Source organism: Lepisma saccharinum, chromosome 1 (assembly GCF_977018435.1).
Source record: "Lepisma saccharinum chromosome 1, izLepSacc3.1, whole genome shotgun sequence".
NCBI classification, from domain to species: Eukaryota; Metazoa; Arthropoda; class Insecta; order Zygentoma; family Lepismatidae; genus Lepisma; species Lepisma saccharinum.
In genome coordinates, this window is record NC_139229.1 from 114,392,684 (window position 1) to 114,681,041 (window position 288,358).

A 288,358-nucleotide genomic window follows, 5' to 3' on the forward strand; every position below is an offset into this window, starting at 1 on the left:
GAAACTTGGCAGATCTATAGAGGGGCCCAAAGGAAGATATGCGTGTTTCAGCTAAAAAACTGTTTTAGGGGGCAAAATCCCCTCAAATGTCAAAATGAGGACAAATTTAAGTGGGCATTTGACCCCTGTGTCCCCCTCCGATTTCCTTGAAATTTGGCAGGTGTATAGATGGGCCCTATGCCCCCTGTTTCTTCCTATGCCATATTTACGTGGTTTCGGGGTCAAATCCCCACTTCAATTTCTCCTCATCTTGACATTTGAGCGGGTTGCCATCCAAAACCGTTTTTTAGCTGAAACACAAAAACACATACTTCTTCCTTTGGGCCCCTCCATACACCTGCCAAATTTCATGGAAATCGGAGTGGCACACAGGGGCCAGATCCCCGCGTCAATTTGTCTTCATCTTGACATTTGAAGGGGGGGGGGGGTGCCCACTAAAACAGTTTTTTTTTTTTTTAGCTGAAACACAAAAACACGTATTTCTTCCTTTGGGTCCCTCTATACCCCTGCAAAAGTTTCATGGATATCAGAGGGGACACAGGGGTCAATTCCCACTTCAATATGTTCTCATCTTAACATTTGAGTGGGGTGGTTGCCCCCTAAAACAGTTTTTTTAGCCGAAACAAAAAAAAACACGTATTTCTTCCTTTGGGCCCCTCTATACACCTGCCAAGTTTCATGGAAATCGGAGGGGGAGACTTAGACCTCCCTTGTAAGTGTATTAATTACAAATCGCGCACGCGCACACACACACACACTATATATATATATATACACATATATGTATATTATATATGTATATTAGCAGGTAACAATGTGTTATAATCACATTCTTACTTTCCAAAGAAGCGCTCATGTGGGGTGGCAAAACGGATCCGGATCCGAAGCCAAAAGTTCTGGATCCGAATCCGGGTCCGAAAAATTTTGGGATCCGGATCCTTAGGATCCGTAACCAACCGGATCCGGATTTCGGGTCTGCCAGGATCCGGATCTGGCCATCCCTAGTCTGGAGGGAACAATGATTTCGATTGACCAGCTATTAGGAAATTAGAGTAAAAACTGAGTTTCGACGGGTTTTCACAAATAGACTGTAGATCAATTAATTAATTCTCGTTTTTTATGCAAAGTAGGTCAACCCTACATATGTACGTATATATTGTGGATATGACAAAGGAGGTTCCTGGCAAATCCGTGCTTTATCGCTCGCAGTGATGTTCGGTGGTTAGGATAAAGCCTTAGGCATAGAATTAGTGATGGGTCGTTCGTGAACGAGTCGTTCAAAAGTAACGACTCTCTCTTGTGAGCGGTGAACGACTCGTTCACCAGAATTGAACGACACGTTCAAAGAGTCGTATGTGTGCCACGACTCCTCCACCCGCCAAGCAACTATTATTCCATTATTCCCTCTCCTTTCCACGAATTTTGCGAGGAAGGCGCATGCGCAAGTGTATACTCGCCTGGCGGCCGGAATTTTTGAAAGAAAGCAAGTCGATTCTGCGGGCAGCAAATGGGGACTGGAGAGGAGAGGGAGGGGGGTCCTCTCTGTTCCTTTTCCCTACCCCTAGTTGAGTAAAGCTGGCACGCTTTAGCGACTCTTTGAACGAAGGAAATAGTCGACTCGCGAGCTCGCGACTCGCGAGTGTTGTTTGCAGAGAGAGAGAGCGCGCAACCTCAGCCCATGACGGGCAGCGAAGAACAGCCAACAAATTTGTCCTGTAGTTTCAAGTTCGGCCAAACCATTAGCGCTAAAATTACAAGAAATTAAATGTTAGTAAAAAATATTAGGGGAGTCTTGTAAAAATTTTGAGAAGGTGTTAGGCACAGACCTCTTGATTACAATATTCCGATTAGCCTTTATGTGCAGATAGGATAGTCGGGACTGGACCTACAGTTTAAAGGAGGATCCGAACCTCCACTTTGTATTGAACACGGTACCCCTTGATTACCGGCGACGTTATCACTACGCCATCGGGGAGACCCGATTAGCCTATTGGAGCATAAAAGTGGACTTTAAACATTGTCTGACAAAATCGTTTTCATATGACGTGAAATATTTCATTAACATTAACGTGTAAATATTTTACTAATGAAAACAGCATTAAAGAATAAATATAGAAGTTTAATCATAAATCTCATCGTACATGATACTGCAAAAAAGCTTTTATTGAATGACTGCAGAATTAGGAACAACTACGTAAGATGGACATGGGTCATGTTCACGAGTGATATAAACAGCTGTTGGCCATCTGCGGTGAGCCTACGTGTTAAGGTGTTTTACTAGTAGAAAGCAACATTAAAAAAAAATACATACGTATAATTTGGCCCGCTTTATAGAAATTCGATCATACATTATGATATTGGCAGAAACTTATATTGAATGACTGTAGAACAACAAAAAGCTATGGATATGGGATGGACATGGATAATGTACAAGAGCGATATATATTTCTTAAACACAGCTGTTAGCCATCCGCGGAGAGCGAGCGGGTGGATCCTACTTTAAACTGTAGATCCAGTCTGCTGGCGAGACTGCCGCCGCCGCGCCTTGTGTAAGAGAGCTCGCGACTCGCGAGCGAACGATGAGTGAGCAGAAGAGTCGCTAAGGCGAGCGAGTCGTTAAGGTGCTCCACGACTCTTCGTGCCGTCTCGAGAGTCGTGAACGATGAGTGAGCAGAAGAGTCGCTAAGGCGAGCGAGTCGTTAAGGTGCTTAATGACTCTTCGTGCCGTCTCGAGAGTCGTGAACGAATGATGGGGAAAGAGTCGTGGGACTGTGCTGTGACTCTTCGTGCTGTTTCAAGAGTCGTGAACGAGCGATGATGTGTCGCAGCGCAGATCTGGAGTGCATTTTGTTGACTCGCTTTCTCACATTTGTTGCGAAATTAAAACCAGTGATCGAATGAAAAAAAGGAAGAATATGTAAATGCACGTTATTACTAATAAAAGGTTGATATAATTATATAGCATTTCTGTGTATGCTATCGTACTGCATAATTTGCATTATCCGCAGCATGAAATGTAAACTGAAACAAGATACAAACAGTGGCGGAGCGTGACCTTTCCAACAGTGTAAGCCTAGCATGACGAAGGCTATTTCCCGTTGTGCTTATTTTTAGGCTGACATGGTTAGTGATTTATCCACACACATCGACCCCCGCCCCCCCCCAATTTTTCAGAACACTTCCCTGGAATTTTTCACCAAATTAAAAATTCTGGATATCTGATAATTAAGTCAGTGTTATTCCTATCACAATGAGTAACGTAACGATAAAAAATATGCAAAGTTAGATAAAATTAATAATAATAATAATAAACAAACGAAAACAGAAGGAAACAGAAAAGTGCTGAATACTTTTTACAACCGCATAACCAAGTATCAGCTCCGTATCATTAATCGCAAAATCGGCGCACTTTATTTTTCGTTTCTGTTACTATGTCTGCTAGAGAAGGAAGGGGTGAGCCTACCTATATCCACAAGTTTCTTCTTGGCAGCAAAATCCTTGCTGGACAACGGCGTCTTCAACAAGTTCTCCACCCCACCGCACAATCACACTCATTTTATTCCATAATGCACTTCACTACTGTATTACACCACAGCACAGGGACGACAGTCCGCTTTTCAATAGATGGAATTCGCAAAAGCAATATCTCGAGACTTTAACAAACACACAGCAAGAAGGGGAAAACAAAAAGAAACCAGATCCAAAATCGGTCACTGCTCAAAGCAGTGATCTTTCGGACTGTGAGGGGAATATCCCTTTCGGATATAAATAAATTCCCTCTCTTGCCTTAAAATTTCCTATATTTACTAAAAAAAAAAAATACAATATAAAATATAAAAGAAATGCTCACAAATTGTAGGGATATATCCAGAAATTTCTATCAAAGGACATGTAAGTGTTTTCTTAGGATAGTGTAAAAGCAAATCTAGCACCTAAAAGATCAGAAACAGGTTTTTCGTACGTTGTTCGAAAAGTGTTTGAATCACGGACTATGTAATTAATAATATTTGGTTCACATTTGACATGAAATTTGTAAAATTGGTTCAATCTTAAGTTTTCATTAACATTTATTTATTTATTTATTTACTTATTTATTTCACTTTTTAGCTCAATTATTACCAGCTGAGTTCATACATAAACGGAAAACAGAGTCTTAATATGTCTAATGTTTATGCTCTCCTACAAGCGAAAAACAGAAACAACAAGAATTTAGCACATCAATGTGTATCTAGTTTTTACGTATCCCGCTCATTTCTAGGTTTCTCCTTTTTCCCCTTCCTGTTAGTTTTTTGCTTCAGAATTCCCTGTTCCTGGAAAAAAAAAAAACTCCTTGAAGCACCACCGGCTCAAATTTCCTTTGCAGTCAACCATTCATACCCGACAACGCTGGAGCCCCTCCTCTTGCAGGACCTGTGTCTCGCTGCCGCGTATTCAGTGAAGCCAACCCAAGCATAATTGTGCTAAATCTCGCACAAGTTTAAAAAGTCGTTTGTAAGTTGGAGATATAAATAAAACAACAGGGCCGCTTTTCGTTGTGGTTGAATTTTCTCAAACTTTTCACATAACGTGGAACCCATGTCGTTGGTTGAACCATTCAAATTTATATTTGTTTTTGTTATAAATTAATATTTATAATATGAAAATCCCAGAACAATTTAGTAGTATGTAGCATAATTTCGGAGTTTAAACGACACCATGGATGTCCAGAAGGGGCAAGGGGAGGAGGCACTTCCTGAAAAATGAATGTCAACCATTTTCACACATATAATTTCATTTCAGTCACATCAAATTGTTAATTATTGTAAGGGCGTTGCAGAAAAATGTTAACTTCAAATTGAATTAGTATATTTTGAGAAGGGAAATATACCTAGTTTACCCCAACCCCTGAAAAAATACTTTGCTTAATCCTCCCTGGTGGAAAGAAATACTGCGGACGTCCATGAACAACACTTTTTCTAAACATGAGGTTTGCAACGCTGCTGTAAGCCTCTGCCCGTAGGTTTACACACCTAGGGTTTCGACGCGCTCTTCTCCCTATATTCCCTGTTCTTCTCCTTCCAGATACGGTGGGCGAGGGTAGGCACTGCTCCTTCGCGGTCAGAAATTTGTAAGGCAACATTCAGACGGCTTACAACTTTCCCCAAGCAAAAGGCGGGAGTTCTCATGTGCCATCTGGTGTGAAGTGTTGCAATCTAACAAACAGGATCTCGAAGACTGGTATCAGGCCGAGATGAACTTTGAAGTTTTTACGAATTTTGCCATATAATTACATACATTTTACTAGAATTAATAAAGTGTAAGCCCGGCTTACACGGCTTACATGGACGCTCCGCGCCTGGATACAAATATAGAAAATCTCACTCATGAGGCAGAGTAATGAAAACAAGTATGTGCAATAAATTTTGTTTGTGTGTGTGTGTGTTTACTGTTTACACATATATGTATATCCATACACATACAGAATCGTATTTGTATTTTTCTTATTTTATGCCGCTTTTCTTCAAATTTTAAGTAATCGCGACGATGAGGATGATGCGTGATGATATAGATGAAGGGACACTCGTAAAGAATATCCTTGACCAGACCGGGACTAGAACCCGGGAACTTCTGTGGCAAGATCAAATGTCGATTACTTCAGAATCTTGGCCATCTAGTCGGCTACACGCACACACATATACACAAAAATGCAATACAATTTATTAATCTTGAAGGACGTACGTTGTGTTCGTTTACTTAAATACAATCATCTGCTTCAACACCTCCTACCCCCTTCCCCCTCTTCAGGCATGTGTTTCGAGAAAAAGAAGCTTGGCGACTCTTTTGAACGACTCATTTGAACGACTCTTCTCAGTGAGCGAGCGCTCATGAGTCGACTCGCACAAATGAACGGCTTGAACCCATCACTACATAGAATGCTTTGACGTCTTATTTAGAGTATCCCAAATTAATACCCAAAATAAGTTCTTTCCACTATAAAGAATATACAAAGGAAGCTGTAAATAGAGAGAATGTGTGTGTTTAAAGATATGGCAACATGTCATGGTTACACATAGAGAGGTGGAGGTGTAGCTCCACCCTTACACGTCCATGATCTCAGTCTTTTTGTGGAGACAATATGATTGGCACCACGGTCGGCCACCTTTATTCCCAGGTACCACGTTTTTTTTCCTAGAGACTAGGTGAACTCCAGAACCGCATTATGCAGGAACATGATCCGAAAAATTCCCACCTGAAATCACCTCTTATGGAAATCGAACCCGGACCTTTCTCGTATCAATCAGACGTCCTACCGACTTTATTTTTTTTTAAAAAAAGAACTCTTTTCATACCTTATTTTAAATTTTTATGGTTTTCTATTATTCCATTTTACCATTTATTTTTTAACTAGACAGACATATACAAATATCCATATCTTATCCTGGATTCGAAATGGACACCCTCGCGCCTTAGTGTGCTAAGTTGACCATTCCGCCACTGAGCTCAACAACTCATTGGAGAGAGTCATCACTCATCCTCACCGTTGCGATAAGCCAAAAGTGTCAGAAAAGCGACGCTGCATAACAAAAATACACAGTTGCATAAAGTTGGTAGACACTTTTGCATAAAATTCGGAAAACCTTTTTCCTCAAGTTTGCATGTGGAAGTTTGGTAACAAAAATTGCAAGATCCTAAAAAATAAAAAAAAAGTGAAACTGAGAAACGAATTTATACAATGCTTATCCTTGCAGCACGGAAATCATACTTCCAACGAAGGACATATCGCTGTCTCGATTTATTATACAGTTCAAACCGGCGTAGGCGTATAACATCCGCTTTGATAATAGCTCCAAAATCCGTTCTTGCGACATGACAAACTGGCCTCTTGTCCTTATCACGCAAGTGAGGGAGAAGGAACCGCGATCGATGCAATCAGCATGAAAATCTGAAGCAGGTAACTGTAAAAGAATGGGGGAGTGCATAAAGACATTATTATCTTATTGAAACATCATGTCTCATGAGGGTCGTTTTATGTATATGCGTGGGTGGATGTAAGAATGTATAATTTACACGCTGATCTCTTTCTTAAATGAAATGAGGTGACGAATTCGAAGTAAATGTTTCGGTCTCCCTGTGATACTCACTGCTGAGGCTCTCCTATATTGTTGGAGAACAGCATATGCTGTTCGCCGGATGAATGAGTTAAAAAAGGGGTGTAAAAAATCCATTGAGAAATTGTCAAAGTTCAGGTTGTATAGGGACCTGCACAGGTTATACACAACACATTAAAAAGGTAAGGATACACTAAAATCCTTCCTAATTGAGAATGGAAAAAGGCCCACTCTTCTCAAAAAGCTAAACCCATTAGTTAAAACAATCTCATAATATCCCAACATGGAAAATAAGTTGCTGCTAGAAAGGTTACAAACGTGTCTGAGGAAATTAAAATACGCACATTCGAGAAGGATGTGCCGAACATTTAAAATGACATCACAGACACGGCGTATTGTAGAATACAATATAAACCTCATACATTTCAACATTCTATTTATTTATTTCTTTTAATTTCGGCAATTTTATGTCATTTTACTACCTCTTTGGTGAAATAGATGATGGAACATATTCAATAATATACCCATCTTTTACCATGTGGCTGTCTTTTACACTCACAAATAACAAGAATTTATTTCTTTTCTATTTTATACATGTTTAAATAAAAATTAGCAGGGACTTGCCAAGTTCAAGAACCCTGTAAAAAAACAGTATTTTAATGTTGAGGATTTTTATTCGTTTTTGAGTAGTAGGAAGATCTACTTCAAGTAATGTCTTGTGCTATAATGTAAACTGAATTTGTAACGAATTTATTGGTAGAAATATGCGTCACAAAAAAAATTGCAAACTTATATTTGTAAACTTCGAAGCTCCTAAAAATCAACTACAACGAAATAGCAATAAAATGAAAGGTTAATTTGATGTTCTATAAATATATGTAATATAACTATATGTAATAAAATATTAAGAAACTTTTTTGCAAGTCGCTGATGCTTCTTTCAAAGTAAGAGAGTGGGCGTCCAATATAAAGCAACGAGAAAGACCTAAACCCACTTTCCTGCGTTCAAGAGATCCACTTGTAATTTGCGTAACCTGGATACGAAGCTGCTTATCATGAAAACCCGACTCAAATTACTTTCCTCTCTAAATTATGTGTTGGAGACGCTCTTTGTTATCAACATTAATTAAAGCTAATCTTCTTCAAGAAAGTACCGTCTTTCGCCAACGGAAAGGATTTACCTCAGAACTTTATGAGAGTCTGGACACTTCTTCAGCGGTGAAAGGCCAAGGGAGCATAACATGCAGTGTCAATTTTCCTGAATGTATACGAGGGATGTGATCAGACTTATGGAGATTCATTAATGTAGAGTGTGATATTCTCAACAAGCAATTAGGCTCGTTTTGCTTTGTATTAGTAGTTCATTCAATCAAATGTCTTAAGACAATGGCGTCCGCAGGGAGGAGCAAACGGGGCAATTGCCCGTCCTTTCATGTGAAATGTTGTATTCATAAGTAAAGTTCAGAAGTTAATGACCTAAAATTTCCCAAAATGACATATTTGATTCCACCTTTCGTTTCATTGTTTAAACTCTACATGCTTGAATGTTCAAATCTCGGCCATTTATTATCGTTTTTTTACCAACCCCTCTCCGCCTTTGTACAAGTTAAAGCTCTGGTTACTAACATTCAAAATTACAGAATTTTTCTATCCACATGCTTTCCATTTATATTTAATATCCTGTTGAAAATAAAACTTTCCCTTAAAAATTCCAGTTTCTTTTTAAATGCAATTATTTATGCAATTATTTAAGTATATTCTTCAAAACAAATTCAATTTTCATATTATAAAGATAAGTTTTATGAACGTTTTTTTAAAGAGAAAATCTGTGTAAATTGACCTAGTGGTTGCTGATTGCAAGAAGTAACAAATCCTACCAATATGAAGTCTAAATGTGTAATACAGTAAAACCTCGTTACTCCGGATCCCTATAAGGCGGACTTCGCTTAATCCGGACCGACAAAAGGCAAACAGAAAAAAAGCAGAATGCAAGGTTTTAAATGTCGCTAGAAGTCGACAAGAGAACTTCCCAAAGAAAAGGCAGTCAACCACTGATGAAATTCTGTTTCCCGCAAACTTTGTACTGTACTGTATAGTGCATTAGGCCTATACCCTTTAAATACACCATAATAAACGTGTTTTGTTGCTATAAATGGAGTTTTAATGCACTTTATACTGTTCTTTTAGGTTATTTCAGTAAATTCGGACTTTCGATAAACCGGTCTCCCCATTAGTCCGGATTAAGGAGGTTTTACTGTATTTTGGAACAAATTGTATTGTTGGTCCAACATTTTTGTTTCTTAGTACCTCATTTCTTTCGTTTGTTTGGGGGGGTGTCGCTGTTGCTTAAATAGTTTGTAAGCAAACCAATGGGTGTATGTAACCAGTGGTGTAACAGTAATCATTTCATCCTCTCTGTTGGCGCTGTAAGCAAAATATCACAAACAAGGCAAGACAGAACAATCGGCATGCATAAATATCAGGGAAATAGGATAAGGTAAAACCTGTGGTGTATGCAACCATTTAATCAATAGTGTTGTGTTGGTTGCATACATCCACGGCGTTGTTCGACTGCACTGGACAATACTTGAAACTGAATTTTTTTATAGATAGCCGACTCAGTGGCTGCTGAGAGCTGTGAGTGATAGAGTCAAGATGTCTCTATAGAAGGATCCAAGTTCGTAACACGATCTGGGCATGGGTTCCTCTTTGGAATGACTCATCATCAATTTTCATCGTCAATGTCCCGATTATCCAAAAATGGACGGAAAGCTGCGGTAAATAACAAAAGTTATAGCAAATGTCATCACTCGTCATCGTCGTGGCGATTAGCGAAGAGTGGCAGAAAAGAGACACTTAACAACAAAAATGAAATCAAATCAAATCTCGTGCTTTCTAGTTTCATACAGTAAATATATAAACATCGATTGCTGTTGTTCTGTCCTTTAATGCAACAATATTAAGATATTTTCTGTTACATTTCCTGTATGATTTCTCTGATATCGTAGTGGCTAACGATGACTCATTGTAATCAATCGATTACAAGTAGAACCGACCTCTGTGGCGAAGTTGTTAGCGCAACGAGCTACGAGGCCTAGGGTCCCGGGTTTGAATTTCGGCCTGGGCATTGGTGTTCATTGGAAGTGTCCCTTCGTCAATTGTATCATATCATCACCCATCCCCATCTTTACTATTAGCAAAAAATGGCAAAGAAGCTAAGCAAAATAAACTAAATCAATCAACTAATCAAGATTGCTAATGGAGGCACATTGCACGGTGGTTCACGTACCATTTAAACTATAGATCTAGTTTTGATTAAAATATCTGAGCAAAAACTCTAACTACAAAACTGCAAACAAATGTTTACAGTTTCATAGTTAGAGAACCTCACATAAAATTACCAAAATCAATATTACTAGAACATCAACAATCATTATCAATTATATTCTCAGAATCAATGGCTCGTACTTCTAAAATCAAATTCCAAACTGACCTTAATCGAATCTGTAAATAGAGAAGAAAATCTAACTCCATTGTGCTAGTGCCTCACTAAGACCTTCTGTAAATATACTTCGCAGATGAGAGAGTCAAGCAGAGAGCAAATTGCTACCAGTGCAGAAAGAATGGTGCTATTTGGAGACAGCACTCTCTAATAATCTTCCATTCATACCGACCTTGACGAGTGCTTTATGGCTACCTATCATGCTAATTTGAGAAGAAAATGATTTGGTCCTGAAAATCCTTTAGGAATTCAGAAAATGTGTACAAAATGTCAATCTCTCACGAAACAATAATACACAGTAAAGCATCTTTGAGACCAAATTTCAGATTCGTGTATAAATGTGCAAGTTAAATAAAATATATTTGAGTCATCCTTCTACGACGCAGAAAAACTCTAGTATTCAGGTCATTTGGAGGGAACATTTTGTTAGCAATGTTGTGTCCTTGGTCACATCGACCCATTTCTGATACGGAAAAAGATAATTCTTCAGAAAACCCAGTGATGGACATGCAGTTTACAGTGAATTATTAATTTATGTCAATGTTAATTTCTTATATGATAATGATTCAAAATAAAATATGTAGTAAATCATCTTGCATAACATTCACACAGAAATTTTATTAAAAATATAAATGGATATGTGTAATTTCATATCAATTAAACTTTCCATACTCTTTGGTAAATGTTATTTTAAATTATTCACACATGATAACTCACGTTTTGTTAACACATGCAAAAGTGAATTCAACATGGGTCCTTTATCAGGTATCATTAACATTATGCACATGTCCTTTGAAATGCGGATAGTAATAACTTGGAATTTATCCTTCCAGTCTTCCGAGAGTGAGATCTCAAATCATTACCTGAGTACCGTAATAGAAAAGAAAGAACTTTTCCACTTTGACCAGCTAATCTTCTGGATTTACAAGTAAGTTGTGTAGAAATATGCACGATGATGTATGTCACCGGGTCATTACGTATCTGAATATTTGTTTGTGAGAAGTTGTCTGTAGTTGATCACATGTAATATAAAAAAAATAAAGGCATTTCACAGTGCCATAAAGTCTCGTATGATGGGAAGGGGTATTTGGAAGCAGGGCCCCACACATTTTCGAGGTCATGTAATTAATACCACACTCCTGTCGCCTTTATTCGCTAAGGATACCTCCAGGTAACGATTTTTTTAGGCTTGTTGAGCCCCAGAGCCGTTTTATGCAGGGACAAGTTTGGAAAAATTCCCAACTTAGGTCATCCACCCCGGGAATCGAACCTGGGTCTCCCGCATGGCAGTCAGACTCAGACGCTCTACCCACTAGACCACCGCGGCTCCGCACATGTAATAGATTGAACTGAATTTCCAATGATCTCACAATCAGTATGTCAAATTATGATGAATTTCTGTGTCAGAAAGGTATCAACTATTGATGCATCACCCTGTATGTAATTATCCTTTCATGGATACAGATTCTGTACTGGAACTTCTCACTATATAATACCAATTTTCTTCAAGGGTGTTTGGTGTAATATACTGAGGTCTTCACCCTTCAAATAAACCATTTACTTGTTCATATTTCACGTGATAACAACAATTCCTTTTCTTTCGCTTTTGCATTGTGTCGAAACTAGGCACACGAGGCAGTCGAACCAACCTCCGCGAGCAGACCCACGTGGGCAAATTGCCTTTCTTTGTGTGTTCAGAGTCCACACCGTTCAATATGGATTCCCTAATCTTCCGTTACCGTTCCGAACATTTTCTTTCTTCTTCTTCTTCCTTGTTTGCTTTCCGCTGCAGGGGAAAGACCCTGTGAACACCTGCTAAAAAAAGCACAGAAACTGGATTACAAGAGGTTTATGAGGAAAATCGATTGTTCTTTAGTTCAATCGAGTTTCTGCACGATACATCCGTTTCTTTAAGGTTGCTTACAAGGAAGGCTTTCTCGCAGATTAAACCATCCGATCTTTCTGTGCAGAGTAACAAGAAGCAAACAGTATTTTCATCGTTTCCCCTTGTATATAATCCAAAAAAGTCAAGGTTATGGACTAAATAATAGATTGATGATTCATTTGTTTCATTTTACTTCGCTTTTCTGCCACTTTAGGTTGATAAAGAATATGAGTGATGATTACATGAAATTTATGAAGGGACACTAACAGAGACCACCCATGCCACCTGGACCCGTGGCGTCGTAGCGCGCTGTGCTAACCACTTCACCATGGAGATCGGCTTATTGACGTAAATAAAATGTCAATCATGTGATTATTAATGATAAAAATAACTGATACATAGGTTCTACATACTTGTTAGTTAGCATTGATATCATGCCGTTTTGTTAAATCTTAAACATTCATTACCGTTCCAGACAGTGGTGGATTAACGACTTATAATGAACGAATTAGTTCAGTTTTTAGTTACTTCAGCACATAAGGCCAATTTGCACCCTTCAAAGTATTCGGGAAAAAATCCCCTTGTCTAAAATCATTACCTGATTGTTAAAAAGGGGTTTAAAGAGTCCCTTGAGAAGGGTTAAGGCGCCTGCGCAGGATATAAAAACACATTAAGAAGGTATGGAATTATTAAAAACTTTCTCAGAGACCAGGTTGTAAAAGCCCCTTGCTTCTACAAAATCTCTGTCATCATCTCCTAACAATCGATTAATATGTTGGTCCTATTTTTAGCTAGCATCTACAATATATATTGAATGTATTGCTGGTTTTATAGAAGGGGTGATGGGTTAATTAAATTCGTGAAATTTTCTGTTCTTCCTTATGTTAATAGAAGATATTTCTTTTCGATGTTATTGGAAAAAAATAGTAATCTCCCTCACCATGCACCATTATCCGTCCATTGTTCCAAAAAACTGTAAGTTTAGCAATTAGATATAGAAGATCTTGTAGATTTTCAATACTATTTAACATTTTAGTAGGAATATTGTTCCTCTTTTCCAGAATAAAATAAGCAAGAAGGGATCAGTTAAATGGCATGTAACAGGAGTTGGAGGTTGGTTCGACTGCCTCGTGTTCCTAGTTTTGACACAATGCAAAAGCGAAAGAAAAGGAATTGTTGCTATCACGTGAAATATGAACAAGTAGATTCATGAAAATTATTTTGTGAGGAACATAAGATTCATTGTCCACGTTGAACTAGCCTCTGATCACATTTGATAATCTTATGATATACATGGCTTTTTAACATAAAACGTTGCAGAAATTCTGTTTCAATATTTCATCCCTATAATAACTAGAATGTAGTCTGCTAAATTCTATGTGGAAAAAATATAAGTAAACATGATCCAGTGGAAGAAAAGGCTCCACAGCCTTAACTTCACCATGGAAAACAAGGCGAAATAAATAAAATAAATATAAATATTTTTAGTATTTTTCACTAGCAGAGCCGCTGTGGTATGACATCTCACTGCCACGTTGAGAGACCTGGAATCGATTTCCGAGTTGGGTATTTTCAGGTGGAAATTCTTCCACTAATATCCCTCTCTGGGATTCGCCTAGCTTCCAATAAGTGAGTACCTGTGGACAACCATGGAAAGTTAAAGACTGACAGAGCGTCGTGCTGATCACATCGCCTGCACACCTTACATGGGGTAGCTTTCCCTTTAGTCTTTATTTATTTTTATACTTGTACATATTTATGAGGAGGAGTAAAATTATGGAATATAAAATCATTACAAAGAAACTTCGTCAACTTTAAAGGAAGCCTGTCATTCTCTTTCCTATGTTTTCATGTCAATTTTGACTTCGATCTCTACCTTCTCATCCAGAACAGACAAACACAAATATCCATATCTTACTCAGGACCCGAACTCAGAACCGCTGCGCCTACTCTCTGCCCTGACTTCTCCGCCACTCTGCTACTAAAGCTGCTAGTTGTAGATTAGGAATATTGCCATTCAAAATATAATTATAATAATGTTCTAAATTATAGAACGTTTGTAACAGCAAATAAATAATAACTACACAATAACTGAATGTTATGGGGGGGTAGAACATTTGAGGAGGGTTCAAGCGAAATAGTAACTCCTTAAATACAACTCTAGTGTAAATTATATAATATGTTACAATATGTTGCAATTTCCTTATGCATATGTGTAAAGTAACTCCTAGAGCATTACTTATTTTTCTTCTTTTAGGAACTTACACAATATATACGAAGATATGGGTTTCAAAGTGTTGGTTGCAAAAGAAGCATTTGCTGTGTGGAGATCCGAAGATCCTGATTGGCTGCTTCACACTCACACGCGTACTCTATTGGTTCCTATTAGCAACAGTTGTCAAGGTACCTGCGTGGCCGTACGACAATTTAACTTTCTCCCCCCTCACCTTTTTCCCATTTCTCTCCAGTCCCCAAGCTCGGAGCGAAGCGTGTTTTCAATTTGGTCTCATTCACATCGGGCAACTTGGCAATTTTACCATCGCGGGATTCTCGGTTCGGTTGCGTCTCCGTTCGGTCTCCCAGTCAACTCTCTATCCCCTAAGAAACGAGAGAAAAGTTCTCCCGCTCTGAAATGGCTTTCGACGGCAAGTGAAATTATTTTTTATATATATATATTTCCTGTGGCACTTGTTGATCACCAGTTGTCGGGGCCTCAATGACTCCTTACGGACGAATGTTCCTGTCGCTCTGTCTTGTGCAATGTGCATTGCTGCAAATTCATTCCCTGAACGCGTTCTGGAGAGCGGGTCACGGTTCACCTTTCACTGGGGAACAAAGTTCGCAGTTTGGAGAAGATTCTGAAGAACGAATTCGTTTCCTTCCAGAGACCGAGGCATTGCTGGAGAGTGCTGTTCAATCCTTCGAAAATATAGTTAGTAAGTAAATGCTATTCGTGACCTACCCGAAACAAGGGAGTGTTTAACATAAATTCATTCTAATGTGCAGGGATTTCTTTATTTAGTTTCATTTAGCTTAAGTTGTGTGTGTGAGTGAGAGAGAAACAGAGAGAATGAAGTGGAATAGATTTACGAATAATGATAAATTGATAATATATTGTACTTATCTTATTTTGCATCACTTTTCTGCCATTTTTAGCTAATCGGGTCGATGAGGACGAGTGATGATTAGATGAAATTAACTAAGAGACATGCACAAACATTCAGCCCGGGATTCGAATCTGAAACTACGGTGTCAAAATCTGGAGTCGACCGCTCAATAGCCGACATTTTACTGAACAATTGGAAATAACAGACATTCAATGTAGAATATCATATAATTTACTCATTCTTCTCTTTCGAAAAATACATTGCATGCATAAAATGAATCCGTTATTCAGTAAGTACAATTCAATAACCATACAACGTACAATATACAAGGAAATGTTTTGAGTTTCAGTATTCGATACAAGTTATGATACAGTTAAAGTATCAAGTACAACGTACAACATATTCTATTTCTACTTCAAAAGCAAGTGCTTTTTCTCCGTAATTATCTTGAGCGACTCTTCAGCACTTTTTCTCATAAAATTAAAATTATTGCAATTTTTTTTTTTCAATTTTGCATTTATTTATAAGATCACATGGAAAGTTAGTGACCATTAATACAGCTTATTATTATTATTGAACTGCCGCTGAGAGCAGCAAATTTAAGAAGACATGTACAATTAATGCAACCACATAAATACTGTAGTGAAAGAACATTCCAGAAAATATTAACAAATACTGTATTATTCCTAATTACAATGTATTGATAACGACAACAAAAGCATTTTACATCGTGCTTGTAATACACACGTCCACGCGTTCCTTGCAAACTGTAATGATATTAATGTCACAATAGGGGTGACTTGCACCCATTTGTTCCTTTTACTGTATTTTATTAAATAATTATATCCTGGATTATACCCTAAAACTCGCAAGACAAAAAAAATGGTTTCTTGCTCACCATCTTGAAATGCCTTGACTGATTTTGTTCAAATACAACAGCAAACCAATTTCCCACCGTATCTATCAGCTGTAAAAAATTTAATTCAAAAGATTTAAAGTGATGGCAGTTATTATATTTTGTAGTTAAAATATTTTACAATTGCTCCCATTTTATTTAAAATGTTATCGCCAGGTCGGGTTCCATTAAATGACGCAAAATTAAAGTTCGACTCCTTGTACTCAGAAAGAATTTCGGAGACAATTGTATAGTACGGAATAGAGCACTCAATGTAGAGAAAATATTTTTTCTATCCTCCATATTGATCATCGTCAGATTTCACATAAATACAATAGCCTTCTTGCATTTTTTGGTATTTATCTACAGAAAGAAATCGTTCTGATCTACGGTAGTACATGATGGTGAGAAAGTGGTTGGGAGCTCAGATCCCACCAAGAGGAAAATAATAAAACTAAACCCACGTAAAGGCCCCATTCTCTGTAACAACCGACAAAATATTTCTAAAATTCCATTTACTATCACACTTCAAAACGTACTGGAACAGGTACATGCATTATTTTACAAACTATAATAAAGTTAATGTTATATGATAGTTCTTTTAACAACAACTACAAATTTATAGGAATATAGTACACTATCATTTCCTACCCTTATTCTATTGCAAGTTACACCAGGAAAATCGTATAATGCTGTACATTCGGTATATTGCGTTCATAATAAGAACGATATAACTTTGTGTCCTCACTTAGCTACTCATGAAAGCACTTTCACACACTCAGACGGTAATTTCCAATTTCAATTTGAAAGTGATTGAACTATGTTAATCAATGGAAGAAAGTAATAATACGCTCACAGACTATGAAAGTTTGGACTCTGTTTTCTTCGTACAGAAGGAAAATTTTAGGGCCTTGTCGGTGTTAATGCAAATTTTCGCGGTTGATAATGTCGTAGCTTTAAAAGTTCTGAAAAAAATGATCTGAAAGAACTGATTTGCCTGGATAGATATAGGGGTGAAAATCCCTGATCTTCATAGCGTTCTGGCTATCGTCCTTAATTATTATCGGTACCCTACCCTTAGTTCCAGGTTAGGATCTAAAACAACGCACTTCTAGCACAAGCACAATTATCCCCAACGCGCAACCGAAAGCCCAGGCATAAAACAGTGATTGAATGTGCACCAGTGATATAATTGATTGGTCATGCTTAAAACTTATATCTAACCTTGCAGTCCTATCCGTGTCCTGGAACCATTTTCCAATGAGACCAGACTCTCTTGCCCTGTAGATCAACGTGTTCACTCGATCCAGAAAAGGAGAATCTTTCTGAAGCACGAGAGATTTAATTATGTCCACGAGCTTCTCCTCGATTATGTGGTAATTTGGGAAGGAATGTGAAGACTGAAAATTTTCCATAACCAACAACGGAACGTGGTCTTCGCTGTCAGCCATGGCAACGCTTTTATTGAGTACCACTTCGGAAAAAAGCCCTGTAAAGTTAGTAACTGCTACGAAGTGTTTCCACAGTAAGTTTACATACGGGTAGGCGGATCCTTTCAACATGGAATTTATATACTTTCCACCTTTGACAACCATTTCTGTGTCTACAACTTCTTCCAGACTGTTTATCTGTTGATAATGCCTAGGCACGGTCAGGAAACTTATGAGTTTAGTCTTATACATGGTACTGATAACAAGAGCGAAATATATCCATGAAAACAACACAGGCCTCATGAAACCACGAGGTGGTTTGTCAACAGAAACTTGCAGAAGAACTGAAATCAAGATTGTCATAATTTCAAGGAAAGATCGTTTCTGCCTAGCTCTTGACATAACGAATGTTTGTAAGAATTTAAAACTAAATCCGACCACAGCAATTGCCATAATAATTAATACCCAGGAAGCGTGTTGAAATGGCAGATAAAAGGCCATCCATCGTGGTAATGGTTCTGCTTTTCGAACCACCAGCACATAGGAATCGAATGTTATCGGTGTAGCGAATTCCACCACTTGATATCTGTCGTAGTACATGATCACGTTGTCTAAGCCCATGTCAACTCTACTTTCAATTACATCGCCCAGAACGGAGGTCCATGTCGAATTTGGGAGTTCATATCCAGCATCGTAATCAACATTATCGTAAGTTACTAAATTTACGGGTGTGAAATTCATGTAGAATGCCAGAGCTTCAAACATCAACCCAAAGGTTCCTGAATAAGTAAACTTGTTATCGTCATCGTAGATGACTTTCAGTTCAGGTAACCAGTCCATGTGATGCTGAGAAACCTTGAAAGGATGACCATGAAGATTTCTAAACTTGCTTTCCTCAAAACCATCTTGACACTGAAGTTGTACATTCGTCATTTCTGTTTCCACCAACAGTGTCTTTTTCTGTTGACGAAATGGATTGTGGGTTGTTATGTATGCGCAATACTGAAGATCTAAGAGTTGAGTCTTACCCTTGCAAGTGCTTAGCGACAATATAGCAATGTTGTACAAGCCACTACTTGAAAACATACCGAGTATGGTATCGGTAACGAAATCAATGTCACCTACCGCATGTGTTAACACCACGAAATAATTCACACTCAAGAAACTGAGAAACGGTTTGCTAGTTCTATTTTGTAGGACTGTCAGTGTTCTTTCTACACAATCCTTGCTTTTCACTGGTAAAATAATTACCCTATTTCGGCCCATCATTGAAACTTCTTTGTTAACTTTCTCATCATTGGAAAAAAACATATCCTGTATAGTCAGTGATGGAATTATTAACTTTGTCTCAATGTACTGAAGCAATATTGTCACCAATTGATCATTGCTAGATTTCACCACTGTAAGAAGCTTGGTTTCTGGAAAACACCTTGAAAATATTATTTTTGCAGCAGTTCCTAACTTGCAACTTGCTTCTTCAGCTTTGTGTTCCCTTATTATTACCTCCTTCGCAAGAATTAAGTTCATACAATACATGAACGTGTAGAACAATGGCATAGTTCTTGATGTACACAAAAGTTGAATTCACGCTGTAAAGAAAAGAAACACCAAGTGAATCATAGTGAAAATATTTCGTGAAGTTCAGTATGAAGTTCAGGTAACATTAAACTAATAAAGTAAAAATCACTAGATAGGAGTGAGTTTATGTGGTGATACGTTACAGGAGCAGATAGAGCCTGGAATATTGCAGGCAGTGCTTGTGTACCCTTGTTTTAAGTAAGGGTAACTGAACCCAATATGGCCTACCTAAGGTTTGAATTGGTTTCTAGTGGTGTAAAAAGTGAGAAACATAAAACTAGTGGAAAGATTCAAAAGAGGGAACATTTCTGGACATTTACTGAAAATTGGAGACAAATCTAAATAGTAACATGTCTGCAGGGAAGATTTTATTAAAAAGTTACGTTTAGGCTATATATATTTTGTTTTTTCCACATCAAAATATGTAACAGAAATTGTAAAGAGAGTACAACTAGTATGTTGTTTTTATTGGTAGATAAGTATATTGATTGACTTACATTATATTTACATAATGACATATGAGATTTGCACAAAGAAATAACATTGTTTACAAACCAATAAACAAGGGAATGACATCTCACAATTTGCTACCAGAAGACCATGGATTACATATCAGTGATATGATATCACAGTCTAGGCAAATAAAAGGTCTCCTTTATTATCCTTAGTGTGTTCCACACACTCTACGTCAACATAAGAGTAACAAATGTCACATTTGCACATGTCTTTCCCCATATATTCCTCTGTAGGCCATATTGAGTACACCTTACATAGTTGTTATTTTTGTCCTTCGTTATAAACAATACTATAGATTAAAGTCTAAACTAAGTACATTGTTGTAAAGTACAAATTATGAGCTATCATAATATGTACTAGAGATATAAACACCTGTCATTTGAAAGTTTTAGTACGTACCTAATAACTTGACTATGCAATAGGTTGATTCATTTATATTGAGCCGGATTCAATGTGAGACTGTACTGCGCATGCGCAACGCATCGTCGTGAGATTGCCCCGAGGCAAGCAACAGTATCTTGTTAGTCACGCAATAGAGCAGTGTGGTCGAGCATAGTTTGATACCCGCGAAACACAACAGATTCTGGGAGGGGTACTTTGTTGCCCTTTCCGACGGCACGTTCATGGCGTCGCGCATCGTAGAAATGTGTAAAGTGCGTAATTTTCGTGTAGATCGTGCCACTGAGATTCGTATTATACGGAAATATGCGGCACAGAGTCCTGGGCCCACCACACCGACGCGAGCAGCTAGAAACCGGCTTCCCGTGAAGAGGATCCCGCCGCTATTGCATGTTGTTCGGCGTATGGCGACCTCCGAAAATCTCCCACACAGCGTGCGATGGCCAGCAAATGCCGCACATCGCAGGCGACAATCAACCAAGCCATTCTCAGGGATTTACGCCTCAAGGTCGTTCGCAAAAGCAGTGTGCACGCCCTGAAACCATGTCATGTGGCTGAGCAAAAAAGGAACTGAACGTCATCTAGTAGGTGATCGGTAGAAGTGGAACAGAAAAAATAAAATTTCTGCAATCCCCTTCTCTGACATCCCTGTCAAGAGTCCAGATGCCAGCGCAATGGACTATTGTGCTTTCGGACTCCTCAAGCGGCGCCTGTACCATCGTCGAGTCCGCACCGTCTCCGGCCTGTGGAAAGCCTCTAACGAGGAGTGGGATGCAATACACATGGTCCAGTGGTCCAGCTGAAACGCAGTCTAATGCAATGGAAACTCTGATTCCGGGCAATAGTCAGTGGTGGTGGCCTGCAGATCGAACACAACTGGTGGTGGAAACACTGCATTTCCTAGGTAGGTGGCACATTCGAATTCGGCTCAATATAAATGAATCAACCTTGTATTAGATCACGTAGAACATTAGTCCATTCCGTGGCCATAATTCCTGCAGAAATTTTGAGGTGGACGAGTTTTCTCTTTTGATCCTGTTAGGGCATGCGTAAAGAAAGGGAAAAATCTTGGGTAGACATCTGGCATACCGGACCCAAGTTTTCTAGAGGCCCATACATTTAAGATGGCCGCCCCTTCACGCTCCAACAAGAGAAATCGATCATATCTCCTTTTAAATTGGTTTTTAACAATTTTTCATAGAGATATATTTCGTTCAGAATTGAAAACGGAACAAAACACACTCTTACAGTCTTTCATAACTTGCACTGTTATGGAAATACTTATATTCAGTGAAAGAATTCCGTACCCTTTTCTGCAAGAATTCTAAGCAACATTTTACACTTTACTTGACACTCCGAAAGGGCAGAAAATTACTGCCTGTGGTATTTTGTTGATCCTACTATTGTGGCGCATAGCCTGTGTGACGATATACATCAAAGATGGCTGCCTCTGAAGACATTAACAAAGAAAATCGACCATGTCTCCTTATCTCCTTCAGGAGTCATTTTAACCATTTGGTGATGGAATGCTAGTGTGGGCAGACATCATGTTAAATGGACGTGAGAAGCTGCACCTCTTTGCTGGAGGTACTCTTACTGCTCAGAAGTACAGAGAGGAGGTACTCCAACAACATGTGCGACTTTTCAGAGGCGTAGTCGAGCCAGACTTAATCTTCAAGGATAATATTACATGTGCGCATCGAGCCAAATTGTTGGATGACTTTCTTGAAGATGAAGAAAACCGCATTGACTGGCCACCGAGGTCTCCAAGAATAAATACTGTAGTGCATTAAGGAGACGAGTTGCAGCCCGCCAACCTGCACCAAGGACATTTGCAGAGTTCCGCACAGCTCTTCATGGGGAATGGAACCAGCTGCCCGTACAGCTCTTGAACCACCTTGTACGCCGTTTCAAGTCTGTGTAGCTGTTAGGGGTGACCACGCCCCACACAAGCCTCTTTTTTCGTTAAGGGAGCGATCTTCAATGTTCTTATTTCTTGCACTTTTTGAATTCACGCTAAAAATATTATTAATTCATGTAACGTTTTGATTAATTTTCACTGTTTTGTTCAGTTCTGACACTTCATCAATAACACATTTTCTCATATCTTCGTCATGCTTAACTTTTGGGCACTACTGTAGTTACAAAAATTATAATAATATTTTTTCACTTGCTATTTATTAACAGATAATACCTCTGGAAAAATCTGATAAACGAATTCTAAATCAGGATATGGGCAGTATTTTATGCTCAGAACCTCCATGGCCATTTGGATTCCCAACGCCATGTACCTTCTCTTGACACATTGTCCAGCAAAACACCTAGTAATATACTTATGATTGCATGCCTAAAAATGAAGGCATCCTCCATACACATGTCTTCCCTTCATGCAAAAATCCAACGAACCTACAAATAGTCAAAATGACTCCTGAAGGAAATAAGAATACATGGTCGATTTTATTATTATTATTTATTATCTCAATAGGGTTACAATTAAGCCATACAACATTTCATTTAGAACAATATTAATACAAATAATGAGTTGATGCCCTATGTTGTAAAAAATATACAAAGGCTACATCTAAGGAAAATTAGATGAATTTCCATGAGTATACAGTATAAAGTGTTCTATAGTAGCAATGAAATAAAGAAAGTTTGAGAGTTATACACATTTAGAAGAAAGGAAAATGTAAGGGTGTGTGGGTTTGGATATAAGTCTGTATGAAATTAAAGTTCGAAGCACATGGATGAAAATTTTAAAACATATGTGTTTGGCGGGAATGGTGGTGGTGTGGAGGGGGGGGTGAAGCACTGAAAATAATGTTACTGGAGTTAGAATTTATAGGCGTGTGAACGTAGAAGACGACAGAACTGCGCTTTGCTGGTACTGAGTTTGACCTTCGTCGGGAGTGAATTCCAGGTTACAGCTGCTAGGTAATGTCTTCAGAGGCAGCCATCTTTGATGTATATCGTCACACAGGCCATGCGCCACAATAGTAGGATCAACAAAATATCACAAGCAGTAAATTTTTGCCCCTTTTATGCCGGAATGCCAAGTAAACTGTAAGATATTGCTTAGAATCCTTGCATAAAAGGGTACGGAATTCTTTCACTGGATATGCAAGATATGAAAGAAAAAAAACTGTAAGAATATTTTTAATTCCGTTTTCAGTTCTGTTCAAAATATGTCTCTATAAAAAAATGTCAAGAAACAATTTAAAAGGAGTTATGATCGTCTTCTTTTGTTGGTGCGTGAAGCGGTGGCCATCTTAAATTTATGGGTCTCTAGAAAACTTGGGCTCGGTATGCCAGATGTCTACTCAAGATTCTTCCCTTTCCTTAGGCATGCCCTAACAGGATCAAAAGACAAAACTCGTCCACCTTAAAATTTCTGCGGGACGTATGGCCAGGGACTGGATTAAATAGCAAGGTTCAGCAATTTCGCTTTTTGTCTAAAAGTTACTGTACTACAGGTACAGCCAACAGGTTCGATCACGTCATTCGGACAGTCTAAATTACTTACTAACGTCATTTGTTGAATTAACCAGGTAACTACTTGGGAACAGCAAATAGGCCATATTGGGTGCTATTGGGTTCAGGTTCCTTATCTAAAATTTTCTCAGAAATAATAATAATATCATTCAAGGAAGTTCAGAGCTTCGATTTCTAGTGGTCGTAGACATGTTCCAACTTTAGGCCCAGTAAAAATTATCCTTTATGTAACCACTATTACTTAACTGTCATTCTAAAAGAATCCCTTTCTAAACAGTTACAAATAATATTTCTTATGTAAATTAGTTGCAAATTTATTTATAACCATTATATTAATATATTATTCTCTACATGGTGTCCACTTCCTGTGTTTTGGTTATATTAGCGTACATTTTATATAAATGTTAATATTGCACATTTTTATGTATGTATAGCAAAAAGCCGATATATACAACTGTATTCGCCATACCAGATGTATAAACACACATATAAGCTAAAGCCAGTCACACCTGCAAACCATACTAATTTAATTTTTTAATGATTTTACGGTGCTAAAAGCTTTGGTCGACTTTCGAAGTTCCTGGGTTCGTGTACCGCCTTCGGCATTGTGTTCTTTGCGTGTCCTTTCATAAATTTTATCTAATAATCATTCATCCTCATCGTTGCGTTGAACCAATAGTGGAAGAAAATTTTTAGAAGACCAATATAAATACAGATATTTTGCAGACTATAAATCTCGTACCCGTTTTCAAGCCAACATCAATTAATACGTAGATTAATGAGATGAGATACGATAGTACTTCATGTACGGAAAGATAAATCTTTACGCATGTGCATATGTAGGGTTGTTTCGACCAGAGGAAGCTTATGAATTGTAACAAGAATGTTGGCAATTTCATCAATAAATAATTATCATACATGTGTATAATATTAAGAAAACTTACCTAACACTGTTTTATCAGCCAGGATACTTACATAAAAAATATCTTCAAATGAAAAACGCTGTATCTTTATTTTGAAACAAAGCAGATGCTGATCATATAACTCATTACACTATTTTACCTTCTCTTGGTAGAGATCTATTATGGACTGCCTCTCACTGAAAGAAATTAAGTAAAATAGCGAAGAGCAACTTTACATTTTATTGTAATAAGGTAATAGCCATTCTTGCTTTTCTCTTTAAGACAATATTTGCTAAAGGTGTCCGTTGGTCAATACCTATGTAGAATGTGAGTTACAATTTGTAAATGAATTCTTTGCATAATTTACGAGTTTCTCTAATGACATACGCTAACTTCATCTCTGAAATCTTGACAACTAGGTACAACACCTTTCTGAAGACAATTACTAGAAATTATATGAAAATTCTCAACAAAATAGTACCTCATTTTCGAAATTGAATTATGAAATTAATGCAAATTTTATATGTCAACTTTTTCATGCTGGACATGTTTCTTTTCTAATTGCTTACATGTCCATCAGATGTGACAGAGGTTAGTGACATAAACCGGGTGATGGATGATCAGATAAAATAAAGGACAGAGAAATTATTGGATGACTTTATATCAAGTTGATCAAAACACTTCTTATTCAGTAAAAAAAAAACTTTACATGTTTACAAATTACTTCTTGCCGTATGTTCCTTTTCCTATAACTCTTGTTGTCATAAATTTAGATTTATTTTATGTTGCTTTTCTACCTCTTAGGATAATCGTGACGATGAAAATGAATGATGAAATCTTGAAGTGGGTTATAGGATAAACACAATGATGCACATATACCTTAACCAGGATTCGAACCTGGAAGCTGTAGTTTCGTAGGACGTTTCGCTGATTACTCTGCAACGTAGGATATCTCCTTGTAGATACGAGATGCTTTACAGTTAATTCAGAGACCATGTTAAAAATGAATCTAAAAGAAAATACTGCAATGACTCAAATGAAAGAAATATCGCGGTAAAAATGTCGCATGAAGCATATCTGTGTACAGATTGACCAAGATATGAATGCTCCTGTGACACTACAATCGAATTTTGAACACAGGGTTCACAGGCACGAGAAAAGGGTAAGCGAGAGGAGAAAACAAATGACTGTGTACATTAGTTCGCGAGATTGCCGGAGGCATTCTTATCTTGGTTAACCTGTAAATCTCATTGGTCCCATACTTTTAGGGTGTAATGTAGAGTTGGAATTGGTCGAAAAGACGGCTTTTTTTAAAAGAAAAAAAAAAGTTTTTTCCGCGGCTCTTTTGGTTGGGCTCTTTTCGGCTTTTTTCACAAAATTGTCTCAAATCAATGGAAATACAGTATTTTTCCTGTTCCATGGTTTTCGTTTAACTCCCTACTGTAAAATACACTCATTTCTAAATATAAAATACAATTTACAATATGAAATTCGTAGCTAGACATAAACAGTGTTTTCAAGAATGTTTTTGAATAGGCGGTTTTTGCCGAGTGTTATCTTCATATTTCGGTAGGCTTATTAAATATATTTATGTAGTATAAACATATTCACATAACTAGAATAGTTTTGTATGTGTTTTTAATAGAACCTAATAGTTTGATATGATTTACAATGTTTGAATTTGTTATACGAACACGAACATGAAGCAAAAAACAAAATTCTGCTCTACCTTTTGAAAATCTAGTATCAAATCTCTTTACATTAAATTTTGTGTTCAGTAAAATATATATTTGTATTCTGGCTTTCCAGTACATCATGTATAATTTGGTTAAATGGCCGCTAAACCTGGTCACGGAGCAACTCTTGATGTATTTTGCTACTTGTTGCAGTGATTCTCAACCTTTGTGAGACCACAGCCCAGTAAATTTATTTCTTACAAGTCTATGGCCTGATCCCAACAATTTCACTCATAAATACATTTCAGATCTTTAAAGTTTATATGGAAATTAATATGCAACCCTAATTAATATTAATATATCAAGTATGGCATAATCATAGTTCAATTATATCTAGAAATTATATATGGACTGTCAAATATAAAATTAGATTTAAAAAATTAGTCGTCAACCCCTGGGTGCAACGGACCTTTTGCAGCCCGGAGGTTGAAAAACATTGGCACTAAAACTGAAGTAGAAGCAAATAAGACTGGGTGCAAATGGCGAAAAAATATCTATTAAAGAAATCTGGACTGGACCTACAGTTTGAAATGAGATCAGAAGCACTCTGCCTCCAGTGAGGATTGAACCTCAGACCTCTTCTTATTACAAGGCAACAGCATTATTTTATTCCACTCCAGGGTCATTCATGATTATACAGGTAAAAGGAACCTTCTATCAAAAGCCGGCCTTTTTCCATGAACAGTACTTGCAATGTGTTCTCTGTGATTTACGTGCTAAATTAAATATTAATCTCTGATGAAGTAGCTAACAATCTTGTTAAGTATAAAGAACATTCAGACTGAAGCAACACATGACATTGGGGGGTCTCATTTTGAAGTTTCATGAGCCCCTTCAGTCTGTAAGCAAGCATCCACCAAGTATGAACAAACGAGACCGAGGCACGCCAATGAAGGAGCTTTCAGACTGAAGTCACAGATGACAAGCGACACAGACTTCTTCAGTAGAAAGCAAAACGTTCACCGTGCATGCAAGAACAGCAGACCGAAGCACCACGATACACGCCATTGAGAAAACAGTATAGTCCGAGCAACATTCAAGTGACATGTTTAGCTCGTTGTCGTGCTTCAGTTCAAAAGGTTGAATGGATTACTTACGGTCTGCTTCCAAGTGACACATGTCACTTGTTGCTTCAGTCTGAAGTTCCCTGAGAAAACGGTAAAGGCCAAGTGACGAGCGACACTTGCAGTTTTTGTTGCTTCGGTTCGAAAGGTTACATTTTCTTCTAAGGGTTGGTTTCCAAGAGCCACGTGTCGCTTTCATCTCAAAGCTCTGTTAAACAGGATATAGTACAAAAATTCACGTAATACACTACAGTCCCGTTTAACCGAATTTGATGGGACCGATGGTGCTTCGGTTGAACGAAAATTCGGTTCAACCGGAATAAAGTTTTTTTGATATACAGTACGTACATTTGATTACGTACAGTATTTTGATATACAGTATCTTTGAATGCCTGAAAGAGCAACGGCCGGTGATAGAGGTTTTTAATTCTGGCTTGCTACAATTCTCTATTTAGAGGAGATTGATACGATATGTATTTCAGCGGGTAGGCATAAACAAAAAGCTTACAATAATACGTAGTCATTTAACTCATGAACATGAATTACAGTAATATTAAGGCTCTGGTACAAAACGCCGTACGACTAAAACAATAAAGTTTAATTCAGCTAGTGAAAAATAATTGATATTTTCTTTTGCTTAAGATTAGATGAACGCTTCTTAGCAGCTCGATCTCTGACATTTAATCAGAAGCAATTCAGCAGGGGAGGTTTCGTCTTGTTGTTTCATGTAAACCATGATGTCTTCAAACATTCTAGTGGCTTTTGTGTGATTTGGTTCTTTCTTTTCTTCAACGGACGGATCATTGTCGTCATCAGAGCTGAGCTCAGTTGTCTTGTGACTGGAACTGTTAGACCAAAACAAAGACAAAAGTGCTTCGTCGATGCTCCCGCGTAAAACACGGTCGCGCACGAGTAACGGCTTTTTTTTTTAGCGATTCGGTTAACCCGGAAATTCGGTTAATCGGGACTGTACGTACGTATGCTTCTGCATACGTGTTGTGAACAGTAAAGATTTTTAATTGTACCGAAACATCGAATATTTTGATATTAACATTTGTTTCATATTTTATGTCATCAACATTTAAATTGAGACACAAACATGTAAACATGGTTTAAGTCAATTTCATGGTCAGATGTGCTTATCAGGACTACATGTTTAGTTTTAACCCTAGTTTACCCGTGCCGTACGAGAAACATACTGGGGGGCAGTTCACATGCCCACACTTTTCTTTATCACTAAAATTTAAAAAAAACAAAAACATTTTATTATTGAATCACTGCTTCCTTTGCTGATTATATATGTGCGGTTATTTATTAATTATAATAATTACAAAAATTACTATCATAAATAAAAGATAATAACCAATTATTGCATGAGTGTCTCACATATTTTTATTATTCACTAAAACTCACAAAACCCATAATAATTTTTTATTAATGCTTTTTTGCTTGCAGAAGTGCGGTTGTTTATTAAATATAATAATTACCATCATTACCAACCAATTGTACACTTTCACTGGCATGAGTCTCTCGAATGAGACACATTCAAAGATGTCGCCTGATATGCGCACCAAGTGCATTTTGCCTCCTAATTACATTACATTTGTTTTTATGAACAAAAGTAATAAAGAAATATTGGTAACACCCTAGGAAACAATGTAATTTTATTTTCAAACAGTTGAAAAATCTAAAAAATAGATGTGGTGGGCCTGCAAGCCTCCCCCCCTCCACCCCTCGGTAAGCTAGGGTTAAAATTGTACCTGAACCATTATGCAGTATGTGTCCACTGGGATTGGCCAATATCTGTCTCTTGGCTGCTACATCATGTAAATTTATTTTAGCTAGTTGTAAAATATGTCACTACAAACAGGTGAACTCATAACAGTAACTTCAAGTGAAATAGGTTATCTGTAATTGGTAAAAAGCCATAATTTCCGTTTTTTTTTAAAAAAAAGAGCCGGCTTTTTTATCGGAAAAAACAGTCCATTCAAAAAAGCCGGCTCTAGTGTAATGTCTAACATTTCTACGACTATCTGAAAGCGCGACGATGGGGATGATTGGAACACCACAGCAGGGGTAGCATTAGAACCCGGGACCCTCGCTAACGAGATCATGACCCAGGCAATCGACGCTTCAGCCACCAAGGTGGCTCCAAGTACTGTATGAATTCCTGTGTTGCAGGTACATACCGTGACCGCGTTGAGCGTTGGCTGGCGCAGTTGGACAAGGAATTATGGGAAGTGAACCACGCCACTGCCCTCACTGCTTGGCAGCTGAGCACAGATTTGGGTTCCGAGAGCACGGAACGCGCACAGAAGTTGGGCCAGTGGCGGACCGCCTGGAGGAACGCGTGGTGCTCCAAGGCTGAGGACATCAGGAAAGAATGGCTCGAACCTCAGGCACTCAGGCAAATCTATCTTCTGTGTCGCGGTCCAAAATACACGCCTCATCAAGCCAGGTAAGTTATTGAATTTACTGATGGATTATAATGCACAGAACTTTAAGGTGGGATACATTCAGGTGATCTTGTAGACTTTTGGGACTTGATTTTGATTTGATGTTTGTTATTTAGCGTCGTTTTTCTGACACTTTTGGCTAATCGCGACTATGATGAAATTGATGAAGGGACATTCACGAACACCCATGCCCAGGCCGGGATTCCAATCATTATTATTATTGTCATTATTACTATCAATATCGCCATCATCACTACTACAAGCAATTACGATAGGAAAATATTAAGAAAAATTAATAATTGTTATCTTAATGTTTTCCTCTAGTATTTTTTTATAATAACAACAAATCGTTATGTGCCTCCATCGGGTATCGAACCTGGGATCCCCTTGATAACAAGGAGACGACGATACCACTATTTACACTGTTAGATGCCGTAAATTTTGCCTGTTAATATACCTACAATACGGGACGCGACCGTTTTTATTTAAATTTGAATATTTTATCACGCATAAAGATAGATAGTTATAAATTGTAGTTGTTGTGTGCACCATAAATATATATTATGAACCTGATGAAGGGACATTCACAAAGAACACCCATGTCTAGGGACCCCTAGCGTCATATTTTTTGAGTGTGTGAATTTTCGTGTGATATATATTGGAGACGGTGTGCAAATTTAATTATTTTGAAACGGGGAAATGAATTAATATGACTTTTATTATTATCGTAATCATCACTACTACAAATAATAACAACAAATCGTTGTTTTTCTCAAACTATTTTATACATTGTTAGATGCCGTAAAATTTGCCTGTTAATATACAATACGGGACGCGACCATTTTCTATTTAAATTTGAATAATTTATCATGCATAAAGATAGAAGTTGCGTACACCATAAATATATTTTTAAAAATTGAATTATTAAAATTATATTTATTAGATTTATTATACATATAATGGTCACTATTACTTTAAAAAACGGTCATAGCCATTTTAACGGTAGTTGGATGGCAGCGGAAGTTGACCGTTTTCGACCGTTATTTTTCTAGTAAACTTTTTACAGTGTAGCCGAGAATCTCGTGTATTGTTCATCCAATAAATATAATTTTGTTCAGCCTAAATATTGTTATACAGCACAATTAGATTTCTTTAATGGAACTAATATTTATATTCATTGAATATTCAGTCCAACTGTAGGTATCATTTTTTTAAAAAAAAGCTTTCACAACTCAATACTACTCGTAAAACCCCTACACCACCTTTTCATTTCAGCAAACGTACAGCCTAATGAGAGATAGGCTACACCACAAAAGCATTTGCTTTGCTTCCACAGTTCTCCACGAACTTTGACATTATATACATCCTAAACGAATCCTTAGAAACTCCCAAAGAAAATGAGCTTCAATGAACGTTTTCTTTCTAACCATTATCTGACCCGCTATCTCCACAGTAACGGCTGAAAATAGTAAAGAAAGCTACTGCTTGTCCTCGTTACACAGTTCGAAACGATAAAAATTTCGAGAAAATCCATTTTGGCGGAAGTTGATTGGTAGATAATGATCGACACAGGAAACGAAACCCAATTACTACTTGATTTTTCTCCCAATATCTACATCCAAATGCACATACCAGTTATGTTTCATTTCCGGTTTCGTGTACATATAATGGGTTGGTGTAGTGTTTTTTCATCGTGCCAAAAGTATTTTTATTTCATACTAATTTGAGATGAACATATCTGAATTGTTCGTTTTGCACCACTTGAACATATCTATGACTGTCTACCATCACCTAGGCAGTTTTTCCCCGTTTCCACGCCTGAAGAAATCAGCTGATTTGCGGTTAAAGACGTCGCCAAGCCAAATTTGAAGAGCATTTTGTTACCGAAGGAATTATCCTTGAATACTGGTGGATTGAGAACTGAAAAGGTGGAAATCCGAGGGCGGAAGATCGGTGCAGTAAGGAGGATGTGGACTAACCTTCCAACGAAGCACCTGGATAGTAGATTTTGTCATTCTAGCGGAGTGTAGGTGTGCATTATCGTGTTGCAGCAGCGCTTCATGCAGTCTTCCTGGCCTACTCGCTGATTTGTGTTGTTTTCACTTAAAGCGTGCAGTATCCTGAACCTTACCCTTGGAATGCAAATGTCGCACGATGGTTGAATGGTTCATCCCATATGCTAATTCTAGGGTTGACTGCAGTGGATTTAAGCGTTTAAACGGTCTTCATTAAAGCCCGATGATTTTCTTGAGCGTGGAGAATCGCTCAACTCAAAATTGTCCTCTGAAATTACAAAACCATTTTCTTACCTACCTTTCCCCATCATTTTACCTGCCTGTTCACGTACAAATGTTTGGAGCAGCCTCCGATGCCTTTACTCTTTTGTTAAACTCAGACAGAAGAATATATCTGAATTGTTCGTTTTGCACCACTTGAACTTTTTTTTTTAAGCCCACAAATAACTCGGTCTTTACTCAAATCTGTAAAATTCAATGCGTATTCACAAGTACAACAATGGCACTCCAATTGATGAACGTTGAACAATAAACTATAAACACTTTAACTTTCACCTTTAATCTCTAACTTTTAGAGAGAGAGGGGGGGGGAGAATGTTAGAGAGAGAGAGAGAAAGAGAGAGAGAGAAAGAGAGAGAGAAAGAATAGAGAGAGAAAGAATAGAGAGAGAAAGAATAGAGAAAAGGAGAGTGTGATAGAGAGAGAGGAGGAAGAGGGGGTGCGATAGAAAGAGAAAGAGATATAGAAAGATATGTAGAGACAGAGAGTGATAGAGGAAGAAAAAGAGACATAGAGAGGGAGAGAGAGGGAGAGGGGGAGAGGGGGGAGGGAGAGAGAGAAGGGGAAGTAAGTGGAACTAGAAACTAAGAGAGAGGGGAAACAATATACTAACAGAAAACAACTATTGATGAATGGAATCGAAGGGGTCCTTGAGTTCTATTTGATTGATTGATTGATTTAGTTTATTTTACTTCGCATTTTGTGCCTCTTGGCTAATTTGCGGATGAGTGATGAAATGATGAAATTGATGAATGGACATCCACAAACAACCAAGCCCGAGCGGGATTCGAACCAGGGACCCTTGGCGTCGCAGCGCGATGTGCTAACCACTCGGCCACAGGGTCCGGCTTGAGTTATATTTAAATCGCCTGATCTATTAACAATACTTGTCTCTCTCCGTTGAAAGAATTTAGGATAAATTTATTTCTTCTTAGGTTCAGTGTAAAGGTTGTGAGGTGTTTTTAGGATCTATGTCCGCGACGAGACTTCCTGCGGGCATTTACCACTCGATGGATATCGTACTCAGAAAGTGCAACAATGAATACGTATGATGAAAAGATTCTCTCGGGCTATCGAGAATATTTTCATCATTCGTCGCCAGAAAACTTCAAGACTTACTTCAATGAATTCGTATATTTAAAAAAACGTGTCATGTCTGCCTATATTATCAGCGAAACATTTACGATTATAAAGACCAGAAAGGCGCATCCTTAATTCAAAACGAAAAAAAATGAGCTTCGTCAGAAATGAGCTGTAGCGTTTATATCTCTTTATATGTGTGAATTATTTATGATCCTGTTACTTCGCCGAGTTATTAGATGGACAACGCACGGAGACTGGAGGCGAGTTTATATTTTGTCCAATTGAGTGTATGTACTTTACACGGACCAAATGGAGAGATTAATATTCTCTGTTGGCTACGAAGCTTTCTTTCTAATACTATTGGTAACATGCGTAGCCTCCACCTCCTATTGGTGGATTCTAAGTGCCTGTTACTAGGTACGCGAACGGGCAATTTTTCCCCCTCTGCTTCGGAATATGCGAGCTGTTCAACGACTAATGTGCAATTCGAGAACCGATTGATTTATTTGGTTTATATTATTTCGATTTTCTGCCACTTTTGACTAATCGCGAAGATGAGGATGAGTGATCATAAGGTGAAATTGATGAAGGGGCACTCACAAGTCACAATGAACACCCAGGCACAGGCCGGTGCTAACCACTCCGCACGGAACCCGGCGGGAAACCGAAAAACCTATAAAATACCAAACTCGTGCGTAACAAGCATTCTTAATGAGCTTGTTAATTTGTGTGTTCCATAACCGAACGATTCGACATATGTTATACTTAGCCTATGTATGTATTGACTACGTATATATTGACTATTCAGAAACTCATTCATTGAATGGATTGGTTAATTTTGCTTTCATTTTCTGCCACTTTTCGCTAATCGCGAAGATGAGGATGACTGATGATATAATTAAATTGATGAAGGGACACTCACAAATAACACCAATGCCCAGGTCGGGATTCGAACTCAGTTCCGCTGTCGTCGTAGCGCCCTGTGCTAACCACTCCGCCGGCAACTATTATTGAGGAACTATTGCAGATATAAGTTTTGGTATGCCGACAGGCATATGATACACAAGTTTATTGCCATGTCATGAATGATTAATTTGTTCAAGGATTTGTAAATTTACTTGCTTTATGGAAATAAATAATATATCTATGACAAATACAGAAAATGAAGTAAACATTTGATAAGGAATTCACACTAATTTTCGCTTTCAATCGATTTTATTTCATTTTTCCTCTTCTTCTTTTACGTTTAAGAGCAAAAATATCTCATATATATCTCTCAGTTATAAAAGTAATCTGTGAGACAGAAATAAGTTAGCAAGTTGCTCTGCATCTTTATTATAGTTGAAAATCTCGAAGTATTTTCTACTTTGCTAACTATAAGAGAAGAAAACAAATTGAAAATATTACTTCCGCGAATAGCACAACAGAAGGTAAATCCATATTTAGGTACATGAAAGCAAAGGTGACAACGAAAGAAAATATAAAAATAGATTATTGTGACGGCCGCGTCGCAAAGAGAATTTCATATATTTCCGAAGAATATTATGAAGTTGTAATTCCTTCTACCAAACGGAATATTTTTTTTTTCATGTTTTGTGATACTCATATAGAAATGTTTACGCATGAGAGATTCTAATATCGAGAAAAACTTCAATATTTCCTTAGACGAAAGTGCAATTCTCTTTAAATCGCTTTAACTGTTAAATCCATCCTTAGAATTTATTTTCGTACTAATTTTGCCACTTCCATAACTAGATACATCCAGGATTCGACACAGATTTTAAATATTGCCAGTAGGTACCACGCCACCAACAACCATGTTGCTAACGTGCGTTAGCTCTTAATATCTTCAAAAGATTCAGAAGATTATTTAGCTACAAACAAAATCTAGCTATAAATATGACTTTATGGTGAAAACATCACAGCTCTTTTCTGGTACAATGAAAAGAAACTGTACTTTGCAAAATGACAAAAAACTGTCTGGTTTTCAGGACAACTATAGCTCTTTAAGGTAATTTTATTTCAATCACAGTATATCCTTTTTTTAGCCTTGAAATAACGCATTACGTATTTTTTTTAAGTGTTCGAAGTGGAGAGGGGAAAGGACGAAGGAGGGTGCTATTCGCCAGTTAAGAAAATTTGCGTAATTAACCTTCCCCCAGCTGGGATAAATGAGTAAGCATCCCTCCACCTGCTTCTTTGTCTCCATGTTGAACCATACAACCCCTCATCCCCACATATCCCCAACTAGGAATGTCAACTTCCTTTTTGTCTTGTCTTTCCCGGAAGTGGTTTTCTTTATGGAAGTATTAAGTATTGTTTCTTGAATTTGTTACATAATATAACCAGTTTTTGAGTAGAATTGATCAAGATGAAGTAAATCTAACTGTTCTTACCGGAAATGAAAAAAAGACACAGAGACACTTGTTAATTAATTTTAAAATATGGAAATTTGAAGTATTCCAAGTGACTTAACATTGTGTGGTTGTGGGCTATGCCATTTTGACAAGATTGGTTGGTTGATTTGGTGTTTTAAGTCCACTTTATGCAGTAAGGCTAATCGGGACTGGACCTACAGCTGAAAGTGGGATCCGAACCACTTATGCCTCCACCGGGTATCGAACCCGGGACCCCTTGATTACAAGGCGACCATATAATGATCGCGCAATCACTTTAAGTGAAAACCAATCGGAGCACTTAAGTAGCGTACCCAACATACACAAAACTTTTAGCATTCGAAATATTTAAATTATAAAAGGATTGTAAGATGTGCTTGATTGATCATAGGATCGTCTTTTATAGCGTACACTGGCAGGAACATTTGTCCCGTTATAATATTAGGATGAAATAGGTCATAAAATAAATAAACGTGTCCCATTGAAAATTTGGCAAGGTTTCAAGCGGTCTGAGAAATTTATAGTATTTGTGAGCGAGTTGTTTCCCTATCGTGAACATCCACAAAAACTTCATTCTGAGTAATTAGGCAAAATGCGATACATTACCCGATATTGAAGTAATTTGTAATACGTATAATTTTTACAAACTGGGAGATGAGACATCGTAGACTCCAATAGAAACGTGTATGTCAGTTATAATAGTGGCTTAATACGTTACTTTATACAATGTAGTACTAGGGTGCTTTATAATTAGGACCTCTTTTTTTACTCTGTGTTCGAATATACTCAAATTAACCAACATATAAATTTGCTTCTATGAGACTTTGTGTATTGGACTAAGTATGCTGTATTAAATCCCACCCCTCCTACTTAAGATAGTGAAGATATTTATTACTGAAGATAAGAAAACTACCCACCTTTTCTTTCAAATAACCCTTTTATCTTCTTCTTTACCATCAGAGAACTGTCCAGTATCCTTGGTAACCTGCAAGAGATATACGCAACAGCCAGGGTCTGCCGGCAGAATGTGTGCTACAGGGGAGAGCCAGATTTGGACCGCCTCATGCAGACGTCCAGAGACCCAGCAGAACTCCTGTGGGCGTGGCAGGAGTGGCGACGTGCAGTGGGACCTCCCTCAAGGCTTATTTACCCCGCCCTTGTCACCGTGCAGAACATCGGGGCTAAGAATAATGGTAAGAACACTCTCGACATTTACATCCATAATTTGATTTGAGTTTGTTATTTAGAGTCGCTTTTCTGCCACTTTTGGCTAATCGCCACGATGAGGATGAGTGATGAAATTGATTAAGGGACACTCACAAAGAACACCCATGGCCAGGCTGAGATTCGAACCTGCGGTGTGATAACCACTCCCCAACGTAGGTCGACGACACTTACATTCAACCTGTGCACGTGTTGAAATTCGATTCGTAAGGTGATGGGTGTTGATACATTTCAGTACAAGAAATTGTTATATGGGAATACCTTTTTTGTTGACCAAAAAGTATACGATGTTTCTAATAAAAGCCAACCTCCGTGGCGGAGTGGTCAGTGTAAGAGAGAGATCCCAGGTTCGAATCCTGGTCAGACATCGAACTGTTACAACATTTTTATCGACAGTGTCAAATTGTGAAAAAGTTTGTCAGAGTTTTTTAAAGTCCACTTTAGGCTCAGACACTGGACCTACAGTTTAAATTTTGATCCGAACCACTATGTGCTCCCGCCGGGTACAGAACCCAGGACCCCATGATTAAAAGCGACGACGTTACCACTACGCCATCGGGAAGGCCCTAAGTATCTCATAAATGTCACTATTGCGAATATACATTCATACACGTTAATAATAAATAAGAAATTGTAGGTAGGCTACGCCTTAAGAAATAGTTGTTATCATTGAACGAACAACTGACAACAATTAATATTTTGAGGTTCAGAACCTAAGATCTAAGAAAGATTATTCCTATTTTAAGACAGCCTTCCACCTCTATCACGTCAATGAGGATGGGATACAAGATTGACCACAGGCAATGGCATATTCTTGCCTTACCCAGGATTCGAACTCAGGACCCTGGATATCAGAACCAATCTTGAAGGCGCATTTGACTTTGACCCCGCTCCAGGTAATTTCATAAATGAAAAATCACAGAATATTTATAGTTAATTCTAAAACTTGGACTCGGAAATTCAGATATATGTTTTCATGCACTTAAAAACTATCGAGGGTTACTGAAATCACATTTTAATCAAAATACTACGTACTATGTGATACGTATCAGAAATATCTCAATATCAATAAAAAAAAAATACTTCATGTCTACCATTCATTGGCTCGTAAAATGGCCAATATAAGTTTATTTTCAAAATGATGTAAATTACCCAGAGTTTCTAGCGTAGAAAGAGCTTCCACGAAAACACAAAACACACCACAATTGTGATTGAAATAGTGATTAATGTTAATGAAAAACTGCCATATTGATAAACAGTTTGATATTAAGACCACTTTTGTACTTAAATATAATTAGAACCACGTCAGCGATTTGTCGGAAAAAAGAAGAAAAATAAATTAAACTTTTATAGCTTTTGATTTCAACAAATTTTGTGGTAGCTTCAAAATTTTCTGTTTATTGCGGTAAAGAACAATATGTAAAATATTAATTAGTTGTTTATATTGTTTATTATAATGTTTTTCGTTATTAGATTGTATATTCCACCGTTTTTTCAGCGAAGTCATTTTGGAGGACGCAGGAAACATAGTATTTTCTCGCAGACGCCGTAGGCCATATTACAAACTGACATCGATAAAGTGTACGTATGCAATTGGCAGTGACTTTATTAAAATTTCTATCACTTTCAAGTGATCACTGACTTCCATCCTTGATTTTGGGAGATTATTAAGGTCGCTCATGATCTCTACCTGTCAGGAACGGTTACTCGTCTACACGAATTTCATGGACGGATGGTTTCTGTTGATTTTCTTTCGAGTGTTATGATCGGATGGAAACTAATAAGTCGCTTTATCATTGAATCCACAAAGATATCGATGCCATCCAATTGCATAGAAGAATTTTCCATCTGGTATTATTGTATTTTCCATTACTGTATGGTCTTTTCAGTGGTGTACCCAGGATTTTAGAAAGGAGGGGGATAGGTATACTTTTTTTTAATAGTCGGCTCTCATTTTGCCATCTCTTCTTGTGGTTCTTCTTTTAGGAATACTGGGACAAAAGGGGAGGTTATGACCCCTCTTGGGCACACCACTCGTCTTTTTATATAGCTTTGTCTCTCGCGCATGTACGGACTATACACACTTGTAAATACACACAATAAATTAAGAGAAAACATAATAAAATACACAATATTCATCAAGTCACTTCAATCTATGAAGATGTGAGTGAAATTAGCTCTCGAAAGCTCGAATAACATTTCAGAATCCACTCGGTTCATAATCGGTAGTGTGTTCATGATTTGCGTAGAGTGTAGGGATATGACCGTAAGGAGGAGGTGACGATTTCTTCACTTTACCAGTCAGCCCTATACTTTGCCATCTTTCTCTGCAGTTGATGTTTCTCCTTTAGGAATTCTGGTACACAGACATGACATGACCCCAGCAACTATCCTTTATTGATGTCACTGTCCATAATCCGAGAGAATAATTATACTTATCATTATAATTATAATTATCAGATCCGGCCTTAGAGAAGAACAACTCTTGACACTCACCTTCCACACCTCGTGAATTCAAAAGTAGGTCCCAATTCGTCATCAACTTCTCCACGCAATAGTGCATTTGAAAACACGGTGAACGCAGAGGCGTCCCAGAAAAAAAATATTCTGGGGTTTGATACTGTCATGATTTTCACTAAACTGTATGTGTTATTATTATTATTATTATTATTATTATTATTATTATTACAACACTGTTGGGCACAATTCCTAATATAAATACATAACTCCTCGGACAAAAAAGTCACTTCTGGTAGAACATGCAGATATTTCTTTTCAGACCAACAATTGGAGTCCTGATGGTAATATAGGGTGACAACGAGTGACGATCTCTGCCAGAAGTCTTGTACAATTACCTAGTGAGGTGGTGCTTCACTTGCGAGCAAGCAGATGGTCAGATGGGTTGAATACATATGTGACGAAGTAAAATTAGGGCCATCGGGTTCGGGCGTGCCCATGGACATAAAGTGAGTGAAGTGTCCCAGTTCGCAGGTGTGTCACCTTACGGCGGACTGTCTAAAAGGTGTACAGTGGGATACATGAGTATCACCTTGCAAATTGTCCATCATTCATTTATTTATTGAGAGCATTTCAGATACAGCACAAGTGGTCATTTTACGCTGAAATTGTCTACAATGGAAACAAAGAAAATTACAATAACAATTAACATAAAAATATTAACAAAGCTAAGTCAAGATTGCACTATTACCTATACATTCTCTATTTACAACATTTTCTTTTATGGAAGACCGAAAGGCGTACTCTGTATTGAATATGTCAACACTTGATGGGAGGTCTGTAGAAGAGAGATCTTTTTTTGAATTTCAAGTCTATGTAAAATAGGTTTGTGTTATGTGTTCTGCGTATAGGCACACGAAAGTGGAATTCTTGAAGGAGTGCGTTGCAGCGGATTTTGCCATTGATAATTTTGTATAGATAGTTGAAGTCATTCTGCTGCAAACGACGCTGGTGGAGAGGCTGTAAGTGTAGATAGAACAGGAGATGCGGAGTTGAAAAATTGCGTAATGAGGGAACCCTGTAACGGACTATAGCTAGGAAAAACTGAAAGACTGAATCGATTCTAGAGAGCTGAGTGGAACACGCCATGGACCAGACGGGGGAACAATATTCTATTATTGGACAAATAAATGTCTTGAAGTATAAGGTGGTCAGCAATATGAAACAAAGGTCAGTGGCTGGGAAGCAGTTAACTCAAGAATAATTGTAGTTAAATTTGATATAGAATATAAAATATCATATATCCAAGTATATGAACCAACAGAAGATGACTCTGTGCTTGATAAAGAAGAATTTTATGTACAACTCCAGAGGACAGTAGATAAAGAAGTAATGGAGGGACGGTATGTAATGATAGTGGGAGACTTAAATGCAAGAACAGGTAAAGATAAGAAGGTAGCCCATGGTAGTATGGGAAGTTACGGGGGAGAAAAGACATTGAATGAGAATGGCAAGAGATTACTGGAGTTTTGTGTAGAAAATCAGTTGCTTCTTGGAAACTCCTTCTTCCCACATAAGGAGGCACATAAAATAACCTTCCAGGCTGAAGGAAGAAATGTTAAAAGCATAATAGACTACATAATATATACCAGTAGTATTAGGAGAAACATAATGGATGTTAAAGTTATAAGAGGTGTGTTGAGTTTCGGGTTCTTTCAGTTCTTCGATTATCCAAGAAATGGAGTTAAGAATAAGACATAATTTGTAACACAAACAAAAGTGTATAATTCAGGAACACAGTAACAGAACAAGTACAACAACTTACATATTGGTATAAATGAAAGAAGTCTCGTCACGAAGAACGGCTATGATGTTGAGACATACATGAGAGAAGCAATACACAGACTGATGACGAACAACATTTAATAACCAGGTCTGGCGTTCAAGTTCAATCGGCATACGACAAGGTGCTGAACTGGGTACAGACCATAGATTACTAATAGTGGACACACGCTTCACGAGACCACCAAAGCCCAGAATGAAAAAAATACCAAACAATTAAGATAAATGAGTTACAGAAAAAAGAGAAGAAGGAATAGTATAAAGAACAGGTAACAGCTGACTGACAGAAGGACCAGATGTAGAACAACTAGAGATAGAAGAAATATGGAAGAGAATTAAAAAGGCACTCATAAAATCTGCAGAAGAAGTATGCGGAAAGAAAATAGTAGATACAAGAAAAAAGAAAACATCTTGGTGGAATGAAGAAGTGAAACAAAAAGTAAAAAACAAAAAGGAAGCATGGAAAAAATATATTATGTCTCAGACAGAAGAAGATAGAAGGAAATATATTGAAAAGAGAAATGAAGTCAAGGAAATAGTGAAGGAAGCTAAAATAACATCCTGGGAAAAATTTGGAAATATGGTTGAAGAGAAAGCTAGAGAAAAGAATACAAGGCAATTTTGGAAAGTTGTAGAGAACTTGAGAGGAAAATATGGAAAAACAATAAGAACCATTAAAGATGGAGATAAATTGATCACAGAAAAAAAGGATGTGTTGGATGTATGGCGGAAACACTATGGTGAAAAATTCCAGAAAGAAAATAATAACTCAGAGGAGGTAGGGATGATATATGGACCATACATGGAGGTACAATACTCAGATATAGAAGGGGAAATAAAGGAAGATGAATTGCAAATAACAATAGAACAGATGAAGACAGAAAAAGCAGCAGGATCAGATGGAATAAATCCAGAATTAATAAAATATGGAGGTGTGGAAGTAGTTAAGAATTTAACCAAGATGTTTCAAAGAATATGGAAGGAAAACAAAATTCCAAATGAATGGAGAAAAAATATCATTCTTCCACTACATAAAAAGGGCAGTAGCTATGACTGTAATAACTACAGAGCAATATGCCTCTCATCAGTCGCTTATAAATTATACACAAGGATACTAGAAAGACGTCTCAGACAAGTGGTGGAGGAAGATATGGAGGAGGAGCAGGCAGCATTCCGTCCTAAAAGGCAAACACAAGATCATATATATACTATAAGAACGATTATGGAAAAAAGAATTGCCAAGAACAAGGACACATATCTAGCTTTTATAGACCTAAAAGCTGCTTTTCATTCAGTTCCAAGGCAATATGTATGGGAAGCATTGGAGGCAAAGAAAGTACCAGTAAGATTATTGAATGCAATAAAAATTGTATATAATAATCCTGTAGGAACAATTAGAGTAGATGGCGAACACTCAGGTGAATTTGACATTGAGAAAGGCATAAAACAAGGAGACAGCCTCAGTCCAATCCTATTTAACGTCCTTTTAGACGAAATTGCTAAAATATGCAAACGACGAACACACAGAACGAAAATAGGTATGTGGAGATTAAGGCCAGTGCATATCCAAGCACTATTATATGTCGATGATATCGTACTGATATCAGATACACCTGAGAGACTTCAGCAAGCAGTGGAAGAATGGTATGAAGAACTTAAAAGGAAAGGCATGAAGATTAATATAGAAAAGAGTAAGATCATGCGGGTGACTAAAGAGGACAAGGAAAATGAAGTCCTGAATATAATATGCGAAGGGAAGCAACTAGAGAAAGTAGAAACATATCAATACTTAGGAACTATCATAAGTAGCAGTGGGGAAATTGATCAAGAGATAATGAATAGGACAAAGAAGGCAGCATCAGAATATTATCAAATTAGTAATACTTTAGTGGGAAAAAGAGAGATCAGTACAAAAACAAAAATGCAACTCTACAACTCAATGGTAGTTCCGATCATGGGCTATGGCACAGAAAGCTTAGCACTAAAAGATAAACATCTAAGTAAATTTCAAGCAATAGAGACGAAATATCTTAGAAGAACAGTGGGGAAAACTCGAAGAGAGAAAATAAGAAATGAAAGAATAAGAGAAGAGGTAAAACAAAAAAGACAATGACTGAAGTAGTAGAGGAACGCCAGCTGAAGTGGAATGGACATGTAAATAGAATGAATGAAGACAGGAAAGCCAAGCAAGTGATGGAGATGAGGGTTGAGGGCAGAGTAGGAAGAGGCAGGTCAAGAAATACATGGGAAGATAGAATAGAAAAGATAGGATTAAAATATGGAAAAACTAAGAACGAAATGAGAAGAATGAGTCGAGACCGGACGGAGTGGATGAGATGGACAGAACGAGGTACCCGACGCTTAACGGCATAAGGGAACGGAAGAGAAGAAGAAGAAGAAGTATAAGGTGAGGGCTGAGATGTCACTAATTTCAGTGAAAAGATACAGTAAGCCTAAGAGACGCATAGCCTTTTTTGTGGTGTCTGTAATGTGTTCCTGAAATGTGAGCTTTTGGTCGAAGACAATGCCAAGATCTTTGTGAAAGGATACTGCTTGGATGTTATTGGACGGAATAAGATGACTTTAACAGGTTCTTTTTTAGAGAGATAGTAAGAGTAGTACACTTTTGCCTGGTCAGACACCAGGAAGTAAATGTTGTTATGGCATTATGAAGAAGATGAGTATCGTCGGAAGTGGTGATTTGTCTGAAAATTTTACAATCATCTGCGAAAAGAAGGTAATTACTGAAGGGATCTGTGAGATGATCAGCAAGGTCGTCGACGAATAATATGAACAAGAGAGGTCCTAGAACACTACCCTGTGGAATTCCATAGAGGACAGGAAGAAAGTTAGATGCAGTCCCTGGAAGAACGACACGTTGTTGGCGATCGCGAAGGTAATCTGCGAGAAGGATTAGAAATTTGTCATAAATGTTGAATCTATTGCATAATTTGTGAATCAGAAGACGATGACTGACAGTATCAAAAGCTCTGGCCAGATCAAAGTATATTACATCTAATTATGAATTATTTGAAATACATTTCATAGCATGTGAGAGAAAACAGACAGGTTTGAAGACAGGAGCTACCAGAAAGAAAACCATGTTGATTTGGGCGTAAGTACTGAGAAACAAATTTATATAGTCTGGCTTGGATTATTTTTTCACAGATGATGGACAGAGGGGAGAATAAGAAGATGTGTTTGTAAGAAGAAACAAGATTTTTGTTACCGCTTTTGTGAATAGGTGTGATGTTAGCTTGATTCCAAACATGGAGAAAGACACCTTCCGAGAAACATCTGTTCAAGAGACTGCAGAAGGGATAACACAAAGAATGCACTGTTTTCCTGAGGTAAACGAAGTTGATATCATCCGGTCCTAGAGCACGGCGAGCTGGGAGAGATGACAATAGATTTTTCACCTCATCAGGTGTAGTGGCAAGCGTCGTTAGAGAATAGGAAGAGACCGGCCTTAGGTTTGGCAACGCTGCAAGGGAGGGCGGCGGACAGAAGTTACCGTGGAAATAAGCGTCACCCACCGCGTTTTCACTATTATATGTAATCTCAACAGGAATTCTGCTATTGTTTCTCCTCGAGTTTATTAGATTGAAAAAGTTTCTTGGGTTTTCTGGGATTGTTGCAGTTATATTGTTTATGTATTTCTTATACTTGTTTCGGAGAAGATACTTTGAGGAATGCCGTCGCAGACCAGCAAAGGTGTTGTATGTGTGTTCACTCGGGAAGTCCTTCCAAATTTGCCAAGCTCACTTCTTGTTGGCCAATACATCCCGCACCTTAGAATCGAACCAACACGGAAATCTATGTGAAACTATTTTTCCTGCAGGCACGAGGTCTGTCACTGTTGCTTGAATGACAGCTGTAAATAGGTCAACTGCATCATCGACGGTTCCATCTTCGAGAAAGCCCCAGGCGAAGGAGTCATCATGTTCGTGCACTTTATTTAACCCAATAAGAGCTTCAAGAATTAAAAGAAAACTCAAAACAAGCTGTTGACAGCTTCTGCACCGGCATACATAAAAATCCGTCGCTTAAAAGCATAGGATGTATGAGAAAAATTAATGAAAATAGTCATGGACAATTTGCACGATAATACTCATGGATCCCACTGTACAAGAGGTGGTGTACATCGTCAGGAACCCTCGTCGGCGACGTAACAAGAGACAGTAAAAGATGATCACGGATAGGGACTTCCGTTGCGTTGCACGTCCTGTAGGCACAAATAGGTTTTAACCTTTCTAACCAATTTCGGATCCGGGTTCAATTTCCGGGATGGGTGATTTCAGGTGGGATTTTTTAAAAGTAATATCCCTTCATGTAACAGCTCTGGGGTACTTGCGGCATTCTAAGACTATTTAGGTCATATTTTGAGAATTTTCACAGGTCTAACTTACGAACCCTAGTTATGACGTCACGAAACTATTAAAAATATCTAAGTAACAACGAAAAATCCACACGAATGCTATAGAAATGCACAATTCTAAATAAATCGATCTTTTTCTTTCTTTCAGAATTAGGAACTTTGGTCAGTTTCTTCACAATGGGACACATTTTCTGAAAGTAGTTTGGCCAAAATAATACCATGTTAATTTTTCTTCAGTACATGAAATAAACCTTACTGCATTGATAATTTCTATAACTTGTTTCCTCGCAGGATATGGAGACATAGGAGAATGCTGGAGGGAGGAACTGGAGATTCCAAATCTAGAGTCGGTGATTGAGAAGTTGTACGAAGAGGTACGGCCTCTGTACAAGTTACTCCATGCTGTTGTAAGGCACAAACTCGCGGACGTGTACGGTGAGCAAGAGGTAAACCGGAATGGACCAATACCAGCGCACCTGCTTGGTGAGTATAATGTTCGATCACAAGGACTAGATAACGCTTTAATATACGACAAAACACCCAAGATGGCAATTCTTAGAACTATTTTTTCTTTGCTCCCTGTCTTCTACAGTTGCTTTCTCTAATACAGTTTCTCTTTGAGACAAGTGATGTAAGTAGCGTCTTCTAGACATTGGTCATAAAATTCACGTTATGCTTAGATAAGCTAGACGAGACTGACCTACAATTTAAAGTGGGAGTATGCAATGTGCAGTCACCTTCAATAAAAATGGGACACCTAAATCCTTAAATACAATGGAGAGTCGGGAAAAAAGTTTCCCGGATGTGTATTTCCGGAAACCATAGAAATTTTTGGTTGGTATTATGTTGTGGTTGTAAAGGCATCATTCTTCTTTTGTTGTCCGCCACACGATCTTTTCCTTGCAGAAGGCGTTAAAGACAGGAAGAGTTGAGAAGTGTGTGCCCAATATTCTTTGGTGTGTGCCCGGCCGGCATGGAGAACAGAGGTGTGTTGCAATCGTGGACACAAGTATAAAGTGTGAGCTCTTGTTCGCTACGAATAGGTGAGACTTCCGGTACGTCATGTGATGATCAAATAAATGAAATGAAAATGAAATTTTTGATTTTTCTCAACATTGAACCAGTCTCTTCATCCGTAAACAGGACACGCAGTTTTACGAACAGAGTTTCTTGAAACTTGTGAAACGGTATGACAAGTGCCTACATGTCGCTGGGACCTATGTGAAAAAATAATGTAACGATGCCTCTTTCTGCTCATGTCATGTTCTTTCTCCAGCATAGAACTCTCTGCAGATGGCAGACTAGAGAAACTTATTTTCCGACTATCACTTGTACTTGCTTCCCTGCAAGGAGTTACGTGTGTTGCCGAACGGTACGACGAAAAATGGATTTCAATTGCAAATTTTCAGAGTCAAGTTCTGCCACCGTCGTAGAGTTAGGCAACACACTTAACACCTTACAGGGAACCAAGTATTTCAAGATCTTCTAGGTGTCCCATATTTATTACCGGTGGCTGTAGCCGATGTACCTTCAGCCGGGACCCCTTGGCTACAAGGCGATATCGTTACTAGTACGCTATCAGAGAGGCTCTGTACGTTAGTTAGAGAATGCAAGCCACTCTGTGTCAGTATCGGGTCTGGTGCGGCGTACACCCTGCTTCCACCAAACGCCAAAATTAAATGTTAAGTCTCTAAACCTGGCTCTCCTAACCTAATCGTAATCACATATGCATTATTAGATCTAAGCGAAATTGTACGTTAGGAGGAGCAAGTTTATAGCTCTTAGCATTTAGTTTTGGTGCTTGGTGGAAGCTGGCTGTGCCCCGCACCAGACCCTGTCAGTATCGTGTTGAGCAAATCAATTATATTTATGAATATATGTAATGATCGATTACACAAAATGATAACTCACAACGAATGAGTGGCACGTATGACTTTTGCACCTTTCAAACTATACTAGGAATAATCCATTATCTGAAAGTTAAAAAAGGGGTGTCCTTATCCAAAAACCTTACCTGGAAGTTTAAAAAAGGGGATACAAAAACCCCCTGAGAAGATCCATTACTATATATGTGCAACTTGCATAAAGGTTAGTGTTCTGGTTTTGAAGATACATAAATATCGGGCATGTGATAGAGCCATACTACTCAATGTAGTGCTATATTCAAGTTGTGGGATCTTACACTGAGCTGTACAGCTAGGACCGATATATACATGGGCAAATTACGATTTATCAGAAGTCACGTGGTTTTTGTTCACATTAACTTCGTTCTTGCAGTCGGTGGAGAATAGTGTTTTACTCTACATGTCCTTAACATCCAAAAAATCGTCGGCAGAAAATTTCTCAATAGCAATAGCGAATCAACATTCACAGTTGGCGCCCCTTTTCGGATCTTATTCGTAAACAAACGGATTTTCATTCCCGCCTTTATTTGACTTACATCTTTTTTCCTAAACCCCTCCAATCAGGTGGGCAAATGTAATGAAACTCCATCGAGGGATTTAGCCATTCTCTCCTAATGCCGCACAGCCGGAGACTCGACACCGGGAAAATAATGGCTCTTGGGAGGTCTCCGGTGTCGTCAACGCAATCTCCTCAGTGCAGCCATCTGTCGACGCGTGACTGTACTTCGGAAGAAGGTACGAGGAAATTAACTTCCAGACTTTTTCGATTCTTCATCGATAGCGCGCAGGCGGGTCGCACTACTTGCAATTAAGTTATCCAAGTCCCAGTTCAGTGAAGGAGACAGGATTTCTGATTAAGTCTTACTCAATTAATGTCAAGCTCATAATTTTTTATAATTACAAAAGCTTGATTGTGTTTGCAGGGAAGAACCTCACTCGAAAATTGCTTTTTTTATGACGTCAATGTATGTTTCAGCTTCTTTTTATCAACTTTTTCCTTGATTTTTCGAGTACAGAAGAAATTAATATATTCAAGAAGTGATATAAGAGTGTCCATGTATTTTCATCAAGCTAGAAATAGGGCATGCGTCCAAATAAGATGACATATTAATTCGATACCAGCTTCACGGTTAGTGGTGCAGGAACGTTCTAGATTGAGGGGTGGGTTATAAAGATCAACTTCCACGTATGTTATGTGTGTATATGTGTATTAATTAGGGTGGTTCATAAAAAACATTGTAAAAATGCATTGTTAAGAAAGTAATGAGTGATGCTGATAATTTATTAATTTCTTAGTATAAAAAACCATCAGCATGAAATTTTTGGTCGATATTACAGTAATTAGGGGTTGCTCAAGGTTATAAAGAATCGCGACTTGAAATTTCTGTCCAAACTGTAAAAGGTTAAAATAGGAACCACTTTTCTGGATCCAAAATCCAATTTTGAGTCCGAAAAAGTACTAAACTAAGTACTAATAAAAGTATACCTTTTTACAACTGAATTTTCTTTTTCTTTAAAAAAAATTAACAGGACAACTCAGAATGGGATTTTGGATCCAGAAAAGTGGTCCGTATTTTAAATTTCTTATCTTATGTTTTGACTTAGATAAATATCAGATCATGCGTTTCTTATGGGCCAGCGTGCACAAGCTTTATTGTATTTCGTAATACAATGCCGATAAATGTTTGACTTCGCATTATTGTGATCAACGAAATATCTTGAATGTCTACAGCTACAAGTACTACATCCCCGTGAAATAAAACTGAAATTTATCTCGTTGGGAGACCGTCTCCTCCCAATGGAGAATCCAAGAAAACCGGAAGAAATGTGGATGAAGCATTGAAGCTATGGGAGAAGGCCCAGGTGCCAACCATTGAGGCCCATGGGAATCCTCAACAAATTTGAACAGCTTAAGAAAACCTGAAGAAGGACAACTAACAGCAGAAGAAGAAGAATGAGGAGTTTATGAAACTGACGACAAGACTCCAAGAGGTGGGAGAAGATAAGGGATTTGCGATAAAGGAAAGGAAGAGGTTGGAGCGAGCAAGAAGATGAAGGAGAAGGTGAAGAGGGAGTTGGATAAGATGGATGCTGAAAGAGCAACACCAGAATTTATAGACTTCTCGTTCTCATCTTCCTCTGAAAGTGATCCATCCAGACACGAACATGACTCTCCTAAATGAAGCACGGGGTCATTATCTGCATTTCATTATGCTATTCTCTCCCCATGTGATAAATTGAAAATTACTGCAGATATTGCATCGGTGCTTGATCACAGCAATATCCCTAACAAGTGAGCAGTTCGTATCCTTGAAGCAAGTGCAATAGCCAGGAGGAAGTCAGTGTCGCCTTGAATCTCGTTCGGTACTCAAGGACACGAGAACGTTCTAAAACCGCAGCTGCTTTTGAAGAATTTATTTATCATTGAAATCCAGGACAATGATTCTTCCTTGGTTCTCCACTGGATCTAAACGTGAAGATCGGCAGGGCAGCACTAACTTCTTTCAAATGCCATCTTTGGCATCTAGGAGGCGATCTCGTTGCTCTCTCTTTTCCCATAAAGGTGTCCATGGACGCAGAGGGATATCATGGCACAGATGAAGAAAAAGGATAAGAATATGGAACGAACTGAGTGGGTCCCTAAAGATGGAGAGGAGACAGTGACGTGCGGTGACGTCGATACTTGGGGTAGCAGACAGTGGCGTACTCAGGGGGGGGTCACACCCCTAACCCCTTTAGGGCCCAGTATTCCTAAAAAAAGAATGTCAATACCAGGAAAAGATTGCAAAATGATGAATGAGTACTAATAGAAAGTAAACATAACCCCCACCCACATTCGAAATAAGCCAGAGATCATGGGTTCGAATCTCGGCTTGACCATGGGTATTCTTTGTGTGTGTCCCTTGCCCTTCATCAATTTTATCGTATCATCTTCGCGATTAGCCAAAAGTGGCGGCAAAGCGAAATAAAATAAACCAAATCGAGCAATCAATCAATGATTTGATTTCATTTTGTTACTTAGCGTCGCTTTTTGTCACGTTTGGTTAATTGCGAAGATGATGCGATAAAATTAATGAAGGGACAAACACAAAGAACACCCATGCCCAGGTCGGGGTTCGAACCCGGAACTCCTGTTGTCGTAGCGCGCTGTGATAACCACTCCCCCGCGGTTGGTTGATTTGGCGTTTTAAGTCCACTTTATGCACAGAAACAAAACAGGTAACAAAACACACTTTTTTGTAGTTTCTTCAATAATATTCATTTGGCTTTTTGAGTTCTGAGATACATTTTTCATTCCAAATTATTTCATTATTCACTGAAGAGTACAACACATAGGATAAGAATGCGCACTCATCACGGGTTCGAATCCTGGCCTGGATTGTTCATCTATTTCATAATATCCTACTCATCCTAATTTTTGCGATAACCAAATGTGGCAGAAAAGCGAAGTAAAATAAACCAAACCAACAACAATATGAACACGCGTTCTCTTGCCCAAATAAATACATCTGTATTTATGACTGTTAGAGGCCAAAATATTAGTATATTTAAATAAAACACTACTAAAACGAGAGTGAGAGAGAGCCTCAGCACATATTTGTAATTTAATCATTATATATTCCATAATTGAAAAAAAAGAAAGAAAACATAACATTATTGTCTGCACATAACACGTTCCCATTTCATAAATAATAAAACTACATCCATATTATACATACATATTGTACAACGTGTAAAAGGTTGTGTAAATACAGAGAACATAAGTACAGCAGAACATTTTACCCTGAATTGTTTAGAGGATTTACAAAAAAAACCTATGAGAAACCAATCCAGTAGAGTAAATTTGTGACTCCCACAACAACTTTGATTTCTTGACCAAACGACCACAAAAAGTTGAAAAACTCACTTTCTCTCCCCGTTCCGCGCCTCATTTATTGCGCTGACGATGTTTCACGGACGCAAAAAGGCAGTGATGAGTGAAAGATGAGCTCTCATCCTCTCATCCTTCTCATCCCTCTCATTCTCCTCTTATTCTCTCATCTTCCTCTCATCCTCCTCTCATCCTCTCATCTTTCTCTCATTCTCTCATTTTCTTATTCTCTCATTTTCTTATTTTTTGAAAGATGAGTGCACCTTATCGTAATTTTCCAAGTCTGGGACCAAATGTTTATATATCGTGACCTTCGTAAACCTCTCCTCTCATCTTCTCATCTTCTCATTCTCTCATTTTCTTATTTTTTGAAGAATGAGTGCATCTTATCGTAATTTTCCAAGTCCGGGACCAAATGTTTATATATCGTAACCTTCGTAAACCTTTCTTCTCATCCTCTCATTCTCTTATTTTTTTATTTTCTTATTCTCTCATTCTCTTATTCTCTCATTCTCTCATTCTCTTATTTTCTCATTCTCTCATTCTCTCTACCTTTAGAATATTGTCGTCAACATTAGAAATGAAGTTGGAGTGCTGGAATCAACGGGGCCAAATGTTTATATATCGTGACCTTCGTAAACCTCTCTCTCGGGGAGGGAACGATGTACCACACACACACACACACACACACACACACACACACACACGCGCGCGCGCGTATGTATTGTGACGCAAACAAACAAACAAAATAATAATTGTTGTTTTTTAGGATACCTGGCCCCTATAACCTCGCCAGGGTGCGTGGTGCCCAGCCAAAAAAGTAAAGGTTTTCTAATGGCTGCGGTTATAGATTACCGCACCTCTGTAGGGTTTCACGTGTTTTTTTTTCCCCCAAACTTCCATGAAACTCTACAGAGGACCTCCGTAATGCATGCAACGTGTACTAACGACTCTAGTGTTATTTGATGTTGTGATATTTTTGGATATAGAGTTTTATTGTGAGATATAGATAAAAATAATTATGTTTATTATAATATTTTCTTGATGAAGATGGAGAATATGTGTGTGTTACAAATAAAGTTGCATGCTTTTTTTTCTAGTGTGTGTATGTGTTTTTGATGTTTCGACAGCATCTGAAACGATAAAAAAAAGAAATTTTATTGTTAATTTTCACGTGTAAAAACAACAACAAATTTTTTGTGCAAATTTTCTGATTGTCTCGTGCTATAGTGCAAAAAAGATATTGTAACTGATAACTAATGAAATTGACATTTGTAACTGATCTGAACTAGTGAAATTCGTATTGTGCTATTGTAACTGATTGTGCTAGTACAAAAAATTTCTTATTTGTGCAAGAAAAGATGTTAAAAACTTGTTAAAACTGCTCTGTGACCCTCTCGTTCTTCACGTCGTAGGCGAAGGACTTCTCTGCAATCAGGATGACACTGCATAGGGTATCCTCGGGCAAGGCATCGTGGAACTCGCAGACGACCTTGATGTTGGTTCGATCGTTGACCACAACCTTCTTTCTCTTAGATGTGTTGATGACGGTCATGGGTCTCCGTGCTTTAAACTCGCTGGGCGTGTAGTACATGTCCACGCTTCCCTCGGTCACGCGTTTGTAAGCCGAAAACGCTTCCCCCCCAAAAAATTTCTCTGTATATATAAATAACAGAGAGAAAAAATGGAACCGCAACCAGGTCCCTCCGGTCTTTGCGGGAAAGTGGCATGTCGCAACTGTGGGATTTTGATTTCTAAACCTAACATTGCTAGGCATTTGAAAAAATGTCGTCTACCGGATCATGATGTCGTAGTCCCGCCGGCAAAAAAAACCTCGCATTGATGCGCATGAAGGGGGTGCTTTGAATAAAAGTGCACGTATTATGACCTATAAATCTGGAAGCGATGAAAAATGTGACTCGAGCATCTTCCTCAACAATGTGAAATCTCTGGTAGTCGATAAATTACGTGATTGCCTCGTCAATGTTGCAATTAAAATTCATCTCGTCTTGACCCTGCTGTATGAGAAAGTTGTCTCGTCCGAGTCAAGCACTTTTAGCTTTTACGTAGGGTGTGAAGCCTTACACGATGACAATAACGAGGATCTTGACGAGATAGTGACACGGCTATTTGATCACCTGACACAAAAACAAGAAGAGTTTGAAGGTAGAGGAAGTGGATGGAGTCTTTGCGGTCGCAGCCACATGTTAGAACTTAGAGTCTGCAATTTCAAACCATTACGCAGCGCTCAAAAAAAACAAAAACAAAAAAATGTTGCACGAGACATTAAAAAAAAGCAAAATGCAGTGTTGAACATAGAAAGTAATGATCAGAAGAGTTTCCTATGGTCTGTCATCGCCGCATTACACCCAGCTAATAATAGTAACCCCCAACGTCTGTCCAATTACAGAGGATATGAGGGGAGATACGAGAATATGATGAGAGGAATTTCCTATCCTGTGCCCCTGAATAAGATCAATCAATTTTTAAAAAACTATAGAGAGGAAAAAGGAGAAGATATCGATATTTCTGTGTTTGGGGTTGACGATTCCGGCAATATTCGTGTGTTAAGACCTGCTAGAAGCCAGAATAATGTAATTCGACTCTTGCTTGTAGATGGCCGTTACAGTTTGATACGGAATTTCTCACGATTAGTAGGAAGACAGATCACCAAGAATCGCGATAAGATCGAAATTTGCGATCGATGCTTGAGAATTTTTCGCGGGGGTAAGAAGATGAAAGAACAGCACAAGTGTTTTGGCTCCGTGAATGCAGAACCCGAAGATGTCATGCCGGAACCCGGAACCAAGATGAAATTTCAGAAACACCAGGCTCTTCTCCACCATCCCGCTGTTCTTTATGCCGACTTTGAAAGCTTCCAAGTTCCCATGACGTCTTGCAACCCTGATCCCTCTACCTCAAGCACGATCCAAATTTTTCACCACGAGCCTTGCAGTTTCTCCATCTACGGAGAAAAATTGAATGATGTCATCTTGTATTGCGGACCCGATGCGGCAAAACATTTTGTTAAGAAGATAGCGGAATGCGCGAGAGAACTTGCACCCAGCCTGAAAGGCTCTTACGTTTCTCCACCTGCTCTCACGACGGAACAACAACAGAGACATGACGCGGCGACAAGATGCGAGGAGTGTAACCAGCTTTTTACCGCCGAAAATCACAAGGTCGTCCACCATAACCATCAGAATGGATTATTTCTGAGCACCATCTGTAATTCGTGCAATCTTAAAATTAAGGAGTCGCATTTCGTTGCCGTGTTTCTGCACTACACGGAGAAGTACGACACGCATCTTTTTGTTAAAGAGCTCTACAACATAACTTCTCGAATCAGCATCATTCCGAGAACGAGTGAGAAGTATATTGCGGTAAGAATTTGGATCCCTCTCCAAGAAGGAAGAAGTGTGGAAGTGCGAATCCTGGACTCTTACAATTTCCTGTCCTCCAGCCTCGCAACTTGGCGACGAAGATCTTGTGGCCACCAAGCAAAAATGTTTTTCGGGGAGAGATGAGAATTTGAATCTGTTGCGTCGCAAGGGCGTCTACCCCTATGAGTACGTCAACGATTTCGAGAAATTTGACGAGACGGAACTTCCACCCCGGGAGGCATTTTATTCTTGTCTCACGGAGGACGTCTGTTCCGAAGAGGACTACGAACACGCTCGTAGTGTGTGGACGGCCTTCAATTGCCAAACTTTTCGCGATTATCACGATCTCTATCTGAAATTGGACGTGACTCTCCTCATGGATATTTTCGAATCGTTTCGTAAGAGATGCATCGCGATATACAAGTTGGATCCTGCGTATTTCTTCACGACGCCGGGGTTGACTTGGGAATCGATGATGAAATACACCAACGTGGAACTAGGACTCATCGCAGAGAAGGAACAGTATGCTTTCATGGAGAGTGCGATACGCGGTGGCATCGTCCAATGTCCCCGACGCTATGCTCAGGCAAACAATTCTCATACGCCTGGTTACGATGCATCGAAGCCCAACACCTACATTGTCTACTGGGATGTCAACAACCTGTACGGCCACTCCATGTCCCAGTGTCTTCCCATCAGCGACTACGCGTGGATGACCGAAGAGGAACTCTCCTGCGAAGATTTTCTCAACTGGAGCGAAGATAATGAATGGGGCTGTTTCTTAGAAGTGGATCTCGATTATCCCGAAACGCTTCACGAGAAACATCACGGATTGGCCCTGGCCCCCACCAAAAAGAAGCCACCTGGAGGATCGGAGCCAAAACTCATACTAAGCATGGAGAACAAGCGGAATTACGTTCTGCACTACCGACTCCTCCAATTTTACATAAGTCACGGCTTGCAGTTGAAGAAAGTTCATAAAGGATTGAAGTTCCGACAGAGCAAGTGGCTGGAACCCTACATAACCGAGAATACGCGCCGCAGAGCGCAATCGACATCGCCTGCAGACAAAAATCTGTACAAACTGTTCAATAACGCCATCTACGGCAAGACGATGGAGAACGTGCGTAATTACATCGACGCAACGTTGGTCACGGACGAAAAAAAATTTGAAAAGATCGTCGCGTCCCCCTACTTCAAAAACTTCACCATTTTCGACGAGAATCTAGTATTCGTCGAGAGGAACAAGAAGCAAGTGATGCTCAACAAGCCGATTGCCATAGGTGCCACCGTCCTTGAACTATCAAAATTGCACATGTACCAATCGTACTACGATCAGTTTCAACCCTTTTATGGAGATAACATCCAAATATGTTACATTGACACGGATAGCTTCATTTTTCTAATCCAAACACAAAGCCTCGAACATGATCTGACTAAGATGAAGCATCTGTTTGATTTTAGCAACTTACCATCAGACCATCACTTGCATTCGACAGAAAATAAAATGATCATAGGAAAGTTCAAAGATGAAGTTGGCGGGGAGTACAGCAGGGAATTTGCGGGGCTTCGTGCCAAAATGTACTGTGTAAAGATTGCAGAAGAAAAAGAGATCAAGAAAGCGAAGGGGGTGGGAAAAATAAGTACCAGCAAATTTAGCATGCAAGACTACAAAGAATGCCTGTTTCAAGGTAAAAGACAACTCAGCACAGATCATCGCATTGCAAGTAAATTGCATGATTTGTACACGACGCGCGTAACCAAGGTCGCATTGGATGGCACAGACAACAAGTTACGTGTTCTCGATTGTCAAATCCACACGAGAGAGTGGGGCCACTACAATAAAAGCGATAAATGTGACGTGTGTTAACCGTAACCCCATAGCAATGAAGTCCGTTGTGTCTTTTGCTATTCTTCTTCAAAAACAGACGGAGGAAAAGAGGGGCCCTCGGGCGATGAAAAGTTGCAAGCTGTTATTATGTTATTATGTTGTTAAGCCCGCTCCAAACCGAGGCTCATTAAATTCAACTCTTATTTTTCATCGCCCGAGGGCCCCTCTTTTCCTCCGTCTGTTTTGAAGAATGGCAAAGGCACAACGTGTTAAATAACTAACAAGGACAATGAATCTCTTTGGTTTCCGCAAACAAAACAACATGGACACTGCATCACCAAATTCCAATAACCTCTTACCTTCCGTGTTATCTAAACTCAATGGTCTACTAATTGTACATCTTAATAGTATATGGACAAAAATAAATGACGATGTGGGCAAGATGTTTTATGTTTTTAATAACAATTTACATTTCTATGAAATTCCGATCGATGGGAAACTTCAAATCACCGTGAATCCGGAGAACACAGGCGAAATCAAAATTTCTACCGGCAAAAACATTTTTCGAATGAAGCACGACAAGGTACTTTCTAACATGTCGTACGATGTGTCTGCAGGAGATTATCTTTACGTGGAACTCCTAGGAGATTACGACAAACTCGTTCCTCTCTTCGTAGAATTACGAATCGTCTATTCTATTATAAATAACCATTAACCAAAAAATGCCTAACGACATTTTCGGCAACACCAAGCGTGTAGACCATGCAGAAGAGATTCTCATGCTGGACGTTCGAGTTAAGAAGTTGAGGACCGATTTGATCGCTTTGCAGGAGACCTTAAACAAAAGTTTAGAGTCTGAGATCGCTACGCTCCAAACGCAATGTCTCGATCCTATTCTGAAAATCGATTCCGAACTGAAAACACTGATAAAAAATTATGTTGGCGTACCTTCTTACGACAACATTCAAAATATACAGTCGAGCATGGATTCGCTTCAAAATGATTTGGCCAAATTACAGCAATTTCAATCGAAAAATGAAGATTTGGAAAAATTGAAACTCGAAATCGAAGAGCGAACTTCCGCAATAGAAAAGAATTTCTCTGAACTTCAAACCGTCGTGAATGATATTGATGTAGAACGCTTGCAGGTTGTTGTTTCCAAATTACAAGAAGAATTCACCGGCACGTTGGAAGAAATCAAATCCAAGTTGCAGACTTTGGAAGATACAATGACGAACCTACCATCGTCGGACGAACTGCAGGTTATTGGTAAAAGCGTCGCGAACATAAAAATTCAACTGGAGGCTTATCAAGATTTTGAACACATTCAAACCACCATCGCTACGCTTCAGGCGTCTCTGGAGTTGATCAACGAAGAAATTAAAAATATTCACGCTGAAGCAAGTGTGTTGACGAGTATTCAGGACACGTTAAGCACGGTTCAGCAGAAGATCCAATATTTGGAAAATTTGAACGTCGAATCCAATCTTACTCATTTTCATCACGTACTGGACAACATACAGGGTGACTTGAAATCGTTACGAACGAGCGTGCCTTCGAGCGAAGATTTGGAAAAATTGAAAACGGCGGTGACGGCACTATCAGATTCGAGTGACATCAAAAGTTCGTTGAGCGATCTCGAGAGTAGGGTGGCCAATCTCCCCACCTCCAAAGAATTACACGCTTTGAAAAGGAACATATCACGTATGCTGAAACGACTGGAAACGGAAACGGCGAACGTGGAACAGATTCGAGACGAACTTGCTTCGCTGGTGTCGACGCTGCCCACTTCGCAGAGCGTCGCCGACCTTCACACGCAGTTTACAGAGATGCGAATCATCGTGAACGATCTTACCGAGAAGAGCTCGAAATTGAATCAAATCGAGAACCTTCAGAACATTGTGGTCAACATCAGAGATCAAGTTGGAGTGCTGGAATCAACGCAGGAATCGCCGCTGGCCTCTTTCGGTGCCAAGTTGCAAGAACTCAACGAAAGCTACAAGCAGTTGAACGTGGAAGTGAAAATCAAACCGTCATTTTCTACCGTAACAGATACCATAGTCGAGCATTTGGTGCCCGTACAAAACACACTGGGTCAGCTTCACAGCAACCTCGTTAGCGTCGATACTAAATTCGCTAAACTGCATTCTCTGCAAGCCATCGAAATCAACAGCGTACCCAATCAACAGAGAATCTCCACGTTCGTCGAAGGTAACAAACTGTACATGCTGCATCCTTATCATCCGTACTACAAGTTTCTCCTCGATGGCACGATTCAGGTAAACGAATTTTCGTACTGGTCTCACGGCAGAAAAGCTAGCGTTCCCACCATGACTTTGATATCGAATCGTGGTGTCCAGAAAGCAGGAAACATTCCTCTGGCGCGTTGGAACGAAACGCGCAACATATATGAAATACAGGAAGACGAAGACCTTACCGTTTTCGACGTGAGTGCCGGGGATAAGCTGATTGTTCAAAACACGAGCGAGGTGCCACCCTCTTTGAATCCCATCACGCTGGTGCTTCTCTTCAAACGTAATCTCTAAAAAAGAATGTCAAGGCAAGCCATCGTCCAAGAATTGCATAAACCTGCACGCCGCAACTACAAACATTTGGCTGTGGTAACCAAGGGAATCGACGACCTCTGGGAAAGCGACCTCGTCGAAATGAGTAGCGGCAAGTTAAAAAACGTACATAAATTGAACAAGGGCAACAAGTACCTCCTCACCGTCATAGACACATTTTCGAAATTCGCATGGGCTCTACCTTTGAAGGCGAAAACGGGAACGTGCGTCACGGAAGCATTCAAGACAATTTTTCGCGAAAGCGGCGGCAGACGACCTCGGTTTCTGCACACGGACAAAGGGAAGGAATTTTACAATGCCGTATTCCAAAAGTTTATTCGGAAACACAACGTTCAACATTACTCGACCTTCAGTGACGTCAAGGCCAGCATCGTGGAAAGATTCAATCGCACTCTGAAATCGCGCATGTGGTCACGCTTCACGCTTCAGGGAAGCTACAAGTGGGTCACCATTCTTCCGGAACTTGTTAACAACTATAATCACACACGGCACGGAACGATAGGCATGAAGCCAGCTGACGTTACCAAGTCTGACGAGCAACGTTTAATTTCTAGCGTTTACTGTCCAAAGTACACGCCCACGACAAAAAAAGCTAAATACAAAATTGGAGAACAGGTGAGGGTCAGTAAATTGAAGCGAACGTTCGACAGGGGTTTCACACGAAACTGGAGCACTGAACTTTTTACCGTGGTTCGAGTTCTACCCGGGAACCGTCACACGTATATAATAAAAGACAGTGGCGGTGAAATTTTATTGGGGCGCTTCTACGAGGAGGAACTCTCTAAAACTAAATACCCCGACACGTACCTTATCGAAAAAGTTTTGCGCAAGAGAGGCAACAAACTTTTGGTGAAATGGCTGGGACTTCCGGAAACAAGTTGGATCGATTCAAACGAAGTGATTCTATGAGTACGTGGAATGTTGTGAAACGTTTACCTAATTCGGAAAGTGGAACGAAGAAAAAAAAACGGTGAATTGCTCCCCGACAGCATCCGCTGTCTGATCGTAGGTCCTTCGGGGTGTGGGAAAACGACACTGCTCGTGGACAATTTTCTCCTCGCACCGAATTGGTTAGATTGGAAGAACAGGCACCTGTACGTGTTCTCGAAAAGTTTGGAGCAATCCAAATACCAGCAACTGATGAAACTGTACGATGGTCTGGACATTGCAACGTTCGCCTCGGAAATAAAACCACTCGACGATTGTCGTGAAAATTCAGTCGTTGTGTTCGACGACGCCATCCTGGAAAATCAAAATGAAATTCGCAACTTTTTCACGCAAGGTCGTCACAAAGGAATGGATTGCTTCTACCTAGCTCAAACGTTTTCCAAAATTCCAAAACAGTTAGTGCGCGACAACGCTAATTTCATATGTTTGTTTCGTCAAGATCACACCAACCTCAAGCACGCGTACGATGACTACGTAGGCGGAGACATGAACTACAATCAATTTTCGGAACGCTGCTGCTCTACTTGCTGGAACGGTGACGATTTCGGATTCGCGACAATCGACATGACGAGGAAACCCAACGACGGAAAATACAGAAACAAAATCAACGATTTTCTAAACGTTGCAACGTTGTGAGAAACGATGTATATAAATAAACATTATGACGAAACGAAAAATCGAAGACGAAAATCTCAAGCTTCGCGATTACCTCGCGAAACGCTTCAAAGGTTGGAAATCCGAGAATCGCGGATTCTACGAAGAGAAGAAACGTCAGGATCAACCTGTGATCGATGCCATCAGCGGTCTAGGTAAAGAAATTAAAAGTGTCACGGAACAAAATAAAAATTTGATCAACGAACTCGTGCCGCTCGCAGCTAAAAGTTACGCCGTACCCACGCCCATTTCGAGCATTCCTTCGACGCCGTTCGAACTGAAGGATGCACCGGCACGACGTCGAGCTATTGGTAGCACGTCGTCGTCTTCGGATAAAATCGAGTTGGGACCTTTGGCACGAGACTACCTGAGTACGGGAAAATTCGACAAGGATGAAGTGTTCGGATTGTATCCCAGCATGGAAACCAACGAAGGCGGCGGTGTGGTGTGGAAGATTGGGAAATCGAAGGTGACCTTCGAAGGCAACGACATTAAAGTCAATTTAGGCGACAAGGATAGTTGGAACAGGTATCCGGGTACGGTGGGACTGTGGGAACTCGTCGCCAAAAAGCAGCCGAAAGATTACACTGACGAAGATTACCAGAGTTACAAGGAAATTCTGATCATGACGGATGCCTTGTACCAGAACAACGACGCCTCGCAGAATAGGGTGAAATCGAGCAGCGGCGAGAAGTACAAGAATCTCATCAAACCGATTTGGAACCAGGTCAAAACAGGCAGCGGCGTCAAACGCTACAACACGTTACCCAAAGAATTCGTTTGGGTGGACGACGTGAGGAAGCTCGTGGACCGATTGTTGGTGATAGCCGGCGAAGAGAATGCAGGCAACCGTAATTTCTACAACGAGAAGGTTGGCATCGTGGACATGATCAGCACGAAACTTTCCAACTTCATCGTGAACAACGACAAGGGCATAGGTTACCTCATCAAAATCATCAACACGCTGCCTCCTAAATTTTGGAACGTGGCCGAAGGAAAGGGCCTTGTGAACGACATCATCAACAAGTTACCTTTCGAGGTGCATCTACCTGGCTACCAGTACTGCGGACCGGGTACCAAACTCGAGAAAAGATTGGAGAGAGGAGACAAGGGTGTGAATCCGTTGGACGCGGCATGCAAAGATCACGACATCGCTTACAACACCACGCAGACGGATCTGGATGCACGTCACGAAGCAGACAGAAAGTTAGAGCACGCAGCTTTCGAAAGATTCGTGAGCAGAGACGCATCGTTGGGTGAACGGGTCGCCGCACTGGGTACCACCATTGCCATGAACACAAAACAAAAATTGGGGTGGGGTATATAAATAACATCCAGTAAAAAAAACAACATGGCTTGCATAACTGATTTGCCGCACGAACTACTATCTAAAATATTCAAAAAGGTAGTTAACGGAGATGTTAATAAACTTGTGATCGTAGCTAAAACGACGCCGGCATTTCACATGGGATGCGAAATAGTTCTCAAGGACCGTCTTCGGGAGATCAGTGGAATGAGGTGCGGTGATCTCGACACTCTTCTGTCGGCCGCGGGGGAGAAATTGAACGAAAGGTTGGACGAACTGCACGAGGCGAGGCAGGGAAGAAGACGATATACTGATGATTGGCGTAAGTCCAAACAGGAAACTGAAGAAATCATCACGCAAATCATCGCGTTCTCCGAAGCACGAACTTTCTTCCTCTGTTAAAAAAATCTTCGATACAAATCATGAAAAAAATATATAAATAACACACATCGTGAAAAAAAATAATCTTCGGTATATATAAATAACACACATCGTGAAAAAAAAATTAAATTTCTCTAACACACACACTGAAAATTTCTCTTCTTCGATATGACAACTGAAAAAATGAGTGAGCTCCAAGCATTAAAACAAATGCTAAATTTGTCAGTCGAGTATGTAAAAATTCGGGAATTGGAAGTCGACAAATCTTACACGATAACTTCCGGTTCAATCGTTTCTACCCAGTATGGTCCCAAGGTACGCCTGTTGCTCAACGCACAATACAGTCTATTTTTACCAGATCGATACGCTAACATGTTATCGGACGAGAAGCTATCTATTTTAATCGAGAACAAAACTCGAATCGTGTACAAGGGGACAAAGGAACTTTTTGGCAAGAAAACAAAGCACGTAATAGAATTTGTGTAACAACTGCGAGGCCGTAAAAAAAATCTCAGAATATTTATATATAAATAACATACCGTAAAAAACTACACAAGAAAAAATATCAAAATATATATAAATAACATACCGCAAAAATAACCCATAGAGCATCAACATGAAGCCCAAGGGTGTCGTGTACCAGATACCATACTCCAATCTGAAAAATCTAGGTGCCCTCGATGGGTTACTCACCAAGAAACAACGCGAGAAGAAACGTTCTTGCTTGTCGAAAGGACATGGAATGAAATTGCTGCTCAGCACACCTCAATTGAGACGGTTGCAGCGTTCGCGGAAACAGCAAAAGATCGGAGGTTTCATATTCAGCATCCCGGCCATCCTAGCAGCATTGGGGGCCGTTGGAAGTTTGGCTGGCGGAAGTGCCGCCATCGCGAAAACCGTCATCGACTCGAAGAAGAACAAAGCGGAATTGGAAGAACAGAAACGTCACAACCTGGCCATGGAGAAGAAAGGGGGGAAGGGCGTGATGAGAAAGTTTAAAAAAAAGAAACAACGGCACTCACCAACCGAGACATTGAATCTCTGATCGGACCGTTACAAATCAAACACTTCAGAGGAGTTTTTATGTCCGACTCGTTACCTTCAAGCGTGAAAAGAAGAGAATGCGGAGTAGTCAACTTGGACGGTCAAGAAAATCCAGGCACGCATTGGATATGTTACCACAAAAATGATGATAAAGCATTCGTTTTCGATTCTTTCGGAGGTGTTCCACCTACAAATTTAATTCATTATCTGAAAACGAGCAAAACCTCTATATACTACAACGACGAACGCATTCAAGATTTCGGAGACGTGAACTGCGGTCATCTCTGCCTCTCCGTGCTCGCGTTTCTCTCTAAAATAAATAACCCTACGATCGAGGATTTCCAGAAAGCATTGTGGAACCTCAAACAGCATCACTAGGATGGGCGTGTTCCATCTCACGAGCGAATCTTCAATCTTGAAACTCACGCTGCACGACGACATCGTCTATCCTAAATCCGTGGCTCTGCGTGCATTCTACAGCATGTACCTCATACCTAACGTCACGCAGCACAACAACAAAATTAGCGTCGGAAGCGAACACATCGTCGTCACGCCAGGCCAATACAATCTTTCCACTTTGCAAGCTCAATTACCCAAAGGCACATACCTTTCTCAAAATTCGGTCACTCACAGAGTGGAAATCCTATCCGCAACGGAGACCGTGGACCTGGGCACCATGGGAGAACTTTTAGGTTTCGAGAATGACACCAAACTCGAAGCTGGCATCAAGCACACGGCAACCAATATTCCTAAATTCTTGGCCATAGAGACTCTGAACGTACACTGCAACGTGGCCGAAGGTATGATCACAAAATCTTCGGACGGATTATTAGGAAGTCACAGGCAGACGGGAATCATAGCCACTTTCAAACCAAGTTCCGAGTTCATGGAACCGATCATCTACACGCCCTCTTCGCCGATCTATTTTCCAGTATGTCGCAACCGCATAGACGACATAGAGTTGGTGGTGACGAACGAGAAAGGAGACGTGGTGGATTTCGCAGGTGCCACTACGACGGCCATCGTGGAGATCAACGTATAATAAATAACCATACATGTAAAATGGAGCAAATCGAAAGTTACGAATTGCAATCTTTCCCTCCCAACCGTCGCACGTTCGCCAATCTGAACGAAGCGAACAGGGAGATCGAATACGACCTGGACGTAGGCGACGGGTTCATTCATCCTCACAGAGCGGACCTCTACCTTCAATTCGACGTGGTGAAGAAAGAAAGCGGAGACGCGTTTCCCGCAGCAGCAAATTTGATACTCGTGGACAACTTCGTGCCTCACCTGTTCTCGCAGGTGGAGGTGAGGAAACATAACACCGTCATCGACAGAATAGATTATCCAGGCATCACGTCGACGGCAGTGGGAACGTTGAAATTATCCAAAACAGACGCAGCATACTATCAGGCGGGAGGATTCGAAGCGGGGACCAAAATATCGACGAAAAGTCACACGGTGCTCTTTCCCATGCGTCTGCTGCCTGGTTTCTTCTCGGACTACAAGGAGATCATGTGGAAGGGAGGACTGAGAGTCACGTTTCGAAGAGCGGCCAACGACAACGACGCACTGATGCGATACGCTACTTTGGGTCCGGACGGCACCACACCAATAGCCAACACTTTACCCGAAGCAGCCAAGTGCGTCATCCGGAGCATGGAATTGAGAATGCCGGTGGTGGAATACGAAACAAATTACGCCCTCAAGTACAAAGCGGAGATCTTGAAAAGTCCACAGGTACCGATTCACTTTCACGGTTACCAGTGCGTACAGAAGGTGGCATCGGGAAGTCACATGGAATTCGACGTGACGACGCAGTTCAACAACATACAGTTCGACATGCCAGATTTCGTCGTAGTGCTCTTTCAGACCGGGAGGGACAAGAATCAGGAAAAAGATTCCAGCAAGTTCGACGACTGCAAGATCAAGAACGTTTATCTGAAGAACGGCAGGAACGAAGTGTTCCCGCGCGACAATTACAACCTCGACGTGACCAAAAACGATTAACTCAAACTTTACGAAGCGTTTTCGGCTTACAAACGCGTGACCGAGGGAAGCGTGGACATGTACTACACGCCCAGCGAGTTTAAAGCACGGAGACCCATGACCGTCATCAACACATCTAAGAGAAAGAAGGTTGTGGTCAACGATCGAACCAACATCAAGGTCTTCTGCGAGTTCCACGATGCCTTGCCCGAGGATACCCTATGCAGTGTCATCCTGATTGCAGAGAAGTCCTTCGCCTACGACGTGAAGAACGAGAGGGTCACAGAGCAGTTTTAACAAGTTTTTAACATCTTTTCTTGCACAAATAAGAAATTTTTTGTACTAGCACAATCAGTTACAATAGCACAATACGAATTTCACTAGTTCAGATCAGTTACAAATGTCAATTTCATTAGTTATCAGTTACAATATCTTTTTTGCACTATAGCACGAGACAATCAGAAAATTTGCACAAAAAATTTGTTGTTGTTTTTACACGTGAAAATTAACAATAAAATTTCTTTTTTTTATCGTTTCAGATGCTGTCGAAACATCAAAAACACATACACACACTAGAAAAAAAAGCATGCAACTTTATTTGTAACACACACATATTCTCCATCTTCATCAAGAAAATATTATAATAAACATAATTATTTTTATCTATATCTCACAATAAAACTCTATATCCAAAAATATCACAACATCAAATAACACTAGAGTCGTTAGTACACGTTGCATGCATTACGGAGGTCCTCTGTAGAGTTTCATGGAAGTTTGGGGGAAAAAAAAACACGTGAAACCCTACAGAGGTGCGGTAATCTATAACCGCAGCCATTAGAAAACCTTTACTTTTTTGGCTGGGCACCACGCACCCTGGCGAGGTTATAGGGGCCAGGTATCCTAAAAAACAACAATTATTATTTTGTTTGTTTGTTTGCGTCACAATACATACGCGCGCGTGTGTGTGTGTGTGTGTGGTACATCGTTCCCTCCCCGAGAGAGAGGTTTACGAAGGTCACGATATATAAACATTTGGCCCCGTTGATTCCAGCACTCCAACTTCATTTCTAATGTTGACGACAATATTCTAAAGGTAGAGAGAATGAGAGAATGAGAAAATAAGAGAATGAGAGAATGAGAGAATAAGAGAATGAGAGAATAAGAAAATAAAAAAATAAGAGAATGAGAGGATGAGAAGAAAGGTTTACGAAGGTTACGATATATAAACATTTGGTCCCGGACTTGGAAAATTACGATAAGATGCACTCATTCTTCAAAAAATAAGAAAATGAGAGAATGAGAAGATGAGAAGATGAGAGGAGAGGTTTACGAAGGTCACGATATATAAACATTTGGTCCCAGACTTGGAAAATTACGATAAGGTGCACTCATCTTTCAAAAAATAAGAAAATGAGAGAATAAGAAAATGAGAGAATGAGAGAAAGATGAGAGGATGAGAGGAGGATGAGAGGAAGATGAGAGAATAAGAGGAGAATGAGAGGGATGAGAAGGATGAGAGGATGAGAGCTCATCTTTCACTCATCACTGCCTTTTTGCGTCCGTGAAACATCGTCAGCGCAATAAATGAGGCGCGGAACGGGGAGAGAAAGTGAGTTTTTCAACTTTTTGTGGTCGTTTGGTCAAGAAATCAAAGTTGTTGTGGGAGTCACAAATTTACTCTACTCAATCCCCTATCTGTCCTATAGGAGATAGACTAGGGGACCTGAAAGCCTGGGGTTTCAACCATTGCAGCGGGGAGCGACGGGGCAAGGGAGGTAGAGGTAGAAATCTTCCTCTTTCCGTCGGCCGGCCGTTTCTACCTGGAAACTGGTCAGGAGGAAGAAGAGCGAGCTAGGGTATCCAACCAGTTTTGCCCGCGGATCACACCGATGGACGAGAAGCGCGTGGTAAAGAAAGTGTCGCATATGAACTGTGGCTTTAACAAGACAATAAATATTGTGATTTGAATATAATTCGAGATGTGAGATTGATTGATCTATCTCTGCTAGACTAGCTACTCCTCAATGCACGTCACTGAGAGGAGACATCGAAGAGCCTTACAGAAGAAGCAATATTCCTTCTCCCTCACTTAACTTCTTATCAAGGACACCTTGTTGGAGATGCATTCTGAGCAGTGTAAAGCCAATAAAAACTTTCAGAGGGAAGAAAGGTGGATAGACTGAAAGTTGTCAATAAAGAAGGGGAGAGAGAAGTAGCCAAGATCAGCCGTTTCAACGAGCCCTTGACCAAGGATGAAGAGACTAAACAGGACCTACTCTAGGTGGTGGAGCACAACTGTGGCCTTTCCACCCCCTGAAATATTCGACGCATCCAGAAAGTAAGTTTCCCACTCGCCCACAGATGGTAGGCCATGCGTATTGAAACCGGTTTTGCGCATGCGTGAGAGGCACATGCCCTGGCTAGTGAATGTCCTACAAGACGCCTCCCGAAAGTCCTCAGTAGCGTCGCGGCAGCGATGAAACATGGCGGCTCTTATTCCATCTCCCGTCACGTGCGAGGTTCGTTCGGTGATCAAGTTCTTGAACGCACGAAATATACAGCCGATCGAAATCCATATTCAGCTGTGCCAGGTGTATGGGCCAGACGTCATGAGCAAGCAGATGGTGCGTCCTTGGTGCAGAACATTTACGGAAGGCCGGCAAAATGTGCATGACGATGAACGCGGTGGGCGGACATCGGCCGTTATGGACGAGCTTGTGGAGCAGGTGCAGCAGCGCATATTGGAGGATCGTCGCATCACGATCACGGAACTCGGCAGCCATTTCCCGCAGATTTCTCGGTCGTTGTTGCATGACATTTATACCAAACGCCTCTTGTTCCGGAAATTGTGTGCCCGGTGGGTGCCGAAACAACTGACGCCCGAACACAATGGAAAACGCATGGGCACGGCGCTGACATTTCTGCAGCGTTACCATGATGATGACGATTTTCTCAACCGGATCATCACAGGGGATGAAACGTGGGTTGCATACAGCACCCCAGAAAGCAAGCAGCAGTCCATGCATTGGCGTCACAGTGGATCTCCATGCAGGACGAAGTTCAAACAGACTGTGTCGGCGCGAAAAGTGATGTGCATGGTGTTCTGCGACAGACAAGGTATTCTTCTCACCAAATTTCTGCCCAGAGGTGAGACTGAGAACGCTAACCGTTACAGTGGGGACATTGCGACGAGCCATTCAGAATAAGCAACGCGGTAAGCTCAGTGCCGGGGTGATCTTGCTGCACGACAATGCAAAGCCGCATATGGCTAGGCGCACTGCAGCCCTTCTGGACAGGTTCTGTTGGGAGGTGTTCGATCATCCATCGTACAGCCCGGATCTCGCCCCCAGTGATTACCACCTGTTCTTGCACCTGAAAAAGTTCCTATCCGGTCAACATTTTCACAGCGACGAAGAGGTTCAGACGGCAGTGGTTCGGCGCCCAGGCGACGGACTTCTACGACGCAGGTATACAGAAGTTGGTCCCACGATATGGCAAGTGACAGAATTCCAGCGGGAATTATGTTGACAAGTAACTGGACAAGTGCTGTATCTGTGGCAATAAATCATTGAACGAAATAATGTTTCCTTTTTGTGCACGACCCCAGGGAAACTTACTTCCTGGATGCGCCTAATAATTAGTTGACAACGCCGAACTTTGTCTTTTCCATATCCAAGGTGCATTCACATTATTAATGTTCATTTCACATGGTTTACGGCTGTTAGGTCCAAAAATAAAATAATAATAATACCGTTCCAAGTGTTTGCATGTTTGACTTGCAGCACATGGAATGGTCCCCAAGATCTCCAGAGTTCAACTCAATAGGGCATGTGTGGGACTTTATGGAACGGCATGTGAGAAGTCTGGAACACCAATCACTTGCATTGAAGGTAGCATTACACACTACCTGGTTGACCACACCTTCTATCATCTTAGTTGAATCACTGACAGTCAGACAGCTGCTGTCCTGCAGGCAAGAAGAGGACCTACATGTGATTAGTCAGGAGGTCAGAATTCAATGATCACTCATTGTATACAAGGCAGAAAAGTACACAGAGCTATATGGAAGTGCCAGACTTCTGGCATCAAATGTGGCTCAAAAGGCATTTATTGCCTGCACACAATTGAAGTCTGGGTGATTTTTATTAATTAGTGCCCCTATTTTTGTTGATAATGGTTCACATTGATATTGATGTCCCTAGTGAAGGATCGAACTGATATTTTGGATTTAAAAAATCTACAAAGTAGCTAACATAACTTAAAGGAAGACCTATTCTGCACTTTGATGACTTTTTACTATTAAAAGATAATACATTTTAGTAAATATCTATGGAAATATGATTACTAAAAAAAATCGCTCAATATAAATTAAAATAAATTACTAAAAAAATAGGAAATCCCTTATGATGGAAATATTCTTAAACAATAAAAATTTTCAAAGTAAATAAATAAAATAAATTACTCAAAACATAATAATAATAATAATAATAATAATAATAATAAAATAACAGGAAATCTCTTCTGACTGGAATTATGCAAGAGTATTAATCATTCTGTCCTTTGGAACAACCAAAATTGTTGAGTTTAGTGCAACTTTCTACCCTAGGGAATGGTGAAAATAATTTTGCAAGGGCTATTAACTTGAACACTAAAACATACTCCCTCTGTCCCATAATTATTGTCCGGTACACTTTTGTTTGTTGTCACAAAATACTTGTCTGATATTCAAACTGTGACATTTGTGTATACAGAAGAAGAAAATAAATGAAACACGGGAATGAGTCATACGTTATTACTCAAGGATCAGTACAAATTGGCCGATCAAGTACCCAATAGAACATAAATAAAAAGTTACCATTTTGGCATACCGGACTATAATTATGGGACAGAGGGAGTATTTTTAATAAGAAATTATGTATATTCACATTCTCCTCTTATTAAAGGCAACATGTGGGCTCAGAACTGGGAGAGTCTGTTGGATCTGTTTGTGCCAAACTCGAATTGTAATCTGACAGCAGCCTTACAAGCAAAGCAGTACACAACCAAAGCCATGGTTAAGAGGGCAGAGGACTTTTTTGTGTCTCTGGGATTGCCACCAATGACAGCAACCTTTTGGCAGAAATCACAGCTAGAGGCATCCAAGGATGGGAGGAACTCATCTTGCCATGGGTCAGCAGCAAACATGTTCAAAGATGATGACTTCAGGTGAGTTTCATAGGCTAAACTCCATGCAGTAGTTGTTTTCCAAATGAAAAAGGTGCTTCACTGTACCTTGTAAAGCTAAAGTAAAAAGGTAAAGTCTTCCCCTGTGCTTAGCACCACACCATGAAGGCATATAGAGGATGTGGGGGTAACGCTCCACACTTTCTTGATCTGGTCATGAGTGGGGGTGATGTGATCAGCATCATGCCCCTGACCACCTTTACCCCCAGGGTTTCCCTCAGGTGCCCATGTTATTCGACACTGGGTGGGTGCCGAAGCCGCTTCCGTTAGAAAAATTCACGGATTTGAACCTGCCGGGAGTCGAACCTGGGACATTTAGCATGGTAGTCAGAAGCGTTAGAAACTGAGCCTCCTCAGTCTGTTACCATGTTACATAGTTTACTCATGGATGGGACAAAAAGGAAGTAGGATAAGATGCTTTCTCAACAGGTGTCATCGAACACTGGTTGGAAAAAGATAGAAATAACATTCGATTTCAATAATTTATCCTATAATTTTGACATTACTGTTGTTATAAATTTTATTTAAAGACATGATTAGTTTTCTTATATTTATACACATCAATTATTTAGTTGTTTCTGTAAGGTAGGAGCGAGTTGATAATCTTTAGAGTCTACCTGACCAACTTGTTGCAGCAGAATCGTCATCCCGCTACTTGTTAGCGGGACCTATGCTAAGAGATGCCGTGGTGGTATGATGTAGTAGCTATCTCTTGCAATCAAGTTTCATCAAAAGTCAGATTAAATGGTTAAATCTTCCACAATGAAATCGATCTCAATACAATTGCAAAATAACAAAACAAAAAGGCTCTTTATCAACTTTTCATGGGAGCATGACCGCAATTGTACTTTTTGCAGTAAACTTCCTGTACACACACTGCCAAATACCAATTAATATTTCCCTCCAGATTCACTGCATGTAAGTAGTAGCTGTTTTGTTTGGTGATTATATTAATCATGTTACAGTTGAGTGGTGTGTTCTAAGCAGAAAACCAACAAACCTTGATAATTCACCTTTCATTTAAACTTCAGATTTGGGTGTCTTCTAATCCATGCATTTATGATGCACACTCCTGCCATTACTAGGACACACTTTATCAAACTATCTATTACCTCCCTACCCTACCATAGACACTAGACTATATCACATAATTATATATAGGTATAACATCACAAAAGTAGTTTCAATGATATTCTTATATATATATATATATATATATATATATCTTCTCTTCAGAATGCTCGTCTGTGCAAAAGTAAGTGAAGAAGACTTCTACGTGATTCACCATGAGATGGGGCATATTCAATACTACATGGCCTACCACAATCAACCTGTTATATTTCAGGTATAGTATTCCACTCAATTTCTAGTATGCATGGTGTGCAATACACAGTTTCATAAAAGAAAAAAAGAAGAACACATTTATGACTTCAACTGTACAAAAAGTAAAAAAAAAAGTAATAAAGTACTCACCTGTGCTTTGCACCAAGTCATCAAGGCGTATAAGGGGTGCAGAGTTAGGGCCCCACACTTCCTTGATCGCAGCCGAAGGTGGAGATCATATGTGATCAGCATCATCCCGCTGGCTGCCTTTACCCCCTAGAGTTTCCTCCAGGGACCCCTTTATATGATGCTGCGTGGGCACTGGAGGAGCTTGAACAGGTGGAAAAAATCCCAGTTCTCCCCTGCCGCGAGAGAAGCCCTAACAACTGAGTTACTGCCGCTGTTAACTTAAACTACATTAAATTTTTTAAAAAAATGATAATTTATATTGTTGAAGAATAGTAATGGTATGTGTGAGTACACACAATGTATTATATTATTTTATATACATAATAATTTGAATGTATTTAGTTTTTGAGTAGTATTTTTTCACTAAATTACTCATTCTTCATGCTCATTTTTACTTGATTCACACACTACAAGTATTATAAATTAGTAAAGCAACTAACATTAAATTAGATTTATGTAAAATAAATGAATAACTTATATGAATTTTACAGAAATAATTGTGAACAAATTTCTCATTATTTGAAAAAAAAATGCAAATGGGGGCAATCAACTGTTCTTCCACCCCAATGCACCCCAATAATTCCTTGTTCACAATAATACCAATATGTTTTGTTTTCAGGATGGTGCAAACTCAGCATTTCAAGAAGCAGTAGGAGATGCAATTATGTATGGTGTAATGGTCCCTCAGCATTTGGAAAGACTGGGTCTTATTAATAGCTCCATGCCGTCACCAGGTACATTATTAATAAGTCAGCTTTATGTCAAAGCAGTAAATACATATACCCTAATACATTTTTGTATTAAACACTTATGTTGTGAGGACATGCAAATTAGACTGAACAGAAGTACTAATTTTCATTTCCCATTATACCATAATTGTACAGTGGGATCCATAAGTATTGCTCAGCAAGTTGTCCATGACTATTTTCCAGTGGCGTGCCCAGGATTTTTGAAAGGAGGGGGTTAGGTATTCATTCTTTAGTAGTCAGCCCTCATTTTGCCATCTTTTCCTGCGTTTAATGTTCCTTTTTTAGGAATACTGGGTCAAAAGGGGGGTTATAACCCCACCAACCCCCCTTGGGCACGCCACTGCTATTTTCGTTGGTTTTTATCTTCATCCTACGTGTTTTTAAGGATTGTATTTTTACATATACTGGTTCAGAGGTTGAAAGCAGATTGTTTGGAGTTTTGTGTCAGTTCGTGAAGCTCTCATTGCATAAAAATATCAGTAATTTTAACCAATTGTACGTAAATGTTTCTCGTTGGCGTTAATTTTATTTTTACTGACAGATCTGTCTTCTTCCCACAGAATTTGATACAACTTTCTTACTGCATCAAGCTTTAGCCAAGATACCACAGGTGCCATTTGGTCTCTTGGTAGATAAGTGGCGCTGGCATGTTTTCAGTGGTGACATTCCACAACAAGATTACAATATGCAATGGTGGAAGTTACGTTACCACTACCAAGGAGTTGCACCCCCGGTACCCAGAAGTCCTGATGATTTTGATCCTGCTGCCAAATTCCACATAACTGACAACACTCCCTATGTTAGGTAGGTACAAAATTATGTTTATTTACAATGTTCTGAAGCTAAATAATCCATTTTCTCTTTCCATGTAAACCATGGCTCAAGTTTCCAAATATAACATTAACTATTCTTTTACATATTTAAGTTATCAGTAGATACTAATAGAAATCATGGGATAATAAATTTGAGAAGTCATTTCATGTTGTTTCATCTGAAGCTAATAGCACATCTGTTTAATTACACAGGCCTGTGATGAAAAAAATACAAGGGAAGTGATAAGTGAACTTTATGTATTTTGTCATGCTGAGTTTGAAAAAAATAAAGAAAAATGTATATCACGTCACGTTTTCTGGAAAAGTTTAATTGTACGTGGATTTGTATGAACATTTACCATAAATATGTTGTTTCGGCGTGGAATAGCTTTCCTCCCTGCCTGACCATTACAATCTATGTAAGGAAACTTTATCTTGAGTATTTTGGCATGAAACTCGGAGACCAGGACAAATCGTGGGCTCCTCATAAAGTGTGTGTGCAGTGTCTCAATGATCTACGCTTATGGCTCAACGGAAAGAAGACTGCTTTACGCTTTGGAATTCCTATGACATGGAGGGAGCCGAGAAACCACTGTGATGATTGTTACTTTTGTGCCTGCGATGTCCGTGGGTATAACCGAAAAAATCACAAGCTAATCTCTTATCCTGAGAACATTCTATCAGCCATACGGCCCGTTCCTCATGGACCTTATGTGCTAGTGCCTTTGCCTCCAACTGAATTACCAGTCATCTCTTCAGAGTCTTCAGACTCGGAACATCCACACGGTCAAGGCTCCGATACCGAATATAAGCCCTCTGGAGGCGATTCACCTCAGCCCTTCTCTCAGGTTGAACTTAATGATCTGATTAGAGATCTGGGCCTTTCGAAAGAGGCAGCTGAATTGTTGGGCTCCGGATTGAAAGAAAAACATTTATTGGCCAAAGGAACCACTTTTTATTGGTACAGGAATCGAGAAAAGGACTTTGTTCAGTACTTTGAGAAAGCGGATAACCTGTCTATTGTTCTGATGTTCCCGGATTGCTGAGCAAAATTAATATCACCTACGATAAAGATGAATGGAGGCTGTTTATAGATTTATCGACAAGGAGCCTGAAAGCTGTTCTTCTTCACCACGGAAGCCAGTATGCATCTGTACCAGTTGCACACTCGGTACATTTACAAGTACACTACGAAAACCTGGCTCTCGTCCTTAACAAAATAAAATATGCCGACCACGGTTGGACCATTTGCGGTGATTTGAAAGTTATCTCCATGCTTCTTGGTCAACAAGACGGATATACAAAGTTCCCTTGCTTCATTTGTGAGTGAGACAGCCGTGCAAAGACTCAACATTGGGTCAAGAAAGAATGGGCTAAAAGACAAAATCTTGAACCAGGCACCAAGAATGTGATTCGGAACAGCTTAGTTGACCCAAAAAAGTATTGTTACCCCCGTTGCATATCAAATTAGGTGTAATGAAGGAATTTGTCAAGGTTATTCCAAAAGATGGCGATTGTTTCAAATACCTGTGCAAAAAGTTTGCAGGTTTATCTGCAACCAAGTTGACAGGGGGAATCTTTGTTGGTCCAGATATCCGCAAGCTCATGAAGGTTAAAGACTTTGAGACTAGCATGACAACAATGGAGAAAGAAGCTTGGGTTTCCTTCAAAGATGTGGTCAGTAAATTTCTGGGGAATTACAAGGATCCTGACTATAAAGCACTTGTTATGAATATGCTGGACAAATTTCAAGTGTTGGGTTGCTCCATGAGTGTCAAACTATATTTCCTTCACTCACATGTGGACTATTTCCCCGAAAATTTAGGAGCAGTCAGCGAAGAACAGGGTGAAAGGTTCCACCAAGATATTAAAGATATGGAGTGCAAATATCAAGGACAATGGGACAAGAACATGCTCGCCGACTAATGTTGGATGTTAACACGAGAGAGGCCTGAGATTGCACATAAAAGAAGAACGTCAAAAAGAAGTTTCAAAGGCAAAAGGGTACGTACTTAAATATAAACTTTGTTTGTGTTTGGTTTTGTTGTTTGTTCAGTTTACAATTTGTGTCAAACGTTCATGTACACATACATTGCTCCTCGTGGTCAATCGTCTATTTTATGTACGTTACCTTAATAAACACAAATGAACATAATACGTTGGTGCTTTTTTTCTAGAAACTTCACCATAATGGGATGATAAAAGTGTAAACGCAAGGGAACTTTGTGTTTTTCTCTCGACCAGAGGTGTCTCGTGCGATCTGGCAACAGTGGTTTTCTTCCATTTAAACCTATACAAAATAAAATCAATTGCTAATAAATCAATTTGCATCACCAAGCATCGATTTTACATAGATTTAAATGAATCAAAATCACTCTTGCCAGATAGTGCATGCAAAATTGTTAGCGAAAATTCCTTTTTACATAGGATTTTAGCAAAAATATCGATATCGATTTTACAAAAAATCCTGACGTGATGGAAAAAAATGGAGGTCATTTTCGAAATCAGCACACCCAATAACATAAAACTCAGCGTACACGTCTCTTGTATTTTTCAACAACTTCAATTTCGCAGGCCTGTGTTATCTAATTTTCAAGAATTTTGTGAATATTTAAAATCAATGGATGATGTCAGGGACAGATGTGGAACAAGATGTTCTTTTTTTCCATTATTCAAAGAAACTTAAAAAGACATCTTGAGATTTTAGGTTTAACTACTCACAAAGTTGTTCCATTAACTTTCAAAGCACATTAAAATAATTGCAAGGTTTTAGAGTACAATATTTGCAATTTTAATTATTAATTCCTACTGACGTGTGCTAAAACAATGTTAATATTCAGTATACAGTGGAACCCTGATTATACATTTTCCCATATTACATGTTGAATCTTGATTGTCCCAACATAGTAAAATGTTAATAAATTTTCCTTGAGTTTATATTTTCCTGTATTTTTAAGTTTTTTCAGCTTGGTCCCTTGAAAAATGTAAAATCGAGGTTCCACTGTATATGGCATGAGATTTTTCATCATTATTTTTCCTATTACAGTCACTTATAAATTATAAAAGTCTTGCTGTTTTTCTAATTAATACAGGATTACCAGAAGCAACATCTTTTTTAATCACAAATTTTGTTACTTTCCTATCGTCAAAGAGAGATAGCAAGAACAACCTCACAATTTACACTATACACAACAATCAAGGTTGGCATATTTAGAAATGAAATATACATGCATATACAAAAAGAACTTGGGGCATCTTTGTTAAATGAGTAAAAATTTTGCAGAATATATTAAAATTTTCTTTAGGTACTTCTTAAGCAGCATACTGCAAGTCCAGATTTTCAAAGCCTTGTGTGAAGCTGCAACCATGGCAGAACCTGGTGAACTTCCAATGCCATTGCATCGCTGTGATCTCTATGGCTCCAAAGAGGCAGGGGATAAACTCAGGTATGTTCTGATGTATTTAAAAAATGCTTCCTTTAACAATCTCTGTTATTCAAATCCAATGCTGTTATAGATTTAAAATCTTCTCCTCCCTTCAACATCAACTGTATTTCTAAATTTCAATTAGCTATTGAGCTTCAACACAGTCAAGTGGTTAGTGCTGACCTAGTTTTACAAAGAGAAATTTGGACCCTATTTGAAAGCATTAATAGTACTCTTGAAAACTAGAAAATGGTGGTGATGGAACTTTAAGTGCACTTCAGCCAATGAAAAGTCGATGGGCCTGAAGGGCTGTTGCACCATGGAATTTTTAGTTAGCATCAACTACCAGAATAGCTAATTGGCATTCCATAGTTGCAGAATATATGGAAAGAACATAGTACAACCACACGTGCACACAACAAAATCTAAGTAGGGAAATTTTGATTGATTGATTGGTGTTTAAGTCACGATTATGCACTGATAGACTAATCAGAACTAGACCTGCAGTTTGAAGTTGGATCTGAACCACTATGTACCTCCACCAGGTATTGAACTCGGGACCCCCTTGATTATCCACCAGGGAGGGGGAGGGAATTTGGAGTAGCTCACTGGCACAGCAGCGGCGTATACTCTGGGTCATCTAGGTAATCGCAGATGACCCGGCTGTATTTCTTTTTTTTGTTTAATATATATATATATATATATATATATATATATTCGCAATATTCTTCCAAACCAATTTCGATGCATACATTTCTTTGCTTCCAGCGTGCGAATGCTTTTAACTGTTTACCACTGAATGTCCGGGAACCTTTCTCCAGCCGGTGGAATGACTTCAGGGAATCTCACCCTGACGTCATTCCTCCTGCTTCCCTTACAACCCTTAGCGAGGAGGGAGGAGAGAGGAAGAGGGGGAGGAAACACTGCTTCTCAGGCACGGTGATTCCGTGCCCAGGGTAACCTCTTTCTTGTGAGAGTCCACCGGTCGCACTCTCAACCTTCAGAGTCTTTTACTGTTCCCTCCGCTGAACTACGGAAAACATACCCGGTAGAGTGCGAAGAACAGGAAAATTGAATAACATGGGCAAACCAACTCTACGCTAATTTTCACTTTACATTTGCTTATGTCTTGCTGATTTCTGTTATTTGAACATAATTTTATAATATGTTGTAGTAATCTGAGATTCATCTTCAGGACTTCTAACTCCACTGTTTCAACTTTATGTGGCGGCTGCTAATAAGGGATGATCCCCATCCCGAAATAAAATTCTGGCTCTGGCCTGCAATGATTCGAACTTTTAAAACCTGTCATTTCGAGCTCGGAAAGGGATTTTTTTTTATCATTCATAGGGAATTTCATTCTGAGCCAGGAACACAACAACAGAAGTTTGGCGCATGAAACTGAATGTGTGTAGTCGTTGGTTTCATGTTTATTATTTACTTAGGTGTTAGTGTTTGTCGTGATAGTGCTGTGTTAAAGGGTGATGGATGTGATACAAGATTTGCTGGTGAAACCTTTTGGAACAAGATCTTTTCAGGAGAAGTTGTAAATTGTTAATACAGGTAGGCCAGTGTCATCACTTGAACTTATTTCTACACACAAAGACAAAAATCGGGAATATGTGAGGCATTTTCGCAAGCAAACTATGACAAAACACCATGGTTGACAGGAAGTATAAGTGTTAATGAGCTTTGCTTTTTTGTTGGCTGTGCTTACTTTTCGGGGCTGAAAAGAATGTATGGACACGTGGCGGATACTGTAATCTTTGCAACGCTTGTGACAAACATGAAAAATCCAAGTCACATAACTTCCTTTGTTACACTGCAATCTTTCGCACAGACACGTATTGACGTGCAACTGGACAAACAGCATGCTTTGGATGTGGTACGGCACAAGTAATCGGGTCCTGGAGTAAGTTGAATTTTGCACTTAAATTAATATTGCGTGTTTTTATTTCACTAGTGCACGTCTTTCATTTTATATTTCACAGTTTCTTTTTATAGCTTTATAATACTGTCTTGTTTTATTATTTGAAATTCTACATGTATATTAAACTGCAATAACGAGAATTAATAGATTGTGGTCGTAGCAATAAGACAAACATTCCGACACAATATTCCTAAATTGGATCCTGACATAAATTGCATGGAAACTTTTGGAGTTTGAAGGTCAAGGGTCGGAGATTACCCACTCGTTAGAACCAGCATACGCCACTGTGGCATAGAATGTCAATCCTTGGTTGGGTCTCAAATCAATTTCCATTTATTTAATCACAGCAGGTTTCAATTACCACCACATTGAAGCGCACCAATCAGTTTCACTCACATTCACATCTGCTAGCTGTTATGTCTAGAATTTTGAGCTCAATATCTGTCAATTTGAAGCATGTATTAAAAAGGATTTTTTTTAAATTTACAATCTTCAAGAGCTGACTGCCTTTGCTCATACACAATACAACTCATTTCTCAAGATACCTAGCAGCTAAAGAAAATCCAATTCAAAATTTCTAATTGGCATGCCCACCAAAATGAAATCTGGCCACTTCTGACTTTCCTGTCCCTTGTAAACTACTCATTATACAGGGTGTCTCAAAAGTAATAGTGCAAACTGACACAGGTGAAAGCACACGATAATAGAAGCAAAAAAGTCACAGTAAACATGGGTCTGCAAACGAGCCATTTTCGACAATCGCGAATGTGTGATTACTGGAGGTTGGCACTCTTGTATGGGAAAAATGAGATAAAGAGCAAAGAATTGAATTGAATTGTCATTCTAAGTCCACTTTATGCACATATAGGCTAATCGGGACTGGACCTACAGTTTAAAGTGGGATCTGAACTACTGTGCAATGTGCCTCCACTGAGTATCGAACCCAGGATCCTTATATAGAGCAAAGAATATGAAACTATGAATAGAAGTTGGAGATTGCAAACATCTACTTTACAACAGTTCTTTAATTCAAAGACAATTTTTGCTATTACATTTTGTCATTTTCTTTGTGCATAATCTGAAAGGAATGAAGAAAATTTTGTTGTACATACTTTATTCAAAGTTAATGTTATTTTGTTTTGTTATTCGTTACTATGGTGACTGTAGAAATTGGTTAATATACTGTGTTGTGACATTTGTCAAGTGATTTCATTTAAAACATTGCAACAAACTGCTCCACACTGGGGACAGTTGCAGGCCTGGATTTCCCAATAGGCTTCATAGGCTACTGTTACTGCTACCACAAGTGCACATTTTTCAAACTCCTTAAACAACTAAGGCAGGGTGATATGATCCGATTTACCTTGCCACAAATAAATGCAAAGGAGCTGAGTAGTAGTATCAATAACCCTTATTTATTACATGTTAAGGAATGTCTGAAGGATTATAATAAAATTAAATCTTTAGGCGTTACCAGAGATAAAGTTTTATCTGTAGCATTTTTATTAGAATGGTACGATTCTGAGCCAGAGTGGATTGTCAGAAAACGGTACTCCAATACCAGAAATTGAGAATCCAGAAATACAAGGTAAAATTGCGGATCTGTCCTTAAATTGTTTAATTGATACTGGAAGTCATAGTAATCTATTAGATTATACAATCTGGACAATTCCATTATACCAGGAGCAAAATTGGAACAATTAGAAGGAATACAACTGGCTTGCTTTGCGGGAGACCAACATATAAAGGTAATGGGTTTCAAATATGTAACAGTTCAAATAGCAAATGAGTTTTTCCACATGGGACTGTATGTTGTTAAACAGTTACACGCTGATTTAATTTTTGGTTCGCTGTTTTTGTGGCAATATAAGGTGATTATAAATTACAGTTACGCAAACATCATGCTTTTGAATTCATCAGGTCAGGAAATAATTAATTCATTTTTAGTGCAATCTGAAGACAGTCTTCCGTCAATGAAGGGAATAGTACGTTCTTGCAAATTACCAATTTCAAACACTTCACAAATTGAAGGAAGATCTGCCATTGCTTCGGAGGAAGATATTCGGCGTGCAGCGTACATGAACAATACTCTTGCATCTGATTGTTTGGATCAGTTATTTCATCTTCTTCTGGAAAAAAAAAGGTAAAGTGTTCCCCTGTGCATAGCACCACGCCATGAAGGCGTATAGGGGGTGTGGGGGTAACGCCCCACACTTTCTTGATCCGGTCGTGAGTGGGGGTGATGTGATCAGCATCACGCCCCTGACCGCCTTTACCCCCCAGGGATTCCCCCAGGTACCCATGTTATTCGACGCTGGGTAGGCGCCGGGGCCGCTTCCACCGTTAGAAAAGTTCCCGGATTTGAACCGGCCGGGGATCGAACCCGGGACCTTTAGCATGGTAGTCAGACGCGTTACCGACTGAGCCACCGCGGCCATTCTTCTGGAATACCAAGTTTTATTTTCCGACAGACATAAACAAGCAAATGTGGAACCTTACGATATACAATTAGATACTGATGTACCAATAATAGCACCCACTTACCTGTTCCTTATGCTGGACGGGATGATATGGAAAGGGAATTACAAAAATGGCAACAGTGGGGCATCATACAAGAAAGCACATCTCCCTATAGGAATCCACTCCACATAGTCCTAAAGGCGGGAGGTTTATGAAGACCAGTGGTCGACTTCCGTAAATTAAACCAACACGTAATTTCTCCAATGACACAGGTTAGAACCTATCTCAGAATTACTACCAAGATTGAAGGGAGCAAAATACTTCACATCTATTTACCTTAGTTGTGGTTATTTTCACATTCCTTTGACACCAAGGTCATTTAAGTTCACGGCATTTTCTTAGAGGTATTTTGATGGAGTTCAATTTCTTGCCTTTTGGAATCAAAAGTGCCGTGAGTGTGTTCGTTGGCAGGACACCACTTGGTCAATCAATATTTGGCAATCATACAAATTCTTTCCTGATTGTTTATATTGATATTTTAATTTTCTCCCCATCAATTCAAACCCATTTAGAACATCTACGTTATGTTTTATCAACTCTGAAGAAAGCTAATATGTCTATTAAATTGTCGAAGTGCAAGTTCTTCCAAACTGAAATACATTTCCTAGGCCATGTGATTTCTGGAGAAATCATTCACATTGATCCTGAAAGGAACCAAGGAATCATGGATTTTCCAGTTCCTCAAAACAAAAAGGCTCTAAGGAAATTTTTGGGAATAGTAAATTTGAGGAGAAAATTTGTTCACAAATTTGCAATGATAGCTGCTCCTTTGTATGATTTACTAAAATCAAATAAGAAGTGGGACTGGAAGGAGAATCATCAACAAGCTTTTAATGATTTGAAACAGCTAGTTACATCTCCTGATGTATTAGCTCAACCGGAATTTATTAAAATTTTCCATCTAAATGCTGATGGAAGCAAAGTTGGAATTGGAGGAGTTTTATGGCAGCTATCAGATGAAGATGAAACATTAGTAATACAATATGTTAGTAGAGTATTGCATGGTACAGAATTAATTTATTCAACTCATGAGATTGAATGTCTTGCTATCCTCATTTCAGTAGAAAAGTTTAGTGTTTACCTTAGTGGAAGAACATTTGTTATTCATTGTGACCATCAGTCACTTTCATGGCTGCAGTCTGCTAGAAGTTTAAACCCAAGACTAAACCGCTGGGCATTAAAACTTCAAAGTTTTGATTTTACTTTTGAACATACATTCAAGGTTCCACCAATATTGTGGCTGATGCTTTAAGCAGATATCCTGCAAGGGCACAAGATGTATTCACATCAAAACTCTACGTTAATAATACAAATATCAATCTCCTATCCCAAGATACTCCACAATATTGGGTACAATCTCAACAGAACGATGAGCAGTGTCAAAAGTTAAGAATGGCGATAAACAAAGGAGATTCTAAGATCGATATCAGAGGACATTTTAAAATGCATCAAGATATCTTATTCTATAAATCTATTGCGTCTGATCACTGGAGAATATTTGTATCTAAAAAAGCTGTGGAAAATTTACTGTATGATCATCATGATTTATGTGGACATTTTGGTTATTCAAAAATGTTCAGAAAGTGTTCAAAATTTTTCTTTTGGCCAAACAAAAAAGCCAGCATTAAATTACATCTGAGAAACTGTCTGGAATGTGTCAATTCAAAGCACAGAGTGCAACGTACCACACGAGAAGATCTTCACACATCAATTTCTTTCATTAGAGTTCATTGGTCTGTTACCAGCTTCTCAAAGTTATCAGTATATACTAAGTATAGTGGATCTTGCAAGTAAATTTATTATGGTTTATCCTTTGCGTAAAGCTTCATCTAAGGAAATTATCAATAAACTAAACCAATTGTATTTTCATCATTATCCTGCATGTCGAATTATATTAAGTGATCTTGGTTCACAATTTAAATCTAAGGAGTGGCAAAGTTTTATTACCTCCAAGAACATCAAGCATATTTGTACTTCGCTATATTCACCACATGCTAATCCAATTGAACGATATAATAGAGATTGTGTGCTTACTGAGGTTATTTTGCAAGCATAATCACAAATCTTGGGCTAATTTTTGACAAACGTTGTCAAATTGTTTAACAATTCATATTCTGAATCTATTGGTTTTACACCTGCGGAACTATTTTTACGCAATCAAGTTGAAGATAATATAACTAATAATGTGGATTGGCCTGAGAATATTGAAGAATTATCCAAGAAGGCAAAATACTTGGAGCTAAAAAAACTCAAACAACGAAGAAATACTAAAGGTGTTCAAACAATCTCTGGTACCAAAAATATTCTCACAGGAGATTTAAACGTGATTAAAAATCATGCTAAGAGCTCTGCTATAAACAAAACTATCTACATATTGTATGATTTGTTTATTGGCCCATTCTTGGTAATAGAAGTAAGAAACAATTGTGCGACTGTAGTTTCTCTAGATGGAAAGGGAACAAAAGGTAGACAAAACCTAGAAAACATTAAACCTTTTAATTGTTCAGAGGAGAAAAGAAAGAAGTTGTTAAGAAATACTGATTTATCTTTTTAATTGTACATATAGTTTGAATTTGTTGTAATTTTCTGTAGAAACAAGTTCAGTTGTTTACCTTATCTATCTTATTATCATGTGTAAAACAGCATGAATTTATTATCTCTGTTCTGTTTATTTACTGTTGATCATGATATTGTTTTTTATGGAAGAACTTATGTTTGGCTTCTCCTCTCACAAGCCATGTATCTGTCTGACTTATTTCAATGTATCAAAGACAAGTGTCTAACATGAATAAAAGCGGAAAACGCCAAGAAGAAAATATACAAAGCATCTCGCTGGAAGAATGATAAGGAATATATATATATATATATAATGTAAGTTGAATGTAATATGGTTTACATTTTATTGAAGGGCTTCATTTGCACATCTAGCTTCAAAGGGAAGAAGTGCATTCGTGAAGAATAGAGCCCTTTTAAATGGGCATAAGATGGTTATGAAATTGAAACAATGATGACAATGAAGAGATTACAGTAAAGAAGAAATCTACTGAAGATGTCTGTAAAGATGATGTGAAAGGAATGAGGTTGCTGTCAGAGAAATAGTAGAAGTGAAGAAGATACATTGAAGATATTAAGTTTGAAGAATATTGTTCTACACCAAAGTATGATGTCAAGGGTTTCGACCGCAGGAGGAGCATATTGCAACAGTCCTTTAATTCAGACAATTTTTATAATTATAATTTGTTATTTTCTTTGTGGATAATCCGAAAGGAATGAAGAAAATTTTGTTGTACATACTTTCTTCAATGTTGATGTTATTTTGTTTTGTTATTCGTTACTATGGTGACTGTAGAAATTGGTTAATATACTAATGTGTTAAGTGACATTTATCAAGTGATTTTATTTAAAATATTGCAACAAACTGCTCCACCCTGGTGACAGTAGCAACTTACAAGCAGAATACCACAAACATTATGAAATATTTTACAAAACTAACAAAACACAGGACCACTAATTGGTACCACTCAGTGTAGCATTTGTATGTTGCCTGTTTCTTGAGCATATGCTAGATTCTATAGTAAGATAACCTGCTACATCAAGTGAACTCGTCTTCAATGTGTACTTTGGTGAACGACAAAAATCTGCATTGGTTATATGTTAGTTACTCTGGTAGCTGCATTGAGTGGCTCCATGAATGCTCCACATATTTGCCATTAGGTGGATCCATTGTCCTGCCTGAAGTGGGATATCTTACTATAAATCTAGCATACGTTCACATAACATGCCATAGATGGTCCACAAACAACCTACAAATGCACCACTCATTGGCACTATCATTAAAACTTCTCAATAATAAAATACTGCATAACTTGTTTAAATTTATTTGATTTTTCTGTATGAAAATTGTCTTATAAACTCTCATCAACTTCTTTACAACTATCCAGTCAGTATTCATTCCATTGGCATGTAGGTAACATATTATGCAACTAGTGAGAAAGTCACCACATATTAGAAAATACAAACATTTTTGAAAAGTTCTTTTTAATTCATCCACCATACCATATCCTTAGCCTGGTATTAACTTTATTGATGGTGTGGAGTCCAATTGTTTTGGAAAATCACAATTCATTAAAAACTTGATATCGCCAATCACAACAATTCCATCTTTGCAAAGCACATTTTCAAATATGAAAAGTATTGCATCAAAAACATATGTACAATACTAAATTCATAATCAATTTTCATTAATTAACAGAAATAAATATTCATCATCATTGGAACCTAACAGTTAAATTGATTGCATTATTTATTATGCAATGCATACCAACATGCAATAATTGCATAAATTAGTCACTTCTACCAAAAATGATATAAAAAAAGTGTCAATAATTTATTAAGTTACAATCAATTGTAGATTATTGTTTGAAAGACCTGTTTCCTGTTTCCATAGGCAGATGATGTCACTTGGCTCAAGTTGTTCATGGCCCGATGCACTCCAGCTTCTCACTGGAACCAGGGAGTTTAGTGCACAACCTTTGCTGGAGTATTACAGGCCTCTGTACAAGTGGTTGGAGCAGGAGGTTCAAGATCACAAAATTCCTGTTGGATGGAAATGAAGGATGCTTCTTCTTGACTCTAGAATGAAGACAGGCAAAAGAGAAAATTTAGAAAATGAAGACAGCCAGAAGAGAGAATTTAGACAAACACCAGGATTTGTAGTCAGGAAAAGCCTTAACAGAAATTAAAAAAGAAATTTTAATTGATTATTTATGTTCTTTGAAAATCACTTAAAATCCCTCTTCCAACAGCAGAGCATATTCAATTTCACATTTTTAAGGGAACCAAGGTGAAATACTTAAAATATGGAAAAACATACAATAGTGGAAAATTTTATAACCTTTTGCTATGTTGGGACCATGAAGATTGAATATATAATGGAGGAAAATGTCCAGGAATATAAAATCAGGGTTCCACAAAAATATTCTTCCAGGACATGCAGCTAAAGTACTTAGCAAGCAAAAAAAAAAAATCCAAAGCAGGGTTACACCCTATGTATATTTCGAAGCTAGACCGAAACTTCTACAAGTACATCAGTACTAATATAAGATTGCATTGGTTCAAATTCCATTAATCATTACCAATAGCAGTCACTGAATCAAGGGCTACCAGGTTTGATACCCAGTGGAGGCACATAGTGGTTCGGATCCCACTTTAAACTGTGAGTCCATTCTCAATTAGCCTATCTGTGCATAAAGTCGACTTCAAGCAAAAACTCAAGAATGGTGACTGGGTATTGTACAAGGTATACAAAAATCTGGCCAATGCATGAAACCTTGATTTTGTTCCTGGATTTTACATTTTCATACATTACAACTCAATCTCCATTTTCCCACTGACGTTATATGTTATAAAATGTTCCTCAAATTTATGATTTCCTGCATTTTAAGTTTTCTTGTCTTGGTTCCCTGAAAAATGTAAATATCCCTTGTCAGACATCTTATGAATGAACCCATCACCGATACATAACTGCCAGTACAGCTTTGTGCTGAGCCTTTATGACCAATCAAGGATTGGGTATACATCCCCAAATACAAGCAAAAGACCACACTACTCCATCCAAGCGCAAGGCTCATTGCTACCATGGCTAAAATGCCATGGGAAGCCATTTTGTTTACTAGTAATACTAGCGGAAATTAAGGTTAATAACCAAAAACCATAAGAAACAGCCTAAAACCAAGTAACAGCTGCAAATCATGTCAAAATAAGTTATTATCAACATGCCAAAGCCATTTTTCATGCATGGGCACCATGTGCTACATTTATTTATTAGAAGACATTTTTATTTATTTATGTATTTTCAAGATAACATTTGTGTATGGGCAGAATAACCATCCATTTAACTTAGCATAAATATGAATAATAAAAAAAATCAATGTTTTTTGGTAAAAGCATTTGCGAGCTTAAAAAGCTTCATCCTAGTCTAACACCTGGTGGCCAAACTTGGAACTACTTGATCAAAGCTACCCATGACCTAAGTCAGCCAATGGGAAGCATCCCAGGCCATGACGTCATGAGGAAAGGTAGCAAATTCCTTTATTATTTGTGAGGTCAAGCTTCACACTCTTCTTCTGTGTTAGTTTTTGAACAAGTAAGGTCAGTAACGCGAGTTGGCACAAGGCCCCCAATCTCATTATTAACTATCGTAATGGTGAATTAAGGTCCCTCGAATGCCTAGATTGGGCTAAATGGATAGAAAGGCATCAGAAAAACTTTCAATGCTAATAATCGGGACTCGGGCATGTTGGAAATTGCTAAAAACTGAAAATGCGCAGTTTGCGATTTCAGTTTTTCTCACGTATGGCAATGTGGCTATGCTAGGACTATCGAATGCATAGCTGAGGGAATCCACTTCAATCCAACCTCATAGGAGTCATCCACCACCCACGATCTCTTCAACAGCCAGGATAAGGTGAAGGACATGCAGGATCATGTGTTTTTGTACCGCTAAAATAAGTTTTTTTTTCTCCAAAATGTGCCATCTCTGAACATAGTGTGTGCATGTGCAACAAAGGCCCCAAACCAGGTTTAAAGTGTCGATATCTATATATTTCTGATTCCAGTTACTGTAACAGTTGGGCTGAAAAGTTCATAGGCTGACTCATAGATGGCGTTACTAGAATTAAATCCATGTGATTTTTACTTAGTACTAACCTTCAAAAGATACGTGTATAAATTTCACAGCTGCCGGATAATTAGTTCGTGAGATATAGCATTGTGAGTGAAGCAGCTTTTGTTATTGTGCAAAAATGGATAAAAAAGAATTTCGTGTGTTACTAAAGCATTGCTTTTTGGCGAAAAAAAATACTGTTGAAGCCAAGGCTTGGCTTGATAAACATTATTCGGACTCTGCACCAGGAAAATCAACCATTGAGAAGTGGTTTGCTAAATTTAAACGAGGCGAAATGAGCATCGAAGACGATGCACGCAATGGATGCACCAAAGAGGCTGTTACCGACGAAAACATCAAAAAAGTCCACAAAATAATTTTAAATGATCGTAAAGTGAAGTTCATTGAGATAGCCGAGACTTTAAAAATATCAAAGGAACGTGTTGGACATATTGTGCATGAATATTTGAACATGCGAAAGCTGTGTGCAAAATGGGTGCCGCGCGTGCTCACAATCGATCAAAAGCAACAACGTTTTGATGATTCGGAGCAATGTTTAGCGATATTCAACCGTAATAAACACAAATTTTTCCGTCGATATATTACAATGGATGAAACATGGCTCCATAACTACACTCCAGAGTCCAATCGACAGTCAGCCGAGTGGACAGCACGTGATGAATCGTAAAGTGAAGTTCATTGAGATAGCCGAGACTTTAAAAATATCAAAGGAACGTGTTGGACATATTGTGCATGAATATTTGAACATGCGAAAGCTGTGTGCAAAATGGGTGCCGCGCGTGCTCACAATCGATCAAAAGCAACAACGTTTTGATGATTCGGAGCAATGTTTAGCGATATTCAACCGTAATAAACACAAATTTTTCCGTCGATATATTACAATGGATGAAACATGGCTCCATAACTACACTCCAGAGTCCAATCGACAGTCAGCCGAGTGGACAGCACGTGATGAACCGAATCCAAAGCGTGGAAAGATGCAACAGTCGGCTGGCAAGGTTATGGCATCAGTATTCTGGGATGCGCATGGTATTATATTCATCGATTACCTCAAAAAGGGTCAGACCATGAACAGCGATTATTACATAGCGTTGTTGGAGCGTTTAAAGGATGAAATCACGAAAAAACGGCCCCATTTGAAGAAGAAAAAAGTGCTGTTTCATCAAGACAATGCACCGTGTCACAAATCAATCAAAACGATGGCAAAATTATATGAATTAGACTACGAATTGCTTCCCCATCCACCATATTCTCCAGATCTGGCCCCCAGTGACTTTTTCCTGTTTGCAGACATTAAAAGAATGCTCGCTGGAAAGAAATTTAGCACTGATGAAGAGGTAATCGCCGAAACTGAGGCCTATTTTGAGGCTAAAGAGAAATCGTACTATAAAAATGGCATCGAAAAATTGTATGACCGCTATAATCGTTGTATCACCCTCAAAGGCAACTATATTGAATAATAAAATCGAATTTTGTCAAAAAAATATTTTTTACTATGTTAGCCTACGAACGTTTCAGCCCAACTGTTAAGTACCAATATGTTGTTCTTACATAAGTGCTGTGAGTGTAAAAGTGCATATATGTTTGTTCGGGCCTATGTTATTTCAAAATGTCTGTTAAATTGGCAAATAAATATGTCGGTCCAATGAAAGGGATCTAGTCACACATGGGTGACATGTGGCTGCGTAGAGTAGCCTGGGAGTTGCATTTTTAGGTGTATTTGCATTTTTTTGTAGTTACTGAAGACCATTAGGTAACCGAACCAATCAGTCAAGCTCAAACCTAAAAGTACAGCTCCTGAAACCCATTGCACTTTAGAAGAATTTCCAAAGATCAATGCACTTACATATGGCATTCGAAATACCTAGCTGGTTTGATGTGACTGCAATGTTGAAAAGAAATGGTTCATCATTGTGCGCACCTTGCTGTACTTCTAACTCTATTATAGTTATTGTTATTTCTAGACGATCAATAAGTGTGACGACGAGGATAAATGGTGAACTGATGATATTGAATCTGCAATGACTGCATCCATACCATATCCATGATTTCAATGTAGGATCTCTGGCTTCAGGCAGCATTATGCTGACCACTCAGTTGTGGAGGGTGGCACATTTGCTTTATAATTGAGATGCTCTCTTTGTTTTTAACACACATAAAAAAAGGCAAGGAAGAAATTATTTTTTTTTTGTTGCAAACCATTAAAAATGCAGTTTACTTACTCCTCTCTTTGAAGATGATTCACCAATACAAATGTGTTTCTTGTCCTATGTTTCCTTTCTCATCTCTGATGGTCAATTTGAACCCCTAACCCTTCATTTGTGAATAAGTCGAACTCTGGACGTTCCAACAAAACACAACAGACATCTTCCAAGACTAAACTTTCTGGTCTCCTGAAAGAATAAGCACTTAAATTAATGCTTACCAGATCATTCAATACATAAAAGAATTTCACTTTATCACTGCATTGTATGCACATACCATGAGATATACATAATGCAACTACAGTTGTAAAAAAACACAGAGCAACTAACCACATTCATTTTTTTAAAAAAATGAGTCACTTCAATGTGTGCCCTTTTTGTAGCGTGGAGAGTTTCAATATGATAATTCAATATCAGATGCTCTGCAGCATGCAGGGTTGTGCAATATTTTATGGAAAGGTCGATATTGCAAAAATATCAAACTTGACATATCAATACCGGTAATATTGACAGGACAGCTAGGTGGCTGAGAAAGTTAAGTGGTCAACTTTCAATCTCGTTACCAAAGATTCCAGGTTCAAATCCTAGACTGTGATTGGACAATTCATAAATTTAATCTAAATGTCACTCATCCTCATCATCGTAATTTACCAAAAGTGGCAGAAAAGCAACACTAAATAACAAAAATACAAATAATAACAATATTGATATATTTTTCATCAATATTATCGATGTCAATGTTATCAATATTGACAAAACTGATATTAACACATCAATGTCAATATTTTTGATACTGATATAGATATTCAATCCATATTGACCTTTGGTACAGTGGCGTACGCAAGGGGGGGGGTTGCCGGGTTTAAACCCCCCCCTTGAGCTTTTGAAAAATTATGGAAAATGCTGTAGATAAAAATTAAAAATGGCTAATTTATTACAGTCAAAGATCTGCGACAGTAATAATAATAATAATAATAATTTGAATTATTATTCCCATGCAGCATGAATAAAAACACAACATTCCAAACACAATGTAAGGGGGCGCAAAGTTCAATTTGGAATTTTCTTGCAAAAAGTCGCGCAGTGACTCTCGCGAGAATTGTGAAAATTCCTTGCTTCGTCGCAGTGTGCCGACCTTATTGTAAAACTTTCTTCCCGGTACTGATTTCACATCCCCTTGTGAACTCTCAAGTGATGCTGAGTCTACATCCACATCATTAAATACTGTTGAAGAAGTGCTTTGTGAATCACCTAGAAGTGATAAATGTCTTGGAATGTCTATAAAATTACTTTTGAACGAAAACATAGACTCAGTGGAATTTAGCAACATGTATTCTCGCGCCTCGTCATCATCCTGGGCTAGATCCATAAATGTAAATTTCCCCGTGCATATAGCACCGTGCCATGAAGGCACACATAGTGGTGTGGTGGGCCCCACACATTCTCGATCTCGGCCATTTTGCACGTGATGTGATCAGCACCATGCTCCGGCAGCCTTTATCCCCCAGGGTTGCTCTCAGGTACCTATTGATATGAGGCTGGGTGCGGAGACAAGGCTGGATAAATTCTAACCAATTCCGGGAATCGAACCCGGATCTCCTGTCAGACTAGACCACCGCGGCTTGGATGAGTTTCATATTTTGATTATTTCAATAAATTTAATATATTTGCTTGTTTTTATGGATTTTCTTCACACTTAAAATGTCTCACCTATTATATACAAATAACCGTTGACTAGACAATTATTTCGTAACATAGAAACAAAAAAAAAAGTAATTTTGTTCTATTGCTTTCATAAATAGATATATTTATGTAGATCTCTACTACTTACTAATAGTAGTGATATAAGTAGGAACAGCAGCTGCATTAGTAGTAATTAAACTAATTAATTAATTATAAATATTATTAATTAATTAATTAAAGTATAATAAAACAATGGTAATGTGAATTTGTATAAAGTTTTCGAAATAACACCCCCCCTTGATGAAATCCTGCGTACGCTACTGCTTTGGTACATATTTTTTTTTCTCCTTACTTCAATAAATGCAAGTTGCTGCTCTTACTCATTGATTCACAATTCAACTATAGGTACATTAATTGTCAAAAGTTTAAGGAAAAAATAATAGGTATACCTGTTGTTGTTTCTATTCCATCCTTTAAAAAATGCTCTTCGCAGAATATTCTCTGCAAATGATTTCACAGCCTGCAAAAGAACAAATAAACTGGTTGAAGAAATATAACAACAAATGAAAATGGGAAACTCGCATTACAGTAAATAATTCTCTACTTCCTTCAAATTTTCATCAAAAGAGAGTTTTGATTAAGTTGAATACAGTCAACTCTCGATTCAACGACCTTTCACAGTTCCCGGGAAAAGGGTCGTTATTTCGAAGGGGTCGTTATTGGAATTTGCCCCAATTTTCTGCTTAAACGATGCTCAAACGGACACAAAGATACCTAGGAGATGGTAACACCATTTATCCGGGTAGTTATACAACCCGTTATGCACAGGACGCATGTTGTGAGAAAGAAAATAGAACATGAAAACGTTTTCACAAAAAATAATTTAAAATAATGTTACTTTCTTTCAATTGTGCACAGTCGTTGCTTTCCAGGAAATTCTTACAATTATAGTTCATGAGAAACCCGTTTGCATGGAGACCGATGGAAAGGAAAACAATCTCTCCCTTATTGCAAGCGAAACTCAAAGAATCTTGACACCAGCCACACTGGCGCCAGCAGAAGTCGGGAGATAATAGGGCAGAATGAATGTTGGATTTTATACGGGTCTACTGGAGCATTGTCTGTTACAAGATTAACTGGTAAGATTAGATCTCTCGGGAGAAACAACACAACCTTTCTAGGCACAAAAAAAAAAAAAAAAAGCCAGGGCTGTAATTTTCGTTCTGGTTGTGTAAAATACATCGCAAAAAAAAAGCCACGTTTTCTTTGCTTCAACCAACTTCATTCACCCTCCCGCCTTCCCCATTCAAGGGAGCAGTCCAAACTCCTTCCTTTACTAGCATTGTAATCCAGTGTGAAAAAGGAAACGTGCAACTTGCGATCTGTTTTCACCCAATGCGTATTCTAGGACACCCCATTAAACAGCGTCCCAGTCGAAAGTCATTTAGGTCTGTAATTGAATTTCACTTTAAACTGTATATTTAGTCCCGAAGAGCCCATCAGCATAAAAGGAACTGAAAACAAGCTTTATGAAACTGCACATTTTTACATATCAAAATGGTAGATCGTTATTTACTCTCACGTTAATCGATGATTTAATGTTGGATTTAGGAGTATTCTCGATGTCAAACACCCACTCCTCCATCCAAAAGTTTTCCCCTTGAATAATGTATTTTTAATCGATCTCGGCGACCATTCCTATAGAGCACTTTTTTTAGTGGTTCTCAAGAAAAGCGGATGCGAATTAAATTTACAGTTTTGTTTATCAGAAGGAGCAGAACATGAAGTTATTTTAACTCTTGTTTTCCTTTCTGGAGATTGAATTTCGTTATCGGCAAATCAAAACAGCTTTGAGAGATTCAAAACAATAACTTTTACCTTCGCACTGGATGAGTCATCGCTGTTATCGGCAAGCAAGAGCTTTGCAGACCCTAGACAAAACACTGGCACCAGCTGCATCGTAAAAAACAGGTGGCGGAAGAGAAAAATCCCAGCATTTTAAAGATAACGGAACTGTCGAAGACGGAACTTTTAACAGCAGTGTAAAGAAGAAAGAAATGACCCTTGCTTTACGTTTTACCATGCAACAGACAATAATACGGGTAATATTTCCAATGCAGACAACAGCATAAAAAAATACCTGAATTCTGCAATTATCAACATTGCCGTGCACACCAGTGGCGAATAAGAAGCTGGGAAAAGGGGGTGGTCATATTTTTTTTTTTTTACTGTTTTCTTCGTTTTCAAGATTATATACAGAACTGGTTTTCCCCATTTTAGATGTCAAAGGAAAGGAAGAGGGGTGGGTCCACTTCCACCCTCGCCTGTAATCAGCCCGTGTGCACACACGAGCAAGAAAATTGCCCCTCCCCCCCTTTGCTGACAGGAAAAAAGGGAGAAGTCAGTCAGCCAACAGAACACTTTTTTGGCAGATATTACGACACAATTAGGAAAACGTATGAAGTGGGAAACTGGAGTTATGATGCACGTAAGATCGAAGTAACCTAGATGACAACGCATTAAGCAGGTTGATGATCTTTAGTTCGCCTATGTGGCTTTGATTATCTCTAACAGTTTCGCTTTTTTATGAAGTGTTGCAGGGAACAAAGAACACGTTTTGAATGAAAGCGGTTACTGGAAGTTGTCGGCTACAAGGCCGAGAGTTGCTCACTCACGGGAACCTATTGAAATCTAGGTCAGAGCTGGACAGATGGGCCAGACTTCCAGGTGCCACGCATCTGTATTTTGGAACATTCCTGCGATCTTATCTCTCAAGGTGGTGTATTTATCCATGAAAGAGCTTGACCTGCCATACACATTGGCAAAGACTGCAAGTCCAGCAGTCATTTCGGGCTGCTCCCCCCCTCCTCACCTGCGAGTTTTCAGCAGCTCTTAGGACAAGGAAACAAGTCAAGGTTGATTTAAAATAACATCCAAGCACATTCGATCTTCTCTTCTCGCGTATCCAAGAGAAAGCATGGCAAAACAAGCCTGGCACGTTGGGTAGCGGCCGTCGGGTGCAGGGTAACATTGGTGCGCTTGATGGAGGGGAGGGCAGAGGTCAAGTGCTATTGGATATCACTCAAGCATGGTGTGCTGGTGTCTATTTTTAGTTCAGACCCAATTGTGAGCGGTAGAGCGCTCATGAAGGGAATGAGTGGGGAAAAAAACAACACATTTTTCGGCTGATATCCTTCAATTTTTCAACTTTTTCTAAATTTTTCACGGTTCCCGGGAAAAGGGTCGTTACTTCGAGAGGGTCGTTATACCCGGGGTCGTAGAATCGAGAGTTGACTGTAATTAGTTTTTACTAAGTTAAATAATCCAAGGAGGAGCTCAAGATGAATGGTTTACAAAATGCAATGATCCATTGATGTGTATGTACAAACTAAAAACAAGGAACAGAAATCTATTACACAAACATATTTGGTAATGGAAAAAAGTAGCATTGTTGGAGGTTGGAAGATGTTCTAATGAATCAGTCTTTGAGAAACTGCATATCAATAATAATTTGCAGCCGTCAATAAAGTAGCTTTCAACACTAACAATTACATAATTTTATTTTGTATTTTTCATACAATTACTAATATCACAATAAAAAATCAACATGTTGCAACTTAATATTCCCTATCACCATACTACAACAGAATATATACAGAGTGGACCAAACATAGGTATTGAGTATTGGACCATTTATGTTGCTCATCAAAATTTGTGTTTTGTAAGCATTAGGGACACCTTCAGGAACTTTGCAACATTGATGAAGGACATATCGAGCACTTAAGAGATTACACAGTAATGTATAATATGTGTGTCCAAAGGGGTGTGCTGTGTAGCTGTGTGTGTCACGGTACTGTAAATCTGCTTTTAGACCACCCTGAACATATCAGAATATAAAAAATTGATAGAATTATTGCCAGGAATTCAAAAATATTGTTTGAATGTATAACCTCTCTCACTGCAATCAATGAGACTAAACAAGAATTTTAGAATATTATCTGAAACTAGTCTTACTTAGGGAAGTTTCTTTGGATCATTTTCAAATCCATGTGGTGAGGACCATTGAAACAAGGATGGAGAAATTTTGAACAGGGATCTCAAAAAACAGTATATTTACCTCAAATAACACTCGTTCAGCTGCAGGATAATATACACCCGGAATTATTTCTTCTAATGTCAACTGAACCCCAATCTCTCTTGCTGTCTCATTAACGAATAAACATGGAGCCTGCAATTCTGGTTTCAATTCCATTATTATGCTTTGGCCACTACTGAGACTAGAATCTTCATCTTCAGTTGATTCAACTTTGACTAGGAAAAAAGAAAAGCAGTTACTGAAAGGAAACACAACACAAAATAGAATCAAAATTTAATGATAAGGCAAGAAAACTACTCATTACTTGCCAATATTTATACCAGAGGCATGTGTGAATTCCTGTCAACACAGAAAATTTGGTAGCCTTCACAAACGCAGATTTCAAGGTGTACTATTAGGTAAATCAAAATAAGTTACACCTCCTCTGTATAAAACAAATAAAACACCATTAAATTTTTTCAAATACTGAAGAAAAATATATGAACATTTAACATTTTTCGATATCGTCACCAAGGTATTCCAAGCACTTTTCGAATCGTGTGACCAGTTTTTCGATTCCTAGTGTGTTAAAATTTCGTCCAATTTCAATTGAGTTGATTTTTTTGCTCATCGGTTAACAAGCGTGGCACCCAGTGAGAGCACAGTTTATGATATACCCAACTGATCGTGAATCAACATACACACACTATCGTAGGGTATGTTCAGTTCACTTGCAATCTCTTTAATTTTCACAAGGTGGTTGGCAAGAATGATTGCACTCGCACTCTGTGTTGTCGATAGTGTTCACAATTGCAGGCTGCCAGACACACAGTTTGTCGTACATGTTCCTTCTTCCCTCTTTGAACATCTGACACCATTTCGTAAACATGAGGCGTGATACCACATTCTTACCATACACCTCGGCAATTTGGCAATGGATTTCACTCCAATTATGCCATTGTGCCTACAAAAATCGAACGACGGAGTGCACCTCAATGTTGGATGCCACCTCAATACGACGTGCCTTACTCACACGGTGGATACTCTCATACTTAACCAACTGCAGCTTGGCTGCTTCGAGTGTGTGCAGAAAACATTCTGGACAGTGTTGCCACACAGTGTGATTATTTTCTCTCTTTTAGTTCAGGAACACCGGTCAGGTACAGCTCACCGCTCACGAGAAGATCCCCAAAGGAGGGGAGACTGGGAGCAGGGGTGAAGGGAAGGACAGGTCCATTTGCAGATTTTAGGGGTACCAGAAAGTCTTCTGCTGCGGTCTAGTATCCTTTTCGAAGTGCATGGGAATTGATTTGCGCCAATCACGCAGAGCGTGTGTCCTCAGCAACAGTTTGCTGCTTTTTTTTCAGTGGCCAGAATACTTTTGTATTGTATTGCTTATCCTGTGTATTCCTTAGATTGTATTTCAAAGAATTTTAAAAAGAATATACAGCAATGACTTTAGGTACCAGTTGACAAACTTTAAAAAAGATGGCATTTTTAGATTGCTAAAAGTTAACAACTTTCGACGAAGATGCAGCACCTTGAACGCACGTTTTGTACTTACTGGTGCTTTGGTGAGCTTATAGCTCACACACCCCTGTAAAACAATTTCACACTGTTTCCGTATAACTAATAATAAACCTCATTATAGGCATATGTCGGAATATTCTAATATTTATTCACTATGCCCGTAATATTATACGGTTCCTGTTGTGAAACTCTGTCTCTTACTTTAAAATAGTAACATAAATTGATATTCTGCAAGACATTCTGCCTTGGAGTTGTTTCTTCCAGGCCTAAAGTCAGAAAACAGTTTTTGTAAGGTAAGTCGTTACTAAAATCACATTTGTGTTTCGGCATGGTTCAGATCGCTGGTCCACAGAACTTCACTTCTCCATTGCCATGTAACAACTATGAGTACAGCAGTTAAAAACTATTGCTTTTTCTGAACTCTGATGTTGTGAAACTCAAATCAAAGAAAGCCGCGGCGTATCACATATTCTTACCTATTGTTAGAAACTTCCTGATCACCATGAGCCGCGGTATATGTCGCAAATGCTTTGAAATCAAAACCTTACGCGACGAGCTGCAACAACAGAAGAGATGCAAAAGTCTAACAATTTTTATTTGTTGGAGAAAAATTTCTTGGGTTTGCGCTTGCAACTGAGAGTGTCGTATTTCTTTACTTTGAAACTGAAGACAGAAATAATATAAACAATTATTATTCCAGGTAAAACAGAACATCTGGTAACCCCAAATGACTTGTATCGCTGCATCGGTTACAGCAAGCACACATATGTTTCTCACTCAAGGTGCACTCCCCAACCCTAATAGTGGAGTCACTGCACTTCCGTTGGGGATCATCTCCTCAGCGGTGAGCTGTACATAGAAGAGACACCAACACTTAAGTACTTTCTAATAAAGTAACCCCTTACACGCCATTACCTGTATTATACTGGAACCCTGATTTTACATTTTTCCACAGTATACCAAAATGTTATAAAATTTTTCCCAATTGTACATTTTCCTGAATTCGAAGTTTGTCGCCTTGGTCTCTTGCAGAAAAAATTGAAGTTTCATTTTCTCTAGTGAATTTATTCTACATTTAATATTGCTTTCCTTAATGCATCAGTAATTTAAAGAGGATGTATCACCATGATTGGTGAGAATATTTTAAGGATTTGGTAGATTTATTGTTACCTTATTGGTATTGGTCAATATAAGTATATCAGTGTACTGGTTTATTGGTAAAATTGCTCATTATGATCTGATATATATATCTATAGATATCCTGTATTCCTAATGTAAAAATCTGCCATTTTTAACATTATTTTGTGAATAGAAACATGCAATTCATACACTGTAAAGTAAAAGTCTGAATTTTTTCAAAGATAAAACCCGTTCTAGGCACCAAGTTACAAATATTAATTATAAGTTTCTCATAGGTTTATTATGATTATTTCAAAGAACACTAATTCAATGTAACAGTTTATTATTATTACAAAACACATTTTATAACAAAGTGGTTAAAATAGGTCGATTAACTCTTCATGGAGTTACAGTGGCTGTAAAGGGTGTCTGACTGCATTGTCGGGGCCCTGGGTTTAATTCTTGCAGCAAGTGATTTCAGGCACAAATCCTCTTGTGCAAGCATAAATAAGCAGGTCTGGGGATCACCTAACCTTATCAAGTATGAGGAAACAAAGGCAGTTACAGCATGGTGTTGATAGCTTCCAATAGCAGACACTGAATATGTATGGAACACTACATCAAAAGGGGACAACTTCACTTTACTTACCTTTTCGTTGAAGACTTGTACCCACTACATCCACCTCATCTTCTCCTTCACTATCACGTGCTTCCTTTCTCTCAGTTAGCCATTCCAAGACTGTTTCTGGTTCTGAATATGTATGACACTGTTTCAGGAACGTTGTCTGGGAACCACTAGATGAAACATCTGTAATATTTGCATACACACACACACTGTTAAAATAATGATGAATATTAACCTCATTGAAAGAAGTGAGGCAAAAAACGCACTAAAGTTAAATGCCAAAGCTGCAAGTTGATATTATATCCCCTCAGCTTTTGAAAGGTTTCCTGTTTATGTTTAAATATATATTTCCAGGTCATTCTGTACCATTCTGACTTACATTAACCTAGTTTTAAATGTACATTTAGCTGAAAGCATTTCTTGGTACATATTATTGCCTGGTGCAGCAAATTAGTGTTTACAAATATGTCAAAAAGAGTCTTCACTTCAATTTTTCAAACCCTTTGCATAGATCCCATAATGTATTCATCCATATCAAATTAACCAGAAAAAAAGGCACTGTTTTGAGAATAACCAGACAAAAATGTAACACCTGAATATATTTCAATTTTCAAAAGAGTCACAAAGCCATTTTTTAAACAAATTTATAAAATATTATAACTATTTTTACGCTTTTTGTTAAAGATAATAATTCTGCAATATAATTGATTTTTTGTAAAAGTGTGCAGATTGATTTTTTGTTTTAAGGGCACTTTATTCCCAGAAAGGCTAATTGAGACTGAACCTACAGTTTAAATGAGATCCGAACCACTATGCGTCTGCACCGGGGTCCCTTGATTAGAAGGAAATGACATTACCACTATGCCAAGATTCTGCAATATTACTAACCTGACATAATGGGTAACGGAGTATATCCATGCATTCTTCCCCATAGCATGATTTCTTTGGTTGACCACATACTGTCCTTCGCAAAACCACTCTCAATTAAAATCTTCTGGATGGTCTTTGATTTAAACCACTGGAAAATTAAAACAATTGTTTACTGAACAAACAAATGTAGTCAATGAAAATAACACAAATGATAATGACGACATACCAAATATTTTGATTTTAAAAATTTCAAAACTTATAAATTTTAAAACAAAAATTATTTTGTATTTGTGTTGTTATTTTAAGTCACCTTTCTGCTAGTTTTGGCTAATTATAACAATGAAGATGAGTGATGATTAGAGCAAAATTGATGACTGGACACTCACCAAGAATAGCCATGCCTATGCTGGGACTCGAAACTTTTAACTTTTGGCACAATTCAAAGTCAACAATTTAATGCATTAGTCACAGAGCCAGCAAAACAAAAATCATGTACATAAATACAATATTTCTGGTAAATATTTCCTAACAATGAATTTTTATATTTCTGTTTTACGAAATGTATAGCTTTCTTCAAATAACAAGGTCATGCCATGCCTATACATGATAATTATTTCACAATACATGTAAATATCGTCAACTGTATACATTGAAAATATAAAAGACTGAGGTTGTATAGGATGTTTCACAGCTTATGAGAAAAGTAAGTATCCTTGTGAGGATTTATTCAGTACTGAAAAACAGTAAAATATCTATGATGACAAAACTTCACATTTGTCGACGTCAGCTGTGTGCGTTCAAAACATGCTATGTAACAAACATAATCATTCTTATAGACCTTTATTCAATTCTACTCAAAAAGAATTTTGAACATATAAAGCAGGTCAGAAGTGATGAGAACCAAGTAATCTTGAGGACAGGAGAGACTAAGCAAGTGGAATAAATGGTAATTAAATTAGTGTGCTCTAACACCATACTTTGCATCAATTTATTACCATTTTCCCCAACTGCAACTAAACAAGAAAAAACATTAGCTCTCATCGTCAGGTGTAGAATTTGCGTTCAAACATAAGCATAATATAAACATATCCACGTGGTATAATTATGTGAAGTAAATATCTAAATACAGAGTTTCATTTCAAGGTAAAAGAGAGCCACAGTGGTCTAGTTGCTGGGGAATCTAACTGCCACTGAGAGACCCGGGTTCCATTCCTAGGGTGGGTGATCTAAGGTGGAAATTTTTCCGGCCTTGTCCCTGCATAAAGTGGCTCTGGGTGTCACCTAGCCTCAAATCAAATGGTACCTGGGGGGTTAGAGGCAGCTGGAGGATGGTGCTGATCACATAACTTCCAAAAATGCAGTTTGCTTGTATTGAATTTTGTTTTCAGGAAAATAAAAAATTAGAAAGCATGTTTTACAGTTATATAACTTCCATCTCCTTCAACATCACTTACCACTTACCTCAGCTGCCCGTTGCTTGCCAATATTCCACTCAAGAAACTCAGACACAGATGCTGCTGCATATGGATGAGCACATTTGTACACCTGATGGGAAGCTTTCACAGACACCAATGGCATCTGACGAACAAGGAACTCTACCGCATCTTCTATGCAGGAATATTTACTTGGATCCAGAGATCTTGAAAGTAAAAGAGCGTGGTATGTAATAAATTATACATGAAAAAGTAGTCCTCAGTATCCAGATTACCAACCCTATCATGATAAAAATTGATTGACGATAGACCTGAAACTTCAATTTTCCTCCAAATATTTAAAAAGAGGCCTTTAACTTGAACCAATGTGTTTTCTTCTCATGTTAATTCTCATACAATTATTTGCAGTTTTCCAATATTCCTACATTTCAGCAATTTACAAATACTTTGAATGGTTCACGACTGGGAGTAAAATTTTGCTCTGGAATTTATAACAACCTGGCCAACAGTAGAACACTGCACGAAATATGAGAGGAAAATGTTCTCAGGAGGAAAAAAAAAAAGATAAAGAGATTCTAGCAATGATGGTACAATACAGTTCATGTGGGAAGAGAAATGGGCAAAGCTTACAACAGAAGCATATTTGTGCAAATTGATTTAAAAAAAAAAAAAAAAACAACTCTTGCATTCTTTAGGACAAAGACACTTACTTCTAGGTGTCTACTCCTTGTTTGTGTGGTGGTACATCTACCATTCATTTGAAATTTATACCATTGAACAGACCAAAGTTCCACTCATTATATTTCTTACAAATATATTTGCTTATACACAGAGAAAGTTGATTTACTCACTTCTTCACTAAAATGGTTTTTGTTGTTATTGTATTAATTTTGGTGTCCACTGCTACCATCCTTATTAGAATCCACAATAGAACAATAACAAAAAACAGTCTCACGGAGAAGTGTGTACATCAACACACACTATATATTTACTACCATGCCTCCAATTTCCAATGATTTCACTTTATGAATAAAGCTTATTAAAGAGCATAGTGAGAGGAAATTGTGATGCTGAAAAAATCACATTTCTATTCATGAATCTAGTGTGCTTCTCGGTCACAAAAATACTTAAAACGTAGAGAAAAGGATAAAACAAGAGGTAATGAAAGAGAAGGTAGGCAGTGGTGTGTATAGCACCTACAGGTAAGACAATCATGTCCAGGATGTCCATGGATGCAGAACTTACCCATAACCCACCAATTGGGAATTATTTTACCCAAGGTTCTTATGACAATTTCTCACCAACTTCCTACTGTACAATAATGCAAAAACCTACAGAACTCAGGGGCCTCCTCGATGGAGGAGTGGTAGCATCATTGCCTTGTAATCAAGGGGCCTGAGGTTCGATACCCAGTGGAGGCACATGGTGGTTCGGATCCCACTATAACTGTAGGTCCAGTCCCAATTAACCTTACTGTGCATAAAGTGGACTTAAAATACCAACCAACTCTGGGTCTGTGGGTTAAACTCAAACCCAGAAGCAAGCCAATGCTGATATAAACAACTATATTCACTCAATCCTAATTACACTACAAACTCTACATGTTCAGTTACAACTTTAAGACATCAATGATCATATTTGTGCAACAAAATAATCATGCACATTTCAGGGAATGAATAATGTCGCAAATTAAATGTACTGGAAACAAGTACTTACTTTATCCATAAAACTATTTATCGATGGTTCTATTAATTGTGGTGGCCACTGTCACCATCACACTCGAGAACTTACTGCATAGAAATTAATAGAACCACAAATAAATAGTATTGCGGATAAAATAATTGATTTCAGTACATTAATAAAATATTCATTCGTATCATAAATCAATCACAAGCTCAAAGATTAATACCATACAATCTGTTCTTACATTTTTTGAGGAGCTGCTTTCTTATATTTATCTGATTGAGAATCAGAATCCTTTTCCTGGAATATTGATGGACTATTACTTAGATGATCTTCTGCCATGTTTGTTGATTTTTCAACCCGTTTTGGAAGTATAGTTCTTGGTTTCAATAAACTGACACCTGGTCTTGTAACAGTTTTGCCATCCACAATAGTTTGATAAATTTTTTGATTCTTCACTTTATTTAACAGATCCACAGATCCTTGTAATGAATTTGGAGGAATTTTAATAAGAAAAATGGGTTTGTCTTTCTTGTCTTTTATTGCTGATTCAGAGGAAACCGAGGAATTAACAACACTAGAGTTTGCTACCTGTTTTGGACTTGTACTTAAATAATTATTTGAGGAGTTTTGTACTTGATGAAATGGTGATATGGAAGCAGATGACACTTTCAAGAGGGAGACTGGATAAGCTGCTGATGTGTTTGGAGCTTTCGCCAGTGATGTTAGGTTCTTTAGACACTTAAGATTTGAAACTCTATCTTGCAAACCATTTCCAGGGTTATTTACGGAAGGATTTAAGTTCGGCAAAACATTTATTTTTTTCTGATTAGGGAGAACAATCTGATCGACTGCCACAAATGGGAAATAAAAGACACGCCCTTTGGAATCAACACATTTGATCAACTTCGTCACCCGCTGGGAGTTCAATTTAGGCGGCACTACCGTGGCATTCTTATCAACGTGGCACTGGTTGTTTGGCTCAGCAGACTTACTTTCTTTGCTAAGAATACCCTGATTCGACACAAGGCCATTTACTGTTACTTCACAACCAATATCTACATTATTTGTAAATACAGTGTTGTCATCTCTGTCTTCATCTTCAGCCTTATTGCGAGAATATGCTTTTCTTAAATTACACTCTTCACTATTCAAATTACAATTACTTTCTTCCTCTCCCAATCCATTCACACCCTCAACACACTTCACATCCTCAACACTAGGAACAGAATTTTCCCCGGCCGTGTAAAAATAGTCATGATCAAACATGTGCGGTGTACATTCTCTGGTCCTAACACTTTCACTAGCATCACAAGACTCTTCTGGATCTACTAATACTCTCTCTTCCTTAACATTTGCATTAACTAAATGAGAGTTCTTCAAATTGTAACTCTCTTCACTAACACTGTTTATAACTAGGCCTTTACTAATGCTGGACACATTTTTAACTGCTTCTTTAGAAATCTCTGGCTTGAGAAGTATATTTGTTCCTCCTGGATCGACAGAATTCTCCTTTTGAGAACTTCTGTTTGCAGTTTCTGAATTGTCGTCCACATTAACCAGTTTAATATGCTCTACACTGCTACCAGTTTCTATTGAAATCATTTCCATACTATCAGGAATCTTTTCATTTGAAAACAGCCATATATCAACAACCGTTTCAGCACCTGAAATAAATATTTCCATGTGAGTGTGCATGTTTACAGTTAGTTATTTTGATCATAAACCAAATTCCATACTACAATTAAGTTCATATGTATGAAAAAGATTAACATGTTGTTTAAAAGAAGTTTAATGACTAATAATACACATTCCTTTTAAAATTTATCATTAGTAACATTCATGATGGATGCGGTAAACGCAGTTTAAAATTACTTATGTGAAATTTAGAAATTTCATATTTCCACATTGCACAATCTAATGGTTAAATCCTATTAATTTTGAAGATCCACTGATCCATCTCTGCTCCAGACGCCGTACCCTTAGTGATTGAAGACAGTGGATCTTCAAAATTAATAGGATTTAACCATTCAATTGTGCAACGCGGAAATACAAAATTTCTAAATTTCACGTAAGTAATTAGTAACATTGATATTGTATTCATACAATACTATACTTAAGCCTTCAGCAGTTCTGAAATTGTCAGAATTCCCTGAAACTGATAATTGCAATGGAAAACACGGAATGCCATGAGGAAAAGGTACTATTTTTTCTCATAGAAGTAATACAAACAAGTGATATGCTACTTCACCAATACACAATTCAAATAAAAATATATAAATAACTTACGTGAGTGACTAGGAATGTTTCAGAATGACATTTTTGAAGTCTGTACTACTTCTTTAATCAGGTAATAAAATAGAAAACTTTAGGTGCCAAACATGGTACCGTGTTGTTAAATTGTAAGTTGAGGATTCAGGTTGAGGATAGAAAAGATAAAAAACTTACCGTGACAGCATAAAAACTCCGATTGAAGTCTTCGTTGGTTAAAAATTCCCTATGTTAAAAACAAAAACCACAACTAAAACAAAAAAATCAAAGACCTATTACAGTCCCCTAGTGACTTCCATCAGTGTTGGGTAGAACACATGGACTGTGAGCGCTCCTATCCTGCGTGGAAGGTGAAATTTCCCCTCCAGCATTCCCCCCTTACAATCATATACGTCACCATTCCAAGGTGAACTCCCTCTCTTCTTTGACAACCTTCACAACCTCCGGAGTGACATGAAAACCCATTTTAGTGTCGGTATTTACCGCTTTATCCCACTTTTAAGAAAAGCAATCCACCCTTCCTCCAGATTACCATCATTTCTGTTAAGCTTATTCCTTTTTCCTGTGCATATAAATGCAGCTTCATAAACGTTCCTGTTTAATTTATTCTCCTTCTTCCTAATTACTTCCATGTGTATAATCCTATGTCCGCTCATTATGATATGTTCGGATAGGCCTGTTTTAGGTACCCCTTCCTTAATATCTTGATCATGTTCGTCCCATCTAGTGTGCATGTTTCTCCCAGTTTACCCTACATATTCATGTATCATAATGAGCGTACATAGGATTATAAAAAGGGAAGTAATTAGGAAAGAGGAGAATAAATTAAACCGGAACATTTATGAAGCTGCATTTATATGCACAGGAAAAAGGAATAAGCTAAACAGAAATGATGGTAATCTGGAGGAAGGGTGGATTGCTTTTCTTAAAAAGTGGGATAAAGCGGTAAATACTGACACTAAAATGGGTTTTCATGTCACTCCGGAGGTTGTGAAGGTCGTCAAAGAAGAGAGGGAGTTCACCTTGGAATGGTGACGTATATGATTGTAAGGGGGGAATGCTGGAGGGGAAATTTCACCTTCCATGCAGGATAGGAGCGCTCACAGTCCATGTGTTCTACCCAACACTGATGGAAGTCACTAGGAGACTGTAATAGGTCTTCGATTTTTATTTGTTTTAGTTGTGGTTTTTGTCTTTAACGTAGGGAATTTTAAGCAACGAAGACTTCAATCGGAGTTTTTATGCTGTCACGGTAAGTTTTTTACCTATTCTATCCTCAACTTACGATTTAACAATGCAGTACCATGTTTGGCACCTAAAGTTTTCTATTTGATTACCTGATGAAGGAAGTAGTACAGACTTCCGAAACGTCGTTCTGAAACGTTCCTACTCACTCACGTAAGTTATTTATATATTTTTATTTGAATTGATAGTGAGTAAAACGCACCATTGTAATATGTTCAATACACAATGTCAACCATTACATTTTATTTCAAAATCAAACTAATCCAAAGATGCTAATCAGGGCTGGACCTAAAGTTCATTATGGATCAAAACCACTTCAAGTTAAGCCTGGTAACACTTCATTAAAATGATAGATTAAAAAAATAGATTATGAACTATTCATTTATTTCAAAAAAGCATATGATTTGGTCAAGTTTGGAATACCTAAGAAGCTTGTTAGTATGATAAAAATATGCACCAGTGAAACAGAAAGTAAAATTCGTGTGGGTATTAATATGTCTGACAAATTTACAATTCATGATGGGTTAAAACAAGGAGATGCATTATCTCCATTGCTCTTTAATTTTGCCTTAGAATATGCTGTTAGGAAGGTAAAAGAAACTAACGAAGGACTAAAATTAAATGGTATGACTCAGTTGTTAGCATATGCAGATGATGTAGACTTACTGGGGGATGATGTGAATGCAATTGAGAATAATGCTAAAATATTTTTCAAAACTGCTAAAGAGAGAGGTTTGGAAGTTAACAAAGAGAAAACTAAATATATGCTTACAGGCCGAAACCAAGTGTTAGGTAATAATCAAAATCTAATTATTGATAACAACTCGTTTGAACCAGTTTCCAAATTCAAATACTTAGGAGTAATATTAACAAATGAAAATTATATTAAAGAGGAAATAAAAAGTAGGCTTAATTCAGGAAATGCATGTTACTTCTCTCTTCATAAACTTTTGTATTCTCGTTTAATATCTAAGAAACTAAAAGTTAAATAACATACTGATAATGTGCGAATTACTCACAATTAAATATAAACTTTAGGCTAAAAGATTAAAAATCGGCAACTTACGTGTGTGAGTATGAGATTTTTCGTACTACGTTTCGGAGGTTACACTACCTCCTTCTTCAGGTTGAAACGATGTTATTCAGACACCTGACATGGTGCCTCGTCGTGAAAGTGAAGGTTAAGGATTTAGGTTAAAAAGTTGCATGAAGGACACTTTCTAAAAAAGAATATAAATTACACATCTAAAACCACGCAATACTATAAAAAACAAAAGAACGTCCAAGGCTGAAGTCGGCGAACTGCCGACCAGTGCTCGGGGTAGGCGAATGCACGGTGTCAGCCCGTACCTGGGGAAAGAAAACTTCCCCTCCTCAATCCTTCCAAACTGGGGCTCGGGAGTCACCAATCCAAGGAGAAGTCGACCTCCACCTCGGCGGCTTTCCTAACCTCAGGAGTAACACGGAAGCCCATCTCGTCCCTATTCACTGCGGCTTTATCCCATTTTTTAAAGAAATTAACCCAGCCGTCTTCTAAATTCCCATCGTCCCTATTAAGTTTGTTCCAATTTTTCGCGCATATATAGGCAGCTTCATATACGTTTCTGTCCAATTTATTGTTAACCTCCTTAATAACTTCCCTTTTAGCAATCTTATGTCGGTTAACCAATATGTGTTCAGATAATCCTGTTTTGGGTATGCCCTCCTTTACGTCCTTATCATGCTCTCCCCACCTAACTTGCATACTTCTCCCGGTTTGTCCCACATATTCCTTTCCGCATTCACACACTATCCTGTACACTCCCTTCCGCTCTTCAGGGTTATTGCGTCTATCCCCCCTCCCTTTCTTATAGGACGTAAAGTGCTTTTCAATACTCCGGGGCGCTCTTACCCCACATTTTATTCCGTAACCCCTCACGGACTTTTCAATTTTCTCTGAGACCCCCTTAAAATACGGGATCCCGACAAAATATGTGTTCTTTTCACCGTTTCCTATCTCAGTTTTTTCCTCCTCTTTGTCATTTATATTCTTTTTTAGAAAGTGTCCTTCATGCAACTTTTTAACCTAAATCCTTAACCTTCACTTTCACGACGAGGCACCATGTCAGGTGTCTGAATAACATCGTTTCAACCTGAAGAAGGAGGTAGTGTAACCTCCGAAACGTAGTACGAAAAATCTCATACTCACACACGTAAGTTGCCGATTTTTAATCTTTTAGCCTAAAGTTTATACTAAAAGTTAAAATATACAAAACAGTAATTTTGCCTGTAGTATTATATGGGTGTGAAACTTGGTCCCTTATATTGAAAGAGGAACATAAATTGAGAGTATTTGAAAATAAGATCCTTAGGAAAATATTTGGACCTAAAAGGTATGAGGTTTCAGGTGAGTGGAGAAGGTTACATAATTAGATATACATAATTTGTATTCATGTCCAGATATTATTAGAATAATTAAATCAAGAAGACTTAGGTGGGCAGGCCATGTGGCACGAATGGGAGAGGAAAGAGGAGTTTACAGGATTCTTGTTGGGGAACTTGATGGTACGAGCCCTGTAGGAAGGCCAAGACGAAGATGGAGGGACAATGTTGAGATAGACCTAAAGGAAATCGGTAGGGATGGAAAAGAGTATATAGATATTGCTCAGGATAGAGACAGATGGAAGACCTGTGTTGCTCCAGCCATGAACCTTAAGGTTTAAGAAGGCTAGAGAGTTAGTTAGTCATGAACTATGATTTATGATAATAGAAGGTGTGAGCTTTGCATTATTATGAGTTTGATGTCTAGATAAGAGTTTTAGGTTCACTTTATGCACAGATAGGCTAATTGGGACTGGACCTATGGGTTAAAGTAGGATTTAGGCCTGGACCTATGATTTAAAGTGTATATGAACAAGTTTTTTCCTCCACTGGGTATTGAATACCCCTGGGACCCCCTGATTACAAGATAACGACATTACCACTATGCAATCAGCGAGGCCTTTTGCATTATTACAAATAACTTTGGTATAAAAATATATTCACATTCAAAATTATGTCAATTTTGATAAAAAGCACCAAGAGAGATGAAGGAATCTTACAGAGGGTATTTAGCACAAAAGAATTAGAACTACCACAACAATTCCTGCTCTACAAAAATAAAAACCAATGAAAATTCAATAATCACACCAAAGCTGACTGATAATTACTAAAATACTAACAAATGCAAAAATTGAGTAAAACCAGAGGATGCCAAAAAGCTACTTTATAATAATAATAATAATAATAATAATAATAATAAACTTATCAGTAAAAGCACAACAATGCTTACCAAGTGTCTGCAAACCGGTGTAGGTTTTGTCCAGTCTTAGATGGTGAATGACATCCACGGGCTTATTGGCAGGATGAGAGAAGTGAATCTGAACTCGAATTGGAAATTCTCCCCAACCTCTGCGTACTAGGTGAAATGGTGGAGACCTACAAGAACCATTTTATTATTACCCTATACATAAAACTAATGTGCATGGGTACCTAATCACATGCTTATTGCCATGATTTATGTAAATTAATGTAGACAGGCAAAAAATTAAGAAAAATAAAAGATAAATACATACTATATATTTCTCTTGCAGTGTACGGTTATTACAGGATAAAAACATAGTTTTCCGTTGTGACGTTTCAGGAGAACACACACTCCCAGTTATACAATGGATGTTGTCAATGTTACATTGTTGTAATCTCTTATATAAGGGTTGCCCGAATGAACGTGAGACTCTTGGTTCTTTTCTATAATGATTTATTGGTTGGAATATATGAACATGCAGAAAGTAAAAGTGATAAATGGGTGACATATCCTCTACACATAGTCATCTTGTCTGTTCAAGCAAGTGTCCCAGCACGTCACAAGGGTATGGATACCCTGAGCGAAGAACGTCCATGGTTGACTGTGGAACCAATCCTCAACGGCATCACAGATCTCAGCATCGTTGGCAAACCGGTGGCCCTTCAGATGTGGTAGTTGCAGGGCAAGAGATCGGGGCTGTAGGGAGAATGGTCGAGGACTTCTCAGCGGAAACGCCACAGCAGATCACGGCACGCCTGTGCAACATGAGGGTGTGCGTTGTCGTGCAACAGACGAACCCCATTTGACAACATGCCAGGCCACTTACTCTTGATGGCCAATTTCAGTTTATTTAGTGTGGTTGAGTTGACAGTCCCACCTGCATCCAGCCAATCCAAAAGCAATGGGCCCCCACACAGTCTTCATATGATGATAAATTTCGGCTCCACTAACACCTTCTGCCTTCAAAAATTGATAACTGCTCACTGGGCCAGTTTAGACGAATCCATGTTGTGAATGTGCTTCTGCTCACGTAAACAACATTGTGCCGTCAAAGCATATCAGGTATGCATACGATGTATGCTTTCTTACATACAAAACAACCGACCAGAGCAAACACAAAGCTCTGCGTAGTTAAGCCACGATGCTACAACAAAAGTCTTAGTTTCATTTGGGCAACCCTTATATATAAATAATGAAAATGATAACATAGACCCACTATGGAGTTTTCTTTTTCACAAGTGGAGTAAGGCACCATCTTTAAAATTTAATATAACGGAAAACATCAAGAAACTCTGAAAAACTCAATATGCTGACCAAGGTAGAAATTTATTTCATTTTAAAACAAACTAAAAGTACTTGGGACAGAGTCTGAAGACCTTGCTATAAGGTTGAAAAGTTGCGTTTAGTTTAGGTTTTAAAATAGGGATGTGACGAAGCTGAAAATTTACCGATGCCGATGTACTCACAGACAATTTTTGGAACCGATACCGATGCCAATATTTAACTGATTCCAATACATAAGATTATTAAACAGAAATGGGATGTTATTTTCTGCATGACAAAAATAAATTTGCTATGTACATATCATATGTATATACATATATATTCTCAAGAGATGCGAATGTACATTTGCATCTACAAAAGGTTATGTGAACCTAGAGATTTAACATTAGTACACAAGCAGTTCTTTGAAATGCAAAATGAATTCCTGTTCTGTCAGATTCAACTTCAGAAATACGAGATTTGGAAGCATTTCAGGAAGTTACCTACTTCTTCTCTTATCGCAAATCTGTTCAGCAACACTGAACACTCAATCACTGAATACTGATGCATCAGGTATGCCCAAGTATTTTCTCAGCACTTGCTTCAGGTTTGAATACTCATTTTTGAATTTCCAATACAACAGCAGATCCTGGTTCAGCAATGTACTGTTTTATTTCCGATTTATAGTTAGGTTGATCCTCTGAATGAGAGTTTGCAATAATTTTATTACAAACACACTACAATAATGACGAATCATAACCAAATTTTCAATAAATCTTACAAAACTAGAATATAAAACTTGTTAGAAGGTAAAACTCTAGTATAATCTGTACTGGTTTAAATATCGGATTTTTGCCGATTCGGATACAGATATGTCACTTTCTGCCGATTTTCTTACATCTGTAATCGGCTTCGGCACATCCCTATTTTAAAATAAAATAAATTTCTACCTTGGTCAGCATATTGAGTTTTTCATATCATGGAAACAAGGCTTGATGGTGTTATAACAAGAAACACTGTGAAAGCAATGATGATTTTCAATTGCCTGATGATATTTGGGATGCAATTTTTTTTAAAAAATGTGATCAAAATTTTTATCTGAAATAAAAATAAAACAGACTGCTTGTTTCACAATTAAGTTGCTATATTACATCAATGTAACATTGACATCATCATCCACTGTATAACAGATTCTTTTTTGTTAGAAACTTTTAACCATTGTTATAACTGTATCTCTAATCAAACTAAAAATAAATATCTGATGAAGGGAGCGTGTGTTCTCCTGAAACATCACAACGAAAAACTGTGTTTTTTATGCTTGTAATAACCATAGACTACAAGAGAAACAATTCTACAATGCAAGCCACGCGTACATACAAGAAAAATTAACATACTATATATACTATGATGTTCCAAATACTACCTCTGCCACAATTATAAAGATACTTTATCATTAAAGCAGGATGGTATGAAGTATCAGCAATCAGCTTTGTGTATCTGCAATGTGATATTTCTAACAATGAATCCAGATTTGCTAATTAGCGGTAAATTTCCTCTGATGGTCTCTATGAGCAATTCTCATAGAAATGTGGGTAGAAAGAAAAAAGTATCAATAACATGTGGGAAGCAAACTCATATGGAATCCTGATAATTATATCCAACATATCAGGAACATAAAATTACATTAAACAGTTATAAATTTGAAGAACTTTGATTTACACATAAATAATGTTCTTACAGTGTTACAATCATATTATTTTCTCGATACTTCATACCACAGATGTGTATCTTTTTCTACATATAGAATTTGAACACATTTCATGAATATATAAAAGCTTAATAAACACCTATCCTGGAGACTTAACAAATGAAAAAAGCTTCCCTGGCAATGAATGATGATTGACATATTTTTGAGCTGTCAAACAAGTGAGACCTGGAAAAAGTTTCTGAGAGTTAATGTCACTCTAATCTGCAGAAAGTGAAGCAATTAGGGTGACCATAATATTTTGACCCAAAAACTGGACATCCTAAGGGGGATGAGACGGGTTGACCAGGACACGTCTCTCAAACAGGACTGTCAAGGTCAAAATGGGATGTATGGTCACCCTAGAAGCAATCCTTGATGAGTAAAAATAAAATGTAACTAGTTCATTATTCTATCCCTCTCTAGCCTTACTCTCACACACACTCTCTCTCTCTCTCACACACACACGGGGGGGGGAGAGAGAGAGAGAGAGAGAGAGAGAGAGAGAGAGAGAGAGAGAGAGAGAGAGAGAGAGAGAGAGAGAGAGAGAGAATGCATTATATGTACATAAACTTCAATAAAGGTACTTTAAACTTAGCTTATCACTAGTCGCATACAAACTTTTTTTACTTTGATGGTGTTCAAAATTCTTGCAATCTATATGGAATGATGGTGGATATTAACTGAAAATTTCATTCCTTATCATATGGAATACAAGCAATTGTAATAAATATTATTCCTATTCACAAATATCAAGTATGCAATCACAAATCATCAATTTGGAAGTTAGTAACTATCCACCTTCACATATACAAAAAATTGACACTTACGTTACATCGACGACATCATGAGGTTGATAGCTAGGATGCAAGAAAACTCTAATTTTTGAAACACAATCTGAAATATCAGGATTTTCTCTGGTGCCCCGCACATACAACATCCATTTATGACTTGCTTTGTCTTCACGTGTATCGACAGGAAGCCATTTTGAAATATTACCAATTACAATCCTGAAATGATAGAATCCAGAAAAATTGGTGAATGATCGTAACTTGAATTTTAGGTTAATACATACTCTTAGCTTTATTATCTAGCATCAAAAAAGGGAAACTGGTAACTTGATATTACTTCAATAGGATTAATGCAACCAAAACATTTTAATGTTTGAATTTGAATTAAAAACTTTGGGTGCATCAGCACTTAGGCTATTTTGCACCCATCTCACTATACAGGGTCCAGACCCTTATCGTAACAAAAATGAAACAAATTTCTGAGGATTAAAATATTCTTACCTTAGATAAAAGCTGAGGCTGTAAAAAAGCACTCAGCAACATATAAAGACAAAACACAGGACAACACACACACAGTCCTACGAAGATTATACTGGCAGTAGTTCCAGACGCCAGAGCCTCGTTAGTCTGCAAAATGCAGTCCAGGGTGTACTACGTGGAAGTGAGGTTGACAATTGGGTGTTCTACGTGGAAGGAGCACCCTTTACACCCCAAACCTTTTAATACGCCCATAAAGAAATTATTAAAAAAAAAAAATCTGTTTTAAATAAATATATTCATAAATTGTCAGTTCAAATTTAACCACTGTACCAGCAGATACTTTTTCCACTCCACATATCCAGCAGGATGCAAAATACCAAACAAGAATTTGCCGAGTATAAATAACATTGAAATTATGCAAAATGCATAATTTTCATTAATTTAGGGCAGTATTGTGTGATAAATTGATTTTCTAATTAAATTACAGCTATTCTGATTACTACATACATAAACACTATGAATATTTTAAAGTAAAACTCTAGTATATTGATACGGTGTAGTTCCAGTGGAACACTTACTTATATATTCATATTTATGAATATTCTGAACTACTTTAAACTGTTCAAAGATCTAGATTGTTTTGAATCCATGTGTATCAATAACAAAACAGACCATAATATTTAACATTATTACTAAAGGGCTGGGGCATAAGTCATGGCACCCATAGTATATGAACGGTTAGCGTAGTCAGTGGTAATTACTTCATTGTTGAGTCAACCACCATCAGCCAGCATGAACAGAGTTTGTGTATCAAAATAGCCATTTATCAGATTTTCGTGTCGGTCTCACATTCTCGCAAAAAAATACAGTTGCCATGACTTATATCCCAACCCTCGTACATATGCAATACATTCCTCACTCACTGTGTTTTTATTTTCCTTCTGAAAAAAAATCTGAACGAAATATAGTATTTAAAGTTTAAGACAACAAACCTCCTTTTCACTTTGTGCCTTACACCTCTCGGTGGACTATGGATTATTACATCTGTAGACTTTGGATTTGGTGGAATGTAGCGTGGGATCTTTGTAGCACTTGATTCTTCATTTTTATTTTCTTCAGTGTTTGCAGGATTCTCATTGTTTTCAACAGCTGTTTCTTCATGCTCCTTGCTACAACTATCATCAAAACTCTGCCCAACAGCCAAATGAGAGAAATTAACAGCATCTGGCTCTTCCTTTATGTAAAGTTTTGGCTGTTTACCAATTAACTTCTTAACTGCTGGATGAATTGTTGGTTGCTGGGTTTCACTCTTTTTTACAACCTAAAAAAGGCATTGGATATTAATAACATATCTTTCAGTAGAAAAAAAAAAATATAAACTCAGAAGTTGAACCTATCATATGGGTTTTGTAAATATTGAAGTATTAATTAAAAAAAAAGGGTACAGTGCTCCCCTCTGCATAGCACCACACCATGAAGGTGTATAGGGGGTGTGGGGGTAATGCCTCAAACTTTCTTGATCTGGTTGTGAGGGGGGTGATGTGATCAGCATCACGCCCCTGACTGCCTTTACCCCCCAGGGTTTCCCCCAGGTACCCATGTTATTCGACGCTAGGTGGGCGCCAGGGCCGCTTCTTCCATCGTTAGAAAAGTTCCCGGATTTGAACCAGCTGGGGATCGAACCCGTGACCTTTAGCACGGTAGTCAGACGTGTTACCGACTGAGCCACCGCGGCTATTGAAGTATTAATTAACATTAGGAATGGGACAGATTAATCAGTTTTGGCCGATATAGACATATTGGTGTATCGGTAAAATTACTGATTATCAGGGACGTCGGAACTGGGGAGCACTCATCATCGAGGGGGGGGGGCAAGATAGTCTTTTTGCCCCCCACTCTCTTGATACAAATGACACTGTTTTTTCCAACTTATGTTTCGCTTTGAGAAAATGGAAAAATATTTTTACACATGATAAATGACCGCGAACTCAAATTTTAGCTACCAGAAAGAAGTATGCGACAGAAAAATATACGTTGCAGATAAGAATCACAGCCATGTCTCCACAAATCAAGCATAATGTGGAATTATCCCCCTAGGAATTTGCAGCTCCGGTTTCCAGTTTTCCTTTGTGTCTACCAGGTTTTGCATGTACAGGTGTGGTCGGTGTGAAACAATAAACAGTACCCCGATGCGAAGGGAGAAAGGGGGGGGGGGGCATAGAACAGCTTTATTTTAAATCTATTCTTTTCCATCTACATCTACAATGCATGGATGCAAGGACAACAAACAGGGGGCAGATAAAGCTTGAGTCTTCTAGCTGAAAAGTTCAAGTTGGAAAAAGAATAGAGTCGAATGCGAGACGCGGATGTATAGTGCATCTGACTTTCACGCGGAGAGACGGGTTCAATTCCCGGGGTGGGTGATCTAAGGTCAGAATTTTTCTGGCCTTTTCCCAGCATAAAGCGTCTCCAGGGCTCACCCAGCCTCAAAAGAAAAGGTACCTGAGAGCAACCTTGAGTTTTGTAGGGGGGATGGGGGGATTTTTCTCCTCTGTGTACTTGTGTCCCCCCTCTGCTTGATAAATTTTATCCATGGGGGGGGGAATGTTATGTGGCATCTACTCATTATTTCATGATGTCCCTAGACAGTCAGTAGAATTTCCCTCCACTGGGAGTAAGGCAGCTGGAGCATGGTGCTGATCAAATCAACTCTAAAATGACCGAGATTGAATGTGTGGGCCTTACCCACACATTTCGTAAATGTGTCTTAACCACTTGCCTTACGACTTTTTTTCCAAATTGACGTAAAAATTTTACACTTTTTTTTAATTTTATATTTTACTACTACTTTACATGCAAAATTACATTAACAATGATTTTTGGTACAACAATCAAAAATAATCAAAATATTCTACTCCAAATAGACATTCCTTTATTAACCCGAGTATACTCGGAGCTGTTAAATGTGATATAAATTGTGATATTTACTAACAATAATGCAACGAACAAAATGGTATGTTGTTTATGTTATAAATGATATAATATTGATTTCAAAAGACAAAAGAAGTAATTATTATTTTCACAAACCACTCACATAATTACTAGCCCGAGTAAACTCTGAGCAACAATTTTCTTTTTCATTTGAAAATGTTCGTTTTACCAACGTTTAGGTGTTCTGCTACCTGTAGCATTTCACTTCAGACACTAGGTGCTGTGTGGTATACACGGAAACAGGGCACTACACACAAAGCCACATTACAGTCAGGACAGTAGAAGCGGGATTCCCTTCTGATTTTTTTGCCCCGGGCATCACGTACTCTTGAACACATATAACACTGCTTAGTAGGATCCTGAAAGTCGTAGTGGACTTGGATGTATGCTTGGTCGTCCAAATCTTGGTGACAGTGATGGTGTGTGGTTCTGCTTGATCAGGTCATTCACAAGTTCGAGACGGAATTCCAGGTGTGATTTTGTTCCACCACATTTTGTGTACAAAACAATTGAGTTCCATATGGCCAGATCAAGAAGGTGTAGGAAAATCTTCTTATAGTATTTTTTGCCACGCTTTCTGGGTGTTGCATAATCAGCAAGATGCTGATCTACCCTATCCACCCCACCCATAGTGTCATTATAGTCAATAACAAACTGAGGTCTATATTTTGCTTCTCCCCGCCTCTCTACTTTCACCATATGAACTGTGTGTACACTCGACAATAGACCAACATATTTTTTGTCGTTCAACTTCATAACTGTTACTTTACCCCTCCTGAAACCTATGATTCCTCCCTTTTCAACTTGCATATCTTTCAGTTCCTTTGGTAAGTCTTTTCTGTAAGAATATCTGCCAGCTGGGGTGAATTGTAATAATTGTCCATTGTTACACTGAATCCCTGGTTTAGAAGAGGATGTAAGAGAGACATAACAACACGGGAAGACACAGGTAAATCTTTGTATTCTTCCATGAAGTGTGTATCTTTCCCAGTGTAAACAATTATATCCCAAACATAGCCACTTTTTGATTCACAAAGCATATACGACTTTATCCCAAACCTCGCTCTTTTTAGTGGTATGTACTGAATCCAACCCAACCTTCCCTTGAACATAAGAAGACTTTCGTCAATAGATAGTTCTCTTTCTGGTGTAACAAGTGTTTGAAATTTCTGCCGCAGATGTTCAATAACGGGCCATATTTTATTTAGCTTTGGATTTGGATGGATCATAGGTTTGATTGTTTGAAAAATGAAGGTACCTTTTGATCTCAAGGAAACGACGGTAGCTCATTGTTTGTGAAAAAAATGGAGTTAGCAACAATGGATTTTTTGTCCAATAAAACTGTAGGTCGGGTTTCTTTACAATGCTTTGTAGTATTGTAAGAGCAAGGAAAATTCGCATTTCGTTCACACTTACTTGATTCCAAGTTGCATTCCCTTCTTGCACTGCAAATGTGTTCGTTTCATTTACTATTAGAGTCACAATATCATTATCAATGTACTGTTCGAAAAATTGTATCAAGCCCTTACTTTCGTCTACATCATACTTGGCACGTGGTTGAGCAGAAAATGGAAAGCGTGGTGGAGCTGGTGCTGGAGATTCAGGATGAAGTTCTTGCCACACTCGAACAGACGTCAAACTAACATCAGAATGCGAACTTTTGATTGAAATATCATCACAGTCAGTTAGCGTTGTTTCACTGCCACTAGCACTTACACTACACTCTGATGCACTTATGTCTGTGCTTATATCACTCATTTTGCTGCCAAAAGGATGAGAAAGTTCCAACCGAATCAACACTTCCGAACAATGCGTTCTTGCAAGCAACCGAATGTCACGCAATGCAGAAAAGCTGTAGTCTTTCTTCACTTCTTGGCGCCTCAAGGCAGGCACAAAAATTAGTGCACGCTCGAGACATCTGTTGGCCGGACTTGCAACTAACTCCACCTACCCAATTCATCATGAAAGTTCCGCCCGACTTAGTACGGGCCGGTAAAAAAATTACATTCAAACTCCTCAGGTTTCCAAGATAACTCAGGATAATATTTTGTCGGAAGAGTACCACATCCGAGATAATTCGGGTTAGTAAGGCAAGTGGTTAATGGCACAGTGCTATATGCACGGGTAAAAAAAAACTCACACGTGAACATAAGATTAAATGGTATTACCTCTCTCTGAGGTCTAAAACTAAGCCATCAGACCTGAACATGACGTTTAAAACAAACAGTAAACTTTTGATAAATCTAAATGGCCCAGAAACAAATACTCCTTCCTTGGTTGTTCTGCCTCTACCCACAAATGCTTTCGTTATTGCCTGATATGAAGAAACCACAGAGGAGGGGCAACATTGTATTTTTGCTCCCCTTCCCACCACATCCTGCACGACAGTCACTCCCTAAAAATGAGACTAATTTCAACTTATCTTGATTTTGAAGAATATTTGGAAAAATATTTTTGCACTAGATTTGTGAACATGCACTCAAGTTTCCGTTGACATCGCAGTAAGGTCTCTGCAAAGCAAGAATCCTGAAGGAATTCACTGCTTCTGTTTCCAGTTTTGCTTACAAGCTTGCATATAACAATACATCGGGGTAGAGGAACAGAGGACAGCTTAACTTTAAACCTTCCGGTGCACTTTCCGAACACGAGCTTTCTTTAAGGACCCCTTGCTGTCAAAAAGGTCATCGACCATAGAAAAGGGCATCTTGCAAGTTCTTGGAAATTCAAGTCTAGGCTAATCTCCCCTTACCTTTCCAAATTTAGACTTGGTCAGATGACACAGTTATTGTTCAGAGTAGAACAACTGCAGAAGGCGTGTTTCGGCATTTACTCTGGGAATTGTAATGATGAGTTTGGATTTAGAAAGTACACTGACTGCAAGGTCACATCGGAAGATCACTGCACTTCACTTAGTCGCCTGACATAGAATCAAATGACTGGTAACTTTTACTTCTCTCCTTACGTTTTTATATTTTCCGATTGAAAGGGCAGAAAAAGACAAGACTAGAGACAGACAAGTATCACAGACAAAGGTAATGGGTAATACTATTACCTTTGTCTGTACAAGTATCATCTCGATATACCATCTGCCCTTTTGGGTTTTTAAGGCTGGTTTACATTGGATGAGTAAACGTGAGAGTTACTGGTCTGTCTGCTCGACTCGACCCTTCTATGGTGAGTAGCTGTTTACACACTTTATACTCGACTGTAGCAAAGTGGGATAGTGGCTGCAGTTGTTTGGTGATATTTTGACAGAATGAACCCGTGGGCGTCGTTGGAGATTTTAAAAAAGCTCTGAAACAGTTTACACGCTTTCTTTTACGAGAAATGAATACAACAATGCATGAGGACGTGTCTAGAAAAAAAAAAATTTCCTTCATTTTCTATTTTCAATTGTTCTGGGTTGTACGTATAACGTAATTTCTTTTATTTTCAATTTTACTTATCCTACGCAAAATACACCAAGTCTCATCTCCTGCACTTATGGCCTCATACGCCCGTAGTTTCTTTTGTTTGAACATTCTTGGATCACCTTCTATTAATTGTTCACTTCTTAATAAGAAAACTCAGAACATTCTACAACAGCACAGACTACACTCTCCTCAAAAAGCATTTACATTGATCGAGTGTCCGTCGGGTTTATGCGCAAGTGAAAAATCGGTGGGGGAGGAAGCAACTCGGTGGAGTCGCTGTCCTGTTTACACACTTTCTACTCGACTGTAGCAAAGTGGGATAGTGGCTGCAGTTGTTTGGTGATATTTTGACAGAATGAACCCATGGGCGTCGTTGGAGATTTTAAAAAAGCTCTGAAACAGTTTACACGCGTTCTTTTACGAGAAATAAATACAACAATGCATGAGGACGTGTCTAGAAAAAAAAAAAAATCCTTCATTTTCTATTTTCAATTGTTCTGGGTTGTACGTATAACGTAATTTCTTTTATTTTCAATTTTACTTATCCTACGCAAAATACACCAAGTCTCATCTCCTGCACTTATGGCCTCATACGCCCGTAGTTTCTTTTGTTTGAATATTCTTGGATCACCTTCTATTAATTGTTCACTTCTTAATAAGTAAACTCAGAACATTCTACAACAGCACAGACTACACTCGCCTCAAAAAGCATTTACATTGATCGAGTGTCCGTCGGGTTTATGCGCAAGTGAAAAATCGGTGGGGGAGGAAGCAACTCGGTGGAGTCGCTGTCCTCCTTGGACAGCCACTTGACTGTCCTGACTACTGGAGCGAGTACTGGATCCAGTACTATCTCAAGTTGTTTACATGGGGAGAGTAGTAAGCTTTACCCTACTCGGTCCAGCTCTCTCCTGTCTACTCGACCAATGTAAACCAGGCTTAACGCTGCAAACTTTGGAGTGTATCAACCACCTCCTCTCGTGGGAAGGGAGGATCGTTTATTCATTGGGACATTTTTATTAAAAATTTACTGTTTGTTTTAAACATCATGTTCAGGACTGACGACTTAGTTTTAGACCTCAGAGAGAGGTAACACTATTTATTCTTATGTTAGCAGGTGATTTATTTTTACGTTGGGATAGTAATTGTTTAGTTTTAGGAGGGAAGATGGAGGCATGATTACACCTCTCAGGGCTGAGAGGGGGATGATCTCCTCTGACGCCTCAAGTCTTGTAAAGTTCAGACTGATTTCATTCAAATGCATACCAGGTACCTAGCTGCTATGATAAATGAAGACTAAAATTGGTAAACGCTGTAAGTGCCACAATAAATCAAACACCGTTTTCCATGTTAAACTGTAAAATGTGCCATGCTTTATAATGTGGTAAACGTGAAATGTGACTGATAGCTGTCTAAGTAGTTCAAAGGGCATGTAAAGAGGTCACTAGTGTGCACGTTCTTATAGGCTGATGTGCGGAACGATGTGATTTCCTAACAATTTTGCTTTTGGCACTTCCAACGTTTATCACTTTTAGTCCTCAATTACAGATCAAAATATCTAATTTCAAAGCTGTTGGCTTGGCGTGGCGAATTGACCCATATTTGATAACTCAGCCCTCTAAAACCTTGCACTACATTTGATAGTCTTCGTTGGAACACTTTAGCCTAGCAAATGTTCTAAAATTACTGAGAGTTCCATTGTTTAATCTCAGTCTCTGAATAGCAGTCTGAGATTTGCAAATATCAGTAAAAGGTAAAAGAATTGTTTGTTTATTTTAAATCTTTTCAGAAGCAGAAATGTTGTATATGTTAAAATTTTAAAAATATAGCACCTACAAACTTCAAGATATAATATTGCCTCAATCTCGTAGACTGCCTTCGCGATTAGCCAAAAATGCCAGAAAAGTGAAGTAAAATAAACTAAATCTATTATTTCTTTCTAACTTTTTCATTCATGTAATTCTTATTTAGTATGAGACGTTTTTGTTAAAATTATTCTACGATTTACAAAATTATGAAATGGTAAATGAGAACACTGGCAACTTTCATCCACTTTTAAAAGTAGCACTTTTTCAGTTATGTCAGTAATAATTTTAAAAAAAGAGGAATGCCTCAATACCATCATGCCTAACTGCATGCAAAGATCGAGTACCAGGCAGTGATGGAAATTTGTGGTAATTATCGTATCGTAAGACATATTATTTCATTTTTCTTGTATTAAGCACCGTTCAATGGAATTGTAAGTAATAATATAATCCGTAATAGACTCGGCCTCCTCTTATCTCTTGGGGCCTCCCCGATGGCGCAGTGGTAGCGTCTTCGCCTTGTAATCAAGGGGTCCCGGGTTCGATACCCGGCGGAGGCACAAGTGGTTCGGATCCCACTTTAAACTGTAGGTCCAGTCCCGATTAGCCTTACTGTGCATAAAGTGGACTTAAAACACCAAATCAACCAACCAATCCTCTTATCTCTTATGAGTCACTGTGGATATTCATATAATCAATAACTATATTATATATATATATATATATATATATATATATATGGGGAAGAGATTGTAAAATCTGGTTAAGATATTGGAAAACCTACCCCCTCCCCCATTCCAAAATAAGTTCCAATGTCCCTGCTGATTATTTTACCAATCTGATATATCTATAAATATCTTATAATATAATAATGCAAAATTCTTCCATTTTGTTATATTTTTTATGGATAATCTCCATATCCTACTTTTTAAAAAGGTAAATGTCTAAATATGAAACTTACTTTGCACTGCAGTCACTTTGAAAGATGCATTTATTAAGGTGGCCAATGATCCATTCAGGTTCTTCAAGAACCATTTGGAATTATATATTGGATCGGTAGAATATCAGTTATCCATATTGATAAATTTTATATCTGAACTTCATCGGCATTGGTCAAAATTTCATATCAATATATCCCTAATTATAATACAGATGGCCATTCCTTTGCCACAGGTGGTCCGCACAGACTACACTTTTGACATTAAAGTAACTATTCTACTAACAGTTGAGGAACATCTTTTCTTAGTTTCTGGGCAATGAATTATGACACTTAACACTGGTGATTAACACACTTACCCTTAGAATACATTATCAGATCCATAGCTATAGTTGAATAATTTCTTGTCATGCTGGGACACACAAAACACTTCCTCTTTACTTAATACGAACGTTATTTAAATTATTTCTGTCAATTTTCACATTATGAAAAATAAATTGTTTAAGAGAAAGAGAGGAAGTGATTGACCTTTGAATATTTTAGTGGAGTTGAAGTGGAAATTTAACAGTCAATGGAGAAATTAATTGATTTCTTGTGTCACGCGTGGGACACATTACCAAATCATAAGAACTTGCTTGATTTGTTGTTTTAAGTCCACTTTGTGCACAGTAAGGCTAATCGGGACTGGACCTACAGTTTCAAGTGGGATCCGAACCACTTGTGCCTCCACCGGGTATCAAACCCGGGACCCCTTGATTACAAGGCGACGACGCTACCACTGCGGCATCAGGGAGGCCACCAAATCATAAGAAAATCAAAAAGTTAAATCAAACAAACAATACGTAAAATGCCTTCTACTATTAACTAAATTATGTATAATACTTGAATTTCACACCGATGTACCTTCATGCATTACTTACTTGTGGTTTTCTATTGTAATAGGCAGAAACAATAGCATAGCGAAGAACATGCAACTGCCTTCTCGCTAAGTCTAATCTGCATTCAATTTCATCAATTTCTTTCTCTTTCCTTTGCAATTCATCCTTAAACTCATGTTGAATAATGGTTGAGATCTTCTGTGACACATTTGCACGTGCTGAAAAGCAAATTGAACAAAAAAAATCACACCAAATTAACAGACATTAACAACTTTTTAAATTCTGCTTTTGTGCAAAGGTTAACTATATAAAAAAAAATACTTGCTGAATCAAATAAGTGTGTCATTGTTCCTCAAAATATACCATTAAACAATGTAACAGAATGAAAGGAAATTGACATGTATTGTACGAAACTTTTTCATTTATTTACAGCTTTTGACAATATGCAAGTTCTTAGCTTCTTTTCCATCTTCTGAGGAAGGTAACAAGTGCGTTTTGAAAATTTTAAAATTAGCTTTGCATTTCAGTTACTTCATTTCCCTGTGAACAAGTGTTTAGTAATGCTGGAAATATTGTTAGCAAGAGGAGAATGGCCCTTATTTCTGAACATACCAATATACTGATATGTTTGAAGTCCAGGTGCAAGAAGATGTGATTGCGACTAAGTGGAAATGATTATTATTATTATTATCATCATTATTATTAAAAAAAGATAATTGCTTGTGATATACATTAATAAAAATGTGTGTTTTCTTCACAATGTATGCAATTACTAGAAAAAATACTATCTTGTATTATCTAAATATAACAAATAAACTTTAAAATAATGTTAATTTAGTTTTCTCCAAGTTGTAAACACTTTTTAAAATCAATGAAAATTCAATTAATTGCATCTGGTTAACCCATTACAATTGTTAGTCCATCAACAACGTAACTTATTATTACATTACACTATTCAGTCTTAAATTTTAACAAATCTTTCAATATCAGATGTGACCATTATTGCCCTTGCTCAAATAAATCAATACATACCATGTTCTTCTAAAGTTCTTAACCTCTTAACATCCTGGGAGCTGTTATCTTCATAATCAGGATCCTGATCATTTAATTTCCGCTTGGGAAATGACATTGGTTCACTGGAATAAAATTTAAATACAAAAATAAAATGTGGCAACAAAAATATATTGATATGACCCAGCATACAGTACCTAATTGAAATGAAATTCACTGTTCACAATGCTTTTAATTATGGACTGTAAATACAGATATCTTATACACAATTTCTATTATTTGTAAAAATTTAACACTTATAAATAAGGACATGAAGTTTTTGTTTTAACAGTAACAGCGAAAAGTTGAGGAAAGCAAAATAAAGTGTTTACAATGTATTTGGGTAGGTTAAGGAGGCAAGTGTTTGGTGTTTCAGAATCTCGAAATAACGTGAAATATGCAGTATAAACTGGGCTTAACACTTCTTCTGTTCAAAAAGAACTACCAGAAGTGCTATGAGATTTGTCCATTTCTAGTCTAGATAGTGAAAGTTCGATTCAAAAGAGTTTGTCATGCTTCATTTATTGCAGTTTGGCGCAGAAATGACTGACAATGCTTTGACCTCGTCCTGAAATAGAATCTGCAGCGGGGATCTTCTCGATAGCAAAGTTTCGCAGGAACGGGAAAATTTTCAGGGAGAAACACCTGTTGTGTGGGGAGGGGCATAGGAGTGTGGGTGTATGTGTGTACACAAAACGGTATTTTGAGGTCTTAGAGGGATTTTTTGGCATTGTTAGGGAAATTTCAGTCAGTCAGAATCACTAAAGCTGCATTCTTTCATCTCCTTTTCCTTCTGTGCTGTACTCCACAGCATCCCAAAGCCAGCAGTGAATGCATTAGTTTGCTTCTGAAAGACTTTATGCTTCTGATAGAACTACATTATTTTGTAATCACTGAATTTCAAAATAACATGGGAGCAGAAGGATTCCTTGATTAAGCGCAATGGAAGTGAGAGGCTGTTTCACATCCACTTTATGCACATAAAGGCTAATCACGACTGGACCTACAGTTTGTTGGATCCACCGGGTATCGATCCCGGGACCGCTTGATTACAAGGTGGCAACATTACCACTATGCCGTCGGGGAGGCTCGAGAACAAAAGTAAAGTGAGTGTAACAAACCGGCAACTTTCTGTCATTGAAGGCTTCGAGAAGCTTAAAAGAAGGAAAGAAGATACTGTGGAGGCCTTTGTTATAGTAACCATTCCATTAGAGTGAATGAAAAAAAACTGCTATCTTTCTATTTAGAAGTTTTCATTTTTATATAGGAAGTGTGGTGAGTGAATACTGCGAACATTTACTACTCACCATCTGTGCGTGGAAAATCATCAATGTTATTGTAAACTGAAAAGTGAATTTAAGAAAACAATTTTTGAAAATTTTATTCTGTGAGAGTGAATTTGAAATATGATTTTGTTCAAAGATTTGGGTGATATCCTTCAATAAACATTTCATATTTAGTGGCCTATGAGATGAAATAGTTTTCCAAATGCAAGAAATTTGGTAATTTCTCACAAAGGTAAGCCGTCGATTTATTTATTTTTGTAATTAAAACTAAAATTTGCTTTAATTTTCGATAACTAAAGCAACGTGAATATCTTATGCATAGAAGAAACAGTAAAAACGAATGTAAAAATAACACTGAAATTTGCTCTAAACCGCAAAAAATAACACCGAATTGCAGTAAAAAATAACCCCGAAATTTAGGGGAAAATAAAACTAAAACTTCCCTACTTATAAATAATTCTGAAGGAGAATTATGTTTTGGTAGACAATCAGGTATCCTATTCTTTCTTCTTGGGAGATTACATTAAAACCTTGAATATATAGCAGGCAAAATACCAGAGTTTCAAATTTTCAAATTACATTTTTTTTAAGAAGATGGGTGGATAATTCATATGCCCTGTTTTTAAAAGTGCCAAAATATGTTGCATTTTTTTATATTAATTAAGGTGTTTAAATTACTTTAGGTTCTTTGAGGAATATTGGAATTTTGTATTGGCATGGTAAAATATTGGTTCAATTCAATTCTTTATTCGCCCTGTGTGGGTTGAAGACGGTCTCTAGTTCAGAGCCGCACATGCAACATGAAAATGTTGATAATCTAGAACATTACTTATTTTGTTCTGTGTAATTATTTTATTCCTAGAATGTACATTTACACAATCTCAATTGTTTGTATATAAAGATTTAATCACAATAATTGATGGTCTGGCATTTTAGACTTAATTGAAGGTATTTTGAAAAGTGGCTCCCTGACACCATGTGCAACGAATGACGTAACTTCTCTCTCTCGACCCACGAAGAGTTAAGGGGCAAGGTTCAGCCTGCAGCTGTTTTGCCATGGTAATGGTTCCAAATGTTTAATGAATTTTGCACCTTTTATAGGGATATTAGGAAGTACTTTAGAAGTTTGAAACTTGGAGAAACTAATTAGCACAGTTAAAAGTTTCACTATGAATTAATTACCAGAGAAATTATGATTTAAAATGTAGCTTGCCCAAGCAGGCATCCTTGGTTTTACAGTCAACTTGGACATGAATGTTTGCAGATTTTCAGGTGCTTAAAGCATTATATTTTAATGCTAAGAGCACAAAATCTGGCTCACTTAACCTAACAACGAAAGGATTTAGATATATTTGATTAACGCTAAGTGTCCCAAACCTGACCCACGCATGTGAAACAGATGACGGCAGTAATTCATATCCAAGACAGCTTTATACGAATGACTGTTCCAAAAAGAAAGTATACGGAAGGGAAAATTCGTTCTACAGAAAATGCGCAGTAAGTAATCACTAAGACAAAGAAGTTTGTGTTAACAGCCAATTAGAAATCAAACTATGTAAAGTTGCCTGTGCAACATGATAAACTCAGAATTAAACAATCGGAACTTTGGCCTGTGTCTTCATTTCACATCGTACTACGTTATTTTATATGTATATTAGAAAATAAGGTATGACTTAAGATGACCGGACCCCTCTCCGATTTTCTTCATATTTGACATACTTACTAATTGAGGCCTGCTAAGTTAAAATTTGTCGGAAACGTCTAGAAATTGCGAAATAATTGCGAACCATTGACGTGTGGTTAGGTTAGGCAAACATAGTTAAAATTTGGTGTCGTGGTAGTATCAGGAATAGGCTATATATATTTTGTTTCATTGTGAAACAAAAAATTTCGCGAAAATAGACTGTTTCCATTCTGAAAACTAATGCCTTATTTTAGCTTATTTTGAAATTTCTAATAGTTTCCGATAACTTTTAACTACAGATTCAGGTAACACTTTACTATACCGGAGACAGATTTCTTCAAATTTACAGGATAAAGTACTTACGCAAATCATTTTCTGTAGCGTTGTTGATGTTCGGGAATGTAGTTTTGATCCATTTTAATGCAAATGCATGTGGTTTTCTACGAAAATCTATTTCCGACGCACTATTGCTGCTGCCGCCATTTGCTTTCTGCATGAGACCACAACACGCTCTCGTATTGTCCGTATATGCTAAATTGAACGAAAGGAGTGCTAATAGAACCTAACCTAGTAGGCATAACTCGGGCTGCCCATGGATGGTTTGTGGGAAATAAGGAACAACAGTAAGTACTCGTTAATGTAAGAAATAGACATTATTTTCGTTAGAAATTCATTATTTCACCTAAAGAAATGTTCCGCAATGCAGAATAGTATGTTAGCAATGTAAAAAATTGTGAAATAAATCATTGATAGATGTCTCCGGTATAGAAAAGTAGTACCCAGATTCATAATTAGGAGGCCTCAATTAGTCCAAATATGAAGAAAATCGGAGTTAAGTAGTTTCGAAAGTAAATATTAATACCGGTAATACTTTTAAAAGTGAAATATGGATACCAGTTCCGTATATCGGAAACACATTAAAATCGGATATTTTGTGTTTCACATGGTTTGTACTTACCAATTGTGTATTGCGGAACATAGTTCAAAGTGCCATTATGCTTTTTACGCGAAAACAAACAATATTTCGAAGAGTATTTTTTCTTATTCTTTCTTTCGCTTCCTTAAAACACAATATGGCGGACACAGCTTGACTACTATAGTGGGTATGCAGAGTTTCCAACCTTATTCACCAAAAAATACCTACTAACGTGTTCGTCACGTGTGCAAATTGTACATTATGCATAGGTAGCTGACGGATAGCCCCACAAACCATTTCCGATAAGGGTAGGTTAGGTTTGGTTAGCTTAGGCAAGCATAGTTAAAAAAAAGGGGTTAAAAACACTGACAGGGCGTTGCATCATCAAACCTATGTAGCATCCGGTTCACCTAGCAAAAGCAATGACACTTTTGGGTCGGTGAGATATTTCTCTTGAAAAATACATGATTTCCGGTCAAACAGATTCCACGATGAAAGAAAATACCTCCACGAATGTTGGAAACCTTAGAGAAACTCAGTTCCATAAGTAGTTTATTCTATAAAAATGAAGAAATGTTTCCGATATACGGAACTGTTACCAAAATTCCTTGCGAAATCGAGGGTGGGTCTTTAAAAAGTATAATTACTATATGAAGGCCACACACAAGCTCTATATTTTTTCTTAAGCAGCATTATACATTTGTGAAAGTAGCTAGTTTCGAAGCATGGTTCTAATTTCAGCCTTCGCCTCGATCACACATGTAATAACGGGGAATAAAAAATTCGAAACAGTGCATAAGCGTTTTTCGGCACACATTTACACAAACCTCCACAATTCTATGTTCATTAATGTGACGTCTGTTCAAACACGAGATAAGGAAAAGATCATGCTTACGTTTGTAATGTATCCTTCTGTCATCAAAGTACCTTTGCACCCCACATTACGCAAGCACATATCAAGTCTTCTCCAATAATATTAGTCGTTGCTACCAGCAAGTAGACAAGATACATGTCGAGGCCAATTTCTTATTCCACACGACAGGTACGTTAAGTAAAGTGCAGGACTTTACCTGTTGAAGGGAATGTTGTATATTAAACAAGTTACACACGAAAAAAAATAGCACGCACGCATTGTATCACAGATTACAATAGTTTTAACCAAGGAGTTTTAACCTCTTTGGTTTTAGTATTGTATAATCTGTGCATTAAATGATCGAGTGTCAACTGTCTGTCTACACTACATGAACATAACATGTTTGTTGTTCCTTCCCTTCGTCAGTCAGATATTTGCGATCCCTAACAAGTAATTGAAATGTAATATACATTTTAGGCTGAGCCGTTATGGCTTCATTCGCTTCCTACGGCGTGACTGTACAGCGTGACTTGATTGATTGAACAGTTGTTTTCACGTAAAGGCTAATCGGGACCAGACCTACAGTTTAAAGTGGGATCCGAACCACTATGTAGGTTCCAACGAGCATGATTTGGTCACATAGGGGGAGAAAGGGGGTTGTGGCAGCACTACGCTCTTTCTGCCTTTACAACCAGGTTTGGTCCCTCCTTAGGCGAGTTATGTAGGCCATAGTCGTAAATTGCAAAAAATTTCTAATGCACATTTTTTTGTGCCAAATATTTGGCTGAAAGACATCGTAGTATGTGACTAATTTGATACTTATACAAGAATTGTTAGTTAAAGCTGTGGCTTGATTAATCCTTCAGTATATTGTTATTTTTAAGAGATTTGAATGATTCCTATTCTTTGCAGGTTCAAAAAGATAATATTAAATTATTGTTATTATTAATATTATTATTATTGAATGATTCCTATCCTTCAGGTTCAAAAAAGATCTGTGTATGAACTCATTGTCATAACTTCAAAGCAATTTAAGGAATTTAAATGCTGATTCTTCAGTTACATTTTTCTTCTTTCGTGACCCTTCCCATGCAAATATTGTAGATCAGAATGTTCCTGAAGTTGGAGAGGGGAGTTGAAAATAATTGGTTAGTCAGAAAATTTCCCTGGATAATGAGAAGGGAATTTAGGGTGATTTTTGCCAACCATCACCCTCCAGCAGGAGTTGCATGCCAGCATGAGTGGAACACACATTTCCTCTCCCTTCAAATATTTTACATCTGGTGATTTCCTACACCTTTGATTGACATGTCTCGTATTGGCCTGTCAAAGGCAGAAACACCAATGGCCGAGTACCAGCAACAGTTTATAGAGCTTTAATCTAACTACTCCAATTTGAATGTGTTTAATATGGATTGGTCTAAACCGGTCGAATCAGTTAGATGTGCTTTTGTTACAGACTGAAAGTTACAGCTATGTGTAGTCCTAAAAGCCCTGGACTTTGCTGATGTTCATGCTTTAGTCCTTATATGCACTAATTCAATCAGTGTGCTCCAGATTCTGGAATTGCTGACTACCAGGCATCCTGTAGTGCAACGCATTTTTCGACAGCTTGTGTCCTTGTCTGTTGTCTGTCCGATCACAAGTCTTATTCTGCTGGGTCCCCAGTTACCTAGGCATCCAGGAGAATGAAGCGACCAAGTCTGCTGATGCAAACGGTGATGTTCTCGTCCACCTTCTGCTACCTGCAAAATGCTTTTGTTGCAGGAACAAGCTTTGCTTTATCAAGCCCACCATTTGTCCATGGCATTCCTCTTTCTGTCCCTCCGACCGAGAAGTCATCTTAACTCAGCTTCGATTTGGATACAGCTGTCTCACACGTCATTTCCTGCAAGGATTTGACCCCATGCTGTGCTGTGTATGCAATGTCATTTTAAATGTTAAATGTTCAGAACATCCTTTTTCGAATGTGCCAAATGTAATTTCATCAGAAAAAGTCTTAATCTTCCGAGCACTTTATTATCCATGTTGGGAGATGATGAGAGTATTTTTTTAACTAATGTTTTTAGCTTTGTGAGAAGAGCAGACCTTTCTCACTCTCTCTGAGAAAGATTTTTTAGTGTTTCCATACCTTTTTAATGTGTTGTGTATGTCCTGTATGGGTCCCTTTACAACTAGCACTTTTAACATTTCTCCAGGGACTTGTTTACACCTCTTTTCTAACTCTCAGGTAAGGATTTTAGGTAAAGGGATTTCCCCCTTGTATACTGAAGGGTGAAAAATGGCCATATATGCTGACACACCCAAAACTTTCATCATCAATTGTCGAAACACCACTGAATCAGTCTAGGCGTTGCGCAGCACCAAAATCCAATCTCATCTAACCCCTCTTCATTTTGCACCTCTAGGTATATTATCCCAACAGGGTTCACAGCCATTAAATCACATTTATGAATTACTAGCTGCTTTGGTTGAGAATATGTTGTGTACTTGACTCATGGAATTGCCAAAGGTTGTGGGTTTAAGTCTCAGCTTGGACATAACTTATTTTTATTTTTGTTTGTCCCATCATCAACTTCATACAATTAACAATGAATATGAGTGATAATGTGATTAATTAAATGCATGAATCGACACTCACAAAGAACATCCATGCCCAGGCCGGCATTCGACCCCAGGCATCCTAATGTTCAACCACTCCCCACGGAGGTCTTCCTTTCTTATATATATATTTCCCTTTTCATTTCTCTTTTCCGTTCCACCTTTTGCTTGTCTTTTTAATTTTATTTCTCTTGTTCTCATTGGGTGGTGTAAGGGGTGGTCTTCCACATAGTACACCCTGGACTGCATTTTGCAGACGAATGAGGCTCTGGCGACTGGCCCTGGCCAGTATAATTCTGTGTGTCGTGCTGTGTCTTGTCCTTATGGGTGCTGAGTGCCTCTTTACAGCCTCAGCTTTTAACCCAAGTCAGAATATTTTACTTACGACACGACATTAGTTATGTTTATGTTAGTTCTGTTAACCTAAGTCAGAATATTTTAGTCTTCCAACGTTACAGTTATGTTATTAGTTACATTTTAGTTCAGGGGCTGGACCCCGTATAAAGTGACGGGTGTGTGCAAAATAGCCTAAGTGCTGACGCACCCAAAATTTTAAATTCAAAATCAAATCATTCTCATTGTTTCTTGGTGTTTTCTTTCTTACCATAAAACATCCATACATTGCGAAATAATATTAAACTATTAATCAATACTGAGAATATATTTCTTTCGTGCTGCAGCCGTAGTAATTATCTCATCAATGTTTACGGAACCCGGCCTTGGAAATCTCCTATAATGGCTGAGGATTCAACGTTCTGACCTCACGTCACCCCAATACTGGTTGAAAATCACATCTCTAGGTAGGATTGTGGGAGGGAGACTGGCAGTCGGGAGATCGGCCTAGACCCTTCAAGGGCTATCGAGCCACGGGTCAATGTATCAAACATGCAAATCCCCAGAATTGGGCTTTTTCGATATACTTTTAGTCATCACTCGGTACCTTGCATATCATATTATGAACAGACAGCATGCAATATCTGCTTCTAAGCAATACATACGTATATTCTGTAAAGTAAGAATAAGGGTGCGAGCATGAAAATTTGTAATCTACAAGTATTTATTTGCAAACTAACAACACTATTAATCTAAAAGGCACTAACACACAGAGGTAAACAATTCATCTGGATATTTCGCAGGATGCTGTTGAAAAATAGAACATTTTTTTTTCTTTAGTAGAATCGCAGACTGCCGGACAAGACCCTAAAATAAAAAAAGGAGAGAGAGAGATATTATTAATTGCTGAGGAGGCAACAGTATTTTAACAAATGAAGGTCAAACAACATTATTAGTTACAATGTGTATTTAGAATGCAGCTATTACAGCTGTCTACTTTACCAGGAAATTTAGATTTTTTGGTAAATGTCTGTTATATCGGAGACACATTAAAATCAGATATTTTGGTTTCAGATTGTTCGTACTTAACAATTGTGTATTGCGGAATAACTTTGATTTATCACATTACGAGTAATTCTTTTGGTTCCTTTCTTCCGTTGCGGAACATACAATATGGCACACACAGCTGTGTATCATCGCACGTCATGCTTGTGTTTTGTCGATATGCAGTGGGTATGCAGTGTTTCCAACCTTCTTAACCGAAAAATACCTACTTTCGTGTTCATTATGTTATCTCGAACTATTGTCAGATAGCCCCCAAAACCATTCACGATAGCCCCACAAACCATTGATGGATAGCCCCAAAAACCATTCACGATAGCCCCACGAACCATTGACGGATAGCCCCATGAACCATTCACGGATAGCTCTAAAAACCATTCACGATAGCCCCACGGACCATTTCCAACAAGATTAGGTTAGGTTGGGTTAGGTTAGGTTAGGTAAGTATTGTTAAAAAAACTCGTAAAAGAAGGCATGTTTGGAAACACTGGCGAGACCGTGTGACTTTTGATGCTCGCGCCATCTGCAGTTACATAATGGAAACAACAGCATAATGTTGTCACTTTGCACAAAATGCAAGTTTATTATATCAAAAGTGCTTATTTCTTGTTGTGCAGCATTCTACTGTAAGAAAATACCTCCACAAACATTCAAAATGCTACAAAAACTCATTTCCGTAAGTAGTTTCGTCTGTAAAAATGAAGAAATGTGTCTCCGATATAACAGACATTTACCGATTTTTTTAAAGAGAGAGGGAGAGAAAGGAAACTACAGGATCAAATTTGACCCTGCATGCCATTTGAGGGTGAATTACTTGTGGTTAAAAACAGAATATTATATTTTATTTCATTCGCTGCTTCTTGTTTCAGGTCATGGCATTAGTCAATGTATTTGTGTATGGGACACTAAAGAAAGGGGAACCAAATCACTTTTGGCTAACCAATAAGGAACATGGACATGCTAAATATAAAGGAGTTGCTAAGACTGCAACACGATATCCTCTGGTGATTGGTACCAAATATAACATTCCATTCCTTTTGTACAAACCAGAACATGGACATGTAAGTATTATCTGATTTATCTCCTACCATAGCTGAATTACATGCTGAATTTCCAAAAGTATATAAGTCCAACCTTTACACTGATTAATTTCTGTTATTACTGTACCTATGTATAGATACAGTTGTTTAACATCTGAATGAAGTTCAGTGAAACTCATTGTTTGGAATGCGGTTAAATCAGAAAAGTAGTGAAATGATACATATACACTCCTGGATTTATAAGGAAGGGTTTGACGGGAACTACAGCTTCAGTCCCATCTACAAAGGGGCCTCTATTACGGTAAACATTGCTTTGTAAAGGGCCACAAAATTTAAAATAATAATAATAATTGATGTTTGAAATATGGTAAAAATATTATTCAAAATGTTATGAAGCGTCTGAAATGACCAGGCTTGAACCAGAGGCAATTCCTCCATGTAGGAAGTGAGGAATTTTCTACAGTTCATTTGTACTTATTTCCAGTTCTCTACTTTTTAGGAGTTTAATAAAATTATGAGCACAATGTACATATGTTAGGTACTGTCAAGAGTTGACTTCTCTTGCTTGCTCCAGCAGCAGCCCAAAGACAATGGCCACAGGTTTACTGCCGCATGCTGAGGAACATCAACGGTTATCCTACAGACAGATTGGTGAGGAGTGGAAGGGGGGAGGTTGTGAAGATCGGCGAGGGCCAAGGAACCAGCAAGAGTTTCCTCAATCAGCGATATCCCTCTGTACCCCTTGCAGGTGCCCTTGGCCGTCTGGAAGAAACATGTAAAAACTAATTCCATCATGATTATCCAATTGTCCTGCTATTCTTAGATTCTCCTAGTCTTGTCTTTTTTTACTTCAATGCTTGCTTGCCCTAGAATGGACTTCCGTCCAAGGTCGGGGGGTGGGGGACAATGCCCCTTGCCTCCCTGTGGCTGCAACACTGTTTATGAGTGTCTCTTCATCAATTTCACGTCATCACTCATTGTTGCGATTAGCTAGAAATGGCAGAAAAACGACGCTAAGTAACAAAAATCAAATTTCCACTCCCTCTCTCTACCACATGAATCTTTATTACCAAAAGGTAGACTTGGGAAACAAAAATTTAAGCAGTTCCAAGTTCATACCAACACATCCAAGAAAAAACATCCGAACACATTAGGCACCTTTAATGTAAGACTACTCAAAATGTCACAACTGTTCTAGATACTGAAAATTGCGAAATCATTTCCCAAAGTCTGAATCTGGAAGGGCGTTTATCCCCCCAATCCTGATACGACATTGTACAGAATCCCATACACCTTAACAAATCACAAAATCAATAAGTGTCTTTGTTATGTTGCTAGAGTAACACATGATATAATTGTAAAGATTAGTGAGAATTCCAGGTAGGAATGTGTTCTGTATTTTCCACAGGAGGGGCAAAGCAGCCTCTCAGGGGGCAGTTGCCCCCCCCCCTCTAGTTACGGGCCTGTAAGGGAATGGAACATTCTATTTCTGAAGTTGTTTGAGCATTCAACATTCCTTGGTCCACAGTGTCAAGGATGTACCGAGAGTACCTCATTGCAGCCATTACCTCCCACCATGGACAGCACAGTAGTCAACCATGTCTGCTTAATGATCATGACCAGCGACATCTGAGCAGAATCATCTGTGCTAACAGACATGTGACACTGTGTGATCACATTAACAGTCAATGAGAGACGTGCAAGAGACGTGTCTGTGAGCTCGGTTCAGCGAAATTTGACGTTGATGCGATATGGCAGGAGAAGTCCGATTAGAGTGCCTTTATTAACAGCATGCCTTCAGAAGCAGTGCCTCATTTTGGCTTGTGCACACAATTATTTTACCCTGGATGACTGGAAAAACATAGCTTAGTCATGAGTCACAATTCCAGTTGATACAAACTGATGGTAGGGTTTGGATGATGCGCAGACCTCATGAGGCCAAGGACCCAAGTTGTCAATCACCACTCTGCAAGCTGGGGCTGGCTCCATAATGGTGTGGGGTATGTTTACATGGCATGGTTTGGGTCCTCCATGTTCAGCTGCTTGGTGACCATTTGCAGCCCTTCGTGGTTTTCATGTACCATAACAATGATGGGATTTTCTAGGATGACATGTACCATGTCACCGAACCACAATTGTTCACGATTGGTTTGAGGAGCATTCTGGACAATTCCAATGAATGCTTTGGCCATCTGGATCTCCAGACATGAATCCTGTGGAACAAATTTGGCCTGCAACCATGCAATTTAGGGGTGGTTATGGAGACTGCATAGCTGAACATTTCTTCACGGATTGGTAGAGTTCATCCTATGTTGGGTTGCTGTACTTCGCCAAGCTAAAAGTGTTTCCACACTTTTGGCACTTGAGTGTATATTAAAAAATGGAGGACTTCTGGGAGACCACTTGGTACCCATCAATTTTCAAAATAAACAATTGTTATAAGTACAGTAATTTCCATATCGTTTGTAAATATGTAAAATAATATTTCAAGATGAATATTAAACATTCATTTGAAAACTTTGTAGTACATTTAATATTTCATTGTGCCTTTGATATGTTGGAAAAGAACGAGACAAAAATTATTGTATTATTATTATTTTTATTATTATTATTATACATGTGACATTTCTGACAAAATATTTCAAAACAGTTGCCAACAATAATTAGCATTGTTGGATGTTTCTCGGTAATGATTTTGTACATAGAAGATATAAACAATGTGAGGCTATATTTAAATTGGTTATATGGGGCTCCGTTTGTTAATGACTGGGAAAACTTTCTAAGGACAGGACAGGAGAAATCATGGCAGTTTTGCATTTTTGTAAGGTAATTAATTCTAATTATTATATATGCACATTACCATGTTAGTCTTGTGAATCAGGAATCGTTTTTCAGTTGTCACAAAATTTACTAGTTGAATACTATAAGACTTGAGTATGTTCTACATATTGATGTGAATATTGAATTTTTTTAAAGATATGCAATATTCAAGTAGTAAAACTTTTTCTGATGACCCCGAGAATAAAATGGGCATGCTCATATGTATGATGTACGTGATATGTTGTTGACGAAAATTTATTTATATGACACTAGGCTCAATTTTTGTTACATTTGTAAGTCCAATATTATTTTCTATTTGATGATGAAATAACTTAAAAAAAGCATTTATTTATTTATTTATTTATTTATTTATTTATTTATTATCCTGCGCACAACAGGCATCTGCCCTTTTACAGTGCACAGTAAATGTCTTACATAGGATTTATACACATCAAAATAATATTTATACATATTTCAGATATAAAAAAAATACATACAGAGGTTATATATATCGTCCTTAAACATTACCGTGGATAAGAAATTAATCAAACCTTACACAATTACATTCATATATGTATGGGTATATATATATACACATAAAGAAGGTAAAAATAATAATAGTAATAATAATAATAATAAAAAATTAAGCAAGAATGTTGTCCATTAAATAGCGTTTATACTCAGAAAATTTAGCAAATATGTCCAAGTGTATGACCCTCTCTAACCATTCATTATACAAGCTACACATTCTTCGCAGGGGAGCCATTTCTGCGGATTTTGTACGGGTGCGGGAAATTGCAAAGAGTTGTTTTCTTGATCGCAACTTTGGATGGGGGACATAGAAAGCTATTTTTGAAAGCAGAGAGGAAGAATCTAATTTGTCGTTAAGAAGTTTGAAAAGAAAAAGGAGCTGATGTATGGTTCTTCTGTTTGCAAGGGAGGTAATGTGTAATTTAATTAGTAATTCGTTATAAGGTGTCATCTTTGGATATGCACCATCTATCCTAAAAACTAAATTGTCATATAAATTTAATTTTATGCTTCTTCACTGATGTCATATAAATTTAATTTTATGCTTCTTCACTGATGTCATATAAATTTAATTTTATGCTTCTGCATTGATTTCAGAAAGAACAGAAGTAGTATCATTAAAAAATATATTTATTTTATTGCTATTTTGTAGATTTGTGATAATTTTTAAATAAATTTCCAAATTTATTGCAGACTAGGCACAAATCCTTAGAATTGTTACTGGTAGAACTTGCATGAAACATAAACAATATTGGTATAATCAGATACTAAATTAATAATAGTATTTTTTCTTAATGAGGAAATTTTTATAGTATTCCATAATACACCACTCGTAATAGCATAACTTCAAGTTTCTGCTTCAGTTCTTTTATTTGTATGGTACTTATTTCAGAATGCTTTTCTATCTATATTAAACAAGACACAAGTCACTACTTAATGTGTGATTTAACAGGTACTTTCTCAATTTCAATATTTCAGACCTGTTGTCAGATCCTTCCTCAATGAATGCACCTTTGACATTTCAGAAAACAACAATACAAAAAATATTTTATCATCATTATTATGCACTTATAACTGCCATAAAACATTTCAAAACAATTGCTAATAAATATCAACAATGTTGGTTGTTTCCTGGTAACGGTTTTGTATACAGAATATGTAAACAAATTTGAAGGTATTTAAGCTAAAACTAATTTTTTTAAAACTCACTCTATAAAGGCTGATATTACCTGCATTAAGGATCTGGCATTGGGTCTCTAAATGTTGGAATTTGGAAAGAACCTGATAAAGTACACATAAGTAGTAACCAGTGGTGGCAATTGATGGCCAAAACTTATGGGGCAAGGACAGTTTACTTTCTGTTGGCAGACAAGGCTTAGCACTAGGAGACCATAGTGCGGGGGCAATAAGTAACCAAAATCAGGCCCGTAGCCAGGATTTTATTTCGGGAGGGGCTCAATTGCTTATGAGCAGCTGCCCTCTTAAGGCGAAAAAGTGGGTGGGTAGAAGCCCTGCAGATGATTTTCTCGGTCTCAGTATATTATGAATTATTATGCTTGATGTTTAATGTTAAGGAAGTAAAATCAATTATCATTATACACATTATAAATTAGATATTTGTAGGAGTTTGGGAGGAGAAGGCTTCAGCCCCCTTAGCCCCCCCTGGCTATGTGCCTGACCAAAGTTGCTTTCTTTTTGTAAGTGGTGGTTATGCACCTTTAAGAAATTACTTTTCTGCCTCTTTAAGCAAAGTGAAAATGAGTCATATCAATATACAATCTGTGTATATAATGCTTTTTTGTATTAACCCACTCCTATTGATACTAATTATTCATAATTCACAAAGAAACACTTTAAAAATGAATGTGTGTTAATTATTGGAGATACAGGAGTACAACAGGTGACAATTGGTACAAAAACTCTAAAAGTTTTTGTCAGATGTATTATTTGCAATTTCCTTATAAGTTCCCTATTTGGCACAATTTGTGACACAACATATGCCCACGTGATATTTTAGTTTCTGCCACATATGTTTGGGAAGTAGCCTCTTTACTCTCAGGTGTTGTGCTAAATGCACTGGAGTACCATCTTGTGGAAAAATGAATTTGTGATCCTTTTGAAGTTGCAGCATGACCTGAATCGGTTTTTCTAGTCTCCACTTTTCCCAGACCTTACACACTGTGATTTTTTTAAATTAAGCTTTGGGGCTTTGTAAAAGACCAAGTGTATGTTCCATCTGTACAACTCTAAATTCTTGTCAGCTAGATTATGTCAAGGTTAACTGGTATCTTAATTGGCTAATCTTAAGGGAAGTAAGCGATAGGGATTTGGGAACAAGTGCTCTGTGTGGCAAACCTGGTTCATCTTGGAATTGGTAATTCAAGATTTGACGAAGTAAGTTACTGGGATGTCATTAGCTCCAGGTGTAGTTTGAAGTCTGTAGTGTTTACCTTTCCTTGATTTTTAATTAATTATTTTTATGCTTTCAACTGTTTGTCTTGGTGGGAGGGTGGGTAGTTAATGTCAGTTTTACATCCAGATGCAGATGTTCAAGTGCATTCAGTGCATCCTGAATTGGAAAATATTAAGTTTACCTAATTATCTGCTTATTCCTGCTGGCAATGGAAAAACTGAGCAAGTAGGGGGGAGGGGACTTGTTTGGGTGCCAATAAAGCGCTAGGTGCAGGTGGTTACACAGTGGAAGAAGTGATCCAGAGTGGTCACTGGTAGATTGCTTAACCTGGTGTAAGATATGTCCTTAACCTGCTACTGACGGGAGATTTTTTCTTTCTTTTTTTATTTAGTCTGCCAATGTTTAAGCTATGTGCTGTTGTGGGATCGTATTGGACAGGTGATCATCATTGAAGTTTAATCTTCATTTTATCATCGGTTTAATCCTACTGGCCATGGACACACTGGGCGGGGAGGGAAGGGTTTTTTATGTGCCAGTGCAGTTCGTAAGACGTTGTTGGTACTCACCCTACGGGACAGATGATCCAATATTGACAATGGTTGATGGGAGGTCATTTGCACCCAGGGTAGCATGTGTTCTTAGTCTGTCACTGGTGGGTGAGCGGGAGGGTCTTCTATACCAGTGTATCCTGTAGGTCACAGGAACACTGGGGGTTGGGGTGGGAGGTTTTTTTTAGTGCCAGTGCGGTTCGTAAGACGTTGTTGGTACTCACCCCAAGGGACAAATTATCCAATATTGACAATGGTTGATGGGAGGAATTTGCACCCAGGGTAGCATGTGTTCTTAGTCTGCCACTGGTGGGTGAGCGGGTGGGTTTTTTTCTTTCTTTTTAAGCCAGTGTATCCTGTGGCCGTTGGAACACTATGGGTTAGGGGGGGAGGGTTTCCAACGGGCACCAGTGCAGTTTGGAAGAATGACTCTGTGGGACAGGTGATCTGAAGTTGACAACGTGGTCAGTGGAAGGTTATTTGCATCCAGTGTAGTGTGTGTCCTTAGTCTGCACTGGTGGGGGTGTGGGAGGGTTTTATATGCCAGTGTCTTGGTCACGTGAAGCTGTGAAATGTCAGTTACACATGTGATCATCATTAACGATAACTAGCTTATAAGTGAGAGGCTATTAGCTACTGGTGTAAGATGCATTATTAGTTACTACTGGTGGGTGAGAAGGTGGGTCTTTAATTGTGATTAAAAATTGAAAGCAAACATATACAGGTAATGGACAAAATAATATGAACACCTTGGTTTGCAAAGGCCTTTATACGCCGTCGTGGAAAAGGAACAACACTCAGCAGAGATTTCAACCATCTAGTGGCGATGAAAGCAAACATATCAGTCTATCAGAAGCTGGTGTGAGAGTTGCATGCGATCAGTCAGCTATCCGTCAAATGCAGGTATGTCCGACCTTTCAGACTTCAAAAGAGGCATGATCATAGGAGCCTGCCTGGCTGGAGCATTTGTGACAAGAACAGCTACACTTGTTGGTGTAGCACGGAGCACAGTGTCAACTGTTCTGACAGCCTACAGACAACATGGAAAGACAACGTCTGCAAAGGAGAATAGTGGGCGAAAAACAAAGTTATCCAACAGGGATCGATGTGTGTTGAAGCGAATAGTGACTCGAAAGCACAAGACAACACTGTCCCAGATAACCGCAGAAATGAACAACCACCTCCAGGATCCTGTATCAACGAAAACCATTCAAAGGGAGCTGCATTCTGTGAACATTCATGGCAGAGTTGCCATCCCCAAACTGTTGGTGACTCCACGTAATGCAGTGACACGAAGAAGGTGGTGCCAAGAGCACAAGAATTGGACACAGCAGCAATGGAAACATGTGATATGGTCAGACGAATCGTCTTTCACATTATTTCAGACCACAGGACGTGTTTATGTGTGGAGAACTCCTGCTGAAGCATTTGATATTGACTGCTTAGTGCCTACCGTGAAACATGGTGGGGGGTCTGTGATGGTTTGGGGGGCTATATCTTAGAATGGTGTTGGCCCACTTGTCGTCCTGCGTGGGAGAATCAACGCAGAGAAGTACTGCACCATCCTGGGTGAACACCTCCATCCCATGGTTCAGACTTTGTTTCCCGATGCATGCCCCATCTTCCAAGATGATAACGTGCCTATTCACACTGCTAGGTGCATTGATGCATGGTTTGATGAGCACAGTGATGAGTAAAGCCCGGATTTTTATGTAATATCAACCCCTAAAATATGTACATAAATATGTAATAAAAATGTCTGAAATATGTAAATTCATAATGAAATATGTACTATAAATATTTATTCCAAACGTTACTTCCTATTTTTGTTACATTTTTTCCTCACAAAGGGATATGTTTATTTCAAAAAGACTTACAAAAATTGAAGTTACAATATTACAATGCTTACATTAAGTATTTTTTATGTTCTTATAGAGCAAAAATATTAACCACAATTTGAATATATTCAATATTTAATATACAATGTCACCAGGTACCATTCAAAATGTTCAGTAGTAAATTTTCGTTGCCCAAATTTTTCACTCAAAAAGCACTTACAAAAATTCAGGTTACCTTTGATCTTGGGGCAGGCACTGTATTTAATTATTTAACTTACAATATGTTACCAGGTACATTTCCAAATGTTCAGAAGTAAATGTTTGTCGCCGATCAGATAATATGTTCTTGTACACAGAGAAATTTCTCTCCACGTCACAAGAAGTAACCGGAGCGTACTTCAGGAGGTGAATGTGGTCGGGAGAAATATCATTGGGAGGGTTAACTGTTTCACCATTGAGAATGCGGCTCACTGTAAATAAGCTGACGTAACCTGGGTTTCTTTCAGTCACTGCGTCAAATTTTCTTCGAGCTTTCTCTCCCACATCTCCAACAGCAGACAGTTTCTTTCTTGCATCCTCATATATATCCATGGCTTCCAGGAGAGTAAGCCCAACAGTTTCAAGTTTTTTTATGCTTGTATCAATCCAACCAAAATTGCTGTTTATGTATGCCATATCGCAAGCAAGTTTGGTGTCCTTGACGAGATTATGAGCAGTGCGTACCGATACAGCTGAGTCCGCCGAAAATGAGTCAAGCACAGATTTCACTTCTTCAAAATGTTCGTTGTAAAACTTACTTGCCCGGATCCAAGTGCCCCATCTAGTAAGAATAGGTTCCGGAGGAAGTGGTACACCTGGCAATTGTTCCTTGTAAACTTGCACACGTTGTGGTGCCTTCAGAAACACCTTTTTCGTGGAAGAAATAAGTTGGTTGACTTCCGGGAAATTGCCTCTCACCTCCTCAGCAATGCGTTGGAGAGCATGTGCCAAGCAAGTAAAGTGGATCAAGTTAGGATAAAACACTTTAAGTGCCGTAGCAGCTTTTAACATGTATGACGCACTGTCTGTGAACATGAGAAGAACTCTCTCTTCTTGTACGCCATCCGGATACAACAATTTAAGACTGTCATTCACAAATCGTGCTATGGTGGAATGATTAGTATGCTCTAGAACTTTGCATGCAATGAGATGTGGTGTAGATGGAGAATCAGCAATTAGCGTTCCAACAATGAAATTACTTACATACCGTCCAAAAGCATCAGTTGTTTCATCGATGGAAATCCACACATAGGAACTGCCTACTTCTGCCCTAATTGATTCTAAAGTTTCTTTGTAGGAATGTGGAAGATATCGCTTTCGAAGGGTTGACTCGTCAGGAAGTTTAGGGCCACAATATTTTTCCAGAAAATCCCGGAACTTCGGTATTTGAATTTTATACCAAGGGATGTTTGCTGCAATCATTGCTTCACACATTTCCTTGTAAAACACACTGAATGAAGAATCCTCTTGCATCTGGGTTAGTAAAACTTGCTTCTTTTCACTCCGTAGTTGTTTGTTTTCACATGAAGTGAAGTGCGAACATGTTGATCTAATTGAGACTTCATAGTGCACCCAACTTTTTTATCGCACACTCGACAAAAAATAACTTTACCATCCGTAGTAAATGCATCATCGACTGCTATCCAAGATCGCAACTTTTGAGATAACGAGGAGGTAGGTGGAGCCATTCCAGCTTTCTACAGCTAAAACACTGTTTAAATACTGAGGCAAGCTCTTCTTAAAACTCCAATGGTTAAAATGAAAAGGCGACGAAATATATATGCGAAATTCTACGGTTGAGTTAACAATACTTCATTCAAGATTTGTCGCTGCCGGCTGCAAAAATCAAAACGATCACAACAATGTACGGATGAAACGTAAGTGCCTCTCAGCGTTGTACTTGCCGCCTTCCATTGTTGGTTCTCTTCGTTCGCTGTGTGTTGCTTGCCGTTCCATGTTACAAACTGGAAACTGAAACACTGTCGAATCTTGATGTAATTGTTACGATGCGGCGAATCAACGAACTGCTATGTACGTACAACGAAGGCAAATCGCACTTTTAAGTTACTATATTTTTTTAGACCTGGAAATGGGGAGGGGAAGTGAGAAGATACTTTTTTAACTAGTAAGCCAAAAGTTCATTGGATTTTCCTCTTAAGGACTGTTTTATGTAAAAAATATTTCATATCTTAGGAATATGTAACATTTAGTAAAATATGTAAAAATATGTAATATAAAACTTCACTGTGACATCTCTACTGACGTAATTCATCAATATATTTTAATTCCACGCTTGTACATATAAAGGAAAAAATATGTAATTACATAGAAACCCGGGCTTTAGTGATGAGGTAGAACATCTCATCTGGTGTCCACAGTACCCCGATCTTAACATCATTGAGCCTTTGTGGGGTATTTTGGAGGCCAAAGTGCGTAATCGGTTTCCACCTCCAATGACACTTTCGGAACTTGAGACTGTTTTGTGCGAGGAGTGGCTACGTATTCCAGTTCACACTGTACAGGACCTTTATTTGTCTATTCCACGTAGGATACAAGCTGTCATTCAGGCAAGAGGGGGCCCAACCCCCTACTAATACAAGTTTTCTGCAATTGCATTGGTGTTCATATTATTTTGTCCATTACCTGTATAGCTACTGTAGACAAACATTTCTAAATAATATGTGTTCAGAAACTTAGTTTTAAAAGTAGTAAATAAATTACACTCAAGGATCATTAATTGTAATAAAATAAATATGTGAAGACTTACATGTTTTATTCATGTTTCATAATATGTCTATTTATATTATTACAACAAATAAAAATAATAAAACACTGAAATCTTTAAGTGCACATGGAAATGAAGACTTGTAATAAAGTGTGGATTTTCTAAATTTAGCACGTAATGAAGCCTAGTTTCCTTGCATTAGGCGATTCCATGAAAATCCTTTCACCTTATCATCCTGAGAAGACATAGTTGGAAACATAGTTGACAAATTTTGTAAGTTTTAACTCTTCCCGCACATTACAAATTTTCATTTAACAATTAACTAAAAGTAACTGTTGATTTCAAAAAAGTAAGTCTGTTAGTTACTTACATTTAGAAGTAGCTAGTTACAGTTAGAATTCCACAAAGGATGTAACTGTTTGTTCCAAACACTGGTAAAGTGTGTTTCATGGAGGTGCAGCTAAAGATAATGTAACAGAAATTATGGTTGTAAATTCTTTAATAAGTTTTCATTTCTTACATGAGTGATATGATTATGATTATTAAGTTTAAAAAGAAAGTCATATATGTATTCTTCCTTTCATAATGAAATATTTATAATCACATTAACAAAATGTAAGGTTGAGGACCTTGTTGATTTGACATGGATTGACCCCAAAGTAGAATCTACAGTAAATCTGATATATGCTGGCATTAATATTTTGGTTTTTGATATTTAAAGCAAGAACTATATTGTTGGTGTATTACATGAACTAAAGTTTAACAAAGAAAACTAAGTTCCTACAATTCTATTGAACATTTGCATTTTTTTTTATTTTTCTATGTTTATTTTCCAGAATGTTAATGGTGAACTATATGAAGTGGATGAATTAATGTTGCAAAATCTGGATGTTTTAGAAGATCATCCAAATTTCTACATCAGAGAAATGCAAGACATGTTTGTGGTGAAAGATGCTGATGGCAGAGAGTACAAATTTGGAGAAAAGATGGAAAAATGTTGGGTTTACTTCCTGAAGTCTTTCAAAACAGAAATGCTGGAGTTTCCATTTTTAGAAGATTACCACTCACAAGGTCCTCATGGTTTAGTGTATATGGACAGGTACCTCAGAAGAAATTTAGATGAATATGATTTTAAAGCTGATGTGCTAATTAAAAGCAGTTGAAAGAATTTATAGATAAAAGTTGTGTTGATATGGGCATGAAATAAAGATCGAGTTTCATATTACTTTTTATAAGGTAGTAAATTGCTTAGAATGATCTTCATTACTTGTTTTCAAGTACTATAAAATTTGTTTTTTCCCCTTTCTTTCAGGAATGATGAAGCAACCATAGACGATTTGTAATATTGCTGGATATAGACTAATAAATAATTTTGAATATAAAATTTATAGCTATAAGCAGTGGAACTTGAATTATAGTGATGCCTTCACCGGGTTTTGGTTTACTGACAGGGACCGATGGGTGAAGACTTACTTGAAGTCAGACGATAGAGCGTTAGATGGTTCATAGGTCCCCCTACAATCTCCCTCGATAGCCCGTGACAAGGTGTGGAGAGAAGCAAGGGATATACAGTCAAAAGACAACTCACCTCTCGATCAGGCAGTCTGGAGAGTCTGTCGGGGATGTACTCACAGATTCAACCAGACCTAGTACAGTTCGAAAGCATCAAGTTCTCCAGGTATCGAGACCACAGGGCAGAGCATGCCAAGTTGCAGGCTTGGTCATGTGGCAACTGGACTTGTAGTTCATTTTTTTTTAAATCGCGGAGGTAGAAAGCCAGCAAGTCGTTTGTTGCAGTTCTTCTAATGCGTGGAAATGTATGTATCAGAACATTTGTAAATGCTCTGATTTCTGTGGTGAGAAACAAGTGTTTAAAACATGGAAAACGAACGTGTCCTTGGTTATATCTACTGCTTGTATTTGGCACTGAAGTCGAAGTGCCATTCGAAAGATTTTCACTTCCAGTCCAAGACTTTCAAGACCGCACTGAGAGACCATTCTCGAAGTATGCTCGTTTAAAGTACAGTGTTGCACCTTTCATACATGGCCTAAAAGCTCTTGTGGAAGTCGCAGCATGAACAATGATAAGCAAGTGTCGATCCCGTAAGCCATGCAGGATGGAGATGGCAAGCAGTCGGGCTGGCAGAATGTAGAAAGCCCAGCGAATGTGCAGCAGTCATTGCCCTGTCTCTCCTACGATGCTCGCTGTCTTGCTGTCGCGGCCCTGAGGTTAAGAAAGTTTGCCGACTCTCGTAGTTCTTGGATGATTCTTAGCAACTGTCCCTTTTCAAAAACCACTTAGGTTTTTATTTGCCTTTAGCGGCATGACATTTTGCTTATTAATCGTTCCGGGCTGGCAGCTGTTTACTTGTTTATTGCAGCCATCTGATGTGTGTTTCCTACATCACTGCTGATCTTGCAGAGGAATGTTATTTGTTACGACTGACCAGAGTTCCGAAGCATGGCTTGGAAATTATGTTTTTTATGTCGTCTCCCTTGTTCTCTCCACAGTAGATTCTACATATCTTGTTCTAACAAAGCAATATTGTCAACTCTGAATATAGTGAACTCAGTTGAGTAAACATACGAGGGTGGTTCAGCATGCTCCACCCCTGACCCAGTTCCAGTGATAGTAGAGACCTGTAATTTTATACAGGGTTAGTCAAAAGTATCGGGACAGGCCAGTAATAACGAAACCCGTGGACGGAGGAAAATCACATGTTGCAAGTGGGTATTGATGCGGAAACTGCATTGAATGGGGGTGTGGATATCATGGCAGCCATCTTGGATTCTGCCATATTGGATATCGCACAATATTTTCAAATGGAAAGGGGTATGTATGACACATCAATTTAGGTCATAACTCCATTAAGCCTTGTTTCCATGATTATGAAAAACTAAATATGCTGACCAAGGCAGTAATTTATTTTATTATAAAACATAAACTAACGTAACGTTTCAACCTTCTAGCAAGGTCTTCTTCAGACTCTGTATCAAGTACAAAAGTAACCAGATACAACGAGAAGGGTAATATATATACACAAACATTACTCCCTCCAGACTATTTAGAAAGTTGTTAGGAACTTTCTAGCAGATGACTTTCACTTTCCAACTTTACTTTCACCTAAAAGGCTAAACACAATTACTTCCATATAGAATGTGGTTGGACTTTTTAATCTCACTCTCTTTTCCCTTCATTTTTCTTCCTTTTCCTCTCCTCTTTTTCTCTTGTCCTTTCCACTCTTTCCAACATCTTCTTCCATTCTTTGTTTAACTTCAGTCCCCCATTCCAGTTCATTGTGTCTTCTTCGCCTTTCTTCTCTATTTCCTTGGCTTCCTTCCATTTTCTCACTAGCATTCTCTTCTCCCTTCCTATCTGCTTAGCCTCATCCCACTCTATGTCATGTCCTGTTTCTCTCGTGTGTTTAAATATTGCATTTCTCTCTCTCTTAAGTCGTACATCATCCCTATGTTGTTTCAACCTGTCTTTCAGCCTTTTTTTCGTTTCTCCTATGTACACACTCTGACATTCTTTACATTTTACTTCGTAGATAATCCCTTCTTCTTCCTCTTCTCTGTTTTCCTTTTTCTTCTTAGCATTCCTCGCTATTCCTAAGATGCTTCTCCCTCCCTTCCTGTAAGTTTTAATTCCTGCTTTTCTAAGCACTTTGCATATCTTTTCTGTGGTCTTCCCCATACTCCTTATTCCAAACCTTCTCTCCTCTTTTTCTTTCTCTTCTAATTCTCCCCTGCCCGTTTTCTTACTTCTTCTGTTTATGTCCAGTCTATCCTGCTTCTCATAGCCATTCTTTTCCAGCTGTTTCCATAGGCTATTTATTTTGCCTTCTTTTTCACATTCTTTCATGCATATTTTCTTGATTCTGTCCTCCATATTCTTTATAAAATTTATTTTTGTCACCTCACTTACATCACTTCTTTTGTGGCAGAATACCCCTGCTGCACACTTCTTCTGATGCCAAGCGGTTTCAATTTCTTGTCCTCTTTCCCTTTTCATCAATATATCTAGATAGCTTAACTTGTCTTCTTCTTCTATTTCAAGTTCCAATAATATTCCTCTTTCTTCATCTTGAATTTCTTTGGCAAAAATGTCAAGCTGCCTCTTCGTTCCCTTCCAAATGCCAAAACAGTCGTCCACATATCTGCAAAACAGAACCATTTTGTCACCTCCCTTTTCTATCACTTTCTTTTCCCATTCATTCATAACCAATTCAGCCAATGCTGGGCTTAGACTGGAACCTATATTTAGTCCTTCACTCATTAACATTATTTTATCTCCCATTATACTGTAACCGTTATTCCAAATGGTTTCCAGCGCCTTCACTACCCTTTCACTATCCCATTCTCCTATAATTTCTTGTCCCATTCTCTTTTTAATAATGTCCAAAACGTGTCCCCTCTTGATGCTCGGGAACATACTTTTCACATCTAAGCTAAACATTGTCGTCTTCATCTCATTTAACTTAAGTCCTTTTATGAGGTCTACTACTTGTTCACTGTTCTTAACTGCTCTGCTTTCTTGCTGTGTTACTAACACTTCAATAACTTTCTTTAATTTCTTTTCTAAGGGTTCCAAAATATTGTTTCTGCAGTTCATTACTGGTCTTAACTTTATCTCCTCTTTGTGTATCTTTGGAAAGCCTTTCAAACTTGGTAGTCTTCCTGTCTCCTTTATGCATTTCTTGAATCCACTCCTCCTACAGTCTTTAATGATTCTTTCTTTCTTTTATAGTTTGTTCTTCACCTGTTCCACAAATCTCCTCATATCCATTTTCTTTTAGGTCATCAAACTTCCTCTCGTACCATTCTCTTTCCATCACCACAATTGCTCCACCTTTATCTGCCTGCTCTATCACCACATCATTTCTTGTTTTGATTTTCTTCATCCCTTCCCTTTCTTTTTGACTCAAATTATCTACTTTTCCTTGTTTTCCCATTTCTTTCTTTAGTATGGCTGCTGTTCTTCTTCTAATCTTGTCTCTTTCTGGTTCTTCTTTTATATGGAGCACTGCTTCTTCATTGTCATATATAACTTCCTCATAATCTACATTTCTTTCTTTAACTTTGAAACCTCTGCCTAGTTTTAAAAAAGCTTCCTCTTCTTTTGTTAGATCTACATTCCCTATTACCACAACTCTTCTTCTGGTATCCTCTTCTTCTTCCTCTTCTCCTCTTTCTTCTTTCCATCCTAGTCCCTCTCCTTTCTTCTTCAATTTTATTTTTATTTTCTCTCTAAATTTCTCCTGGCAGGAGAAATTTAGTTTAGTTTTTCATCAATTTAGGCTAGAATCGTCCCACAAACGACAATCCAAACTCATTTTGGACCTATCGCCACTCGTGGAAGAGATAGGGTGTACTACGTTGGACTGCAAAAAATGAGATTTGTCAGAAAATAATTGTTTACTGTATTCTTGTAGTTAACTGTACACTGCAAATTACAGAGAGCATGGACAAGAAAACATGACATTGACTTACAGAATGCCTCAAAGCAAATGCTCACTTGGATGGCAGGGACAAACTGCTCACGAAGCATTGTCAAATACTTCTCACCTGTCAGATTGCCGTCAATGAAGAAAGGGCCAAGAATGATGCCTCTTATCATTCCTACCCAAACATTCAGTTTCTGTGGATACTGGGTATGATGTACCATCATCCAATGCACGTTTTCATCGCTCCAATAATGGCAGTCATGTCGGTTCACATGTCCGTTTAACATAAATGTCGCTTCATCAGAGAATGCAATGTCATTGAGGTGAATACTATCGTTATCGATATTTCGCATCATTACTTCGCAAAATTTAATACGGCGATCAAACTCATCTTTCGTCAGTTTGTGCCTAAACTCACTTTGTAGGGTTTAAACTTACTGCGCACTTAAATTCGTTGCACTGAACTCTGGTAAATGTCCAGCATGTTGGCAACGCTGGTTGTCCATGTATGCGGATTTTCCACAGAAGATTGTAACACATCCAAAGAAACTGCCTGGTCGCTACACGATTTCGGCCTTCCTGATCACACACGGTCTTTAACACCTCCACTTTCTGTAAAATGTCGAATGGTTCTTTCGACGGTCGACTTCGAAATTGGGTTACGTTCAGGGAATGTAGCATTAAATAACTGTCGCACCTCGGTATACGATCGCTTGCGATCTCCATAGCCACGCATCATTAATAACTTAATACGTTCTCGTTCACTGAGCTCCATTTTGACCGCTGACACGAACACAAATCTCGTTCCTTTAGCACAACACTCACCAACATGAGAGACATGCAGAACGTTCGCAAGGACGATAACAAATGTAACTGACCTTCGAGGAAGTTGACTGCAATCTACAAGGGATGTGTACAGGTAGAGTCCATATCCAGACGAATACTGTTATTGCTGTCCGTGGAAAGTAAAACAAATACGTACCTGATGCTCTTAATTCGTCAAATAGGATTGTTAGCTACAAAAGAGTATGTTACTCTCTTGTAAGGAAGGATTGTTTAGACTGGCATTCTTTAATTCGGTAATTTGCGATATTATGTTGTTTTCAACGAACTATCAAAACAACCCAGGGAAAGGACTAGAGGCAGGAAAGGAAGAAACGAAGATAAGTAGAAGTCACAGCCTCGAAGTAAACCATCCCGGCATTCGCCTGGGGGAACTGAGGAAAACTGATCTCCCGATCTATTTGTAAAATTTACCCAAATTCACATTGCCAGTGTTTTATTATAGCTTTTAATTACTAATAATAATACCACTATTAAGTAGTAGAGATCCACATAAATATATTTCTGAAAGCAATAGAACAAAATTACTTTTTATCCTTTGATTTGTTAACAAATTCTAGGAGCATGTCAACTTTTTTGTGAAATAATTCTCTACTCAATAGTTATTTGTATATGATGTGTAAGACATTTTAAGTATGAAGAAAATCCATGAGAACAAGCAAATATATTAAAATAATCGAAGTATGGAACTTGCCAAGGATGAAGTGGTACGATGTAGAATTCACACACCCACTATACATGTTGCTCAATTCTACAGAGTTTATTGTTGCATTCAAAAGTTTTGAGTTTGAATTGATCTTTTAAGTCCACATTTTATGCACAGATAGGCTAATTGGGACTGGACCTAGTTTAAAGTGGGATCTGAACCTCTGTGCAATGTGCAGTTATCAAACCCAGGACCCCTTGATAAGAAGGTGGTGATGACCACTACTCCATTGGGGGAGGCCCTTGTTCAGAAGTCAGTTTAGAGAGCAACACATTTATCACTTCTAGGTGATCACAAAGCACTCCTGAACATTAGTTAGTAATGTGGATGTCAATTCAGCGTTGAGAGTTCACAAGGGGATGGAAAGAAAATCAGTACCGGGAAGTACGTTAGCAAAAACGTCGCCACACTGTGACAAAGCACTTTCCAGTGGCATAGAATTTGCACAATTCTCGCAAGTCACTATGACTTTTTGGAAAAAAAAATAATTGAACTTTGCAGTTGTTTAGATTGTTGACATATTAACTGATCCCAAATGACACAAGATTTATGTTCAAATGAGAAACGTGCCAATAGCACACTCAAAATCTACTATGCAGGTACACAATAATTCACTCTGTCTCGTCAAACTTTTGTTCTATTTAAAATCATAGGTGCCCTCATTTTATTTTCAAGGCATTGACACTTAAAAGACGCGTGTTTGGAATACTGTGCTTTCTTTCCTCGCTGCAGGAGAATAATAATTCAAATATTTATTATTATTACTATTATCGCAGATCTTAAGACTGCAGATTTTTCCGTATCATTTTCCATATTACATATTTCATAAGCTCAAGGGAGGGGGTGGGGAGAAACACTATAACCAACAATGATTTACATGTATACAAAAACAGGCCATTTCGAGTGATACACCAAAGCAACATGTGCAGCACATTATGCTGCTCTGGTATGAAAAGCTGCATTCTTCGTGAAGGTTTGTTTTCAAGTGACAAGTATTGCTTGAGGCTTTCAGAGTCTGAAAGCTATCTTATGTTAAACTTAATCATCATCATTTATTTTATACCTACTTAAGTTGCTATGTAAAAAGTACTACAAACTGATATCTTAACTAGTGTGTTAGCTTAGATTTATCATAAATGTCATATTTTGTATCTATATCTTGACATACGCCAAGTGCTAGAATTGTACATCCATGGAGAAATTAAATTAGATTGTTGTAAGGAGTTTGTAATAGAATACAGTGGAACCTCGATTTAAGTTTTTCAAGGGACCATTTCAGAATTGTAATATGAAAAAATTGATACAGAATTTTGTAACCTTTTAGGCTTAACCTTTATGGAAAGCAAGGAAATATATGGAATACTGATCTAGGTGGTTATTGTTGAAATGTTCTAACATTTGAATATACAGTGAAGCTTTGATTTTAGTATTCCCAAGGAACTTTATTCAAATTTTTAAAATATGGGAAAATTATAACATTATGCATAATTGGGACCATGAAGATTGAATATATGTGGGAAAATGTAAAATCTGGTAGCTCCACTGTACATTTAAAAAAAAGCTAGGTGTATAAAACTTAAAACTAAACTCAATGACAGAACAGTCCCCTAAGAGCCAAGGCCTGCCAGAGCAGCTTTTGCATAGACTCACCACCGCTGGCTTTTGAGACTGGAGCCTGCAACAACTTCTTAAAGTAGCTTCCCAATTGTGCTCATTATGCTGGGTCAGTGTCAAAACTTTGGGGTTCTCGCCAGGAATTGAAACTCCAGACTTCTTGCTCCAAAAGCATGAAAGCTAATAATTTGGCTACGTGGGAGTCTCGTGTAAAACTTATTTAGTTGAAATTTGAGATAAAACTCGCAAGGAGTCCCTCCTATGGAAGACTACAAACGTATAAATCAGAAGCAACATATCACAAATCAAGATTTGTAAAACTTAACAAACAAAGGAAGAATTAATGCACCAATAAAGATTTTTCTTTTTTATTTTCAATTTCCTCTCCTACCTACCTCTACAAATATATATGACCAACTAATATCACCAAACAAAGTAAATTAAAATTATGCGTTACAAAAGAAACAACTCATAGAAAAGTTCCAAAAATATATTTGCATATCCCACTTTATTTTTTACTTAAAGGTAAACTGCAAAGACTTGCAATATATTTTTCATATTTAGCTTAAGAGCACAGACATTGTAATTTATTTTTTGTTGATTATGCTAACTCCACATTTCGAAGCAGTCTGCTTCTACAACACCAAACTTAACATGTGTCCACAATTTTTTTAAAAAAAGAAGAAAGCCTTTTTAATTTTATTACAGTGAAAGTCTTTGTCTCGACTCATTTCATATGAATAGAAATTAAGAAGAAGGATCGGCATTCATAGGCATGTATACTTGAATTACCCTTCACAATTCTTAGAATTCTAACTTTAACACTACATTTCCCACGTGGAAAACACACAGCTCATTCACTCACCAATTCTCCAAACCTTTCAAAATCACTTCGTGAGCAAGTATGACTAAAAGTTGAGCTATAATGATATTTCCCTGCAAACTTTTCTTTTCTCTCTTACATGCAGTATTATTGAGGACAGGGAATAGAAATCCCCAATTTATCACTTACACATTAGAAACTTTCACTTGCTTCTGCTAACTTTCAAAAGCTTCAACATGCACGTCAACTGTACATTTTCAACAGACTTCAAACATTCTCATCTCATCTTGTAAGTCGATACCTTGTGAATTGAAGCAAATTTCACATTAGAGCATATGCACAGTTTGTTACTAATTAGATTTACTGATGGGATCAATAAAAATAGAAATGAATCAAGAGTAAATATGCATTGTCATACACACACACCATTTGCATCACAACAGAATATACTTAACACATTTTATCCAATAAGCTCTTTTATAATCAAGATATATAGAATTTCTTCATAAAAAGTCATCAGTTGTATAATAACTCCCATTATATTTGCCAACAATCCATCTTTCTTAGGTTATGTGTACGGACCTTTTTTTTTCATGGTAATCTTCTGTGCAATCTGGCAGCATGGTGACAAACTTATTATGGAAAAAATCAAATTCACCCAATAAACACACAATACACTCTGGAGTGACAATTATCAATAGCACTGGTAAATGAATCTTCACATTTGTTACCTCGCCTACAATGGCAACCCACCAAGCAAAAAATATTCCAGTGAGGTAATATCCAGTTTACTATTTATACAAAAGCCTGACATGGTAAACTTGTCCCAGGGACAAATTTCCACTCAACATGTTAAATAGTGTTACTAATATTAAAAATCATACCACCTCTTGTACAGTTTCTGCTTAGTATAATTTACAAAAATTAGGTACATGGCTTAACACGTGTGTTTGTGTGTGTATATATATAAATTCATTTATTTATAGAGCAGAAAAGTCATACTCAACACATAACATTCATATAAAGACATTTCAGAACTTACATGACAAAATTCCACTCAATATTTTTGAGACTTTGCTTGTAACAAAACAAAGTTAAATAATTGGCATACACTGTGGAATTATTCAGTATGAATACTTGTGAATTTTGTGTTGAAAAAACCTTAATATGAAACGATTACATAGAACTAGATTTTGGTATGTAATGTTACAAGCTTTCTTGCACACATTATGCTTTCACACTAGTTCATTGCAATTTTATAAATTTTTACTGCTAGTGACAGTTCTGTTGCGCAGATTCCTTTCCACCACTTGTAATAAGTTTTATTTCTCTAACACTAACACATCTTCAGCTCTGATCGTTCTGACTAAGAGCACCAAATTTATTTCCTAGGACAAGACTTGGAGCTCCAGACGTCTTAGCACTTTCTGCATACCTACTTGAATGTAATTTACTATTCTTTACTTCTTCAAACCCTCTGTCACTATCACTTTCACCATGGCGTCCTCTGCAAAATATAAACAATTTAAAACATGCCTGTATATCAATTAGTGTCAGACACTTAGAACACAATGTCAAAAAGGACTAGTTGGGAGAAATAATTGTTTAATATTTATTTGTCTGAATGTTCGTGACAGCAGGTCTTTATTATTAACATGCATGTAGTGAAACTAAGTATAGAGGCTATGCAGACCATAGGGAAGCAAATGCCAACGGAAAAAAAATAGTTCAAATTTTCACCACCTTGTGCATATGTGGGCTGAAGTAATGGCAACCAGAAGTTTAACATGCAAAACTTTATTTGCAGTTGATGTCAGTACAGCATGATCAATGGTCGCATGAAGCATTCCTGGGAAATGGTAGCAACATCATGTGTTACGCTGGCTTTCAGCTTTGGCCGAACCTCTGGAGATGACATGTTCATTCCCAAAGTTGGCACGATTCAGGTCATTCACTTGTCAATCAACATGCAAAGTCTAAACATCATCGTTCTTGCAGGCAGGAACCACATGCTGTGCAAGGAGTTAAGAGTAACGTGCACTCGCAATGGAATGTATGACAGACCTTGCAGTGTCAGCTCCTCAAAGAGGGCCCAGAATGAAATCAGCAGTGAATTCACACCATACAGTGATGTAATCTGAATGCAACAGCTGTCAGAACATTTCCAACTGGTGGCAAAAGTGTGAACTATTTTTTCTTCTCTCGTCAGCATTTGCTTCCCCATGGTCTACATAGCTTCTATACCTAGTTTCACTGCAATCCATTGCTTCGAATGGGTTCCAGAGGACTCTGAATAGGGGAACTTGAAGGGTCAGGGGAAAAAACTAGGCAAGTCAACTTTCTTCCAACTCCATAAAATTAAATTTTAATTGCAAAACGTTACTGAACATATACATGAAAAGGTAAAAAAAACATGATTTTACGAATGCTAGTGTTAAATGTATGAAACGGAAGAAAGCATGTTGTAAAGTTCAGCACATCATCTACATGGCAGCAAATAACATCACTATCTTGAATTGAATTACCTGATATTTCCCCTGACCTTTCAATTCTAACCACTTGGTACATACAGTAGTAAGTAAAAAAAGGATAGACAATGGATAATTGTCAATTAAGATTGCATGCTATTGGCTGATTTATCTATCTTTTCTGATCATCCTAATATTGTTGGAGGTGCATCTGTAAATATATTGGTTTGGTGAGTAGATGAATGAATATAATCTACTCTACATACTTATTCCATGTAGAAATATGATGTATAACTGAAAGGCAACAAAATTGATTATCGATTTGGAGTTGCACTCACTCCCTAACCATATCCTCCAGAAACTGGCAAATTCATTATATGAAATTACATTTTGGTGCCATGATGGTACACAAAAATCTCAAACATTTGACCATTAGAAATCTGCATCCTGGTAACCAATTCTCTGTTTTTGTGGTGGTTTGCCTGTCTGGCATTACAGAATCACAAAGAGTAAAATCTATGCACAACAATCAATATTATCACACAGTTTTTTGTAAATGAAAAAATAAACATATAAACAGTCAAAATTCAACTGTGCTATTCATTTCTTATCTGCATTTGAGTTTCACCCCTTCCCTCATGCTTTCCCACTTTCTCGGTTTCCACATATTGTTAAGTTTTATTCCTGAGTGAAGGAGTCCATTTTTCTTCTCAAATATTTACAGCAGAAATAGTCAATTTTCCATGATTTTGCTTATCTCGCAGGCTAATTCAGACATTGTAAACTGTTGTAAAAGTAAATAAACTCTAAATTTCGTGTGTAAGAATTTATTTTGCATCATTTTGTGAAAAGACATGCAAAATGTATACCTCGCATCTTTCAAAACCATGACAAATTAACATTACAGCATGCTCACAATTCATGTTTATTAAAAACAAAATATGCATGTATCTAAGTATGTAGTTACTTTATTGCATGTTGTAAGTAGCTTAAAATGAATAGGTTTGATTGGCTTAGTATTTTGGCACTTTGCTTCGTCTTTTTCATGTGAATTCTACATTCTATGGAAAAGATTGCTTCAGATAGCAATGAGCCTTTTGCAAAACAACTTTTCAAGACACAATTGTTCTGAAATTAATATTACCTCCATCTTCAATACAAATTAGTTTCTACAAATTTCAAACTTAATGCAAAAATCATTTTTGATATTCGAAACTTAATCCCCACACTCCAATAAGAGTTGTAAAAAAAATTGTTAACCAAGGAAGGCTTAACCTACCTTCTTCCCCATGCTCCAGTTGGCTCCGATGATGTTGCTGCAGACAATGATGGAAAGTAAACTTCACTGTTAATATCTGGAGCAGTTTTTGTTTTTAAACGGGAACCTAAAAATTAAAAATTAATGATAATATTGAATCACTTACTCTCCCCCTCACATGCACACACACAAAGGAAAATTGAGAATTGGTTTGCATTAATTTTGTACTCTCAACAACATATAAAATATTATTTAACATTCTTTTAACAAGACTAACCCCATATGCTAATGAAATTATAGGTGATTATCAATGTGGATTTAAACGTAACAGATCAACTACAGATCAAAATGTCCCATCAGCTATTCATTGATTTCAAAAAAGCATATGATTCTGTCAGAGATAAATTATATAATATATTAGTAGAGTTTGGAATACCTAAGAAGCTTGTTAGTATGATAAAAATATGCACCAGTGAAACAAAGTAAAATTCGTGTGGGTATTAATATGTTTGACAAATTTACAATTCATGATGGGTTAAAACAAGGAGATGCATTATCTCCATTGCTCTTTAATTTTGCCTTAGAATATGCTGTTAGGAAGGTAAAAGAAAGTAAAGAAGGACTAAAATTAAATGGTGTGACTCAGTTGTTAGCATATGCAGATGATTTAGACTTACTGGGGGATGATGTGAATACAATTAAGAATAATGCTAAAATATTTTTCAAAACTGCTAAAGAGAGAGGTTTGGAAGTTAACAAAGAGAAAACTAAATATATGCTTACAGGTCGAAACCAAGTGTTAGGTAATAATCAAAATCTAATTATTGATAACAACTCGTTTGAACCAGTTTCCAAATTCAAATACTTAGGACTAATATTAACAAATGAAAATTATATTAAAGAGGAAATAAAAAGTAGGCTTAATTCAGGAAATGCATGTTACTTCTCTCTTCATAAACTTTTGTCTTCTCGTTTAATATCTAAGAAACTAAAAGTTAAAATATACAAAACAGTAATTTTGCCTGTAGTATTATATGGATGTGAAACTTGGTCCCTTACATTGAAAGAGGAACATAAATTGAGAGTATTTGAAAAGAAGATCCTTAGGAAAATCTTTGGACCTAAAATGGATGAGGAGACAGGTGAGTGGAGAAGGTTACATAATTTAGAACTACATAATTTGTATTCTTGTCCAGATATTATTAGAATAATTAAATCAAGCAGGCTTAGGTGGGCAGGCCATGTAGCATGAATGGGAGAAGAAAGAGGAGTTTACAGGATTCTTGTTGGGAAACCTGATGGTAAGAGACCTGTAGGAAGGCCAAGATGAAGATGGGGGGACAACGTTGAGATAGACCTAAAGGAAATCGGTAGGGATGGAAAAGAGCATATAGATCTTGCTCAGGATAGAGACAGATGGAAGGCCTGTGTTGCTGCAGCCACGAACCTTCGGGTTTAAGAAGGCTAGAGAGTTAGTTAATTTTGTACAATTAATGGACCTATGTACCTTATCTTGGGCAAAACTGGGTGGTCTTCATTAAACAGCTTCAGAGAATGAACACAAACTGAATAATAATCTACTTCGTATGGCTACGTTTTTTGTGCTTGTGTTCCAGAGGCACAGCTGGCTGGTATGGGGCAAGAATAGATTTTGGCACCCCTCTTGCACTGAGAATCGCACACACACTCACATATATATATCAAAGATCCAAGAAAACATACAAATTTTATGTCAACTTTTCTATCATATTTATAAGCATAACTTTTAAGATATCAAAATGACAACCTATCAGATAAAGATAATCCACAAATTGAAATTTGAACCACTGCACCAAAATAACATTTTTTTTTAAATTGTGCAAATGTACAATGAGAATGGATATTGGGATTAAATGGCAGGTAGTTTAATATTTAGTAATCTTCTACGTGAATACAAAAGGTCTGTCTGCTTTTACGTGCACTTTGTGCTGAAGTAGGTTAATTGGGACTGGACCTACAGTTTAAACTTTAATCTAAACTAGTGTGTAATATGCTTACAATTACAATACATACAAATTAACATTTAAAAATATTTGAAACTTCACAGATTTCAAGTATCCATAACAGGAAGGGTATTTGCATTTGTATCAGTAACAATTCAAAGCGCTATTTGTTCATCCCTAAATTAAATACACAAATAAATTATTTAAACACAACAAGGCAACACTAAATAAATATAATAATAACAGAGGCATTGTTCCTAAATTCATTGTATGCACTATTAATGCACCCTGGACAATTTGACTACCCTTAGAATTAAGTGAGAATCTGAGACTGACAATTGACTATGCTTAGAATTAAGTGAGAATCAGACCTTTGTGCACTAATATAGTAGTTTTTACAACTATTTCAGGAAAATACTAATTCACACTTGGCAAGCTTGAGAGCAGAATCAAGTGGAATTGTCAAAATGTTCCATTTTGCCAGTGCAATGTTGACTCAGGAAATACTCATTTGCGATCACTTTCATCCTGAACCCCCTATGATGGTAGTGTAACAAATAGAGGTGAAGCTTACTTTTCAATAGCAAAATAGAACAGATAAATAGTACACTTTTTCACACTGGTACCAATCTGAACTCACTGTTAAACTACATGGAATAATAGGAAACTTACTAGGAGTAGATGCAGCTTGGCTCTCACGCATATGAGGAGCAACATATGAACCTTTCGATTTTGCAGGAGGTGCTTCTACCTGAGTTTTCTCTTCTGCAAGTAATTAAAATATGTTAGTAAATACTTTAGAAAATTGTGAATAGTAAGGACAATATATGCAACAGTATTATATTAAAAATGGTATTGAATTCAACTTTGGATACTGAATGTCACACATGGTTACTGAAATTTTATTTACAATGTCTTTCATCATGTCTGGTTGTCCCCAAAATTAAGTACAAAAGTAGTGGGTATGTATTGATTTGATTTCTTGCTTTTGTGCCACTTTTGGCTAATTTGCGAAGATTGGGATGAGTGATGATATGATGAAATTGATGAATCGACACTCGCCAACATACATGCTCAGGCCGGAATTCGAACCTGGGGCACCTGGCATCGTAGAGCTGTGTGTTAACCACAGCACCACGGGGGCCGGCAGATCCTGAATGACAATCGAGATTTGAGATTAATTGATACGAGTATGGTGTGGGGTGAAGTTTGGAGTATTGCTACTTTCCATTCAAGTGTGAAAAAGAAGGATTTCCATTCAGACCGATCATGCAACCGTGGCAATACAAAAATTTTGGTTGTGCATTGTTTTTCATACTGCCTTTCACCACAAGAACTGCAAGTTGAGAACAAATAATTGGACAAGTTTATTTTTATTATTATTTCAATTTCCCTTTATTAAAGGGTGAGGTTCAACCTGCGACTGTTCTACCACCTAACCCAAATATAAACCCCTATATAAATAGGGAAACAATATTTTCTGAATTTGAAGCCCAAAAATCTATATCCCATCTTATGTCATGACAAATATCATAACTTTTATTTCAAGATATAGTTTCACATCACCACAGTGTACAGAATATGCTTAGCAACTTGCAACATAGTAGGCCATGTCTTAACTGTGAAACACCTAAAATATGGGAAAGTTTGTAAAGACATAGCAAAACAAATCAAAAGAGAATTATAAACAAACTGGAAACATAGAAAAAAATTACACTTGCTTGAAAGCAGAACATTTATGATGCTGTTAGTAAAATAATGGTGCAAGCATATGTACCTTGTAACTCAGTTTCTGCACGAGGTGGAGCATTCACAGATTTCCATGGACCAGCGGGAGCTTTTTTTGTTCTCCGAACGGGTTCCCCACTTTCTGTTACTTCTTGTTCATCATCATCATCATCATCATCTTCTTCCAATTTGCCTTCTTCTAGCTGTAGGTTCTGGATTTTCAGTCCACTATAATCCTTTTTTTCCTCTTCAAACTCTTTCCATTCATCTTCTTCTACCTGTCAACATGAAAATTATAAATTACACATCAGTTCCATTATTTTTCATGTAACACAGAAAGAAAATCAAAAGCATGCTCATATTCAAATTATTACATTTTTAATAGTTATCCATGCTGTATCACAAATTATTAAAAAGGTCCAATCAAAAATAAATGAGATGTCAGTTTGATAAATGAGAAATAATTTAGATAACCTTAAAAACTGAAATAATGACAAGTAAATCATTCCTCATTCACTTAAGTTGCAAACGTATCCAAGATTGGAGAGATTTCTTGTGTATAATATGCCAAGTTATATATAAGCAAACTTCTCAACATAAGGAATGACAGTTTATTGATTCTGTATTGTAAATTACATTGGAATGTCAAACCTACATCGGTCCATAGGCGTAGTTAGGTAGGAGCTAGGGGCACCAGCCATTAGGCCCCCTTTCCCACCAAATGCATGTGACATATGCATAAAATAATTAAGGAAATAGGAAGTGCACACAGAAATTAGATAATTCTCATGAAACTTTCATGTAGAGCAATTACTCTTGTGGTGTGGCAGTCGCAGATAAGGAAAGAATACAATGAAAGATGAAGTGCATGTGCCTTTTGTTTTGTTCCGAAACAAGATTTCAAAGAAAATATATCACCGTTATTTCTTTTGATCTTCCACCTTGAAGCACTAAGCAAACATTGTTACATTCAAACAACAGTGGTGTTGCAACCAGTGTTTACATAAATGTAGCCTTTCAACAATGAGTTCCTACAATTGTGTTTTTTTCCAACATAAAAAAGAAAAGCCATCATTGTAGAGACTTAAACAGAATAGCAGTTTTGACAGGGAAAAGGCGTCAGTTCACAGAAGTGAAGTGAATTTAGTTTCTGTGGATTTGTATTGCGTGGGGGACATTTGAAGATGTACGCCTAAATGCCACTCGCGACCTGATCAAGAAAGTGTGGGGCGTTACCCCCACACCCCCTATACGCCTTCATGGCATGGTGCTATGCACAGGGGAGCACTTTACTTTTTTTTTTTTACGCCTAAATGTCGCGATTTTGTACAAGCAATTCAATCGTGCGTAATTGTTTTATTAAGTGGTGATCACTACAGTTCATTGGCGAAAACACTCTTTTCCAAGTCTTTTGTGTGTATTGCACCACGTCACCAATATGAATGCAGTGCAGCTGAAAGTTGTGTTCAACTCTCCTGGTGACAGGGGAATCTTGTGGATCACTTCTAGGGATGCTGCTCTAGGAATCTCAGGTATCTCTTGGGAGTCTCAGGATACTTTCATTCTTCTAGAGTTTGTCGTTTCAAATAACCCACAGGAAGATTATCGTGGAAGGATACGTGCTTAGGCTGGTTATAACAGCAAGAAATCTTAATCATCTTTTGTAGATTGGAAATTATCAGAAAATGATTCTTTTATGTTGTGCTCATACTGTTTATGAAATTAAAGCACAGATAACAAAATGATCATTCCCTTTAATAGAGAATTTATTAATAGTAAAAGTCAGGCATTGAGCAAACAAGCTTAGACTATTGAATTTCTGAAATATATTTAAAGAATGCATACACAAAGTGATCATATAAAACCTGCTTCAAATGTCATAATCGGTTTTCTCTTGAAGTCCCTTGGCTAGGGACGATCCTCATTTAAAAGCGTAGTTTTTAGGATAATTAAATAATATTTCACCTATAGATATTAAGTTCCTACATCCGTCATGACATCATTTATTAGTGCATGTTTTCTTTTTATATTTTGTTTCATTCAGACCTTGTTTTCAGGCACAAATGATAATTCTTTTAATAAAAAAATGAATTTATCCTTAAGCCTACATAGAGCCCAAGCGCACCTTTCGCAGTAATTCAGTAACTTGCATTGTGAGGTTCTTAATTTCGTAATAGTTCCGTAATTCTTAGTCTCCATAATTCACTTCTTCAATAGACATTTCTTAAGATCCGAAAGCGTCATAATACTTACAGTGTTCCAGTTTAGTGCACTAAATCTCAAGAGTCCCATATGTATCTACATATAAAAATACACAGCATTTCGTTATGCTGCTGCTATTTTTTTTCCAAATATATATATATATATATATATATATATATATATATATATATATATATATATATATATACACACACACACACACACACTTCGCTGCTCATTAAATGTTGGCAAAACTTATATGTTGCTCTTCATTCTTATTTGGTTTCTGATTTAATCTGAATTAACGCAACTTAGAATGGCATTGGTTTCTGTCCGATTAGATATTAAGCTCAAGGGTGCCTACACAAGATGTTTGCTATCAACACCTGATTTAAATCAATTTACCTTGAACAAATAGAGAAGAAGCTACTGAGAAACTGAGAACTTCAAACCTAATCACTCCTGAGAACATAAACCACTTTAGCTGCATGCATCTCAGATACAGCATAGGCGTAGTTTTGCCCCTCTGCTTGGGAGGGCTAGCTGGGGTTAACTTTATTCATGGTTTTATCCATTACAAAAATCAGCAGGTGATACCCACATCATCTTATCCAAAAGAAATGGAATTGTTAAATGCTATAAATAGGCTACGCTATTACAGATTGTTGTAAATTTATTCAAGAACATATTTCTTCTTCAGAATGAAGAAGGTATAATTTTTATGTGATAATATTAATGGGTAATCCTTTGTTAATGGTACTGAGCAACTTATAATGCTGCAAGGCATTTAAAAGCACAACCTACATAGGTAATGGAATAGTAAAAATTTAAATATCCTTAATTTCTATACAACGAAACTTTGCATTTTTCTAATTGTACTACAACTGATAACCACTTGCGACTAGATTTGTGAAGAAAACTTCAAGATGAACTTAGTTGATTTACTATCTTAAGAATCTTATAAATTTACAAAGAGCTCCCCAGAATACTATTTAGTAGGCTGAAATTAGTTTCCATTCAATAAAACCTCAAATACAAATCATCTTTTTTACCAATATACAATGCATCCAAGTTTTTTCTCAAGGGGGGAGGGCAGCTGTACTTAAAGTGAAGGAAAGGTGGGGTGTTGCTTTTTCCCAGTTTAGAGAATTCTCGTATAGCATCCCCACCACTAGGATAATTTGCATAGGCACTTAATCTGCTGTCTTTCAACGCACGTTTTCATGCTACAAATTTAAAATTTCAATTGTCTTTTGAAATCTTTCCAGATATCTCCACCCCTTCTGCAGGCACCCTTGAGCTTAATATCTAATCGGACAGAAACCAATGCCATTCTAAGTTGGGTTAATTCAGATTAAATCAGAAACCAAATAAGAATGAAGAGCAACGTATATGTTTTGCCAACATTTAATGAGCAGCGAAGTATATATATATATTTGAAAGAGACTGAACTGGGATGTGGTGACGAGTGTAGTGAAGGGCAGAGTGACACATAAATAAATGTTAGTAAGGTGATATTAGGCTTCGGATAGTTATGCATTTTGCATGTAGCATATGCAAATTCATATTTTCAGTGTCTTCAGGATATATTGCATATGTTACCATTTTTTTCTTACAAATGCATATTCTGCTGTTTCTGTCTGAAAATTTGTAGTTTCCTTTCCATTGGAGCAATTCAGAAAGATGATTCAGTATGTGTTCGCGAAGAATTCTGGCTACAAGCTCCTAAAGGACATTTGCTCTATTCATGAAGGGAAACAAAATGTGGACAGTATTCCAAGTGAATTGAACGTTTCCGATTTGTTAAAATTACAACATGCTTCATTGATTGAGTTGCTTTATTTGACTTCGCTTTTTGTGCCACGTTTGGCTAATTTGTGAAGATGGGGATGAGTGATGATATGATGAAATTGATGAATGGACACTCACAAACATCCAAATTACAACATGCGCCTATTGTTTCTTGTGATGTGGAGTGTGTGTTTGCAGAATATAAAAGTATACTTGTGGATAACAAGCATAAGTTTAGTTTTGAGCATTTGAAACAATACGTAGTTGTTAAGATAGTAACCTTTCGTGCTGAGTAGAATGAGAGACAGCTGGTGAAATTCCACCTTCTGCTAATCGTGACGTTCAGTGAAGTCAGAAACAGTTAGTGGAGTTACGATAAAGATACAAAACCATATGTAAAATATGGTCAATTGTCAATAAGGTAAGCCAAACCATATAAACAGTGGAATTAATAAATGGTTACAAGCTATGGCTAAATTTCCTGTTTAATGTAAATTTCTAAAATTTTAAATGCATATTTTTATCATTTTTATCGAGCATTTTAAGAGCATATTTAAAGTTTTTTTAGTGCATAACTATCCGAAGCCTAGTGATAATATATATCATATATCATATATATATATATATATATATATATATATATATATATATATATATATATATATATATATATATATAGTGCTAAAGAAAAATTTTGGCAGTTTACCCAACCTACCTCCTCAAGAATTACATTGAAATTTGTATTAATCGTCAAAATAGGATGTACGTAATATACAATTAATTCCAGTGTGCCTAAATGCATTCTACTAAGGTTCCGATTTACTTCTACATTAATTCCCACTAGTCTCCTATACTAGCTGTCGGTTGTCAATGGAGAATATCTTGTTCATGGGAAGTGTGCATTCTTGTGTAAGGTAATTTTTGTTATTAAAATTTCAGTATCCGCCAAACGTATGAAATTCCTTTATTTTCTTCTTTTTCACAATGGTACTTACGTATTCTGCATTCCTAAGGATTCTTGAAGGTGCCATTTCGTTTTTTTCACACAAATAATATCATTTTTCGACATATCGAGTAATTCTTGTTTATTTGATTTCGCTTGCATTACATGCAATATGGCGAAGAAATCTTGACTAGGGCTCTTCATGATCAGTGGTTATGCAGTGTTGCAACCTTCATCGAAAAATACCTACTTTCGTGATATTTATTTTGTATTCTTTTCCAGGTTCGAAAACCCCACGAACCATGCACGGATAGCCCTACAAACCATGCACGGAAAGCCCCATGAACCATTCACGTATAGCCCCACGAAACATGCACGGCAAGGTTAAGTTAGGTTCTGTCAAGGCAAACAGTTAAAATTGTCATGTTCTTGGAAAACAACAGTGTGGTTGGAAACACTGACCGGGGGTTACATCATCAAACGCACGCAACATTTGATTCACGTAGTGGAAGGACATAGAGGCAACAGCTTTTGTGCACTGGAGAGACATTAATTTTCAAAAATACATGATTTACCGAAGAAATAAATTAACTGATGGGAAAAAACACTTCCACGACCTTTCAAAAGTGTACGGAAAGTAAGTTCGGTAAGTACTCTCTCCTGTAAAATTGAAGAAATACGTTTTGCGGATACGAAAATTTTATCTTTTTTTTTCGATTCCAAACAGTCCTCATTACTTTAAGGATCAAATTTCGTGCGACAATGAATTACAAAATTCTACGTTTATTAGTCTTTCTGTTAGAACTACAATCATAAAACAATCGGAACAGTGGTAAATGTGCGTTATATCGGAGAGACATTTCTTCATCTTTACAGAAGAAACTACTTATGCAAATGAGTTTCTGTAGCATTTTAAAAGTTCGTGGAGGTATTTTCTCACCGTAGAATGCTGCAGAACAAGAAATAAGCACTGTGCAAAGCGACAACATTATGACATTGTTTCCATTATGTACCTGCAGATGGCACGAGCATCGAAAGTCACACGGTCTCGCCAGTGTTTCCAAACTTGCCTTTTATTTTATGATAATTTTTTTTAACTATGCTTACCTAACCTAACCTTGCCGGAAATGGTTCCGGGGGCAATCGTGAATGTTTTTTGGGGCTATCTGTCAATGGTTTCTGATGACATAATGAACACGAAAGTAGGTATTTTTCAGTTAAGAAGGTTGAAACACTGCATGACCAGTCCAAATCGATAAAACACAAGCACAACGTGCGATGATCCACAGCTGTGTGCGCCATATTGTATGTTCCGCAACGGAAGAAAGGAACCAAAAGAAATGATCGTAATGTGAAAAATTGAAGTTATTTTCGTGTAAAAAGCATAATGGCACCTTCAACTATGTTCCGCAATACACAATTGGTAAGTACGAACCATCCGAAACACAAAATATCCGATTTTAATGTATCTCCGATATAACAGACATTTACTGGAACAGTTACCAAACTTCATATACCATGCAAAATATTTCACTTTCTCTAGGGGGTACAAAGGGTCAAGGGTACCAAAAATTTTTGGTAATTATGCATTATCGTATCGCACGAACACCTCTCGCTCCTTTATTTCGTTAATTTTAGCATTGATACTTACCTATTCTGCATTGCGGAAGATTCTTTGAGGTGAAGTTATGCCTTTTTCCATAAAATAGTGTCAACTTTTCGTATTACGAGTCATTTTTTGTCTTCCTTGTTCCACTTGGGTAACAGACAATATGGCGTGCACTCGTCATAGATCGTGTTTTCTCAATTTGGATTGTGTATGCAGTGTTTCAACCTTCTTAACCGAAATATACCTACTTTTGTGTTCATTATGTCATCACAAACCATTGACAAATAGCCCCAAAAAAACATTCACGATAGCCCCAAAAACCATTCACGATAGCCCCATGGACCATTTCCGGCAAGGTTAGGATAGGTAAGCGTAGTTAAAAAAAGGAAAAAAATATCTTTAAAAAAGGCACGTTTGGAAACACTGGCCAGACCGCGCGACTTTCGACGCTCGCGCCATCTGCAGGTACATAATGGAAACAACGGCATAATGTTGTCCCTTTACAGAAAATGCAAGTTCCTTAAATAAAAAGTTATTATTTCTTGTTCTGCAGCATTATATGATAAAGTTTTCAGTTTCTGCGAAAGAAAATACCTCTAAGAACTTCGACAATGGTACAGAAACTGATTTCAGAAAGTAGTTTCTCCTGTAAATTTCAAGAAATCCGTTTGGGCGATATCGCATATTTACCAAATTTTTATGATGTTTAGGAATAGTTATATGTAGGACTAAAATAAAGTGAAAATTAAAAAAAAAAAACTTACTAGATACAGCGCGACCGAGCATGTTATTTTTTCACGTGCGACCGACGAAGGATTAAGCAATGGTAGAAAGAGGACACTGATAGAAGTTGTGCCCTGCATACTAAATTCATCAAACCTTTGTCCATCGATTAGATCAATAATAGAGTACAACGGTCATGCTGCGATACTTCAAGCATATTTTACAATGGACCTTGTGGATTGTGCTGCGGAAAAACATATAGATCAGTAGATAAATTACCTTACACCTCTACTTTCAATATGGCGGTCTTTAGCTATTTAAGATTTCAAAAGGTATATACTTTTAAAGATACCTCCACTTGATGTACTGGCTCCTCTCCTTCCTGAAGAACATTTTGGGATGGTAAAGTAGTTTTTTCCTTTTCCTTCTTAGTTTTTTCCACTTTCTTCCCGGTTTCTTCCAACTTTCTGGCAATTTGGTCTGCTGTTAGAAATTTCTTTCCTTTAGCCTTCTTTTTATCTTTCTTCGCAAAAAAATCATCCAGATCTGCCATTGTTACGCTAAAATATACACAGCGCAACTGATGAATTAATACAGTAATATATTCAAGCCTTAATCAGCTTCCATACAATATCGACAAAATTAGTTTCAACACGATCTTCCACATGGGTACCACCATATCCCAAATGACACCAAAGCACTTCCGGTGACCTCTACTAAGAATTAAGCATCATGCAAGCTTACCCACATTGAATGCAAAGCATATATTAAGTAATTAAAGGTATTAATTTAAAACAAGAAATGAAAGTGTACAAGCGTTCAAACATTAATGCAGTCAGAAAGTTTCATCTTAAATTGCACTTAAGTAGTACCTCGTGATTACTTATCTTCAAAATTTCAACTTTATTGCAACCGCTAACTGGTAGAGCTCCTAGCACAGATTATGCTACTAGCAGCATAGAATGCTACTAGGATAAAGAAAGCGGTGATGAAATCATGAAATTATCATATTTCTTTCCTTTACTAATAAATAATCATGCTCTGATACTTTCATTAGATATATTTGAGATGCAAACATTTACTTCTTTAGTTGGAAAAATTTCCTATCTGATTCAAGCCATCAGAAAATCACAAAAATCTATAAAAAAAATCCCGAATTCGCGAGAAAGTTGGAATGTTTATGAAATTTACCAGCGTTCATCAAAAGTGGTGCACCACAACTGACGTCAATTTCGGTAAAATTCGGAAAGCTTCTTACTGAAACAACCTTGATATCGAATCCTGCATGTTGCAGCATGGTTGCAGCAGAAGATGTACGCATGTTTTGATGCATCGACATACTGGCCGTGTCCCAAAGGTGCAAGACCGTACTTGAAGCGAGCATCCTCCGAGTATAGTCTTGGAGTGCGGTCTTGAAGTCGTAGACTGGAAGTGAGGCTCTGTCCGAAAGGTACAAAGTACAAACTTGTACGGTCTTGTGCGGAAGTGACGTCACCTAGTACAGTTCGAAAGCGCCAAGAACAGAAGCGTACAAGTGCACAGGTCGCATTGCAGATGGTTGGTGAGGTCACGTGGTTTCCGCACACGTTGTTCATTTGTTCAAAATCACGGAGGTAGAAAGCCGCGACACAGGTAGATAGATATACGTTATGGGCCAGCAAGTTGTTGGTTATAGTTCTTCTAATGTGTGGAAATGTATGTGTACGAACATTTGAAAATGCTATGTGATTTAAAACGCGAGAAAAACAACGAGTACTCAGTTTTATCTACTGATCGTTTTTGGCGCTGCAGTCGAAGTGCAATTCGAAAGACGTATTCGCGATTAAAATTATTTGATATGCCATCTGGAGAGATTTTCAGGAACCACTCCACGTAGGACACTTCGCTGCGCTTCGCCATGTTGAAGCCGTTCAAAGCATGGGGAACATGTGAAAAAGTAGTGTCTACTGTTCAGTTTTTTGCTCTAAATCGTTTTGTGGTTCAGGACAAGTGAAAAGCTTACATGTGTTTTCTACCCCGTGGAATCAACAAAATGAAATGTTTAAATAAATCAGGGAAAACAGAACTGATTGACAAGATTGGCATAACTGAAATGCGGCAAGGAAATTACGAAGAATGCACGAGTCTGTTCACTTTATTTTCCGAAATAATCTTTCGGAAAAATGATTTTATTGCCATGAAAGTAAATTTTAAATTGTTCTTTATGAATATAACATTTTTTCGAAAACAATGTATTATTATCCATGAAATTTGGAACAGATAGATGCAAGTCGATTAAGTGCGAAGATGAAAATAGTATGAGAATTAATTAATGTCCGAAATAATAAAGGTAAGTCAGAAAAACATAATTGACATGCTAATGTTGCTGTTTCATTCAGTCAGTCAATTTTCAGTGAAGACTGAAGACAGCCTCAATGAAATTGTTGTTGTTGTTATTATCCGGTGCTGTTATTAAACCAGCCTGCCTCCTTGGGGGAAAAACTGCAACGGCATGTTTACATTTATTTCCTGCCCAAGCTTTGCAATACAGGTGTCCGTGTTATTTATCATAATTAAATGCTTCGCTCTCAGCACAGCTTCACCTTCGTTATAGTTCCTGGAATTCACATCGCATTCGCAATATTTAAATATAACGGGTAATTTAAACGTTTCTTCCATACCAGCAATGACAACACGCTGCTATTACGTACTACTACTAATGTAAACAAAGATCTATCCTACGTAGAGCGGCCAAATTCGAAGGGACAACACTAGCGCTCAGGTGGTAATTTTAATCGCGAATACTTCCAGTCCACGACTTGAAGACTACACTCCAAGACCATACTCGGAGGATGCTCGCTTCAAGTACGGTCTTGCACCTTTCGGACACGGCCTGAAAGTCTTTCGAACTGCACTTCGACTGCAGCGCCATATAGGGGCTATCCACGAGTAAACAAAAACATATCGAACGGCACAATCGATTGTGGAACTGTAGCACAACAACTTCCGGTTCACGGCGGCCGGGTAATTCAAGCATGTACTTGTAGCCTTTCTTCTCGTTTTGTATACCGGATGAAATGGATCATATAAAAGCACTTGACGACGAGGAGAATAAGAGATATCAGGGCAAAGTAGAGGCCTTTGCATATCAATTGGATGAGCATATAGGAAGTAATACGGCATTATTCCAGGATGAGATCCATTTGCTAATCGTCGTTGCATTGGCGATATTTGTCTACATATTTAATAGAAAGTAATTTTTCCTACAGAGCGAGAGCGCTTAAAGCATGTAAATCTTTGGATGCATACATTTATGTTTTAAGTGAAAAAATGTGAGATGTACGGACATACAAAAAACGGAAAAAGGAGCTTTTTTTCTTCTTTCTTCAGTCAGGACGAGTCAGAGGGATGCGGTTTCGTTCCCGTTTGAACGCAGAAATACAAAACGCTCATTGTTATTTTAAGTCAATTTTCTGCTATTTGTGTTAAACATGACCATGAAGGTGAATAATAAACTGGAAAAATTACTGATGGGACAAACACAATGACACACCATTGCCTGACCATGGTGTTCAAACCGAGGACCTCTTCTCTATCAATGTTGAAAATATTTCCATTGCAAAAGACGAAAATTAATAATAGTACCGGCACTTAATTTTCTGGTTTCAAAAAAAAATATTTTCTCTGGTTACACACACAAAAAAAATCTGGTTACACAAAAATTTAGTACAGTTCGTGTGCACTTCAAGAACATAACGTGTAACCTATCTGACCGTGACCGAGCATTTTTTGAAAGGAAAAGTAATATTTTTGCTCATATCACTAGAGAGAAAATCGAGATTTTCATGATTTCTCTTCTACCTTTAATGAAGTGCAAGGGGTGCGGGATGCAAAATTTTTGGTTGGGAAGGGAACAGGACGGGGTATTTTTAAAGTCCTAACGTTCAAAACTGGAAAAATATTGTTATTTCCCGACTAAATTGGGAGATAATAGGAGCGGAAAATATTCAACATTACCCGATACTAAAAAAATATTAATTATACACACAATTTCACTCTCGGGTGATGATTTATTTTGCATTTCTGGAATAAAAAACTGCTAATTTCAATAAATTTCGGACATTTAGTACAAAAAAAAAATATGTAGGGAATAAACTACTTTTAAACTCTTATCATTTTTTCCGAAATCTTGATCGGACCGGGATTTTTTTTTCAGGTTCCGACTTTTTGGTTTCGTGCACATCCGTTGTTATTACTGGCGAGTCTATTCCTTGTTAATGGACTTCCAATTTTCACGCCTGACAGCTTGAATGCAATAATTTTGGCGCCTAGATCTCGAGGAAATTGATGAAGAAAGATCCGTGAAAGATTATTTAGCCCTGATCGTAGTTTACATCCTCCTTGTACACACCCATTCGTTCCTTTCATACATGACACAATCTCAGCTCCCTTTAGCAGCATGTTATGAGCCTACGAACCGGAAGTTGTTGTGCTACAAGTATGGCGTCTGCGCGAAGACACTTCCTTCCGGTGGATAGCCCCTATACGATCAGTAGATAAAACTGAGTACTCGTTATTTTCCCCACGTTTTAAACACTTGTCTTTCACCATAGAAATCACGTTGCACATACAGCTTTCCACCTTCGCGATTTTAAACAAACGAACAACGTATGTGGAAATCACGTAACCGAGTCAGATTCCATCTGCACTGCGAGCAATGCACTTGCGTACTCCTGTTCTTGGCACTTTTGAACTGTACTATTAGGTGGCGTCACTTCCGCCAAAATCCAAAATCCCGAATTGCCCGAAGTCCCGAATATTTCCCGTCTCGAATGACCATTTTGTTTCTCTGTTCGTTATATAGAAAACACTGTAAAGTAAAGACAATGAAAAGAGAGAAGTAGTGGTGTGTGGGATCCCAAAAAGTAGGGACCGGGATCGGGAAAAGATTCCCGTCCCGATCCCGACTTCGGAAATGGCTTCCCGACTTGTCGGGATCCCGAGCAATCGGGAAATAACGTATGGTTATTTTGGAAAGTCGTTAATTCTCGACGATTTCTGTATTGTAAATGTCTGGAACTTTTCGGAAATTGTTAGTTTTTGTACCAGAAATGCAAAAACAATCTCTTAACGTGAAAATTGCGTGTAGAATTCGAGATTTCCAGAGCTTCAGAAAATGTCGAACATTTCCTGCACCGAAAGTTTTCCGACTTTGTCGGGAAATTGCGAATTTGTCCCGTCCCGAACGTCGCAATTTAAGAAATTTCCCGTCCTGACCTAAAAGTTCTGTCCCACACACCCCTAGAGAGGAAGACGAAAGTGATGGAGAAAGAAATGAAGAAGAGAAGGAGATATAAAAGTAAACACAATAGAGAAATGGGGAGAGGAGGAATGAAGAGAATACATGCAGAAATGAAGGATGAGAGAAATATGAAGAGAACGTTGAAAAGGACCTTGGCTAATGGGGCTGTTCATTGTCAAACTTTTCCGGTGGCGGCGCCACCCCTGTTGCGTCCCTAAATAATTTCGTTCGTCATTCGGTTGCCCTAAGCTTTACATTGGAGCGCGATCGAATGACTATTCAAACTTTATTTTCTATGAAGGTAAGAATTTCTATTGATATTAAAAATGAGTTTAGCTAAGCTTAAAGATTATGTAGCCTGTCATAAGTTTCCGAAAATTACAGTCTCCTGAACCTAAGAATTAATATATTAAAGCGCAACGTAATGGTTGCGAAAACGAGCTAAATATAGTACGTTTATGCACAAAGAACACTAAACGTGACGTCATTTGAGTCGTCTCTAGCTGCCATGGGTCGAAAATACAAAAAAATTAGACTTTTACACTATGCTTTGCTTTCTTTCAGGTTGCGAGCATGTGTAATTCAACGGCGGGTAGGAATCGAGGAAACTCCCAAAATTATAAAGAAAATATCGTATTAGGTGCGTAGACGCATGATATATATATTATGACTGACATTATGCCCTATCCGATAATTTAACATTGACGTATGTTTTCATTGTATTAAGCAGATTTTCTCCCCTCGTATTTTCATCCTTCTTTTTCTTGGTCACAACAATTTAAAAAGGCCGAGTCTGCTGCCACGCACGTGTCAGCAGTAAGAATAAGCTTCAAATTTGCTCCTGCCACGTAATTCGTCTGCTAAGAAGATGTTACAAATCTTAAGACAGATTGAGACGAAAGAAATGCAAGTTTATGATTAGTGGGAATGAATGTACAGGTATAGTGGAACCACGAGCAAAACAACCTGCGCAGACCCGCGAGTCCTGTGCACCGTAGCCCCGCGAGTAAGGGAGGGGGAGAGTTGACCATGTTTGTTTATGGCCCGAGGTGGAGGGAAGAAGGGAAAGTTGCGCGGGGACTTCTCGTCCCAAGGTTTTTTTCCTTGTGGTCGATCTATAATTTAGAACCTTTTTCTTTAGAAACCATTTAGCGATATTATTTTAATGCTAACAGAACCTAACCTAACTACGAGAGAAGGTTTATTATTAGAAGAATGCTAGGGGACCTAACCTTATAACATTTTTGTGAAATTAATCGCTATAACTTCACAGTATGTGTTACAGACGTAATTGCATACATAGCATGACCGAGTCTACTGCCACGCGCATCTTTTTTGAGTTTCCAGCAGAAAAAGAACGTGGCACTCTTACAGCACTGATTATTCAACTATCATATTCAGACATCATTTCTGAGGTTAAGATGATATTAAACTTGCAATTTAATGTAATATCAGCACGTTCGGCATCAAATTTTCCATGTATTTAAATGAGAGAACAATTGCCGATCAAAAGCGTAGGGTAACTTTGGTTGCCTTGTGATTTTTACTGGCTAAACACCTATCAAGAATATGGTAGAGTCATGATCAAGTGACACATCTCTGTTTATAAGCCCTTGACTGCTACTACTTTTTATACAGTGTGGATACAGAAGTGAGAATAGAAGGGTTGATGTTCGAAGTTGGGTGTTTTGAATTCGTTCGTGCTCTATTTGAAGTTTTACTGAAAGCCCCGACATGAAGATTACACAGGTTATGAAGGCAGTTACGAAGATGTTGGACTTTTATTCTCAATTCAATCCGTCGCCCCTTTCTATCAAACAATTCATCGATTTTGGTGAGTGACATTACTTCCTGCGTCTTGTTTGTTTTCGTCTGCTGTGATCTTTTTTTCTTCGTAGTGTTCTAGTGTTTGTATTATAAATAAATGCTGATATGTTTCGTGATCGTATCTAAGGATTTGATATTCGACTGGTAACATTACAAATGCCAACATGGATTTTGACATTAGTTCCCTTTGCGTTTCGATTTTTTTTTTCATAACTTATGTCCAAAACATGACTTATTCGAACCATCACAGGAAGGGTCCGTGGTGAGAATCCTGCTCGGGCTTGGTTGTTTTTAAATGTCCATTCATCAATTTCATCACTCATCCCCATCTTCGCAAATTGCCAAGAGGCACAAAACGCGAAGTAAAATAAAGTAAATCAATCCATCAATCGAACCATCACAGGAAGAAAATCGTGTTTCATTCAAATTGTAGCAGATATTCGATATTGTTGCGAGTTGAAACAAGGGCTTTATTTGTTTTTGTTTACATTTTTATTTCAAGTTGGTTAATGGAAACTAACAGCGTTCTTCTTGATCACAGCCATTTTAGTATTAATAATAATAATAATTTTTATTGTAGAAACATGTGAGAACATCATATGTATTACAATCGTCAGAAATATACATATAAAGTATCTATAGATCTTACAAAAAAAAATCCAAAAAGCATTTTAGAAACGTAACACCACTTACATAAATTTAGTTGTTAACATTATTGTTTTACAATCATAACTATTTTACCTAATACAATTAATTTCAAAGAATTCTTCTACCCTATATATACAGTTATCGGTTAATATTTTTTGTACTTTTCTTTTGAATTCTAAAAAGGGCAGTTGCCTTAAAGACATAGAGGGAGAGCATTCGTACACCTTGAGTATTTTATTTAAGAGAAATAGCTAATAGCTTCCTTCAGTCACCCTTTCGTGAAACTTACTGTGTGTGTGTGTGGTGAAGTAACACCAAATATTTCTCCATTCATCCTGTTATCTCCTTGTAAATCAGCTTTCGACTTAATTGGTGTTTTCCTGGCACCTTTATCAAATATGTTGCCATAAATGTTTAATGAGTTTCATATCAGGAAGCTGGGGTGGCATTTCCATAACCCTAGCACAGTTACAGAGCAAGCAGACACTCCCTCATCAAATTCTATCTGTGCTTTGGATCATTGTCTTGATAGAATGTCAAATTATTCCTGATTCCTAGTTTTTCAACGCTACTGTGCAAATATCCGTTCAGAATTGCCAGGCGATGTTCCTTGTTCCCTCACACCAGATGATGGTATGCATCCTCATATGAGGAGTAAAGTGAATAAACAAAGAAAACAAAATCCTATTCTCTCAAAGGGTCTTTTGTTCAACTCCCTTTTGAGGCATATTGCACAGTGCTTTGGATCCAAAATTAAAACCGTAGGTCCAGTTAAATTAGTCTATATTAGCAGAAAGTGGGCTTAAATCATAAATCAAACTTAATAAAACATCATCTTAAACGTAAAACTTAGTGATAAAAGAACAGAACATGTGAGTTTTCAAAAATATTAGGCATAATAATAAATCCAAAAACCTGGCAGTTGGGAGGGACAATCACCCCTATTGCCCTCTCAATGCATTAATTCCTGCTTAATATCTATAAATATTAATCTTACTCTCATCCACAAGAATAACATGTCGTCCTGTTTTCGTCCTTGCCCCATTGTCCCCCCTCCACCCAGGAGAGTACAGTCTTTCTGCCCTTTGTTAACACTAATGTAGAATTTTCCTTGGACACTTCCCATTTAATAGCTCATTTTCCTGGGCAGACAGCTGAGATGTACAGAAGTTGCAAACTATGCTCCACATTGCGCTGTAGGGTTCGGAGCACTCACCCCCCCCCCCTGAATTTTCGTGTAACAGATCATTCACCTCTTTGCCTACTGGTCAGCTTTTATAAGGTGTGAAATCTAACCTGTCTGTCTTTTCATAATGCTTTATTTTGTCGGCTGCTGTACTCTTTTACACATATTTAACATTTGTATAATTTCCCTGTAGCAGCATCTTTTGCGTAATTGATGCAGCTGCTCGAAGGTTTCATTTTTTAATTTGTACCCCATTTGTCTCCAACTTCGGTTAGCAACTCACAACAGCTGTGATAGCCAGGAAGTAAAGTTGGGTACTTCTTTCGTATAGGTGAAACACCTATAAATAATTTATTTCACATTTTTTTACATTGCTAACGTATTATTCTGCATTGCGGAACATTTCTTTAGGTGTAATAATGAATTTCTAACGAAAATAATGTCTATTTCTTACATTTACGAGTACTTACTGTTCTTCGTTATTTCGATTCTATAACACACATTATGGCGATAGCATACTGGTTCATCGTTCGTCACCGAAAAATACCTAATTTCATGCCCGGATTTGAAATTATGCTAATACCTCGCAAACCATTCACGTTAGCCCCACAAACCATTTCCTGTAATTTTAGGATCGGTTAGGTTAGGCAAGCATAGTTTAAAAAAATAATAAAAAAATAGAAATACTCGACAAGTCAGGTTATAGTGAAAACACGGCGAGGTTTGAAACACTTTCGGGGGGTTACGTCATGTAACACACGGCACATTGTGCTCACATGCAAAAAGCAAATGGCGGCAGCAGCAATAACTTGTCGGAGAGATATTTTCACAGATAAACACATGATTTCGCATTAAAATGGATCAAAACTACATTCCCGAACTTCAACAATGCTAAAGCAAATTATTTGTGTAAGTACTTTGTTATGTAAAAAGTAAGAAATATGTTTCCTCTATATGAAAGTGTTACCAAATACTTATTTCAAAAATTATCAAATGTGCTAAAAATATGCATTGCTCTTTACTTGCACATGTATGAATATTGAATGTTTTCATATTTTGCAATAGTCAAAATAATTAATGAGTGTTAGTGCAGTGTGTGTGTGTGTGCACATGCATTTTATCAATGCATTGAAAATGATCATAAATGTGACATTATTGAAACTAGAAGAGGAAATCAAGCTTTCACTCCATTAAAGTTATACATGTATATACTAAATGAAGGCCTAATTACATTAAATGTAATACAATTTAAATTGGCCCAAGTTCCTTTTGTTTTATTGTGATTTCATGATGCTACGAATGCAATTTTTACATGGTTTGATTTCGATATACGTCTGTTAACACATGCTGCGGAGTTCTAGTGATTACTTAAGGTTCCGTTCAATATATGCTTTCGTGGTTAGGTTAGGTTTGGTTCCCTTAGCATTAAAATAAAGTCCCTAAATGCATTCTACTAAGGTTCTGATTTACTTCTACATTCATTCCCACGCTTCTACGATATTTACTGTCACTTGTCGACTAAGAGTATCTTGTCCATGAGAAGTGCATAAGGTAATTTTCAAGTTGTTTTTTTCAACATAAATAACCTTTTTTAGTCCAAACAGTGCTCATTACTTTAAGGAAGATTCAAATTTCGTGTGACAATGATTTCCAAAATTCTACGATAATTAGTCTTTGTGCAAGGAGAAATCATAAAACAATCTGGACCATTACCGGAAAACTACTTGCATCATGCATCTCTTTCTAGAAAATGACAAATTTTATGAATACACTTTCTCTTGTGATTGCAATGAGTTCCATGGTTACTAGAAGATGTTCGATAAACAATAAATGTATTTTGTAATGCTGTGAAATTTCTGTATTTTTGTATAAGCTAGATACAAGCTTATTCTACAATAATGAGATGATTACAATGTTTGTTTTACAAATATATTCATTTCTACTGGATTGCTATGAGTGTTTGAATTGAAACTAAATAATCCCACATAGCTTCTTATTACCAATTTAACTTGAAACATCCCAGACATATAAACACCATCCCAGTGTCATTGTAAAACATGCTGTAACAATAGTATGGTAACATTCATTCGTCACTGTCTTGTGAACAATTGCCGTTTTCTGTCCTTCAGTTTTGGGCACCAGAAGGGCTTGTATTCACTTCCATCAGGCAATAGATCTGATAGATGGAAGACAGACACAACTTAAGAATTCCTCTCTCTTGGCACCTATTGCAAGTAGCGACGTAATATTGTGGTGCTCGGTAGGAAAGTCCACAGAGAGCATATAGAGTCATTTTACGGATAAATGGTGTAACTTGAATTATGCCCTTCTTTCAGCCAACCCCTCAATTACATCGCCCATTTCAGTTTTGTTAAGGGTAAAAAGGGCACCATTTGGTAAAGCAATGGCACATTATGTCAGAGGCCCGGGTTCGAGTCCTGGTCAAGCCTGCATTTTTTGCTGAAGTTACTACATAGTACACCACCAGTGTGTGCCAAGTCTTAATGTAATTTACATCTCTACACTGGGAGAAAGTTGGCAACATCAATGTCAACAGTGTTTCAAAGGGAACATAACTTGTTCCGGTAGCACCGACAATTCAACACAGGTAAAACTGCGACAGCAAAAAATCATGCGATGCCTTGGCTGGCTTGGTAGCTCAGTTGGTAGAGCAATGGCACATTATGTCAGAGGCCCAAGTTCGAGTCCTGGTTGAACCTGCATTTTTCAGTGAAATTTCTACATGGATTTTTAAAGGTGTTTAAATATAGAACCCCAATGAACATATTACATCTTTCAAAATTGACTGTAGTTTTATTTATAAGGTAAAATACTTCCTCTTTACAACTAAAAAGTAATGTTTTTTTTTGTAAACACACATCACAAACAAGTAACAACACTCGCGTTGCCACACATTCTTTCCACAACTAAATATCAGCCAAACAGTAGAAAGTGGATATTACTCAGAAAAATTCTGAAACTAACAGAAAAGTTATACCCATTTCTTAAATCACTACTCACTGGAGAGTAAGGAAACGGCATGGGCAACATTTAACCACATCTTCCTAACACCCCTTTAAATTGACCTTACAAGATGGAAAATTCTGGATAGGTTCTTGCCAATGGGAATATATAGACATTAATCTTTGTCATCAGAGATCATTGGATAGGGAGAAAACATATTTCTTTATTTTTTAGCACTTTCTGAGTACATAATGTTTGCAAAATAATACATCATATTAATAAAAATAGTATTAACCTTTTGTGCTCTTTGCAGATCTCGGAACACAGTTTCATTACTTTCCTTATCTCCAACTTATGTCCAAAACTAATCCCTTTATTGAATTTATTTGTATAACAACTTGCTTTAAGTATTGTGATAATAATTTTGCAGTTTTCAACGCTGGTGATGTAATTTGGAAAGGAGGCAGCAGAGTCCAGGCCAGCTCTTTCTGGAAATTTCCAACTTTTGCCACTACTGGGAGGGAATTTTTTGTCCTACTTCCTATATTTTTGATTCATTTTGCAATCTGTTTACAATAAGCAATTATCGTTACTGTGTTTACCATTTAATGCAGGCAAATTTGCTTTCGACCAGAAGTGTGTTCTTTCATTTTGACTTGGCTGTTTTCAGACGCTCAATGGTTGTAGGAAAAGCAACTCTTGTAATAGCATTGCAGTTGAAAGCAGAACTGCTAGTGCTTTTAACTGAGCTATGAAGGGAATTTTGTAACCAATATGGATGGTGATCATAAAATCTTTCCCTGATAAAGAAAATGTATAGCATGTAAACTGTAAGAGCTAGGAACATGGGATTTGCTACAATACGTAACTTTTTATTCCTGTACAGTGTTGCCATCTGTGAATCAAGTTTGTGGTGCTGTGGTCAGCAGTGTTGAAAATTAGACTATTCTACAAAATTGCATATGTGGGTGGGGGGTTAATGGAAATTTGGGGGAGGGTATCAAGAGTGGGTGGCTATACATATAGCAATGCTAAAAGTGGGATGCTATCTCTTCAGTTGAGAAAATTCTTATAAAACCTTACCCATTAGAATAATTTACATAGACATAGCCTCACTCGCTGCATTTTCTACATGTTGATCCATACAAGCATCCCCGCACCTTTCTCCAAACTGGGCAAAGCATTCCCCTCAGCTAGAAATTTCCACTTTGAGACTGGGGGTCAGAGTAAGATTTCATATTTTGCCGTTCAGTAATAAAAACCCATATTTTACCTTTTATTATTATTATTATGACAAATCATAAAATTGAAATTGAATTGAAAATACCTTGAGTTGTTGCCAAGTTCAGAGTTGAGTTGACTATTTAAATAGAAACTGGATTTGATTTACTTCCTTTCCATAAACATCTTGATGTTTCAAAATAATGTTTTTCAAGTGGTCACCTAATAATGCTACACAGTATTGGAGTCTTCTCAGGCGAGCAGTTGAGAGCACTGGAAAGAAGCAAGAGATTTGTTTTAAATGCACTTTATGCACAGATAGGCTAATCGGGAGTGGACCTACAGTATAAGTGGGATCCGAAACACTATGTACCTCCACCAAGCATCGAACCCGGGACCCCGTGATTACAAGGCGATGACGATACCACCACGCCATCTGGGAGGCTCTAGTATTGGGAAGGATGTCTTGAAACGTGTAACGTTAAACTTCAGAAAAAAATACTCCAATACCGTGTAACATCACAAGGTGACCATTTGAAATTCATTATTTTTGGTTGGTGTCAGTTTATGTGCGTGTTATGGTGTGTGAATTAATCTCCAAGAAATGTAGAATTTATTCCATTTACATAATATGCTCTAGTTTTAGTTCTGCTATTTTAAGCCTAGCTTACCCATGCCGTTCAAATTAAAATTCAAGAAATCATTTTGTTTTGGAATCACTGCTTCATTTGTTTTACATATATGTGCAGTTATTTATTAATTATAATAATTACAAAAATTATCATCGTTAATATGAAATAACCAATTTTTGCATGCGTATCACCAGAGAGTATTTGTCTGTGGTGTCACACACATACTTTACTATTCACTAAAACTCACAAAAAACATAATAATTTTTCATTAATGCTTTTTTGTTTATAGAGGTGGTTGTTTATTAATTATAATAATTATACAAATATTACCATAGTTTTTCATTAATGCTTTTTTGTTTATAGAGGTGGTTTATTATTTATAATAATTATACAAATATTACCATTATTACCAACCAATTGTACATTCTAACTGGCATTAGTGTCTCGAATGACACACATTCAAAGATGGAACTTGATAGGCCCACCTAGTGCAATTTACCTCCTATTTACATTGCATAATACATAAATATTGTGAACACCCTAGGGAACAATGAAATTTATTTTCATTTTTTTAAGAAGATTTTCACAGTTGAAAAATTGAAAAAAAAATGGAGGTGGTGGGCCTGATCCCCCCTCTTCCCTCCACATCTGGTAAACTAGGGTTAAAACTGTCAGCTAATTATGTTCATCCCTGTATTTTGGCGTCTCTCAGTGTTCTCGACCAAGCAGGATCCATCCGCCTAGGAATTTCCACTTCTAGTACCAGGGTGCGAAATCACTGCAGATTGGTGGGGGGGGGAGAATCAGACACACACACCACTCTATTTATATATATATATATATAGTCATTAAATATGTGTCAATTATTAAATAATCAAATTACATTATAAAATATACAATATATTATATCAACCGTCCTTTCATTTACAAATTGAAAATTTGAATATACTACTAATGCTATGATCATGAATAATGATTTGCGTGACTAAGGGGTGAGGGCCAAAAATTAAGAGACATTAAGAAAATAGTTTCCTACATAAAAATCACATCTAAATGCTATTACGTTTTTTAAAAAATATATTTATATACGTAGGGAATTTGCAGTAGCTGGCGAAAGGCGATGAGAAATGGAGAAGAAATAACAAATCAAGCTAATTTCTGTGTTCTGGGGATTGATGGGTTCAGTGTTCTTAGAGATGGCTCTTGTTGACCGTTCTGTGTGTATGTTCTCGATATTATTCCAGTAAAGTACAGATTCGACTCCAAAACTAATTGTTTGTTTGCTGTTAGAAGAAAAACTCTTTCCCCCGGAAAAGTTTGGTGGGGGGGATTTCAGGACGATCATTGGTGGGGAATTTCCCCTGCCCCCCTCCCCCGCCCCACCCCCCGGGATTTCGCACCCTGTCTAGTACTTTTTCTCGTCAGTATTGTAGATTAGCCAAGAAAGAAAGTAAGTCACTGTCGTTCTGTCATGGCCCAAAGAGTAACTCGAGAGAACTGGAGGAACATCTTGCGTGTGAGAGCGATCGAGAGACGGGATAGCTGCTGGAGGCCTGTCACGTAGGCAGCTGGCGCTTCACAAGGTCTCCCGCGTTGATTGGCTGTGTGTGGAGGCTGGGTGACGGGTGTGTTGTGTTATCAAGGCTTCTGTTACATGGCAACAGAGGTGAATCTATTTTGTGCACACTAATCAGCTAAATGTTGACGAAGTATCGTAATTGAACGGCTGTGTCCGTTTCGTGGCAGTCATGCAAATCCAAGGCATTTTGATTTGTTCTCTTGGAGAAGAGGAAAGGGAAATCTAATTGTTTGACCCCTCTTTGAAGGTTGGTTGTTTCCAAAGTTGTGCACAAGAAAGCAATGATCAACCTCGAGCCCTGATTAAGTCTTTAGAAAAGTACTGGTTGATACTCGCATAATGTATCCAATTTAACCCCACGGCCCCTCCCAGCATAAACAATCGTGTCACTCTAGTTTGCCCTTTTGAAAATCAGTCACTGGGTTTCGCATAGGCCCGTACTCAGGATTTTATTTCGGGAGGAACTCATCACTTATCAGCAGTCGCCATCTAAAGGTAAAAAAGGAGGGGACTAGAAGCCCTGAAGATGAATTTCTCAGTGCATTATAAATTATTGTGCAAGATGTTTAATCCTGATAAGGAAGTAAAGTTAATTACTACTATACACTACAGGATGGCTCAAAAAGTCACTTAACACCCTCGGTACAAGGCCACTGCAGCGCGCAACATAGAAATGGTGATGACCAATCATTATGAGGCCAAGGGGGAACCACATTGACGCCACCCGCGTGGTCGGCGGCCATCTTCATGTCCGCCATCTTGAATTCAAATTCAGAATTTTAAATGGGAAGGGAGTGATATGATATATCAAATCAGGCTAGAATTTCACGAGAAATGCAGTGGTGAAGGTTTTCTCGATGTATCTTTAACCAGTAAAAAGTTATGAATGAATTCTTGTACCAATTTGCTCCTTTTTGAGGTGCTAGAAAAATGCCTTAAAATTTATTTAGCGCATCGGTAATGCATCGAGATCAAAGTGATGTCTAGGGAGAGAAATTCACATGCCATTGCACACGATTTTAATCGGATACATTATGAGTGGTTGTCGCGATCAATTTACAGTGTGACGCTTCCATTGAATTAAAAGTCGTTCACAGTGACACGGCTAACGTTCATGTCCATAAGGAAGTTCATAAACAAAATATGCGACCCTTGTCATCTGATAACTAACTTTGGACAGAAACTGCTTCACAACGTTCCCATAGTGTTCTGATGTTCCTCCCTATTGAAAAATACTCTGTAAAAAGTACCTTCTTCCATAAGCAAGGATGAAAAAACCCTGTTTATTTAACAAATCCAAGTAGCCCTAAGCATTTAAGGTTCCGTTGATGAAAAAATTGACTAACCAATCGTGTTCCACACAGCATGCCACACCATTAACTTACCAGCACTAACCATTCAGCTTTGATCTGTCGAAAATGGGTTATCAGATAAAAAGCATCGAATATTCTGTTTATGAACTTCCTTATGAACATAAACATTAGCCTTGTCACTGTGAAGGACTTTTCATTTAATGGAAGCATCACACTGTAATTGTTCGCGACAACCATTCATAATGCGCAGCTCTTCATGGATGTATCCGATTAAAATCTTGTGCAATGGCATGCGAACTTCTCTCCATAGACATCACTTTGATCTTGATGGATTACCGATGCGCTAAACAAATTTGAAGCCATTTTTCTAACACCTCGAAAAGGAGCAAATTGGTACAAGAATCCAGTCATAACTTTTTACTGGTTAAAGATACATAAAAAAACCTTCACCATTGCATTTCTCGTGAAATTCTAGCCTGATTTGATATATCATATCACCCCTTCCCATTTAAAATTCTGAAGTTGAATTCAAGATGGCGGCCATCTGATGGCCGCCGACCACGCGGGTGGCGTCAATGTGGTTCCCCCTTGGCCTGGCAACGATTGGTCATCACCATTTCCACGTTGCGCGCTGCAGTGGCCTTGTACCGAGGGTGTTAAGTGACTTTTTGAGCCACCCTGTATTTAAGTTAGCTTAGTCCTCCCGTGGCTACGTACCTGGTTTCGTACCATCAATTCCTAACGCTCCCATCTCAAGCATTTGTTGAGTTAAGGGAACAGGGACGATGAGGTGGGAATTCTGTGTGTTTGGGAAAATAAAGAAGCAGGTATGTATTTCTGCCTGGCGAGACAGGTACGTACCGGATATTGAACCCGGGACCCCTTAATTACAAGGCGACGGAGTTACCACTATTTCATCTGGGAAGACATGAGAAAGAGAAGCATCTAGACAGCTACGTGGCTAAAAAATTCCTCATATCCCATCTTCATGGATGATGTTTATGATTTTAATCAATCTTGGGTCATTTTTAATAATTTAAAGATAATTTTTTGGAGAATTTTCAAGTCATCAACTTCCGAGAAATACATTTCTTATGATCGGTGCTCGAAGTGAGGGAGGATAGGAGGGGGGTATGGTAATCCCCCCAGCTAGCGAATTTTCACATAACATCGCCACAGCTAGCACCCCCCAGCTAACATTTTCCATTTCAAGCGCTGCTTATGATTGATGGGAGTTGTTTATTTATTTCGTTGTTGATTCAACCATTTAATTATCGTCCGAGAGAAAGAGGAAAGGAAGTAGAAAGATTCGCCCGTGGCTTTCGTTAAAGGTTCCATCTCGGCATGTAGTTACCGAAAATGCGGACCGGTCGAGGAAAGGAACTAAGTAATAAGTGGATACGCACAAAGGCTTATTATTTCATTTGAAGCTTCAAGGTATCAAGCCCGTCACTGGTCCCTGACGTTCCTCGTCCCGTCCCTCCTACCGAGAAGAAGTCATCTTAAGGCGGCTCCGAATCGGACACATCCGTCTTTACTGCAAGGACTGGACCCTCCGTTGTGCCGTACTTGCAACGTCGTCTTAAGTATTCGGCATATTCTTGTTGAATGTACAGAATATGCTTTCCTCAGGCAGACTTAATCTTCCGAACTGTTTGTCATCCCTGTTGGGAGATGACGACCGAGATTTATCCAATGTTTTTAGCTTTTTGCGAAGAGCCGGACTCTTCCACTGTCTGTGAGAGAGCTTTTAATTGATTCTTGCTTTTTAATGTTTTGTTTGTCGTCTGCAGGACTCTTTACAACCTTTCTCTTTTATTTTTTCTCAAGGGGCATATTACACCCCTTGTTTACAATTTTTAAGTCAGAATTTTAGATAAGGGGATATTTCCCAGTATACATTGAAGGGTGCAAAACGACCTAAAGTGCCGACGCACCCAAACATTTTAATTCAATCAATTTTGTAATTCTCCCGGTAAATAGCGGCCAGGTTGCCAAAGAACCAATGGCGCGTGTACTCTTTGCTTGCCGGAATAACTTTCCCGGAGTACGTAGTGCATGCAGTGTGTCGCATGAAACCTGTTGAACGCTGGTTCCGGCGAATTTTGAGTGCAGGGTCGTTGATCCACGGAGGTCCCCCCACCCTCTGCAGCCAACACAGAAGGCAGAGCAAATCGATGACGGTGCTGTCGGGTGTAGACTGGGTTAATACGCGAGAAGGGGAGTAAGGACTGGAGTTGGACCCCCCACGAAGGCACGTGAATGGGCAAATAAACGCAGCCAGGTTTCGATTTTGGATAATTGTTTATTCGAATTCGAACCGCTCACCCCTAACAAACATGACAGCACGTAGAACAAATTTTCTTTTATAGTAACGTTTTGCCCGTCCGTGCACGGCTCTGGAAAAATAAATATTTTCTACAGAAACATTTAAAGAGTGTGGATGAAATATGCATGTGTGTTGTTACAGGGATGATTGAGGAAAGGATAGTAGCTTCAGTCTGCCGGCATGATACTTTTTTTTTTGCATCGCTTTTATTACATTTTCCGACAACAAATAATGTTAGTGACAGGCACGTATCTGGAAATATATTTCGAGAGGAGGTCCGAACCAAGTGTGTCACAAGTAATAATAATATAAATGTTTGTAATTAATAAAGTAAACTCCATGCTCAACAGCCCTCAAAGGGCCAAGGCCTACCAAAGCTGCTTTTTTCATTGGGTGACAAGCGGTCAGTGCATTGAGTCCCATCCCCGATTTTTTCCCAGCTTTCGAAACCGAAGCTCGCTACTTCTTTTCAAGTAGCTCCCCAGTTGATCTCAATACGCTCCCATCGGAAATCGAACCCGAGACCGCCCTCACCAAAGGCGAGAGCGCTAACCACATAATATAATTAATGTCTATTAATAATAATAATATGCATAAAATAGTTACATTAATTATTACTGTTATTATTACATGAATAGGTAAAAAATCAGTAGAAGAATAGAGATGTAACAGCACGTGTTCGTTATCTAGCTTACGTAATTACGATCGCTAAAATTTGTATAAAATAAACTCTCCTGGCAAGGAAATTAATGTCAAAAATACAAATAAAATATTTATTGAATATCAAAAATAATATGTCCAGTTGATGGAAAGTAAAGTTCCGGATTAATATGTTATACATGTTTTTACAAGCAGTAGTGTGCATAAATGTATTATGATTTCTAAGCGGTAGGATTGTAATCTAATGTTTGCCTTGATGTTAGTTTTGCGGATTCGATTATACATTAGACATTAAATGCTAAACTAGTATAATTATTTTTTTTTCTTCGTAAGTCTTGGGGGGAGGGAGGCCTTGGTCAGTGGCAACCTTGAATATGTCCTGCGTGTATCTTGCAAGATAAAAAAAAAATAGTGGTTCATTTTCGAGTCGATGCGAGGTTTGAACGTGAACGTTTGTCGGTTTTATATGGCGACACATGATATTCGTATATTTGTATCTCCGCTGCAGAACGAGAGCGAGAAACAAAAATTGGTGCCTTGATCTTCATGTCGCGAGAAGTTCTGTACCATACACATCCCATTAGCGGAGGGATTCTGTGAATGGCTTTGAGTTCTGGTGATTTGATGCTTCTGTTAGCGGTGCTCTAAATGTGTTACCCAATTTCCTTGTTGATGACCCGCCATGGAAAATGCCCAACTCGCACATGCGTCACACATTGTGTCGAACTCTTTCGTCACCCTTGAACAACGTAAGGAACTGCGCAACGTTAGCTACTTGTAAATTGCATTGTCAGCATTTTTGCTGGTAAGTGCTCCGGTGTTTATTGGTTTGAGTAAGAAGCGGCATCTTCTAACCTTTTTATTAACACTATACGAGAATGCCAAGTGACAATCAGCGGCTCTTAAATTAGGCAAGGTAGCAGAATAGTCGAGTCATGGTTTGCTTTTGAGACGTCTTAGAGATATCGGAACAAGGAATTATCTCATTCATTAGTGATGACTAGACCTCGGATTTTTAGGTTCTAAAAAGTGTGATTTTAGGCTCCTAAAATAGGCTCTAAAAGCCCTAAAATAGGTTCTGAAAAATCCTAAAATAGGTCCCAAAAATCTTAAGTTAGGCTCGAAAAATCCTGAAATAGGTTCAAAAAAACTTAAAATAGTTCAAAATTCCAGAAAATGCTGATAGGCATAGTCACCGGTAATGAAAATGGGACACCTATATCCTGAAATACGTACTATCTTGCATAACGTTATGTGTGTTGCCTGACCCTACGGCGATGGCAGAACTTACCATGGAAATTTGCTATTAAAATCCACTCTTCGCCGTATAGTTAGGCAACATTTTTTTTTCATGTTATCCACAATCAAACTCCGCTATTTTGTCTGTGAGGATCATCTTATATGCTGAAAATAATCTTTCAACAAAAACACGCAGAGGGGTAGAGTGAGAAAGGAGAGAGCGAAAGGGGAAAAGTAAAAGTAAAGGAGGGAAGACAAGATAGGACAGATGTGGATGCTCCATTTTCCTCATCTCTCCTCGCATCTTTTCCCTTTCTCCTAATTACTTCTCCTATCCACATCTGTCCTATCTTTTCTTCCCTCCTTTACTTTTACTCTTCCCCTTTCGCTTTCTCCTTTCTCCTCTCATTTGTTGTCCCTTTTCGTTTCCTCTCTCCTCGTTTCCTTTGTGTAGACTCATCAGCGATGAAATACTAGAAAATCGATTTTTCTTTCTTTCAGAAAGTATTTCTTATTTGCGACAAATGTAATACTAATATTTTTTTTAGAGTTTTATGCAATATTTTTTTATCCCTTTCGCGTATTTCATAAATATCTATTGTGCATATGGCAACCCTGAAATTGAGCCTAACTCTACACGCAACCTACCAGCGCCTTACGTAATTTGGGTTGCCTAGTTTAAAATGTCGTTGTCCTAAAACTTTTGAGAGACACTGTACAAGGCTTTCAAAGAAGGCAGAGAAGTTGTTGCTGATTTGCCCCGTTCTGGTCGACCTTCCACGTCGACGACTGACGAAAACGTCAGAAAAGTCAGGACAATGGTACTTGAAAACCGGCGTGTGAGTTTGAGAGAGGTGGCTCGTGAGCTTGACATATCACACATGTCCGTTCACAACATTTTGACTGATGTGTTAGGCATGAAACGCGTCGCGGCACGACTTCTTCCGAAGGAGCTGAATTTCCTGCAAAAAGCTACGCAGGGATGTTGCTAAAGAGATGATTTCGCGAGCCTCTAGTGACAACCTTCATAAAACGCATCATAACTGGTGATGAGACATGGGTGTATGAGTATGACATGCAAACAGGTCAACAATCTTCGGAATGGCGCTTCGAAAATGAACCAAATCCCAAAAAACCACGCCAAAGTCGCTAAAAAATTAAGGTCATGCTCATTGTTTTCTTTGATTATCGTGGTGTTGTGCACTCAGAATTCCTTCCAGCGGGATAAACTGTGAATAATGAGTTTTATGTGACCGTTATGAGGCGTCTGCGTGAGAATGTTCGCCGGAAAAGACCAGAGTTATGAAAAAACAATTCTTGGGTTTTGCACCACGATAATGCGTCTTCGCACACGTCGACTGTTGTTCGCGAGTTTTTGGTCAAGAACTCAACACATGTCCTCGCCCAAGCCCCATATTCTCCAGATATGGCTCCGTGTGATTTTTTCTCTTTCCGCGACTCAAGTTACCACTTCGGGGAAGGCGTTTTGAATCAATTGAATCCATTAAAGGAAATTCGCAGAAGGAACTCCGGGCGATACAGTCTTCTGCATTTGAAAAGTGTTAACCGTTGGCATATGTGTGTTGCATCTGATGGGGCCTATTTTAAAGGCGACAAAATAATGTTGATGATTAACCACGTATTTTATGTTTCATTCACAAATACCGGACACTTTTGTACGTAGTAATATACCTGTGAAGGAGGAAACTAGGTTAAAAACATAAAATCCGATGTCTAGTGATGACTGATGATTAGGGACGTGAAGTTTTCGTTTTAACGATAACACAGAAAAGTTGAGGAAACCAAAATAAAGTTTTTAAAATGTATTTGGGTAGGTAAAGGAGGCAAATTTTTGGTTATTTCGGAATCGGGAAATAACGCGAATTATGCCATTTTTCAGAATAACACCAAATTTTGCCCTTTAACGCGAAATATGCCATATAAACTGGCGAGAACATTTCTTCTGTTCAAAAAGTGTCACCTGAAGCGCTATATATCTAGCCTAGCTAGTTCGATTAAAAGAGATTGTCACACTTCATTTTATTGCAGTTTGACGGTTTTGTGTGTATTGTATATTTAGTGGCCAATGAGATGAAATAGTTTTCCAAATTCAAGAAATTTGGTTATTTCTCACAAAGGAAGCCGTAAATTTATTTTTTGTCATTAAAACTAAACTTTGTCTCAATTTTCCAGAACTAAAATGATGTGAAAATCTTAAGCATAGAAGGAACAATAAAAACGCATGTAAAAAATTCAACACATTTTAAATTAATAACACCGAATTTTGCCCAAAACCGCGAAAAATAACACCGAATTGCAATAAAAAATAACGTCGAAATTTAGGGGAAAAATAAAACTAAAACTTTACGTCCCTACTGATGATGGACATGGTGTCTCATAAAGGTAAGGTCAAATGTACTCCCATATGTATAGGGTGGCCAAAAATATGCTCAAGTTGCTCAGTACACAGGTTGGCCCCAAAAGTTTGGTAATATCCAGATGGCCAAAAGGTGAAATATGTACTACGGTCAGAGAGAGAGAGAGAAGACAGATTTGTTCGCACAGGTCCGGAAATGCGTCGTTTTCGACGGACGTGGGCATAAAGAAATTCCCAAGAAGAAATGTTGCTACGGATGAGAAGCAAGATCGCTTCCGAAAGACACAATGGTAAAGAACCACAAGTCGATGAGATGGTAAGAGATTCAAGTCGAAATTAGAACAACCTAATATGTGCCTCACTACTGCTTCGTGAGAAAACACGTGTTCCGATGTTTGTTTATTATTGTAGACTTAGTGACATCCCCTTCACATACAACTTGCTGTATATATTTTTCTAATCTCACATCATTGCACCACTATTACAATATTGTTTATTTAGTAAGCGTATCCCTCCCCCAGATCTTTTTGGACACCCTATATATTAACATTGAAAACTGTATTTTTATGTGTGCCTTCTTTATTCCCTGTGCTTTGTGTGACGTGATAATTAGATATTAAAGGTGTTGCGATTAAAACGGTAATATATTGATTACATCTAGTGCACTCTAAAAACAAAGTGTATCTCATATGAACGACAGGTCGTTCATGCGTATTTTCGGTTTGTAGATAAGTTTTGATCACTGATATCTCTTATTGAAAAGTTTACTTATCATCCCACTCAAAAACCAATGTTTGTCACTACTTTGCAAAGTATCCCAGGCGAGCAACAGAAATAATTCGAGTAGATTATATTTAACCGTCACGTGACCTACCTACCTGATAAAACTGGCAACGTACATCAACCGTAAAAAATGAATGTGCCAGCACTTTTCGAGGCCACGATTTACGCACAGGACCTTCGCGTCAAGATAAAACTCCAAATGCCTTGATTTTTTTGGGAAATCCTCAAAAAGGCGGATCGTTCAATATGCTTTGTAGTTCGAGGAAATGCTGATGTTCTTTCTAAGGTATTATAGTACTTCTAAAGAAGTGAAGTTAATGGAATTCGTTGAAACTTGAAAGTTTCGGCACGATATTGTCTGGAGAGGGATCATTGATCGAGAATGCATATTTTGGGATTTTATTTGTGATGTTAAATAACCATATCAAAGCATGCATAGCAGTTGGTCACATCGAGGCATACCAAGGTGTTCATCATGGGTTACCAAGGTGATATTCTTAAAATGTTGTGTGTATCATTTTTACAAATTGATAATAACCACCACGATATTTAATGTTTATTTTGTATACACGGCGTAACACCTGATTAAAAGATTCATAGTTTGAAAATAGAAAATGCATACCCCCTTCTTTTTAGCCCAACTACTCTTTAAAGAAAACATGCCGAAGGCAGTAAGCTCATCAATTGAGGCGGAAGCGGAAAGAAGCGAAATTCTTCGTTTGCAAAAGAACGGAATTTGTTCTCTCGCGAACATAGTACCCCATACAGAACACAAATATCCAGCAGACATCTAATGGATATCCTAGAATATCCAGTAGACATCCATTGGATATTCATATGCCCGTCCAGTGCACACCTTTAGAATATCTAGAAGGATGTGTTTTGGATATGTTTCAGATATCAGTGCTACTTGGTTCACGTGAACAGGACGTTATCTGAATGTTTTTATTCTGGACTAGAATTAGACTTGATCTGGACATTATCCTGATATTTTTCACACTTATTTTGGATCAGTGTTAGAAGTGAGGGTGCGGGGGTGGTATCCTCCCAGCAAGCAAAATTTTCACAAAACATCCCCAAGCTGTCATATTGTCAACATGTTACACTATAGAAGCATCCCTCCAGCTACGAATTTCCACTTCAAGCGCTGCTGTGGATATTCCTGAACTAGATCTGAAAAATGTTTTAGCTATATTCACACTCATATCCATGATAAGCAGAGTATGTACAGAATTTGAGCTTATTCTTTATTGTATCCCATGGATATCCTCTGGATATTCAGGACGAGATATTCTCTGGATATCCCTCTGCACATCCTCTCGATTCTCTGGACGTCCAATGGAAATCCAGAACTGGATATCTCATGGACATATCATGGATATCCATAATATCCGTGATGTGATCCGATTCTGGATGTCCTATGGATGGATATCCCTTGAAGATTTGTGGTGTACGGGGCATAGTGCTTTGCAGACACTGTAAACAAAGGAAATATGAATTGTTAATGTTTTATGCATTAAGTTATATCTTGCCATTTTATCATAAAAAATTACACCATTAGAATGTCAAACGATACCTGCATATTCTCGGTCATTTCCCTTGGAAAAGTATGAGTTTTTGTAATTACTGAATGACTGCAAAGCGAACACTCACAGAAGTCAAGTGTGAAGGACTGGGTTACATTTGATCAGTGTGCAGTTTCAGCTTGCCATTCGAAACTACAGCCTCTCGATGGTGTAGTGGCAACCTCGTCGCATTATAACCAAGGGGTCCCGGGTTTGATATCCGGCGGGAGCAGATGGTGGTTCAGGTCCCACTTTAAGCTGTATGTCCAGTCCCGATTAGCCTATCTGTACATCAAGTGGGCTTAACAAAAATTCAGACATTCAACTACAGACGAGGAAGTTGTTACTTTCAAATCCTGGCTGAGATCTCTTCAGCAGTGCACATGATCTTACTGACGAGACCTCCAGAGAGTGTCAAGGGTTCCTTCCGCAACCCCATGCCAACTTCCCGTCCAGAAAACCAGATACTTTTCCAGCAAGAATTTCGTCCCGCCCGCTTCGGCCTCAGTGGACTTCATGCTCAGTGCCACTTCAGCCGCTTCCAGCCTTGAGGAATTCCTGGCCACGTTACTGAATACAGCCATTTGCATTGTGCACTAACTGAATGAGTGCACATGCAGGAGCAGGATGCATCTTGATAGTTTCTGTCTTCTACGCACTTTCTGCGACACGTGCAGTGTGCCCCTTGCACAAACGTGACACTACAAGTTCGCTCGCAGACAGATTCGTGACGTAGTTTCACCTTGAAGTACCCAAGGTTGCTAACTATTGTTAATGTGCCAACGAGTGGCATTTCTCTAAAACAAACAGGTCTTATTTAGTGGGGGAGGGGGGGGGGCAGAGCCCTTGCAAAAGTGCAGTTTACGAATTGATTTGGTAAATATTTTTTGGCCACCTCAGTAGACAAGTGCGTTGAGTGGTCGACTCGCGTCCGGGTTTGAGTCCTGTCCTGGGCATGAGTGTAAGTGTGCCTTCATCAGTTTCTTCTAATCGTCATCCATACTCATTGCAACGATTAGACTAAAAAGGCAGAAAAGTGACGTAAAATAAAATAAATCATTACATTTTTGTATTGAATTTTCGAGAGTAGAAGGAGCCTGTGATTCTCATTCGCGAGTCGTGACGCGACTGTGTTAACCTGTCACCTTGCAATCAAAGGGTCCGATTGTCCATGGAAATACGCACATTGCACAGTGGTTCGAAATCAACCTTAAACTGTAAGCCCAGTCACGGTTAGTCGATCTGAACATAAAATGAACTTCTTAGACGGTGTCAAATATTGCTTACCGACGTCTGTGGCGGAATGGTTAGCACAGCGCGTTGCGACGCTAGGGATCCCGAGTTCGAATCCTGGCTTGGGCATGGGTGTTGTCTGTGACTGTCCATAAATTTCATCACATCATCACTCATTCTCATCTTCACAATTAGCCAAAAGTGTCAGAAAAGCCAAGTCAATCAATCAAATAGCATCTGAATGCCAATGTTAATTAAATAAAAAAAGTAAGTTAAGCCTCAGTATAAATATGACGCATTGCCGTACCTATTCTTCACTCCTTCGGTAGCCAGAGCGCTCTTCCCAGTTGCCTTGGTGACGAGCAGCTTCCTGGGGGCCTTGTCTCCGGGTGAATTTCCGTGCAGTTTGCTTACTCTTACTGGTACTAGAATTTAACTTGTACCTCGTTCAATCTTCCATACTTCCCTTCCCAGCTGCACACCACCGCCTACGGCTCTTTTGTTGTCGACAGCGCTGAAGGCCATTTTCTGACAGCTTTTCAGCAACTCTGCCTTGTTTCCACCTCCCCAGGCTGTGATAAATCTGATATGTCGGATGTTCCATTACAAGAACGAGCTTATCTAACAGACAATAGGTAAAACTACCCTCTTCACACTGTAACATGCCATTAAGGTACAAGCGAAGAGGGGAGGGAGTGGGGTATATGGCCCCACACATTCACAATCTCGTGGGAGTCGAACCCAGCTCTCCCACATAGCAGTCAGACATCCTACTGACTGGACCGCCGTGGCTCTACACTCGCGATGTCGAAATACATCAAACCCGTTCCGTTCAGAGTCGCTTTGGCCGTTGAAGCGCTCTTTACATTCTTCCTGATCTGCAGATCGTGCTGCAAAAGTTGTGACAATTTGGGCTACTACATTTGAATTCGTTCTGTAGAATGTCGGCAGAATATGTGCTATATAATTTGAAGGATCATTTTCGAACGAAGTAGGGTCGACCTCCTTGGCAGAGTGGTTAGCCCAGCGCACTGCGACGCCAGGGGTCCCTCGTTCGAATCCCGGCGTTCTTTGTGAGTGTTCTTTCACCAATTTCATCGTATCATCACTAATCCTATCTTCGCGATTAGTCATAAGCGGCAGAAAAGCGAAGTTAAATCAACCATATCAATCAGTCAATCAATTTAGAAAGGTACAGGCACAGGCATAATCGGACGAAGTATTTTCATGTAATAGGGGATGTGTTTTCGTTTATCTCTTGCAGTTATGGCAATTTTACTTTTATTTTTTATCTGTCCTTGTTTTTGTGTTGAAATGAGGTAATGGACAGACAATTGACGAGGAAGAGAGCCAAACTCCCTGGCAGAGGGGTTAACTTAGCGCGTCACGAGGCCAGTAGATCCGGGTTCGAATCCTGAGTAAGCCATGGGCTTTTAGTGCGTTCTCTCCTTCATATATTTAATCAAATCATCATTCATTGTCCTCGTGTGAATAGAGCGGTAGAACGCGATGTAAAAGTAACAAAAAATATAAAATATCAAATGGGTATGTTTCAACGCTTTTTCCCTTATTTGTTTCAGCATCATGTTGTCACTCCACTGAAACTAGCCCACCCATATTGAATTTTATAACAATAAAAATCAAAATACACGTACATTCCAAATATGTATTTTAAAAAAAATACTCTCAGCTGATTAAATATAAATCATTCCAAGGCGTAAGGATATGTAAATGCAGTTTGGAACACTGAGGTCTGCGAATAATTGTCGGCTAAATAAGGACTGGCTTTGTATGCCTTGTGCGCGCGCACATGCGAAAACACTTGGCAGTTTATTCACGTTCCTCGGCCACTTTCTCCTCAAGAAGTTATTGAGTACGTCTGTAGCGTGTGAGGATCCGCGCAACGCAAGTTCAACAGGACAGTTGTTCGTCACCTCCAGATATAGAGCATAAAAGGCAAATGAACTTATCTGAGGACCGTTTCATAACTTTTATACAACCAATATTTAGAGCTTTACACCGGAAAGCAGAACATACCGAACGTATGTTTATTTATGCCTGTATGCGCATATTTAATATGATCCAAAAATGAATGCAGTGAAATCGAAAAGTATTGTCAACATGAAAGGGAAGGAACTGCGATAACCGAAGGAAAATAAATTGCAATGATTGTGCTCGGATATCAGTTCTTGATGCAATGCAAAGAAGAGAAATTTTATAAGTATTTGATGCGGCATGAAATAAAGAAAAACAGTTTTTTTTTCTCGCTTTTCTGTATTAGTATTTTTTTGCATCCTTTCTCACTGGTTTTGTCTTTCTTGTATCTTCTATCAAAATTTTCATCTTCTCTCGTGTTGGTTACATCTTTGGACTTTTATTATGTTTTGTCTTCAGTTCGTCTTGTTTTCCTTTTACGCAATCTCTCTGTCTCTTTTAAAATATTTCTCACAATAAATCGTACACATTATATGTCACACGTTTGCCAATGTGTGTGTTTTATACACAGTTGTGCACAATCTCTCAAAGACATAACGTGTTGAATTTTATTCCCTTATAAAATTTTCTGTGAGCGCTCGTGTTCGTCCATCTGGATCACACGGCTAATAATCGTCTAGTACAGTGGTTCCCAAAGTGTGCGCCGATGCTCGCAGGGGCGCCGCAAAATGTTCCAATATTTTCACTGAAATGACAGTGTGTTATGAATATGATTATTCCAAATATGTGCTTATGTAGTACTTTTTACACATCAGATGTGTGTTTGAAAGGCCTACATTCAGACTCGGGGGCCGCGGAAAAATCTTGAAACACGAAGGGCGGCGTGAAACGAAAATGTTTGGGAACCCCTGGTCTAGGATTTGAAATGTATACGAGTTTCGTTGGTTCGTTTAGAGATACTGCGAGCTTTGTCGCAAATTGGCTGGAATCCTCCTGGCCTTGGATTTATTCGTAATTATCGCATTATCTCTCAATTGGTGAAAGTAAAACGTATGCTAAAGCAAGATATGGAGAGTTCCATACATACTCGACCTTCTCGGCGGTGAGAGGCTGTTTCAGCAACAGTGACTTCTCTTATGTAATGCACACCATCTGACTCGAGGTGGGGGAAAGTATATTAGCATATAAGCACATAGACTGCGCACGAGTCGTTCGCAAAATAATGCTAGAGCTATTGGATAAACTGGATGAATTTACAGGTTGCTTTGGGTTAGTGGCGAATTGACAGACTCTCTTTCTCTCCCGTAGGAGACTTTCATTCCTCCTTGCTTCCCAGCCTCATGGAAGGTTTATTGGCTTTGACGTCTCTGGGAATGATGGCTTGATTTTAGACTTCAAAGGGAATATCGTCCTTTATTCATGCGTAGACCGGCAGCGGGCTATGATTCATGTGTACAGACCACTTGATGTTCGTGCTAAACGTCTCGTGGTGGGTTGATGGCTTACTTCGAGATTTCACTAAGGTAATAATCGATTTTCTTAAGGAGCGGTTGAGTAAACCATATGCAATACTGGTGTGCACATGCATTCCATGTTCAAGAATCTCGAAACAGCAGCGTTTATTAATGCTTTTCTTTTATCTTTCCTTGCTCCAACTCAAATGTTAAAATTTTAGATCATCTGCAGGACATAATTCATAACCCGCCTTCAGAACGAGCTCATCGTCAGGAAAGCATAGTTCTCGTACTGTGGCCTCGGAGAGAAGTATTTTTAGTCTGTTAATACATATTCAGTATAGTATGTACTACCTATTACAATTAGTAAAACAAAACTTTAAAAATACTACATTTCACTTGGGTTTGAGTTGTTATGCATAGATGGCCTAATCGTGACTGGACTACTATGTGCCTCTACCGTGTGTCGAACCCGGGAACCCATGATTGCAAGCTCACATTTCATTATTTACTCCCTGGTGAAGGTATATACTCGTATTTGGGTTAAGTTTCCTCCAGTTTTATATAGACTGACCAGCTTTAATTGTACCCTTTTATATGTGAAATTCCCTTTTTGCAATTTGAAACCACACATGAGAGTGAATTTATTTTATGCCGTGGTTACTGGTCTTCTAGTTGTGTTTATTTTACGTCGCTTCTCTGTCTGAGGATGGTTGGTGATGAAGGGATAACCACAAACACACATGGGCAGGTCACAGAACACAAACTTGTAATGATGCGATCATTACTGGATCCTTTTTTATGTTATAAATTGTGTATGTCTATGTATTCCTGTACGTTTGGGTTCTTGGCCGTTGGGGGAGCGGTAAGTTTCCAGTAACGGTTTAGGTCATTAGCGGGGCCTATAAATAGGAAGGGCAGGGGACCAGTGGGTCTCAGATGTTTGGCGGAGTACAGCAATGTAAGAGGTATCTTTTTCTCTGAGGGGAGCGGCTGGGCGAGCTTTCTTTCCTTATTATGTGAACCGACGGCGGGGATGTTAACTTTCTTTCTTTTAATACACACACTTGCTCTTTTCACATTATTCCAATAGTTTATTTCATGTGGGAAACCGGGTACACAACACACATACCTTCAGCCACCTTTTTTGGTACTGAGGGTTATATATTTTTTTTTTACTCGTGGAGCCAGTGGCTACGCGAGTCTACACACTCTCTTCGGGAAGGGGGGACAGGGCACACCGGAATGTAATTTTGCGAATAACGGCCAAGAATTAACTTCTGTAAATATATTATGAATAAACCTATATATATCTAAAAGGAAATGGGCGTTAAGTTGTAATTTGAAGAGGTACGTGTCTATTGCCTAAACTAGCATCCACAGAACTTCAGGTACTGCAAGTTTTGAACCTCGGGACAAGGATTCAAAAATGTATGGTAGTGTATAATGTGTATGTTGTTGAGAATCGGCTTAAAAGCACAAAATATACCGTTACATACTGGGGGCTCAGTCAAGGATATTTTTTTGTGAGAAGTACTGAAGGCATATGTTATTGCGAAGTGGAAAGAAAGTAATAGAAGACAAAATGGCAATTCAAATAGACAGGGAGCTCATTGGCAAGTTGCTAGGCAGTGCGAACTTGGAGGGAAGGCCTGAGGAAGATATTGTTGGGGAACTTGAGAGACTTTCTCTAAACCGTACGCAAGGAACTTCGGCAAGGACGGGCGAGGAGAAAATGAACAAAATCTTGGAAAAAAGCAACATTAACATTCCGATCTTTAAGGGAAACGTCGTCGATTTAAGTCCACACGATTATTTGTATGAATTACGCAGTTATCAGGAAATCATGGAAATTGGGGATACTTTTCTCTTAGATAGAATCTTGCCGCTTTCGTTGAAGGAAATCGCTGCAGATTGGTTCAGATTTTCGAGACCGTTTGGCACTTTTAGGGAATTTGAGAAGGCTTTTCTTGAGGAATTCTTTAGTGTCGATTATGATTCGGAAATAGCAAGAATCATTCAGAACAATTACCAGTCACCAGACCAGTCTCTTCTTGCATTTATTCGACACACCAGGAAGCTTTTTGCAATGAGGGAAAAACGGGGGACAGAAGACGAGATTATCCAGCATGTTTTGAAATTTTCCCATCCTAAATTCAGAACACACTTGTACAACAGAACATTCGCAACAATCAAAGATTTGGAAACCCATTCTATGGACATTCAAAAGAGATTGTATTCAGAAGCTCTGTACTATTGTCCTGAACTAAGAGATAGCAGTTTACCACTAGCGTCAACTTCAGGGAGTGTCGCAAGGCAATTAGTAGCTGCGGGGGCAACAAACCCTTTCGGCCGAGTGGGAACAGAAGTATCAATGAGTGCCATAAACCCGGGTCTTTTCAACCGCTTGAGCCTTTCCGGGAATTTTGGAACCCCGTCGAGAGCAGAAGAACCGGCGAGGAGAAGGGGGTATGATGGTTCGCAGAAAGGCGCCACCTGTGCCGTCTCTGAAGATACCGTTAGACCAGAACAGATAACTCCGGTTCTTGCACACGTAGAAGGAAAGCAAAACAGGGGGAGGAATAGGGAAATACGTAACTGCAGAAATTTCACTCCTGACGACAAAAAACCGTTAGTCACCTGTAAGGTTCAGGGAAAAGACTTCACGCTATATTTGGATTCTGGTGCGTCTGTGAGCACCGTCTCTGTTGAGATCGCAAGAGAATTGGAAAAACAAGGAAATAAGATTCACAATAAACGTATTAATATTTCTTTGGCAGTAGGCTCTGTACAATCATGTGGGGAAATGTATCTTACTGTACATTTGAATGGGATGAAATTTAAGCATAAATTCGTTGTTCTGCGCAATTGTTTCACGGGATTTATCGCAGGTCGTGGGTTCATAAGGAAGGCCGGCATATCGCTACATTTGAAGCAGGGAGGCTACAGTTTCGAGAACAGTAACGTCATTCATTTATTTTCTGCGGAGAAGAGGGAAGTGGGAAGGAGGCTTCCGTTCTCGCAGCAGGGGAGGACGTCGACTGTGGAAGCTGGATCTGGGCTAACCGCGACGATGACTGCGACGATGGAAAGAAATGAAACTGTTACTGAAGCAACCGCGACGATGGGAAATTGCAAACCACACCCCGAAACTGAGGACATGATTGACCGTGTCGAATGTTCGACTGACACTGTGCAGAAATCAGTTGCAGATTTCAGCGGTTTGTGTACTACAGATAGTGCGAAGCAAATGAGGAAGAAACAGAGGGAAAATTTGCTTCGGAGCACAAAACTGCCCATGCTTCGTCTCTCTGGAAGTAAAGATATGGAAGATTCTTCATTGTTGCCATTCTCTGCCACTGAGGGAAATGAAGAATACAATTCTGAGGAGCCACGTAGGCTTCTGGACACAGCCTCCCTCATTTCCGAGCAAATGAAAGACAAGTTTCTTGCTGACGTAGCGAGGGCTACAAGGAATGAGGAGGTGGAAGGAACGAAGAAGTACAAGGAAAAGATGAAGACCCAAGCCAAATCTTCGTACTTCGACAACGAGGGAATTCTTAGGAGAAATTTGCCTACGGAAAAGTACAAAGAGAAAGGAAAAGGGAAAATATGGGCACCTGCATCTCTACGTTCGCAAATTCTCGTGTCGTTGCATGATAATGCATTCGTTTGTCATCCTGGGAGATTGAAAACGTTAGCGAAGGTTAGGGAACAATACACTTGGATAGGCCTAACTAAAGATGTTATCCAGTATTGTAAGTCGTGCCAGCCATGCTGCGTATTAAAAGATGACAGGAATAAGCAATATTTCATGTCAAGTAAGGAGGAAACGAAATTCAGGATGGAAGACGCCAAGAAGAAAGCTTGTGATAAGAAACGCCGCAAATGCACGTTTGAAGTGGGGGATAAAGCTTGGCTTAAGGAACATCCTATCTCTGGTAAGGCCCGCAGAGTAACCAGTAAATTCTCGGGAAAGTCCTCTGGATCACACGCAATTGTGGAGCAAACTTCGGCAAATACTTTCAAAATGAAACACAGCGGGGACGGAAGAATATTGAGAGCCAACAGTGACCAGTTAAAGCCTTATTCTTCGCCACCTGACTTTGCAAGGAAAGTAGCCGAACCCAATTCAGCAAAGAGAACGCACGTAACTTCGGCAGGAGGAGCAAGACGAAGATATATCCCGGATGCGTTACAAGCTGAGAAACAGATTCTAGTCTAATTTCAAAGGGGGATTTTTTGTAAATATTGTACATAGGGACTTATCTATCTTTTCTTTATTCTATCTTTCACTTATTTTCTCTATCTCATACCTCATACAGTACTCATAGAAAAGTGTCGTTCCGCAGTCAATATCATCGCGAAAGTAACGCAAAGATAGTGTGTATTCTTTTAAAGCGTAATTTCGTCGAGAAGTCGAAGTTCGGTGGCGAGTGAACGCAGTTCTAGCGCTGGGCATAGCAGTGACATCTTCGGATGTAGAGCCAATTCGATCCATTCATGTGGAAACCGGTCGAAGCGGTGACTTCCGATCTCGGCAGGAGCGCAGAGCAGTGGCGTTGCCGGGAGTCGAACCAGCAGCCTTGGTGCCTTGGATGGATTTCCAGGAGACTGTCTCTCATTGGTCCAGGAGGAAGGATGGAAGAGATGCTGAGCGGGTAAGAATCGACGTGGGTTAACCAGCTCCAGTGCTGAGGGAAGATCGCGGATCTCGAAGTACACTTGTGGACAAAATTAGCGTGAACATTCACTGTCAGTGTCGTGTGATCTAATGAAAGTGTGTTAGTAGTGAACAGAAACTGCGGACAAGTGCTTTGTGTATATTATTATTATTTTTCTAGGTTACAGAACTATGATTTTTCTCTCTTCAGGAAGGGGGGACTATGTAATGATGCGATCATTACTGGATCCTTTTTTATGTTATAAATTGTGTATGTCTATGTATTCCTGTACGTTTGGGTTCTTGGCCGTTGGGGGAGCGGTAAGTTTCCAGTAACGGTTTAGGTCATTAGCGGGGCCTATAAATAGGAAGGGCAGGGGACCAGTGGGTCTCAGATGTTTGGCGGAGTACAGCAATGTAAGAGGTATCTTTTTCTCTGAGGGGAGCGGCTGGGCGAGCTTTCTTTCCTTATTATGTGAACCGACGGCGGGGATGTTAACTTTCTTTCTTTTAATACACACACTTGCTCTTTTCACATTATTCCAATAGTTTATTTCATGTGGGAAACCGGGTACACAACACACATACCTTCAGCCACCTTTTTTGGTACTGAGGGTTATATATTTTTTTTTACTCGTGGAGCCAGTGGCTACGCGAGTCTACACACTCTCTTCGGGAAGGGGGGACAGGGCACACCGGAATGTAATTTTGCGAATAACGGCCAAGAATTAACTTCTGTAAATATATTATGAATAAACCTATATATATCTAAAAGGAAATGGGCGTTAAGTTGTAATTTGAAGAGGTACGTGTCTATTGCCTAAACTAGCATCCACAGAACTTCAGGTACTGCAAGTTTTGAACCTCGGGACAAGGATTCAAAAATGTATGGTAGTGTATAATGTGTATGTTGTTGAGAATCGGCTTAAAAGCACAAAATATACCGTTACAAACTCCATAGAGGATTATACTGGTTCTTTTTTTAGACGCCAGAGCCTTATTAGATTCCGATAAGTCTATAAAGTGTGTACAGTGGGTATGATGTCAACCCCCTCACTACGTTATCGGTCGAAATATTTTTTATTGAATTGTCAGTGTTGGATTCGTGGATAATTCTCACATTGGGAAATAAACGTAATGTATTTGGCAGCCAGTAAACAGAGGCGCAACCACGAATTTTGTCTGGAAAGGGTTGGGGGGGCAAGTACCATGATAAACGTTCCAGTAATAATAATAATAATAATCTCATCATCATTGTTGCTGTTGTTATTATTTAGTAGTAGTGTGAAATACGTTATACTCGTATATGACGCAAAAAGTGGTTAGAAGTCGGTGCTAAAGTATTTGTGTTGGAACAAGAAATTTGAAATATTTTTTCAACACGTTCAATTTCAGATTTGTTAATAATGGAAAAGAAGCACACAAACTGTATTATTCGAAGACAGAAAACGCATGATAAATGCCTTCCAAATATACTTATTTTTGTACACATGACATTCAATACTTTTATGCACAATACCTGTGTGTCTTACACATGTGCAACATGAAGCGACGTAAAATAAGTACACACGCAACATGTTACACTAAATTGTGCACGTATTCAAAGTTTCTTCAATACATTATATATAACATATATTATTTAAATACATTACATAATCAAATTCATCCATCTCATAACAAACCAACAGCAAAAATGATATAAGTTGTATCTCACATGTGAGCGCTCCCATTCCTCAAAACAGCTATTCGTGCATTTAAGACAAAACTCTTTAGCAACAACAGTCTGAATTATATATTGGTTTTACTTCCCTCTCTGTCAATTTAGAATGCATTACAGAAAAGAATAACGTTGCGAGAGAAGCGAGAAAAAAATACATGTAATTTTTTTGGAAATAAAAAATATATCGAATAGGGCGCAAATAATTTCACGGGTCGCCATGGCATTCTCTTTCTTACAACTTTTTCATTTAGATCTTTCGTTGTTCAGGGCTGACTCCTGCCGTCCCCTCTCAACTTAACGTGAGTGTAAGAAAAGGAGGTACTGGGAGCGAAGGGAACAAGAAAATTTTACGAAGTGTTATTTGCATAAAATTTGAAAGCGAGGTGGCAAGTGCCCCTCTGTGCTACTCCTGTAAGTACCCTTGGCCGTCTGAGGAAAAATGAAAGAAATACATGAAAACTAATTCCATCTTGAGTATCCTTTTGACCTGCTAGTTTTGTTTTTCTTTTACTTCAATGTATGCTCCCCCCCCCCCCTAGAATTGACTTCCGTTCAAGGTTTTGGGGGAATGCCCCACTGTGGTTGCGTCACTGCCAGTAACGATATATGCTGATTTGTTTTGATCTTATAATCATGAGGAGATGGGCCTACCTGATGGCGTAGTGGTAACGTCGTCGCCTTGTAATCAAGGGGTCCCGGGTTTGATACCTGGTGGAGGCACAGTGGTCTGGAGGTCCACTTCCGATTAGCCTATCTGTGCATAAAGTGGACTCAAAACAATAACTCAACAACTCATGATGGAGTTCTAAAAAGAGGTCGTCGCAGACAAGCCATTGACCTCGACTGTCTGAAATAGCGAGTTCCTTTGGCTGTGGGAAGGAAGCCTGTTTTGCAATCGCTCGCCTTGGAAACAGGGAAGGGGACGTTGGCAATCCATGAACGCCTGCCTTGCGTTGTCTAGGTCGGATAAGCAACTTCTAACCTTCATATGGATACCATGAAACCTCGAAACAACTTCTCACTCGCCAGGTTTTTAATGTGGTAAATAACGCAGACATTTCTGAGTTCTGTGGTTGTTTAATATTATATTTGTTGTACTTTTCAAATTCAGATCTTCTGTAACCGAACGTGTTTATAAAAGTAAGAGTAGGTTCATATTCTCGCGTTTGAAGTTCCTGGGTTTGAGTCCCGACCTCCGTGATGGAGTGGTTAGCACAGCGCGCTACGACGCCAGATATCCCGGCTTGGGTGTTCTTTGTGCGTGTCCCTTTATCAATTTAATCATATTACTACTCATCCTCATTTTCGCGATTAGCCAAAAGTAAAAGAAAAAAGAAGTAACATCAACAAAATCAATCAATATATCGAATTCGTCTTGGTGAACGAGCACTTTCAGTGATAGACACATAATTTCGCTACCGAAGGTTCCGGGTTCGAGTCCTGGCCTAGGAATGGATGTTTCTTTGCGATTGTTTTTTTTAAATAAATTTCATCTAATCATCATTCATCCGTCACAATTTACCCAAAGTGATAGAAAAGTGACGTTAAATATGCAATACAAACAAAGCAACAAAATAGCTGCAATATTTGTACTTTATGCAGGAGAACTAGCCATCATAGTTTTCAACCACTATTTTCTAATAATTTCATTACGAAAGGAAATAATAGCTTCTTGAACTAAAAGTTGGATTTGCTTCAAAGGAACCTTTGCGGCATGAATGAAATTACCTTTTCCTGAGAGGCGTCATTGCAATCGAAATAATTGCACAATGCATGTATGTAACAATACGTTTTTCACCTGATGATTTTTTAAATGGCCATTTTGACACACGCGCACATATACGTTTTACCATGATAAGACAAGCATGATTGTGAAAATTCCAAGCCAGTTATCGTTAGGTATGCAAACAAATGTCACAAAAGTTCAATGTGTGTGGCAAAATCTTACATTACCCTAGTGGTTAAGGTTTTATATTCCAGTCCAGTAGGTACTTTGCAACAAGGTCCCTGGCTTCGATATCTGAAAGGACGGAAGAGGTATTTTTGGTTATTCTGATCCATCTTGAAACTAATGGTTAGTGTCGGGTTACTTTAAAACATGAGCACGTTATCCAAAGGTAACGAAGTAGGCCCCCAAAAATTGATCATGTGCTCCACTTTTATGCTAATAAAGTATCTCTTCGCATAGGTTACAACTTGACATCATCTCATAGATATATCACTTTTTGAAAATGAACTTTCGGCACACACATCTGCATGCTCTCACATTTGTCTCCCCTCCCCTCTTTAATTCACCCATTCGCAGCACATCTCTCTCCCCTCCCCTCTTTAATCCATCCATTCGCCCATTCTCAAGTGTTCTAATTTTTCTGGCATAACCCCAAAAAGAAAGTTTTATATTTTCTTCACCAATATGGTCTGCTTGCACGTGAAATCCTCATAGACGAAACTGAACAGAGAATTGTATTATATTCGCTTTGACTTTGTAAACGTGGTTGCCTGTAGTACCTGGTTTCCGTACATGCTAACAAATAGTGCCAAGCGCTTCTATTTCTAGCACGTGGCCGAAAACTGAAGGAAGGGCGTCGAGGAGGTGTGGACCGGTTGTAATATACGTGTCTTCCCATGTGGCCTACGTGGACGCATTGCATCACACTATTTACAAGATTGTACTAAAATTAGTGGACAAGGTGGTAGCTGAAGGCCAGGGCACTATTTAAGCTAGTATTTGCACGTAGTGGAAATAAGAGTGGTCGTAACATCAATGTAGTCAGATTCATCTATACCAATTACTTAACAATAAAAAGACACATCAACGAAGTAGGTCTTGGAAATAATTTCGTACATTTCCTTTACAGAGAATGTACAGTCACCGGCAATAAAAATTGGGCACCTAGATTCTGAAATACTCACCATCCACAAGGTGTTATGTATGTTGCCTATCTCTGCGGCGATGGTAAAGTTGCCATTGAAATTTTGCTATTAAAATCTACGTATTGCTGTAGAGTTAAGCAACCCACATAACGCATTGTAGGGAAGCTAGTATTTAAGAATGTAGGTGTCCCATTTGTATTGCCGGTGACTGTACATGTACTTTATGTGCATATGTTAATTAGGAATAGGGGCCTCCCCGATTGTGTAGTGGAGATGTCGTTGCCTTGTAATCAAGGGGTTCCGGGTTAGGATCCCACTTTAAACTGTTGTTCCAATCCTGGTTAGGCTATCTGTGCATAATGTGGCCTTAAACCCGTTCATTACAACTGGGTATCCAGGTTTTGAGGGAATTCAAATACAGTCCAGAGTTAGCGATCGAACCCTCTCGGAAAATAAAAATATTTCTGCAATTGGTAATATAAGCGGAGCAAGTGATATGCACAGAATATAAATTAGAAATACATATTAAGTCACACTTCAAATATATGTAAAAGTTTGCCGATAAAACAAATGTGAAGAGGAACTAACTTCTCTTAAATAAATATAAGGGAGTCCTCGATGACATAGTGGTTAACATCATCGCTTTGTAATAAATATTTCCGGGTTCTATACCAGGTGGAGGCACGTAGTGGTTCGGATCCCAATTTAAACTGTTGGTTCAGTCCCGATTAGCCTTTTTGTGCATAAAGTGGACTCGGCACTTCGAAAACCCAATGTACAAAATGTGCGCAGTTGCGTATGTGCATGAGATTGGTAGGAAATGCAGAATTGAGGGTAATGTTACTTACGACACTGTTTATATATGGGACGTGATGAGACTCACGTGTATTGTGACAGTAAACTCGGTCTAACTTGTGTACGTCAATTCTCAACATGACGTCTTCAAAGAAGTTTCAATTGAACTTCTGTAAATATTTAGTAAGGAGATTAGTTTGTTTGCTGTTCATTTTAAAGAAGTATGTAGTCGAATAGACCTTTGAGGTTTGCCTTGGTGTAGAGAGTATGTGTTGCGTCAGACTGCTGGGTGAGGATGTAACCCCATTCGGTTCGATGAAATCGACCTTTGCCAAGGACGGGTTCATTTGGAATGAAGTGCACGCTGGCGTTCCGGCTTGCGCGGAAACGTATTTGTGTTTGCATTTCTATTTTGGCTCGTCGGTGTTTCTTTTCTTCCTCTCTAGGTCAATCGTGACGATACAGTTCAACGGGTACTTGATTACATGTACATGAGGGAACAAACATCACGAAACGTACAAACGTTTTGTTATTTATGGTCGCTTTTCTGCCACTTTTGGCTAATTGCGACGATGAAGATGAGTTATATGAAGAAATTGATGAAGGGACACTTACAAAGAACGGTCAGGCCAGGATTCGAAACCGGGACTCCTCGACGTAGTAGCCTGATCAGAATCGATGGATTCATTAGTAGTAAAAGGGTGAGAATCACTAGTTCGTTTAAACTTGGGTGATTTTCTTTATTCTTTGGGCAGTTATTTGTATTATGTATATCAAACGGTGCATATTCTTTGGTCATATGACACACTTCTCATTTTTTAACGAAACCGTTGTTGAAAGAATCGACCTTGATGCTACGTCAAACATTTATCGATTCAAAGCCAAATATAACGATCATTAAGTTTTACACCGCTTTTACTTCATTCTGGTATCAGAAATATTAATGATCATTATTTCTGTTCGAACGCAAAAGCGGAAAAGGTGCTTTTAAAAAATCTCTCATCAGAACAATGCAATTACGATCACTCACAAATCACTACATAAAACTTTCTTCCGTTAAATTAGTTTCGTACATGTCACCGTAAATCGATTGGCATGACCACATCGCCTTTCAAGCTTCAACCAGAATTATGTTTAGGATGGGCATTTACGATGTGACCTTGGCGAACAAAATTGCGTTAACGCGTTCGCTTGACGAATGCCATTTGTTGACCCATTTTTTTAGTACTTATGGTGTAGAAAATTTTTGTTCTCTTCTTTGAACCCTTTCTCTTTTAGTATCCAGGGAAACAGCGTGTATTACATAATACAAGGAAATTACTCCTCTGCGCAGCTGTGTGAATGGCGCTCGAAATTCACATTGAACCAGTAGATGGCAGACATGTTCTCGCTTGTAAAAGGAAACTACTTTTTCTGACGTCATACAGTTGGCATTCATGTGATATGACTTGTTCCTTTTCTTTCTTCTTCTTCTACTTTTTTTTAGCAGATGGTGTTATATTTTATCGTTTTTTTCGTGTATCAATTTTGAAGCTGGATCGGGAAGGTGGATATAATCCTGAAACGAATGAACGAACGGTATGCGAAATAGAGTGAAATCCTTTGGAAGATATTATACAATGAACTTTGGGATTTTTATATGAAAATGTAATGTATTCTGGAGATGTTATTGCAAATCGCACCAGCAAAATAAATTGTACCCGAATAGTCAGTGAAACCAATCTCTGGTTTAAAACAAGTCGAGGAAGTTCATAAAAACGCTCAAAGCCATGCTAGAATCAGGGGAAATAAAATATTTACAATGGGTTTTTATTTTAAGTTAATTTATGCACAGATAAGCTAATCGGGACTTTATCTATAATTTAAAGTGGGATCTGAGCAACTATGTACCTGGACGTTAGAAACACTATATAAATCGTGTGTAATTTATTTAAAAATACGTTGGGAAACATGGAAAAGTCATGTAATAGTTTTTTACAAGTTGGGAATCCTCTGCGAACGAAAAAAATGTATTCTCTAATGTTAGTTAACCCCATTGCTCACCCTCTTTTTCTGAGAGTATCGTGAAAACACTTCCAAGTTTCTTAGTATTGTATTTACCAATTAATTTATCCTTGCGGGAAATATGTATGTCGCAGTGGCGGCGATTGTGTTCCAAAACTAAGAGTACAAGGTGCAAAAAGTGGAGGGGCAAGGACAGTTTACTTTCCCTGGGTACATAAGGTTTAGCATAGTGCAGGGGCAAAAGTGGCAAAAAGTAGGGAGGCAACTGCCCCCTAATCGCCGCCACTGTGTATGTGTGTGTGTGTGTCTGTGTGTAAACAAAATGATCGAAGTACTAAAAAAAAAATGCCCAAAACGAAATGGAAATACGCGTGCTATTTCTTGATATGCCAAGGCCAGCCCCCAACAAAAGAGAAATTCAGAACGTGTGATAAACAGCAAGCAGAATTGTTGGAAATCATGCCAGGTTGTTGGATTGTGAACTTCGCTTCTCCTTAGCCTCTTCCTTGAGATATTTTTACCTCATTGTTGACACCGTCTGCTCCTCGTGACTCGATTCCAAGTGGTTCTTCGTAAACTAAATGATGACTTCCTTACTCCTCGTGATACTTAGGAAGCGCAATATTATATATTTGGTTATAATTCTGAAATGCGGTATACTTATTGCCATAATGTCCATCAGTTTCGGACCTACTTGTGTTCGTCACTCAGCTAATAAACCACGATAATTGTGATATTAGTAGAATCGAGTGGGAAAAGCCCGACCCAATCAGATGTTGAACCCAAAGCCTGGAAACACATATTGTAATTCTCCAGCATAGGAGGGCAAACAGTTGTGGAAAAGCTTTCAAATTATCAGAGATACGTGATCACCAGTATTTCCGAAATAACACAATAATTGTAAGAAATCGTATTTCTCACTCCAGTAATGGACCCTTCTGGGTTGTAACAATTCCATTGAAAACCAATGAAATTGTTACAATCCAGGAGTGTCCGTGACTGTACAACCACAGTCACGGACACTGCCGGGTTGTAATGAATACATTGACTTTCAATTGAATCGTTAAAACCCGGCAGTGTCCATGACTGTACAACTCTTTCAGCGAAACTTTCAGCTGATGGAAGAATTATGTTTGTAAATCCTTCTTACGTGTATTTAACAACAGAAACCAAACTACAGGACGTTAGCAAAGAAGCATGAAATTAATTGCATTTAGCGAGGAAGTAAACTCGCCTTCTTTCTACCACTCCCATAAGCATGATATGTAATATGTTTGAAATGCCATTGTATAAAATGGTGGCAATCCTATAATGCAGCCCCCAGTAAGATAGACAACCACCAGTACGTGGTACGTTGGGTTGCAGAGGTGCAGGATACGTAACCTTTATGGTCACATCACCTCCCTACTCTTGAGCCAGACCATTTTCGATAAGGAGGTGGGAGGTAACATGCTGCGAGAAAGGATGCGCAGTAGGCTTTTGCGCATGCAGCTGAAGAGCAAATATGACCCGCTTCGAAAGTAGAACAAGACGGGTGTTTTCAGAAATAAGCAAGATCTACAATCATAGTTATATCCTGTGGGTAAGATGTAGAAAAATATGAAACACCGTGGAAAGGGGGAAAATTAGGAGAAGTTTGGCTGTCAATGACTAGCAACCAGTAGAAATTAGAAGAAATGCTGGTTAAGGGGAATTCAAATAGAGGAAGAAAATTCCGTCTTTAAACATACGTGCAGATTTAACATTGTCGTCAGTTCCTGCACTGCTTTCAGCATCTTTGTTCCGATTTTCACTAGTTTTTTTGACATTTCCTCTGTGAGGATGGATTTTCTGATCAAGCATTGAATGTTTTTTCGTGGTCACTGCGTAAGAAATTTTCAAACAAGTGTAATATATTCTGGCACCAGACCATAAGGTTCGAAAAAATCGTCAAAATTCAAGTTTTTGTCCAGATAATAAATGGCGGTGCGAATGAGGGATACAGAAAAGGAACCCACACATTCTAGAACGATGGTCGTTTATATATTCATTATAAAACAATCGTACATTTGTTACGAGAGCACCTGCGACAGAAGGGCTCCAGCTGTTCCAAACAGAAGTCCATTTCCGATTGCTAATGGACTAATATCCGTTTCAGATGTACTATTTCACGCGCAGTTGATTGCAGGAATTCAATCTAAAGTTCGTGACATAAAACTAAGCCATTCTCCATTACTGTCTTGTTCCCTTGGCTTTAACAGGATTGTGAGACGTTACCACCCTTGTGATGTTCATCGAGTGCACTGCGAGTAGTTTTTTAAAGTTCTACTAAACGATTGTCTGTCTTGTTTTATTAAACTTGAAATAATTTATCTTGCAAAACTCTTTTTATCATATTATTTCTGGATTTATATATTTCCTGGGATTATTATATCTTTCAAATAACAATCATCGGAATTATCATTTAAAAATAATCTTACATGAGAACAGAACAATCCCGCTTTTAAAATTGATGTATCTTTTATTAGTGTGCCACACGCCTTGTTACCAACGTCAAACAATAAGCCAGAAAGCTTAATTTTAATTGAAATACCGATGCAAAACAAACGTCTGTCTTTATATACCGGTGTACCTTTTTTTGGCACGAGGAAAGATCTGATTCTAGTAGAATTTTTCGAATTGGAAGTAAATGGTCATCGAACCTAAATTGAAACTATGAGGCTAGCTTCCGTTTCGATCATAGCTTACGAAACTTTGGGTTTCAATCTGTGCCAATGAGTTTGTTTCGTTATAATACGAGGGTGAGGCAAATGAAAACTTTAATTGATTTTGCATTATTATTTTTTCTCTGGGTGTTTTTTTACAACGTAAGATTGTTATTTTTCAACATAGAATCCTTATTCATCTATGTATATCTTGCAATGCTAGGTGGGTTGACGAAATGACGTCACTATCAAACACACTCCTCTGTTCGTTAGCTTGTTGGAGTGGTAGGCATCCATTGCGATATTGAATTTTCATTCTCCGAAAGAAATTTGTAAGTTGGCAAGAATCCACTGCTCTTCATTGGTACAAGCGCTTAGTGGAGCCGGCATCTATAATAAAACGAAGTGATGGACCTTACTTGACCACTGTTTCAGCCTTGCGATGATGACGATTTTCTTCCTTATTATGAGTGCCTATGTGCCACACTACAGGTCCTAAGTTCGAATCCTGGGTAAAGCTTAGGTGTTTCTCTATGCTTGTTACTTCAACGATTCATTGTTCATCCTGTTCATCGCGATTGGCATAGGTAGACAAAAATGCAAAATGTTTAAAATGCCAAGATACATGCTTGTTTATTTATTGTTTTTTTATGCACAGAACGGCTAATCGGGACTGAACCTACAGTTTAACGTAGAATCCGAACCACTGTGTGCCTCCACCGGGTATCGAAACCGGGACGTCTTGATTACAAGGTGACGACGTTACCAATACTCCATCAGGCTTGTTTGTGATACAAGTGCAAAGAACGGGATAACCTATTTTTTAAAAACTCATTTGGAAAAGAGTAAAGGTTGATCGTTCGAATTTAAGAAAGTGTAGAGAGGAGAGTCAGAAATTTATCTTTACCTAATAATGCCTCATTAGTCAAAGTAGCTTGTCTCATGAAAATAATAGTAGCGACAAACGTGTAATATTTCAGGCACGTTTACCAAAGCCACCGTAGTTTATTAATATTTGTTTCTGTTGATCCATAATGTTTCGAGCAAAAATTGAGATGGAAGTATTATTTGCAGAAGGGATCCAGTGTGATCTTGATCCAGTTCTAGTCTTCAAATTCTGGATTAATAATAATAAATTAAATAATTGTGAGAAGAGATTATCTTACCCCAGTTGGGAACTTACATCTTTGTACGAACTTTGGGCGGAGTTCCTGAACTCCCTCCTTCAATTTGATCACAGGCCTTGTCTCGGCAAATAACATTAAAGCTGGTGGAATAGACGTTCCGTTATGTCTGCGCGGAGAAGGACTTTGTGTCCCAACTTTCTTCAGCATCATATTATGCAGCTTCCGCATTGATTTTCCCTAGCCTTTTTTAAAGAGGCTTTTGATAACTTTGAAGGATTCCTGACTGTTTATGTAAGAACAAATTAACTTGTGCAAGTCGTGGTCTTGAAGATTAGCTTCTTTTTTTTCTACTGCAGAGATAAGGTATACTGTAGATTTACACTTGAAACAGCCTGTGATTGGTGGTGATGAAGTGTTGTGTCTCGGACTTTCGTCATACTCCTTAACTCCATTATTTGAAAAATCCATATTAAGGAAACAAAATTTATCAATGGTTAGAACCAATGGCGTGGCATGAATTTCAGAAAACTCTTACCGGTCATTGACAGACAAGTCAGCCTGTTGATGTAAAAGATAATACTGCTACTGCTAATAATAAAATAATAGCAGCTTCCAGTATATTCGTGTGCAATTCACTATACAGATCAGTCAGTTATTGGAAACATTGTGTCAGTTGAGTTTATGATGACTGAATGAATCATCAAACTCTTATGACTAAATGTAATTCAAGAAAAAGCCAATTGCGCACAAAGAAAAGTTGCATCGGTTTTCCTTTCAGGAGGCTGATTCTATGCTGTACCAATAATTTATAATAGGCGGGCTCTTAATTAGAATTGAAATCGATCGCTGTTTTAATAATAACAACGTGATATTATTTTTATAATCTGCAAAACTGTTCTCTACTGGGTAAACACCAGTAAATTTATGATCGAAGTTATAGCAATAAATTAATATTATTCAGGAAATTATAGGGTACCAAATTCCCGCTGTGCTTTTAATAACTCTATATTACTAAATTGGATTGGTGTTTGTTAGAAAGTGTGTTTCTGAAAATTAAATTTCTTGCTTTTTATTTATAGTGGCCGAAATGGGCGATGAAAATGTCGTTAAATAATAATCGGCTCCGTGAGTTCACTGTTTCTGATCACACATTGGACCTTCTTGTGTGGTGTCGCCTTTTGGGGGTAAATTCCTACAAATCTTGCTTATGTTTTTTTTTTTAAAAAAAAGTTTCGGGGTGACAGATTACTTTGCAAAGGAAATGAATGTCATGTTTAGAATGGTTCAATGCTAATGATTTATTGAAATGGTAGCATAATGGTTCATAACTAGGGCTGAGCCGATACCACTTTGAACCGATACCGATACTCTTACCGATTCTCACCTATACCGATACTTCAAATAGCAATAATTAAAATTTGTTCAACATATTGATCAACATCGTTGTGTAAATATTCTTCTCCAATTATATGCGTTAATTTACCAAGATATTTGCTTCAGAATATTCAACAATTACATCAGAATATTAAAATAGATGTTATGTAATCATAAAATACAGTTTTTCGTGCAAAATTGATGCAAAATAAAGTTTTTTATTTTAAATAATTAAATAAATTATTAAATAATTTCCAGGATAATTAGATTCCGCGAAAATGTCCAGCGGCATTTTTGCGGACCCCGACAAAGACTAATATGCCGGAGAAGTATCCGCTAGTATCGGTAGATGAATTCCAACCGATACCGATACCACTGGTATCGTATCGAGTGCAAATAGTCCAAATAATGATGAACCTACGTAGTATAAGATAATGACAGTTCGAAACATTTTTCTTTTCGTAGAAATAATTACACAAGTAATTATTTCTCAACGAAGACAATGAATGAAAACAATACTCATCTATCTTATATTTATATTTATCAAAACAACACAATATTTGATTAAATTGGAAAGGTAATATTTTTTGATAACGTATGAACATTTTCCAAGAAGAGATGTTAAAACTTCCGGTTTCTTCTGATAAGCACCAGATGGAACGTATTCGATAAGGGATCGCGCTAGAATTGTAATCTGAAACGCCCATGAGAGATAAGGGCAGTGGCTATTGGGGATGGTAAAAACCAAACATAGAGATAATATTTTTGTTTTGTACGGGTACTTGATTTGGTGTCAATCTGGCAAATACTTAGAGGTTGTTTTCAATTAAATATAGTGAGGAACAGAAACATAGTAGAAGAGCAAAAAGAAATACATTTATAAATTCAAAATTAGTTCTTATCGACATCGTAATATATCACCGACGTGGGACCACCATTAGATGGATTTCCAACAAAGATCATCCCCCTCCCCCTTCCCAAGTCTCTCTCGCTCATACACACACACACACGTATTCCTACACAGAGACCGAATAAGCAAATGGGCATCTTATACACTAGAGATAGTAAAATACACGATTCTAAAAATAGGCGACCAGTGTTAACAATTCATATACTCGGACGTATGGACATTACTTTTTTACTTACAGTCTTAGAAAATATGCAAAATGTAATAGAAAGAGATGATATATAAATGGTTGTACCTGTTAAGCAAAAATCAACAACTTTACACACAACCTCTACAACGCAAGGGGTCGTGGATTGAAATCCAGGGCTGGCCATGGTTGGTTTTTGTGAGTGTCTATTCATCAGTGTCATATCATCGCACATCTTCATCTTCGCGATTAGTCCAAAGTGGCAGAAAAGCGAAATAAACCAAATTAATCAACCAATCTAACATTTTTACAACCATGCACTGTAGAGAATTTTTTTAGGGCACCTTCATTCCTTCTTCCCAACTGCCCTAAAAAGTGAAGCTGTGAAATAATTTCTTATTGCGAAGCTTGTCAAGTGCACATTGTATTATCTCTCCCAAATCTTTTGGGACGTTACGTCGCAAAATTGAACATTCTAGACATGAGATTGGATTTAAATAGTCATATAATGAACAGATTTCATGGAATTATGATATACTTTATGGTGTTATAGGCGTTATGGTTTTTGGAGGACTGAGAGATTGCGAGTTTATCTGAGTTTGTTCAGTGACTTGATAAGTCTTGCAGATATGTACGTATTTTCAATTATCGTGAGGTTCGAGAAAGCAAGGAGGGCGAGGAACAATTTTTTGAAAGATTGTATTGACGTAAAGTTTTCCCGCTAAATGAGACTAGCAATTTCGTGCAGTTTGTATCATGCTACATGCAAAGTGCGGTGCGGTTGTTTGTTTACTGGTATCGTTGCTACAGAGAAATACGTACCTGGCTGTTATGTTGGGCTGATAATAGATAAAGCATAAGGTATACCTCACTGTAAACATTGATAATGGAGTATTTTTAATAAGCACATAGTGCCTCCAAACATTATTATGAAAGGGGGAAATACTAGAACGATTGATTCGCGCCTGTTGAACTTTGGCTGTTGTCAGAGTGCAAAATTATCATGCGTTCTTGATAACCGCGCGAAGTTGATAAGAAGGGAGGCGCTGTCGCTCCATTGCCAGTTGAGCGGAGTGTTGTGAAGTGACAACGTCGTGAACAGCAAGTGCGTCAGTGTGTTCTGTAGTCACGCAAGATGTGGGTGTCCAGAGTGCTACGACAGGTTAATTCCATGCTGGACTTCTATTCACATTTCAACCCGTCTCCGCTTTCGATGCAGAAGTTCATGGATTTCGGTAAGTGAGCAAGCAGCTGTGAATGCCGAAATAGAAGTTTGTGATTGGTAAATTGCGGAAGCGTGTTCCTGACCTAGATTGCGTTGAGGGGATGTCAAGGTAGTCACATGACATCTCTTCCGTACGGTCCACATTGGAAACTGGGATTGGCTGGAAAACGAGGCTCTGGCGATTGAAACTGCAGCCGGAAAGATTAGGGTCTTTTCTTTTACGCACATAAACAGCGTGAGTAACTTGATTGTTGTATACTATGTGGCTTGGAAAAATGCAAAATAAGACATCAAAAGCAGTCAATCGCTGCCTTTAGTAGCAAGCGCGAGCAAAGTTCGATTCACAATCTCGATACCGAAGGAGTTGGGTTCGAGTCATGGGAAGGTTATGATCAACTCTTGGGCTCGTAATAATGAAACTGTGCACTGATTTTTTAATTTTTTGGAACTTGTGCTCAATTTCGTATGAATAAAAATATGGTGAGCATGCGAAAAAGTACACGTTTTCAGGAATTAGTATGTGTTTAAATATACACACACGTCCGTGCGAGTATGTACGTATTTTGCCAGTGTTGGTGTATTACTTAATGTTTTATCATATTTCAGATATGTAGCTTTTCCTCATTTTGGGACCCTTTACAAATGAAATCCGGAGACTGTAGGTCCCATCTACTTCAAGCTCCATAAATCCGGGTCTGTTCAGTAGCTCACTAAACATATAATATGACTTCCTTTGCACGATTGCCCGACAGTAATTCTCACAGACTTTTCACTTAACCTTTTGTTCTTCGCGATCCATAAACAGCGAAAATGAACAGGTAGTTTTACAAAAACTCATTTTCTTATCGTACACAAAATGACAGGTGTGACCTACTTACGACCAAGGACGAGTAAAAAGTGGGAGGAAGAATGAACAATTTCCTTCATGTATTTGTGTTTCGGCCAGGCAGATAAACTTTCTGGACTGAACTAGTTCGTTATGCATCAGGCTCGAGCGAAAAACAGATGCAGTTTATATTAATTTGTTATCTTCGCTGTAACAAGATAAAATCCACTAAAATGCGAGAAAAAACACTACAGTATAATAATAACAACAAAAAACTGCAGTTCCATTTGTTAATACTGTAAACTTAAGTAATCCCAAAGCCTTAGACGGGGTGATTGTAAAGCTGACATGAGGAATGGAAATAATCCATGTGTGGTAAGAAACTCATTCACAAATATATTCTCTGTTGACCCCGTGAATCATTGGGGTTTGCCTCCTTGGTGGCGGAATGCTTTGAGTGGTCGACTCACGATCTCGCCACCGAATATTCAGGTTCCAGACCCGTGCCCTGCGTTTCTGTGTTAGCGTTCCTTTATCAATTTAATGTTATCATTCATCCCCATCGTCACGTTGAACCAAAAAATGGAAGAAAGCTACTTAACTTTGGGTTTCCTGTTGGTAGAGATTAAGTTACGTTGATTTTTTCCCAAATAAAACATATTTCGGAATCCAATCAAGCAACAGTACCATGCACCGAGAAGTGGCGAGTCGAGCAATGATGGATCACTTGTAAATCGCAATATTTATTGTGTTATCGACGTGTGAGTTCATATGCAACACTCATTTTCACCTGCTTGTTCATCACTCGGTGCGACTGCACTCTGACCGCGACTCTATGGAGCAACCGAACTGGAAAATCTATACGCAAGTAGTAACTCGAGAGGGCTCGACCAATGAACGCGTAAGACGAGAAGTGAGTGCACGTAGGGAACAACGCGGTTGCAGCTATAAGCTGTTTGCAGCAGCAGCGCCCTCTGTTTTGCTCTGCCCACTTGCTTTCTCCTTCTCACCGTTACGCGCGGCGTTATTCCACAGACTCCGAAGATCGACCTGTTGCGTAGCTATACTAGAGACCCCGGATAGCAGGCAGCTAGAAGCCTTTTATTTTCTGTTTCTGTAGTCCCTTATACCTCGCTTCCAGCCGTCGGCCGCTGCAATGGTTCAGACGCCATGGTTACAGTTAGCCTAGTCTATTATACGTATAGGGACTAATAGGGAATGGTTTCATCTCGATGTCTTTTTATTTATTTCGTCCGAGGAACTCTGAGGAGAGATTTCTGCAGCCATTAGTAACATACACCACAAATTTCGCAACGTATTCTTTGAAGTTCGATTTTGTATGAAATTGTTTAGTATGTATACGGACACAAAATATTTGGAAATGTTACGTTTTTTAAAATTTTTCTCAGCACGTTGTTATGATTAAACAAAAACTTATCTTCTGTTTCAGTAGTGTTTTAGCGAACTCCCGGAAATGATAACGTAGAGACAGTCGCAAACCTAAGCATGGTTACTTTTGAAGGACATAAATAATAATATACCAGTAATATTGATATGTGTAAGGATATATAAAAGTCAGGTTTTGCGAAATGATCACTTCCAATGAAATCGCTAAAAAAAATCAAAAAAATCTAAGTAAACGATGCTGCAATCTGTGCATTTGTGTGTGTAGGGAGGAGTATGTAATCATTTAAAGCACCATTTACGAGAACGATAAATTTACTGGAGTCAACTTATTCATACATGTACAAATGGGCATTTTCGAAATAATCCAGGGCCTCCCCAATGGCGCAGTGGTAGCGTCATTGCCTTGTAATCAAGGGGTCCCGGGTTCGATACCCGGTGGAGGCACAAGTGGTTAGGATCCCACTTTAAACTGTAGGTCCAGTCCCGATTAGCCTTACTGTGCATAAAGTGGACTCAAAACACCAAATCAAATCGAAATAATCCTCTATCCGACATCAATTGCTATCCCAAGTGCCGTGGCTACTGCACGTCTTGATAGTGTATTGACGTCAATTGTTGCCCAAGAAATTCTATCGTAGACCGGGTTTCGCTCTTAGCTAGTATAATGTATGCGTGTGTTTGGCGCGTGCACATCAACAGTGAATTGCAACATCTTCATAATGTGATCATATTCGGTCAGATGCCAAGGTCATGTTTTTTTCCGCTCCAGTGATAAATTGAAAGGCCTTGTTTCGATGTAGAGCAGTTAGTTCATAACTTTACCGTACGTCTGTTTGAGCCCGATACCGATAGCCCGAGAACCGCTGGACCTAGAGGTACAAATATAAAATTAGTGTGCAACGGAGCCTGGCAAATGTTAACTTGGTTCTACTTGCATTATTTCGGTTGGCCTTTTTTTTGTCCGTGGCATCGAACAAGTGATACATTTGACACATGAATATGTTGAAATACCAAACTGAAACGTAGTGCGCATACGGGTGAAATTTGCCCGGGCAGTGTTCCTGTGGCCTTGCGAGTGGAACTCTCACAGCTGATTCAAGGTCCCGACAGTCGGAAGGGTTCACTGGAAAGATACTGAGATGGGTGGCCTCAGGCATTCATTGTAAATGATCAAAAAATAAATCTCAAAATCGCCTGGGTAAGTTTTAGCCATACACACGTCCTTACGGGTTAATGACGTTCACCTGTTTTGGCACCTCGAAAAAAAAATATCCAAAATACTTGGAACCCCTATGCACAAGTTCACAGTTCCACTTATAAATTACACTCTGTCTCGGGAATCTGTGGAGCAAGGCCGCGCAGAACCGTAGAGAAGGGGAGAAAACGAGTGGGCACTCTGCTTCAAACGGCTGGTATATGCAGCCGCGTTTTGCCCTCAACGCACTCACTTCCCTTCTCACGCGTGCATTGGTTGAGCCTCCTCGAGTCCTACGTTCGCAGAGGATTGCTTTCGTTCGCTTGCCGCAAAGATTCCCGGGACAGTGTAAGTGCGGAATTACGATAAATAGATAAACCTATCTATAAATAATCAGGTAGATATGAGCTTAGTATGGCCGAATGCGTTGCATAATGAAGTAATTTGGTTTTCAAATATCCAACATCACAGGCGTACGGAGGATCTTTTTTCGGAGGGGGCTGGAATCGTAAAGATGGATGGCTGCGTTCTAGGGGGGATGCACTATAAAATATTTCATAATTACCATTGTTAACCTTCGTATGTTGTTCAAAGACAAAAAAATGTATTCTGGGAGGGTATTTTAAGGCGGGGTTTCAGTTACCACTTTGTTTTTTTCCGAGTTCTTTACTGCTTTCATTTGAAAATTTTGATTTTCTCTAAATTTCGGGAATGGCTGTAGCCCCATCAGGCCCCCTCTGCGTACGCCAGTGTCCAGCATTACGGTACAATTTTACCAAAGTCTTGAACGAGACCGAGAGGCTCTGATAATGCCTCGTCTCGATTTTACAAAGGCCTGTCTCATTGTCGTATCTAGATTTTTAAAGATCCTATCATCAGCGAATGGACATGTCGATGGGTACCCTTATCTTGCTTATCTTGATGACTCGGTGTTATTTAATGGAGAAGTTGTATCGCGTGCCTCCTTTCTCGTGACACTTTCTTTTGGCCTAGGTTCTTGCAGGAAGGAATGTGTACTCCTTGCCAAGCAGGATGGGCCTGCATTGACGCGAATTCTGCTAAATTAAGCCACGTTAGTAGGAGAGAAAGAGTGAGAGTAGAGTAGAAGTTGGAGGACATGGATGCTCGATTTCAGAAAATGACTCATGGTGCAGTACCCGTAGCTTCGGTGTGTTGGCCTAACTATATCGGAGTTTCTTCAGCGAATTAATTTGGCGATGAGAAAGAACAAGAAGGTGATCGTGAGGAAAAGAAAGTATCTTCTCCTTTCTCTGTTGTCCCTGTTTCCTTCTCTATTTATCTGCTTATCTTATTATTCTAAGCCTTCTGATGAAAAAAAATAGCGCTAACAGCTTGCTGAACTCCTAGAGAACAAGAAAGATCTGAACGTATCATTCAATTTCGGAAAATATTCAGAAGTCACTTCTGTCACTTAAAACTTGAAAATTTGGGGGGGGGGGAGCGAGTGCTCCCTTGTCCACCCAAGTTACGTCTATGTCTTTATGATATAACCAACGTGTGTCATTCGTTTTATGTATATTATTTTTTAATATAATGATTATAGAGGCAAATAACAATAATTGTTGAAAACATCCTCCATTATTCATCAAATTTATTATTTACTGAATGCTAACATTCGATGTTTACCTTTTTTAGATACCTATTTGTAATCCGTATTTATCAAATCTTATCAAATTAGATACGCTTTTTGTACGGGACAGAGTTCGCCATCCTGTTTTATCTCATTAACTCGTGTCAGAAGAAGAAATTATAATCTTATTGATATTTGACGCAAACCTGTATTAATTAGCAACTATCACTAAACATAACGTGTATACACATATCATTGTGTTAAAAAGCGGGGAATTTCATGCATTACTTCTGATAAAATTTTGGTCTTATCTCATGGAAAGGGCCCTCTTTGTTTTCCCATTTTTTCACTTGAGTCGGATGTGTTTGTTGGCCTTGTCAACTGATTAGCAAATTTATCAGAATTTCTATGATAAAGCTAGGGAAGAAGTAGAATGTACATTTCCAATTTGTCTAGGAAAGAGGCCCTTAAAGGAGGGCAGGACAAAAATTTGAAAATAATGCAGGAACGGATTTCGAAGATTTCCCGTTTTGGGTGCTGGCTCATGAGAACTATTTAAGAGGTAATTGAACACGAAGTAGCAAATTCAGATTGTGAGGTTATGGGGTTTGATCAGCGTTTGAAGTGGATATTCTTATTTGCGGGCAGTATTGAATGCAGCCACTTTCCTCCGGGAGAGGGGAGAGGGAGGAGGCTATCAAACTTCACGGGAGGATTTCATAGCCATTAAATTATAATACTATAATACAAATAATAAAATAATACTACTATGTTTAAATTTCCGCTTACCTCTGATATATACTTAAATTAAATATAATAGTGTAATTTGGAATAATTAACTATCATTTTAAGAATACAGAAATGAACACTTCGTGTGTTTTTCGTAGAGCTTTAATATCATTTTTAAATGCATTTCACACAAAATGTTTCACCCTGATCGCGGTCAAAGTACAACCGATTGTACTTACATTCCCATTTTTGCTGCTACTTAAATCTTGCGTTCAACACTTTGTTCGGAATGATTTGAGGATGGGTCAGAAATAATACACTGCCCATTATTCAGTTATCAAAAGAGACTGTAATTTAAAAAGTACGTTCTACGAGTACGTAAAATTAGAGAGAATGGAAAAAAGCCAAAGTGACCATGTCGCCAAATTATTGAAATTTTCGGGGAGGGGACTTTTTAATATCCGGAGGAAATTTTCCCCCTGAATTCATCACTTGCTGGGTGATGTTTGGTTAAGCTTTGGGGCTAGCTGCGGGGTGGGGGGGGGGTGCTCCTATAGTTGAACATTATGATAATCAGACAACTGCGGGATGTTTTCCGAAAATGGATCTAACTGGTGGCATACCTTCTTCTCCCTTCGAGCACTGGGTTTGATGAGAATTCGGATTCTGGGTAAGGCGGAGATTTTTGTGTTCATCCTTTGGCCTGCTTCAGTCATTAATTTTTTCTCGCGGATAAGAAAGAGACGTGTAATACATAACAAAATAAAATAAAAAAGATAATTCTCTGCTGTATGCCAGCCTCCCCGATGGCGCAGTGGTATCGTCGTCGCCTTGTAATCAAGGGGTTCCGTGTTTGATACCCGGTGGAGGTACAAGTGGTTCGGATCCCACTTTAAACTGTAGGTCCAGTCCCGATTAGCCTTACTGTGCATAAAGTGGACTTAAAACAACAAATCAATCAAATCTGCTGTATGCCGTAATAATTACTAATTAAAGCTCAGCAAGAACTCTCAAAATCACAATTTCAGAGTTCAAACCCAGGATACGACTTTTTTGTGTCTTGCATGGATTAACCTTGTCTGGGTTAACGTCATAAGCTTGCGAATCATGGAACTATCGAGTGGAAAACAAAACCATGTGCCTAATTATGAATAGCACAGTGAGTTGGTTGTTCTAACCCTTCTCACTCGTATTAAGGCCATTTAAGCTACTGCGTCAGTGCCCAAATTGACGTCAGCCAGAAGAGAAAATCACCTTTACGAAATATGGTGTCAAATCATCCACGGAGTTGGGTTGGAGGATTAGCTTTTTATCAGAAGACGCCAGGCCTTCTGTTGACCCCATGAATGATCCAATGCTCGCCCTCTCTCCTGCGTCATGTGAAGGATGCATTGAGTGCCAAGGCGCTCATCGTATTTTTTGAGAAACAAACAATTGGGAAAGTATTAATAGGGATGAAAAATAATACATGATAAACATTGGTGCATTAAGGAAGGTTGATTGAGGAATATCCTCCATAGCTTTAGATATCGTTAATAATAAAACCATGTGAATGTAATTAGAAGAATATAATTCTTGGCAGTAACTGTAAAATTTAAACACTAGTTTAATTTTATTTTCTGTTTTAATTTCTGTTATTCTACATCATTTTCCTGCCTCTTGAGTTAATCGCGATGATGAGGATGAATTGATAAGATCAAGACAATGCACATCTTGGCCGATTTGAATTTTATTTCCGTGGAATCGCTTTTCTGCTGTAACATTGGCTTTCTATTTGGTTATTACACCACACAGTATGTGAACCTCTCTCTCTCTCTCTATTTCTGTGTGTATTTTGATTGTTTTACATTCAAATTGCGATAAGTCAAACACACATCCATGCTTTACCCAGGATATGAACCTAGGACCCCCTGGGGTTGTACAGTCACGGACACTGCTGGGTTGTAACGATTCCATGGAAAGTCAATGCATTCATTACAACCCAGAACTGTCCGTGACTGTACCATGCTATGCCAACTACTCTGCCACAGAGGCTGGCTATTACATACTTCTAAATTAGGTGGCTTGAGTGTAACATCAATTACATTAAGATGGCGTCCCCAATAGCATAATTGGTAACATCGTCACCTTGTAATCAAGGGGTTAGGTTAGGCAATGGAGGCACATTGCACAGTGGTACTCAAACAAAAATTCAAACAATTTAATTACATTAAGAATGGATTCAAGAACACTAAAAACTTTTAAAATAAGCAAGAAAATAGTAAATTCATGGTTAATAGACAAAGACCCTAGCGGTAGAACAGATCCTCAAAATAAGAAAAAACAGAATAACTTCAGAGCTGGAGGTATGGGTTCAAGTTGTATTTTTATGTTTGAAACTGTAAAATGAGTGTGTTTGTATGACATCTAGATATATTTCTATGAAGCAGTGCTGCAATACCTCCTCCCCTCCGTTAAGAAATTTCTCATAAAGCATCTCCCAGTAGGATAATTTGCATAAGTATCCCCCATCTGATTCATTTTCTCCATGTTAATTCAGCAAACCCCCCCCCCCCCCAGCCTATTCCCAAACTCAACCAAGCATTTATTTCACTAGAAATTTCCACTTCAAACCCTGAAAATATAACACACAAACTGATGATAATGTAAGGAATAAGAAATATCTATGCATAGTCATTTTTGTTCAATTGAGGACTAATCAAAGCTTTTCATTGATGTTAGAAAAGCTTATACTTGAAAGAGGAAAATTAAACTGGACTGCTTCCCCCAGCTATCATTATCATGAGCTAAAGTATAGAAAAGTGAGTGGAAACAGACACCAGAAAGTCAGACACGACTACTGGATGGATGTTGATTAAAGCTTAGCCACACATGATGCTTTTAGTGTTTCGTATACATCATGTGTATATGTAGGTATAGCTAAATTAGAGGAGAATTAATGTATTTTTGACAATTTACTGCATGCATATTAAAATTTGCTTTTTTCCTTCTTTTCAGGACGAAGTGCATGTGAACGCACTTCTTTCATCTTCCTAAGGAAAGAACTGCCTGTAAGGTTGGCAAACATAATGAAGGAAATTCATTTACTGCCAGAGCATTTATTACGTATGCCATCAGTAGTAATGGTGAACAATTGGTACATACAGAGTTTTAAGGAAATTCTTGAATTTGAAAACACAGATGTGAATGATACAGTATTGGACAGGTGGGTGGAATATTTCCATTGATATCCTTTGTAAGTGTATAGTCACAGACACTTCGGGGTTGTAATGACTCCATTGATTCTCTATGGGATTGTTACAATCCAGAAGTGTCTGTGACTATAACAGTTGGGCTGAAAAGTTCGTAGGCTGACTCATAGATGGCGTTACTAGAATTAAATCCATGTGATTTTTACTTAGTACTAACCTTCAAAAGATACGTGTTTAAATTTCACAGCTGCCGGATAATTAGTTCCTGAGATATAGCATTGTGAGTGAAGCAGCTTTTGTTATTGTGAAAAAATGGAGAAAAAAGAATTTCGTGTGTTAATAAAGCATTGCTTTTTGGCGAAAAAAAAGTACTGTTGAAGCCAAGGCTTGGCTTGATAAACATTATTCGGACTCTGCATCAGGAAAATCAACCGTTGAGAAGTGGTTTGCTAAATTTAAACGAGGCGAAATGAGCATCGAAGACGATGCACGCAGTGGACGCCCCAGAGAGGCTGTTACCGACGAAAACATCAAAAAAGTCCACAAAATAATTTTAAATGATCGTAAAGTGAAGTTGATTGAGATAGCTGAGATTATTACATAGCGTTGTTGGAGCGTTTAAAGGATGAAATCACGAAAAAAGAGCCCCATTTGAAGAAGAAAAAAGTGCTGTTTCATCAAGACAATGCACCGTGTCACAAATCAATGAAAACGATGGCAAAATTATATGAATTAGACTACGAATTGCTTCCCCATCCACCATATTCTCCAGATCTGGCCCCCAGTGACTTTTTCCTGTTTGCAGACCTTAAAAGAATGCTCGCTGGAAAGAAATTTAGCACTGATGAAGAGGTAATCGCCGAAACTGAGACCTATTTTGAGGATAAAGAGAAATCGTACTATAAAAATGGCATCGCAAAATTGTATGACCGCTATAATCGTTGTATCGCCCTCAAAGGCAACTATATTTAATAATAAAATCGAATTTTGTCAAAATAATATTTTTTACTATGTTAGCCTACGAACCTTTCAGCCCAACTGTTATTTTACTACAGAGCATTCCCTGACATTAGCTACGAGACTCGGCGGCAACTAGCCCGGCATCAGCGATTGTCTTTCCTGGCGAACGGGGTCCGCAACAGTCGCACGCTAGTTTTTTTGTTTTTTTTTGCTCTCCCTGCCTTCGCTCTCTTTTCCTTTCTGTTGACGTTGCAGACTGACGCCAGTATAATCGTCCCTCGGAAGTTGTGTTGTGTCGTGTCCGTGTGTTGAAGATTGTGGCTTAATGTGGCACCACAAAGTGTTGCCAATAGCGTTGTGGATCCGAAATTTATTATTTTCACAGATGAAGCATGGTTTCACTTACATGGCCATGCTATAACGCAAAACAATAGATACTGGTGTACAGAAAATCCTCATCTCATTCATGAAACTCCTTTACATGATAAGAAGGTTGGCGTATTGTGCGCTATAACTACACAGGATTATAGGCCCTATATTATTTTACGATACAATCAATGGTGACAGATACAGAACACAAATACTCACCCCATCCTCATCCCATTCATGAAACTCCTTTACATGATAAGAAGGTTGGCGTATGGTGTGCTATAACTACACATAGGATTATAGGCCCTATATTTTTTTACGATACAATCAATGGTGACAGATACAGAACACAAATACTCACCCCATTTTTTTGAACAGTTAACCGATATTGAGTGTCAGAGTGCTTATTTCCAGCAGGATTCAGCAACTGCCCATACAGGAGACAAAACATTGAATTTGATAAAGAAAATGTTCGAGGACAGGGTTATTAGTAGAGGATTATGGCCCTCTAGGTCCCCCGATTTGTCAGCCTGCGATTTTTATTTATGGGGAAATCTAAAAAATAAAGTACACAAAGACAATCCGCACACCATCCATGAGTTAAAAGAGAGAAAAGAGAGTATTGTACGAGAAATCGGGAGAATTACAGTAGACGAACTTGCACGTGTAAATGCCAATTTCCTTCGGAAATGCCAGGAATGTGTTGCAGCAGAGGGACATCATTTTCAACACCTTCTGTAGTCAAGGTTAGTACACAATATGAAAACTGTAGCCGACTCTAGCAACAGTTGCAGACCCCGTTCACCGGGAAAGACAAGCGCTGACGGTGGGCTGCTCGAGTCTCGTAGTGAATGTCATGGAATGCTCTGTATAGTTTGAATGACGACTTTATTGCTAGGTAGGAATCGTATGATGTATTTGGATTTCCCATCATATATTTTTGTTTCTCACTCTGGACTGACGTTTATAAAAACTTACTGCATAAGAAGTTAATTCAGATCAATAATTTAAAGGTGGCGACAGTTCTTGTTTTTCACATTTCGTGACTTTCCAAGTGTTTTATTTGACTCTGAATGTAATTAGTTCATAAGTTACAGTGCAGTCACTTAAATATGTTATTCAAAGTAAATGTATCCAAATTATTCTGAGAATTATATTTAGTGAAAATAAAGTGGGAGGATTAAGATTTTGCAAGTTTGAATAGTTTAATCCTTTCTGGACGAGCGACGTGCATAGCCCATCGTACAATTACTGTCCAATAAGATGGTCGATGGGAAATAGCCCTTCCTTCACTATAAAATTCTATTGTGAATGAAGGACAGGCTATAATGGCATCATGTGTGTTATAACTACCTGTTTCAAATTCCAACTACTAGATGTCGTGTTTTCTTTGTTGCTCAATTTTACTTGTACTCGTATTGAATTATGTTTGCACTTTTGTTTATACTCTTGAGAATAACATTGATTAATTTATATGCACATTTTTTACAAGATTTCCACTTCAAATTTCACAGTTAGTGATGATTTCGATCCTGTTGGACGTTTTAAAGTTATTTTCATTAATTCTATATTACATACTCAAAATATGTTTTTAGTAACTTTCATATGATGTTATATTTTTTTTACTTTCAAAAAATTGGTACAGAAAAAAATCATAAATGTGAGTAAATTTATGTAAATCTAACATATTATATATCTGTGGAAAGAGTACATGTTGTAGATTTCAGAAAAAGAAATGTTAAATAATAACAAAATTAACAACATATGCACGAGGTGCATCCAGAAAGTAAGTTTCCCTATTTTTTTTAAAAAAAAAAACCAACAGAGTTTCAGGAAACCATTTATTGGCAACAGGTACAGCAAAGGTTCAGCTATTTTTCAACATAGCAACCACCAGAATTGAGACACTTGTCGTATCGTGGTATCAACTTTTGGATCCCACTGTCGTAAAACTCTGCCGCCTGTGAATGGAACCAGCGTGTGACAGACGTCTTCAGCTCTTCGTCGTTGCCAAATCGCTCACCGGAGGACAGGAATTTCTTGAGGTGCAAGAAAACGTGAAAATCGCTGGGAGCAAGATCAGGACTGTAAGGTGGATGATCAAACAACTCTCAGCCAAATTCCGTCAAAACAGCTGCTGTGCGCCGAGCCGTATGTGGACGAGCATTGTCATGGAGGAGCACAACACCTGCAGTAAGCATGCCACGCCTCTTGTTTTTAATGGCACGTCGCAGTTTCCTTAGTGTTTCACAGTAATGGTCAGCGTTCACCGTTTCACCTCTGGGGAGGAAGTCAATGAGCAAAATGCCCTTCCTGTCCAAAAACACGGTGCACATCACTTTCTGTAAGGACAGCGTCTGTTTGAATTTCTTCTTGACCGGAGATCCACTATGCCGCCAATGCATTGACTGCTGCTTGGTCATCATGGTACCGTTGCAGGAATGTTAGTGCTGCTCCTGAACGTTTCATTTTGTGTTCGGGTGTCAGGTTTTTCGGCACCCACCTGGCACACAATTTTTTGAACAGCAGGCGCTGCGTGACAATCTCATGCAACACGGATCGCAATATCTGCGGAAAAAGGCTACTCAACTCCGTAATCGTGAAGCGACGGTTCTCTACGATGCGCTGCCGCACCAGCTCAACCAGATCATCAGTGATGAGGGACGGACGCCCACTGCGCTCTTCATCATGGACACTTTGACGACCTTCCGAAAACTGCAGACACCAGCGATGCACCATCTGCTTACTCATAATGTTCGGCCCATAGACCTCACAGAGCTGACGATGAATGTCAATTGGCGCAATGCTTTGTGCATTCAGGAACTTTATCACCGACCGAACCTCGCATGCGGCGGGAGAAGGAAGTCGAGCTTCCACTTCGGACCACTGCTGCCTCGCTACTGGCGCCGGGCGGGATCTGTCCGCCTGGCATATGATTGGTACGTCTTAGCTCTGCTGCGCATGCACAATTTACACGGCTCTTTATGTTTACTTTCACGGGAAAAAAATAGGGAAACTTACTTTCTGGATGCACCTCGTATGATGTATGATTTTCTGAAAAACAGGAAAAAGACGTCTCCTGGGAAAAACTCGGTATTCTCAGGCCGGTCCGGTAAGGGTTAATTGCTTTCTGTGCTTGGTTGAATTCTTGTGGTTGCTTTGCATACAGTTAAAGCTTGGTTTATTCAATTACAGATTTTGCGAAGCTCTAGTAAAAATCCGAAATAGGCATTTGAATGTTGTACAGACAATGGCTCAGGGAGTACTCGAGCTCAAGGAGTCTCACGAAGTGGACCAACAGACTGAAAACAGCATCCAGTATTTTTTGGATCGTTTTTACATGTCTAGGATAAGCATTCGAATGCTCATCAATCAGCACAGTTAGTATTAATCTGTAGTAGGTATCTTTTAATTTATTTTCTCTGTCAGGTAGTAAATACAGTTTTCTCTAATTCTGCTTTCCGCTTTTGGGACTTTTATGACTTGTGTGTCTGTAAAGATCCAAGTACTTTTGGTATGATGAGATAGTATGTAGGGTTTGTGCTTTGTTAAAAGCCTTTCTTAATACATAAGCTAGTTGTTAATATCAACATTATCTGTGCAGTATTTACGTGATAGGAACACTATTTCATGTAATCTCTTGCAGACACCTAATTTCTTTATGAAATAGATTAAATTTGAGCACATATTTTCATGACAGTAGCTTTAGTTTTATTGCAGGATTTTTAGTGGATATAGTAGGAAAAAGCTGTTTTCTCTGTAGTGATAATGTGTTACCAGTAAGTTTAGTTCTGTAATCTAGTCTGCAAATTATTTGAGATACTCCCACAAAACATTACTTTTAGCAAAAGAGTAGTCTTTGCTTAAATTATTCATGGAAAATAAAGATAGATAAGAGTGTATCACACATTTTTTTAAAGAGCGTATTATAGTTATTTTTTCCTGCATGCAGTAAGACACTAAGCTTTTATTAGTAAGTAATTTAAAAGTAAAGTAATTATCATTTCCAAAGTGTACTGGACTATGATAATATTTGCTATGACTGTAAACTAGGATGTGATATTGAAGTTTCTGTAACAATCTCCATTCCAAGCACTTGAACCTACAGCCTTAATTGTAGTGATTCAATGTAGATACAATGATTTAACTCATGTGATGGAATTGAGGGATAATAAATATGGTTGTTCGGAAATAGCAAGTGTTGTTGCAGTGATTATATCGAAAAAAGTAAGCAAGAAAATGGAATGAAACTAATTTGATTAATAATGCAGGGCAACAAAAAAAAAAAGTCTTTGAGACCTTTTTTACACCCAATATCTGATTTTTGCATCTTCAAGATGTATGGATTACTGAAAAGACTGCCATTTTGCAGTATCACATCAGGTTTCTTAAAAATTACATGTAATATATACGTGCTTGAACTTGCAATTCTGTAATGCAAGTGTGGCCTCCCCGATGGCGCAGTGGTTGCTTCGTCGCCTTGTAATCAAGGGTTCAATACCCGGTGGAGGCACATAGTGGTTTGGATCCCACTTTAAACTGTAGGTCCAGTCCCGATTAGCCTTACTGTGCATAAAGTGGACTTGAAACACCAAAATGTAATACGCGTGAACCATACAACCAACATAAAATACTAAACAGCAATGAAATACACATTGCATTATATTGTGTCTTTAGTACAGGTATAGATTAGCGCATGAAATTCATAAACACATGCCACATTCCCTATTGTAACATATAAAGTCCAAAGGAAAAGAAGCGCACGAAAACCACTAATGGTCACTTACATTATATGTCAATAGAACCAGTGGCGGTCCCTCCTACTTATCGCCCATTGAAGCTATTTAAATTATCTATATTAACATAATAAGAACACTTCTTTCTTCCAAAATCAACATTTCCAAAAGGAAAAGTTCCGAAGGAAAACTTTCACCATGACTGGGCGTTTGTTTACTTCACCTACCCTCGTCGTTCCACCCTCTACGGCCTGATGCCGAGTATTTCGGACCACGCGCGAAGGTAAACGATCCTCACCACGGAAGCTGAACTCTCTAGCTGTTCCCTGCGAAATACATAGCAAATTCTTTTTCCTTTGAATTTTTGCTATGTGCTAAAGTTTAATTGCGTCGTAGTGATAGTATTGAGTGTAGTAAGTCCATATTTTCCTAATTTCATTGCAAAATTGCGTCTGTCATTCATAACGAACTGGAAAAATCTTCTACAGTCTAAGCATCTGCTAAGTGCCTTGCTTAAATGCTGCGCAGTAGCTTCCGAGGGAACAGCTCACATCCACCTGTTCCACCAGCCCCAAGCCAAGACACGTGCAGCGGCAGGACAAGAAAGCGAATGTTGCGAGCGTAGGGTTGCGAATGTTGTATGATCGTCTGGCTCAAGACGAAGACGAAAGCTTTTAGTTCATTGAACTTTACAGAAAAGACAGCAAAAAACGAAATCATACACAAGGCATTTTCACACAAGTTACTACAAATCTGTAAAATCATTAACTGGATACTCTTCCAGTGGCAAATTTTTGTTGTCCTTGTTTGTTCCCGAGAAGGGAGTTTGGAACAGTACGGGTTTTGTCACAATTTCTACAAATCTAGGGGAAGTCATGAAAAAACTCGACCATCTGAATGTAATTATTTCATTGAGGACATTTGAATTACAAGAAAACTCAACTCTACAAATACAATGCCAACATAATCTACAAATAGAGAGATGAAACAGGATTCGACCAAACATTTATTTCCTCTGATCACTCATAAATTGCTTTCATTATTTTTTCTTTGTTGTGCATCCACAATTTTGTTTTTAATGTTTTCTTTACATTATATCATATTTGCTTTAACAATGTTATTGTCTAACGTGCTTCATGTATGCCACTTCTGACAATTTGTAACATATGTATTTGGTTCATTTCAGTAAGGGTTGAATTTTACTTGGTCTACTGCATTATATTACGACAGGTATGGGAGGTGGGGGCAAGTTCAGGTCACCTGTTCCCCTGCCTGATTTAGCACTGCATGCCACTGAATAGAACCGTTGTCGCTTGGATGAAAAACTTCTTGTACGACATGTTCTCTTGTGTACTGTAACAGGATCATCACGTTTCGACAACCAACAGTAGTCACCCATCATTGATGTATTCCAACATCCCTGGTACTGGCTCTCCATTTTCCATCTTCGTTGTACTTAACTTTTTCTGGTAGCTGCTCAAGATTGTCATATGTCTCCTTCAGATGGACAGAATGAGCGACTGGGACTGATGCTAGAATGTTACCATTATGTAGCAACACACCTTTCAAACTTCTCTTCCTTGAAAAAATTGAATCTATGATAGCCTTCATTCATTTCTGTTCTGTTGTTCTAACTTATTTATGAGCTTTCCTGAGTAACATACTGTTCTAGTTCTTTCTCGCGATGTCTATAAACTGTTACATATGTTCCTCAGGATTGCTACACATCTGGAAAACCTGAAAAACTGGGAAATGTCAGGGAATTTAGCTTGTCAGGGAAATTTCTGGAAATTATGTGCATTTTGAAGTCTGCAAGAGAAACATTTGCAAAACGAACAAGCAGTTCACTTCCACTTCTGGATTTGGTTCTTGTGATTCCACTCCCAAAAAGATTCAGTTTAGAAATGTGTTTCTTTCGTTCTTATGAATCTATCTTGTGCAAAATTATGGTGCCTTCGAATTTCTGTAATAAATTTTCACTTTTATAATACTTATAATACTAGATATTAGAAAGAATATCAAAGTAAAACTTGCAGTCCAGTTATCTGATTGATAACTAAAGTACATTGACAATATGATCATAATTATCGGAAAGGTTGGTGAAGATGAGGTTATTGTCTGTTATTTTATAGATCTTAGTCTTCTTGGCATTTCCTATAGAATTCCTATATGCAACAAAAAATTCTCCAGATGCTGCGTACTTATAAATGTAAGCATAAAGCCGCATTTTCTACGACACTATAAATTCACTAGAAAATGAAAGATTGTGTATGGTTTATGAACTTTTTCTGTTGTTTTTATATTGTAGAGATCTGTTATGGTGAAATAATGTACCTTTGTTACATTAGCTTGAAGGCTAGATGCAGGTGATTGTCAGACCCAATACATTTGATCCCGATTCTAATTTTACATTTTACTCTTCAAATATTCACATGTTTTTGTGTGTGGAATGAAATTTGCTAAAAAAAAAGTTGTAAAAGTGAATGTTCATAATAATTAAGGGATTATATGTTTAATTGAAAAACACAAGGTTAAAAAGCAAAAAATCATGATGATAAACATGTCTGGAAAAATGGAAAATCTGGAAATGTAAGGGAATTTTATAATAAAAAATTCGTAGCAACCCTGGTTCCTGGAGCTAGCAGGTTTTTCTTTCAGCCTTGAAGCCAGAAGTTTTGCAGCATTCTTTGTCAGATTTAAATCTGACCAAATCATTGATTACACTGTTAAGCCTTGTTTCCATGCTTAATAACAACTAAAAAATGCTGTCCACGATTCAAAGTTTGTTCGGAGTCTGAAGAAGACCTTATTAGAAGGTTGAAACGTCATGTGCATAGTGTGTGTGTGTGTGTTTTTTTTTTTAAATAAAAATCTGCTTTGGTCAGCATTTTCAGTGTGTTACAAATCATTGAGTTTATTTTTGTCTGAAAGGTTGGGGTGTGCCTTGTGTGTCTGCCATCTTCAGATGACTCGACTGGCGTAGAACTTGATTCAGATTACAGTATCTCAAGGTTCTTCGGAGGGTTTGGTACAGGAACATCACAGCCATGTGGTACAGGCCTTCTAGCAGAATCCAAATCTGGATAAAACATTCCTTTTTTGTTTTTTATATTGAAGCATTTTATATTTGCACATAAGGAAAAACTATGATGTTGACTTTCACATCAATATTTTTATTGCTATTTCATTGGGATATTGTGTATTTTTAATCTTATTATTAAATAGACACATATAAATTATTAAAAATTGGTATGCGATAGGACAGGTATGGATTCAGGTACACAAATTACGTATAAAACAAGTGTCACAATCAAAAAAGGGAAATCCATGTTGTCCTGTGTAATCAGTGATGTTAACTGTTAAATGAATTTCATTTTTCTTCTTGCTGTACTTGTTTTCTTTCCAGCTACTATGTAAGTATTGTTCCATAGAGTAGTTTGTTTATACCTTTAAACTTTGCACTAATAACATTAACTTTTAATTATTCACTGTTTTGATACAATTCACATGAAGTGCTATTTATAAATCATCTATTGTAACAACCATTACGTTGCATTCTGTTTATATCTCTTGAGAAAGGCACATGTGAATGAGGTCGAAATGCTGAGTCATTAGAAAAAAGTAGACACAACAAGTATATCTTTATTAATGTCATTAATTTCTATGTATTCAATATGAAGTACTGCTTTTCCTACATTGTTTTATTATTCGGTATGGACTTTATTGTGCTAGAAAGGTGTTATGTTTATTTTGTCAACAAAACACATTTTGTACAATATTCAATACTGCTATTATTCATTTAAAGATATTACTCATGTTCATTTTAGTGACCAATTTCTTTCTATTTTTTCAGCTCTACTTTTTGGCAGTGAATTGAATGGCCACAGTCGACACATTGGCTGTATAGATCCTAACTGTAATTTAGTTGCGGTCGTGAAAGATGCTTTTGAGAATGCTCGCTTCCTCTGTGATCAGTATTACCTTGCATCACCTGACCTTATAGTTAAAGAGCATAATGGTAAGATGATATCAGGTAATATCAGGTGAATTTCACCTTTTATCCATTCTGTCTTGGAAGTTGTGAGCTTTCTGCTAACTTCAGTAACTGTCATCGTGAGGCTTCCACTTTTTCAATTAATGTATAACCTTTGTTAGTACAGTGTTATCTCGATTTTGTTTTTTATGGATCAAGAACAAACATTTCAAATGCAGGAAACTGTAAGATTTGGGAAAATTTTGTAACGTTTTCCAGGAAAATGTACAATCAAGGTTCTACTGTAGTTGTTAAAAAGTTTTGCTGTGTCACTTAATATGTATGAGAATGTTTTAATGTACTGTGTCATTGCTTGTTGTGAGAGAGTAGGATATTACTTTGAAACATTGGTAACTAATTCATGAACTATCAATTTTTTGTAATAAGGGAGCACCCTGAATTGAATATCAGTAGAAATTATATTATTTCATACATGCAATTTCATTTCAATGAAAGGATTGATTTTTGTTGTTTAGTGTCGGTTTTCTGCCACTTTGGCTCATCACGATGATGAGGATGACTGATGATATAAAGAAGTTGGTGAATGGACACTCACAAAGAACACCTATGCCAAGGCTGAGATTTGAACCCAGGACCTCTGGCATTGAAGCGTGCTGTGCTAACTAATCCACCATAGAGGTCAGCTTCAGTGAAAAGTACATGGCATTAGTTGCTAAGAATATTGCCTTGTAAACCACATGATTTTCCATGAAGGGGTTGAAATTTTCAATCTCTTATAAAAATGTGCATCTACTCCCACTTTGCCTTATTAATAAATAAATAAATAAAAAGAAAGGATGCTGAGAAACTGTCATGAAAAATTCTGAAACTGGCATTTTTGTATTTTTAAATACTTTTTCTATAATTTTTAAATTAAATTTGGATGTATGGGTTAAAAAGTAGCACAAAATGCTGTCACGCGCTATGAATAAATGAGGTTTTGTTCATTTCTCAAGAGGGCCAGTTCAAATTTCATTGAGAAAGGTGTTTTATTCTTCAATGTCTGCTTCTCATTATTGAGGTACACTCTGGTTTTTATCAAAACATTATAGCTGGATTGATTCTGAATAAAACAAAGTATCAATCATAATTATAGCATCATAGTCACAGAAATATAAAATTTTATTTAGAGAAGTACATAATTTCAAATTTTGCCCGTAAAAAGACACAGGGCTATCGAAGAGTTAATAACTGATACCAGCCAATACTTTTCCAAAATCCCTATGCTGTATAGAGAATGCAAAGTTCTCATTCCTTCTGTGCCAACTTAACTTTATCTTACAAAATTTAATGTCATTACTAAATGATAGCACATTGCGATTGTGAATATATTCAAGAAAATCGTTAATAAATCGATGGTATAATTCTTATATTTTGACAGGAATGGACCATAATGACAATTTGCCAATACCGATGAACTACCAATGTGAAATTTATCGATACCGATAACCAATATTAGCCAGTAATGCTTATAATTATATCATTTCAAAATTACATTGGCTTAGCTCTAGTTTCAATGTTGTTTGCATTTTATGAATTTTTGTCAGTCTTTAGAATGTTGCCCAGCTTATTGCATTTTGACATTTTCTTTCATGTAAAAATATTCTAAGAAGTTTGCATTAGGTATTAGTGATTGAATGCAGCATTTTTCCCAACTAACATTCTACTTGCATCTTTGAGGGAGAATGAACAAGCTTAGCTTCTTGTAGAATTAACCAAGCTATACTACTGTATCACAGAATGTTCAGTGGTGTAGCTTTGTGGCAATTCACCCACATACAAATTAACTTCTATTGGCACAGCCAATCGTAAAATAAAGGGATGGGGGAGAAATGAGTCCTATTCAGACATTATTGGTTTGCAGTAGATTACTTTTTTATATGAGGGCTTCATCACAGTTTACAGTCCTATTATTGGTAATAACAGTAAAAACCACGTAACTTAAATCATTTTAGTGTCCACTGAGTAGCATATGTAGTTTTATGACAAAATCTACTTTGAAGTAAGTCTTGAAGCTTTCCTGATGAAGCTGAAGATGAGTGACATTAGCTCTCGGAAACTGTTCCAGAATTGACCTGGTCGATAGACCAAGATAATATATTCAAAATCTACTTTGTCAGTTTGAAATAGAGATTTGGTATGTGTATATGTAGATGTGTGCAAAAAAAAATGTAGGGATTGTACTTACATTCTTGAAGCTTTGCATCCTGGAATGACACTATCTGATATGGATGTGCATGTTTCATATACATTAAAAATGAGGTTTTTGAAAAATGAGTCGGCATAGATTTTATATATAAAAATTATTTATTTTCACTCTAAATGAAGACCAAAAATTAATGTAAAACCTGATTTTTAAAACTATTTATATTCAAAACTTCTTTCTGGAGTGTATGAAACTGAAAATTGAAGATACTGACTTTTGTATCACCTTAATTGTACTTTTGTATTATTTTTTGTTGTATTTTCTGCAGAGTTGGATCGTGGATTGCCCATCCAAATTGTGTATGTACCTTCACATCTTTATCACATGTTGTTTGAGTTGTTCAAAAACTCAATGAGAGCTGTTATGGAGTTTCATGGATCATCATCTGAAGAACATCCACCTATAGAAGTAACATTAGTTAGGGGCCAAGAAGACATATGTCTGAAGGTATGTGTACATTTATTTCTTTGTAACATGTTGTGGCTATGGAAAGTTGTCTTCAAAATTGAGGATAAATGTCCCTATTTTTTTTTCTTAACAACAGTAGACATCAAGATTGTGATTTATTATTTTTTTGACTTTACATATTGCCAATTTTACTGTGATCAGGGTGGCTACAAACAAGCAGAAATGAAATTCCCCGACTTTTCCAGGACAAAATTTACATTTTTCCCTGACAATTTCTTAAGTACCAATATTATCTTCTATGAAATTGACATTATTTCTATATTCTCTGTGATTTGAATTCAAACAGCAAAATAGTGAATTTGGAAAATTATTACAATTCACAAGCTAGGGAAGGATTATGGAATTTTATCATACGCAGTAAGTTTAAAATAATATACTTGATTATTTTTAAAGTTCTGACTAAATGAGATAAGAGTGAAGAGTGATTGATTTAGAAATACAATTTGCAATTTATCAGTCTCCTTATACATTCTCGGTATTATATGTTGATATTTCCACTGAGGTTTGGAACCCTCTGCTTGCAAGAACCATGAGTTCAGAATCATCTTTGGATGCATAAAGCTACTTCTCTCTTCTCTGTAAAGCAAACAACTTAACTCTTTCATATAAATGAAACAATTGAATTGTACAAAAGAAAGTGTCATATTTCCTTACGTTATCTATGGGATTTCTGCTTCAGTACAGTATATCCAAGTGAAGTACTGTGAAACTGACAACATGCAGTTATACCATTATTGCTGACGAAAAGGTACGTAGGTATTAGAAATTTAACGCAAGGAAATTATAGAACTGCATTGTGCAGGTACCTGATTTAGCTAACCACACATTAAAACAGCTGCTGGAAGTTCATATACGAGGAGCATCCTGAAAAAGCTCCAATGGTGCCTATACGCAGCACTAGTGGTTGGAGAGCAACACACACACATGCAGGCAGGAAGAAGTGGCATGTAGCTGTAATCTGGTACAGTTGTACTGCAGCCGTTTTAGGACTGTTCTGGGTCAAAGATTGCAGCTCTCATACAGTCTCCCACCAACTGCGATGTAGCCTAGGTATAGTAATCAGATTTTTGCAAGCTCAGAATTTGGTACAGAGCCACCAGAAATCGTGTGAGGTGTGCAGACAATTCACGGAAGGCCAATCGAATGTGCACAACCCCATACAGCTGAGTACACGCGGGCCCTTTGCATCACTTCAGGTTAGGGATCTTGGACCACTCTCTGTACAGCCCTGGCCTTGCATGTACCGACTTTCATCTCTGTTTAACTGAAGATGTTTCTGGCAGGACAAGGATTTGACAGATACACTGCGGTAGAGATAGTTCCAGTCTTTGCTGTCATACACATATGCCATGGGCATACAAAATGTAGTGCCATGCTACGACAAATGCCAGAACTACGGTGGTGATTATGCCAAAAATTAGGTTAGGACTCACTGTTACTAATGCAATAAATTACAACTGATATTCTTGTTTTATTTATGCCTAATTGGTAGGGACCTTGATTTTTTTCAAATTGGTGTATTTTTTATTTTTTACTATTCGGTGTTATTTTAGTGCATTTTCTGGCAAATATCTGAAATTATACCTTCATGGTGTTTTTAAACTACTGCTTCAAATTGTAAGTCACATGGACTATGCCTCTTTATGAGAGTTTGATATCCTGAAAGTTATTTTCCATACCCCCTTTTTTTGCCTGACGTGACTCCTGTTTGCAGTGATTTATTAAGTACAATATTGGACTGCTCTCTCTAATGATGAGCTCCTGGTTTATTTTAAGCAACTATATAGAATGTACAGGTATGTTTCTATATTTTTTAAACACCTATTTCTTTTTGTGTCCAACTTCATAATTTTGAGTTAAATTTAATTGCCTATTTGTATTTTAATGCCTATTTTGAAAATTATAAGTGCTTATTTGCCTGCCTATTTTATATGTGTTTAGTGCCTAAACATCCGGTCTCTAGTGATGAAAGTGTGTAGGGGTGTGGAGTTAGGGTCCCATACTTACTTGATCATGGCTGAAGGTGGGGGTGATGTGTTCAGCATCACGCCCGTGGCCACCTTTATTTCTCAAAGTTCCCTCCAGGTACCTGCTTGATATGACGCTGGGTGGGTGCTGGAGCAGTTTGAATAGTTGGAAAAAGATCCTGCCCCCCCCCCCCCTGCAAGAGATCGACCCCGGGTCTCTCGCATGGTAGTCAGGCACCCAAACGACTGAGCTCAATTATTTCTCACTCTACAAATGCCGATGGTGCACACTTAGCTTGGTAATTCAAAACACATCTCGCGTGACAAATACTGAAGATGTGGCTCCAGAGTGACGGTAGATACGCACTCTATCTCCGCCACTGTGATGCAAATGGTTTTGATAGAAGTTGAAAATATCGTGGAAAATGCATGATTTAATGTGGCTGTCGGAATTATTCCTTGTATAACAAGCATTATAGTTTACACTTGAATAAAATGTTGGAAAACTTGCACGGTCTATGTACACAAAGATGGCCCAGAAAAGACAAGAATGTTGGATTTCATGGAATTTTTCGTTGTTTTAGGACATTTTTTTAAAAAAAATCGCTGAAAACACCAACAATTTGCATTTTATGCCAAATTCGCATTATTTCAAAATTTCGAACGGGTGAAAAATGTGTCCAGACATCACTGCACATTCATAAACACAACTTCGCATCAATTACAATTTTTCACAGTTTTCGAGTTTGCGAAAAATCAATGTCCCTACTAATTAGAAATTTCTTTCTGGCCACCCCTCGTAGAAATCAGTAGATGGAAAGTGAAAATTTAGCAGGGCTGGCAGAGAAAAGTCAATTCTTGAAGAAAGTGATTTGCTTCTGTGATTGAATGATTCGAGTAAATATATTAAAATATTTACGTATTTATTATTAGTATTTTATGTCATAATATTGGATTATGACCATCTCTCACGAGTTTAAACAGACAGGACAGAGAGTGGCGTTAATTTCACTGCCATACTAGTGTTGCAGTAAATTTGAGGTTGGGAGCATGCACTTGCCAATTTTTATAACGTTCACAAATGCAGATTTATGTTTCACTTTTTTGTGATAGTATGCAATATATATCCTGTTTTGTTGGATTCTTCTTGATATCTAAGAATAGTGCAATGTCATTGTAAACGTATGTTAACTTGTGCGAAACCAGTCATACGTCAGGATGATGAAAGAAAACCTTCGTAAGCACTGCTACATTAAATAAGGTGAAGTGAGCCAGAAGAGTAATAAAATTCCAGCAGAATATTTGCAGTCTAAAGCTCTTCTTGTTTATGCATGCGATTTTTGTTGGATGTTGCAGTCCGAAGACATCCAACAAAAATCAATTCCATACGAGTGTCATGCATGCAATTTCTATCGTATGTGGGTCATTCCACGTCAATTCATCCAGGCCATGTTACCCACCATCCCCGATTTTGATGAAATTCGGTATGCTTATAGAACTTTTGATGCTGATTACAAAAATGACAACTTTTTTTAAAATTGGTCAAAGGGTTCAGAAGTTACGTGCTTTTTAAGATCTCCGTGTACGCCACATGCGGCTCCACTTTGAATTTCACGCATTAGATTATTGCATGTATCTTCCCTCGGGTTTGCCGTAGAAACTTCAAGTTCGTTTTCTTTTGTTGAGAATAGTATAAGCTTTCATTTAAACAAAGTTTCAGATGAATGCATCAATATACATGTATTTTTATATATAGTTTTATGTATTTTTTTAGAAAAATAAATGACTAACTTCAAGAGCGAATTTCATGCAATGCCCCCCCTTGAATTTCCCCCCAATTTTATATGTAGGTAGCTCAGACTGTGTACTAATGCCTAATGAAAAAATTGGGATGGGTGGTTCAGAGACAGGGTGATTAAAAAATCATTTGCATAAAATGACATTAAAAGTAAATCTTCTTAAAAATTAGCACAAAACCTGAAGTACAATATGTTTCAAGCTACAATATTCAAAATTTATGTTCACTATGTGTGAATGTAAGCATAGGCGTAACCTGGCGGGGGCAAAGGGAAGCTCTTACCCTCTCCCAAATTTATAGATTAATTTAAAATTCGCAAGTAATAATTACAGTGGAACTCATTTTGAAGTTCCTCGATTTTACATTTTCCTTAATTTTGCATTCAATCTTGGTGGTCCCAACATAGTAAATTGTTTAGAAATTTTCTAAGATTTTACATTTTCCCGCGTATTAATTTTTTTCAGCTTGGTCTCCTGGATAACGTAAAATCGAGGTTCCACTGTATCTAAGTTAGTTTCAACAGTCTTCATTTCTTAAAAAAAATTATATATTATATAATTATATATATATAATCATTATTAACATTCTCAAGTTTAGCAAATTTATCTTTCAGAACATTCTTTTTGTGCAATTTATCTCAATATGGAAGTTCTTTTTTGGCTACTCTTCATGGGGATACGTAATATGACGTAAGAATTAATACTACACATTTGTGCTGATTGAAGTTTTTTTTCACATTGGGCTTTTTTGCCACATACCACAGAAAATATCCTTGTGACGGGATGGTTGTAACAGAAATAAATACTTGTATAGACTTCTATAGTATAAAGCAACAAGTACGGCAATTATGTACCAATTCCTAGAAATACGTAGTATTCAAGGCATAAATTTCTGAGTAATCATCTAGGGTGAAATGACAACCCACAGTACAATGTGTCAGCGATTGCAAAGTACTACATCAGTACCAGGATGTATGCACTATTTTGAACTTACAGGTTCCGTAAGTTACTTTTTACAAGTAACTGGGTTTCTTTTACAGTTACTGTAACAGTAACGTACTGTTAATGATCATTGATTTGTGTAAAAGTTACACAAAATCAATGATCATGTAGACTTCCGTGTTTTACTTATGTTTCTAGTACATAATATGTATTCATATATTTACATTATTACTGCTAATAAATGATGGAAAACACAGTCAGCTTTGCTTGAACGATTATAATTTAAAAAATCATTTGTATGCTGACCATGGTGTTTTGATTATGGTGTCATTGATTCCACTTGCACCTATTTCTTTCTCCGCCATTCCAAGTTCAACAAGATCCAAAGATCCACTCCCTCGACAATGACTTTTTCCTAGCTGGACAACAACATTCCAAACGAACACAGCAGTCTACCAAAAACGATGGAGTTTTCACATGCAATTAGAAATGAATTACAGTAAAGCGTGGATGTTCTAAATTTAGCATGCAACAAAGCATAGCTTCCTTGCCAGGAATTCCAAGAAAACCCTTTCACATAGCATCCGGAGAAGGTACATATTTTATTTTTATAGTCTTGAACAGAATTTTCCAATTTAGCTATTTCCCTACTGCAAAAAGTAACTCTGTTACCGTTGTTAACGTTACAGGTACTTACTTTTAAAAGTAGCTAGTTACAGTCATGGGCGTCCGGAATTGGGGGCAAGGGGGGGGCCGTGCCCCCCCCCCCATGGAAAACGAAAGTCAACAAAAAATTACATATTTCACACATATAATTTAATTTCAGCCACAATAATGTGTGTTAATTATTGCACGAACATGATAAATTCAAATTTAAGCAATGTTTTTTTGAGGGATGAACACTATTATTGGGGAAAATATACCATGTTGGCCCCCCTCTGGAAAAAATACCTTCCTTGCCCCTCCCTGGAAAAAATCCTGCGGACGTCCATGGTTACAGTTAGAATTCCTAAATAAAAAGTAACTGTACTTGTAACTTTGTAACTATTTACTTCGAAACACTAGTTGTTTAACAGTCAGAGCAAAATAGTATGTGCTGATGTAATATGTCTTGTATAACTGTATGGTTTGACTTTTGTGAAGAAGTGGCTTTCCGAATTCCAACTGCAATCAGTTTTGTAGTAACATGTGTGTGCGTGACTCAAACTTGTTTGTAGGATTGCGTCAAAAGTCCACGTGAAAATGGAGATGCAGCTATTAAATTCTCGCATCCACTTGATCCATCAACTTCCTACTACTGGATACAAAATATTCTGTGTCCAGTGGACATTAACAATACAAATGTATGGACATATGTACTTATTGATAAGTCAAATACTTTAGTGTGTTTGGAATGGTCAAAATATCCATGTAAAATGTGAACGGCACAATTTATAGTACATGAAATTTTGGCAATGCATAGAGTACAATTTTTAGGTACTATCTTAATGGGTGTCACTTGGAAACTATCTTCAGGTTGAGATAATCACAAAGTTTTCCATCGCATAAAAATAGTGTCCAGGATTATTTGATAAATACATTTGAAAAACCACAAATATTACTCTTTATTCGTTTGTTCCTCAAGTGCCAGGAGGATCACAAAATATATTTAACTTGTAAATTTTAATTAATATATAAGTTTGGGAGAGGGCAAGAGCTTCCCTTTGCCGCCGCCAGGTTATGCCTATGCTTACATTCACACATAGTGAACATAAATTTTGAATATTGTAGCTTGAAACATATTGTACTTCAGGTTTTGTGCTAATTTTTAAGAAGATTTACTTTTAATCTCATTTTATGCAAATGATTTTTTAATCACCCTGTCTCTGAACCACCCATCCCAATTTTTTCATCAGGCATTAGTACACAGTCTGAGCTACCTACATATAAAATTGGGGGGAAATTCAAGGGGGGGGCATTGCATGAAATTCGCTCTTGAAGTTAGTCATTTATTTTTCTAAAAAAATACATAAAACTATATATAAAAATACATGTTTATTGATGCATTCATCTGAAACGTTATTTAAATGAAAGCTTATACTATTCTGAACAAAAGAAAACAAACTTGAAGTTTCTACGGCAAACCCGAGGGAAGATACAATAGTTTATAATCTAATGCGTGACATTCAAAGTGGAGCCGCATGTGGCGTACACGGAGATCTTAAAAAGCTCGTAACTTCTGAACCCTTTGACCAATTTAAAAAAAGTTGTCATTTTTGTAATCAGCATCAAAAGTTCTATAAGCATACCGAATTTCATCAAAATCGGGGATGGTGGGTGACATTTTCACAAAATTCTGGATGATTTGACATGGAATGAATGACCCATGTTGTAGTGAGATACTTTGTCAGGTGGCGATATTCGTATCAATGGAGCCTATTTGTTTTCATGTTCCTTCAGTTTGTCCAAGAAAATTCCTTACTACAATGTCCAACAACTATTGGACGGTGCCACCTGCTCCCATCCCCTCCATCTGTTGACAGTTCTGTCCCCTTACTACTCCCATACGGACAAGAAAAAATGGTAATTCAATGCATTTTCCATGTAACATTTAGCGGCTTAACACATTTTCCTGCTAATCCGGAAATTTCTCTCTCTGTCCTTCCTCTTGTCATGACTGGTTTCTGGCACCGTGGTTGTGTTGTGCATAAAAGGGGCCTAAAAGTTGAGGCCGAAACTTAGCAACAGGATTTCCTGTTCCCATGCAGAGTTCCATAACAATATATATATAAAAAAAGTCAATCGAAGACAAAATTCCCTGACTTTTTTGGACACCTCAAATTCCCTGACTTTTCCAGGTTTGTCGCCACCCTGGTGATTAGAACATTACATTGCTTATTTTTATCACCTTGCTTATTGTTTTTATAGATGTCTGATCGTGGTGGTGGAATTCCTCGTAGTCAGACTGATTTGCTATTCAACTACATGTTCTCCACAGCTCCAGAACCTCCAAAATCAGAGGCGCCTACCGTTCCACTGGCAGGTAATTTCATCTTAACTGTACTTATTAACTCTTAGTAAATATATAATTTGAATTTAGTAATAATACAAAATATGCTATGATGCATTGTGTTCTGAAACTTTGTTAAGATACAAATCTGAATTCACATAAACTTCGTGCAAAGCATTGATATGACCTGAAACTTCAAGACAGGTTTGTTAAACATCCAGGAACCAACCCATTAATACCAGAACCTTTCTTCTCACACACTTTAAATTCGGTTCAAGTTGCGTATTGTTTGATTTCAATATGGAACTTGGACCGAATTGAAATACTTTGAACATAAAACAGGTTCTTTACGGTCTAGAACCTATTTTCACTTGCTGGTTCTCTCTCTCCTGGGTGGGAATTGAAGTTATTTAGTTCCTGGGTCTTTAACAACCCTGGGGTAATAAATTCTATTGGGTTCCATAACAGGACCGTAACCTTTTTTCTTGCACAATTAAAATTCAGTCCAAGTTGCATATTGTTTTATTTCAATACGAAACTTGGGCCATATTTGAATTGATCCGAAAATTTGCTGAACCATATTTAAATTGATCAGGAAAAAATATTACTGGGCCATATTTAAATTGATCCGGAAAAAAGTTCCTGGACCAAATTGAAATACTTTTAACATAACTTTACGGTCCAGAACCCATTTACACTTGCTGGTTTTCTCTCCTGGACCAGAATTGAATTTATTTAAAATTCTTGGGCCTTGAACAACCCTGCTTCAAGATGTTGGTTGAATGTTTATCTCTCAGATAAATGATTATAAATTTTATGTAGTATGTTCATTAATTAAAAATTCATAGATCTGCAACAAGTTCTTATTGACCTGTACTGCAGGATTGTAGCTTAAAGAAAATTGTTTTTTTATGTACAAATAGTCTCTCCGTTGAAGGTTCTGGATTTGAGTCCTGGCCTGAGTATTAGTTTGCAAGTGTTCCTTCATCAATTTAATCTATCATTCTCGTCATCACAATTTGCTGAATAGGCAGACAATGGTGTCAAGTAAGAAAACTATAAATACCAGGTGGTTATAATTAAAGTGACGGTGTTCAGAGTGGTACAGCACGGGCTGTAATGAGAGTAGCAGTCTGAAACTTCGTAGATATGCTAATGAAGCAATGCGCTCGCGAATTATGCAAAAAAAAAAAAAATAGTTCCAATTCTCGCCACCAGGGTAAAAAACGGCGCTGTAAGCAGTCAAAACGTGGAATTTTCCATAACTCTGACGTCAAAGTCGGTGAAATTGCCTAACCATTGTGTGAGCTCCCTGGTTGTTGTTGGTGACGCTTGTTGCTTTTTCCTTTAGTAATGTTCATGTAATTCGAATAGTGAAATTGTAGCGATATTTTATTACAAAGAGTATTGTTTTCTGCGATTTATAGTGTTTTTCCTGTAACTATACCAAGCGCCATTTTTTACCCTGGTGGCGAGAATTGGAACTATTTTTTTTTTTTTTTTTTTTTCATAATTCGCGAGCGCATTGCTTCATTAGCATATCTACGAAGTTTCAGACTGCTACTCTCATTACAGCCCGTGCTGTACCACTCTGAACACCGTCACTTTAATTATAACCACCTGATACAAGCACTTAGTATTTTCAGATGTTTTGGATGTAAGATGTTGCTTACACATAAAACAATTTGGAGGAAAAGGGTGGAGTGTGGAGAGAGATCATGCTCAACGTACATCTATATCTCCCACTATATCCATGGAACATCTCAAAATCTGGTTATACAAACCTCAAAAATGTTCTAGCTGCTTACATGTTCAGATTTTCTTTTTTGTTACTCAGCATCCTAAATGTAACAAGGGCACTGAAATGTACCTTTTTCTTCTTCTTTTTTTACTTACACAGGATATGGCTATGGATTGCCACTCTCGCGTCTTTATGCACGCTACTTCCAAGGGGACCTGATCTTGACTTCTTGTGAAGGATATGGGACAGATGCCATTATTTACTTGAAGGTAAGTGTTGCAGTGAAAACATGCATTCAGTACATTGCCATCACCTTTGTTAGTGTTTGCATCATCATGATGGTTGTAAGCCATACACAGTAAAATAGACACACTATATTTAACTTTGGTGAAGTTTCTTTGACAGTAAAGTGAGAAGAAAAAACAAATGACTGTCCCCTTTGGTTCAAGAGCTGGAGGAGGAGGGGGCTGTACCTTGTTGCTGTCAGAAAGACACGTACACCAGCTTGTTCATGTATTGACTCAAACAAGGTGATTTGACTGTACCAAGCGAATTTTATAGAGAAATGAACACTGCATTGCATTTTTACTTTGAATCACAGATTGCAAACACCATTAATGCAACATGATCATACAGAGACTAAGGGTAAGCTGATAATGGATGTATCTTTTATTGGGGAGTATTTGATTTTATTAATGGTATTAACCAATGCCATTCTGAAAGCAATATCCTATAAATTATGCAAAATTCCAGGCATGTAATTTATTGGTAAAAATGGACTGTGTTATACTCGAAGTACTTCTATGCCAATTTGATGTTATTTACAGGAAGAATTGAACGTGGTGTCCATGAACTTCAGTGCTCTTGCCAATGCATTTCACCTTGTTTTTGCCAACATTTCTAGCATTCTTACCTCTTTTCTGGATAGCCATATTTTCCTCTTCCACTCCAGTGTGTTTGAGATGCTCAAGATAAAGAATGCTGGGGATCTTGGTGGGCATAATCCTTGGACAATATTTCTTACATAAATAAAAAAAATAATAACTACAGCATGTCCATAGTGGAACAAGCAGTATTGCCATGCGCCATCTTGTTGAAACCAACAATCAAACTCATCTGATTCAGTGCCTTAATAGCCCACCACATTATCATGTTTTCAGGCATAGTTTCAATGAAGACAGGTTTTTTCACATACAATGCATGGTTTAGCTTTAGTACGTATGTAACAGTCACAGCTACCACCATATCTGATCTGAAGTACCGAAATAATTTACCACAACAAATGCACATTTTCAACACTTAACCACTATGATGCCAGGATATGTGTGCTTGTTAAACATGAATCTTTGCACGAAGCTATGACATGCACCTGATCATCACAGATTCTCCAAACAGCTACAAAGTTCACATACGTTCCACCAATCTTCTCTCCTTCATGCTTCTTTCATTACCCAAAACCCTTCACGTGCATACAACAGCAATAACAATACATGGCTGAAAGGGCAGTCCATTTTTAAGTTGAACACTACACTCTTGTAAACTGACACGTCGTCTGAAATGTCCATGTATTATTATCTGCATTGATAGGAATTAAAGTACACTGTGTCCCTAAAAGTACTTTACAACTTTGATGTCATGTGTATTGCCAGATACAAATAATATACATTTCAAGCCTTAAAAATAAATGCATTAAAGAGGCAAAGAAAGAGTACATATTACCAAAATTGTGGAATAAGAAAATATAAACCCTTCATGGAGTTCCGCCACTGCTGTTACCTGTCTTTCTTACTCAGAGCTTGTTACTTCTTTTTAAGTAGCTGCCAGATCTTCTCACTACACAGAAGTCCAACACACCTGCGATTGTGCACATGTTTTATATACATATTTAGCAAAGAAATTACCTTTTCAAATTTATTCACATTTTCTAACCCTTTCAGAACACATTCTGATATACTAGGATCAGCAGTTGAGCCAAGAATACCATGAAACTTTGACAGAAAATAAAAACCACATCTAAAATTAGAATTATTTTCCTGTAGTTTACGGTTATTACAAGCATAAGAAAACAGTTTTTCGTTGTGACGTTTCAGGAGAACACACACTCCCTTCATCAGACATTTGCTAACCATTGTTATAACTGTATCTTTAGTCAAAATGAAAAACTGTTTTCTTATGCTTGTAATAACCGTAAACTACAGGAAAATAATTTTACAATGCAAGCAATGCGTACATACATGAAAAACTATCTAAAATTAGTTTTGATTGTCCTATTAAGAAGAATGTATTGGTAAAGATTTGTTAAAGTATACTTCTTTTTTTTTTTTTTTTTTTTTCAGGCATTGTCAAATGAAGCCAATGAATTGCTCCCGGTCTTCAACAAAACTTCCAGCAGATTCTATCGTTCCTCGATTCCTACAGGGGACTGGAGCAGCCAGTCCTCAACAATGCATGTCAGGCATTTATCATGTCAGCGTTCTCGAAATGGGAATGGATCAGCATTAACTCAGCATGCACAGTGTTGATTTGCATCATTTCGGCAACTACATATGTAAGGACTCCTTCAGCTTTAAAGTTTGTATTCCGCTGCTATTCTCTCTCTCTATGTGAAATATTATTTGAAGTTTCCAAAGTTTGAATTGTTTGGAGCGAAAACAATATAGAAAGTAGCGTAACCTAATTTCCTATTTCTCAACTTTTATCAGTGTATATCTGATCCTTCCTAAATATTTCAACGCTTGTTACGTTTATTATGCACTTCAGTTCAGCTGCAGGCTGAACAAAATGTTTGCAATCCCTGCTGTGTAAACAGGTGTGGATGCCAGAAGTTAAATAATTGAATCTATTTAGTCATATCATGATACAAACTGCCCATACATATTTTCCACATATATCAACAGAATGAAAGTGTTTCAAGAACCATTTGCGATTTTACGTAAGATTGGTAGAATATCAGTTATCAGTATGAGCCAAAATAAAATATAGGTCCATACATATTAGGATTTTTCCCCTTTAAACAAACTAGAAACAAAGTAAAAAGTAACTGTTGATCCAGTAATAAAATCTAATATACGTTCTTTCAGAATTTTCAGTCATTAATATCAGCATTATTGTAGGATCAGATTTGTGGAGAATGTTACTCACCTTGAAATAACAAGATGCATCTACAGCTTTGCAATGAATTGATTTATACAGTTTAGTTATGTTGCTAATGAATACTAACCACATACTGAAAATATGTGAAAATTATAGAAGTTTTTGCAGTGCATGTATGCATTTTGATTACCATGTGCATCTGAAAGTAACACTCACTTTTACTACACTGTGTTAGTTCTCCTTTGCTTGTGGATAAAAGATATTCTAGTTGAGCCCAGCATAATTATGAGGAAAACAAAGTAGTTGTAGTTATTTTGTATTTGGTGGGTCAGGTGTGCTTGTAAGAGGAACTCAATATCAGATGTTTATATATTTGTCTAGCATGTACGTGTGTTTATGTACTTTCACATTGTACACGGCCAAACTATGGTAGGGATTTAATAATAATCCATATAAAAGTATATATTTTCAGTGCTTTATACTGGAAATAATCAAAGCACACGTTCTCTTTTGTACTCTTAGTCTTCCTGACATTTTTAGTTTTATATGGAAAGGTATAAATGTAAAAGTTTCATGTTATGTAAACAATCATGACAATTCATATTTCATACCAGCTTCTTGTGGCTGGAGAAGAAATTGATCATGTTCATAATCATATTTTTTTAACAAAATTTGTAGTTCAAAATACAGTATTTGTACCATGAACTAAAAAGCTTACAACAATGTGTTGCTGTAGACAGATTACATTATGGATCTCTGTGATCTGACAGATGTAAATGCTTGTTTAAAATGTTTTGTTACGATGGGGATGTGGACCATTCCCAGGTAGATGTAAAATATACATCACGTTGACCTCCCAGTGATAAATGTAAATAAAATAAACTTGTGTAGTTACAGTATGGCCACTATGTGGAATCTGTATATAGTGCTGTAATAAAATTATTGTACTTTTGAATATGTTTTGATCTGAACCTTCACATGTGCATTCATTAAATTTAAGTACATAATGATTTTCATCCTGCACCATGGCCGTGCAAGCTTTGGGCTCAGACTGTGGGATGTGCACAAGTTCAACTTTCCCTGAGATTTCAGTTTGAGTATGGGACTGGTGGCCACCCACCATCGTGAGAAAATTGGGGAACTACGAATGAGTAGCGTAACCTGGTCATGGAAACCTACATCATCTGGGGGTTCGTTGTGCTGACTAGACGTCACCTTGTACAGCTTGCAGTCGGTAGGTAGGCAATGGCCCTCACAGGCTGTTACACCACAGGTTATTATTATTACATAATGATTTTCAACTTTCTCCAATGGCTGTGTTGAAATATGGGAATTTATTTTTGGTGAGATAAATTATACTTTTCCCAAACTTGTATTCTTCATCAATTTTCAAACCATCCTTGGTTCATCAAGGTAAGTAAATTGGCTATTCATTAAAAGGTTAAAAATAAAAGTAAGGTTCAGTCATGCATGTAATTTTCGTGACACATTCATGTTCTGAAGGTCACATGGAACACTCGCTTGAATTTGATGTCAGTTGTTGGGCCATGTCTAATGTGAGCAGATGGTTACAGTGCTGGGAACATCTTTGGTCCGATGAATCATTCTTCACCTTGTTTCCCACATCAGGTTCATCCTACCATTAAACATGGAGGTGGCTCTGTGATAGTGTGGGACGCAATTTCATAGTATTCCATTTGTTCTATTATTACTCAATGGACGATGTACAACCAAGGATTATGTGGACATTTTAGGTGACCAAGTGCATCCTATGATACAGATGTTGTTCCTCAACAAGGATGGCATCTTGCAAGATGACAATGCCCAAATTCACACTGCTGACTCTGTTCAAGTGTGGTTTGATGAACACGCAGATGAACTACCACACCTCCCATGGCCCGCCCAGTCTTCCCACCTAAACATCTATAGTCTGTTTTAAAGCAGTGAGTCCAGTGCAGATATCCTTCCCCATCATCGCTGGCAAAACTGAGTGCTGCACTGCACGACGAATGATACAAAATTCCTCTCGAAACAATTCACGAGTTGTATGCATCCCTTCCGCGATGACTCGTGGCTATACAATGATGAGTTAAATGTGGTCCCAAGCCATATTAAGCAAGGTCGTTAAGGTGTTTCCATTATTTTGATCACCATCTGTATATGTATATACACATACGGGTAATAAATTTATACAAATGTGCATTTAATCTTCAAATACTGGCAGCACATAAATTTATATAGGTAAATAAAATAAGTGCAGTATGTAGGTTATTCTAAACCTGACAATTTGAGCAGTAATTCAAACTTACCTAATAAATTTAGCATTCTCCACAAGGTTTTTGTGCTGTTAGAATGCAGTTGCCTTTGATATCTTCAAGAAAGATTTATCTTCTTGATAAGTGCTGACAAGGATAATAATGCCACAAGGTAAGTAAATTTTAGAACAAAATTTTTATTAGAAAACAAACTCTTGCAGAAGAGCAAGGAAATGTTTTTAAAGATAATGCACGGAAATACTGTGCATCATCTTGTTAATAATAAGGAAAACTGGATCTATTCTCTATAAGAAGCAGCAAATACTGAACTGAAGTAATCTCTGCACAGGAACTTATCAACACTCGGTTTGGAACAGCACTGTAGAATGTGCTCCAAGCCAGGATCAGGGGGGGGGGGGGGAGAGTAAGCAGAACACTAACTGTGATGTGAATGGTCCTGAAATGTGTGGCTCAATCTTAAAGGCAACAAAGGATAAAAAGCAATAAAAGGTGATTCCACAATAGTGCAGTGGTAGCGTCGTCACCTTGTAATCAAGGAGTCCCAGGTTCGATACCCGGTGGAGGCACATAGTGGTTCAGATTCCACTTTAAACTGTATATACGACGTAAGCAAGTTACTAAAGTTATATCCTCGAAACTTACTTGTAAACGTTGTATTAATTTCGGTGGCCTCTGCATTTCGCAGATATAACTTGAAACTCGCTTATGTCTTAATATTAACAACCGCGTTGTTTATTGCCCTTATCATGAATTAAACTGCATGTCCAGTCACGATTAGCCTTTCTGTGCATAACGTGGACTTAAACAAAACAAAAAACAAGCAATAAAAGTTTTATATCCTTTAATGAAACAATGATTTATTTTGCTTCCATGATCAAGAACCATGTTGCTTTAAAAATTCAGAGTAAGAATATTGGTACATGTTGCAACTTTAGTACTTTCCATGAGTGACACATGTATGAGTATTATCTTTTTATGATTATGTGGAATTGTCAGTAATAGCACAACAGAGATACTAAAAGTACCTTGACTGTGTCTTGTTTGTACACACAATCAAACTTAGTAATGACAAAATAGTTCTGGGTCACTGCTAGGAAGTACCACTCTTCAAATCTTGTATATTGCGTGACTGAAACGACAGAGCTTTCTTGCATTCAGTAAAATGTTTTTAAGAAATATTTCATCATTACAACCTTTTTCTAAGCACTTTCAACTCCCCAAGTTTTTACGTTTGAAAACAAAATATATTCCTAATTTTTTAGGTGGTATCTTCAACTTACTTCATGAATCTTATTATCAATATTTAACATGCCGAAAAGTATAACAATAACAAAAGCGTGAACATGGCCTCCAACTAACTGTCGCCAGTTTCTTGTATACCTTATACAAGAAATGTTAAATTTTAAACCTGAAAATTATTGCAAAGTGGTAAACTTAAATAACAGAATTTGTAGAAGGCATTTCCATAATTTTATTTTGAAAATTAACTATTGCAGTCTTGTGCTAACCATGCAAGAATCCACTATGCATTTATACAAATTTATCACTTCAGCAAGGAAAAATACATTGGCCCCTAAATCCATGAGTAGGTGTTTTCAAGGTAATATGGATGAGATGGAACTTTCCACTTACATATACAGCTGGTTTGCAGACTTATTTACACCTTTTCGTAAACTTCATATTTGAATTTAATTCCATTTTCTTCTTGTAATTCTTCAGGTACTGTTGGATCTCTGTTCAAAAGAAAGATGTATGGTAGATACATATACAACTCTGATAAAAAAAAAAAGTGTTTTCTGCAATTACATTACATTGTGAACAAATACACTATATATGCTGATAAAATGACTTGCCAGGTTCATCATAATAGAATATCGGAAGAAAATGGAAACACTGCCATTCAACAAGATCAAAGAATATCTAATACAAACCAAACAATAGAAAAATGTGTAAAATATTTGCAATTCTACTACGACACACCCTGTTTGATATTGGAATTAGTATAATGAAACTAATTTGTCAAGCTGCAATCAAATAGAAATTGATAGTATGTGCACAAACATACATATCTGAAAGTTAGAGAATTGCCAAAGAAAGATGAGAAAAGTACACTTCCAGCAACTGCCAATGCAATGTGTGAGGACCAAGGTAACATATAGTTCCATACTGGGAGATACAGTACTAGGCACAGTCGGCATCATCAGGCAACAGGTTATAGCATAGAGAGGCAATTCCACACAGACAAAACAGCAGCAGCAAAAAATCAGGCCAAACCAGGACTGGTTCGGGAGCTCAGCTGATTCAAGAATGGTGAGGTATGCCAGAGACCCAGTTTAAAGTCCTGGTTGAGCTTGCAACTTTTACTTACAATTTGTACACAGTCTGCAATTATTTATTTAGATTCAATACTCATCCATGCCTTGAACTGTTTCAATACATTCTCAATCGTGTCTTAATTGTACAACCAGATATGGACACTCCTGACTGCATCATTATTCCTAAATGACAGTCGAGGTACTTTGGGTTTGATTCCTGATGGGAGTATTTTTCAATGGTTTGGATTGGATCTCTCACCTTCAACTCTAGATCTAGTCCTAAACTGGACGTAAAGATACATAATTCATTCTAATGAGTTCAAGTTTACTTTTTTTGATCACTTTTCGTTAGCGATTGATTTCACGACCTGTCTGGTGGCTTCGCGAGGCATGTACTGTATTTCCGCAGGTGGCATGGTTCCTTTTTTTCCTACTTGTGTTCATATTGGCACTAGTTGACATGGGCCTTTCACTTCCTGCTGTAGCAGCGCGAGCGTAGCACTTCCTCCTTTTGCCAAGCATTTTGGCACTGTCTGTTCCGGGTCTCCTTGTCTGCATCCGTGGGAAGGTGTTTGTTTTTGCTTGCATGCACAGGCGAGCTTTTTTACAGGCGCTTAAGGTCTGTGCTTGGCTTTTGTCGAGTGGGGGGGGGGGGATGGGCTCGGTGGGTATGCAAATTTCTGATGGCAGGAAGCCAGGTTTTATTGAGGGCTCAGGGGTTGGTGTTCAGGTTGGGGGGAGTGGTCATTACTGCATAGGTTTCTTTTGAAAGCCTTTCTAAGGTGGATTTTGCCTACATAATTATTTTGGCACAGTTTATGCTATGGTTTTTGGTGATGAGGTGGCAGGAAAGACCGGCTCTTCTTCTTCTGAGCCAGTGGTCAGCATCATACTCCTTGAGCCTATCATCTAGTCGCCAATTCGTCATACCTACATATTTGCTTCCACAAGTGCAGGTGACCATAGACACCACTTCTTGCATTGGGGTTGGTGTAGTATCCCTTGAAATGGGTTAAGTGGGAGGCCATGGGGGGGGGGGGTTGTTTTTTTATCTGCTATTGTGAAACTGTGCCAAAAAGTTCTAACTATTCATTATATTGTGCAGAAAACTTCGTTCTTACTTTCATAAATTATTCTTAAAATGGTTGCACATTACAAATGTTTACTTAAGTACTTACTTAACAAGAGTAAAATTAGTTCCCAAAGAAGGCAGGAACGTGTCACATTCAAAATTCTTCATTATCCTTGTGAGGTACACCCTGTAGCAATTCTCAGATTCCATTGCTTCCTGTAAATGCATTTTCAGTACTTCAGTTTTCATTCAAATTACTCTACTTTCTAAATAACAGAAAAGTACTAATAGTTGAATCATATTGTAAATTTCTTGCTGAGAAGACTACATGTAATTAAAGAAGAAATATTCCCAATCCTCACGAATCATAAAAAAATACAGTTTCTCATTTGTGCATGTCATAGTCAACAATGATGCTGCTTTCTTTTTTATCTTTCCCCCTCCAGGAAACATGGACCAGAATGCAGCTAGAATTGAACCCTCTAAATATAATTTCTTGCAGAGTATAGCAAATCTTAGCACTAAAATTAAATTACCTTAATCACAGTAGTATAAGGCAACAAATTACGAGAAACAATACATAATGTCCTTGATTTCCAATCAAGTTATACAGATTCAATAATATGGAACTTTTTTTCCTAATATGTCTTTACTGTCAAACTACCTTGTTGATTCAAACACAAACACAAGATGCAAATTATTTAAAAAGCAAATACCTTATACACTGAGCTTCCACCAATAATCCATATCTTCTCTATTGATTCTCTCAAAGGTGGCTGATTCAGAGTTTCAATTGCTGCTTCCAAAGAATTGCTCACGATTACATTTTCACCAAATGATCTGAAAGGAAAAACCCCAACATTCAGTACATACAAAGATTTATGTGAACCATTTTGAATGTTGAAGTATTAGTTATTGTTAGAGGCACATATTTTTGGTAAATAAAAAAGCAAAATTTCGGTACAAAAACTGAGTCAATTTCGGGTTCAAAAGCGGTAAATAAAGTAAAATATCGGTGTTATAGCGGTGAAAAATTGGATGAAAAGTGGTATATAAAAATACATTTTGGTTTTAAAATTGTGAATATAATCCTAAATTTGATTTAAAAACTACACTTATTCCACAGAATTAACATTTCACTTCTAATACCACATTTATGTAGTTATCAGAGTATTAAGTTTATTTCTGTGTAAAGGAGTCCATTTTTGCTTCTCCAATATTAACAGCAGAATTACTAAATTTTCCGGGAATTGCATAACTCTCAGGATAATTCAGACCTCAGAAGGTGTCGCGTCTGTGAATAAACCCTAAATTTCGTGTTTAGGAGTTAATTTCGCATTATTTCGTGACAAAACATGGTCACAAAATGCATCTCACACCTTTCAAAAACATGAAAAATTAACACTACAATGTGTTTTTTCAAAATTCGTTTTTTCGTCAAAAACTAAATATGCATGCCCCTAGTTATTGTTACACAAAAGATGAAAGCAAGGTAATAAATCAAAATGTTTTTCTACAATTGGTAACTTAGGATATCAATGTTGCAAAAATTGTAGTCAGGCAATTTGCAAATCATGACATATACTAACACCCACAAACATGTACCATGTATAGTTGACATATCACACTTTCTGAAACATTATTGAATCAAAAATGTATTGTTTATCCTAATTGAAGTTTATACTGGCATATTACTTATTTTTACAACAAATATTATTTGCAAGAATATTCTCTGTATTTAGTACAGTGGAATCTTGGTAACTCGAATAAAACCTTGATAAGACGAATTTTTGTAGAGTTTATGGGATGCCGTTCGAGCTCAATAACTTGAAGGTAGAGAATGAAAAACCTCTATGAGTCGAAGTTAAATTCTAATCACCTCTATAACTCGAAGTTTTAGTCACACGGATTTCAATAAGTCGTAGTGTAGTAAACTTTAGACCTCTATAACTCGAAGTCGGCGATTTTGACCCTCCATAATTCGAACCTTGGTAAGTCAAAATACCTCGAATCCCCCCCCCCCCCCTTTCAAGTTCGAGTTATCAAGGTTCCACTGTATTGTGAAACCAAGAACACTCTAAAGGTGAAGACAGCATGACTTCATTTGTCAACATTAGTGTTGGGCGATAGATATATCATCCAGAAGATATATCGTGATATTGAAAAAATATCATCCAGGTGATATCAACTAGACGATGTATATGTTGGTGATATATCGTCATGATTTTTTTGTGATATATATCATCGAGATGATATATCACCGATATTACGATACGGGAAAAATATATCGTATCATCTGTGACAATATTTTCTTGACATACCACAATATCAAATTTCCGATATAATCCATCCCTAATCAACATTCGTTTGAGGGACCAATCAATTCGTCTTTATTGTCACGAAATTTGTATCCTTATCTCCAGCTCCGATGAAGTTTCTGTAGGTAGGGATGTGACGAAGCTAAAAATTTACCGATGCCGATGTACTCGCCGATAATTTTTGGTACCGATACCGATGCCTATATTTAACCGATTCCGATACATAAGGTTATTAAACAGAAATGGGATGTTATTTTCAGCATGACAAAAATAAATTTGCTATGTACATTTCTATTGCATATCATATGTATATACATATATAGTCTCAAGAGATGCGAATATACATTTGCATCTACAAAAGGCGGTTATGTGAACCTTTAAGAATAACATAGATTCTCAAGAGATTTAACATTAGTACACAAGCAGCTCTTTGAAATGCAAAATGAATTCTTGTTCTAAATGTTGGAAATTTACTGCTGCCAGATTCAACTTCAGAAACACGAGTTTTGGAAGCACTTCAGGAAGTAACCTATTTCTTCTCTTATCGCAAATCTGTTCAGCAACACTGAACACTCAATCACTGAATACAGCAGGTATGCCCAAGTATTTTCTCAGCACTTGCTTCAGGTTTGAATACTCACTTCTGAATTTCCAATACAACAGCAGATCCTGGATCAGCAATGTACTGTTTTATTTCCGATTTTGAGTTATTTTGATACTCTGAATGAGAGTTTGCAATAATTTTATTACAAAAACTCTACAATAATGATGAATCATAACCTAATTTTCAATAAATCTTACAAAACTAATATATAAAACTTATTAGAAGGTAAAACTCTAGTATAATCTGTACCGGTTTAAATATCGGATTTTTGCAGATTCCGATACCGATGCCGATGTGTCAATTTCGGCCGATTTTCATACATCTGTAATCGGCTTCAGCACATCCCTACTTGTAGGCCATTGGTAAGTGAATGATTCTTATTTTTTGACATGGCCAATTCAGGTGTTGTTGCTTCTGCTATTGTAACTTCTTACAGTACTTTGGCAATTCGCCTGTACAACAGACAACACTTTAGATTACATGACACAATAGTTTATTTACAAATACTTCAATATGGTCACGAGCTGCAACAAGAGTCTTGACATATTTGTTTTCATTGATTTGGTTTATTTTTACTTCAGTTTTGTGCCACTTTTAGCTAATTGCAAAGATAGGATGATATTGATGAAGGGACACACAAAGAATACCCATGTCCATGTCGGGATTCAAACCTGCTATCACAGGCATTGTAGCATGCTATGCTTGAAATTTTTAGGGCACACTGTGTACCAAGTAAAGTTTCAAATTATTAAAGAAATCTCTCACCCAAGATTATCTTTGGATCACTATTACCAACCCTCAAAAATGTTCTTAACTTGAGTATGACTATTTCTGGCTAAGAATTTCTAATTATGTCAATAGTTCATGTACAGTTGTGATCCTTGTACTTACTGATTTTGTTGTCTTGTAAGAACAACATTCAAACGATTTGGTAATGGCCTTCTGTTCTCTGGTATGCATTCCCAAGTTTTTCTTCCCATTACAACTGCATTCTGTTTGCCTGTTTCCTCAGTGGCTTTGGTCATACGTGAGAAATATGATAATTCACTTCTGGAAAATGAGAAAAAATTATCTGCATCATTTTTCACACCCATACCCAAAATATTATTCACATACTGATCTTTACATTGTTAAAAACAAGCTTACTACCAAAATTATCAGAACTGACGATTTAAAAAAAGAAACACATACATAGAAGCACCAAAAATTGGGTCCTCCCTTTAAAAACATTAGGAACTAATATCATTTAATAGCGATGATCACCACATAATAAAACAGTGATCTTCAATACAAGTACAATAGAAAAAATTAAATGACAACATAAAATTTTCTAATTTCCAGCTTCACCTCATTTATGAAAAGTACAAAATTCAGGTCAGAGTACCTGGATGCAGATTTTGAACCATCAGCCATATTAATACAAGTACATCAGCAACGGCCAAACCTCAGTTGGAAAAAAAATCCTATCAAAATGAAATAACCGATACAGAAACACTGGTGCCCATATTACTTATTCTGGGTGGTTATTCTTAACAAGCAATTAAAACCCAAGAAAAATTCCAGGTTTACAATGTGAAATTTAAAAAAATTTAGGGATGAATATAACAATTGTTATGGGAGAATTAATTGGTATAACATTTAACACAAACATTTACAAATGGCTCCTTGTATATCTGACATATGTTAGTAATTTATGAATGTGGAAGTTCAACAAGAATACCTTATGTGTGATTTGTTAACAATAATGAAGGAGAGACTGTAATATTACCACTGCTAACATTAGTATAGTAAAGACATTTGCAAGGAGGGATTTCCTAAAAAAAATTCAGATGAAGTCATCTTAAATATGCAAGTTTCAGCGTTACTTAAATAAAAGAATAAAACTGAGCATGCACACACCAAAAATAAATACATAATAATAAAGGTATTTTAATATTTTAAAAACTTACTTTAGCCTCCATGGTAACCCACCATTGACACCAATACCCATATTTTCACATGCTGCAGCTATAAGATATATTTTTGGAACCATTGTATTGCTTCACTGGGCTGAAAATAAGAGAGCATTGCAATAGGCAGAATTCTTTGATGTTCCAGACCTTTTTTCTATCAACATGCACCTGTTCTAGATTACATGAATCTGATCTGCAGAACACTTTTCCCATCCCATACCAAGGACGTATTTGGGAGGAGGTCCAGGGATTTATCAAGTACTAAAATTAAATAATGAAAAATATATTCGTTTAGCCGTTGTTGTATAAGTTCCTCTGAACGTATTGAAACACAAGGATTATATTGGAATCATAGGGCTTTGAATGACACGATGGATGTATTTAGGGGGTCCGACCCCCCCCCCCACACACACACATACACACCCGAAATACTTATTAAGTACAAAAATTAAATAATGAAAATATACTAATTGAGCATTTGTTGTAATTTCCTCTGAACTTATTGCAAGACAAGGATTATATTGGGATCATACGGCATTGAAGGATAGGAAGGATGTATTTAAGGGGGGTCCAGAGCCCCGAAAGACTCACCAAGCACTAAAATTAAGTAATGAAAATATAAGAATTTGTTGCATAATCAATGGTTATTAATTTCCTCTGAACTTTGTACAAGGCAAGAATTATATTGGGATCATACGGCTTTGTGGGCATTACCTTTCTCCAACTACATGTAACATCATTTTTCTTATTCGATAAATATTCAAGTATTCATCTATTTGACATTAATTTCATTTGCCAGCGCACTTGTTTTTATGTAAATTATTCCGATCTTAACTACAGGTAAGTTACATAATGAATATGCACTCTTATCTCTATTCTTATACAGTCTTTTTACCTAATGGTGTAAAATAATATTAATTTATGTATTGTAATTAGTATTAATTTGATTTATAATTATTTTAAAATAAACATCATTATTATTATTATTCCCGAGACACTTTGTTCGGACCCCCCCCCCCCCCACGAAACATATTTCTTGATACGTGCTTGTCCCGTAAATAGTGTGTTGAATGACAGAAATTGGAACTTGGGCCTAGAACTTAATGTTTAACAAAATCTTAGTATGTGGTGTACAAAGTAAGAATGTGTTTATAACATATTGTTACCTGCTATATATATATATATATATATATATATATATATATATATATATATATATATATATAATGTGTGCGCGCGTGCATGATTTGTAATTAATACACTTACAAGGGGGTCTAAGTCTCCCCCTCCGATTTTCATGAAACTTGGCAGGTGTATAGAGGGGCCCAAAGGAAGAAATACGTGTTTTTGTGTTTCAGCTAAAAAACAGTTTTAGGGGGGCAACCACCCCCCCTAAAATGTCAAGATGAGGAGAAATTGAAATGGGGATCTGTACCCCAAAACAATGTAAATATGGCATAGGAAGAACCAGGGGGCATAGGGTCCCTCTATACACCTCCAAACTTCCATGAAAATCGGAGGGGGACACAGGGGTCAAATGCCCACTTAAATTTGTCCCCATTTTGACATTTGAGGGGGTTTGCCCCCTAAAACAGTGTTTTAGCCGAAACAAAAAAACACGTATTTGTTCCTTTGGGTCCCTTATACACCTGCCAAGTTTCATAGAAATCGAAGGGGGACACAGGGGTCAGATAACTACTTCAATTTGTCCTCATCTTGACATTTGAGGGGGGATTTGCCCCCTAAAACAGTGTTTTAGCTGAAACAAAAAAAACACGTATTTCTTCCTTTGGGACCCTCTATACACCTGCCAAGTTTCATGGAAATCGGAGGGGGACAATTAGATAACCTCCCTTGTTAGTCTTACACTTTGTAATTATATAACACTGCATATATTATAATGTTTTATTTTAATTTGTAAAACTGTAACTGTAGAACAATTGTATAATTTTTGTATAACATTTCTATGTTGTTAAATGTGTTAAAGGTTTCATCCTGGAATGGAATGTCTCACATTTATGTGTTTCCATTTCCAATACATTCGAATAAATACATATTAGTTTCAATGGCATTTACAAAATCACTTCTGACATTTTATGTTAAACAAGTAAGATTATTTTTTGTGCAAGAGTGTGTTAGCCGATGCGTAACAAAGTATTTTAGGAACAACACTTGAAAAAAAATCTTGAAGGACTAACTTATGAAACATTTCTTTGTAATCAAAGATCATAATACCTTTTAAGGTGTGGTAATATTATAATGGGATTGAGATACGATACTCTCGGATCCGGATCCAGATCCAAAACTTTCGGACCAAGATCCTGAATTTTCGGATCTGGATCCAGATCCGTAACTTTTGGATCCAGATCCGTTTGGCCATCCCTACTGTGAAACTGAACTTGCAGACCAATTCCACTCCCTAAAGGTGTTTTTATTACAGGCTTTACTATTAGATACTAAATGATTCTTCAGATGTTTTATCAGACCTGTGCTCTTTTTAATAACACAGTCTCGTTTGCTGCACTTTTTGACACTAGGTGTAGTGCAGGTGCATAATAGTGTCAAGTTGGTGGAAGAAAATTGTGTTCAACCAAGCAGACATTGTATGGAAGAACAGAAGTGTTCAACTTAAAAAGTGTCAACAAATGCCTGCCTGCTTCTTTCAACATTCATTTCATTGGACAGCACATAACACAAACCACACTGTAAATCAACCCCACAATGTAGTGTAAATGGTGCAGACACCAAATACATTACATAACAGCCAAAGTATCTCAAGATCTGTGACACCAAATCAAGGAAGTAGTGTTGCACTCTGTAACCAACTAGTCAAAGAGAGTATAAAAATGCTGCTAACTATATAGGGTTAATGTGAAATATAAGCAGTTGATGTTTTAGAAAGTGAATTATCGAAAATAAACAAGTTAACTATAAAGTGGAGTCGTGAAGGTTGCAATATTTTTCTAGGATGATTTTACAGGAAAATTAACAATGGTATAATTACAGAATACCAGGAGTATCTCCGATTGCTTTCAAATTTGGTATACTCACTAATTTTGACCTCAAAATCACGAATCTGCTGTTACAAATTGGTGGTCACGTCTAGAAAACGCGAACTACTGTGCACACATTACCGCTATGATTGTCCATGCTAATGGTCGCCATGTTTGATGATGTGAACAAGTGAAGTTCGCTATTTGTTCCATGGTGCGTTGCTTTACATGTGAGAATATGGAGTCTTCAGTAAATGTGGAAAACATACCTGCCGCACGAACCATTTACGTAAGGTTAGGTTAGGCAAGCATAGTTAAAATTCAGGGTATTCATAAAAATAATTTTTGAATGCTAATAATTGCAAAAACTTGTTGTTTCCTTCATAAGTCACCGGTGTTTACTTCCTTCACGGACCCCCTTATTTCTACTTATTTCGCATTTTCTAGATGTGACCTCCAATTTTTAACTGCAGATTCGTGATTAGGACGCCAAAATTAGTGAGTATGTTGAATTTGAAAGCAATCTGAGATACTCCCGGTATTCTGTAATTGCTCCTTAACAATTAGCATTAACCATTGGAAAAATATGTTGAGAAAAAATGATGACATGATGAATGGAAACTTTATCATATCTGGTAACAGTATGGTAAAGTGAAAAGACATTTCACTCGTTTATCTCCTAATTATTTACATTTGTACTTACCTGTTATGCATAGCGGAACATTTTTGAACGTAGGATTACGCCGAAAAAAAGCAAAATTTTTCCCATTACAAGTATTTACTGTTCGTTGCTAATTTGCTTTCGTTACATACAATATGGCAGGCAAATCTTGACTCACGTTGTCTATCATCAGCTGATATGCAGTATTTCCAATCTTATTAACCGAAAAATGGCACACAAACTATTCTCAGAAGGTTTTTAAGTGAAAATTGATCCACAAACCATTCACGGAAGGTTAGGTTATAGTGCAGGAGGCCTTAGAAAGATCGCTTCGTGGGCTTACAGCAGACGACAATATGGGTGTGTGTCTGCGAGAACCAATCAGGTCCGCGAATGAGCGAGCCTGGTTGCCACAGCTAGCTCGCTGCACCCTTCTGGAAGGGTGAGTGACCTCTGCCTCTTGCTACCTTGGCCTGTTTGTTCGGCTGAGGAGCAGACGACACGAGAGTATCGGCAATAGTGTGCGAGCGACGTCTGCTGTTAGCCCACGAAACGCTGTTTCTAAGGCCTCCTGCACTATAGGCAAACATAGAAAATTAAATTGGAAAAAAACATTTTTACAGTGCAACCTTCACTTATTAACCAAAAAATGCTGCACATTTACCGGCCGAATAAGTTGAACGAAGGGAGAAAACACTTCCACGAACTTCCAAAAGGGCTAGACTCAACTTTACGTCCTTATTGCCTTTTGGTGGTAACTGATGGGAGTTAACAACACTGTAGGCTCGTCTTTGTGTCCGTGTTGTGAATGCGTGTGCTTTGCTCGTTTTCGTTCGCAGTGCTTTGTGCGTGAAGAAGAACAGGTTCCAAAAACTTGTAGATAGTGTACAATACGTTCAACCCCAGTAATAATTTAGTGCATCGTTCAAAACCGTGCTTGCAGACAGCCAGCATCTCTTCGGGTAAGTACCTTTTTCTTTTTAGTTTCTGTTCACGATAGTCCCACTAACCATTCACAGGTAGCCCCATGAACCATTCACGATAGCCTCAGAAACCATTCACGTTAGCCCCAAAAACCATTCATGTTAGCTCCAAAAACCATGCACGGGTAGCCCCACAAACCATTCACGTTAGCTCCAAAAACCATACATGGGTAGCCCCACGAACCATTCACGGAGAAGAGGTATGCCTACGTGGTTAGGTTCCATTAGCACTCATTTCACCCCTAAATATGTGCTTCATCATCGAAAAATTTCCTCAGTACGTTCAATTACACATATCCGGACAACATCGGTTTATCGATTTCCTCCTCCAGGTAATTCTTCCTAGCTTTAAGATTTACGTTGTTGAATTCCTTATACAATAACCTTTCCAACGATATATATGACACGTATTCCTTAGGAAAAGGACATAGTCTTACCTACCATACTGTTACCATCACATTTTGTTGGCATTGGTAGTTACAGGAATGTCTAATCTGGGGGTGTAACCTCAAAGTTTAGCATCTAAATTAACACACTATAATGTTGGTATGCTCGAAAGGACTTAAATTTAGCTATCATTATTATGTACTTTGGAATGCACAACTATTACCGGCCACCAGGTAAATTGTCCATCACAATTCTCATTCATCTTCCTCTTACGTCTTGAGTGTTTTTAAAGAATCAAACTGGTGTTGGTGCAAAGGTTATCAACTGCTTCGCAAGCCTCGGATTGTTTAAAATCCTACAAAGTGTATATCGGTTAAAAGCAGCCAATACCTAACTACGAAAGCATATATTGAACAAAATCTTAAGTAATCACTAAAACTCCGCAGTATATGTTAACAGAAGTAAATCACATTCGTAGCATGATGAAATCGCAATAAATTAAAGGAACTTGGGCCGTCACTTCACAACGGAAAATACATTGTCCATGGGAAGTCCGCATGTTTGCGTAAAGCAATTTTTAAGTTGTATTTTTCAACATAAATAACTTTTGGTAACGATTAGATATAGCGGAAACACATTTCTTGAAATTTACAGGAGAAAAGACGAGAAAGTACTTACAGAATTTAGTGGACTCTCTGAAGCTCGGCCTGTAAATAAGACATTTTTCGACATTTATGTATCTCCGTTGCATGATAGCTCGTGCTACCATTACCGTCGACTACGTGAATCAAATGTTCCATGCGTTCGATTACGTAACCCCCTGTCAGTATAGCAACCACACGGTAGTTTTACAAGATGACATGTGAGCGGGATTTTTTTTTCCAATTTAATTTTCGGTAACAGTTTCATGCATCGGAGACACATTTCTTCAATTTTACACAAGAAACTACTTACGGAAATGAGTTTCTCCAAGGTTTATAACCTCCGTCGATATATATTCTTCCTAAAACTTCATCCTACAATGCAGCAGAACAATAAATAATCACTTTTCATGTAATAATATTGCGCATTTTGTGAAAATCGACAACATTATGCCGTTGTTTCCAAGATGTACCTGCAGATGGCTCTAGCGTCGGAAGTCACGCGATCTCGCTAGTGGAATCAGGGTTTCCAAACGTGCGATTTTTTTCGAGAAACGCGATTTTTTTTTTCTTCGAGAAACGCGCGGTTTTTTGTCGAGAAAGGAAAATGGTTTTTCGATGAATTTAGGGGTGAAATTGGTGCTAATGGAACCTAACCTAACAGGCCTAACCTAACCTCGTGTGAATGGTTCGTGGGGCTACCCGTGGATGGTTTTTGGGGCTAACGTCAATGGTTTGTGGGGCTACCCGTGGATGGTTTTTGGGGCTAACGTCAATGGTTTGTGGGGCTACCCGTGGATGGTTTTTGGGGCTACCTGTGCATGGTTTTTGGGGCTAACGTCAATGGTTTGTGGGGCTACCCGTGGATGGTTTTTGGGGCTTTTTTACAACTTTCATGCACAATAGAGTTGGAAACATTGATATTCGAAAACAAAAGAAGCGTTACAATTCGCAAAGCAAGCGATATCGCACCGTGACGTGCTTTCCGTAGCATTAAGAAAAATGGTTTATTTTAGCAGAAAAAGTGTTTGTTTTCGTGCAAAAAGCATATTGGCACCTTCCACTATGTTCCGCAATACATAATTGGTAAGTACAAACCACGAGAAAGATAAAATATCGGATTTAAATGTGTCTCCGATGCATGAAACTGTTAATTAATTTTCTGTTTGCCTAACCTAACTGAACCTAACCTAACCTAACCTTCTGTGAATGGTTTGTGGATTAAAAACAATTATTTTTTGAATAGGTAAGAGTCTAGGTTACGCCCTTTTGGGCAAGAAGGAGTGCGCAAGAAGGACGTAAACTAGACTAGCCAAATAAACGAGTTAAATGTGTTTCCGGTACATCTAACTAGTACCTTACTTTTTTTAAAAAATTCAAACGGTACTATGTTACCATTCAAACTGTGCTCATAACGTTAAGGAAGGTTCGTGTGACAATGATTGCCAGAATTCTATGATAATTACTCTTCCTGCTAGGATAATTTGAAAAATAAAAACAACATATAACAATCGAAACATTACCATAATATAAAACGTTAAAGTTGTAGATGACATAGCACTATTTTCTCATTACTCCATGAGTGTAAGAGGTACGATGTTGGTACGACCAGAACGTAAAGTTGAATAATCTACAGTAAAAGAGGCACGCAATCGGCGGTATCAACGCTTTTATTACGCGTTACATAATACATACTTAACAATATGTTCCTACCTCCTTGCACTATTATCATCTCTGATAAAATTGCAGCAAATTTTATGCAGTCGCGTACTACAATTCACAAAATACGGGCATTATACAGAAATAATGATTATATAATCGTCATGGTTAGCATAATATACGTTTTCGAAAAATTGTATAATTTTTGTATATACTTTACTCACATTTGGCGGGAACGGAAAGTAAAAAAAAAAAAAAACGGTGTTGAGCACAGATTATAAACAGACACTCACAGACTCCAAACCAGTTTCAGCGTTGCCAACAACTCGATATGAAAAATCGAACTCTGAATTTTTTGTGTCTACATGCGTTGTCTACGTGTAGTGATTACATTGGCTTATAGCATAGAGGAGTTAAGGAGTAGAGGATTACCCCACATTTAAACCTCGCTGCGCTTTGAAATTGCATTTCCATCGGTGGCCAGTAGATGGCGCGGCCGTCTTCTTTTGCTGCTCGCAGTAAATAGGGGGGGAGATTCATTGTCCCACTGGAGTGTCCTTCACCACAGAAAGGACAGGGGTGGGTTGTGAAACAGGTTTTCTCAAAACGAGGGGGGAATATATGTCTTTTTCTGATTTCATGCAGTTCGTGAATTTACGGAATGAGGACTTTGCCAGGCAGCTACATACCCTACCAGGGCGCGAAATCATTGAAGATTGATTTTTTTTTTTGGGGGGGAAGAAGATTGTGGTCTACACAGACATACACAAACTATACATATATATTATGTATGTGCATGAAACTTTTCAAATTTTCTACCAAGCAACTGACAAGAAAGAGCCTATATGATTAATATTTATAATGTTATTAAATATAAAAGTAAATTACTAAACATGTAAAAATACATTAGTATTTAATACATATAAGGGAATTTATTTGATATTTTTTATGTATCAGATATTTATAACTGCCCTTCTCGATTGCGCCGTGAATAAGTTTTCGCCTTGCAATCAAGGAGTCCCGGGTTCGATACCTGGTGGAGGCACATAGTGGTTCGGATCCCACTTTAAACTATCGTTTGATTGACTTGTTATTGATTTTTAGTTTTGGTTATAATGTATAGGTTTTCTACCTACCTGTGGGTGATCGCGGTGATAGGGTTGAAGTAAAACATTATCTCTTATGCCTTTAGAATCGGTTTGGATGGAAGGGGGAAGGGTGCGTGGTATTCGCATTAACACAAGGTTAGTCGAGCAACTGTGCAGATTAAGGTTGACTAACAATGGCAGTGAGCCTAAAGTATCCAAAGTAAACACATATTGCTTAAATACAGGGTGCTCGGAAATTCCCCTTACAAACTCCTAGGGCTAGTAGAGGGGACTGAGTAGACAATATTTGGAATAGGAACCCAGGTCCGGAAACGTACCGTTTCTGTGCTACAACCATGACAATGTAGACAATGACGTCTACAAATTGTTGCGTTCCACTGTCGACACAGGTGTTGATTAATGAATAGTAAGTTTCTTTTTTGTTCCCTTGGCATTGTTACCAAATAAATGTGTTTGTATTATGGACTGAGTCACACGTCATTCACTTCCGTACCTTACGTAACACCTCATTTGACATGGTTGTAATAAATGATTACACTTTAGGTCATCAGGTGATCTTCTGACGTCATATACTGCCTACCCGGTTGCATACCAACACAGGCACATCCGACACATTGTCATGGTTGTAGCACGGAAACGGTACGTTTCCGGACATGGGTTCCTATTCCAAATATTGTCTACTCAGTCCCCTCTACTAGCCCTAGGAGTTTGTAAGGGGAATTTCCGAGCACCCTGTATGTCTGCATTATACAGTGACTCAACTACAGGGGGGACAGGGGCTAATGCGAGCAATTACCCCTTCGATTTCAAATTTTATGCAAATAAAAATTCATTTTGTAAAATTTTATTGCTTGTTTCGCTCGCATTATCTGCTATTCTTTTTTTAATCAAGTTCAGAGGGGCGGCGGGAGCCAGCTATTGGGCACGAATGATCTAAAAAAAAGTTGTAAAAGAGAGAATGCCATGGCGTCCAGGGAAATTAATTGCGCACTAATAAATCAATATTGTTTTCAATTGCACAAATTGGATCTAAAAATTTTTGAGGTATCTATGTGCATTTTTCCGGACCTTCTCATCGGACTAAAATGTATGATATAAAGTAATCCCCTCACATTAGCCTTCTAATACTAATAGTAACTAATGTATTCAACAATGTGCTCATTTCTGTTTTGGGGGTTGAACTGGACCTCTAGATTTCCAGTGTTAACCCAGCATCACAAGTTCAATTGGAATCTAGTAGACGGAAATATGGAGGACTCCAGCTTTGAAAGACGGGTAATAGGGCGGTGCTGGGACTTCATTCACTGAAAATTCGTCACTCAATGAAAGTCGATCGGAAAGACTGAATTCCGAAAAGGATTTCAATTTTAATAATAGTGGACATTATTAATAATAATTTCAACAATAGCATTTCTTTTCGATATATTTCATGAAACAAGACCTTTTTATATTAATAATAGATCGTCAGTGCTGGAGTTGTGGGTGTGGAGAAGGAGTGCAGAGGGGTGCTTTTCCCCCAGTTATGTACATTTCCATTAACCATCCCCTCCTGCTAGGATAATTTGCATAAGCATCCCCCACTTCTTCATTGTCTCCATGCTGATCTACACAAAGACCCTCCTCGACCAAGAGGCCTCCCCGATGGCGCAGTGGTAGCGTCGTCGCCTTGTAATCGAGGGGTCCCGGTTTCGATACCCGGTGGAGGCACAAGTGGTTCGGATCCCACTTTAAACTGTAGGTCCAGTCCCGATTAGCCTTACTGTGCATAAAGTGGACTTAAAACACCAAATCAATCCAATCCTCCTCGACCAAGCATACCAGCTATAGGAGTATCCACTTCGAGCACTGTAGATCATAAAATAAAAACACACTGGAAAGAAGGAAATGTCCACAGAATTTCAATATGGAAGAAAAATGAACTTCACAAAATGCCCCCAAATAATGGTAACATTTAACCCATACGCTGTGAACCCTTAGGGCAAAGGGATAATTCGACTCCACATCAAACTGAGTTTTGGGACCACTTTGAAGTAACATGGAACAGGTGTAAACTATTTTAGAGTTTTTTTCAGCTCTTATTTGAATATAAAAAGGCTTAGAGCCATCTTGAAAATATTTGATGTGAAGTTACATTTAAATACCACACATAAAATTAAAATTAGTGATAAAAGTTCATGATTTATCAAATTTAATTCTTTATATTGTGCAGCAACAAAGCAACGACTGGTTGAGTAACTGGATCTTTCTATACTGGATTAATGCAAGAAATAATAAGTTATGTCAGCGTTTCGTTAAAAAACGCAACAAAAGTTTTTTAGTGCCTAAAAACCTATTTTGCTTGTTAGAACCTATTTTAGGTTCCACTGTTACCTGGGCAATACAAAGTGGTCTGATCTGTGTGGTCTTGCTCACTTTCGCGTCACTTCCATGCTTTGTGGCATTCACGCCTTGCAAACGAACATTTCAGCATTGAAGTTTGCACCACTCACTATATTTTTGTTGTAAGATTTTCAGAATATAAGATGATCCTCACAGACAAAATTGCGGAGTTTTACTGTGGATAACATGAAAACAGATTGGTGCCTAAACTATACGGCGATGAGTGGAATTTGATAGCAAATTTCCAATGTTGAGTTCTGCCATCGCCGTAGGGTTAGGCAACACACATAACGTTATGCAAGATAGTGCATATTTCAGGATATATGTGTCTCATTTTCATTGCCGGTGACTATACCTAATCAGCAGTATTCAGAAATTTTGAACTATTTTAAGTTTTTTTTAACCTACTTCAGGATTTTTCGAGTCTAACTTAAGATTTTTAGGACCTATTTCAGGATTTTTAGAACCTATTTTAGGGTTTTTCGAACCTATTTTAGGATTTTTCGAGCCTAACTTAAGATTTTTAGGACCTATTTCAGGATTTTTAGCATCTAAAAATCCGAGGTCTAGTTATGAGATATGGGATTTTTCCTATAGATGTCCACCTGCGAGCAAGGAAGTTAATTCTGCATTTCGGAGGGGACACATATGTTAAGTTAGCCGGGCCCCTCTGGCCGAACCAGAACGCCCCTGCTTATTATCGAAGATGTCGTATCATATGTTACTGGAAACCAGATTTCTGTCTTGTAAATTAAATTATTTCATAAGCGACACTTCCTGTTGAATTTTTGAGCTATATAAAATTTCAGAAGCAGAGAGAGAGAAAGAATATTGCGGGGCTGGTTCTACACCTCGCCACACCCTGCATTGCCGGGCGGCCACTACGCCACTGTCTCTAATTATCATGATCAATTGAGCTTTCGTGGCTCCCTTCAGTAGCTGTTATGTCAATCTTCGCAGGTTTCAGATTCAAATCTTCTGTGGAAAAATAGCGACGCATTGGCTTCTAGGAGGAGGGGGGGGGATAACCTTGAGTTAGGACTCACTCACTGTCGTAATGTTCCCAAGTTTACGACCGCAACCATTACCCCGATGCCCAAACTGCTCGCGGATCTGATTCAGGTTTGGCCCGCTTTTGAAGGTCCTACAGGCATTTTCTTCCCCCAACTCTCGTGTTTACAATCCCGCCAGAGCCAGTTTCTCTGTGACGCAGGCCCGTAGCCAGAATTTTTAGTAGGGGGGCGAAGTCAATCCTAGAGGGGGCAAATTTTTAATATATTGTGTTGCATTGGAAGATGCCCCTCCCCCTCCTCCAAAAGTGATAAGTAACAGGAAAGGGATGATATCTTGAAACTCCAACGAACAAAAAAAGTTCGAGCAACATCAAATAACAATATTTCGATAATGACATTTTCGGACTACCAAAGAATACAAAGATAAAGTTTAACATATATAGGCTAATCGGGACTGTATCTACGTTATATTTACAGGTCAATAATGTTAATAGACGATTAATATGTACCAACAGCTTTGAGCTTCTCTGCAGAACTGATTAAGGAAGACGTTTATAAATCGTGCTTCATAATGTTTTCCTCTAGTTTCCAGTATGCAAGATTTTTACGCACAAAGGAATCTAACGAGAATCCAAGAACACCATTGTGTTGTGTTAGGCAAGAAAAATAGAATTAATTAAATAATAATGGTTACATATTATCTACACTTTGATGAATTGTGTAAACATTTACATTTTTTTAGGCCTACTTGCTAAAACATTAAAATGGGTCCCTTACTCCACCATGGATTCTATTTGCTTCAAATGAAAGACTCTTGCATCACTTCAGACAATCTTTGCCTACGTTAACCATTTTGCAAAATATTGTGTTGACACCTTACAAACAAATAGGAATCCCTTGATTGATCAGCGACTTCTTGGATTACACTGTCATCATTAATATTTCATGTTTTATCAAGTTTTATCGAGGGAAATGCTGTATCCTCTTTACATTTTGAAAAATACCTTCCTTAATTACTATGGTACGAAACCGAAAGATATAAGGGGCCACCTTCGCTTTACCCCATTTCCGCGGCACGAAGTCTCTGAGCAGCTTATCGTCACCACTTTTTGAGCAGAAGAGTACAAACCCCAAATATCAGGGATTTTTATTCTGATACTAATTTTTACCAGTCACACAAAGGCTTAAGATATATGAATAAAATTAGGAGAATCCACTACATAGCAGAAGAGTTGACATAATTATTTGTCAAAAAATTAGGTTGTGCCTGAGGTAGGTTTAACAGACAACTTCTGCTACAGACACAATTTATTATTATAAATATAAGAAAATAAATAGAATGTAATTTGAGAGATTTTCAATCGTATTTATTTCACTGCAGCTTTTTTCTACTTGTCATTTTCTTGAACCTATATTCATAAGGTGCCGCCTGATAACATTGACAACTTTCACAGTGTGTGCAGGACATCAAGGCAAGCAACTTTTCTCAGTCACTATTTGCGCCTCTAATTCATCTTTCGATGTTACAAGCAATCAAAATAGGCATCTTCTGTCCTTAATGGATGCAATCCCATTGTAAGCTTCGTAGTTGCAAATGTCATTTATTTTTACTGCCGATTAAAATTCTGAGAGCAATATATAACATGCTATTGAAACGATATCATGCAAACAGTCAGGGTTAAAACTTAACTTTTCCTTTATAAAATGGATATCATAACACACACCTATGTTGCTTACCATATTTGATGCGTTTGCATAGAGAAATGATTCATAAGATTTGAAATTGATATTTACACTCCATAAGATGCTTAGTGTAACCCTATGGAACTACAAATTTTATCGCTTTCTAACCGAAATAATAATTGTGAAACACTATCACATTTTCATCGTGTTTGATATTTGAGCCAGTAAGCTGTCCTACATCTTTCACTAGCCGACCTACATGGTAGGATGGTTACATAACACACTGCGAAGCCAGGGGTTCCAGGTTCGAGCCTGGGCATGAGTCTTCTTTGTGAGCAGAGGCGAAACCACAATTTTTTATCTGGAGAGGGGGTCAAGTACCAGGACAAACGTGCCAATAATAATAATAGTAATATAGTGCTGGTAATGGTAGTAATAATAGTAGCATTACAAGACGTTATTATCGTCGTAAATCATGCAAAAGGGGATAGAAGTCGGTGCTAAAGCATTTGTGTTTGAACAAATTATTTGAAATATTTTTCCAACACGTTCAATTTCATATTAGCTAATAATGGAAAACAAGCACACAAACCGTATTTTTCAAGGACAGAATAATGACGAACATTATTATTTTGTACATATGACAAGTATAACTTTCATGTATACAACATATATTTTAAACATATGTAACATAGAGCGACATAAAATAGCAAAACACATATGCAACATGTTAACGCTAAATTGTGTACATATTCAAAGTTTCTTTAATATATATATATATATATATATATATATATATATAATTTAAATACATTACATGGTCAATTCATCCGCCAAATTGTCTCTCAGATGTGAACGCTCCATTTCCTCAAAAGAATTGTTCATGCATTTAAGCAGCAACAGTCTGAAGTATTTATATATCTGGCATTACCTCTCTCTCGGGTAATTTAGAATGCATTACAGAAATAATCATATTGGGATCGAAGCGAGCAGGAAAATCTTTAGTATCAAATGTTTGCAAACTGAAAACAATATTTATTTAATAGGGCGCAACAAATTTCACGGGGAACATGGCATTCTCTTTAACATTTTTTTTATTTAGATCGTTTTGGCCCCCAGGGCTGACTCCCGCCGCCCCCTAGCTATAGCTCTGAACGTGGGACTATAAGAATATCAGATATTGATCTTGCGAGCGAAGCGAGCAAGAAAATTTTACGAAATGTACTTTTATTTGTAAAAGAAATTGAAATCGAGGGAGCAATTGCCCCTCTTTGTCCCCTGCAAGTGCCCTAAGCCGTCTGGAGGAAAATAGCAAGAAACACTTGAAAACTAATTCCAACTTGAGTAACCATTTTGTTCTACTATTCTTAGATTCTGCTAGTCATGTTTCTTTACTTCAATGTTTGCCCCCTCCCAGATTGGACTTCCGTTCAAGTTTGGGGGGGGGACAATGCCCCTACCCCCTGTGGTTGCAGCACAGTTTGTGATTGTCTCTTCATCAATTTCACGTCACTCCCTCTCTCTATCACATGAATCGCTATTACCAAAAGGTAGACTTGGGAAACAAAAAATTATGCTGTTCAAACTTCTTAGCAACACATCCAAGAAAAACATCCAAATACATTAGGCACTTTTAATACAAGACTACTCAAAATATCACAACTGTTCTACATACTGAAAATTGATAAATCATTTCCCGAAGTTTGAATCTGGAAGAGATTTTATTCCCCAAATCCTGATGCGACATTATACGGAATCCCACACACCTTCATAAATCACAAAATCAATAAATGTCTTTGTTATGTTGCTAGAGTAATACAGGATCAAATTGTAAAGATTAGTGAGAATTTCAGGTAGATATGTATTCTGTACTTTTTACAGGGGGGGCAGTTTCTCCTCTGCCCCCTATAGCTACAGGCCTGCTGTGACGTCACCTACGTAGGTGAAACTTCTTCCGAGGGTCGCCATTTCAGCAACGAAAACATGTTGATTTGAAGAAGGGGGGCGTATGTCAGGCTCACACAAAGCATTTGTGGGGGGGGGGGCAGATTCGAAAGTGTTGAATGCTCAATTGATTGAATTAGGTTATTTACGTCTTTTTCTGCCACTTTGGCTAATCACAGCGATGAGGATGAGTGATGATATGATGAAATTCATATGAGAACATTCACAATGAACATCCATGCCCAGGCCGGGCATCGAAATACACGTAGAACGAAACAATTTAATAATGATTGACTACTATAAATGTGGAGCTGAAAAAAAGGAAGGGGTGGGCTGACATCTGATTGGTGTCGTTCTGTCCGAGTCACTAAATAGCTATCCAGGTTCTTTACTCTGGTGGTGAGAAATTGTAATTTCAATAATATTACATCCTTTGTAATGTGATAACTAGGGCTAGGATTTTGATGCAAATGCATATTTTTTTTGGTAAGGCAGAAACATTGCATAAGTAACATTGCATAGGAACGTATTTTACACGTAAGTGAATAAATGGGAACGCCTTTGTTTGGGCATTTTTTTGCAATTCTTTGAACCTTTTTGAAGTAAATGTAAGTTTTTAGACTTTTTAAACCGTTTGTCATTTTTCGGCCATTTTTTAAGTCATTTTATGAATTTTCTACATTTTGGTGAAAGAAGGGACATTTTACATGCAAATGTAACCCTTTGAAGGAGAGAGGTTCCCGACTCTCGTCTCATTGTCTTCAGCGCAGTTCTGAATGACTGTGTTTGAAGAAAAAAAGAAATTCTGTGCATAATTGTTGACACAAGGTGTTGTATAACAATTCAGCTCAAACAATGTGATTTCCCCTATATCAGTAAATATATTGTCGCCAGACGGATTATTGTAAAAAAAAACAAAGGGTACAAAGTTTTGTGTTCTGTATCGGATATTTTGTCAGGGAGCAATTTGCACTCTATGGAATTGAAAGTGACTTAACAGGAAGTGATATTGTTCATTTCAAGTAAGCTACTCTTGTGTAGGTGGAAGTCGAGAAAAAAATTTCCGTGTACAAGGCTCTCTTGTCCAAAAACCGACAATCATTCGTTGTGTACTGCAACTCAGTACTTAAAGTGTAAAAGATGACAAAAAGTGAACTTTCTTACTTGTACAGTGGGATCCATGAGTATTACCGTGCAAATTATCCATCACCATGTTCGTACACTTTATTTGACCCAGTAAGAGCTTTAAGAATTAGAAGAAAACACAAAACAAGCTGTTGACAACTTCTGCACCATCATGCATAAAAATCCATCGCTTAAAAACGCATCGCATGTAAGAGAAAAGTTAATGAAAATAGTCATGGACAATTTGCACGGTAATACTCAAGGATCCCACTGTACTACCATCATACGCAATGAGCATGTGCTAGATACTGTAACGTTGATTTGTAATTTGAATTTCTCTTGGTAGTTTATAAATTTGTTTTAAAAATCTTTCAGAATTTTTAGGTCATTTTTCTAAGTTTATAGGGCATTTTCTTGCATGTATTAGGTCATAAATGCATTTACAATGTACTTAAACCTGAGTTGAAGAAATAAAGATGAATAAAAAATAATAGAAAAATTGGTATTCTAGGCAATATTATATAATATGGGCAGGCCCGTACCCAGGGGAGGGGCCAGGGGGGGCATGCCCCTCCTCGAACTATGAAATATTTAAATGTGAACTTACAATAAGCTACGAAAATAACATCGACGATTTTTCAAATTTGTAAAATTCCAATTTTCTTCTTGCAAAAATGAATGTGTTTGTTGTGTAGAGAGGCAGACATCAGAAGTTTGCAGTCTGCAATATTGTGTATTTTTAGTTCTATTTTACAATCATTGATGCAAGGGGGGATTCTCTTCGAGATTCAGACTTCGGGAAATGATTTCGCAATTTTCAATATCTAGAACAGTTGTGGCATTTTGAGTAGTGTTGTATTAAAGTTCCCTAATGTGTTTGGATGTTTTTCTTTGATGTGTTGGTATGAACTTCGAACTGCTTAAATTTTTGATTCCCAAGTCTACCTTTTGGTAATATTGATTCATATCATATGAATCATATGGTAGAGAGAGGGAGTGGATATTTAATTTTTGTTACTTAGCTTTGCTTTTGTGCAACTTCTAGCTAATCGCAAAAATGAGTGATGACATGAAATTGATAAAGAGACACTCACAAACAGTGCCACAAGTACAGGGGTGAAGGGGGCATTGTCCATCCCCCCTCCCCGACCTTGGATTGAGTTCATTCTAGGGGAAGCAAACATTGAGGAAGAAAGAAAAACAAGGACAAATGGATACTCAAGATGGAATTAGTTTTCACGTGTTCCATGCATTTATCTTTCAGACGGCCGAGGGCACTTGCAGGAGGGCACAGAGTGGAAATTGCCCCCTGGATTTCAAATATAATAAAAATAAGAATACATTTCGTAAAATTTTCTTGATCGCTTCGCTCGCAATATCTTCGCACTTATAGTACAAATTCAGAGCCATACCATGGGGCGGCGGGAGTCGGCCTTGGGAGCCAAATGATCTATGTGGGGGAAAAAATGTTAAAGAGAATGCCATGGAGCCCCGTAAAATTATTTGCACCCTTTTAATTAAATGTCTCTCTATGAAACTTCATATGAAATATTAATGATGCCACTGTAATCCAAGAAGTAACTGATCAATCAAGGGATTCCAATTTGTTTGTTGGGTGTCAAACACATTTATTTCAACAATAAAATAACAAAATTCACACAACATTTTGCAAAATGATTAACGTAGAAAGTAAGTAGAAAAAAAATATTACAAAGTTTTACATAATTTATCATCAAAGTGTAGATAATATGTAACCATTATTATTTAATTAATTCGATTTTTCTTGCATAACACAACACAATGGTGTTGTTGGTTTCTCGTTAGATTCCTTTGTGAGTAAAAATCTTACATACTGGAAACTAGTGGGAAACATTATGAAGCACGATTTATAAAGGACTCCGTTAATCAGCTCTGCAGAGAGGCCCAAAGCTGGTGTTTTTCTGGCTTTGATTCTCGGGATGGGTTATCTAAGGTTGGTACTTTTCCGGCCTTGTGCCTCCAAGGTTCACCCACCCTTATATCAATGGGTACCCGAGAGTAAATCAACGTGGTAAAGGCTGCCGGAGCGTAGTGATCAGATCACCTCCAAAATGGTCGAGATCGAGAATGTGTGGGCCCCACCCTTGCATATGCCATCATGGCACGGTCATAGGAGCCGACTCCATGGGGCTTGGGGGGCTCGAGCCCCCCCCCCCCAATGTTAATGATATGGGAGAAGAGACCCTCAAATAATTTTGCTTAAGAGAATCTAATGTATTATTTTGCTTCTCTTGTAAAGTTTACTCTGAATTGTGCAACATGAACTTAACTTAAAATACACATTTGAAATGTTCTAGACCATCAAATTTGGGGGCTGAGACCGCTAAACCATCAACTTTTGGGGGGGTGGGCTATGAGCGGAGACAGCAAAACACGTGACTTATTACTATATACTAAGTATATAATTATGAGTATTGATAATATTTTTACTAAAAAGAGTTTCAAAATAACGAGGTGATATGACAATTATACCAGTATGTTGTTTAGTTAAATCGGAACAATTTGAGGTCGTAAACACGACTTTCAGGCAATATTGATATGTACGATATTTAGTTATCCTCGAAATCTCTTCCTCTAGTCCAAAGAATAGGGGGAAAATAATTCTAAAGTCTTTGAGTTTATTTAACACTGGCTTGCAGTAAAGTACGCAAGGAAAGCTTATGAAAAGTCTGTATTGCGAAAGCGGGAAGGGCTATGATCAAAGGCATTATTGCTAAAGCACGGCGTGCTATGTGTTTATTTATTATTGCAAAATTAAATTAAAAAAGTAAAATATTGTAGCAAGAACAAAAAAGTAAAACTATTTGCCTGCGATTTGTGTTAGCATTTATGTAAATAATTAAATAAAACTGTTAAATATTGTAAATATTCGCTATTTTTATGGGTACGTCAACACTAAGGTTCTTTGCACCCGTCACATGTCCTTTCTTTACAAATCTGTTGCGGACATTAAAACACACCCATGCCCTCGCCGGGACTCGAATCCGACACCTCCGGATCAAAGCGAGTTGAGCCGACCACCCAACACGCTCGGCTACCGAGGCCGGCATAAAACTGTTATGTTGGCCTCTTAATGTAAATACATAGCCTACTTTTAAATAAAAATGTTAATTGTTATCTAAAAAACAAATGAGCAGACACACGTTTTTCATGTTACATTTCATTTGCATGAGGAATATAATAGCTGCTTAAATCTGCTATACGAAGACGTAATTTTTATTTTTAAAAAAGGGAGGGAGTGAGTCATTCATTCATTTATTTCAGTGATCAGAGCCACCCCAATAATTTTGACAAGTCGGCGCCCCTGGGCACGGTGTTATATGCACGGGAAAATTTACATTACCTTTACCTATGGAACTCACCAGAATACATGTTGCTAAATTCCACTGAGTCTATTTTTGCGTTCACAAGTAAATTTAAAAAAATTGCAACGCATTAATCACTTCTAGGCTATTCAGAAAGCACTTCATCAACATTATTTACTGATGTAGATGTATATTCAGTACCACTTGAGAGTTCACAAGGGGATACGAAATCAATACCGGGAAGAACGTTCGCAATAACGACGACCCAATGCGACGAGGAAAGGAATTTTCACAATTCTGGCAAGAGTCACCGCGTGACTTTTTTTGGGGGACGGGGAGCGGGAATGCAAAATTGAATTTTGCGGTGGCGGTAGCTTACATGGTTTAGACATATCGAAAGTTCTCAAACGACACTGTAAAGATTCGTGATAAACCTCCAATACCGCTCTCCAAATTTTCCATTATATAATCAAAGCTCAAGAATGGGTTTAAACTCGGTACACTCAGTACACTCCACTGATGTTCACTCCACGTGAACACATCACAGGAAGGCAAGTTCTTCGAGCCGATGTGACGATGACGTCACAGAATTTTCAGACCGCGAGGGTTGACAAAATCCCATTCATTCTCTTAGCAAAAGGGGATGAGGCCTTGCTCGAAAAAGGTTTTATATCCCTGCAAAAGGGGACCTTCAGGCAGTGGGCAGAGAACACAACGTAACTTGACTGCGGGACAGAAGGGATGCCTTCTTGCGAGGCATAGAGGACCAGTCGTCCTTGAGCGAGGGAAGGTTTGGGGAGAGACGAATCCATTGACCATAGTTTGATGTCGTGCGTAAACGATTTCTTTAAAAACAACCCGCAAACTCCGTGCTGTGACTTCCTGCGTGATGTAGGCTTTGTCTTGGTTGGGACCAGAGGCGCAAACACGAATTTTTGTCTGGGGGGGGGGAGGCAAGTACCAGGATAATCGTACCAATAATAATAATAATAATGTTAATAATAATAATGTTAATAAAATAATGTTAATAATAATGTTGCTAATAATGTTATTGTAACATTATTATTATTATTGATTTACTTTATTTTACTTCTCTTCTTGTGCCGATCACCACTACTAATTAGCAGTCTTAAAAATATTCCCGAATCAAACGATAGTATTATATATATTGTAATATTGGGCAATGTTTGTTAGAAGTTTTAATTTAAATTTTAGATTAACTGAATACTTAAGAAGAAATGATGCCTCTCGCTCGAGCGCGTTCGTCTCCCGAGTTTTTCCCATTTACTTCTGAAAGAAGTAATCAATTCCACTTCTGCGTAACTATTGGACTTACGACCTTCAAATTTTTATGGGACACTTTTCAAAGGTTTATTTCATAATCTATTCATTCAAATTTTCATTCTCACAAATGGTTTGATATTTGGTTTTATTTACATTAAATTTGGCAATGTTCATTCCAAATGCCATAAACAGGCGAAGTCAAAATCGACCCTTTACACGGAACGGGGTCTTTCCCGGCGGTTGGAGTTTTCCCCCCTCATTTCGGCAGGACCGCGAAGGAAGGGAGGGGTGCTGCTAATGGCCCGCCTGCTTTTGACCACACTCCTTTCAGTGTGTTTTACGAAGCAACGGGAGTTTGTGTTATTTGTAACAAGTGCCAAACCTTCGTTGGAAGAGTAAACCTTCAAGAAATGGAAGATCGAAGAGAGAAAAGGCGCAGAACACCATATTCAAAGGTTCCAAAGAATAAATCTCGGCAGGGTGCTCTTCTTCGGAATTAATGGAAAAACCACCATTCATCTCTTTTCATTTAGATCGTTCGGCGCCCAAGGCAGACTCTCGCCACCCCCAGCTACGGTTCGGAACTTGATAATACTAAGAAAATCAGGTACTGCTAGCGAAGCGAGGAAGAAAATTTTACGAAAAGTATTTTTATTTACATAAAATTTCACAATATTTGTTATTAGCTTTATTTTTGCTTCAACTTTTGTTCACTTTTTGGCTAATTTGCGAAGACGGGGATGAGTGATTATATGATGAAATTGATGAATGGACACTCACAAACATCCATGCCCAGGCCGGGAACCCGAGACCCCTGGCGTTGGAGCGCAATGTGCTAACCACTCCGCCACGGGAGCCGGCTGAGTTCACAATGAAAATTGTTTGCATGTCCGGGTAAAAACAAATATTTAATTTCGATTTTGTGGTTCGATTGAATTGGTTTATTTTATTTGCTTTTCTGCCACTTTTAGCTAATCGTGAAGATGAGGATGATTGATGTTCTGATGAACCGACACTCACAAAGAACAACCATGCAAAGCCCTGGCTTCGAACCTTGCATCCCTGGCATTGTTGCGCACAGTGCTAACCACAGCGTCATGTAGGTCGGCGATTTGGTGTATTAAAAATAAACAGAGAATCCTTGTGTATTAAATCATTCTTAAGCGAAGTGATAGCAAGGGACACCAGATCACCAAAAATAAAAAAAAATAAAGACAAAATGAAATAAAAATAAAGAATACTGCTTCGGTAGTCTACTCGGTAGGGCGTCTGACTGCCACGTGGGAGACACAGTTTCGATTCTGGAGGTGGGCCTTGTCCCCTCATAAAGCGGCTCTGAGGCTCACCTAGCCTCTAATCAATGTGTATCTGGGGGCAACCCTTGGGATAAAGGCGGCCGGATCGTGGTGCTGATCACATGACCGAAACCGAGAATGTGTGGGGCCCTACCTCACATCCCCTAAATGTGTGTTATGGCACGGTGCTATATGCACGGGGAACTTTGCTTTACCTTACCTGTGAAAGTAATGACGTCCTATACAGAAATTTATCCACGTACCCCTAACGACTACAAAATTTCTCAACTCTCACCAAAAGTTTTTCACTGAAGTCAAATTTATGATTATTTCGGCTCTAAATTTACCCTTACACTTCTGTAAAATTCTAGGTTGACCCCTGGTCATATAAAATCAGTATCGTTCGGCTTGCAATTGCAAAACAGTGATAGACTTTTTGCTAGCTTCCTAGTAATACAAACTTTCTAGTAGAACCATATCAAATTCTTACTTATTATACTTGGAAAATATTTCTACTTAGTAACAACTTTTCTCCCGAAAATTTTGGCCAGGGTATGAGGTCGTAGGCCACTCACC

General features: G+C 37.9%; 6 protein-coding genes across 19 annotated transcripts; 3 read left to right on the forward strand and 3 right to left on the reverse strand.

Annotated features, from left to right (window-relative positions):
- Positions 1 to 15,190: 15,190 nt before the first annotated feature.
- On the forward strand, positions 15,191 to 86,459 carry LOC145985218 (angiotensin-converting enzyme-like). The gene is made up of 10 exons (XM_083118970.1): positions 15,191 to 15,410; positions 29,775 to 30,051; positions 36,783 to 37,015; positions 46,015 to 46,206; positions 70,569 to 70,830; positions 72,085 to 72,193; positions 72,980 to 73,094; positions 73,670 to 73,913; positions 77,227 to 77,367; positions 86,244 to 86,459. The coding sequence occupies exons 1-10, from the start codon at positions 15,191 to 15,193 to the stop codon at positions 86,407 to 86,409; spliced, it is 1,959 nt and encodes a 652-aa protein (XP_082975096.1). The 3' UTR covers positions 86,410 to 86,459.
- On the reverse strand, positions 86,289 to 130,903 carry LOC145999566 (uncharacterized). 2 transcript variants are annotated; one of them, XM_083136582.1, is made up of 14 exons: positions 130,675 to 130,903; positions 125,876 to 125,979; positions 124,886 to 125,061; positions 115,812 to 116,140; positions 114,379 to 114,558; positions 110,530 to 110,675; positions 103,948 to 105,370; positions 102,049 to 102,226; positions 100,606 to 100,735; positions 99,742 to 99,900; positions 96,486 to 96,679; positions 92,818 to 92,888; positions 90,704 to 90,874; positions 86,289 to 86,428 (listed from the first exon to the last, which is right to left on the reverse strand). In XM_083136582.1, the coding sequence occupies exons 2-13, from the start codon at positions 125,970 to 125,972 to the stop codon at positions 90,763 to 90,765; spliced, it is 3,195 nt and encodes a 1,064-aa protein (XP_082992708.1). In that variant the 5' UTR covers positions 125,973 to 125,979; positions 130,675 to 130,903; the 3' UTR covers positions 86,289 to 86,428; positions 90,704 to 90,762. The 2 variants fall into 2 exon arrangements, with proteins under 2 accessions (XP_082992708.1, XP_082992717.1); XM_083136591.1 differs by having other exon boundaries at positions 130,850 to 130,892.
- LOC145999575 (putative gamma-glutamylcyclotransferase CG2811) lies at positions 130,703 to 148,716 on the forward strand. 7 transcript variants are annotated; one of them, XM_083136621.1, is made up of 4 exons: positions 131,236 to 131,327; positions 135,498 to 135,689; positions 147,419 to 147,681; positions 147,895 to 148,716. In XM_083136621.1, exons 1-4 carry the CDS (start codon positions 131,259 to 131,261, stop codon positions 147,923 to 147,925), a joined length of 555 nt encoding a protein of 184 aa, XP_082992747.1. In that variant the 5' UTR covers positions 131,236 to 131,258; the 3' UTR covers positions 147,926 to 148,716. The 7 variants fall into 7 exon arrangements, with proteins under 7 accessions (XP_082992755.1, XP_082992765.1, XP_082992747.1 ...); XM_083136629.1 differs by lacking the exons at positions 131,236 to 131,327; positions 147,895 to 148,716 and adding an exon at positions 130,703 to 130,821 and having other exon boundaries at positions 147,419 to 147,829; XM_083136639.1 differs by lacking the exons at positions 131,236 to 131,327; positions 147,895 to 148,716 and adding an exon at positions 130,999 to 131,082 and having other exon boundaries at positions 147,419 to 147,828.
- A 6,830-nt stretch (positions 148,717 to 155,546) lies between these two features.
- LOC145999605 (protein CDV3 homolog) lies at positions 155,547 to 171,433 on the reverse strand. Of its 2 annotated transcripts, none has more exons than XM_083136670.1 (5): positions 171,060 to 171,433; positions 163,501 to 163,729; positions 162,396 to 162,488; positions 159,763 to 159,868; positions 155,547 to 157,522 (listed from the first exon to the last, which is right to left on the reverse strand). In XM_083136670.1, exons 1-5 carry the CDS (start codon positions 171,270 to 171,272, stop codon positions 157,363 to 157,365), a joined length of 801 nt encoding a protein of 266 aa, XP_082992796.1. In that variant the 5' UTR covers positions 171,273 to 171,433; the 3' UTR covers positions 155,547 to 157,362. The 2 variants fall into 2 exon arrangements, with proteins under 2 accessions (XP_082992796.1, XP_082992805.1); XM_083136679.1 differs by having other exon boundaries at positions 171,072 to 171,432.
- Positions 171,434 to 177,645: 6,212 nt separating this feature from the next.
- Pdk (pyruvate dehydrogenase kinase) lies at positions 177,646 to 255,095 on the forward strand. 3 transcript variants are annotated; one of them, XM_083136694.1, is made up of 8 exons: positions 177,646 to 177,834; positions 229,251 to 229,458; positions 233,969 to 234,153; positions 239,363 to 239,542; positions 242,017 to 242,195; positions 249,830 to 249,944; positions 251,812 to 251,921; positions 253,989 to 255,095. In XM_083136694.1, exons 1-8 carry the CDS (start codon positions 177,735 to 177,737, stop codon positions 254,172 to 254,174), a joined length of 1,263 nt encoding a protein of 420 aa, XP_082992820.1. In that variant the 5' UTR covers positions 177,646 to 177,734; the 3' UTR covers positions 254,175 to 255,095. The 3 variants fall into 3 exon arrangements, with proteins under 3 accessions (XP_082992820.1, XP_082992838.1, XP_082992829.1); XM_083136712.1 differs by having other exon boundaries at positions 239,363 to 239,527; XM_083136703.1 differs by lacking the exon at positions 177,646 to 177,834 and adding an exon at positions 220,355 to 220,515.
- A 2,920-nt stretch (positions 255,096 to 258,015) lies between these two features.
- On the reverse strand, positions 258,016 to 272,961 carry Dhfr (dihydrofolate reductase). 4 transcript variants are annotated; one of them, XM_083121293.1, is made up of 6 exons: positions 272,661 to 272,817; positions 265,280 to 265,379; positions 264,222 to 264,380; positions 261,125 to 261,248; positions 260,515 to 260,624; positions 258,016 to 258,754 (listed from the first exon to the last, which is right to left on the reverse strand). In XM_083121293.1, the coding sequence occupies exons 2-6, from the start codon at positions 265,360 to 265,362 to the stop codon at positions 258,679 to 258,681; spliced, it is 552 nt and encodes a 183-aa protein (XP_082977419.1). In that variant the 5' UTR covers positions 265,363 to 265,379; positions 272,661 to 272,817; the 3' UTR covers positions 258,016 to 258,678. The 4 variants fall into 4 exon arrangements, with proteins under 4 accessions (XP_082977419.1, XP_082977428.1, XP_082977423.1 ...); XM_083121302.1 differs by lacking the exon at positions 272,661 to 272,817 and adding an exon at positions 272,471 to 272,491; XM_083121297.1 differs by lacking the exon at positions 272,661 to 272,817 and adding an exon at positions 266,341 to 266,359.
- Positions 272,962 to 288,358: the final 15,397 nt, after the last annotated feature.

What these genes read in the sequence shown, in the direction of transcription:
- LOC145985218 (XM_083118970.1), top strand. Translation starts at nt 15,191, where the DNA reads ATGACTCCTTACGGACGAATGTTCCTGTCGCTCTGTCTTGTGCAATGT. An exon ending in ATCCTTCGAAAATATAGTTA is followed by an intron (nt 15,411 to 29,774) that starts GTAAGTAAATGC and finishes CCTGTGTTGCAG; the next exon opens with GTACATACCGTGACCGCGTT. An exon ending in TTCAAAGATGATGACTTCAG is followed by an intron (nt 70,831 to 72,084) that starts GTGAGTTTCATA and finishes TCTTCTCTTCAG; the next exon opens with AATGCTCGTCTGTGCAAAAG.
- LOC145999566 (XM_083136582.1), bottom strand. Translation starts at nt 125,972, where the DNA reads ATGTCATTTCCCAAGCGGAAATTAAATGATCAGGATCCTGATTATGAA. An exon ending in TACAAGTCTTCAACGAAAAG is followed by an intron (nt 96,680 to 99,741) that starts GTAAGTAAAGTG and finishes CTTTTTTCCTAG; the next exon opens with TCAAAGTTGAATCAACTGAA. An exon ending in CTGAACGAGTGTTATTTGAG is followed by an intron (nt 92,889 to 96,485) that starts GTAAATATACTG and finishes GTTCTTTTGCAG; the next exon opens with GCTGTGAAATCATTTGCAGA.
- LOC145999575 (XM_083136603.1), top strand. Translation starts at nt 131,259, where the DNA reads ATGATTTGGTCACATAGGGGGAGAAAGGGGGTTGTGGCAGCACTACGC. An exon ending in CTTTCTGCCTTTACAACCAG is followed by an intron (nt 131,328 to 135,497) that starts GTTTGGTCCCTC and finishes TTCTTGTTTCAG; the next exon opens with GTCATGGCATTAGTCAATGT. An exon ending in ACAAACCAGAACATGGACAT is followed by an intron (nt 135,690 to 147,418) that starts GTAAGTATTATC and finishes TTTATTTTCCAG; the next exon opens with AATGTTAATGGTGAACTATA.
- LOC145999605 (XM_083136670.1), bottom strand. Translation starts at nt 171,272, where the DNA reads ATGGCAGATCTGGATGATTTTTTTGCGAAGAAAGATAAAAAGAAGGCT. An exon ending in AAGTGGAGGTATCTTTAAAA is followed by an intron (nt 163,730 to 171,059) that starts GTATATACCTTT and finishes TCATGTTGACAG; the next exon opens with GTAGAAGAAGATGAATGGAA. An exon ending in ACTGGAGCATGGGGAAGAAG is followed by an intron (nt 157,523 to 159,762) that starts GTAGGTTAAGCC and finishes TATATTTTGCAG; the next exon opens with AGGACGCCATGGTGAAAGTG.
- Pdk (XM_083136694.1), top strand. Translation starts at nt 177,735, where the DNA reads ATGAAGATTACACAGGTTATGAAGGCAGTTACGAAGATGTTGGACTTT. An exon ending in TAATGGTAAGATGATATCAG is followed by an intron (nt 239,543 to 242,016) that starts GTAATATCAGGT and finishes TATTTTCTGCAG; the next exon opens with AGTTGGATCGTGGATTGCCC. An exon ending in ATGCCATTATTTACTTGAAG is followed by an intron (nt 251,922 to 253,988) that starts GTAAGTGTTGCA and finishes TTTTTTTTTCAG; the next exon opens with GCATTGTCAAATGAAGCCAA.
- Dhfr (XM_083121293.1), bottom strand. Translation starts at nt 265,362, where the DNA reads ATGGTTCCAAAAATATATCTTATAGCTGCAGCATGTGAAAATATGGGT. An exon ending in GTGGAAGCTCAGTGTATAAG is followed by an intron (nt 260,625 to 261,124) that starts GTATTTGCTTTT and finishes ATGCATTTACAG; the next exon opens with GAAGCAATGGAATCTGAGAA. An exon ending in ACTAATTTTACTCTTGTTAA is followed by an intron (nt 258,755 to 260,514) that starts GTAAGTACTTAA and finishes TCTTTTGAACAG; the next exon opens with AGATCCAACAGTACCTGAAG.